General features: G+C 39.5%; 4 protein-coding genes, 1 non-coding gene and 2 pseudogenes across 5 annotated transcripts; 4 read left to right on the top strand and 3 right to left on the bottom strand.

Annotated features, from left to right (window-relative positions):
• The first annotated feature begins 30596 nt into the window (after positions 1-30596).
• Positions 30597-30913, top strand: LOC114223938 (alpha-ketoglutarate dehydrogenase component 4 pseudogene; annotated as a pseudogene).
• A 78820-nt stretch (positions 30914-109733) lies between these two features.
• PRDX6 (peroxiredoxin 6) lies at positions 109734-122474 on the top strand. Its single transcript, XM_028123023.2, has 5 exons — positions 109734-109980; positions 114570-114726; positions 118926-119072; positions 119988-120134; positions 121487-122474. Exons 1-5 carry the CDS (start codon positions 109886-109888, stop codon positions 121613-121615), a joined length of 675 nt encoding a protein of 224 aa, XP_027978824.1. The 5' UTR covers positions 109734-109885; the 3' UTR covers positions 121616-122474.
• Positions 122475-126086: 3612 nt separating this feature from the next.
• Positions 126087-230011, bottom strand: SLC9C2 (solute carrier family 9 member C2 (putative)). The gene is given in 29 exon segments (XM_088017018.1): positions 126087-126122; positions 127950-128005; positions 129900-129984; positions 131076-131261; positions 143365-143496; positions 145021-145188; positions 149337-149435; positions 154944-155069; positions 157426-157574; positions 159407-159458; positions 165348-165497; positions 167740-167928; positions 168874-169072; positions 170208-170327; positions 171255-171352; positions 184190-184237; positions 184239-184310; positions 187302-187406; positions 187978-188144; positions 191487-191568; positions 201341-201509; positions 204226-204369; positions 206297-206396; positions 211355-211516; positions 212817-212933; positions 221086-221251; positions 226079-226207; positions 228170-228270; positions 229876-230011. Coding segments are annotated over 29 exon segments (3543 nt in total).
• LOC114224002 (translationally-controlled tumor protein-like) lies at positions 141172-141725 on the bottom strand (annotated as a pseudogene).
• Positions 198672-198778, top strand: LOC114224038 (U6 spliceosomal RNA). The gene has a single exon (XR_003612298.1). It is a non-coding gene; the product is annotated as a U6 spliceosomal RNA (small nuclear RNA).
• A 7453-nt stretch (positions 230012-237464) lies between the features above and the next one.
• Positions 237465-287244, bottom strand: ANKRD45 (ankyrin repeat domain 45). Its single transcript, XM_028122940.2, has 6 exons — positions 287212-287244; positions 277480-277837; positions 262595-262762; positions 244044-244138; positions 241015-241153; positions 237465-237496 (listed from the first exon to the last, which is right to left on the bottom strand). Exons 1-6 carry the CDS (start codon positions 287242-287244, stop codon positions 237465-237467), a joined length of 825 nt encoding a protein of 274 aa, XP_027978741.2.
• TEX50 (testis expressed 50) lies at positions 256273-257740 on the top strand. The gene is given in 3 exon segments (XM_028123002.1): positions 256273-256288; positions 256291-256595; positions 257510-257740. Coding segments are annotated over 3 exon segments (552 nt in total).
• Positions 287245-288358: the final 1114 nt, after the last annotated feature.

Here is a 288358-nt window from a genome sequence, read left to right as displayed (position 1 = left end):
TCATTTGTACTTAATTGACAAAACAGGTAGAAGACCTTTCAGGTCTTCTATGTCTCATTTTGCTCCTAACTGCTCCCTTCAAAGGAAAAGCACGGAAATAGGAAACACTAACTTTAGACAAGTTAATAGGTCTAGAAAAAATTGGGAGGAGAAAATATATTGAAAAGAAAGGGAATCAATTGACTTTGGGTATTCAATGATCCATGATGAGGCTAGTTGAGTTTTAGCTCTGTATGTGTTTTCATAGCTTAGGTCACAGGCCTTAGAGATGATCTTGCTCAGGGAGAGAAAATAGATTTCATCTCAGTATCACTTCTAGCTACCTAGCAGTGGCTGTTTGAAAGACTAGGAAAAAGCTCACAAGAGAAGAAGTCATCTCTGTTATAGGCGTGAGAGGAAGGGTTGACAATATGCTCCTCACCAGGTATTTCCTTCCCTGGTGTAGTCCAATAACCTCATTTTATAAATTAAAAATTTATAAAAATAATATAGAGATACTATCCTGCATTATCATAAGGGTCCTTAATAAGAGGGAGGTGGGAGGGTAGGAGGGAGACAAGGAGATATGATGATAGAAGCAAAGTTGGAGAGATGTATGGCCACGAGCCAAGGAATGTGAGTAGCTTCTAGAAGCTAGAAAAGCCAAGGAAATGAATTCTCTCCTAGAGCCTCCAGAAGAAACATAGGCCTATTGGCACCTTGATTTTAGTCCAGTGCAATTGATTTCAGATTTCTGCCCTCCAGAACTGTAAGACAATAAAATTGTTTTGAGGCACTGTGTTGTGGTAATTTGTTACAGCAGCAATAGGAAAGTAATACAATTACTTTCTTATATTGATTAAAGCAACAGTTCAATTCAATTCAATAAAGGCTTATTTGCAGCATATCAGACTCCAGACAAATCTGATGTCTATGGTATCACAGAGAACTACCAGGAAGTGCTTATACTTAAAAGCTCATGTCCTTTCTTCTCACACAGTGGTTTCTAGGCACAGCTTTCCTCTTCCTGATATACAGTTTTTAGTTACTATTAGATTGGGCTACATATGACAGAGAGAGATTGCATGCACGTGTGTGCAAAAAACCCTGACTTAAATAAGATAGAAATTCATCCCTCTCTCATAGAAAAAGGAATCCAGAAGTAGGAAGTCTAGGGCTGGTATGGCTGCTTTATGAAATCAGGCATTCAGTTTCCTTTTGCCATCTTCAGCATGTGGCTTCCACCTAATGGTCCAAGATGGCTGCTCAGGCTCCAGCCATCACATCCCCATTTAAGCAACTAGGAAAGAAAAGAGAGAAAGAAGGGTATAACTTCTGCCTAAGGACAGTATCCAGCAGTGGCATACAATATTTACATTGACATTTCATGTGGCCAGAACTTGGTTGCAAGGAGATTGGAAAATATGGTCTTTAACTGGGCAGACTGACACCTCCTCCAGAAATAAAACTGGGGGTTCTATCACTAAGAATAATAGAAAGGATTACTCATGTGGTAGACAACTAGACAACACAGCCACATTACAAAATAGTTCAGTAGATGCCAGAAGCCCTCTGGAGGTACTACGCTAGACATCTCCTCCTTACTTCACTAGACAAAGATGTCTTTGTCTTCTCTTAGGTCTTCGGAAGACTCTTTTTGTCCTTAGCTTTTAAGGGCTTCTAGCCTCAATGTCAGAAGAACTTTTGTGGAACACTCAGTGCATATGGGTGGTACCTACTGGAGCATCACTTTTTTATTGTTATCAGTTGTTTTTACCTATACTTATACACAAGCCACTAATGTCTCAGAGTCTCCCATTTGGGATGCCATTTGTTTATTCCTTTCAGAGCTGCAAGCCTATAAACTGTGCTTGACTCACCAGCTGATGGCAAATTGCCTTGCTATAAAGTCTGTTTCTATTACCAACTTTATTATAAATTTCTACTACAAATGATACTTTGGGGACATATTATTTGTGTATTTGACTTACCTGCAGTTTATGTAACTAAATGAGGTTTGCACCTGAAAACTCCCACTGGCCCCCCCCTTTCCTGAGTACCCTTTCTGATCCTCCCCAGAAAACCCTCTACCGCTCCATTTGCCTGATAACACACAATGCATCTTCCAAAAGTCTGCTAAACTACAATGTGACTGGCCACAGGATGGCTGAAATAAAAAGACAAAGAATATCAAGTGTTGGCAAGGAATTGGAATAACCAAAACCCTCATCTACTTCCTGTGGTGGTATAAATTAGTACAACCACTTTGGAAAACTGTTTGGAAGTGTCTACTAAAGCTGAATATACCGTAAGAACCAGCAGTTGCACTCCTTAGATATATACTCAACAGAAATGCATACATATTTTCACTAAAGCACATGTACTAGAATTTCATAACCACTATTTTTAACAAAGACTGAAAATGTCCATCAAACAGCAGGAAAGATGAATGAATGAATGAATGATGAATGAATGAATGATGAATGAATATTCATACCATGGAACATTACACAACAATGAGACTGAATGATCCTCACCTATATCCAAAACGTAAATGAATCTCACAGCCATAATGTTTGGTAAAGGAAACCAGGCACACAACAGAGCACATGTATGATTTCTGTTACTTACAGCACTGGTTGTAGGCACAAATACTTTATGCTATTTGAAGTTAAATGGATGTTAAATTCAGGAGGAGAATAGGAGGGAAAATTAGATGTTTCTGGGTTACTGGTTTATATGATGTGTTCAATTTGCCAAAATTCATTAAGCTGTACATTTACCATACATGTATACTATGTGTGTATCATATTTAAATGAACCTTTAAAAACAAACCCAGTTAAAGCATCACCTCAGGTTACCTATGTACCCCCAGAAAAAAATTGGCCATTCCCTTCTTTTTTTTTCTTTTAAGCCTCTGTTATGCCATCTATAACAATGTCCATCTCCTCTTCCAAACTGTGAACCCCGTGAAGACCGTGGTATTTCTAATTCATCTGAATGCCCAAAACCCAGCACATAATAGTGACTCCAAAATGTCTGTTGAGCAGAATGAATGAATTTCTTCTTTTACAATTAGTTTGTGCCTGGTCATTCCCCAACAAACGTTTATTCAATAGGCACTGTTGTTTGGTGTTTGGGATAAAAAGATTTCTTAAAAAGACAGAATTTATTCTCAAGAAGTTCATGGTCTAAAGAAACAGATAAACAAATTCCATTCAGTCTCAGAGTTATTTTTAAAAAGGAAAATTCAAGAACTTCCTTTTCTCCTCTTGTAGAACACAAGTCACCATATCTGCTTCCTTCCTTAACTGCACTCTCTCAGTTATCCTTGTAATGTAATGAGCTATCCTTATAACTCATTTTCTGCACATGAGTATCCATAGCACACTGGATGGGAAAGCTTGTCAATCTGAAAACACTGGTCAGACCATTTCACCACAGAGTCACCATCATACTGTCCACTCCACTCCAGCTATGATAAGCATACGGACCAGTGGCCATATTACCAACCACCCACCTTGGCCTCTCCCCAGTCCTATTAGCTTGGCTGATACAGCTCTGATTCTTCCCTCCAAAAGAGATATGTGTCTATCTTCTTTGTTTAGAGCCTTTAAAAAAAAAAAAAAAGTATCTATTGGCAGGTGAAGACCCATATATAGCCATGAAATAAACACCTTTGCTCTAAAGTCTTTCTCAATTTCTCATTTCAAAGCCTGTGCCTTATCGCATGAGGGCCGTCCAGCTCAAAGCCGCACCTCAGATGTTGTTTGCCTGACAAGTCATTGCTGACTCTGGCAGAAAAGTCTTTCAAGTACGTAAAACTTAAACATTTCCTCCCACCACACTGCAATAGCTAAGCAGGGTGATAAAATAAATATGGTAATTTTGAAGATCAAAGACGGCCTTCAAAAAGGGCATGTGGTTAATTCCACTTGCCATGCTTGATCTGTATTTACCAAAGAAAGCTGGAAATGCTGAGCCTGGCAATGAAGTCTCCTAGCTTGTTGCTTTGGTTCTCACTGTTGGATGACAAAAAGATGGATAGCTGGGGATAGTAGATCCAGCTGATGTCCCACCAGGGACAGAAACAGGAAGATATCCAAAGAAATAAGGAAGAATTTAAACAAGGCACTAGACTGAGGTGCCACCGGTGGAAAAGAAACTTCAGAGCAGGACTCACTGGTGGGCCAGGAACTCAGCTGTGAGAAACTGGGGGCTGCAGGGAAAATAACAATCCACGGAAATTATTAAAGTCATCACATGAGCAAGAAGGTGGCTGCAAGGAAAGCTGTGAGGCAACACTTGACCCTGTGGCTCAAGCAAAGGGGGCTCTCTACACAGTTGCTGTGATGGGCAATGGGCAAGGGACAAAGAACTCCCTGCAGGACAGCAGCCCTGGGAATATGAGGACATGAGAAAACTAGGTGTATTAGAACCCATCTCAGAGAGCTTACTGAACATGGTTACAAGGAATCGTTTAATCACTTCTCGCAAAGGAGGAAATGGGAGGTGAAATCCCCTCAAAAGCATGCTTGAATAACATCAGGTGTGCCTCAAACAGCCTAGAAAGGTGGGTCCAGTTAACTGCAGAGTTTTGATCTGTTGATTGGATCTGCTCATTTGCACCAGAGCAGAATTGCTCAGGACAATGGGGAGGAAACAGAGCTCTGCTGCAGGGGCCTGGCATCTCGACCCCTTCCCCCCACATTGTTGAACCTCCCCTCTTCCTCGAGAAGACAACAAAAGTCTTACAGAATGCTGGCCACCACATTCTTAGCCTGTTGGGGACAACCACATATCGCGGTCTGGCCCTATTCAGAACAAGAGTTTGTAACTACTCCGAAAGGATGATTTGGTAATAAATAATGGACATATTCAAGTCCATAGCCTTTAATTCAGAAATTTAATTTCTAGGAATCAGACCCCAGAAACACTCATAAATATGTACAAAGATGATTGTATGAGTTTTAGTGCAGCATTGTGTATAATAAGGAAAGAAGAAGAATAATCTAAATGTCCATCTATAAGGGATTAAATTATACTAGATCTATATTTCACATCTAAGAAGAAAAAGGTAGATATATATCCTACTGATACAGAAGGAGGTGCATATCACATTGCTCAGAGAAATGAAAAGATAGAAAAAAACATAAATTTTATCATTTCATTTTTGTTATAATTTTTTCCATTTTTAAATAGATTTATAAATGTACATATACGCTGCGGTATAGATAGATGTAGATAGATACACACACATTTATATATACACACATATATTTGTACATTCAAATATATGTATACATATTATTTGTATATACATACATGGAAAACCTGTGAAAAGAAACTCACACCAAACAATAAACAGCAGTTAACTCTAGGGAACTGGGATGGGGGAAAAGGGACTTTTATTTATTTATTTTTGTTGTATTACCTCTGTATTATCTGAATTTTTTAAATAGTTTCAGTTGTGTTTTTCTAATTTTAGAAAACAACAAAGATATTTTAAAGAAGTTAAAAACCACGATACTTTTATGTTGGTATCAATCAGGATTGCATTACAACCAAACTAATTATATCACCTTAAAGTACAACAAAAGAGCATAAAGCATTCTTTGTTCTCTGCCACCCTACAACAATTATAGAGAAATGGAAGCATTGATCACTACTCATATCACAACCTTTTCAAAGGGATCCACAATTCATATCAGACAAACAGGGCTGGAGCCAGGTTTGCAGGGCTCAAAGCTTACTCAATGGAGGTCTCTTTGAAGAAAAAAGAAAGCATATGAAAATATGAAGATAAAATCAGGTAAAAGGGTGACTATTTCTTTTGGAAAAGAAAAGAAATCAAGAAAAATAAGTTAAAAAAAGCTGACAAATGCAATCACATAATCCAGAAATAAAACTTTTTGTTTATTAGGACATGTCTATAATACTATTTTCCTATACCTTCTTAATGTATTCTCCTACCTTTCCTAAGTGGTTACTCTTTTTATTTAAGACTTTCTTTTTTCTTAATTTTTTAATTGAAATATAATTGGCATATGACATTATATTTGTTTCAGGTGTACAACATAATAATTTGATACATATTGCAAAATGATCACCACAATAACTCTAGTTAACATCTATCACCACACATTGTTAATTTTTTTTGTGATGAGAATTTTTTTTAAGATTTTATTTAAATTCCAGTTAGTTAACATAATTGTACCATTAGTTTCAAGTGTACAATATAGTGATTCAACAATTCTGTACGTTACTCAGTGCTCATCACAAGTGCACTCCTTAATCCTCATCACCCATTTCACCCCCCCCCCATCTCCCATCTGGTGACCATCAGTCTGTTCTCTATATAAAGAGTCTGTTTCTTGGTTGGCTTCTCTCTCTCCGCCCCCCCTTTCCCTTTGCTTGTTTGTTTTGTTTCTTAAATTCCACATATGAGTGAAATCATATGGTATTTGTCTTTCTCTGGCTAACTCATTTTGTGATGAGAATTTTTAAGATCTATTTCCTCAGCAATTTCCAAATATACAATACAGTATTATTAACTACACTCACCATGTTGTACACTACATCCCAGGACTTATTTATTTTATAACTGGAAGTTTGTACCTTTTGACCACCTTCACCCATTTCACCCAAACCCCAACTGCCATCTCTGGCAACCATCAATCTGTTCTCTGTATTTATGAGTTCAGAGGGGTTTTTGTTTGTTTTTGTTTTTTTATTCTATATATAAGTAAGATCCTACAGTATTTGTCTTTGACTTATTTTACTTGGCATAATGCTGTCAACGTCCATTTTTGTTATTACAAATGGCAGGATTTTGTTCTTTTTTATGGCTGAATAATATTCCTCTGTGTGTGTGTGTGTGTGTGTGTGTGTGTGTGTGTGTGTGTGTGTGTATTACATTTTCTTTATTCATCCATCAGTGGACACTTAGGGTACTTCCATGTCTTAGCTATTGTACATAATGCTGCAAAGAACATGGGAGTACAGATATCTTTTCGAGTAAGTGTTTTTGTTTTCTTTGAAAAAATACCCAGAAGTAGAATAACTGGATCATATGGTGATTCTATTTTTAATTTTTTGAGGAGCCTCCATACTTTTTCCTACAGTGGCTGCACCAATTTACAATCCCACCAACAGTGCACAAGGGTTCCTTTTTCTCCACATCCTCACCAACACTTATTTCTTATCTTTTTTGGTAATAGCAATTCTAACAGAAGTGAGATGATATCTCCTTGTGATTTTGACTTGTATTTTCCTAATGATTTGTGATGTTAAGCACCTTTTAATGTACCTGTTGGCCACCTGCAAATCTTCCTTGGAAAATGGTCTATTCAAATCCTCTACCCAACAACTCTACTGAGTTGTATTATTTCTTTATATATTTTGGATATTAACTCCCTATTAGAAATATGATTTGCAAACATTTTCTCCCATTAGGTAGGTTGCCTTTTCATTTTGTTAATGGTTTCCTTTACTGTGCCTTTTAGTTTGGTGTGGTCCCACTTGTTTATTTTTGCTTCTGTTGCCTTTCCTTTGGTGTCAAATTTTAAAAAAAAAAAAATCAAGCACCAAAACCAACACTTGTTATCTTTTGTCATACCATTCTAACAGATGTGAAGTGATATCTTATTGTAGGTTTTTTTTCTCACTAAGCTTCTGTTTTAATGGGTCTCAAATTCTGTGACAGATTTTTGGTCAAGTTGTTTCCATTAAAAAGTATTAACTAAAAACTAATAACTTAAAACTTACACACACACACACACACACAGGTCCACAAAACATTCTCTTCTCCTTCTGAAGGTTTTACTATGCATTGCTGTCATTAACCAGTCTTTTACTAGTAAACTTAAATGGCCAATTGACGCAAACAATTTTGAGACTGTTGTTCCACCACTGATTAAGACTGGGGTGGCAGGTATTGGGGATAATATTCATTTAGCCTTCTGAACTTTCTGGGCACACCTGGTGACCTTGCTAGCTCCAGCTGCTTTCTTGTCCATTGCTCTGATGACATCCAAAGCAACTGTCTGTCTCATGTCACAAACAGCAAAATGGCTCTGGATACAAATAGGCTTGCCAGAAGCTATCTCAATGAAGGCAGTATCACCAGATTTCAAGAATGTGGGGCCATCTTCCAGCTTTTTTCCAGAATAATGATCAATCTCCTTCAGCTCAGCAAACTTGCAAGCAATGTGAGCTGTGTGACAATCCAGCACAGGTGCATATCAGCACTGATTTGGCCTGGATGGTTCAGGATAATCACCTGAGCCATGAAGCCAGCTGCTTCCATTGGTGGGTCATTTTTGCTGTCACCAGCCACATTGCCACAATGAACATCTTTGACAGATATGTTCTTGACATTGAAGCCCACATTGTCCCCAGGAAGAGCCTCACTCAAAGCTTCATGGTACATTTCAACAGACTTTATTTCAGTTGTAACATTGACTAGAGCAAAGGTGACCACCATGTCAGATCTAAGAACACCAGTCTCCACTCAGCCCACAGGGACAGTACTGATACCACCAATTTTGTAGACATCCTGGAGGGGCAGATGCAAGGGCTTGTCAGTTGAACAAGTTGTTAACAGAATGCAATCCAGAACTTCCAGGAGCAGGGTTACATTGGCATTGCCATCTTTACAGGTGACTTTCCATCCCTTGAACCAAGGCATGTTAAGCACTTGGCTCCAGCATGTTGTCATCATTCCAGTCAGAAATTGGCACAAATGCTACTGTGTCAGGGTTGTAGCCAATTTTCTTAATGTAGGTGCTGACTTCTTTAATGATTTCCTCATATCTCTTCTCGCTATAGCATGGCTCAGTGGAATCCATTTTGTTAAAACCAACAATTAGTCGTTTCTCGTTGTGGTTTTGATTTGCATTTCCTTGATGGTTAGTGAGGTTGAGCATTTTTTCATATATCTGTTGGCAATTTGTAGGTCTTCTTTGAAGAAATGTCTAGTCAGTTATTCTGCCCATTTTTTAATTGGATTGTTCTTTTTTTTTCCTATTGAGTTGTGTGATTTCTTCATAGTTTTGGATAGTAACTCCTTATCAGATATTTGATATGCAAATATTTTCTACTATTCCATAGGTTGCCTTTTCATTTTGCTGATTGTTTCTTTTGCTATGCAGAAGCTTCTTAGTTTGATATAGTCCCACTCATTTATTTTGTGTTTGTTTGTGCTTTGGATGTCAAAGCAAAAAAAAAGAAATATTGTCAAGATCAATGTCAAAGAGATATGTCTTTATGGTTTCTTCTAAGAGTTTATGGTTTCAGGCTATGCTTAAGTTTTTGGTCCATTTTGAATTAATTTCTGTGGGTGGTATAAGGTAAGTGTCCAATTTCATTCTTCTGTGTATGGTTATTGAGTTCTCCCAGCACCATTTGTTAAAGAGATTGTTCTTTCTCCATTGCATATCTTGACTCCTTTGTTGTAAATTAATTGACCATTATATGTGTGGGTTTATTTCTGGGCTCTCTATTTTTTTCCACTGAATAGAATTTATGTGTCTGTTTTATGCTAATATCACACTGTTTTGATTACTATCACCTTATAGTACAGTTTGAAATCAGGAAGTGTAATGCCCCCAGCTTTGTTTCTCTTTCTCAGAATTGCTTTGGTTAACTGGGATCTTGTGATTCCATACACAATGAGAATGGCCATTATTAAAAAGACAAGAGATTACAAGTATTGGTGAGAATGTGGAATATTTGTGCACTAGTAGAAGAAATGTAAATTGGTGCAGCCACTATGGAAAACAGTATGGAGATTCCTCAAAAAAACTAAAAATAAAACCGCCATATGATCCAGAAATCCCACTTCCAGGAATTTATATGAAAGAAATGAAAATACTAACTCAAAAAGGATCTTCACTCCCATGTTCTTTGCTGCAATATTCACAATAGCCAAGACATGAAAACAAACCAAGTGTTCATCAGTGGATGAATGGATAAAGAACATGTGGTATATATTTACAATGGAATACTATTCAGCCACTTAGAAAAGAAGAAAATCCTGCTATTTGTGACAACATGGATAGAACTTGAGGGTGTTATGCTAAGTGAAATAAGTTAAAGAAAAACAAATACTGTATGATTTCATTTATATGTGAAATCTAAAATTATCAAATTCATGGAAACAGCAGAGAATGGTGATTACTAGGGGGGTGGGGGTGAGGAAAACGGAGATGTGGTCAAAGGGAACAACTTTCAGTTATAAGATGATAAGTTCTGGGGATCTAACATACAGCATGGGGATTACAACAATAATACTGTATTATATACTTGAAAGTTGTTAAGAAAGTAAATCTTAAATGTTCTCACTACAAAAAAGAAATGGTCACTAGATGATGCAATGGAAGTATTAGCTAACACTAGGGTGGTAATCATTTTGCAAAATATAAGTGTATCAAATCAACACATTGTATACCTTAAATTCACATAATGTTCTATGTCAATTATATCTCAATAAAGTTAAAAAATAGAGCCAATCATAATGATTGTCAGGTGGCTGTGCCTATGTGACTTTAAGAATATTGCCAGAGAATATGACCAAATAGCTATAAAGGGATTAAAATTGAACCATAAATCTGAGTTGATTAAATAATATGAATTATTTAAAATGCAAATGTATGTAAAAAGCTGTTGTAATTCTCAAAATTTAAGTCATGAAAGAATATTTTTTATGGCAGGTAAAGAGCAGAGGTTCTTAATGACTAAGAGGAAATGGACAAAAATAGCAATATGTACTTATACTGAAATAGAAAAAGATTACATATGAGAAGAATCTTCCTAAAGGTATATTTATCACTGGCCAAGTATTAAAAGCTTGTAATTCACTATTTAAAGATATCTTTATTTTACAATAATTTGCAGTTTACAGAAAAACTGCAAAAGTGTAGAGAGTTCCCTTCACCCAGGGAACTCTCTTGCCCCACAATTAACATATCTATGGTCCATTTGTCAAAATTAAGAACATGGGTATAATAATATTAACTAAACTGCAGGATTTATTCAGATTTCACTCAAAAAATTTGAAAGCAGGGTCTCAAAGAGATATTTGTACATCTATGTTCACAGCAGCATTACTGACAATAGCTAAAATGTGGAAGCCACCAAAGTGTTTATCCATGGATGAACTGATAAGCAAAATAGAGTATGTCCATAATGTAGTATTATTATTCAGCTTTTGAAAGGAAGAAATTCTGGTATATTCTACAACATGGATGAATCTTGAAGACATTTTACTATGTGAAAAAAACTAATACTATATAATTCCACTTATATGAGATACTTAAAGTAGTCAAAATCATAGAGACAAAGTAGAAGGGTGGTTACCAGGGACTGGAGGAAGGATGGAAAGAATAGTAATTTTCCAGTGGGTATAGAGTTTCAGTTTTACAAGATGAAAAGAATAATGGAAATGGATAGTGGTGATAGTTACACAACAGCATGAATGTATTTAATATAACTAAATGGTACACTTAAAAAGGGTTAAGATGGGGGCGCCTGGGTGGGTCAGTCGGTTAAACATCACTTTTGGCTCAGGTCATGATCCCAGGTCCTGGGATTGAGTCCCACACCAGGCTCTCTGCTCAGTGGAGAGTCTGCTTCTCCCTCTACCCCTCCCCCCACCCCCACTTGTGCTCGCTCTCTCTCTGCCAAATAAATAAATAAAATCTTTTTTAAAAAAAGGGTTAAGATGGTAAATTTTATGTTATGTGTATTTTACCACAATTTAAAAAATTGAACAAAGGAAAAAGACAACCATTTTTCTTCCATTTTCTGAGTGCTATGTGCTTTGGAGTTGGACATAGCAAAATTCTAATGGATGCATGATCTTGGACACACGACTGAACTTCTCTAAGTCTCAGTTTCTCCTTAATAAAGTGAAGAAAGGTAAAATTCTTGGCACACTGCCCAGTACATAATAAGCACCCAATAAATACTGTACATCAGGGTACATGGGTGGCTCAGTGAGATAAGCATCAGACTCTTGATTTCAACAAGGTCATGATCTCAGGGTCATGGGATTGAGCCTCCAGTCGGGGTCTGCGCTCAACTTGGGTCAGCTTGAGATTCTCATCCTCTCCCTCTGCTCCTCCCCCTGCTCACACATGTGCTCTAAATAAATCTAAATAAATAAATAAATAAAATCTTCTTAAGAAATACTAAACATAGGAGTAGGAGACCTGGATTTCATCTGGTCTCAGGATTTCAGCTGGATAGGGATCAAACCATTCTGAACACCTACAAACTCAACAGGAGATCAAAGAAAAGAATAGCAACAACTCTCTGAACAGAAAAGCGACCACTTTCTGGAAGGTGGGATGTGTGGGGAAGTGAATCCGAGGTGATATTCAGGAGGATAGACGGCGGGGGAGGGGGCCTCCATTGGCCGCTTCTGGCAAGTGATAGAGCAGGAGAGCACAAAATCGGAACTTTTAGAAGTCAGCTCCACTGCGGGACGTCGCTCCAGTGGAACCCTCGCGGGACAGTGTGGTCTCAGGACCCTCAGGGTCACAGAAAGATGGGGGGTGCCTGAGTGCGGCAGAGCTCCTGGGTATCAGAGCAGGGAAGCTGGTTGCAGAGATGGAGCCGAGGCGCGGGCTCTCAGCTCAGGGTTGCCATAAACTGATCGGCGGCACAGTCGGGCCACTGCTCCTCCAGCAGGGACCCAACAAGTGGCAGATTCGGGGAGACTCCCCTTCCTCCCCTGGGAGGAGTGGTGCAGGAGTGCACCGCAGGAATCTGCTCGGTTTGGAGACCACACGGGGTCATGCACCAGAGATAGAAATGCTGGATCACAGGCCGGGTGAGCATGGAGTGCGGCCAGAGACTGGGGAGACGGGAGTGACTGACTGCTTTTCTCTGGGGACTCACTGAGGAGAGGGGCCCAGAGTTCTTGGCTCCTCCAGGGTGGAAAATGGGAGGCTGCCATTTTCACTCTTATCCTCCAAAAATGTACCAAAAGCTTGCAGGGAACAAAAGCTCCCGAGAGCAAACCCAAGCAGATTACTTAGTCCGGACCAGGAAAGGGCAGGGCAATTCCACCTCCGGCAAAGACATTTGGGAACCACAGCAACAGGCCCCTCCCCCAGAAGATCAGCAAGAACAGCCAGCCAAGACCAAGTTTACTGATCAATGAGAACGGCGGAATTCCAGCGCTAGGGGAATACCGCACATAGAATTCATGGCTTTTTTACCACGATTCTTTGGTCTTTCAATGTTAATTTTTTTTAACTGTCTTTTTTTTTTTAATTTTCTTCTTCCCTTTTTCAACCAACATATTATCAATCCCTTTTTTTAAAAAAAACATTTTTATTTTTCATTTTTAGAGTCACAATCTATCCCTTCATAGTAGTTACCCTTATTTTTGTTATATATATATAAGTTGTTCTCTCTTTAAAATTTTGAGATACAGTTTCTTCTAACAAATCGAAATATACCCTAAATATCTAGTGTATGGCTTTGTTCTAGTCTCCTACCTGATCACATTCTCTCCCCCTTTTTTTCTTTCTTTCTTTTTTTTTAATCCTCTTCTTTCTTTTTTCAAAAAACTTCTTATCAATTCCTTTTATAAAATTTTTTATAATTTTCATCTTTACATTCATATTCCATCCCTTCATCGTATCAACCCTTATTTTGTACATATATAAGTCTTTCTTTAAAATTTTGGGAGGCACTTTCTTCTAACAGACCAAAATACACCCAAAATCTAGTGTGTGGCACTGATCTATGCACCAGCCTGATCATATTTGATCATATTCTGGTTTTCTTGTTTTGTTCTGTTTTTGTTTGTATTTATCTTTTTCTTTGTCTTCTTTTTTTCTCTTTCTTTTCTCCTTCGTTCCCTTTCTTTTCCCCTGGTTTCAGGTCTTTTCTGATTTGTTTAGAGTATATTTTCTGGGGACGTTGTTACCCTGTTAGCATTTTGTTCTCTCATTCATCTATTCTCCTCTGGACAAAATGACAAGACGAAAAAAATCACCTCAACAAAAAGAACAAGAGGTAGTACTTTCTGCCAGGGACGTACTCAATATGGACATTAATACGATGTCAGACCTAGAGTTCGGAATCATGATTTTAAAGACACTAGCTGGGATTGAAAAAAGCATGGAAGTTATTAGAGAAACCCTTTCTGGAGAAATAAAAGAACTAAAATCTAACCAAATCGAAATCAAAAAGGCTATTAATGAGGTGCAATCAAAAATGGGGGCACTAACTGCTAGGATAAATGAGGCAGAAGAGAGAATCAGCAATATAGAAGACCAAATGATGGCAAATAAAAAAGCTGAGAAAAAGAGAGATAAACAACTACTGGATCACGAGGGCAGAATTCGAGAGATAAGCGATACCATAAGACGAAACAACATTAGAATAATCAGGATCCCAGAAGAAGAAGAAAGAGAGAGGGGGGCAGAGGGCATATTGGAGCAAATTATAGCAGAGAACTTCCCTAATGTGGGGAAGGAAACAGGCATCAAAATCCAGGAGGCACAGAGAACCCCTCTCAAAATAAATAAAAATAAGTCAACAACCCGACATCTAACAGTAAAACTTACAAATCTCAGAGACAAAGAGAAAATCCTGAAAGCAGCCCGGGAGAAGAGATATGTAACCTATAATGGTAGAAACATTAGACTGGCAACAGACCTATCCACAGAGACCTGACTGGCCAGAAAGGACTGGCATGATATATTCAGAACACTAAATGAGAAAAATATGCAGCAAAGGATGTTATATCCAGCTAGACTGTCAATGAAAATTGAAGGAAAGATAAAAAGCTTCCAGGACAAACAAAAACTAAAGAAATTTGCAAACACGAAACCAGCCCTACAAGAAATATTGAAAAGGGTCCTCAAAGCAAGGAGAGAGCCTAAAAGCAGCATAGACCAGAAAGGAACACAGACAATATACAGTAACAGTCACCTTACAGGCAATACAATGGCACTAAATTCATATCTTTCAATAGTTACCCTGAATGTAAATGGGCTCAATGCCCCAATCAAAAGACACAGGCTATCAGATTGGATTAAAAAACAAGACCCATCGATATGCTGTCTGCAAGAGACTCATATTAGACCCAAAGACACCCCCACATTGAAAGTGAGGGGGTGGAAAACAATTTACCATGTTGATGGACACCAAAAGAAAGCTAGGGTAGCAATCCTTATATCAGACAAATTAGATTTTAAAACAAAGACTGTAATAAGAGATGAGGAAGGACACTATATCCTACTTAAATGGTCTATCCAACAAGAAGATCTAACAATTGTAAATATCTATGCCCCTAACATGCAAGCAGCCAAATATATAAGCCAGTTAATAACAAAAGCAAAGAAACACATTGACAACAATACAATAATAGTGGGGGACTTTAACACCCCCCTCACTGAAATGGACAGATCATCTAAGCAAAAGATCAACAAGGAAATAACCACTTCAAATGACACACTGGACCAAATGGACTTCACAGACATATTCAGAACATTCCATCCCAAAGCAACAGAATACACATTCTTCTCTAGTGCCCATGGAACATTCTCCAGAATAGATCACATCCTAGGTCACAAATCAGGTCTCCACTGGTACTAAAAGATTGGGATTATTCCCTGCATATTTTCAGACCACAGTGCTTTGAAACTAGAACTCAATCACAAGAGGAAAGTCGGAAAGAATTCAATACATGGAGGCTAAAGAGCATTCTACTAAAGAATGAATGCGTCAACCAGGAAATTAAAAAAATTCATGAAAACTGATGAAAATGAAAACAAAACTGTTCAAAATCTTTGGGATGCAGCAAAGGCAGTCTAAGAGGAAAGTATATACCAATACAAGCCTTTCTCAAGAAACAAGAAAGGTCTCACATACACAACCTAACCCTACACCTAAAGGAGCTAGAGAAAAAACAGCAAATAAAGCCTAAACCCAGCAGGAGAAGAGAAATAATAAAGATCAGAGCAGAAATCAATGAAATAGAAACCAAAAGAACAGTAGAACAGATCAACGAAATTAGGAGCTGGTTCTTTGAAAGAATGAACAAGATTGATAAACCCCTGGCCAGACTTATCCAAAAGAAAAGAGAAATGACCCAAATCAACAAAATCATGAATGAAAGAGGAGAGATCACAACCAACACCAAAGAAATACAAACAATTATAAGAACATATTAAGAGCAACTCTATGCCAGCAAATTAGAGAACCTGGAAGAAATGGATGCATTCCTAGAGATGTATCAACTACCAAAACTGAACCAGGAAGAAATAGAAAACCTGAACAGACCTATAACCACTAAGGAAATTGAAGCAGTCATCAAAAATCTCCCAAAAAAAGAAAGCCCAGGGCCAGATGGCTTCCCGGGGTAATTCTACCAAACATTTAAAGAAAAATTAATACCTATTCTCCTGAAACTGTTCCAAAAAATAGAATGGAAGGAAAACTTCCAAACTCATTTTATGAGGCCACCATTACCTTGATCCCCAAACCAGACAAAGACCCCATCAAAAAGGAGAACTACAGACCAATATCCTTGATGAACATGGATGCAAACATTCTCACCAAAATACTAGCCAATAGGATCCAACAGTACATTAAAAGGATTATTCACCAAGACCAAGTGGGATTTATCCCTGGTCTGCAAGGTTGGTTCAACATCTGCAAATCAATCAACGTGATACAATACATTAACAAAAGAAAGAACAAGAATCACATGATCCTCTCAATAGATGCAGAAAAAGCATTTGACAAAGTACAGCATCCTTTCTTCATCAAAACTCGTCAGAGTATAGGGATAGAGGGTACATACCTCAATATCATAAAAGCCATCTATGAAAACCTACAGCGAATATCATTCTCAATGGGGAAAAGTTGAGAGCTTTCTCCCTAAGGTCAGGAATGTGGTAGGAATATCCACTATCACCACTGTTATGCAACATAGTATTAGAAGTCCTAGCCACAGCAATCAGACAACAAAAAGAAATCAAAAGCATCCAAATCAGCAAAGAAGAAGTCAAACTCTCACTCTTTGCAGATGATATGATACTTTATGTGGAAAACCCAAAAGACTCCACCCCAAAACTGGTAGAACTCATACAGGAATTCAGTAAAGTGGCACGATATTAAATCAATCCACAGAAATCAGTGGCATTCCTATACACCAACAACAAGACAGAAGAGAAAGAAATTAAGGAGTCGATGCCATTTACAGTTTCACCCAAAACCATAAGATACCTAGGAATAAATCCAACCAAAGAGGCAAAGGATCTGTACTCAGAAAACTATAAAATACTCATGAAAGAAATTGAGGAAGACACAAAGAAATGGAAAAATGTTCCATGCTCATGGATTGGAAGAACAAACGTTGTGAAGATGTCAATGTTACCTAGAGCAATCTACACATTCAATGCAATCCCCATCAAAATACCATCCACTTTTTTCAAAGAAATGGAACAAATAATCCTAAAATTTGTATGGAACCAGAAAAGACCCCAAATAGCCAGAGGAATGTTGAAAAAGAAAAGCAAAGCTGGTGGCATCACAATTCCAGACTTCCAGCTCTATTACAAAGCTGTCATCATCAAGACAGTATGGTACTGGCACAAAAACAGACACATAGATCAATAGAGAAATTGACCCTCAACTCTATGGTCAACTAATCTTTGACAAAGCAGGAAAGAATGTCTAATGGAAAAAAGACAGTCCCTTCAACAAATGCTGTTGGGAAAATTGGACAGCTAAATGCAGAAGAATGAAACTGGACCATTTCCTTACACCACACACAAAAATAGACTCCAAATGGTTGAAATACCTAAACGTGAGACAGAAGTCCATCAAAATCCTAAAGGAGGACACAGGCAGCAACCTCTTCGACCTCAGCCGCAGCAACTTCTTCCTAGAAACATCACCAAAGGCAAGGCAAGCAAGGGCAAAAATGAACTATTGGGACTTCATCAAGATAAAAAGCTTTTGCACAGCAAAAGAAACAGTCAACAAAACCAAAAGACAACAGACAGAATGGAGAAGATATTTGCAAATGACATATCAGATAAAGGGCTAGTATCCAAAATCTATAAAGAACTTATCAAACTCAACACCCAAAGAACAAATGATCCAATCAAGAAATGGGCAGAAGACATGAACAGACTTTTTTCCAAAGACATCCAAGTGGCCAATAGACACATGAAAAAGTACTCAACATCACTCGGCATCAGGGAAATCCAAATCAAAACTTCAATGAGATACCACCTCACACCAGTCAGAATGGCTAAAATTAACAAGTCATGAAACGACATATGTTGGCGGGGATGCGGAGAAAGGGGAACCCTCCTACACTGTTGGTGGGAATGCAAGCTGGTGCAACCCCTCTGGAAAACAGTATGGAGGTTCGTCAAAAAGTTGAAAATAGAGCTACCATACGATCCAGTAATTGCACTACTGGGTATTTACCCCAAAGATACAAATGTAGGGATCCAAAGGGGTATGTGCACCCCGATGTTTATAGCAGCAATGTCCACAATAGCCAAACTGTGGAAAGAGCCAAGATGTCCATCGACAGATGAATGGATAAAGAAGAAGTGGTCTATATATACAATGGCATATTATGCAGCCGTCAAAAGGAATGCGGTCTTGCCATTTGCAATGACGTGGATGGAACTGGAGGGTGTTACGCTGAGTGAAATAAGTCAATCAGAGAAAGACATGTATCATATGACCTCACTGATATGAGGAATTCTTAATCTCAGGAAACAAACTGAGGGTTGCTGGAGTGAAGGTGGGGTGGGAGGGATGGGGTGGCTGGGTGATAGACATTGGGGAAGGTATGTGCTATGGTGAGCACTGTGAATTGTGCAAGACTGTTGAATCAGTGTTGAATCAGTCTGTGTTGAATCACAGACCTGCACCTCTGAAACAAATAGTGCAATATATGTTAAGAAATAAAAAAAAGAAGAAGCTAGCAGGAGGGGAAGAATGAAGGGGGAGAAATCGGAGGGGGAGACGAACCACAAGAGACGATGGACTCTCAATAACAAACTGAGGGTTCTAGAGGGGTGGGGGTGGGGGCATGGGTTAGCCTGGTGATGGGTATTAAAGAGGACACGTTCTGCGTGGAGCACTGGGTGTTATACGCAAATAATGAATCATGGAACACTACATCAAAAAAAAAGAGAGATTGAAAAAAAATCCACTGCTTAAATATCTATACACTCTCCCACTCCTAAGTTGGCTAAATCAAGGTGGTCAAGGGAAGGAGAAAGGAGAAAATAAAATTTGTGTACTTTTGCCAAAAAAAAAAGAAATACTAAACATAATAATCAGCTATATATTAGCCTCTCCTTTTTAAAGGTAGAGATAGTAGCATTGATATCAAAACTGTGATGCGCTTGTTTCACAGAAATCCTCAATTACCTTTCTTTTTGCCTTCCAGAAAGATCAGAAAAGAGTCTTTTAAAGGTGTACATTTATATATGCATATGCATGTATGGATGTTTGTATGGATGTAACTTTAGATGTATTTTGACGTGCTGATCCATGCACATGGTATAGAATTCAAACATTTTATACAGAAGCAATTCTGAAAGTGTAGTCTAGGGAACCTCTTAGGGTCCCTGAGATCCTTTTCATAGGTCTATGAGATGAAAACTATATATTTTTTTAATTTTATTTATTTATTTGACAGAGAGAGAGACAGCAAGAGAGGGAACACAAGCAGGGGGAGTGGGAGAGGGAGAAGCAGGCTTCCCGCCGAGCAGGGAGCCCAATGCGGGACTCGATCCCAGGACCCTGGGACCATGACCTGAACCGAAGACAGACGCTTAACGACTGAACCATCCAGTTGCCCCAAAAACTATTTTCATAATAATACTAAGATACTGCTTGCCTTTTTCACTCTGACTCTCTCTCAAGTGTATAGTGGTTTTCTCCAGACACTTCAAGATGTGTGATATCACAAACACTGCATACAGCTGCAAATATAAGAATTCAGATGTCTCTTAAGCCAGACACTAAAAAGATTTGCAAGAAAAAAAAAAAAGTCAAACCATGCCATTTTTCTCTATTTTGTTTTAGAATGTGCAGTTATTTTTCATTTAACAATATTTTATGCTAACACATAATGGGTTTATTGGGGACTTTTTCAAGATTTATTTATTTGTTTGAGAGAGAGTGTGTGTGTGCACACACGCAATGGGGGAGGGGCAGAGAGAGAGGGAGAGAGAGAATTTCAAGCAGACTCTGAGCTGAGCGCAGAGTCCCAAGGGGGCTCGATCTCACAACCCTGAGATCCTGACCTCAGCCAAAATCAAGAGTCAGACACTTAACTGACTGAACCACCCGGGTGCCCCCATTGTTATTTTTAAGTGAATTATTAAATAAGTATTTTTAAGATTCATTTTAATTTCTAGTACAGTAAATATTGATAGATATATTACTCACATAAACAAAAACTCTTTGGGAACTTCATTAATTTTTAGCACCTAAAAGGGAGCTAACACTAAAAAAGTTTGAGAACCACTGATATACAGTGAGAAATAAGTATCTCTCCCATACCCATCTGCCCCCCTGGGCAGAGTTCCCTTCATGAGAGGCAGCCTCAGTTACTAGTTTCCTGCATATTGCATGCATATATATATGTATTACATATTATTTTTATTTTTACAAGTGGTAATATATTGTGCACATTGAGAATTTTGAAATAAGAAGAAAAAGTAAAGTTATCCTTATTTCACCACACTTTCCAACTCTTCCTTCTAGAAGAGCCCTTGGAAGCATGCTGTGTTTTCTCTTCCAAATATTCCTGAGACATTTAAGGACACCCACTTTTCTGCAACTAAAACCCTTCCACTGAGTTTCTAATGTCAATTACTATAATTGTTCTAGAAGTTCTATGGATCCTTTTTTTTTTCAAATACCTAATATCTTCTATTTGTAAGGTTTTGTTTCTCTGTTATGATTTTTGTTCCCTCACTGATTTATTTATTCACCTGAATATATTTAAAGACGATTAATTCTAGTATCTGAAGATCCTGGGGATTAATTCTGTGGTTTGTTTGTAAGGGCCTGGATTAAGGGTATGTTCCCCCAGATGTGTCACTTGCTTCCTTTATGATAAGAGAAGATATTCTCTTTTATGATAAATTGTTGGTTTGAATTTTATGAGACCATGTGGACAATATAAATTTGAACCCCTAGACCATGTGAGAATAGTCCTATAGTTACCATTCATCAGGAAACACTTTTTTCAGTCAGTGACTGGCCAAAAGTAGTTATCTTCTAGTCCACCTTGTTCACTGTTGTTGCTGCCACTGTAGGTCTCTGCTTTATCCACAACAGATAGCAATTTCATTTCCATTGGACCTAAAACCTGTCTCCAGTCCTTGTGAGGCCATCAAAATCCAAGCATATTGGTTACTGAGACCTACAAACCCTTCCAATTTTTCGTTTTACTCTCAAGTTTCGGCCCTGGACTTTCCCCTTCTTTCTTATAAATTCAGCTATGTGCTGAAAAGGATGCCATTGTGATCTGTCTAGCATTCTTAAGTGTTTTGCCTTGGAAGAGGTAACAGACTTTCTAGTCTGCCATATTGCTAAAAACAGAAGTCCTCATTGTTCTCTATTGTTCAGGTTTAGGTAACCTAAAGGAAAACCAAATTTATCCTCCAAATTATTTCTCTTCTCACACCTAAATCTCTGCATGTTTCCAACTTCATAAGAGAATGGGAAGGCAGAATCCCTTGGCGATGTTATTATTACCAACATAATTTCAACATTCTTCTGTTATAAGAAACTATAAATTATAGAACCGGTCATGTCTTCCCCTTACTTTGACTACTAAAGAGTACACAAACAGCAAACATTTTAAAAATCTACACTTAATATTTCTTTTATCAGCCTTCCAGGCAGTTTGCCATCTGAGGATTCTTGCTCTAGCCCTTCCTATGCAGCACCTGGTCTCATGGGCTCCTTTCCTCCCACCTTGTTGATGTATCCCCATCCTCAATTTCAAATTTCTCTCTCTCTCCAGCGTATACCACATTTGCTCTCTCTCTGGTTCCTTTCCCAAATGAACACATACCAACTCATCGAAATGTTTGACATACCTAAGGTTTTCCCACTAGCATAGTTCATCTTCTTTAGAAAGAAATGAAAAGAAGAAAAAATTGTCCTATATCATCTCAGCCTTATATGTGTTAAGTGCTTCCTACCCCCTTAAATCTCTCAGGGGGTCTTAGACCAAGATTAAATCTCCTATGACCAAGATTAAATCTCCTATGACGCTGTTCCTACTTGGACTTGAGCTGGTGGCTCATCACCTTCCCTTCCCACCACCGCAGAAGTCCAGTTATATCTCCCTCTCCCCACATTTCTCATAGCTCCTTCTTCTCAGTCTATGTCAGTCTAACCTAAACCACACTGGTGACTCAACCAAACAGTTTAAACAAACCTCTAAATGGAGTGAGGATGATAAGCAATTACCTTGAAATATTTGTAGTAATCAGTGGCCTGACACTCAGAGATGTCTAACTCTGGTTTGTAGGGCATGGAGCCTCCAAGAACAAAAACTGAGAGGTTTTGAGTGACTTCTATTACAAAACTACAATAAAAGCAGGACTTTGCAAACAAATATTTTACATAAGCCAGAATGTTCTAACCTCAGGACCTTGAAATTTTATAACTTTGTCCAAATGGGCCTGTAGCCATTTACCTTAAAAAATGCCCTCCCGGAAAAATGAAGGGGGGGAAATCGGAGGGGAGATGAACCATGAGAGACGATGGACTCTGAAAAACAAACTGAGGGTTCTAGAGGGGAGGAGGGTGGAGGAATGGGTTAGCCTGGTGATGGGTATTAAAGAAGGCACGTTCTGCATGGAGCACTGGGTGTTATACGCAAACAATGAATCATGGAACACTACATCAAAAACTAATGACGTAATGTATGGTGATTAACATAACAATAAAAAAATTTTTAAAATGCCCTCCCAATCTTTGGGAAATGTTGGCTACAAACCCTGAGTAAATGCTAATTCCCGGGGCCTGTAATACTCTAAAATCGGCCAGTCTGAGCAAGGGTGTATGGGAATCAGGTGATAAATGCAATCCAGTGTTACCTCACAGAAGTCCACGGGAAGTTCACATACCCTTAACTATTTCTCCAATTTAAGAGAACAAAATTAAAATGCTCTCATTGACCCTGACCTGCCGAATAAGAACTATCATTGTAGAAAGAATCCTGAGAAGATCTTGAGGCAGCTCTTCCTCCTAAGCCAAACAGAACAAGGACAGCACCTTGAGAAACAGCAAGTTGCACAAAAAATAATGCCTATTGTCTCCCCACTTAATCCTCCATGTTAGCCAATGTTAAAGACCAGTGCAACCTGGAGAGTAAGAATAGATTTCCATAATTGTAACCCATTACAGCTGATATTACAGCCATGACCTTCTTAATGGACTAGATGCATAAAGCCCCTGGAATTCTACATATACCCCTGTTGATTTGGGTTTATTTTTTTCCTTCGTTCTTGCCCCTATGCTGACAGGTCCTAGAGAACAGGATACAGGATGTAACAAACACCTTAAATGCTTCACTTAAATGTCATGGTGGGAACCATAGGTAATAAATCCTGAGCAACTAAATGCCTATGCACTGTTCAGTGAAGAAATTTTTCATCTAGTGCATACAAAACACAAGACAGTGTGAAAAGAGCCAGTTTTGTAGTCAGAAGCCCTGAGCTCTATTATCAACTCCATGGCTAACTCCTTTACCCTGTGTGTCTCAATTTTCTCCTCTTTCAAATAAAGATTACTATTTATTTCATAGGCTTAAGTATTAGATATTTTACATGAAAACATTTCCAAATTTGAACAAGTATTAATAAACACAGTACTGTTCCTGCATAAACAAACCAAGTTTTACTAAGTCATTTTCCAGAAAAAAACTCAGAAAAGGAAAGGAAACAGAAACAATTTGTAGATCCCATTACTACTCTCCCAGGCAAGTGTCTGTATTACAGTATTATTTTTACGATTAGAAATGATAGGTATAAATTATATTATGCTGCCTGGCACTCATCGACTGGTAATTAATGTTTGTGTTATTATTAGCTTAAGTCCCAAAAACCTATTCTTCATTCATTGTTGCTAACTGAATACACATCTATTGAGAGGTGATGTTAAAATATTTAGATAAGTTCTCGGAGTAGGAAGAAAAAATATCTTTCACAAGAAACTTACTTTATGGCTTTTTAGGAAGCAAAGAAATCAGACTTTCCTCAGATTAGACAAGCAATATAAGAAAAGCCCATCCTTAATTGCTAAATCAATATGGACGGAAAAGAAACTTTGGGCAAAATTAGGAGGAAAAGCCTTATATTTAGTGTAATATTTAAAAATTATAACTATACCACCCATAATTCTTAACTATAAACACACTGATGAGGGAACAGAAGGCTGGCTGAGGACAAAGCACAACTTGATACCGTGCAACATCCCTCCCAACCCCCCCCTCCTGGGTGGGATATATGTGATATTCTTCCAGGAAGCTCCCAACTATTTTAATGTTATTGCTTTGCTAGAGGGAAAAACAACCTTAACTTGACAATGGCAAGGCCTCTGGTATCCTGTGAGTCTTCTCTAACATATGAAAATCCTTTTGAAACCTCCCTTTTCCGTACCTCCCCCAACTCCTAAGTATATAATCAGTCACCCCTCACAACCCCAGGGGGCAGCAGCTCTTTCTGCCCACAGGTCCTGTCCCTGTGCCTCAACAAAACCACATTTTGCACAGAAGATGTCTCAAGAATTCTTTCTTGGTCATTGGCTCTGGACCTCACCCCACCAAACCTCACCTATATCCTAAAACTACATCAACACCTCTCATAAAACTTATGAAATACCATTAAAACTCTTAAAGAAATTTCACTCCAAATATAACAGTTGAAATGCAAGCATAAGCTCATAAATTTTGGAGTTTCTCTCTTACGATCAGGCTGTTTTACTTCCCCAGCCCAGAGCCCAGATGTGGGAGGTTATCTGGATGTGGGAGGTTACCTGGATGTGGGAGGATACCTGGATGTGGGAGGATACCTGGATGTGGGAGGTTACCTGGATGTGGGAGGTTACCTGGATATGGGAGGTTATCTGGATGTGGGGAGGTTACCTGGATATGGGAGGTTACCTGGATGTGGGAGGTTACCTGGATGTGGGAGGTTACCTGGATATGGGAGGTTATCTGGATGTGGGGAGGTTACCTGGATATGGGAGGTTACCTGGATGTGGGAGGTTACCTGGATGTGGGAGGTTACCTGGATATGGGAGGTTACCTGGATATGGGAGGTTACCTGGATGTGGGAGGTTACCTGGATAGGGGGCACGTTGTGACAGTGAAATATAAGAAGGGAGCCAAGGAGCTAACATCCACTGAAAGCTCAGCTTACTTCCTGTGTCTGTTCCCAAAAATCTATTCCAAATGTTCTCGCTTCCTGACTCACTGCCAGAAACCTAGGAGTCATTCCTGACATCTGTCACCCTCACTCAACATTTTGAGTCATGCCCTATGTCCCTAATTCAGGATGTCATCATCTGTCCTTCCAGCACATCTGCCCTGCTTTCCAACTGTCCCTGCCTCCAACTTGGCTCCTTCTGGGCCCTCTGCCACCTCCAGCCTCTGACCATCACAAATCTGATCCATTTTCCCCCGGGATAGAGTCCAAGCCTCAAGCAGAGTACACATGCCAATTTCTTGGCCCTGAGATTCTTCTTGCACTGTGGTTGACAATGTGACAGAAGAAAAAGGTGAGAGTGACATTTCTGAGAACTCACCCAAAGAAGATAGTTTAAAAGTACAGAAAAGCTACGTACTCCAGCATTTTCCCCACAGAACAATGTTTTCAATAAATCGTATACAATTGAGAATATCTGTATTTATTTCCCTTGGTAATACATTCAGAAATGTGGTTCTTCCCTAATTCTACTACTGAAACAAAATCTAGCACTTACTTAGCTGAGACATGTGAGAAACATCTGCACTTTCATCCATTTGTGTCACAAGCATCCCGCAGGGAACAATTTGTCAACAAAATTCTCCATGTGATATTTTTGTAAATTTTCCAGTAGTATTTCCTGACAAAGAATGAAATTTAATTTCATGCCATTTTTCCTTTGAATTATTTCAAACATGTCTACTTCAGCAGGAAGCATACACTTTTCCCCCATGATACATCATGTCTTTTGACATTACAGGCAAGAAACTTCAAAATGACTTCTAAAAACATATGAGCGAGATTGGTGAAATGTTGTAAAATACTGACCTGAGGCAGACAGCACTAAAATGGTTGTTTTCTGTCTGTTTTCAAAGATCTTGCTAATCAAGCTGGCCTCATGCTATTGTTTGTATCCCTGAAGGTATACTATATGTTTAGGCAAGTCCTCCTACCGTGGCAGGAAGAGATTTTTTAAAAATAAATCCATTTTTCAAAAAGTATTGATAATGTCATATTTTATGGTCAACCATTTGTCAGACCTGATTAGATCATCCTTATTTTTGCATTGTAATGTTGCTGATGTAAAGCTTGTGCTTGGTAGAACTCTCTGTAATCTTCTCACTGTGCATTTGTATTTGCCTTGTTAATATTGTCTTGACAATCCATGTCTTCTTTACAAAGATATTTTTAACTATTTGTCTCAAATTCTAAGTTTCATTTCCTGTGCTCAGATATTTTATATATATGGGGAAACAGGGAGGATTTGTCAGAGTCTTTTATCCTAGGTCAAAGATGCATTCCTAGGTTATTCTTCCCATACCTCAGCCAAAGGTACCCCACATCTGCAGTCCTGCAAGGTTGGAATGATTAATACATGTGCTTCGTACAGGCTGATCTGCCGTAGGACTCTGGAGAAGCCACTTACTATTAATTGGCCTTCTGCTTTTTTGCAAGAGAATGTTTCAAGTGGCCTGCCTAAATCAGAGCAGAGCTTCCAGATTCCATACTGTTCCCAAAGCCAAAGCCCAACCAGAGTTAAAATTTTAGGAATTTAAAAGCTTCCTTTATTTCAACACCTAATCCAGGTTATTCTTCATGCCAATGTGTTTCCCACCTTCATCAATCAGAGGGAATATGTTAAACCTCCTGGAAATGTGATACAATCTCAACTTTCCCCAGAGAGATTTTCCTGCCTTTGGGTTATCACCAAGTTTTATAAAAGAAGCTCCTTTCTCACACAACACATAGCTTAGGCACTAGCCAGAGCAGAGTGAGTCCTGGCCAGAGATCCATAAAGACAAAAGAGTGGCCGGGGACTCTCAAACTTTAGCATGCCTCAAAATCACCTGGAGTGTTATTACAGCATAGATTGCTGGGCCCCACACCCAGAGTTTCAAATTCAGTGAGTTCAAGTTGAGGCCCGAGAGTTTGCATTTCTAACAAGCATCAGGTGATGCTGATGCTGCTGGTTCATAAACCACACTTTGAGAACCACCCAGACTAAGACAAAGGATAACAAAGTGTTTGATCTGTATCATCTGCCCAATTTTTTTTTTGCCCTAGAAATGCCATCTCTTATCTAGCAGCCTAGCTAGCCTTATAGAGCTCATCAGGTTCAAGTACTGAGTATTCTTTCAATGGTTTTGGTTTTTTGTTTGTTTGGTGCCTGATTCTGAAGGGGAAAACAAATGAGTAAGACATGGTCCCTGCACAAAGACACCTGAAAATTTACTGGAAGAAATAAGCTATATAAAAAATAGATTTTGTGCAGGACAAAGAGTGCAGGCCAGGAACAGAACACTAGACTTGGAAGCATAAGACCCCATGCCTATCGAAGCTCTGCTGCTGACTAATTGTGTGATGGTGGGGCAAGTCCCTTTGCCAGTGTGTGATGACAAACTCTGGAATCTGTCTTTTATAATTATGCAGACCACAGATATGATACCTCCTGAACCCACGATTCTCCAAGACAGCTCTGTCCCTGAAAGCTAAGCTGCAGGGATGAAAGCTAATCCTGGGACAGATAAAGCTACGATATCAAGATCCCCTGTACTCAGGAGAGTCTTTTTCTGCTATACTGATTGCCTACCGAGAGTCACGCAGTGCAGCAGACCCCTGCAAAGAGGAAAGTAGCATCTACAGCCAGCTGGTACTAAAAAAAGAAATGTTTTTTGAGAATTTACCATTTACCAGGCACTATTTTTAGTTAAATACATTACTCACTTAATCTACACAACAACCCTGTGAGGAGCTGCCATAATCTGCCTAGAATGCTTTTCCCCCCAGACACCCACATTGGCTCACTTCCTCACCCGTTTCAAGTCTTTGCTCAAGTATCACCTTTTTAATGAGGTTCTACCCTGATTGTTCTCTTTGAAATTGTAACATCTTGGGCTCCTGGGTGGCTCAGTCGTTAAGCGTCTGCCTTCGGCTCGGGTCATGGTCCCAGGGTCCTGGGAGGGAGCCCCGCATCGGGCTCCCTGCTCAGCGGGAATCCTGCTTCTCCCTCTCTCACTCCCCCTGCTTGTGTTCCCTCTCTCGCTGTCTCTCTCTCTCTCTCTCTCTCTGTCAAATAAATAAATAAAATCTTTAAAAAAAAATTGTAACATCCTCCTCCCCCCCACAAAATCTTCATTCCTGTTACCTTACTCTATTTTTTTTTCCCCATCACATTGATCACCTTTTAATACATTATATATAATGTTTACTGTCTTTCCCTGCCTAAGTGTAAGTTTTCTGAGGGCAGGGGGTTGGTTTGCAACCTTGGGAGTTCTCTGGGCGAAATTCAAACCTGGCCCCCATACAAGGAGGGCAGGGAGAGACAAAAGAAAGAGACAGACCACTTGGGATTGGTAGGTGGCAGGTTTAACAAGCAAGGGAGTTTACATACAAGGCTTGTCTTGGGCGACAAGATGGGTAGATCTTCATCCCCACCTGCCAGAATCTTAAAAGTTTATATAGAGGCCTTAACAGGGTTCTGTCACATACACAGTCCAAATGGTCTCAACAACACATTACTTTTTTTTTTTTTTTAGACAACACATTACTTTTTTAAAGTTGTGTCCTTGAAACAGCTCCGACGATGGGAATGGTCCTTGGAAAAGTGCATTCCAAGGACAGGGAAGGACTAAGAAGCCTCCCATTGCCTGGCTCTAGCTCACAGGTCAGCTGGAAGTCACACCCTCTTGATGACCTCCTCCAACACAGGGATCTCCATTTTGTTCACTGCTGTGTCTCAAGAACCTCACACCAGGGAAGGCAAACTCTTCTGTTCAGTTTCAGATGGCGAATATTTCTGGCTTTGGGAACCATATAGTGTCTGCTGCAACTAAACTCTGCCCTTCATCATTCAAAGGTAGCCACAGATAATACATAAGCAAATGGGTGTAACTGAGTAGAATAAAACTTTACTTATGGACATTGAAACTTGAATTTTAATATAATCTTCACATATCACAGAATATTCTTCTTTTTAATTTTTTCAACCACTTAAAAACATTTTTAAAAAAATAGTTTACAGGCCATAAAAAAAGGGGGGGGGGAGTATGCTGGATGTGGCCTCCAGGCCACAGTTTGCCAACAGCTGACCTAGAATATAGTAAAGGTTTGAATGGAAGATTTTATGCCAAAGTACTTGAGGGTACTTGAAAGTTATGTGTTATTTTAAGTATATTGAGTATTCCTTATACAATCATGTCTATGTTATTATTGTGTTTGTCAAGTACTTTTCATAGTCAGCACAGAGGAAAATTTAACTTTATCCACTTTCTGAATTATGACTCATTTAATTTAGTTAGATTGGAATAAGAACGTTTTCAATAAAAATGGTAGATGGTAAACAATTCTGGCCCCAAATATCTCATCCATCTCACATTGTACGACACCAATAAAACCAAGTTCACAACATGAGCCTTAGACTTGATTTTATTATTGTTTAAAAAGCAACTGACAGCACTAGGAACTAAGCCAGTTTGGACGATGTGTACATTTTTAAAAGTGACTCATACTGAGAAAAGATGAAGTTGGTTCGTGTCAACATTATAGAAAAGGCTGCATGGAGTAAGGACGTGTATTACTGGAACTGGAGGATTATCTCAGCACATTTCTGACCTGCTCGAGCCCCGTGTACTGGAGGGCTCTCCCAGGGAGGTGGAGTCCGTTCAGTTCCCACACTGGCTGATTAGTTCAGGACTTTGTTCTTATAGATACACCCTGTTCTCCTAAGACTAAAGTAGACATTCCACAATCCCATCTTGACACACAAAGGGAGCAGAGCATGTGCATAATAGGTAGTCAGTAAAGATTTGAATTAATGGATAAATATATAGATAGCTTTGAACTACTCGGGGAAAGCAAACACTCATTCTGGTAAACAGGCCACCAACAAATATGACTTTTTTTTCTGCTCTATTCTTGTCTGCCATGGGAAAAACAAGAAATACAAGCCCCAATGCTTGGCCACTTAATCATTCATTTATTTCACATTTATTGAGTATATACTATGTTCCAGAAACCCTACAAGGAACTGGACCTACAAAACTAATCAAGACAGCAAGCCTGCATTGCAACTTTCATGAGGCCTTGCTACTTCCCTTCCTCCATAAAAATTAATTTGGGTCATGATGGGCAGTGAGATGGCATCTGCCAGCAGGGTCATTCAGGTCATCGAGTCACATACTCCATTAATAAGGTCCCCTGACAGAAGAGACAACCGTAAACCCAATGTATCAGAAGTTTTGAGATCAACGGGACTACCACCTCACTCCTCTTCAACTTCACAGCATTCTGATGGAAGTAAATCACCAGCATGGCTGGTGCATCAGGGTCCACCAGACACTGCAGAAATAATAAAAACAGTACCTCAGGACAGAAATACAGAAGGAAACTTGTGTCCCAAAAAGAAATTGAATTTATCCACCGTGGAGGTCCAGAATAATCACTGACACTGTGGCTGCTGTTGGTCATCAGACAAAAGAAGAGTCTTTACAATAAAGGACTTCCAAAATGGCACATGAGAAATTACACATTAAACAACTTGAATAAATATTCTGTTAAAAAAATGAAGTATAGAAAATTTAGATGGACACTGGCCTCTCCTAATATATGTATCTTGGTCAGCTTCTCTACACGCTTACCTAATTGTTCATATACTTATTAAAGCATACATTTTTCCAACGTTAGCCTATTACTTTACTCTTGATTATCAAGTATTACCAGTGTTGAGCTATTAAAAGCACACAATATCTAGTAAACTATTATATATTTCCCATAATTTCACTTTTCTTTCAGTTTCTGTTTAGACACAGGAAGATTTATCATACAGAACTGCTGCTTTTGGGAATTGGTTTTCCTGAAACTGGATGAGGCCCAGTGAAAGAACGACTCCATTATTTGTTCTTAGCTTTCTTAAAATTTTTTCATTCATGAAGTTACTAGATTATAACTATTTAAAAAGCATATCCTACACTAAATGATAAAAAGAGAGCCAAGGTAAACCAGGTGTGCTTTGTGGTATTAAAAGTGGGAGTTAACACAAAAGATTATTTGTACCTATATTCGGAAGAAAACACCAGAGTATAAAATGGAAAATAAGATATCAAAATGAATATAACACAGGAATAGATGTTTGACTAGAAATTACAAATTACTGTGTTATTAGGGGTGTTAAGTCTTAGTCTTTGATTTTATTTACTGTTTTGATTGTCATCATCTGTGTAAATTCTGATAACCATTAACTTTCTCAAACTTAATGTCTGAAAGCCTCATAATATCAACCTAAATATTTACCTTATTAGGGCAATTTATGAAACTGTAATAGGGTCTTACAGTGCCAAGGGTATGTATTATTGTGAAAGTAACGCCTCACAAAGCTAAACAAAGTCTCTTCCATACCTTTAAAAAAAAATAAACATTTTACTTTGCATTGATATAAAAATAAATTTAATTCAGGTTGCGTTCATTAGTATGTTCATTATTTCTTCTGAATTTAAAAGAAATTAAAGTTGCGACATTGTTGCAGGCCCCTAAAATATCATGGGCCCTGAGAACTCTGTCTACTGTACCTGATGGAGAAGTTGGCCCTGTGACCATCTCTGCTTTCCTGCCTTCCATCCTGCATAATCAAAAGTTATTCAGAGGGGCTGGGCATGGTAGGTGGAATTCCGGGGTATGGAAGCCTTGAAGGGGAACTGGAGAGGAACAGGCTGTGGCAATGGGGAAGGAGGGTGACTGTGTGGAGAGACAGTGACAGCAGCCTGGTGAAGGATATTAGGTTCTGAGCAGGGTGACGAGAGGATCTAGCTGTAGGTTGGGCAGATGGCAAGAGTGGGAAGGCAGGATAGTAAGGCAGGAGCAGATGAGGAGAGTGACCTCACAGCTTAGTGCAGGCTATCGAAGCCTGAGTAGAGTATGTATGTATGTGCTCCTTAGCTCTAGCCACTGAGGTAAGCTGGGAGCAGTGACATTCCAATAACACTAAACATACCTAGCATCCACATTTTGATTTCTAAACACCATTCTCCTTTAAAAGGAAGTAGGGCCCTCAGAAGAAATGGCAGGAGAGTTACAAGACGCTCTTAGAATATCTTGTTCCAGAAAGTAAGGAAGTACTAAAAGAATGATAGGGACACTGCCAAATTGGGAACAATTTGATGACAGGTTTGATAAATAATGATGATAAGAGATTAGACCCCAAGTGAATAACATAGGTATCCATGAGTCCATACTGGTGCAAATGAATGAATTAGTTAATTAATTAATTTTGATAAGGAGAGAAATTTTTTCCTTACAGGAGAATGCCAACTAATAAATATAGAATCAATGATTAGATTAAGTTAGAAAATAACTATCTGGCAACCATCATAATAACATTGGTTCAGACAAGAATAATCACTAGATTGCACAAAGGACAGGAATAGACATTTTTTTTAAAGAAGACATAATAGCCAACAGACACATGAAAAGATGCTCAACATCACTCACCATCAGGGAAATGCAAATCAAAACTATAATGAGATATCACCTCACACTTGTCAGAATGGCTAAAATCAAAAACAGAAGAAATAACAAATGTTGGTGAGAATGTGGAGAAAAAGGAACCTTCGTACACTGTTGGTGGGAATGTAAACTGGTGTAGCTACTATGGAAAACAGTATGGAGTGTCCTCAAAAAAATAAAAATAGAATTACCATATGATCTAGTAATTGCACTACTGGATATTTACCTAAACAAAATGAAAAAACTAATTTGAAAAGATACATGCACCCCTATATTTACTGCAGCATTATTTACAATAGCCAAGATATGGAAGCAACCCAAATGTCCATCCATAGATGAATGGATAAAGAAGATGTGGGGTGTGTGTGTGTGTGTGTGTGTGTGTGTGTGTGTGTGTGTAACAGAATATTACTCAGCCATAAAAAAGAATGAAATCTTGCCCTTTGCAAAAACATGGATGGATCTAGAGGGTATAAAACTAAGCGAAATAAGTCAGTAAGAGAAAAACAAATACCATGTGATTTCATTCATATGTGGAATTTAAGAAACAAAACAAAGAAAAAAAGAAACAAACAAATAAAAAAAAAAAAACCCACCAGACTTTTAACTATAGAGAACAAACTGGTGGTTGCCAGAGGGCAGGTGGATGGGAGGATGGATAAAATAGGTGAAGGGAATTAAGAGTACAGTTATCATGGTGAGCACTGAGCAATGTACAGAATTATTGAATCACTGTATTGTACACCTGAAACTAATATAACACTATGTCCATTATACTTGAATAAAAAATAATAATAATCAATGGATGCTAAAACTAATGGGTGAATGTTTGATATAGAATGGGATATATAAATGGTCTCAAAACACCTCCCACAAAATATTAAGTAAAAAGGGGGAAAGAATACTTTTACAATAAAGGAACCTAGCAGATACTCTTAGTCAAGTGATCAAGGTAAATATTAACCTTTAATAAGACAAATTAAAATTGGGCACCACCTATTGGAGGCAATGAGAAGACCATCACTTCTGTGATCTTCCTGCCTAAAATAAAAAAGCATTACCTAACTCTAATCATGAAGAAATATCCAATAAACTCAAATTGAAGTACACGTAACAAAATAACTGCCCTGTAATTTTGTAAAGTGTGAAGGTTCTGAAAGTCAAGGGAAGAGTGAGCAACTCTCCCACTTTGAAGACCAAGGAGACACGGCAACTAAATGCAGTATGTGATCCCGGACTTGTTGACGAAACTTGAATGGTGTCTTCACATTAAGTGGTAATAATGTATCCATGTTATTTTGCTGATTTTGATAGTTGTATTATCATTATGTAGAAGGACGTCCTGTGTGAAAGAACTATACACTAAAATATTGGGGGGGGGCGGGGACAGAGCATCAGTGCCAGCAAATTCCCCTCAGTTGATTCAAGAGAAAAATTATTACTCTCTTCTTGCAAGTTTTCTCTAAGTTTGAAATTATTGCAATATAAGAAGACAAAATTAAATTGAAAATCCAACTTTTACAAGTAAAGCCAGGGACTACAGAACTTGTAACCCAAGTGTTGTGTATTTCCTGAAGAACATATGCTTCTAGAGTTTTATAATTATGTCTTAAATGAAGTATTTTTTTTCTGACATAAAAATATGGTTCCCACATACAAAGCAAATGTACACTTGGAGAAGCGAGGACTCTGGTCCCCCTGGTGGGAGGAGAAAGAGGAAGTAGTGACTGTAAGAGAGCAGTGAGAAGCTTCTGCAGTTTTACCATTCTGTTTCCTGACTGAGGTGCTGGGTGCATGAGGGTGCATCTTTATGCATTCCCTCAAGCTCTATGCTTAAGCTTTGTACTCTTTTCTGTATGCATGTTATACTTCAATAAAATTTAAATTTAAGTGAAAAAAAAAGACATAGTCCCTAATCTTAAAAAAAAAAAAAAGAAAAATCCACAAACCACCATAAACATTAGACAATGACAACTTCGCGGGAGCTGCACACTCGCGAATCAACAGTGAAAATTCAAGGAAGAAGATCCCTGGAACCCAGAACAGTCAAAAAACAACAACAAAACACACACACACACACACACACACACACACACACACTCATCAGCAACCGTGTCATCTTGACTCGCAGATGTGGGAGAGGCCTATTCGAATCCAATTTTACTACCACATTGTTCCCATCTTCCTCAATCATGTAAGGAAAGGTTCAAGCATTCAAAGACGCCCACTGTAAAGGGACTTGGTCACTATGAAGACTCCGATGATGCTTCCACAGTCATGAGCATGTCTCAGTGAGGCCCCACGGGGCTACTGTCGGAACGACACTGGTGGCGGGATGCGCAGGGATGTGGGTAAGAATAAGAAAGAATGCTTCTACTGTGTGACGTGCTGCCCAGCGAAGTGTCCTCCTCACCAACCGTGTCGCTCTCCCCTGGAAATCCCAACTCCCTCAATCAGGAAAGTACTGCCCGGTGCAAGCGCTTGGACCTCTTTACCCCACCCGGGGGGGTCCTGCCTCCTCTTACTGCTTCTCAGACGTCAACCTCGTGACGTCTTACTGCTTCTTACTCTTACTGCTTACTTAACTGCTCTTACTGCTTCTCTTACTGCTTCTCAGACGTCAACCTCGTGACCTGGTTGAAATGTGGGTTCAAATGAGGGGCAGCGACTCCGCGTTTCTAACGTGGCTTGGTGGCCTCGCCTGGTCAGCCAGGCGTTAAGGATGAACCTTCATTTCATCTGTTCGCTTCCCCTTTGTGGGAAAGAGTTGATCTGTTAAAACTGAGCGGATGATGAATTGAGCTTCTTTGCAATGACGCGCACGCTCAAAACATAGAACCTGAAGCCGAGCGGGTGTGAGTAGACGGTGTCTCCTCCCGCAGCTGTGCAGCATTTCTTTTTTTTTTTTTTAAGATTTTATTTATTTATTTGACAGAGAGAGACACAGCGAGAGAGGGAACACAAGCAGGGGGAGTAGGAGAGGGAGAAGCAGACAGGGAGACTGATGCGGGGCTCGATCTCAGAACCCTGGGACCATAACCTGAGCCGAAGGCAGACGCCCAAGTACTGAGCCACCCAGGTGCCCCTGTGAGGCATTTCTCCCCAATCCATCCTTCTTGGCTGTAGAACCCACAGTCTGGGGTTGAGACCACAGATCTGGCACTTACAAGTTAGGGGATGTGGGGCAAATCATGTAACTTTCTCTGTCCTCTTTTTTCACCGATAAGAACAAAATAATAATGTGTTCTTTGTTCTCTTTGTATTAAATAAAATGTAGTGTGGGCATTTGGTTTTATGTAACTAAGCAATGTGAATATGTGGTTAGGGCATAAAAAGGAACTGTGCGAATGGAGAGAGGAGGGGAGAGAGATGTGTCTGGACTGATAATAATAATGACAGTAGCACATATGATTGTGACTCACTGAGCGACAAGCCCTGGGCTTCAGCTCTAAGGGCTTCACATTACCTCACTCACTCGGGGTAACAACATCATGAGGTACATATTGCTATTATTCCACATTTGGCAGACAAGAAAACTGAGGGCTCAAGAGATTATTTGTGGGCAAGAAAGTACAATTGTTAAGGGGTAAAGCAGAGGCAGAATTGAAACCCTGGTCTGTCAGAGCCCAAGCACTAAGTAGCAAAATGATTTCCAGAATCATCTGTTATCATGCTCACCCGGACCGTCTTAAAAAAGATGCCAGGGTCCCAGGCCCAAGCCAAGACCCACAAGGATAATTCTTACACAGCCTGGCACCAGTCCACACATCTGATTTTAGGAACCACTCTGAAATGTGCTGCCTTCCTCTAATCGTGTGAGGGGACATTCAAAATAGGTCTATTGTCAGTATAGAGATCCCAGTGACACTTTGAGAGTCGTGAGCATGTCTAAGGGAACCCATGTGGTACTGGTTGTTGCAATCAGGTGGTGAGAGTCAGAGGCCAGAAGAGGAGGTCAGAAAAGGCCTTGTGGAGTCATCACCACATCGCCGATCTTCCACTCATTGGTGAACACCAAGGCATCCAAATGTCCATCACCTCCCTCTGGCTGCCAGTAAGAAAACCCTTCTGCTCCCTGGAACTGAGCCTTCCCCTAGGACTTGCTTGAAGCATCCGGATTTCAATCCCAGATTCCTGCAACTGGCCACAGTGGGATGGAGCCCAGTGTCCTAAAAACCAAGGTGTAGCGGCCCCACCCGGGAGACATTATCCAGTCTGGAATAGTCCTTGAGTTGTTTTTCTCTTCACAAAGATCTCTAATGTTTCTTTCTTTGACAGGAAGGACCTCGGGGAAGTCCCTCTGAATTCTGCCTGTTGACACCGATCTACTTTGGCCCTTTGACTTGTGTGGACTTCCTGAAGTCTCTGCCACTGCAGACCAGATGGATCTCACTTTCTATTTGCCCAGGGTCAAAGCAAGAGAGGAAAACCTCCACCTACCTTAGCCTACCGTAGGCCTGAACCGAAAGTGGTGTCATTCATCACCACCCTTCAGGTCTTTCTTTGACAGACTACAGGTAGGGGGTGAGGGTTCAATCCAGGAGACCTGGGTTTTAGTTTGTGTTCTGGTTTACCAGTGGTTTTGCCCCAGTTAGGATGACAAGACTATTATTTACCATATCCTCACCCTGGTTTCCGAATCCAGAATATAAGAGAGTGTTTTCAAGTAATTTCCAAAATCCTGTGGTATATAAACTCCATGACAATGTCTTAAACAGAACAAGTTAAAAAGCAGTAACCATGGAAAATATTAATACATCGAGCTTATGTCCCTCAAAGTACATCATCAAGGAACTGAAAATGCAAACCATGGGATAGGTGAACATGTTGGCAATATATGTTATCAAGCAAATATCTGTATATGGACTCAAAGGATACATGCATTGAGAATACATAAAGAATTGCTGGAAGTCAATTAAAAAAAAAAAAAAGACTAACAACCAGTGTTTTTCAGAAACAGCCACTTGACCAAACAGGATATCCAAATGGCCAATATGCATATGAAAGTGTTCAGCACCATTAGTCATCATGGAAATACAAGTTAAAACTACAATGTGATACTGTGATATCCAATCAAAATGGCCACAACTTCTAAGGCCAACAATAAGTACAGGCAAGCATGTGGAGCAACTGTAAGTCTCATATATTGCTGGCAAATGTGTAAATTGGCACAATCACTTGGGAAACTATTTGGTAATACCTACTAACATTATGTATTTTTTTTTCTATGACCTAGAAATTCCACTCTTGATATATACCCAAAGAAATGAGTGCTTTTATCTGCCAAGATATATACAGTAAAATATGTAGCAACATTATTTAATAACGCCAAACCAGAAACAGCCCAAATGTCCACCAATGGTAAAATGGATAAATTGTGGTAAAATTCATATAATAGAATACCATGTAGGTGTGAAAATGAATAAGCCAAGACTGTATAAAACAACTTGGATGAATCTCACAGACATAATGTTGAGCAAAAATCCAGATACCAAAGATTATATATACAGTATGATTCCATTTAGATGGAAAAAGGTAAAGATTTCTATCTATGGTAATGAAAGTCAGACTAGTGATTATCTTTGGATGGAGTATTGACAAGGGAGCTTTTGGGCTGCTGGAGATGTCCAAAACTCCATCTTGGTGGTGGTTCCACAGGTGTATAAATTTGTAAAATTCATTGAGCCAAACACTTAAAATTCATGCATTTTACATGTAAGTTATAGTTTGATTGTTCTAAAGATTTTATTTATTTATTTGACAGAGAAAGAGAAAGGAAGAGAGAGAGCGCACACATGCAGGGGGAGCTGCAGAGGGAGAGGGAGAAGAGCAGGGAGCTCTTCCCGCTGAGCAGGGAGCCTGACATGCGGCTCGATCCCAGGACCCTGGGATCATGACCTGAGCCAAAGGCAGACACTTAGCTGACTGAGCCACCCAGGCATCCCAGTTATAGTTCAATTTTTTAAAGTGTCAGGCTGTCTTAGGTCACAGGTCCATCCCTGGATCAGTCGCTGTGGCCAGGGATTACAATGATTGCCTTGGACCTGGATCAAGTGGTTCTTTCCTAGAGCTGGTGCTGGAGCCACCCAGAGCATAAATGGACAAAAAAGGGACCCTCAAAAGGGAATAGGGAAGGATTTCTGGAAGAAGAAGAAACAGAAGTCCCAGAGGAGACAGGCAACTAATTTCCCACAGTCAGGAAGGAAGTGGCCTTCACCATGAGCAAGTGGATCAGGAAACCCAGTCCTCAGGAAGACAGAGAGAAAGAAAGACTACAGGGAGACACAGGCAGTGTAACCCAGCTCCTGGCTTTCCAATTTCTGGTTCTTGGTCCTATGAGTGAAGCTACACTCTCTATTTTGGGGGTCTGTAAGATTCCCTATCTGTGGAGAAACTTTTCGTTCCTGTTGGCCAACTGGCATTTTTTAATCTCCCTTTATTGTTTGGGAAAGCTCCCCCAACTTATGAATCTCGATGGGAGCACTGTCAATGCTGAAAATGCCACATGCTCAGTTTTCCAGGCTTCCTTGCAGCTAGAATGTAGCAGATGGGTAATGTAGGCGCTACCAAGGAGATAGCGCTGCTCCTGAACTACGGGGACCACAGGCATGTTCATTCTGCAAGATGGCAGTCCAGGGCTGGAGATGTCAGAGCCGCCGGCAGCATCCAGTGTCCTGTAATGTGGCTCTGTGGTCCTCACACACCCTTCTACACGTGAGCCTAACGAGACCCCACACTGAGGCTCCAGTCTTCCTGACTGGATTCAATATCCTCTTAGGAGTTCCTTTTCAGTCTCAGTCAACCGGACTTGGTTTATGCTACTCGGCCCTGGGCGGCTTACACAAGAGAAATTGATTTTCTCACAGTTCTGGAAGCAAGAAGTCCAAGAGGTGCTGAAACTTCAGTTTCAGATGAGTGTCTCTTCCTGGCTTCCAGCCAACTCCTACCTGCCGTGTCTCCATGTCCGTTCCTCTCTGGAGTTCCTTCCTCTTCTTTGAAGGACCAGTCCTATCAGATTACAGCTCTGCCCTTAGGACTTCATTCAACCTTACTTACCTCCTTAGAGTTCCCGATCTCCAAACAGAGTCACATTGGGGGTTAGGGCTTCAATATATGAATTGGGGCGGGGGGGGGACACAATTCAGTCAATAAAAGGTATCGCTCCTTTGTAAAGAGGTTAAAACCCTTGTGCAAGGTAAATAAAACCTTTGTGCTCTCCAGTCTCAATGAGAGTAGAAAGTATGAAATCCTGGAAATGCAAGTTTGCAAAGCACTGGATGAAACTATGTGGATGCAGTAAGACATAAAAATGGGAGGAAGCCTGTGTGACTGTCCAAAGGTCAGCCCCTCAGTGGCTGTAGGAGCCCTAAGACACCCGCTGGTGCCTGGCTGAGCTCCAGCTGTTCCCATGGCTGTCACACCCTCCCTGACTCTCATCATTCTGAGTCCTATGTCTAGGTCCTGCCTCTTGCAAGGCTTCCGGAATGCTGACAAGAACACCCTCGTTGAACAAACTTTAGTCAAGCTCTGACCCCTCCTCTCCAGCGGGCTCCCTTGGCTGGCTGAGCCCCGTTTTAGCATGCAGAGCCTTGCCCGCCCCCCCAGGGCCGGGGGTTGGGGGGGGGTCTCTGTACCTAGTAGCCACCAATCTTCATTGTCATTCCAGGCAAAATGCTGCTTCATTTCTTCAAAGACATTACAAATGTTCTTTTTAAGACACACACGGCCCTGGTGGGAGGTAAGTATTCTCAGCACCCATTTTGTGAAACATCTTTTAATCATCCAGACACTGAGATTGTGCTATTATCTCTGTCAGGTGGGGCGAAGTGTTTCCCTGGAGCACCATTTCCCACATTGTGACCCATGGAATGGTAATAATAATGCCCAGAGATGAGGGTCATGTAATTAAAAACATTTCTGGGGCCAAATATGCTTGAGAAAGAATGCAGGGGAGGATCGTGTTCACAAGCGTAGACTCAGGAGTCACACAGACCTGGGTTTGAGGCCAGGCTCTGCCAACTCTTAGCCATGCGGTTTGAGCAAGGAATAGCCTTACTTGCCTCATCTGTGAAATGGGAGTGACGAAACACCTGCTTCAGAAGGTTGTTGTGAGCATTAATGTTATGAAGGAATAAAGCTCTCGGCCCAGAATGTCCTCAGTAAATGCGAGCTCTTCCTGGCATTGTGGCAGGTTACAAACTCACATCTCAAACCAGGTCTTATCATTCTTTTCAAGGAGAGATCCTTTTCACATAGAAAAACACCCTGATATACTGTTTGGAGAGTGGGCAGAGATGAGACTGAAGTTACAGGACAGGAAGAGCCAAGACCCAAACCTGGAAAATCAGGTCGGAAAAACGAGAGTCCCATAGCAGATGGGTACGCAGTAAGTGGCTGGCTGATTTCTCACTCGGGCTGGTTGTGGCCACAGGGACAAGGCCTTCCCTAGAGTCTTCACCTCCTTCTTTAGGACACTACTCCACCCCCTTACACACGCACACCTGCGCAACACTCACACACACACACATACACACACACACACACACACACACACACAACTTTTCGGGAAGAAAGCCACAGCACCAACTGAGTAGAAATCCTACGAATCAAGTTTTCTTTCTTCATTCCCTCAACTTTTTCTAAAGGAACATATTTCTATGAAGTTTAAATTATTTTCAATGGAATGCATTACCTTTATAACTAGATTTTCTTATTTTTAAGAAAAAAAGACTTTTTAAAAAAAATGTTGAAGACAGCCCAGTCATGACAAACCCCGGGAAGCCTCCCCCAGTCACCGCTAAGTTAGGCACCCCTCAAATGAGCTCCCAGAATGCCCCCTTTTTAGCCGTGTTCTGGATTGAACTTATCAGAGCGTTTGGGTCTCGTGCCTTAGGCAGGCACCAAGCTCTGGGTGTCCAGGGGCTCCGAATTCCTCCTTCTGGTATTCCCAGCACCTCAGTACTTGGCAAGCAGGCAGGGTCCTGCCACCGATGGACCTGTGACTGAACTGGGCATCTCCCCAGGAGAAGAGCCTGGTGAGGGAGGGGTGAGGTCCGAAATGCTACCCCCCTTCCCTGCAGGACGAGTGCTCAGACAGTGCACCTTCCAAGGCCCAGAGCGACGTTCTTATTACATCCCGGAAATCCCCTGGTCGGGGGCTTTTGGGGTGACATCCAGTATGTAAATACGCGGGGTCGGGTCCTGGTGAGCACCAGCAACAGTGCCCGATGTGAAAGTTCCACCAGCAGCAGAAGGTGCTTTCATTAGTCATTTCAACGGCACACAGCTGTAAGGAATCTGGCGGAGTTTGATTTGGCTGGGGGGAGTACATTTTCCACTCGTGGGCGTCTTGAAAACTTTCACACACACACACCAAAAAAAAAAAGTCAAAAATATGGTCATAGTCCAAAACGGAAAGCCAGAAAAAGATGGCAGAGATGTTAGGGCAGTAAATATGAAGGAGAGAGGCCCAGACTTGGCCTCCCACTGGCCCTGCCTTACAGGTGTGTGATGGCCTCGGGCATGTCAGCCCTTGCCCTGGGGACCCTCCCATGCAAATGGAGATAGAATGCCTTCCGGGGAGACAGAAAGGACCGTGGGTGTGAACACTGGCTGATGGCTATGCCATGTACAAAGGGTAGGCATTATTTGGGGGAACAGAAGCAGAAGACAGGGCGCATAGAAAAGAAAGGAGGATGAAGGCTGGGGAAGAACCAGCCTCCATGCCTGCCTGCAGTGCCTGCAAAAGACCCACGGGGAGAGGAAGAGAGATCAAAAAGAAACAGCTCTTCTAACCATGGTTGGGTCAGGGTCAGTAGGGCCAGGACTAGACTCCACTTGTGTCCTGGCTATCATGGACTTGAGAATTTTTTCAGATTTTTTTTTTTTAATTGATTTACTGGGGCACCCGGGTGGCTCAGTCGTTAAGCGTCTGCCTTGGGCTCAGGTCATGGTCCCAGGGTCCTGGCATCAAGCCCCACATCGGGCTCCCTGCTCAGTGGGGAGTCTGCTTGCCTCTCCCTCTTCCCCTCCCCCTGCTCATTCTCTACCTCTCCCCATCCCTCTCAAATAAATAAATAAAATCTTTTTTAAAAAAAATAGATTTACTATGAATCCGGGAGCACACTCTACTGATAACTTTACCTTGGGCTCCTGCCTCCCCTGATTTTAACCTTGGTTTATTCATGAGTGAGATGAGAAGCCAGAATCCAAATGTAATTCAGTTTTCCTGTTCTTTGGCAGAATCATTGTGCTTCTTTTCCCGCTGATTTTTTCCTCACATTTATGCATTTTTTTCCTTTCACATTTATGCATTTGAAAAATTTTACTGAATGAGCTACACACAACAGGATACAAGTGAAACCCACAATTTTTTTCTTTTTCCTTTGTCCCTTCAATGCCGCCATTTGGATTTGCACTTTGCCTGCCCTTTGGGTGAAAGCTGAGCAACACCAAAAATTGTCTAGCCACTTTTAGCCATGAAATAAAGAGGCCTTCATCGTGGCCTTTAAAAGACTGGTCCAACATAATAATCAGTACTCCACTCAACACAAAGCTTCCTTCTCTGGCTTTTCACTTCAGGCTCAGAAACCCACAGTATCAAGGGGGGAGGGTACGGACTTCAGCATTTTCACTACTCTGCTTCCCTTGGCAAGCTGCTACTTCTCAACCTCAAGCCTTGAGAAAGAGGGGAGTGGGGGAAAGAGTACAGTTGTTCGTGTCTCTTGCTGTCATGACACATCCTTAGTGCCCTCAGGGTTTGGTAAAGTTCAAATGCCAATTTCCTCTAGGGCTGCTCTTGGGAACTTTGCAGTAAGAAGACATGGCCACAAGGTGGCACTAAATGCCTTTATCCTTGTCAGAAGAGCCTACCAGCAGTTTTAACTGGATCTCATAATTTCCATAAGATAAAGCTAAATATACTTTCCTTCTGTTTAAAAACAAAACAAAGAAAATAAATATCTAAAACCACAAACAGATCAACTTAACTAGCATAAACTAAATATAATTTAAAAAATGACAACGAGTCTTTGCTTGACCAAACTTTATTCTAGGCCCAAAACTTCCTTGTAAAACCAAGTTTTAGCAAAAACCCTGCTAAGTTTAACTGGAACTCTCCCTCCCCATTCTCAATATTTGATCATCATGAATATCTGACCATGTTACTCATCCTTCAGCATCCCCAAGGTAATAATGTCTGATCACCCGGGCATGCCTTCAGCAAGAATACCATTAGGTCAATTTAGTGTGAATCCCCCTTATCTGTGATGTTTCCTCTTAGTAATTTTCCACCCACTAAACCCCACTCAGATCCTTCGCTTAAATTCCTCCCTGTTCATGCCATATTTGGAATTGATGCCAATCTCTCTCCCCCTATAAAATCCCATTGCCATAATCCCTATACCTATTGCAATGGTCCTGAATAAAGTCTGTCTTGCCATTTTTACCAAGTGTCATTGAATATTTTTTTCTTTACCAACACCCTACAGAACAAACTCTTATGAAAAGTCTCCCCAGTATTAAATGACATAATTTACTAATTCCCCTCCCTCCCCCAATTATCATTGTGTAATTTTAAGTCCTTGATTATAATTCACCTTCCCCAAAATTACAGTAGGAAACTTTTCACCAAGGGATACCTGTAGGGGTGCTAGAGTGCCTTTCTGGACGGTGTCTCTGCTGAAGGGGCAAATAGTTCTTAAGCACTTTACTTTGAAAGTAGTGTGCTCAGTACAATAGAATGAAACTAAGATGCATGATGCACCAAGACATTGCTGCCACGGTCTGGGGAATTCAGGAAAGGCTTTCATGGAGGAGCTGAATGAGAAAAGCATCTTGAAAGCGTTCTAATCAAAGACGGTGATGCAGGAGTTTCCTGACACACCAAATCTACAACTACACTTGGAGCAATTCCCTCTGAAAGAAACCTAGAAACTAGCTTAGTGACTCCTACACACTGGGTGACCAAGAAAATACCCACATGATTGACACACCTTCAATTCCTGGGACCCACTAAAAACAAAGAAGGTGGCTTAGACAATCACAAAGTTTTAAGAGACACCCAAGAGCTTGGATCAGGCTGAATGATAAAGTTCATTTTCTACACAAGACCACTCCATCAACACTGGGAGGGGTGGCTGTGTTATCTAATGCACAGAAACCAACACAGGGAGTGAAGGAAAATGAAGAAACAGAGGACTATGTTCCAAACAAAAGAGCAAGAAAAAACTAAAGAAACAGACCTTAATGAAACAAAGATAAGTGATTTACTGGGTAGGGAGTTCAAAATAATAGTCATAAAGGTGCTCACCAAGGTCAAGAGAACATGAACAAAGTGAAAATTTCAACAAAGAAATAGAATATATTTTTAAAGCCTTAAACAGAAATCACAGAGCTGAGGAATATAATAACTGAATTAAAATATTCAAAGAGGGAGGAGTTCAACAGCAGACTAGATCAGCTGGAAAGAAGGATCAGTGAACCCAAGAAGAAGGCAGTGGAATTCATCCAAACAAAGGAGCAGAAAGAAAAAATAAGAGAATTAAGACAGCTTAAGGACTTATGGAACACTGTGAAGCAGACCAATATACACATTATAGAGGTCAGAAGGGAAAAGAGTGGGGGGTGGGGAGGATAGAGTAAAGGGGGTGGGGTGGGGTAGAAAACTTATTCAAATAAATAATGGCTGAAAACTTCCCTAACCTCAGGAAAGAGAAATCCAGATCCAGGAAACCCAGAAAGTTCCAAATAAGATGAATCTAAATAGACCCACACACTGAGCCACATTATAATTAAATTGTCAAAAGTTAAAGAAAAGGACAGAATCTCAAAAGTAGCAAGAGAAAACAACTCATTCTGTACCAGGGAAACCCCAAAAGACCACCTGCAGATTCTTCAGCAGAAACCTTACAGGCCAGAAGAGAGTGGCATAATACACTGAAAATTCTGAAAGACAAAAACTAGCAAACAATAATACTCTAGTCAGCAAAGTTGTGCTTCAGAATTGAGGGAGAGACAAAGAATTTTTCAGATAAGCAAAAGCTGAAGGAGTTCATCACCACTAGACTGGACTTATAAGAAATGTTAAGGGGACTTCCTCAGGTTGAAACAAAAGGTTGCCAATTAGTAACAGGAAAACATATGAAAGTATAAATCTCACTGACAAGAGTAAATATATAGTTAAATTCAGACTATTCCAATATTGTAATGGTGATGGGTAAATCACTTATAACTCTAGTATGAAGATTAGCAGACAAAAGTAGTAAAAAAAAAACTATAACTATAATAATTTGTTATTTGATAAACAAGATTAGAAGATGTAAATTGTGAGAACAAAAACATAAAAGATGTGAAAGTAAAAATGCAGTTTAGTATGCATTTGAAGTTAAGTTGTTATCAGCTTAAAATAGATTGTTATAAATATAAGATGTTTCAGGGTGCCTGGGTGGCTCAGTTGTTAAGCATCTGCCTTCTGCTCAGGTCATGATCCCAGGGTCCTGGGATCGAGCCCTGTGTTGGGTTCCCTGCTCTGCGAGAAACCTGCTTCTCCCTCTCCCACTCCCCCTGCTTGTGTTCCTGCTCTCGTTATCTCTCTCTCTCTGTCAAATAAATAAATAAAATCTTTAAAAATATATATATATATAAGATGGTTCATGTAGGCCTCATGGTACCACAAAGCAAATTCCATAGTAGATACGCAAAAGATAAAAAGAAAGGAAACTAAGTATTCCGATTTATTTGATGATAAAGAAAATCATCAAATCACAAAAGAGAGCAAGAAAAGAAGAAAGAAACAAAGGAACTGCAAAGCCAGAAAACAATTAGAAAATATCAATAGCCATACTTATGAATAATCACTTTAAATATAAACGGACTAAAGCTACCTAGAAAGGACTTGCTTAAGCTTTAAGCACACACACAGACTAAAGGTGAAAAGAATGGAAAAAGATATTCTATGCAAGTGGACGCCAAAGGAAAGCAGGGGTAGCTATACTTATATCAGACAAAATAGACTTTAAGACAAAGACTTTACCAGAGAAAATAGAGTCATCATATAATGATAAAGGAATCAATCCCAAGAAGATATAACATCTGTCAACATTTATGTACCCAACCTAGGAGTACCTAAATATTTAAAGTAAATACTGACAGACCTGAAGGGAGAAATAGACAGCAACACAATAATAGTAGGAGCTCCAATATCCCCACTTTCACCAATGGATAGATTATATTCAATACTTTAAAAAGCTGAAAGAGTTTTCTCTAAAATCAGGAGCAAAGAAAGGATACCCACTCACACCACTTTTACTTAACATAGCACTAGAAGTCCTAGCCAGAGCAATCAGGCAAGAAAAAAATAAAAGGCATCCAAATTGGAAAGGAAGAACTAAAACTCTACTATTTGCAGATTACACGATATTATATATGGAAACCTCTAAAGAATCCACCACAAATCTATAAGAATAAATGAATTCAGCAAAGTTGCAGAATACAGAATCAATATATAAAATTAGCTACGTTTCTATACACTATTAACTATCAAAAGGAAAATTAAGAAAACAATGCCATTTACAATTGCATTAAAAAAACTAGTAACACATTTAACCAAGGGTTACAAAAGAAATTAAAGAAGACACAAATAAATGGGAAAAATGTTCTTTGCTCATGGATTGGAAGAATTAATATTATTATAATGTCCATAGTACCCAAAGTGATCTACAGATCCAATTCAATCTCTATCCAAATTCCAATGACATTTTTCACAGAAATTTTAAAAAAATCCTAAAGTGTGTATGAAAACACAAAAGACCCTGAATAGCCAAAGCAATCTTGAGAAAGAACAAAGCTGAAGATATCACACTTTCCAATTGCAAAATATACTACAAAGTTATAGTAATCAAAATAGTGTGGTATTTGCATAAAACAGAAACATAGATCAATGGGTCAGAATAGAGAGCCCAGAAATATACCCATGCATACAGGGTCAATTAATTTACAACAACAGAGCCAATAATATACAATGGGGAAAAAGTAGTCTCTTCAATAAATGCTGTTGGGAAAACTGAGCAGCTACATGCAAAAGAATGAAACTGGACTACTATCTTACACTATACACAAAAACTAACTCAAAATGGATTAAAGAATTGAATGTAAGACCTGAAACTATAAAACTCCTAGAAGAAAGTTTAAGGGTAAGCTCCTTGACTTTAGTCTTGGCAATGATTTTTTGGAGTTGACACCAAAACAAATGAAGCAAAAACAAAATCAAACAAGTGGGACTACCTCAAACGAAAAAGCTTCTGTACAGCAAGGGAAACAATCAACTAAAGGAAAACTTATGAAATGGGAGAAAATTTTTGCAAATCATAATATCTGATAAGGGGTTAATATCCAAAATATATAAAGAAATCCTACAACTCAAAAAAAAGCCAATTTAAAAATGGGCAGACAACCTAAATAGGCATCTTTCCAAAGAGGACATACGAATGACCAAAGGTTCAAAAAAACGTGCTCAACATCACTAATCACCAAGGAAATGCAAATTAAAACCACAGGGAGATGTCACTTCATACCTGTTAGAATGGTTATCATCAAAAAGACAAGAAATAACAAGTGTTGGTGAAGACACAGAGAAAGGAACCCCTTGTGCACTGTTAGCGGGAATGTAAATTGATACAGGTACTATGGAAACAATATGGAGGTTCCTCCAAAAATTAAAACTAGAACTATCATATGATCCAGCAATCCCACTTCTGGGATATATCCAAAGTAAATGAAAACAGGGTATCAAAATGATATTTGCACTTCCATGTTATGGCAGCATTTTTCACAATTGCAAAGTTATGGAAACAACCTAAGTGTCCACCAATGGATGACTACATAATAAGATGTGGTGTGTATATGCCATGAAATGTTATCTAGCCATAAAAAAGAACCATTTGCAACAAAGCGGATGGATCTTGAGGGCACATGCCAAGTGAAATAAGCCAGACACAGAGACAAATACTGCTGGTATCACTTATATGTAGAATCTTAAAAAACAAACAAACGAATGAAAGTCAAATCATAGAAACAGAGAGTAGAAAGTGGTTGCCAGGGGCTGGGGGTGGGGAAAACAGGGAGGGGTTGGTAAACGGGTACAAACTTTCAGTTATAAGATGAATAAGGTCTGAGGAGTTCATGTAAAGCATGGTTACTATAGTCGATAACACCGTATTGTATAACTGAAATTCCCTAAAAAAGTAAAACTCAAATGTTCTCACAAGAAGAAAAAATAAATAACTATGTGAGGTGATGGCTGTGTTAATTAATGAGATGAGGGAATCCTTTCCAATGCATATGTATATCAGTCCACCAGGATGAACATTTTAAATATCTTACAATTTTATTTGTTAATTATACCTCAATCAAGCTGAAATTTAAAAATAAAGACCTTTATTAAAGACCATCATTTGTTCAGATTTTGACTATGTACCAATTACTGTTGTAAGACTTCAATGTGGTATTAATTTATCCTTCTAACACCCTTACAAGAAAATCATTTGCATCACACCCCATTTAGGATTGGCAAGTAAAGTAGAGGATGCCTAGTTGTGATACTGCGATTTATATCATAGTTCTCAAAACCCTTGCAATTTCCTAAGTGTGGAGAGCGAGAAAGGTGTCTTTTGTTGCGTGAATTAGGTGACTTTTGTACTGCTCCTCAGGATGGGGTGGGCTGGTTGCAGTGGAGCCAAACATGTGATTGGAGGGCTAGAGCTCTCAGTCTCACCCCCCTGATGTCTGGCAAGGGAAGAGGGGCTGGAGGTTGAATTCATGGCCAATGGCCAGTGATTTAATCAATTTTGTCTATGTCATAAAACCCCCATAAAACCCCAAAGGACCGGGTTTGGAGAACCTCCGGGTCCATGAACACATGGAGATGCTGGGAGACAGCATGCCTAGGGACGGCATTGGAAGCTCAGTGCCTTTTCCCCATGCCTTGTCCTATGTATCTCTTTCACCTGGATATTCATCTGTGTCTTATTTCATTCCCTTTTAGGATCAACTGGATGGTAATCCAGAAAGTAAAATGTTTCTCTGAGTTCTGTGAGCTGCTTTAGCAAATTAGTCAAACCCAAGGAGGGGATCATGGGAACCTCTGATTTATAGCCATCAGAAGCACTTCCAACTGGTGTCTGAAGTGGAGGGTGCTTGAGACAGTCTTGTGGGACTGAGTCCCCAACTTGTGGAATCTGGTGCTATCTCTGGGTTGATAGTATCAGAATTGAGTCAAATTGTAGTATACCCAACTGGTGTCCAAAGAATTGCTTGAAGGTGTGGAGAGTACACCCAGGACCCCATATACATGTTGGAATTGAGTCCAGGAACCCAAAGACCAGTTAAACTTGAATCCAATAAACAACGAATAATGTTTTAGTATAACTATGCCCCATGCAATACTAAAGACATACTTATTGCATGGGACACAAATATTTCATGGGACTAAAAAAAAAAAAAAAAATGTATATCTGAAATTCACATTTAACTAGACATCCTGTATTTTTATTTGGTAAAATTGGCAACCCAACCCTACTTTTATGAATAAGAAAACTGAGCCTTTCAGGAAGATAAGAAACTTCACTGAAGCTAACACCTGGTAAGCAGTATCACCAAGGAACTCCAGACTCACTGAACCCCATCTCTTCCGTATTATATCGCCCCTTATTTGTCCAGGGAGTTCTCTTCATCGGCCAGCTTCTTCCATCTTCTGGTAAAATAACCCCATCACCGTTTCCAGGTAACTAGAAGAAAAGCTTTCCTTCCCAGCCAAGAAGGATTCACTGAAAGGTGAATTCTCATGACTAATTTTCCCAAATCTATCTTCCTTGCTAGCTTACCTCTTTCGAAAAAGACGATGAAAACCTCCCCTCACGTTTTTCATGCTGATACTCACATTTCCGTAACTCTTTCTCAAGGCTACATCTGTAAACTGAAATTTAAATACAACTGTCCATCCCCCAGCTTGTCCTTCTGGCTTACATTGCCTGAAACATAATATAGTAATTTAAACCCAAACACAAAGAGGAAACAAACTGTAGTGTCATTCACTGTGAGGCCATCCCGTGCTTAGCTTCCTTTTGTTGTTGTTGCTCCTAGTCATATCTTCCAACATTTGAATGATAGTACATCCATCCGGCTTGTCTCACTGTAGTATTTGTTGTGCTGTGACGGGGCTATAGCAAGACAGTGTACCTCCACAAGGTCGTTAAGCTCTGGCAGAAAAATTAGGCAACAAAGAATGTGTAAAAGAGTTTATCCGTGCAAAATGCTTGAAACAGTGCCAGGCAAATAGTATTCTTAATAGATGGGAGTTAATATATCATTCATTTTAAAATGGGGGTGGGGGGAGTGGGGAACAATAGTGATGGTCAGAACAGGAAGTGGTCTTGTAACTAATTAAGCCATAAACAATGCAGAAAGATAGAGAATAAATGGTGGTGCCCAGAGGGAAAAAAAGTTAGGACTGGGAGAGAATGGAGGAAGTCCACTCTTAGTAGCTATGTACTAGGAGTGCTATGTACCAGCCTTGCAGGGCTGAGGGTTCCTGTGAGAGAGGCAGGTCTTTGTAGCACAGTGTGATCATTGTGCAATGAGAGAGTGGTGCCCAGAGACAAGGGGAACCTGAGACATGCAACATGGCCAAAAAGGGCCAAGGTGCCTTCCTAGTGTGATGCCTCCATTGCCCCTTACTGGGACCATGAGAGCTGGCCAGGCTAAGCTTGGAAAGACTGTGCATTCCAGGTAGAAGAGGCAACACTAAGCAAAGGCACAGACCTAAAACAGCAAAATGTGTGCAAGGGAGGTGGAAACAATTCAGTTCTCCTCCCCGTTGGGAAACCAGCCAATTACTGAGTCATTTGTAGTGACTGGGACAGCAGACACTCAACTGTTCTCCCCTGCAGAAGGGAGCCCAAATGGAAGACTTCTACCATCTTCAGCCATCCTAAGCAAGGTAGAGACCACAAGTTGAGAGATTTGGTGACATGGAAAAAAGAGTATTTCCCCAACATAAACTGACAGGTTTTCAGTGCCATATGCTAACCACCAAAAATGTTGTTATATGTTGCACCTTAATTAACTGCACTAATATCACTTGTAACCAAAAGAGTTCTAACCAATACATGAGCCTTCCACATTAATTCTCATAACCACCTGAGCATAGATTTTATTATCCCTGTCTTACATAAGAGGAAATTTATCCCTGATGGGATTAAATAGTTTTTCTCAAGCTTGCCAGTAACAGGAAGAATAGGAATTAAAACTTTCAGTATCACATAAAATTTTATTTCCCCTTTCTTCCCACCTCTTTAATTAAAACACAGCCTTCAAGTCCCTGCTTAGATCCCACCTCCCCTGCAAAGCTTTCCCTGACCTCCCAGGACACAGCACAGCCTTTCATAGACCAACTACTCAGTAACAGTTTGATGATTGACAATGATAATCAATGATTCGATTATTTGGCAATTATAGATCTGTGTGGGTAAAAAGCGATGACAGGGGCGCCTGGGTGGCTCAGTCGTTAAATGTCTGCCTTCGGCTCAGGTCATGATCCCAGGGTCCTGGGATCGAGCCGCACATTGGGCTCCCTGCTCCGTGGGAAGCATTCTTCTCCCTCTCCCACTCCCCCTGCTTGTGTTCCCTCTCTCACTTTGTCTCTCTCTGTCAAATAAATAAATAAAATCTTAAAAAAAAAAAAAAAAGACAATGACAGTGGCCTGGACTCAGTAGAGAAGTCCTGTAGGACGAGTTGGCTTTGAGCCAGGTCTTGAAGACTGTGGTAGCTATGAACTGGCAAAAGCATGTGGTATAGGAAGGAGAGAAGAAACAATTTCTACAAAGGCACAGAATGGAAGCAAAACAAAACTACACCCACCTTCCATGTCTCTGGCTTTAATATTATGTTTTGCCAAATCCTTAATAATTAGAGAGAAATGGACAATTCCAGTTGAAGTATCTCTGCACCTGCTCCTTTAAGCCATACATATTTTTTGAGTGCCTCCAATGGGCAAGGCGCTGTGGGAGGCACAAAAATGAGTTAGACACAGACCTGCCCTCATAGACATGTCCACTAAGAGAATGACCCATATATAAATATCCATAATAAACTGTACAAAGTGGAAACAGCCATAAACAAGGTATGGGCTGCTATGGGGGGGTCATTAGAAGAACCCATCACTTCCAGGTGGGAATCTTTGTGATGGTTTGCTAGAGGCAATGGTGTTGCTGCTAGATGTGCAAGGAGGATAGTCTTGGCAAAGATGAAGATGGACTCTAGGCCATTCTCGGAGGCAGAGGAAACCACATACAAAAAAATGTCATTTTTGAGTTTTCCCAAATGTGGTTTTTGAGTTTGAGGGAAAACTCAAAGTCTACCAAAGAGTACTGAGGGGTTTGGTTTTACTGCAACATTGGAGATAGAAAAGAGTGGGAAATTAAGTTGCAAATGCAAGGGAAGCCAGATCATAGGGTGGAAAGAACATGGAATTTTGGAGTCCTAAGATAAAATTCCACATCTGTCATTTACAGCCTATGTGAACTCAGGGAAATTACTTAAATCTTCTGAAGCTCATTTGCCTCATCTATAAAATGGGACCAGATAGGTGAGGCCCCAAGTATGCAATAATGTAGTGTCCCTTCTATCAGAGATTCTTTAAATATTGTTTCAACTTTTATTTTTTTTTTTTAATTTAAGGAAAGGCCAAGCACTGATTTAGGTAGAGACCCTCTGCCTTTCCTCTACTGTCCCAAGCAACCTCAGTGTTCTATCCAGCCAAACAGTACTTTGTAGTTAATCTGAGTCTTCTCCTTTCTTTCAACTAGGTACTGACCCTCCAACAGGAATTCCTGGTGAATTTGATTTCTAATGATGTCTTGGCACCCCTTACCGGTTGTGACTTTGAACTTCTTCCCCTCTGGTCTGTCCCTTGGCTCAACTCTGCTCATGGAAAGGCTATAAGGATTAAGGAGATTACATATAGAGAGTGCTCCATAAGAATAGCTATTATTATCACTGATGGACAAACTGGGAGAAGAAGAAACTGGAGCCATGGAGACTGGTTAGGGAGTAATTTAGGAAGACAATTTCATAATCCGAGAAAAGAATCTGAGAGTCTGAAATAAGAGAATGGTAGTGAGATCAGGGAAGAAAGGATAAATTTTAAAACTCTCATGGAAATGAAATACCTCGGACTTAGCAACAACTGATGTGTAAGATGAGATAAAGGAAGAGGTTGAATTCTGGGCTCTAGAAGGACATAGCATCATTAATACAACTAGAGGGAAAAGGAGATACTTTGGAAGGGAAATCGGTGACTCTGGGATACATTCAGTTTGAGCGGCCAGTACTACAACCAGACAGAAAAGACAGGTTCTCTCCTTGACAAAACTCTGCTCAGGCTCCCCTGAACTCTCTTCTCAAACAGACCCTTTCTTTTGAGCTTCTGTGTTCATCTCTGCATTGTTCCACTTTAGCGAGAATCCTGCTAAGTCAGTTTAGCCAGAATCCCACACCCCCCTCATCCCTGATGTTTCCTCTTAGTAATTTTCCATCCACCAACCCCCATTCTGTTCCTTAGCTATAAATCTCCACTCGTCCTTGTTGTGGTCAGCCTTTCTCCTACTGAAATCGTTCTTCTAAATAAAATCTTTTTTTACCACTCTATGTCCAGCTCTGGTTTTTCCTCTAGCAGTTAGCAATTCAGTCCTGTTGAAGGGGGTGGTGAAAGGTAAATACACACACCGCCTTTTGCGTGCCCATGGAGATTCTATGAACCAGCAAAAAGGAGGCCAAGCCTGGGGGCTATGACCAAATCATGACTGCTTCTTCTTTCTACACCCTTTTGTTCTCTTCTCTGTTAGGAGCACTCTTTAAATCTATTGATGAATTTTCCACTCCTTTGGATTCTCAGTCATATGGATGTGAAAGGCAGAATAATGGCTCCCAAAAGATGTCCAGTCCTAATCTTCAAAACTGTGACTATATTACCTTATATGACAAAGGGGACTTTGTATTTTTAAATGGAGGGCTTGTTCTGGATTATTCCAGTGGGTTATTATCCCAAGGATTCTTATAAAGGGAACACAAGAGAGTCAGAGACAGAGTGAGAGAGGGCTGATACTGCTACCTTTCTGGCTTTGAAGATGGAGGAAGGGGCCTGAGCCAAGGCATGATGGCAGCTTCTAACAGCTAGAAGACACAAGGGAACAGATTCTATCCTAGAGCCTCCAGAAGGAATCCAGCCTTGCTGACACCTTGATTTTAGCCAAATGAAATCCAATTCAGACTTCTGGCCTTCAGAACTATAAGACAGTAAATTTGCATTGTTTAAACTACCATGTTTGTGGTAATTTGTCATCACAGCAATAGGAAACTCATACAACAGGTGTAGTGAATGGCCAAGGCCTAATGGTCAACCAATTGACACTTGAACATTTAAATGTTGTGGACTGATAACCTCTAAGACCTGATGGTTCTTCACAGCTGTGGTTCTCTACAAGGGTGGCTTTGCCTCACCCTCCCTAGGGGACATTTGGAACATCTAGATATTTTCTAGTGTCACAGCTGGGGGGTGGATACTACTGGAATCTAGTGAGTAGAGGCCGGGATGCTGCTCAACATCCTATGTTGAGCACTAGAGAGCCCCCACAACAAAGAATTATCCAGCCCAAAATTTCAATAGTGCCAAGGTTGAGAAACACTGCCTTATAGACTGCAACCAAGTTCAGAAACCAATGAAATGATAAAGAATGCCATTTTTAAAGAGAGAAATTATTCCACTACTTACAAAGTCATTTTGACAGAAAATGAATCTGACCAACCCTCTAGATCCAACTACTAATTTACAGGAAACAGAGGATGGAGGACCCTATAAAATAGCACCACTTATCAGCAAAATCTATAGGATGAATTTCTCAGTTTTTCAACACATTACAAGTGTAATAAAAGACAGGGATACAGATGGGGGAAATCTATGAAATAAAAGAGATTTAGGAGATTTACCAAGGGGGCACCTGGCTGGCTCAGTCAGTGGAGTGTGCAACTCTTGATCTCAGGGTTGTGAGTTTAAGCCCCACGTTGGGCGTAGAGATTACTTAAAAAATAAAATCTTTTTTAAAGAGAGAGAGAGAGATGTACCAGGTACAATAGGTAGAGATGATTTGGATCCTAATTCAAACAGATAAACTGTAAAATATGCACATATACACTTACGAGACAATTAGAAACTTAAAACTGACTAGATGGTACACCATATTAAAGAATTACTGCTAATGTAGGTGAATTACTTGTGATTACTTTTTCTAAAGGAGGCTTTATCTACTAGAACTACATGTTAAAATGTTTACAGGTGAAATAATAAATCAAATTTGCTTCAAAATAAGGCAGGTGAGGAGCTGTGTGTAAAACCAGATCAGGCCATGAGTCGGTAATTATTGAAGCAGAGCAGAGGGCACATGTTGGTTGTTACACTATTCTCTCTACTTTTCTGCACGTTTAAATTTTTCCATTCTAAAACCTTTTTTCATTCTAAAACATTTTTAAAGAAAATTATGAAAATGTCTGTTTCTATGAAAAATTTCTATTTCTCAGCAACAGAGAGAATGGTCTTCTCCCCTTTCCTGCATTTCCTCATCTCTCCAGATGATGGGCTCACATTTGTCATGCTTAGACTCGTGCTCTCAACCAAAACAGAAAAGAAAAAAATTCCAGAATTCTCTTACCATTTGTTAGGTGCTAAATAAATAGAAAGCATTCTGGTTTAAAGTGTGTAGCATTCACTTGCAAAGAGAGAGAAGCTAACTCTCTGCGGCTCTTGGAAACATGAGCCCAAGGAGGAATTGATCCTCAAAAGGCTGGAGTCAGCCCTGAACACAGGCTAAGCATCACCTCCAGTGTTTGCTGGGAAAAAGCCTGCGGGGCTGGATCACCTGTGAATCTCCAGCACTGGCAGGTGCCTGGCACACAGTGGGTACCCTACAAATGTGTCCTGAGGGAAGGAGGCAGGAAGTCAGTTCAACCGGTTGAGTTCTTAAGTGAGCATGAATGAAATGTCTTTTTTATTGTTATGTTAATCACCATACATTACATCATTAGTTTTTGATGTAGTGTTCCATGATTCATTGTTTGTGCATAAAACCCAGTGCTCCACACAGAACGTGCCCTCTTTAATACCCATCACCAGGCTAACCCATCCCCCCACCCCCCTCCCCTCTAGAACCCTCAGTTTGTTTTTCAGAGTCCATCGTCTCTCGTGGTTCGTCTCCCCCTCCGATTTACTCCCCTTCATTCTTCCCCTCCTGCTATCTTCTTCTTTTTTTTTTCTTAACATATATTGCATTATTTGTTTCAGAGGTACAGATCTGTGATTCAACAGTCTTGCACAATTCACAGCGCTCACCATAGCACATACCCTCCCCAATGTCTATCACCCAGACACCCCATCCCTCCCACACCCCCACCACAGCAGCAACCCTCAGTTTGTTTCCTGAGATTAAGAATTCCTCATATCAGTGAGGTCATATGATACATGTCTTTCTCTGATTGACTTATTTCACTCAGCATAACACCCTCCAGTTCCATCCACGTCATTGCAAATGGCAAGATCTCATTCCTTTTGATGGCTGCATAATATTCCATTGTGTATATATACCACTTCTTCTTTATCCATTCTTCTGTTGTTGGACATCTTGGCTCTTTCCACAGTTTGGCTATTGTGGACATTGTTGCTATAAACATTGGGGTGCACATACCCCTTCAGATCCCTACATGTGTATCTTTGTGGTAAATACCCAGTAGTGCAATTGCTGGATCGTAGGGTAGCTCTATTTTCAACTGTTTGAGGAACCTCCATACTGTTTTCCAGAGTGGTTGCACCAGCTTGCATTCCCATCAACACTTTAGGAGGGTTCCCCTTTCTCCGCATCCCCGCCAACATCTGTCATTTCCTGACTTGTTAATTTTAGCCATTCTGACTGGTGTGACGTGGTATCTCATTGAGGTTTTGATTTGGATTTCCCTGATGCCGAGCGATGTTGAGCACTTTTTCATGTGTCTGTTGGCCATTCGGATGTCTTCTTTGGAAAAAAGTCTGTTCATGTCGCCTGCCCATTTCTTGATTAAATTATTTGTCTTTGGGTTTTGAGTTTGATAAGTTCTTTATAGATTTTGGATACTAGCCCTTTATCTGATATGTCATTGTAAATATTTTCTCCCATTCTGTCAGTTGTCTTTTGGTTTTGTGAACTGTTTCTTTTGCTGTACAAAAGCTTTTTATATGATGAAATCCAATAGTTCATTTTTGCCCTTGCTTCCCTTGCCTTTGGCAATGTTTCTAGGAAGCAGTTGCTGTGGCTGAGGTCGAAGAGGTTGCTGCTTGTGTTCTCCTTTAGGATTTTGATGGACTCCTGCCTCACATTTAGGTCTTTCAACCATTTTGAGTCTATTTTTGTGTGTGGTGTAAGGAAATGGTCCCGTTTCATTCCTCTGCATGTGGCTGTCCAATTTTCCCAACACCATTTGTTGAAGAGACTGTCTTTTTTCCATTGGACATTCTTTCCTGCTTTGTCAAAGATGAGTTGACCATAGAGTTGAGGGTCCATTGCTGGGCTCTCTATTCTGCTCCATTGATCTATGTGTCAGTTTTTGTGCCAGTACCATACTCTCTTGATGATGACAGCTTTGTAATAGAGCTGGAAGTCCGGAATTGTGATGCAGCCAGCTTTGCTTTTCTTTTTCAAGATTCCTCTGGCTATTCGGGGTCTCTTCTTGTTCCATACAAATTTTAGGATTATTTGTTCCATTTCTTTGAAAAAAGTGGATGGTATTTTAATGGGGATTGCATTGAATGTGTAGATTGCTCTAGGTAGCATTGACATCTTCACAATGTTTGTTCTTCCAATCCATGAGCATGGAACGTTTTTCCAGTTCTTTGTGTCTTCCTCAATTTCTTTCATGAGTATTTTATAGTTTTCTGAGTACAGATCCTTTGTCTCTTTGGTTAAATTTATTCCTAGGTATCTTATGGTTTTGGGTGAAATTGTAAATGGGATCAACTCCTCAATTTGTCTCTCTTCTCTCTTGTTGTTGGTCTATAGGAATGCCACTGATTTCTGTGCACTGATTTTATATCCTGCCACTTTACTGAATTCCTGTATGAGTTCTAGCAGTTTTGGGGTGGAGTCTTTTGGGTTTTCCACATAAAGTATCATATCATCTGCAAAGAGTGAGAGTTTGACTTCCTCTTTGCCAATTTGGATACCTTTGATTTCTTTTTGTTGTCTGATTGCTGTGGCTAGGACTTCTAATACTATGTTGAATAGCAGTGGTGATAGTGGACATCCCTGCCGCATTCCTGACCTTAGGGGGAAAGATCTCAGCTTTTCCCCATTGAGAATGATATTTGCTGTAGGTTTTTCATACATGGCTTTTATGATATTGAGGTATGTACCCTCTATCCCTATACTCTGAAGAGTTTTGATCAAGAAAGGATGCTGTACTTTGTCAAATGCTTTTTCTGCATAGATTGAGAGGATCATATAATTCTTGTTATTTCTTTTGTTAATGTATTGTATCACATTGATTGATTTGCGGATGTTGAACCAATCTTGCAGCCCAGGGATAAATCCCACTTGGTCTTGGTGAATAATCCTTTTAATGTACTGTTGGATCCTATTAGCTAGTATTTTGGTGAGAATTTTTGCATTCGTGTTCATCAAGGATATTGGTCTGTAGTTCTCCTTTTCGATGGGGTCTTTGTCTGGTTTGGGGATCAAGGTAATGGTGGCCTCATAAAATGAGTTTGGAAGTTTTCCTTCCATTTCTATTTTTTGGAACAGTTTCAGAAGAATAGGTATTAATTCTTCTTTAAATGTTTGGTAGAATTCCCCTGGGAAGCCATCTGGCCCTGGGCTTTCTTTTGTTGGGAGATTTTTGATGACTGCTTCAATTTCCTTAGTAGTTATAGGTCTGTTCAGGTTTTCTATTTCTTCCTGGTTCAGTTTTGGTAGTTGATACATATCTAGGAATGCATCCATTTCTTCCAGGTTCTCTAATTTGCTGGCATAGAGTTGCTCTTAATATGTTCTTATAATTGTTTGTATTTCTTTGGTGTTGGCTGTGATCTCTCCTCTTTCATTCATGATTTTGTTGATTTGGGTCATTTCTCTTTTCTTTTGGATAAGTCTGGCCAGGGGTTTATCAATCTTGTTAATTCTTTCCAAAAACCAGCTCCTAGTTTCGTTGATCTGTTCTACTGTTCTTTTGCTTTCTATTTCATTGATTTCTGCTCTGATCTTTATTATTTCTCTTCTCCTGCTGGGTTTAGGCTTTATTTGCTGTTTTTTCTCTAGCTCCTTTAGGTGTAGGGTTAGGTTGTGTATTTGAGACCTTTCTTGTTTCTTGAAAAAGGTTTGTATTGCTATATACTTTCCTCTTAGGACTGCCTTTGCTGTATCCCAAAGTTTTTGAACAGTTGTGTTTTCATTTTCATTGGTTTCCATGAATTTTTTTAATTCTTCTTTAATTTCCTCGTTGACCCATTTATTCTTTAGTAGGATGCCCTTTAGCCTCCATGTATTTGAGTTCTTTCCGACTTTCCTGTTGTGATTGAGTTCTAGTTTCAAAGCATTCTGTTCTGAAAACATGCAGGGAATAATCCCAGTCAGTCTGTTGGTACCGGTTGAGACCTGATTTGTGACCTAGGATGTGATCTATTCTGGAGAATGTTCCATGGGTACTAGAGAAGAATGTGTATTCCATTGCTTTGGGATGCAATGTTCTGAATATGTCTGTGAAGTGCATTTGGTGCAGTGTGTCATTTAAAGTCTTTATTTCCTTGTTGATCTTTTGCTTAGATGATCTGTCCATTTCAGTCAGAGGGGTGTTAAAGTCCCCAACTATTATTGTATTGTTGTCAATGTGTTTCTTTGCTTTTGTTATTAACTGGCTTATATAATTGGCTGCTCCCATATTAGGGGCATAGATATTTACAATTGTTAGATCTTCTTGTTGGATAGACCCTTTAAGTAGGATATAGTGTCCTTCCTCATCTCTTATTACAGTCTTTGTTTTAAAATCTAATTTGTCTGATATAAGGATTGCCACCCCAGCTTTCTTTTGGTGTCCATCAGCATGGTAAATGGTTTTCCACCCCCTCACTTTCAATGTGGGGGTGTCTTTGGGTCTAAAATGAGTCTCTTGCAGACAGCATATTGATGGGTCTTGTTTTTTAATCCAATCTGATAGCCTGTGTCTTTTGATTGAGGCATTTAGCCCATTTACATTCAGGGTAACTATTGAAAGATATGAATTTAGTGCTATGGTATTGCCTGTAAGGTAACTGTTACTGTATATTGTCTGTGTTCCTTTCTGGTCTATGCTGCTTTTAGGCTCTCTCTTTGCTTAGAGGACCCCTTTCAATATTTCTTGGAGGGCTGGTTTCGTGTTTGCAAATTCCTTTAGTTTTTGTTTTTCCTGGAAACTTTTTATTTCTCCTTCAATTTTCAATGAGAGCCTAGCTGGATATAGTATTCTTGGCTGCATATTTTTCTCACTTAGTGCTCTGAAGATATCATGCCAGTCCTTTCTGGCCTGCCGGATCTCTGTGGATAGGTCTGTTGCCAATCTAATGTTTCTACCATTGTAGGTTACAGATCTCTTCTCCCGAGCTGCTTTCAAGATTTTCTCTTTGTCTCTGAGACTCGTAAGTTTTTACTATTAGATGTCGGGGTGTTGACCTAGTTTTATTGATTTTGAGAGGGGTTCTCTGTGCCTCCTGGATTTTGATGCCTGTTTCCTTCCCCACATTAGGGAAGTTCTCTGCTATAATTTGCTCCAATATACCTTCTGCCCCTCTCTCTCTTTCTTCTTCTTCTGGGATCCCAATTATTCTAATGTTGTTTCGTCTTATGGTATTGCTTGTCTCTCGAATTCTGCCCTCGTGATTCAGGAGTTGTTTATCTCTCTTTTTCTCAGCTTCTTTATTTTCCATCATTTGGTCTTCTATATCACTGATTCTCTCTTCTGCCTCATTTTCCTAGCAGTTAGTGCCCCCATTTTTGATTGCACCTCATTAATAGCCTTTTTGATTTCGATTTGGTTAGATTTTAGTTCTTTTATTTCTCCAGAAAGGGTTTCTCTAATAACTTCCATGCTTTCTTCAAGCCCAGCTAGTATCTTTAAAATCATGATTCTGAACTCTAGGTCCGACATCGTACTAATGTCCGTATTGAGTAGGTCCCTGGCAGACAGTACTTCCTCTTGTTCTTTTTGCTGAGGTGATTTCTTTCATCTTGTCATTTTGTCCAGAGGAGAATAGATGAATGAGAGAACAAAATGCTAACAGGTTATCAACGTCCCCAGAAAATATCCTCTAAACAAGTCAGAAAAGACCTGAAACCAAGGGAAAAGAAAGGGAAAGAAAGAAAAAAGAAAGAGAAAAAAAAGAAAAAGATAAACATAAAAACGAACAGAAACAGAACAAAACAAAAAAAAACCAGAATATGATCCAATACGATCAGGCTAGTGCATAGATCAGTGCCACACACTAGATTTTGGGTGTATTTTGGTCTGTTAGAAGATAGTGCCTCCTAAAATTGTAAAGAAAGAAAGACTTATATATGTACAAAATAAGGGTTGATACAATGAAGGGATGGAATATGACTGTAAAGATGAAAATTATAAAAGATTTTATAAAAGGAATTGATAAGTTGTTTGAAAAAAGAAAGAAGATTTAAAAAAAAAAGGGGAGAGAATGTGATCAGGCAGGAGACTAGAATGAAGCCATACACTAGAGATTTAGGGTATATTTTGATCTGTTAGAAGAAACTGTATCTCAAAATTTCAAAGATTTTATATATTTCAAAGATTTTCTATATATGCCAAAAATAAGGGTAACTACTCTGAAGAGATAGAATATGACTCTAAAAATGAAAAATAAAAATTTTTTTTAAAAAAGGGATTGATAAGATGTTGGTTGAAAAAGGGAAAAAGAAAAATTCAAAAAAAAACAGTTAAAAAATTAACTTTGAAAAACTAATGAATAATGGTTAAAAAGCCATGAATTCTATGTGCAGTATTCCCCTGGTGCTGGAGTTCTCCCGTTCTCCTTGATTGGTAAACTTGGTCTTGGCTTGCTGGCTGTTCGGGCTGATCATCTGGGGGAGGGGCCTGTTGCCATGGTTCCCAAATGTCTTTGCTGGAGGCGGAATTGCCCCGCCCCTGTGAGTCAGGGCTAAACAATCTGCTCTGGTTTGCTCTCGGGAGCTTTTGTTCCCTGCAAGCTCTGGTACAGCTTTGGAGAATGAGAGTGAAAATGGTGGCCTCCCAATCTCTGCCCCGGAGGAGCCGAGAACTCGGGGCCCCACTTCTCAGTGCGCCCCCAGAGAAAAGCAGTCAATCACTCCCGTCTCCCTGGTCTCCGGCCTCACTCTGTGCTCACCCGGCCTTGTGACCGAGCGTTTCTATCTCTGGCACCTGACCCCGTGTGGAGTCTCCAAACCCAGCAGATGCCTGTGGTGCGCTCCTGCGCCGCTTCTCCCGGGGGAGAAAAGGGAGTCTCCCCGGCTCTGCTGCTTGTTGGATCCCTGCTGGAGGAGCAGTGGCCCAAGTGGGCCACGGATCACAGTTTATGGCCACCCCGAGCTGAGAGCCCGTGCCTCGGCTCGGTCTCTGCAGCCAGCTTCCCTGCTCCAATACCTGGGAGCTCTGCCGCACTCAGGCACCCCCGGTCTTTCTGTGACCCCGAGGGTCCTGAGACCACACTGTCCCACGAGCTTTCCACCTCCCGCTTAGCCACTGGAGTGATGTCCCTCAGCAGAGCCAACTTCTAAAAGTTCCGATTTTGTGCTCCGCGGCTCTATCACTTGCCAGAAGCAGCCGACGGAGGCCCCCTCCCCCGCCGTCCATCCTCCCGAATATTGCCTTGGATTCACTTCTCTGCACATCCCACCTTCCAGAAAGTGGTCGCTTTTCTGTTCAAAGAGTTGTTGCTATTCTTTTCTTCGATCTCGCTATTCTTTTCTTCGATCCCCTGTTGAGTTCGTAGGTGTTCAGAATGGTTTGATCCCCATTCAGCTGAATTCCTGAGACCAGATGAAATCCAGGTCTCCTACTCCTCCGCCATCTTGCTCCGCCTCTCCTGAATGAAATGTCTTAAGGAGCTTTAGCAGCATCTTCAACCCTCCTCCAACCATCACGACCATCATGCAACCTCACGACAGATGTCTGGACTCTCTGTCTTAGCAAAAACTTTCAGGGAAATGCTGGGCTGAAGCTGTCAGCCTCTGCTTTGTCAAATAAATCCTGCACTGAAGTAGCCACTGCTCAGGAAGCCCACTCTAGTGCTGCACGCTACGTTCTCACCTTTATCACAGTCCTCAAGGTAGAGTGTGGTAAGCCCGGCCCCCAGCGGCAGAGTCAACCCCCAGCAGGCTCCACCCCTCATGCTCCGGCCTGGAGTTGACAGCACCGCATCATCAGATACTTAGAAAACCGCTGAGAGTGGAGGTCCTACGCTAAGTGTTCTTATCACAAAAATAATACAGACGGACAGACAGAAAGGAGAGGAGGAAGGGAAGGAAGAAAACAGGAAACTTTAGGAGGAGATGGATATGTTTATGGCATATATGATGGTGATGGCTTCATAGGTGTGTACTTATCCCCAAATTCATTAAGTTGTATTCAATTATGTACAAGTTTTCTTTAAGACTTATTTATTTATTCATGAGAGACAGAGAACGCACTGGTGAGCAGGGGGAAGGGGCAGAGGGAAAGACTCTCAAGCAGACTCCCCAATGAGTGCAGAGTCCCTTGCGGGGCTCCATCCAGCGACTCTGAGGTCATGACCTGAGCCGAAATCAAGAGTTGGACACTTAACTCACTGAGCCACCCAGGAGCCCCAAAATGGTAGTATATTCTGCTGACAAGACTGGGGAGGTGTTCACTGCAGGCACTAATTTCATATTCTGCATGTACAAATAATTGTATTATATGACATATGCAAGCCCAACATTTATGTAATTTGTGTTACTTAGGTCAGATGTGACTCTCAGGCTATGCACCTAATCCCAGACAAATCTCAAGACTAGACCCTCTTCCCCCAGTGCCCAAAGATCCCACAAACCCCTACCTTTCTCAGGCTCTTGGAGCTCAGCTGGGGTTAGGAACACTGGTAGCCAGGCCTAGGCTGATGTCTTTTGTAAAATGGAGAATCAGCATATAATGTGAATAACCAGCCTCCAGAGGGATAGTTTGGATTTTGAATTTTCTTCTTTGATCTTAGTTAGATTTCTTAAAATGTGGTTCAGCCAACAATTGCTAGATCATTATTTTTTCAGTTTTCCCCATTGCCATCCTCCAAAGGGCTAATGAGGATGTTATTTATATTATTAAATTAATATTTATTATTTACAAACATTTTAAAGTGATCAAATAACTGTGGTTGTTTCCAATATCCTTGCAGAATGTTCTTACATTTTTAATATCATTCAACACTGTTTTTTTTAAGAAAATAGGTTGATTTCCTTAAATAATAACCTTCAAATTGTGTTTGAAATTCAGAAATAGAGGCGCCTGGCTGGCTCATTTGGAGGATCACGCAACTCTTGATCTCGGGGTCGTGAGTTTGAGCCCCATGTTGGATGTAGTGATTACTTAAATAAATAAAACCTTTTAAAAAAAAAGAAAAATTCACAAATACTGTGGGGCCTTTCAGGTTGAGGTTCTTAAAGGTTTTTATGCTCTTAAGTAAGATGCTGGGCAGTAGAGGGCGCTCTCAACATGCTAGGGCAGGAATTGTTGGCCCTGCGGCAGAAAAGGAGCCTTGCCCTGACCCCTGGGCTTTGGGCTCTGCCCAGCCCTCTTGTCAGAAACACTGCCTGGGTGGCTCAGTCATTAAGTGTCTGCCTTCGGCTCAGGTCATGATCCCAGGGTCCTGCTCCTCAGGAAGCCTGCTTCTGCCTCTCCCACTCCCCCTGCTTGTGTTCCCTCTCTCGCTATGTCTCTCTCTGTCAAATAAATAAATAAAATCTTTAAAAAAAAAAAAAACTGCCTTCTTGTGCCTCTATTGGCCCTCAGCTACAATGTGCCGATTCATCTGCCTTTAGCGAGCTAACCTCAGCAGAGCTTTCTTCCCAGGGGGGAATGTTGGTTGGCTGCTAAAAAGATCCTTTTTGCCAATACTACCACTTTCTGAATAAAGTATTTCACAGTTGACAGATTGATTTCCCATGCCTTACCAGTCCTGCTGTCCTCCACTGACAATATTCCATGGTCTCAGGATGCATGGGATAAAAAGTGTATTCGGGGGCACATGGCTGGGTCAGTCGGAGGAACGAGCAACTCCTAATCTCAGGGTCATGAGTTTGAGTCTCATGATGGGTATAGAGATTACATAAATAAACAAACAAACATACTTAAAATAAAATAAAAGAGTATTCAGGACCATAACCTAATTTGGATGAAGTTTGGACTTGAGTTTAGATCCCAGCCAAGCACTTACTTGCAGGTGACCTGAGAACATTACCTAACCTGTGAGCACCTCTGACCCTCACAGTAGAATGGGCTATATGGGAAAGAAGTAAGGTGGCATATAACAAACACCCATCATAGGATGGGTGCTCAAAGTATGTTAGCTTCCTTGCTCTCCCCTTGTATACAGGGGCCTCGCGGTGAGGACATTCAACACCAAGAGCTAGAAAAGCAGGGCAACTTTCTGTGGCAGGCAAATCTGGAAAGGAAAGTTAAAGGGAAAGGAATCTCTCTCCACAGCCTCCTGCAGCCTGTGATCCAAGCCACGGAGATACACAAAAGGGAACTGGAAAGAGCCCAGGTTCCCCTCTCTGATGGCTACTCTGATGGCCTTCCTGGAGGAAAGGGAGTGTTAAGGTAGTCCTCAGGGTATGTGCTTATTTTCTCAGCGACTTGTACTCCTCCAGCTTCACTTGTGACCAGACATGTCTCATGAACATAGGGCTGGTGTTAAAGCTCAGCATGGAGCCCTCTGGTCAGAATGTGTATTTAATGCAAGCAGCGAAGAGAAATAAGCCAGGCATGGCAATGCCCTGAGAGGGTCTGCAGGAAGTGGGGGAAGGAAGCCATGAGGATTGATAACTGATACCTAACTACTCATGGCCAACAGGGCAAAGGAAGAAGAGGCTCTCTCCAATGGGCACTTGGTGACTAAGAGCGTGAAGCAAGACACATCACTTTTTAGGAATCTGCCATAAAGAGGTGGTCAGGGTCAGGAGGTCTTCCCCAGTGAAGGACCTGATGCAAAGCCAGAAGCCAGCTCTCTCAGACAGTCAGTTCCCTGAGCCCAAGGCAGCTGGATCTTTATTAGAAAATGCAATCAAAACCAGAGTGTTATAAACTGATTGGATCCCCTGCAAAATTCATATATTGAAACCCTAACCCCCAACGTGACTATATTTGGAAGTAGGAGGTCATAAGGGTAGGGCCCTAATCCAATAGGTGTCCTATAAGAAGAAGAGACACCAGAGAACTCTCTCTGCACACAGAGGAAGGGCCATGTGAGGACCCAGTGGGAAGGGAGCTATCTACAAGCCAGGAAGACAGGCTCACCAGAAACCAACTCTGCTGACACCTTGATCTCCGATTTCCAGGCTCCAGAACTCTGAGACAATAAATTTGTGTTGAGTTTATGGTATTCTGTTATGGCAGCCCTAGAAAAGTAATATGTAAAAAATTTTAATGACTTTACCTTCCCTTATATTTTCTTGCCTTGTGTCTAATTAAGATATATTACCTGTGCATGATAACTATTATGATGATGATCTCGTTGCTTTCTGGTCCCTGGTGAACCTCATATAATTTACAGTGTGGCATTTTCTCTTCTTTTTATACAAAAGATCACTTAGGGCACCTGGCAAAAAAAAAAAATCGGTGAGTAAAGCAACAAGTGATGTGCTGCAACATAATGGAGATTTTGATGCAGCCAATTTGACCAGTCACCTTTCACCAGGTGCTGAACCAGTGGAAGATGCTAGTGAGGCCCAGCGTGGGACTGGGAAGGAAAGACAGATTATAGCAGAGACTGGGTGAGGGGTCATGGCTGTGCTGGAGAGGAGTGACAGGGGTGTTCCCACTACTTTGTTGTTTTCTAAAAGTTATAATTTAACGTCTGGGAAGTTATAGGATCATGAAATTGGGTGGATATTAAAACGTGCAGGCTTTCAGGGCGCCTGGGTGGCTCAGTCGTTAAGCGTCTGCCTTCAGCTCAGGTCATGATCCCAGGGTCCTGGGATCGAGCCCTGCATCGGGCTCCCTGCTCTGTGGAAACCTGCTTCTCCCTCTCCCTCTCCCCCTGCTGTGTTCCCTCTCTCGCTGTGTCTTTCTCTGTCAAATAAATAAATAAAATATTTTTTTAAAATGTGCAGGCATTCAATGTCATAGGGTCTAAATGGGGGAAGCCAGGAAAGACCCTCCTCTGCAGAGGTTGGCACTCACAAGGCTGTCTTGGTAATTGATACACAGCTTCTGAAGGGAATGGTGAATAAAAACATGGCTCCCATAAGTTTTTATTTCAAGAGAGCTAATCTGGCAGATGAAAGAAGGAAATCCAGGGAAATTCTCAGTGTCTGGTGACAAGTGTACTGTTGGCTGGGAGAGCAACCCACTGCTCCCGTGGGAGATTGTGAAACACTAAATAAATAGAACCCTAGGACCCTAATCACATGGCCTAGGGCTCACTCCTGGTAGAAAACTGGAATGTTGGGCATGAATCATACTGAGTTTCCACCTATAGATGGACCACCAAAACAGGACAGCAGGGGGTCAGCAAAGGGAAGGTTGTGAGGATTGCTGAGCCTCTAAGCTTCCCAGGTACTCATGATCATCTCTGGCACTCTGACGCCACATGATAGGAAGCAAGGCTGAATCTTTCGGGTAATAGCATCAAATGCCCCTATATTGATGGATCTGGAAGGTGATAGAAAATGGACCTGAGCCTACCAGAGATATCATTTGTAGATATAACCCAGGGAGCTGGAAATGGCCAAGGCCGAGCAAATAAGAAAGTTCTGGAACTCACTAAATAACAGATATTTATTAATATATGCTACAGACTGAACTGTGTACATCCTCCCAAAATTCACATGTTGAGGCCCTAACCCCCCAGTGTGGCTGCATTTAGAGTAAATAAGTAACTAAGGTTAAATGAGGTCATAAGGGTGGAGCCTTGAGCCTATAGAATTCATGTCCATATTAGAGGAAACACCAGAGAGCTCGCTCTCTTTCTCTCTCTCCCCACCATATGAGGACACAGTAAGAAGGCAGCCCTCTCCAAGCCCGGAGGAGAGCTCTCACCAGGAAACAAACCCACTGGCACTCGATCTTGGGCTTCCCAGCCTCCAGACCTGTGAGAAGATAAACTTCTATTGTCTGAGACACCCAGTTTATGGTATCGTGTTATGGCAACTTGAACAAACTAATACAGTGTACAGGAAACCTAATAATTTCTCATGGACCGCTACAGTCAACAAAAGTTAATCCACCTCTGAAGAAAAAAAATATATTTTTTTAAGGTTTTATTTATTTATTTGAAAGAGAGATACACAGCGAGAGAGGGAAGACAGCAGGGGGAGTGGGAGAGGGAGAAGCAGGCTTCCCGCTGAGCAGGGAGCCCGATGCGGGGCTCGATCCCAGGACCCTGGGATCATGACCTGAGCTGAAGGCAGACGCTTAACGATTGAGCCATCCAGGCACCCCTGAAGAAAAATTTAAGGGCCTATTAGTGGCTGGTAAAAGGAAAATTGCCATCAATTATTTGTTGCATCCAACCTTAAATTCGTGAGACAAAAGTTTTACCCATGAAGGATATTATTTATTGTCTTTTTCCTCATTTTGAAAGTAGTTTATTGTTTAAAAAAGAAAATCTTGTACACCTCCCTAGCTATTTCTCAGGAAACATTCTCAGAAGCAGAACTACTAAATTGAAGATTATGCACATTTTAAGGCTCTTTGATAAGAATTTCCCAAGTACCCACCAACACATTTTAACCAATTTACACTCCACAACAGAGTGGATGAGAATGTCTGTTCCAAATATTCATGCCACCCCTGAATTTTGTTTTGAATTGTGTATTTAGTGTCTCCCAGAAGCAGACCCACCCTGAGACAAAGTTTCAAGGGCAGGAGGTTTGAGTGACTGGAGTATGAGGAGAGAAATGGGTAAGTGCTCCTCAGAAGGAGAGGCAGCTGATAAGGAGTGTGTTACAAAGCCCACTCCCGCGGTGGACAACTGCAGCTCAATCTTGTAGACAAACCCTGGGAACTAGTGTGAAATCCCTCAGAACTGCCCCACCTGGATGGGACAGGGTGATTATCACCTCCAAGAGCAGTTAAGTAGGGCTGCTTGAAGGAAGAGGGCAGAGGACCTTTGGTAGTCAAAAAAAAAAAAAAAAAAGTTCTCAGCCACAGAGATGGGGATGATGGCAGTTAGAGGTCCATGGGGTGTAGTCAAGTGTCAGAGGTTAACCTTTCCCAAAGAGAGTTCTGTCCCTTGTGTTTGGCTATGGGTAGGGGATCTCTAGGCCCTGAAAAGTGCTGCCTGGTAAGAGTGCCTTATTTGCCTAGGGGCTTTAGCCACCAGCCAGGCTGATGATGTGATTTATGATGGGGGTTTTGAGCCATGCTGTACCAGTTCCAACCCCCGGAGGGACGGGACACTAAATAAAGGCATTAGTCTGACCTCCTGGAGGGGATGGAGACGGAACCAGCCAGGTGTACTATATGTGATCGTGCCCCGGTAAAAATTCTGGATGCCAAAGGCTCTGGTGAGCTCCCCTGGTTGGCGGTACTCCATGTGTTTCACCCATCATGGCCAGGAGGCGATGTCACCCATGACTCCAGGGCGAGAGGACAACCAGAAGCCCCACGTTTGGAGCCCTCGCAGACTCAGCTCCATATGCCTCTTCCTGCTGCTGATTTTAATCTGTTTTCTTTCACTGTAATAAAACTGTGATCGCACTTTCCTGAGGACATTGTAGGGACTCATCGGACCTGAGGGCGGTCACAACAAACTCTCTAGGCTTTTTCTTTTTGAAGAATTTTAACATTGTGTTGTCTTTTTGTCATAACTCATTTGCCTAATAATTTAGCTGTGGTAGTTTTAAATTCTTGTGTAACCAGTCTATCAATCTTTCCCTTTATAGTTTTTATTTACTTAAATAGGCCTTTCTCATTACAAATCATATAGGTATTCGTCTTTTTTAGTTTTTTACAGCATCATTTCCCCTCATTTACCTAATTCTGTTGGGGATTTTTTTTATATGCTGCTGGGTAAAAATCTATGGCTACTTTTTTCCAAATAGTTTCTCAATTGACCCACCTTGGAATAATCATATTTTTGTATATTTTTAATCACATACTAAATCCCCACATACTCTAGGGTTTGTAGGTGGTCACTCTATTCTGTTCTATCTACATGGATGTCTTTTCTTGCATCACCTTGTCTTTAGTTTCTGTGGCTTTGGAATACAGATTAAGATCACATTGCATGCATCTTTCCTACATATTGTTCCTATATAAGATCTTCTTGGCTTGTTCTCCTATTTATTCATCCATAATAAAATTTTCCACACCCCGAGAAAATGCGATACCCAGAACATAAAAGAAAAATTTAAATCACTTTGTCAATTCCCAACAGCTTTCCAAAATAACATCCTACTACAGTTTTTCATTGAAATTGCATTAGACTTAAAAATTAATTTGGGGTGCCTGGGTGGCTCAGTCAGTTGAGTGTCTGCCTTTGGCTCAGGTCATGATCCCTGAGTCCTGGGATCGACCCACATCTTGCTCAGGGGGGAGCCTGCTTCTCCCTTTCCCTCTGCCTGCCACTCCCTCTGCTTCTGTGCTCTCTCTCTCTCTGTCAAATAGATAAATAAAATCTTTTAAAAAATTAATTTTAGGAAACTGATACGCTATTTGCAAAACAGAATCTTTCCATGCAGAAAGATGGTATGTGCCACAGTAAAAACAATATTTTTAAAAAATTTTTAATAGATGTTCTTCATACTGGTCCAGCAAATTTCTTGTTAACCTCAAGGAAATAAGAATTTTTATAGCTCTTAATGCACATGGTTATATTACCCCCAGAAAACTTTCACTTCTACCGGCATCATGTAAGACTGAAAATGCCCCCTTGCAAATCTGAGCAGGTGAAAAAGAACCTCATTGTGGATTTAATGTGTACTTCTTTGACTTTTCATGAGATTGAATGATTCCACACATAGGTATTGGTCAGTTGTATTTCCTTTTTGTGAACTGTTATTTTTGCCTATTTTCTATCTTAAGAATTGGGGTGTCTGGCTCACTCAGTTGGTGCAGCATGTGGCTCTTGATCTTGGGGTTGTGAGTTCAAGCCCCACATTGGGCATGCAGCTCACTTGAAGAAGAAGAAGAAGAGGAGGAAGAAAGGAGAGGAGGGGGAAGGGAGGAGAAGTAAAAGGCGGCAATGACTTTGATTTAACAAGTAGAAGTATTTTTCCCAGTACGTCCTTTGCCTCTTAATTTTATTACATTTTCTGATTTACAGATTTTAAAATGTTTCCATCTATGCAAATCTATATTTTAAGATTTTATTTATTTATTTGACAGAGAGAGAGCACAAGCAGGGGGAGAGGCAGAGTCATTTATACGTTCTTCTATGTCTTTTATAGCTCCTGTTTAAATTTTAATTCCCTAATCCACATTGGATTTATATCAGTTTATGGTATACACGAAGTAAAGACGGGATTTTGTTTTGAGTTTTAAGGGTTGGTTGGTTTGAGTCGGTATGTTGAACTATAGGCATCTTCTTGGAAGTTATACTCTGCCCAAGCTATTTGGTTTACTTAGTAATTTTTAAGTACAGAATTTCCTGGCACACACCCATTCAGTGGAGTAATAAAATGTTCTCTCTATGAAAAAAAAGTAACAATTACAGCTGAAGCCTTCTTATTGTGTATGTAACAAGGTACATTTCAGATTAAGGAAGGTTGAGTATCAGTCAGCTGCCCCCTGCTGGGGCTTTCCTGAGTCCTCTGAAAGTCTGCAAAGAGTTAAACAGGTTATTTTACCAACAGCATCTATAAAAATGTGTTGCTACAATTCACTTGGAAGGCTTAATCCCCCAAGGGCACAAGGAATTAATTTATAGTCACAAGTTTGGCATTCTTACAAGAAAGCTACTCTACCAAAAGGAAACATGAACTTCTGAGAAATCAAATGTTTGTCAGACCTGATCCATGGTTTCCAGCAACGTACTATCTGCCCAGTGAAGGTAAGGAGCAGGAAGAACCTCTCCCAACGTCAAATATGGTATAGTCTAAAGCACATCACATTGAACGTCTGAACCACATACGCTTCCTGACTGCAGCACTTCCCAGGGAAGACATGTACATTAGCTTAAACCTAGGGCTGCCAACAAATTAAACACTGCATCTAGATGGGGAAAAGAGGAATAACAATTATTGAGCATCTACCATGTGCTGAAAGATATGCAAGCAAAAGAGAGATGGGTATGGCAGTCCTGTCTTTTCTTGTCTTGACTTTCAGCTGTACCAGGCTCATGAGGTCCATAATGACCCAACATACATCTCTGGCCAAAGGGTATTCACAAGTGTGACCTACATGTCCACCGTTGGGCAGTGTTAGGACTGGGGAAAGGAGAGAATGTTAGAAGCAAGTTGCGTGGAGTTACTGGAATATCTGTAAATGATTAAAAAGTTCAGCTGGCTCAAAGACTTGTTTGTGCAATCTATTAGACGTCAGCTCTCTTTATATGAAACAATTCCCTCTCAGCTCTTTCTAGTCCCCCCAGGGGCTTCCAAGTTCAGAGCACACTCTGCACTATTTCCATTTAGCAAGTACTTTTGTGTACCTACTATAAATGGGAGTACAAGGGAAATATGAAACTCATTCCCCGACCTAACAGAGTTAAAAACTTGTGCCCATAAAACAGTTTGAGACCAGCCCACCATCAACACACCCTTCTCTTGCTGCTGCCCCCTGACTTCCATGAATGACTCAGGGCATGTGAGAGTGACACCCAGAGACAGCATCCCCTCTCTGAGACACCAGGAGCTGGAGGCCACCAGTGCTCCATCAGTACACACGGCAGGTGGTCGGTGACCAAAAGGAAATTGTGATGGGCAATGGCAGAGTCTTATTTTGAGTTGTTGGGGCATTCTGGAGAAAAAAAGTGTTCTGTGTCCCTGAGTCAACAGGAATTGAATGTTGTACGTGGGAAATGGCAGAAGAAACAAGAGGCTACAAGACAGATCGTGGAATAATTGGGGCAAGAAGAGTCTTTGCAGCTTGTAACAGTGTCAGGTATCCACGTGTACAGCACTCTGTTGATTAGAAAAAAGACTCTCTGTTCGGAAATGTCCATCCGTGAAAGTCAAGGAGGGGAGCTGGGAGGGGACACAGTGAACTCAAGTCCACTCCTCTGCATCGACAAGGTCTACAGGACTTGTGTGCAGAACTCAAAGTCGCCTTCTGGAACAGCTTCTCCTGCCCATCAGCCTACACACTCTCCTGTCTCTGAGTTCCTCCTGGCAGCCTGTGTTGATGGTGGGCATGGTCTCAAGCTGTTTTATGGGTACAAGTTTTTAACTCTGTTAGGTCGGGGAATGTGTTTCATATTTCCCTTGTACTCCCATTTATAGTAGGTACACAAAAGTACTTGCTAAATGGAAATAGTGCAGAGCGCTCTGAACTTGGAAGCCCATGGCCTGGTTTTGATATGGTTTTATACTTCACCACAAGATGAACACGTTCATGAGAAAATACTCTCATTGTCAAAAATAAACAGTAAAATGGAAAATAAGAATCAAAGCTACTTCTCAGATTATTGCGAACCCCATAGGGTGCTGGTCAGGGCAACTCTTCTCCTGCTTCTTTGGCCAAGTGGAACCGTAGTCACTTGACTCCATCCCCCTCCCAGTGCGCTCCGCCACTCATCCCACAATGCACCTCTTCTCACACTTGTCCTCTACTCATTTCCTTTCCTTCGCATTCTTTTCCTCTTTTCCATCCTGTCACTTCTCCCCTCTCTTTTCTTTTCCCATTCTCTGCTTCAGCCTCATGTCTCGCCCTCCCTTTCGCCTCCCACCCCTTGCCATTTGAAGACTATAAAATTAAGTCCAAAGATAAATTACTACTTGTTTTGAAAACTCTTAGTTTTAATTTTTAAAGTGGGGGCTTTGAACATTTTTTTGTTTTTCACTCTAAGATAAAAATCTACTTTTCTATGTGTGGGTGTCCTTGGATGTGTGTGTGTTTGTGCCCACATGTGTCCACATGTACTAATCCTGGGGATTAGTGGACCTATAAAGAAAAACGGGTACCTACTTTAGGACTGTATTACTTTGGACAAGCCCCATCAAATCTACTTGAACTTAATCATCTCTTCTCAATGGACAGATACGAGGTCTTCCCCACAAAGCAGATCCAAGAAGACAGATCAAGATGCTGGGGTACCTAATTGCTCCAAAGTAGGGCTGGAAAGCAAATTTTGTGCAGTGGCCTGGCAAACTGAGGAATGACCAATGCCAAGCTACCAAAGCTGCCATCACCGAATACTGAGCTGGGAGTAGATGCAGTAAGCCCACTGTTCATAAGATGGTTGTAAATAAGCTCAAGAGATACTCAGTACTAAAATGTGGTAAAATAATCAGAAGGTGATGAGTTTTGTGAGTTTTTTAGTATTTTTACCTTTGTCTATAGTGTAACTTATTTAACTGTAAGTATATATTATTCAATTTTTAAGAATGCCTCTATTTAATGACCAGCTTGCTGAGTTGTTGAAAATTCAATATTCTGCTCTCACAAACTGGTACAAGCCAGCTCCCACACAACCTACAGGAGAGTCACCACTTCTCACCCATTTATACAGGAAAGCCTAACTGCTCAGACCAAATGGGTTTTTTTAATATTTTTTTTATTTATCTGAGAGAGAGTTGAGAGGAGGGGCCGAGGGAGAGACAGAAGTAGACTCCCCAATGAGATCGGAGGCTGAAGTAGGGCTCCATCCCAGGACCCTAGGATCATGACTGGAGCCGAAGGCAGATGCTCAATCAGCTCAGCCACCCAGGTTGGGAATTTAAAAGTTGTTGTAATAACAGAATGGAAGGAGGCCTTTTTACAAATATGAAGTCAAACTAGCAACAAGTAATTTCGCACTGGCATTGGCATTTGTGAATAAAGAGTTCACTTCTTCAAGCAGAAGAATATCTTCTCAGTGCCTGTGATGAACCAAACACAGTACCTACTCGACCACCAGCTCAGCCTTCCTGAGTCCTCATTTCCATCAAGGCCCTCCACATTGGACCTCTCCAACTCATCTCCAGCAGATTCTTTGTTTTTTTAAGATTTTATTTATTTATTTGAGAGAGAAAGAGAGAGAGACAGTACATGAGTGGGAGAAGGGGCAGAGGGAGAGCATGAAGCAGACTCTCCGCTGAGCAGGGAGCCAGAGGAGGGGCTCAATCCCAGGACCCCGAGATCATGACTTGAGCTGAAGGCAGCCACTTAACTGACTGAGCCACCCAGGTGTCCCATCTCCAGCAAATTCTACAGACTTAGGCATCATTCCCCAAGCACATGTGTTCTTGGCTTGAATTACTCCAACTATTCTTCTCTGCTGAGAAGTCCTTTACCTTTCTCTTTTGCCAAGTCCTGCCCACATTTCAGTAACTAGCTTAGATCCTACCTCTTTCTTGTGATCTCCTCCAACTTGCCAGCCTCAGGATCAAGGCTTTGATGGCTCTGGTTAACTGCATGTTTCTTAATCTGCATCCTGTGGATACATGCCCACTACATATTTTCTTCCCAAGGAGATCTTTAGGTCCTGAAGAACAGGAGCCCCTTCACGTAGTTCTAGCTTCTTCTCTCATGGTCACTTACTAAGAGGTAAACACCTTCTGAGGAGAACAAATGGGCACAAAAAATGTAGTCTCTTCTCTAAAAAGGGCAGTAATACAAGACAAGAAAGTCTTGGAGAGTTGCATTCCCAGATTTACCCCTACCTAATCCTCAGACACTCAGCTGATTCACCTATAAAGTAAAGGAATGCACTCAGGGCTGATATTCAGCCAGTATTTACCATGGCATTCCTACCAGATGGTAAATACCTGGTACTCCAAGTCCCCTACCCAAGGCCTCCACCTTTCCATCCCAACCACTCAACCTTGCCCAAGCATGCCTTAGATTTTTTTATGATCCAACAACTAATGGTGTTTTTAAATGTACCCAGGATTTGTTTTTTTCAACTATGGCAAGGACAGCAGATCAGGGGACACTTGCCACTAATGATAGTTTGTTACTAACAGTGCTGAAGACAAAGGGGCAGGCCAAACCACATAGGTCCACATGGGGAAGAACCAGGGTTGATCAGAAGGCAGAAAGAGAGGAAGGTATGGCCAAAAGACTTTATTACGATTTTCACAGGAAGAAATGGACAAGGCAGGGTAAGCAACTGAGCAGGCTTAGGATGGGAAAGTTGAAATAATTTCACTGGGCTCTTGGCTATAGGTGTGATCCCTAGTTGTCCAGTACCTAGGCCTGGGATGATTTAGGACAGAGAGGGTAGTATCTCAGACTACAGAAGCCTGATGAAAGCAAGTGAATTAGGGATATGGACTTGGGATTGGTTGGTTTATATATCAAAGGCATGTATATAGACAAGTTGCTTGCTATCTCTAGGAATTAGCTAAGCTTGGGAGAGGCAGACATTCTCCAGTCAGCAAGGCCTCAGGATGTCAAAGCATCATAAATACAAGGAATAAAAATATAATCACTACATCAAAAACTAATGATGTATTGTATGGTGACTAACATAACATAATAAAATAAAATTTAAAATATATATATATATATTTAAAACAAAAGGATTAATGTTTGCACAATAAGAAGAATCCCCCACAGGCTTGTCCCAACACTTTGCTGAGCTCCAGGACAGAATACTTAGATTCTCATGGCAAAAGTACAAACATATTTTTTTAAGTTTTTATTTTAATTCTTGTTAGTTAAGATACAGTGTTGTATTAGTTTCAGGTGTGCAATATAGTGATTGAACAATTCTATGCATCACCGTGTGCTCATCAGAACAAGTGCACTCCATAATCCTTATAACCTATTTAACCCATCCCCCCACACCACTCTTCTCTACTAATCATCAGTTTGTTCTTATAATTAAGAGTTTATTTCTTGGTATCTCTCTCTCTCTTTCCCTCTAAAAGTATAAATATTTTAAAGTTATAAATTAAATTCACTGTTAAATAAAATATATTCAATCCCCTTTCCTTGACAATTATATCAATTATATCCTTAACAGTCCCTACCTAGGATCCCAAATGTAATCACGGAAATCTCTGACTCATTTCCCATAGTGTAAAAAGTCCAACTAAAATTGTTATTTCATTTATGATAAGCCTGCAGAAGTTAATAAAATGTCAAGTTTCTTTGCCTTGGGATAGAATTCAAGTTGGTTTGATGATACTAGTTACTGCTTTGTATAGTAGGTTGATTAGCAGTTATGCCGAGGATTGATTAAAGAAAAAGAAAACAGTTAATAAATTAGATAAAAGAATTGATAAATAAAAATAAGAGCTGGTATTTTGAAAAGAAAGGTAAAATAGACAAACCTCTGGAAAATCTGACCCCCACCAAAGAGATAGAGAAACACATATAAAGAGTCCAAGATGGTGGGGGAAAAGGAGACCTTAGTTTTGTCTGGTCCCAGGAATTCAGGTAGATAGCTATCAAATCATTCTGAGCACCTGTGAACTCAACTGGACATCTAAGAAAAGAATAGCTGCAACTCTACAAATAGAAAAGCAACCACTTTCTGCAAGGTAGGAGGTGTGAAGAAGTGAATCCGAGGCAATATATGGGAAGGTAGACCATGGGAAGAGGGAGCCTCCCACAGCTAACATTGGAAAGTGATATAGCAGCCGAGCTCAAAATCAGAACTTTTAAAGGTCTGCTCCAATGAAGGACCTCCCTGCCTGAAAGACGCTCAGGTGGTAAAGCGGGACAGAATCCTAGGTAGGACAGTGTGGTTGCAGGATCTCCGGGGTCACAGGATGAACTCTTGAGTATGGCAGAGCTCCCAGGCATTGGAGCAGGAAAGCCAACTGCAATCAGCCAGCCCAGGAGTGGGCTCTCAGCTGAGGGTTGACTTACAGCACAAACTGTGGCATGGTCAGGCAACTGCTCTCCCAGCAGGGACCCAGCAAGCAGCAGAACTGTGGGAAGACCCCCCTTCCTCCCTGGGAGGAACAGCACGTGAGCAGTTTTGGAGACTCAAAATGGGGTCGCATGCCTAAGATAGAAAGACTTCATCACAGGCCGGGTGAGCACAGAGTGCGGAGGGAGACCAGGAAGAAAGGAGTGATTAACTGCTTTTTCCTGAGGGCCCACTGAAGAGTGGGGCCCTGAGCTTTTGGTGCCTGGGCTGGAGATTGGGAGGCCGCCATTTTCATTCTCATCCTCTAAAGCAGCAAGGAAAGCCTTCAGGGAACAAAAGCCACATAGAGCAATCCAGAGTGGCTTACTTAGCCTGGCCCCCTGGCAAGGGCAGTGCAATTCCGCCTGGGGCAAAGACACCAGAGAATCAGCACAACAGATCCTTCCCCCAGAAGATCAGCAAGAACATCTGGCCAAGACCAAGTTTACAGATCACAAAAAAATGCAAAACTCCACTGCTAGGGGAAAATACTACATAGAATTCATGGTTTTTTACTCACAATTCTTTAGTCTTCCAATTTTAATTTTTTTCTTTTTCCTTTTTCAACCAATTTCTTATTTTATCAACTTTTTTTATCTTTTTTAATTTTCTTTTTTACACTTACATTCTATCCTTTCATTGTATTTAATTTTATTATTGTATATATGTATATATAGTATATATCTAACATATATACTATATATATATAAATTTTTCTTTCTTTACAATTTTTGGATGCAGTTTCTTCTAAAAAATAGACCAAAATACACCCAGATTCTGGGTGCTCTGTTCTCTTCACCTGTTTGGTCATGTTCTCTCTCTTTTTTTTCTTCTCCTTTTTTTTTTTTGTTAAAGTCTTTTTTAATTTCCATCTTTACAATTACATTCTATCCTTTTGATGTAATTAATTTTATTTTTGTCTATATATGTTTTTCTTTCATTACAATTTTGGGATGTAATTTCTTCTAACAAAGAGACCAAAATACACTCAGGATATAGTGTATTGCTCTGTTCTGTTCCCCTGTCTGTTTATACCTTTTTGTCTTTTAATCTTCATTTTTACAGTTACATTCTATTCTTTCAATGTATTTAATTTTATTTTTGTACATATGTAAGTTTTTCTCTCTTTACAATTGTGGGATCTAGTTTTATAACAAACAGACCAAAATACACACAGGATCCAGTGTATTGCTCTGTTCTGTTCACCCGTCTGATTATATTCTCTTTTTTATTTTATTTTATTCATATATTTTAGTTTTGGGTCTCTTCTGATTTGTTTAGTGTGTATTTCCCTGGGGTCACTCTTGCCATTTTAGTATTTTATTCTCTTGTTCATCTATTCTTCTCTGGACAGAATGACAAGATGGAAAAACTCACCTTAAAAAAGAGAACAAAAGGCAGTACTGACTGCCAGGGACCTAATCAGTATGAATTAAGTAAGATGTCAGAACTAGACTTCAGAATAACAACTATAAAGATACAAGCTGGGCTTGAAAAAAGCATAGAAGACACTCGAGAATCCCTACCTGGAGAAATAAAAGAACCAAAATCTAATCAAGTTGGGGAAAAAAGGCTATTAATGAGATATAATCAAAAATGGAGGCTCTAACTGCTAGGATAAGTGAGGCAGAAGAGAGAATTAGTGATATAAAAGACCAAATGATGGAGAATAAAGAAGCTGAGAAAAAGAGAAATAAACAACTACTGGATCACAAGGAGAGAATTTGAAAGATAAGTGATATCATAAAGTGAAACAATATTAGAATAATTGGGATCCCAGAAGAAGAGGGGGTGGGGCAGAAGGTATATTGGAGCAAATTACAGCAGAAAACATCCCTTATCTGGGGAAAGACATAGGCATTCAAGTCCAGGAGGCACAGAGAATCCCCTTCAAATAAGTCAACACCTTGACATATAATAGTGAAACTTGCAAATCTCAGAGACAAAGAGAAAATCCTGAAAGCAGCTCAGGACAAGAGGTCTGTAACATACAAGTGTAGAAATATCAGATTGGCAGCAGACCTATCCACGGAGACCTGGCAGGCCAGAAAGGACTGGCATGATATATTCAGAGTGCTAAATGAGAAAAATATGCAGCCAAGAATACTTTATTCAGCAAGGATGTCATTCAAAATAGAAGGAGAGAGAAAAACCTTCCAGGACAAACAGAAACTAATAAAATTTGTGATCACTAAACCAGCCCTGCAAGAAATTTTAAAGGGGGAACCTATAAGCAAAGAGAGAGCCCAAAAGTAACATAGACCAGAAAGGAACAGAGACAGTCACTTTACAAGTAATACAATGGCACTAAATTCATATCTTTCAATAGTTACTCTGAATGTAAATGGGCTAAATGCCCCAATCAAAAGACACAGCATGTCAGATTGGATAAAAAAGCAAGACCCATCAATATGCTGCTTACAAGAGACTCATTTTAGACCCAAAGAAACCTCCAGATTTAAAGTGAGGGGGTGGAAAACCATTTATCATGCTAATGGACATCAAAAGAAAGCTGGGGTAGCAATCCTTATATCTGACAAATTAGATTTTAAAACAAAGATGGTAATAAAAGATGAGGAAGGACATTATATCATATTTAAAGATCTAAAAATTGTAAATATTTATGCCCCTAAATGGGAGCAGCCAATTATATACACCAATTAATAACAAAACTAAAGAAACACATTAATAATAATACAATAATCATACAGAATAATACAGAATCTGTTTAAGACTCTCTCCCTCTCCCTTTGCCCTTCCCCCCTGCATGTCCCTCACCTCTCTAAAATAAATAAATAAATCTTGAAAAAAGAAAAAGAAAAAGAAAAATCATACCAACAGCTCAAGAGATGCTAAAAATGTATTTGTTAAAATCCAACATCCATTCCTGATAAAAATACTTGGTGAACTAAGTTTAGAAGACAATTTCCTTAATTTAATAAATACAAATTATTATATGACCAAATTAATGATATTCTCATTAAAGTTATGAACAAAGATAAAAGTACCCATTCCCAGAGGCACCTGGGTGGCTCAGCTGGTTGATCATCTGACTCTTGGTTTCAGCTGAGGTCATGATATTATGGGTCTTGAGATGGAGCCCCACACCAGGCCCTGTGCTCTTTGCAGTCTGCCTGAGAGACTCTGTCTCTGTCCCCTCCCCATTTGTGTACTCTCTTGCTCTCTCTCTCTCTCTCAAACAAATAAATAAAATCTTAAAAAAAAAAAAAGCACCCACAATCACCACTATTTTTCAATATTGTTCTGCAGGTTGTTTTACAGAGAAATACAATGAGGAAAATTAACAAGACTGGAAAGTAGAAAACAAATTATTTGCATACATCATTAGTTCATAATGAGAAAATTCAAGAGAGTAAACTGAGAGTCATTAGAACTAAAAGGAGATTTCAAAGTGCTGGCAAGCTATGAGATAACCATATACAAATACAAAGGCTTCTGGCAAAGCAGAAATAACCAGTTAGAAAACATAACAGGAAACAAATCCTTTTCACAAGAGTGACTAAAAAGAGAGAACAACTTGGAGTAAACATAACAAGAAATAAGCAATGTCTAGATAAATAAAATTGTATGCTTTATATATGAAAATATAGAATTAACCTTGAAAAAATGGAAAGACCTTCCAAGTCTCTAAATGAAAACATAAAAGATGTTAATCCTTTCCCCAACTTAATTGATAAGTTTAATGTAATTCTGATATTAATTCTTGCCAGTTTTTTTTTATGTATATGTTTTTAAAAACTGGCAAATTGATAAGAATAGCTTATATGGAAGAATATGTAGGCAAGAAGTCATTTTTAGAAAAGCAATTTCCTGAAGGTAGGTCATCTCTAGTAGCTATCAAAACATACTACTAAATAATGTTAGTAAAAGTCAGTAAAGTTAGTAAAAAGAAGTTAGTAAAACAGTATGATACTGGTAAAGAAAATAAAAGACCAATAAAACAGAAAAGAGAGCCTAAAAATAGACCTAGGTTTTGGAGGAAAATTAATTATAGTAAAAGGAGCATTGAGAATCAGAGCAATTAATTAATGTTGTTAGAAATTTTTGTATCACGGGTGCTCAGTGGCTCAGTCAGTTAAGCCTCTGCTTTCGGCTCAGGTCATGGGGCAGGCTCAGGGTCCTGGGATTGACCCCATGTCGGGCTCCCTGCTCAGTGGGGAGTCTGCTTCTTCCTCTGCCCTTCTTCCCCCTGCTCATGCTCTCTCTCTCTCTCAAATAAATAAAAATCTTTAAAAAAAAGAAAGACATTTTTGTACCAGTCAGATCAGCAAAGATTAAAATTTTGATAATACACTTCGTTGGCAAGAGAGTGTGGAAACAAACAAGTTTTCTTATACACTGATAGGTGGGAATATAAATTAGTCCAACCTTCCTGGAGCATTTAAGCAATATATTTTAAAATGTAAAATACTCATACCCTTTGATAAAACAAATTCTATTTCTAGAAATTCCTTCAGAAAAAAAAAGTCAGCAATGATGCAGCTATGAGACTCTTTATTGCTTAAAATATCAAAAAAATTGAGAATCTAAATATCAATGAAGAAAAAGTAGGTTAAATACATATCCATTTGAATACATAACCATAGGTTAAATACTCCATTTGAATGGATCAAGAAAGGTGCCTGTTATAGGTTTTATGCAGAAAAAAGCAATTTGCAAAATAGTGTAGTATGATTCCACCTCTGTTATGTATTAAGGGGTGGGTGGTGGGGTGCAGATATGTAGGCACAGAATAAAATCTATTCAGATGTGCACAATCTATTTGCATCTGGGGATTGGATTCTGGGGACTCTACTTTGTTCATTCCTATAATCCTTGAATTTTAGTACAAGGTGCATATATTTCTTTTATTATTAGAAAAAAAATCTTTTTAAATATTTCTGTTTTAAGAAGCAGAGATAATTAGTACATAATATGTTTGATTTTTTTAAATCTCAAAATGCTGGTTTCATGGGTGGAAAAATCATGAAAATGTCTTTGATCATGACAAGAATGGATCATTAAACTTAATTGCTGTGACAACCTTTAGAGGAAGACATTGAGAATCCTTTCAAATCCATGACTGCCAGGATTAATTTTTTATCAGAAAAAGTAGGTCACGTTCTGTGGGATTCAAGGGTATTGCAGTGCCCCTGGTCTGGAATTCCTCTCAACCCCTCCCTCTTATCCCTTTCCCAAAACCCAAATACCATATACATAAGACTTGTAATCATTTGGCTCTAAGACTTCTTTGTTGCCTTTAAAATGAAATTGTCCCTAGGAAGTCTAATCTATTCCATTTGATAACATTTATATTTAGAATATGTAAGTCTGTGAGCCCTTTTCCTGACAGCAGGCTTAGAGATGGGCCAGAAGAGAGGGTAGCGATATATGGGTACCATTAGGATCCACTTTGTCTCTCTTTTGGGGGGCAGCACTGGTGGCTGTGGAAAACAAACTGAGAATAGATTTAACATAATATACAGAAAAGATGAGCAGAAATAGGTCAAAACATTTTAAATGGCACCAAACTAGTAAAAGAGACTCAAGCAGGATTCTAAGACTGAAAGCTTGGAAGCTAGAACAGTATTTTGACTTTTTTTAAAACAAGAAAATCTATTATTATTTTACTAATAAAATAAATTACTAATAATAATTGAATTAATAATAATCCTAACAAGCTGAAAACAACTTAAAATGTAGAGAATGGTTAAAGTAATTATGATATATGCAGACAACACATACAATTGAACACAATACAGCCATTAAAATGATAAAAAATATTTCTATAATCAATATATCAAGATGTTCAAGATTATTATTAAGGGAAAAAAGATTATATAATAGGATATCTGGAAGAGTCTCATTTTTGAAGTTGGTTAGATAGATTTAGAGATAAATACACACACAAGCACATTTCTTTACACTCTGGGGCCCAGGACCTTTCCCCAGTAAAATCACCCCCTGTTCTCTTTTAGAGTCTCCACGGGTTGCTTATTTTAACGTACTCCTCATTTATGCTCTCTTGTTCCTCCACTTCAACCCCCTCTTTGCTTCTGCTGCACTCCACCCAGAGTTACTGGTAGAATGCTGGTTCCCAACACAAGAGGTTGCCTCCTAGAGATCCAGGAAGCTATAGACCAATGCAGCACAAAATAAAGCTGACCTCAGTGCTCACTGCTCTGGAGACCTGCTATGCTCTGACTGAAAAGTGAAGAAAACCCCTTCCCACTCCTGCTTCCTTTGTCATCTACGTCGTCTTTTGCCTAAAGTCTCTGTTTCCATAGGCCTAAGATATACAAAGCAAGTGGGTGAGCTTTTCGGGAAAGCAGGAAAAAAAAAAAAACAAGAAGGCACATAACACATATCACTAAATTCTTTCTAGTCCCTAAATTTTTGCTCATCAGGAGTTCCCGTCTCAAGCCTAGTCCAGATAACACAATCAAAAGTCCTTTATGTAAGTCAACCTTTACAAATCAACACCTGCTTCTCCCAACCCCTTCCTCCAGCACAGAAAAGCTGTGATACCAGTTCAGGTTCAACTAATTCCCCACCCCAACCAACTAACCCCACACAAACACGTGTGCGTGTACACACACTGAACTAAAAACAGTACTTACCTCTGGGTAGGATTATGGGGGGTTTTTGTTTCTTTTTGATTATTTACATTTTCTGCTTTTTCTACAAAGAATGTGGGTAATTTGCAAGTTTTTCTAACTTAAATTTTAAAATCACACTCAATGCCTCACATATAACATCAACAGTGTTTCTCTTTGGGTGGTCAGACTATTGGGGAATTCTTTTTGTTTTTAATTTTTGAAAATGTGCAAATTTTCTAGAATAACTATAATCCCTTTTTAAGTGAAAATGAAAATATGTGCCTTTACTTTCCTGAGAAATTTACTTGTGGATTTTTCTGAGAGATTTAATTGTGGATAGAGATGTGAGCTACAAGTGGGATTGGTTCTTAGAAGTGAGTGTTGAAATTCTGGTAAAGGAGAAAGTCCTTTCTGAAAGAATAAACATGGGTAGATTGGTTGGGAAAAGAAAGTGGAATGGGAGGAGAGCAGCAGAAGAAGAATGAATTAGAGATTGAATAGGTGGATTGGGAAGGAGGAGGAAGATTGATAATGAAGATGCAGGAGAGGGGCGCCTGGGTGGCTCAGATGGTTAAGCCTCTGCCTTCAGCTCAGGTCATGATCCCAGGGTCCTGGGATCGAGTCCCACATCTGGCTCCCTGCTCAGTGGAGAGCCTGCTTCTCCCTCTGCCTCTGCACCTCCCCCTGCTCATGCTCTCTCTCTCTCTCTCTCTCTCTCTCTGTATCTCTCTGTCTCAAATGAATACATTTTAAAAAATCTTAAAAAAAAAAAGATGCAGGAGAGACAGACAATCCATAGGTGTGGCTGCATACTTGCACTTTAGTGGTAAACAGGACTTGCGATCAGTCATCTTCAAAGTGAAGTTCTTCAATTTTACAACTCCTAATCAAGCTTCACTTAGTTAGCCAGGATGTGAAAACCACAAGTAAAACACTAAGGTGAAAGGTGTAGTTTTAAAAGAACAGCCATGGTTTCCATTCACTGAATGCAAGGATAGGGTAGGTGTCTGTCATACTGTGACATGGGCAGTTGAGATGGAAGTGGAAAGAGAACACAAAGAAAGTGCAGTCAAGAGGCAGCTCACTAAAACCTGTCTCTTCTGATGACGACAACAACAAAGTCCAGATGAATTACAAAAAGCAACAACCTAAAGAATCTGAAAAGCAAAGAAACTTAAATAAGGAGGGGAGCCAAAAGCTGTAAAAGCAATTTGTGCAGCGTTGGGTTTCTCATTTTATTTCCTCTTTTGTTCACATTCTTGAGCCAAGGGCAGTCATGCAATGGAGTTGCAATGGTGGTACTGCAGACAGCTAACACCTTAAGAAAAGTCCCTCTGTCTGGAAAGACTGGAAAAGGTGGCCACTTGAGCTAGAGAATATGGGACAGAATCTGGGTTTCTGTGTGTGTGTGTGTGTGTGTGTGTGTGTATCCCTTCTCTCAGAGCTTGCCAAGGGAGGCACTCTAGCAGAGTCAGCCAGGATGTCAAACGGCATGGTCAGCTAAAATCCCAATAAAAATGTCTTTCTGGTCAAACAAACTGAAAAAAAAGGGGGGCGGGTTCTTGTGATCCAAAGAGAATTGGAGTAAATTACTGGGTAAGTTTTCTCTCTTTTTTCACTCTCCCCTCAGCACCAAAACTGGTCCTGGTCACAGGAACTATGTAGCAGCACGGCATTCAAGACTCCAAGAGAATCCCACCTATTTGGCCCGGAGGACCAAGAACAGGGGGCTCTGCAGGTGGGGGACTGTGGGGGAATCCTGGATAGGAGGGACTTAGAGAATTAGAGAAAGGGCTCTTTCAATTCTGTGTATGAACTGGCACAAGACACAGTCTTAACCTTGAGCTGCACATGCATGGAACATATTCAAAGCAGCCTAGCAAAGATTCCAAAATTGAGATGACATTGGAACTATCACCCACAGAATATAGCCAGACAGGCTGAAACAGCCCAAGTGGATTACCTGTTAAAATACCCCAACAAGTCACGAGGCACCTGGGTGGCTCAGATGGTTAAGCGTCTGCCTTCAGCTCAGGTCATGATCCCAGGGTCCTGGAATTGAGCCCCATATCGGGCTCCTGGCTCAGCAGGGAGCCTGCTTCTCCCTCTCCTTCTGCCTCTCCCCTTGCTCATGTTCTCTCTCTCTCTGTATCTCTGTGTCTCAAATAAACAAATAAAATCTTTAAAAAAATACCCCAACAAGTCAACATTCTCTGGGGGATTTTAGTGGGAAATATTCATATTCAATATTCAAAATGTCTGAAATACAGTCTAAAATTACTCAACACACAAAGAACCAAGGAAAGATGACCAATTTGTAAGGGAAAGACAATAAATGCCACTCACTGAGATGACCAAGATATTAGAATAATTAGATACAGATTTTAAGCAGCTATTATAACTATGGTACAGGAAGTAAAGATTAACATTGTTGAACAAAGGGGGAAAAACAGAAAATAGGAGCAGAGAAACAGAAACTGTAAAAAAAAAAAAAAGAACCATCTTACCAAACTAAACATATGCTTAACCTATGATCCAGCAAGTGCACTCCTTGGCATTTCCCCAAATGCATTAAAAACTTATGTCCACACAAAAATCTGCACAAGAATGTTTATAGCAGCTTTATTTATAATCATTAAATTAGAAGCAATCAAGATGCCCTTTACTAGGTTAAAGGATAAATAAACTGCAGTACATCCACAAGATGGAATATTATTCAGCACTAAAAAGAAATGAGCTCTAAAACCATGAATATACATGGAAGAAACTTAAATGCATATTTCTAAGTGAAAGAAACCCATCTAAAAAGATGACATACTATATGATCTCAACTATAAGACTTTCTGGAAAAGGCAAATATTTAGACATAGGAAAAAGATCAGTAGTTACCAAGGGCTGAGAGGAGAGGGAAGGATGAATAAGGAGAGCACAGAGGATTTTTAGGGCAGTGAAACTATTCTGTGTGAAGCTATAACGGTGGGTACATGTCATTATACATTTGTCAAAACCTATGAAATGTGCAACACCAAGAGTAAACCCTAATGTAAACTATGGATTTTGGATGATAACGATGTGTCAATGTAGGTTCATCAATTGTAACAAAAGTCCCACTCTGGTGCCAGATGTTGATAGTGAGGAAGTTTGTGCACGTATACAGGCAGAGGGCATATGGGAGCTCTCTGTACTTTCCTTTCAATTTTGCTGTGAGTAAAAAATTGAATCTATTTTTTAAAAAGTTTTAAAGAACCAAATGAAAATTTTAGATGTGAAAAAAATACGTCTGAAATTAATATTTCAATTGAAGACTCAATAGCAAAATGGAGAAAAAAAGAAAGAAAAGAGTTGGTGAACATAGTGAAAGATCAATAGAAAGGGGGAACAAACAATGAAAAACAGAGGGACAACTAGAAAATAAATAATAAAACAAATCTAAACATATCCATAACTACATTAAAGGTAAATGGTCTAAGCATACTAATTAACAGATAGTTTGTCATATTGGATTAAAAATAAATAATACCACAACATATGCTATCTATAAGAAACCTACTTTAAGAATAAAAACATAAATGGGTTAAATGTGAAATGAAGGAAAAAGAGACAGCATGCAAACATTAATCTGAATAAAAATGGAGTGGCTATATTAGTATCAAAGTAGACTTCAAAACAAGCATTATTATCAGGGATAAAAGAAGATATTTCATAATAGAAAAGGGTCAATTCACACACATACCCAAATAATAATAACAACAATCTTAAACATGTAGGTATCTAATAAGAGAACTTCCAAAAACTTAAAACAGACACAAAACTGAAATGAGATGTAGATATAAATACACAATTATATTGAGAGACCTCAACATTCTTCCCACAGTAATTGATAGAAGTAGACAGAAAACCAGTCAGTGCCAATATAGAGAACCTGAACAACATCATAAACCAATTGACAGGGCTTACCTTTAGAGAATGCTGTACCCCAGAATAGAAGAAAACAAATATTTTTTAAGTGTACATGGAATATTCACCATAAAAGATCATATCTGGGCCATAAAACAAACCTTAACAAATTTAGAATAATTGAAATCATACAAAATATCTTCTTGGATCATATGGGATTAAATTAGAAATTAATAAAAGAAATATATCTAGTAAACCTCCAAAATATTTGTAAATCAAACAACATACTTCTAAATTACCCATGGGTCAAAAGCCACATGGAAAACTGGGGGCGAAACTGAATGAAAGTGAAAATACAACATATCAAAGTTTGTGGAAGGCACTTAAAGCAGTGATTCAAAGGAAATTTAGAGCATTAAATGGTTATGTTGAAAAAGAAGAATGTCTCAAATCAATGATCTAATCTCACACTTTAAAAATCTTAAAAAAAAAAGAGCAAAATAAATCCAAAGCAAGTAGAAGGAAGGGAATTTTGAAGGTAAGAGCAGAAATCAATTAAAATTGGAAATAGAAAAGGAATTAGAAAATAGAAAAGGAGAAAATTAATAAAACCCAAAGCTGGTTCTTTGAAAAGCTCAGTATAATTGATAAGTCCTCTAGGTAAACTGACCAAGAATAATGGAGAGGATATGAGCTACCAAAATAAGGAATGAAAGAAGGTAAATTACTACTGATCCCACAGACATTTAAAGGATAATAAGGGAAATTCTATGAAAAACTCTGTGTTTATAAATTTAACATAAATGAAAAGGACCAATTCTTTAGTAAACAAACTATCAAACTCATTCAGGAAGAAATAGATGTATTTCTATTAAAGAAATCTATTTATTTCTTATGTATATATTTATATCTATTAGAGAAGTTTAATTTGTAGTTTTAAGCCTTCTAAAAAAGGATACTCCAGGCCCAGATGGTGAAGTTGACCAAACATTGATGGAAGAAATAACAATTCTATAAAATCTCTTCTTGAAAAAGAAGACAAAGGAACATTTCTCAATTCATTTTATGAGGTTAGTATTACGCAATAAAACCATATAAAGACATTACAATCAAGAAAATTTCAAACCAGGGGTGCCTGGGTGGCTCAGTCGGTTAAGTGACTGCCTTAGGCTCGGGTCATGATCTTGGGGTCCTGAGATCAAGCCCTGCATCAGGCTCCCTGCTCTGCAGGAAGTCTGCTTCTCCCTCTCCCACTCCCCCTGCTTGTGTTCCCTCTCTCACTGTGTCTCTCTCTGTCAAATAAATAAAATCTTTAAAATAAAAAAAAGAAAAGAAAATTTCAAACCAATTATCTCTTATGAACAAAGATTGAAAAATCTTATAAAATATTAATAAATTGAATCCAACAACATTTGAAAAGGATAATATGACACAACCAAGTGGGGTTTATCCCAGGAATGCAAGGCTTATTCAACATTTGAAAAGCAACTGATGCAACTTGCCTTGTCAACAATCAGAAGAAGAATAACCACATGAGTACCTTACTGGATGCAGGAAAAGTATTAGAATAAATTCAATATCCATTCATGATAACAACTGTCAGCAAATTAGGAATGGAAGGGAACTTCCTTAACCTAATAAAAGGCATCTATGAAAAACCTGCAACTAACTTCATACCTAAGGATGAGACAATAGAGAGCAGCCAAATATATAAAGCAATTAATAACAAACTTAAAGAACTTGTTGATAATAATAAAATAATAGTAGGGGACATTAACACCCACTCACTGCAATGGACAGATCATCTAAGCAGAAGATCAACAAGGAAACAAGGGCTTTGAATGATACACTGGACCAGATGGACTTAACAGATGTATTCAGAGCATTTCATCCTAAAGGAGCAAATACACATTCTTTTTGAGTGTACACAGAACATTCTCCAGAATAGATCACACACTGGGTCATAAATCAAGCCTCAAACAGTACAAAAAGATTGAGATCACTTGATGCATATTTTCAGACCACGATGCTATGAAACTTGAAGTCAACCACAGGAAAAAATTTGGAAGGACCACAAAAACATGGAGGTTAAGGAACATCCTACTAAAGAATGAATGGATTAACTAGTAAATTAAAGAATTAACAAAATACATGGAAGCAAATGAAAAAGAAAACATGACAGTCCAAAACCTTTGGGATGCAGCAAAGGTGGTCTTAAGAGGAAAGTATACAGCAATACAAGCCTTCCTTGAGAAGCAAGAAAAGTCTCAAATACAACCTAACCTTATACCTAAAGGGGATGGAAAGAGAACAGCAAATAAAGCCTAAATCCAGCAGGAGAAAGGAAGTAATAAAGACTAGAGCAGAAACAAATGATATAGAAGTCAAAAAAAAAAAAAACAAAATAGTAGAACAGGTCAACAAAACTAGGAGCTGGTTCTTTGAAAGAATTAACAAAATTGAAAAACCTTTAGCCAGATTTATCAAAAAGAAAAGAGAAAGGACCCAAATAAATAAAATCATGAATGAAAGAGGAGAGATCATAACTAATACAGCATAAATACAAACAATTATAAGAGAATATAATGAGCAATTATATACCAACAAATTAGGCAATCTGGAAGAAATGGATAAATTCCTAGAAACTTATAAACTACCAAAACTGAAACAGGAAGAAATAGAAAATCTGAACAGATCCATAACCAGCAAAGAAATTGAATCAGTAATCAAAAATCTTCCAACAAACAAGAGTCCAGGGCCAATGGCTTCCCAAGGGAATTCTACCAAACATTTAGAGAAAATAACTATTCTTCTAAGCTGTTTCAAAAAAAAATAGAAACGGAAGGAAAACTTCCAAACTCTTTCTATGAGGCCAGCATTACCTTGACTCCAAAACCAGACAAAGACCCCCATCAAAAAGGAGAATTACAGACCAATACTCCTGATGAACATGGATGTAAAAATTTTCAACAAGATACTAGCTAATCAAAATCAACAGTACATTAAAAGGATTATTCACCATGACAAAGTGAGATTTATTCCTGGGCTGCAAGGGTAGTTCAGTATCAGCAAATCAATCAACGTGATACACCACATTAATAAAAGAAAGGATAAGAATCATATGATCCTCTCAATAGATGCAGAAAAAGCATTTGACAAAACACAGCATCCTTTCTTGATAAAAACCCTCAAGAAAGTAGGGATAGATGGAACATACCTCAAATCATAAAGGCCATATACAAAAGACCACAGCAAATTCCATTCTCAATGGCGAAAAACTGAGAGCTTTTCCCCTAAGGTCAGGAACATGGCAGGGATGTCTGCTCTCAGCACTGTTGTTCAACATAGTATTGGAAGCCCTAGCCTCAGCAATCGGACAACAAAAAGAAATAAAAAGCATCCAAATTGGCAGGGAAGAAGTCAAACTTTCACTCTTAACAGACAACACGATACTCTATGTAGAAAACCCAAAAGATTCCAGCAAAAAAAATTGCTAGAACTGACACAGGAATTCAGCAAAATCGCAGGATATAAAATCAATGCACAGAAGTCTGTTGCATTTCTATAAAGAAGCAGCAGAAAAAGAAATCAAGAAATTGATCCCATTTACAATTGCCCCAGAAACCATAAGACACTTAGGAATAAACCCAACCAAAGAGGTAAAAGATCTGTACTCTGAAAACTATAGAACACTTATGAAAGTAATTGAAGAGGACACAAAGAAATGGAAAAACATTCCATGCTCATGGATTAGAAGAAAAAATATTGTTAAAATGTCTATACTACCCAAAGCAATCTACACATTCAATGCAATACCTATCAAAATAATACCAGCATTTTTCATAGGGCTGGAACAAACAATCCTAAAATTTATAGGGAACCAGAAAAGACCCTAAATAGCCAAAGGAATGTTGAAAAAGAAAATAAAAGCTGGAGGCATCATAATTCTGGACTTCAGGCTCTATTACAAAGCTGTAATCATCAAGACAGTATGGTAGTGGCACAAAAACGGACACATAGATCAGTGGAACAGAATAGAGAGCCCAGAAATGGACCCTCAGCTCTATGGTCAACAAATCCTTGACAAATCAGGAAAGAATATCCAATGGAAAAAGACAGATTTTCAACAAATGGGTGTTAGGAATATTGGAAAGCGACATGCCAAAGAAAACCAATAAAAATCTACATAAATGCTGAGACATACAATAGTCATGGACTGGAAGATTCAATATTCTTAAGATGTCAATTCTCCCTATACCAATGCATAGAGTCAGTGCAATCCCAATCAAAATTCTGCAGGATTTTTTTTATTGATATAGACAGCTGGTTCAAAATTTTATGTGGAGAGCCAAAGGAACCAGAATAGCCAACAACAACAAACAAACAAAAAAAAAATAGAAAAAGAACAAAGTTGGAGGTCTCATACTACCTAATTTCAAGACTTAACAGTAGTCAAGACACGGTGATAGTACCAAAGGATAGAAATACAGATCAATGAGGTAGAATTGAGGGTCCAGAAATAAACCCTTCTATTTATGGGCAATTGTTCTTTACAATTAGCTAAAGCTGCAAAAGCAATTCAATGGAGAGACTAAGGTATTTTTAACAAATAATTTGGATATTCGGACACAAATAAAGGAATACATATGTAAATACATACATAAGAAAGACAGGCCTTGACCTATTCCTCACGCCTCATACAAAATCAACTTGAAATGGATCATAGATCTAAATGCAAATTAATTTCTAGAAAAAGATATAGTTTGCTCTTCTGTATATGAGGAGTCTTTTCCTACCCCCACAAAACCCCTGCAGTTACCTAACCTGGAGTAGATACTTCACAAAAGAGAGGCTGCCCATGTTCCTTAAAACCTACCCCAATCACCCTTATTGCCACTAAACCCATAACTCGGGTCAACTTTCAGACTTTCAGTGTGTTCCAGTGGCCTGTTAGTAGCAGCAGTCTCTACGTATAACTCTGATGCTGAGTCCAGGTTCCCAAATTTGTTCCTTCTTCCAGGAAGTTACTATTTGCTATGCAGAGTGTGTATGTGCTAAATATCATGCCTAAGTACATGTTATGAAATAGCCTAAGGTATGCATAGCTCCCATCTCTAGCTTTGTTTATTTTCAGTGGTTGTTTCCTTCTTTGACCCACTGTTTCTGGCTCCAATTTAGGACCCAAGATTGAAGTACAAAACAAACCTAAGTTTGGAAAGGAAGGTGGAAAAGTTTGTTCTAACCGAATGTGCCCACCTGACCACTAAAATACCTAACCTAACTTCTTAGTTTTTATTCGTTGCTAACATTAAATATTTTTTAAGCAATCACAACACACCTAACTGGGCAAGAAAAACAGATCATTGCTATGCAGCTACAAGAAAATACAAAGCCAGGGTCCCTAACCTTCAAGAATCCATTCTGGACGAAGAGTAAACACATGCTTTTGTGTTTTCACAGATTGTGCTTACTGGGGCATTCCCAAACTCCCTTTCATGGTGACATTCCTCTAGGCGACAAAATTTTCCAGAACCCACATGGGCAAGGTGGCTGTGCAGAGAAAATACCCTAAAACTCAAAGTGTTTCTGGGGGAGGTAGGGGTTGTACTCGGGCTGGAGGAGGACAAGGGAGATGAAATCTGAAGGCACAGATGGTTAGAGTTTTGAGTCCAGCCTCAGGGAACTGATCTCAGTAGGGCAGCTAGCATTGCTTGTGCCAACCCCATGCCTCCAGTCATCCCACAAGCAGGTGTTGTTAGTGACCATGATAAAATGGAGTGTGGCCCGCCATGGCTAAAGAACTATGCAAATCTCCTGGATTTGAATTTGAATTGAATTAGCTATATCTTTTTTTTTATTTGAGAGAGACAGAGATAGTGACAGAGATAGCAAGAGACAGAGCACGAGTGGGGAGGAGAGGGAGAAGCAGGTTCCCCACTGAGCAGGGAGCCTGATGTGGGGCTGGATCCCAGGACCCTGGGACCATGACCTGAGCCGAAGGCAGACTTAACCAACTGAGCCACTCAGGTGCCCTGAATTAGCTATATCTTAATAGGCAGCAATTTATTTTTATTATATGCTTGAATAATAATGTAAAAGAAAAAAACGGATGGGAGAGAAGAAATGTTTAGAGGAAAAGGGATGAAAAAAACTGAGAAGAGGTAAGGAAAAAGTGTTATCCTATAAGCTCACTGAGGTCTTATCCTGGCACCTTGCACAATGGCTTGCACATAGAGAGGCAAATTCTTGAATGGATGAACAAGAGAATGAGGAAGGAAAAGGGGAGGGAAGCAACATATATGAATAACTTAACTTTGTAACTAGTTTAAAATATTCAGTCTCTTTAAATGGTAAGTAAATCTGCCTTTATATAAAAAGGCAACACCAATAATATTCCAGCTCCTCTAGTCAGAAGTGGGTACTCTCAATTGTTTGTTTATCCTCTATTACAGATGAATGAGCCCTATATCCCACCCCGCTCTCTTTATGATCAGGGTATTGATCCTAGAGACAGGACCATGGAACAGAGCAAAGCTAACGGGTTCCCAATGAGACCTGAACCCATGGTTTGGCTTGCCCTGGAATTGTGCTCTCAACTAACATAAGATGAAGGCTGAATGCTTATCGACAAGAACTGACTACATATGTAAGTGGGTACACAAAATAATAAACCTCTCTGTCCATGAGGAGTCCCGGAAGAGTGTCACTGACTGACTAATACATGTAAATACTTTGTTGATATAGCCTTAATTGCCTAGCTGTCTGTACGATGAAAGAATTTAGTTTAGAGACACTTGAGCTCAGTATTTAAGGACTACGACAAGCCCACATTCCTTCTCCGTGGAATGTAGGGATCTTCTCTTTCAATGACTAAATCCCAGCCACTTGCTAAAGATGAATCAGTGCTCAGAAAGCTCTAGAGAACAAGTATCAGAGGAAGAGAGCACTGCCTCTGCCAAACACCCCATTTCTCCCACCCGAGATGTATATGCCCCCTAAGTATCACACAGTCTGGAAGCTAAGGACAGGGACAATGACGACAGGTCTGGAATTGAACAATAGTTGCCATAGATCATGTTTCTATAAGGAGAAGTCTTCTATTTAAGAGGCTAAAATTACTTCTCAAATTTAGTTTTTGAAACCATGGTGTTGAAAAACGCTGGTTGAGAATCTGGAATCTAGTGTTTATTGGGGTTATCTGGGCCCTTCCATACTCTGACGAGAGTATGTCCCTCTCTGGAAGAAGGGACAAATCTGGGAACCTGGGCTCAGCACCAGTTTAGAGACCCACTGCCACTTCCAGGCCACTAGAACACTATGAAATTTAACCCTAATTATGGGTTTCATGGCAATAAGGGGTATTTGGTATAGATTTTAAGGAGCATGGGCATCCTCTCCTTGGTGATGTGTCAGTTCCAGGTAAGGGAATTACAGGGTTTTGGGGGAGGGCAGACTCCTCAGATACAGAACGTCAAGCAAGGGAGACTCTGAGTGACTCAAGATTCTCAGTTTCATTTGAGTCTAACCAGAACTCCCTATTTCAAGTTTGAGTATCCGATTCTCTTCTGATCCTTTCTGGTTCCTTCCACACTGGAAACTTGGCAAGGCTGTGAATTCAACAAAATGAAGTTTTGCATTTGATTTTCAACATTATCAGCCCTGTGAGTATAAGAAATAAAAAATCCTTTTAGAGCTGCCATGGAAGTTCTCTGAATCTCAGACCAAAAATTGAACCAAGAGTTTAGGGATCTGAAATTTTCACTTTTCTATGACCATTCCACTATACTACCATCCTGCAGTGTGGTCTTTGCAGGGGTTGCTACTGCCATGTGCAGCAGTCGCTGGGGTCCCCAAAGCACATGTTTCAGCTGACATTTCATTACAGTCAAACATGTGTGATCATTTGATTGTTATGCCATTGAGTGTCATGTAGTACCAGCATTGTATTTCCCATTGGCAAGGGGCTCAGACCAAACCAATCTCAAAAGACAATCACGGAGGTTTTCTCCTAGGATATTCCTGGTACCAATTTCCATTTCAGTCAGGGTCCAGTCAAGAGACAGAAACCACCAGTAATTCAAACAGGGAAAGCCTAATATAAAGAACTATTCACTCCGTTAAAAGGTGGCTAGTTAGTGAAAAAGGTAAAAAAGAAATTCATGTTGTCATAGAGGTGGTGACCACAGACCATGGCTATCACACTTAGGGCTGAAGGAATGGTAAACAAGAAGGAAACTTCAAAATATAGAGAACAGATGTACCAGACAAAGATTCAGGCCTCTCCAGGATGGCTTAGCTGCTAAAGAAACATGCCACCCACCACTGGGACATTTACTCGCTGGAGCCATGGGAGCAATCCATCGCCACAAAGAATACTACTGGGGCCAGTATTAAGAGAATCCCTCTAGTACACCCTCCACCCCCAGTCAAGCCTAACATCAACCCCACTGGCAGAGAAAAACTACAGTTTGCACAGTACAGCTCCAGGATTGTAAAGTAGGACAAAGACAAAGGTGGATTTGGATCTAAGGGAAAATAAACTAATAACTGAAACACATGAATACAAGGGCTGGGAGTAAAGATGGAGGGACGTGAACAATTACAAGATATACATGGAGGCAGAATCACTGGACTTGGACTTACTCCTGGGAGGTAAGTAAAAGGAGTCAGGATGACTTTCTTCTAGAGAGAAGGGGAAAACTGGGGATGTCCAGTCTTGTATCAAATGAGTTTTTGTGGGGAAGATAGGGAATTAAGAATTATATTTTGGGCATATGTCATATGATGCACACAGGTCAAGGCGTTAAATGCACAGATAGGTGGCAATACAAATCTTGAGTTTGGCCGAAGATAAAAATGAGCATTATTGGCATATAGATGCTACTTAAGGCCACAGGACTCGATGATATCACCTCCAAAGGAACTAGAGATAGATGAAACAGTCAAGGAATGTGCCCTGAGAAGCTCCAGCATGTAGAAATCAGAGAAGAGATGAGAGTCAGTAAAGGAAACAGAGAAGCCAGGGAGAGGAGGAAAAAATCAGGAGAGTTTGGTGTTATGGAAGCAGAGAAAGAAATGCCTCCCTAAAAAGGGATCAACTTTGTCTAATATGTTGAAAGTGAAGAAAAGCTTCTGTTGGCTTTAACAAGATGAGTTTTAGTGGATAGAGGAAGAGAAAAAGTGAGGAACAGAGAAATGAGTGGAAGCAAGAGGAAATGTTGGGACAACAGAGCTGTCCAATATGGCAGCCTCTAGTCACAGGTATCTACTGAGCACTTGAAATGTGACTGTGCAAAGTGAGATGTGCTGTAAGTATAAATTACATAAAGACTTGGTACAAAAAAATATTAAATAATCTCATTAATAATTTTTATATTAATTGCATATTAAAATGATGAGTTTTGCAGATATTCGGTTAAATAAAATACAATTCATTTTACCTTTCTTTTTACTTTTTTAACATGGCTGCCATAAAATTTTAAATTACATGTGTGGCTCACATTATATTCCTGTTGGAGAGAACTGTACTACAGCATGTTTGTATGCTAACAGAACGAGCAGAAGAGAAGCAGAGGTTGATGATACAGGAAGAGAAAGAGTAAGCAGAAGAGGGAAGACCTGAATAAGTTTAAGTAGATGGGAGGAGGGATACAATTACAGGTAGGCAGACAGAGAGAAAGATTGGTGTACATAGGCAGATATTTGTCTTATCCCTTATTTTTAATTTTTTTTTAAGATTTATTTTTTTTTTTTTATTTGAAAGAGAGGGGGCGGAGGGAGAGAGAGAATCTCCGGCAGACTCTCCGCTGAGCATGGAGCCTGACACGGGGCTCAATCTCACAACCCTTAGATCATGACCTGAGCCAAAAATCAAGAGTTGGACATTCAACCAATAGCCACCCAGGTACCCCTGTCCTATTTTTTTAAAAGGAGACACAATCCATTCATTTTAAATAGTCATTGAAGGCTTAATAAACATTTGTCAAGGTCTAGGTTGCAAATAAAATCTCTATATGCCTCTGAAGGTACAGATCAAATTGCAATAAAATAAGAAATTAATAAGAAAAAAATAGCAAACCCAATCTAATCACATGAACATTATAAAACAGTTTTCTAAATAACTCTTGGGTTAAAGCAGAAATCAATACTAAAATACAGAATGTTTAGAAATTAATAAAACCCACTACATTTCAAATCTTATGGGATACCATGAAAACCTTAACTGAAAAGAAAATTCAGAGCTTTTAGTAATCTTACTGATATATATAAATGACTGAAAATAAATGATCTAAGCATCCAATTTAAGAAACTTAAAAAAGGGGTGCCTGGGTTGCTCAATCGGTTAAGCGACTGCCTTTGGCTCAGTAATGATCCTGGGGTCCTGGAATCGAGCCCCACGTCCAGCTCCCTGCTCAGCGGAGAGCCTGCTTCTCCCTCTCCTTCTGCCTGCCACTCTGCCTACTTGTGCTCTCTCTCTAACTCTCTGTCAAATAAATAAATAAAATCTTTTAAAAAAAAAGAAAGAAACTTAAAAAAAATCAAACCAACAGAAAATAGGAGAAAGCAATAAAAATAAAAGAAATTAATGAACTAGAAGCAAAATAGAACTGCATAAACCTGATAAAAAATCGGGTTGTTTTAGACTCTGCTACAACACAAAAATCATTAGTAAGTCTGATCAAGTAAAAAAAGCACAAGAAAACACAAATATATATAATGAGAAAGGGAGTATAACCAAAAACAGAGTTTTTTGATTCTCAGATTTCTTATATATGCCAGTAAATTACAAAATCTACATGAAATAGATTTTTTTTAAGTAAGCTCTGCACTCAACGTGGGGCTTGACCTCATAACCCAGAGATCAAGAGTCACATCTCCACCCACTGAGCCAGCTAGGTGCCCTGAAATTGATTTTTTTTAATATAAATTACTAATATTGGCTCACAGAGAGAAAAATTAGCCAGATAATCAAAGAACTTGAAAATGTAGCAAAAGATCTAACTTAAAAAAAGCACTAGTTTCAGATGACTTTATCAGAAAGTCTAACATATCTTAAAGAACACTTAATTCCTGAGTTATTTAAATTATTCAGATAATAAAAATTATGACAAGCTTCCCAATTTACTTTAAGAAATTTAATCCTGATACTAAAAGCTAAAAATGCCAGCAAAAATAAAATATATCTTGGTTCATTTTTACTAATGAATATACATTTAAAAATCTAAAATAAAGGGGCACCTGGGTGGCTCAGTTGGTTAAGCATCTGACTCTTGATTTTGGCCCAGGTCATGATCTCAGGGTCATGAAATCAAGTCCTGTGTAGGGCTGGGCGTGGAGCCTGCTTAAGATTCTCTCTCTCTCCCTCTGCCCCCTGCCCCCCACTCATGTGCACGCTCTCTCTCTCTAAAATAAATTTTTTTTAAATCCAAAGTAAAATATTAGCAAGTCTAATGTATCAGACTATGAGATATGTTTGATGGCAACTAACAGAAATCCCGACTCAAATTCTCTTTAAAAATAAGGATATTTCTTGACTCAGAAGTATGTCTAGAGGTAGAGTAAGTTTCAGGGCAGGTTGTAGGTTCAATGACGGTATTAAGAATCCGGATCTTTTTTTTTTTTTTTAAGATTTTATTTATTTATTTGACAGAGAGAGACACAGCAAGAGAGGGAACACAAGCAGGGGGAGTGAGAGAGGGAGAAGCAGGCTTCCTGCCGAGCAGGGAGCCCAATGCGGGGCTAGATCCCAGGACCCGGGGATCACGACCAGAGCTGAAGGCAGACGCTTAACCAACTGAGCCACTCAGGCGCCCCAAGAATCCAGATCTTTTCCATCATTCTGCTCTGCTGCTCTTGGTATTATGTCATTCCTGGTTTTGCAGCAACATAACTGCAATATTTCTAAGCATCCAGGCACAATTTCCAAAGGAAGAGGAAAAACTCACTCCTTTTGATTTTCACTCAGGAACAAAAACAGTTTTCCCAGAAGTTCTCCTAGTGGACGTTATGTCTCATTAGCAAGTACTGGATCGAATTCTTGAACCAATCCCAATAAATGACACCGTACTATTTTAGTCCGGAGCATGAGAATCCGCTGGAAGACTTGTTAAAACACATATTGCCCAGGGTCCCATCCCCAGAGTTCCTGATTCAACAGGTCTGGCATGGAGCTTGGTAATCTGCGTTTCTAATAAAACCTGTGGGAAGGTAAATACGCAGGAGGAAAAAAGGCAGTAAGGTTTGTTTGCGGATTTCTCTAGCGCCATCTCTAAACTGTTAAGAGTCTGTCTCCAACAAAAGGAGAATTTATGTCCTGCCTTTTATGAAAAAGAGGAGCTTTTCCTGGCTTTGCTGAGTTGCCTTCAGCTCAAAGTAAATTTTATGTCAAAGAGGCATATATGGGAATGACATTCTGGCTTCCTTGCATAGTTGTTATTGATATTAAAGCTTATTTTTTAAACCCTTATAATAAATTCATTTACTTTTAGCCAGCTTGACAACACAAGATAAGATTTTCTCTCTCTCCTTCTTTGTCTTCTTCCCAACTTTCTGTATCTATTTAGTTTTTATCCTTTATCCTCCTCTTTTTTTTTTAATTTGGAAACAAACTTTAAATAACTTCTAACCTAGGACAAGATTACTTTCCATTTTCCTTAACAAAGACACATCATACCTCATATCATTTTTTTTTTACCAAAAACATATCCTGCCTTATTTGTATATTTTGCCTACAGAATTTTTTTCCTTATTATTTCTAGCATTTTTAGGTACATATATTGATTAGAATTTTTAACTCTTAGAAATTCTAATTTTAGTGAAAACTAGGAAGCTGCTGGTTGTGAAGTGTTTGTTACATACCACCATTCCCTAGTAGACTGGCAAATGTATAAACATATCATTTCAGAATTTCTAGAAGCATATGCTTTTCTCTACAGATAGTTTTTTCAGTGTGGCAAGAAGATCCACACTACGAGCAGACCCAAATATCTTTTGTCTCCCTGTAAGAAAAAGCCAAAGTAGATAAATTTATATTTAGCATTTAATGTTTCAGCATTTTATCTTATTATCTAAATATTCAATAAATATCTAGTATATTAATTTATTTTAACTTAGTATAATTTTAAGGATTCAAGTTACCAAAAAGATTTTAGAAACTATTTTTAAGCAGCCATATTTTATAAAACATAATCATTGTTGAAAAGTTCATTTATAAACCTATTCCATTTACATGTATTTTTTTTTTAAAGATTTTATTTATTTACCTGAGAGAGCGAGAATGAGAGAGAGAGAGCACATGAGAGGGGAAAGGGTCAGAGGGAGAAGCAGACTCCCTGCTGAGCAGGGAGCCCAATGTGGGACTCGATCCTGGGACTCCAGGATCATGACCCGAGCCAAAGGCAGTCACTTAACCGACTGAGCCACCCAGGTGCCCCTCCATTTACATGTATTTAATTCCCACTTCTAAATAATTATGTTTAGACTAATCATGAAACTGACAAAGTTAGCCATCATCTTTAGTTATTTTTCTTGCTGACAATTTTTGTAACATCGAATATCATAGAAGCAAAGCATCTGTTAAAGCATCTACGTGGTTTCTCTCTCTCCTTCTGTGCTTGACTTACATAAGCAATTTATTTTAATTGTATGTGTATTTTTATTATATGTTTTGTTCTTAGGATGATTTCAAAATTTTATAATCTTAACTATCTAATAGAGACAACATAAACTCATTTGAGTAGTCTTAATTTATGTAAGTGCTTATTTTTTAAGCCAGTTAAATTGAGCCCTTTTACAACTTCTGGCAATAGCATCCAGAGGTCGAAAAATATCACATACATATGTAGACATGCATAAACATATAGACACAAACAGAAATCTTATAGCTCTGATTCGAAAATTTTAGCCATGAGACAGGTATGATAACACAAAATTCACTAGTCTATAAAAGAACAGTTGAACCCAATTGTGTTTCTGATGGATGGAACAAGTTAAGGATACCTACTTGGATGGCTAAAGCTTTTTTACTAGTATTTGTGCAGAAGACTTTTAGGATTTGTATTTGCCCTCCACTGGTAATCTTATGGAGGCTGTGGACTAAATTTGGGGCAAGGAAGTTTTCATAGCAGTTTGTTTTTTCAAAAAGCACCCCCCCTTTTTTTGTATATGGTATAAGTATGGGGCCAACTTCATTCTTTTGCATGTGGATGTCTGGATGTCTTTCTTCATTGAGTGGTCTTGGGACCCTTGTCAAAGATTATTCAACCATGTACCTAAGGGTTTATTTCTGGGCTGTCTTTTCGGTTTCATTGGTCTATATGTCTGTGTTTATGCAAATACCACACTGTTTTGATAACTGTAACTTTGTAATACGTTTTAAAATCAGAAAAGTATAAGACCTCCAACTTTGTTCTTTTTCAAGACAATTTTGAGGCTATTCAGAGTTCCTTGGTATTCCATATGAATCTTAGGATGGATTTTCCTCTTTCTGCAAGAAATAATTTTGGGATTTTGATAGGAATTACATTGAATCTGTAAGTTGCTTTGGGTTAGTGTTAACATCTTAATAACATTAAGTCTTCCAATCCATGAATATGGGATATTTTTCCATTAATTTGTGTCTTCTTTAACTTCTCCAAGTAATGTTTTATAGTTTTCAGTGTACATGTGTTTTAAATTTTATTTTACTTATTTTATTTTATTTATTTATTTGACAGAGAGAGACACACAAGCAGGGGGAGGGATAAAGGGAGGAGCAGACTCTCCACTGAGCAGGGAGCCCGATGTAGGGCTCCATCCATCCCAGGACCCTGGGATCATGACCTGAGCCGAAGCATATGTTTTAAATTTTAAACAAAAATTTCAAGAAGTCACTCACAGGAAAATAACTTCAGTTCTCTTACTTGAACTTTATAACCACTGAGCTATTGTCATTTACTTCAAGTCTACTATTTAAAGGCAGCAATTATTAAATGCAGGAATTATAGACAGAAACTGTGCTGGAAGACAGCTTGACCCACAATCGGTTCACTCTTGAGATGAATGAGGTCCACATATTCAGAAAGCTGACTCTATAATGGAGAATTCTTCAAGTTAACTTGTATGCAGAATACTTTTTTTTCCTAGAGAAGTAATTAAAATGTGCTAAGCTGGAGCTTATGTATACATTATTAAAAACTCCACAAGAACTGTAGCAATCTTGACAAGTTAGACCAACATCAAGATTTTTCTGGGAGGAGTGTTTTATTATTAACATAGCTTAGAAGTGCCAGATTTTGGTGATAACATGCAGACTGATATCATCATTATTGTTGTTGTTGTTGTTGTTTTTGTCTTTGTCTTTAAATTCTCAGGAAATGCAGAACTTGAGTCCCTGTTCCTGGGGAGGGCTTTTCCCACCACTGACCTTTAGCTCCCTCCTGGCAGTAGGCCTCAAAGAGTTTGAGTTCGGAAGCTAGCTGGCCACTAGTCCCCAGGGTAGTTTAGTGACTCGGTGCTTACCTTGCTCCCTTCACCTCCTGCTCCGCTTTGAGTTCCTGCTACTCTCCACTCTTCTCACAGCCGGCTCACGGCTTCTGCTCCCTACCTCGCCCAACCATCTTTCGTCTTCCACCCCTGCTGCGAACTGCTGACCCACTCTGCTGTCTTGCATTCCCGTCACCAAGAGAGGGTCCCATAATAAAACACTTCGTGCCAGGCTCCCTCAGGGGCTGTTAGCCAGTTTGGAGGCCGACTGCCTTTGGGCCAACACCCAGCCCTGAGCAATCACCGAGGGCCAGAGTGGCGGGGCCATGTGGTCAGCTTTCCTTTGGCGGGAGCCCAGGAAAGGCAGGCAGGCATTCAAATGGGTCCCTCTCCAAACTCCCCTTTCTCCCTGTTTTCCTTCTTTCTTCTGCCTGCCCGCTCTTGTGACCTCTCTGCTCTCTGCTTTCTCTCTTTTCTCTCCCTCTTCTCTTTTCCCCTCTTTCTCTCTATGACAGTTTCTGTTATATACAAATATGGAGCTTCACAAATTTATATTCACTGCCCACCCTGTAACCATAATAAATGCTTCCCCCTAGCACATAGGGCCTCTTATGCTTAACTAAAAGCAGTTAAGAGAACTGGTTAACTTACCTCACCACCCTTCAAACAATTCTAAGTTGGCTTGGGGTCTTTAGTTACCCAATTATTATAGGATGTCTCTAAATCTAATCCTTTAACCACTTATGAACAAATTTTACCCCACCCCCAAAAAATTATTATTTGTGAAACTTCGTAAGCAGTCTCTTTCAGGGTAAAAAGTAAACTTTCAGGGTGCTTTATTTGGGAAAATAAGTGTCAGAATTTATGACTCCAGAGCCCTGCTGAGTTATTATTCATCATTCCAGCTTTTTAACAGCTGTTGTCTTTTCATTTTCACTCCCACATTGGTTTCTTTCCAGATTGCAGATGTCCTGTAGTAGATACTACAGGGAGGAGTGACCTGCATTACCCAAGATAGAGAAGGGCAGTGGAGAGATTAGCAACCCTGCTCATACAGCAGGTGGGCAGCACTGTCCTGATCTGCACACAGTTTCCTGTGCACCAGCCTTCTTTCTATTTTTATTTCTGAAAAGACAATCAGACTTAACGAGAAAGCTTATAAGAATTGCTTTTAAAAACCTAATTCCACCTCCCTAACATTAATTTCAAGTTTTATGTATCTCCCCCCAACCCCAGCACATAAGGATTTTTCCCTAGCTACAGTTATCACTAGGGATATGCGGCTCTTTCATTCCCAGCTGGAGGCTGACAAACTTCCTTGTTGTGGTGGTGGGAGGTAGCTAACTGCTTCTCCAGCGAGTCATGTAATCTAGCCCCATGCCCAGCATGTCTAGTGGGTCACAAATATTTATCAGTAAAATACGGTCAAGCCTTTAGGAGTTCACAACCTAGTTGAGACAATGAGAGGGAGACAGTAAGGCACTGTTGCTCTTCCAAATGGCCATTGCCAATCCTTCCACCTTTTCCTTCCGTCTGTCCAAAGTGGTAAAGGAAGAAGGGCCTACCAGTCAGACAGGAGTCATAGCCCTCTGAAAATCCCAGCAATCCCTTCCTTCCTGCCATCCAGGGGTTATTTCTCAGAACTTCAAGACTCTCCCCAACCCTGCCAGTTGCTGGGAAACATCTTCCTCCCCTGATACCACAGCCTCTCCCCTGTCTGCAGAGTTAATCCCTCCCTTAGCCAATCTCCCTTTTTCACATTCTGGTCTCTCCCTGGAACGCCTTCCTTGGCCCTCCTCCCTTCCTCCTTCCCATGGGGCTTCCTGCTAGCCCTTGGGAAAAGAGCTCTAACTGCTGCCCTCCGGGAGGGACTCAGCCCATGGAGCACCTACCTTCAGTGTAGTAGAGGTTAAACTAACTCCCTACACAGGCCATGCAGGACAGACGGTATTCTTTCAATTTTGCACATTAAGTATATGGGACTCTTCTTTCCTTTGACAAAGAAATACACTCTTATCGTTTTCCTCCTTGGAGCATACGGCCCTTGGTCAACGTTTCATTTTCACAATTTTGACAGATAGGGATACATTAGGATAGGAGTCATTTTCCTCCTAATTCTATTCTAAAAACTGTAACAGTGCAAGAGGGCCATTAAAGTGACAATAGACACTAATGTCAGCATGTGGTGAGGGACCTTCTGAGTAACAGGGAACATATGCACTCGTAGAAGGCTACTCTCCAGCCACTGTACACCCACATGCAACGTGGGCCCAGTGTGGCTAGATCTGACTTTCCAGGAGACAGAAATCCAGATATTTTTGTAAAAAATCCTGTTTTTCGAACGTTGTCAGCTAATTCAAAAGAATTTAAAATGCTGCAGAGGCTAAAGCAAAGAAGCATGCAGGGTGCAAGAAGCCTTCCAGTGTGCAGTCTCTGGCACTGCAAATCCTAATAGGTATTTATCTTATTTTATTATATTTGCTTAATTTACAACAGACAGTTCCACAATTATGCTTTTTTTTTTAAGATTTTATTTATTTATTTGACAGAGAGAGACACAGCGAGAGAGGGAACACAAGCGGGGGGTGGAAGAGGGAGAAGCAGGCTTCCCGCGGAGCAGGGAGCCCGATGCAGGGCTCGATCCCAGGACCCCGGGGTCATGACCCGAGCCGAAGGCAGACGCTTAACGACAGCCACCCAGGAGCCCCAATTATGCTTTTTCTAGAGATCAATAGTCTATTTCTGTATTCTCCATAGTTGTGGTAAATCTGGGTTGTCTACCCTATCTCCATGGCATTAATAATAGTGTATTAAAGTTAAATTACCCTCCTTTCCCTCCTCTCTTTCTCCCTTCCGTGCAAAAGGAGTTAAGACATAGCACTTTTAAAACCAAAGTTTGGAGTCAAATTAGTTTAGATATGAAATTACAGTAGCTCTATAGCGTTCTCTAGAGTTGCTAGAAATTTTACCAGTAATCTTACTGTAAATCCCTGTTCAGGGGAAAACTGAGTAAATACGGTTAGCAAGCACTCACACCCCCCCCACCCACAGCAGCACTATGATGAAAACTGAAATCACAGTATGTGAGTCACTTCTCTTAACATTGCTACGTGCCTTCCTTAAGCCTAAGGAGCTCCATGCCGTGAATTTTCCCACTTCTGAACGCCAACCATTTAGCACCCTCCCCCATCAGCATTTACTCTATATTTTTATCATAACTGTATGTACATCTGCCTTCCCTGTAAGAGCAGGGACTGTAGCTCTTCACTGTACCACCAGGCCTGGAACAGTGCCTCCCACACAGTTGGCAAAGCAAGACGGACTGCATAAGCCATTATCATCATCCAAATAATAGCTACCATTTCCAGAGCACTTACTATGTGCTAAGTACTTTACCTACATTATCCTAGAGGCTTTCCCAGATCAGACCATCCAGTCCAAAGCAGCTCCCCAGCCACCCTCTAGCACAGAACCTTATTTAATTTCTCTCAATAGGATTTACTGCTATCTAGTATATTCTTGTTTATTATGTCTCCCCTACTAGAAAGAAAGCTCCAAGAGCCCATTTTGTCTACCTCATGCTTGGCACATAGAGAGCAAATAAATGAATCTAAACTTCCCACTTCCTTGGGTGGCAGAGGTGACTTGCACACAGCAGATCGCAATAAGTATGCTTTAAAATGTATATGCAGATTGCAGGGGTACCTGGGTGGTTCAGCCCGGTGAGCAACTAACTCCTGGTTTCCGCTGAGGTCATGATCTCGTGGGATAGAGCCCCCTCCTGGGATTCATGCTCAGCGGGGAGTCGGCTTCAGATTCCCTCTCCCTCTGCCCCCCCAATAAATAAATATATCTTTAAAAAATGGATATCTAGATTTCAGGATAATTGCGTTGACTATTTTATGGTTCGCAATCTGGGAGAGGGAAGTGAAATAAAAGTTTAGTCACATTCCCCCAGGCGGTGACTGATGACATAGGTGCTGGAATTTTTGCTGCAATATGAAAGCCACTTCCTCTGACATAAGGTCCCCTACATTTCTGGGTCTTGCCACATCCTCTGATACAGAGTTCATGAAGGCTAGGCTGGCTGGGGTGGTCAGGATTCCAGAAGCTCACACTTAAAGAGGGCTAAGTGGAGGGGTCAGGAGACCGAGCGTGAGCGTACAGGAGGACGTCCGCGGATTCGTCATCGCGCACCCCGATTCTCCGCCTCGGGGCTGCCCTTCTACTGCGTTCCGCTTCCTTGCGCCTTCAAAGCCCGGACGCACTACAGGACCAAATCTAGCTCACCTCCAAGCCTCCAGGGAGCGAGGTCACTGAGTCCAACGTCACGTGAGTAGAGACGCGGGCGGGTACCCTCAGGCTCCGGGCAGGTTCAGAGGCATCAGACCAGTGCCTAGAGCTCACCCACCCTTGCCCCGCCCCTCGCTCGGGAGGTCCGGACCCTCCCTCGCACCCGCGCCGACCTCGGCTCGGTACACCCGGTCCTCTACCAGGTCCAGTCCCGCCCCTCGCCCCGCCACGGCCCCGCCCACCTAGACTACGCCTCTGACCCCGCCCACTCCGCCCGCGTCCCGCCCCTCGCGGCCGCACTTACTCTGCGGCGGGCCCCTACACCGCCAGAGCCGGCAAGCTGGTGGCTGTCGTTGCTGCGCGTCGTTGTCTTCCCGCGTCACCGCTGCCGCCATGCCCGGAGGTCTCCTTCTCGGGGACGAGGCTCCCAACTTCGAGGCCAATACTACCGTCGGCCGCATCCGTTTCCACGACTATCTAGGAGACTCGTAAGTGGCCACCTCGTAGCCCTGCCCTGGCCTCGGGTTACGCCCGGCCTCGGAGGTGCCTTCCCTATTTAGTCTCCCTTCCGTTCTCCTTCCCGTTCAGCCTCCTGCTCGCCGCCCGTCTCCTCCCCGCACCGGTTCCTGCACGTGCCTCTGGTCGAGTGGCCCCTGCTCCGCGTCGGCCGAGCGCTGCTGGGGGCCGGCCACTGGACCCCCTCCCGCCTGCAGCCCCCGCGTGGCTGAGCTAGCTCCGCGGCGGGAAAGGGGGAGGGGAGCGAAATTGGGTTCCCGCAGGTCCGGGAACCGGAGGCGGATGCGGAGCGTTGGTTGCCTATCTCGGTTTGCTGAGCGGTGCCAAGTAGCGCGGTCAAGCCGAGGCCCCGAGGGGGCAAGGGCCGGGCGGCGTCAGCGGTCACCTCCCAGGGTGACCTCCCTCCCTCCGTTCTGGAATTTGCTCCCTGGGGAAGGCGGGTGTTTCAGGCCAGAGTCTGAAGACCCTGCTGCTGGCTGAAGGCTCGGGATGGCCCAGCGCGTTATCTGAAGTCCTGCTTGCTGCAGTGGCATTTCAGCCTTCTCGACACAAAACGTAAAATTTAAAACCACCAGCTGCCAAATAACTGGCTGAAAGACTTGTTGTCCAGAGCCTCCTGCAGTGGCTGGGGTATGATTTGATAACAGCTCTGGGAGGAACCAAGAACACTCTTGTATGTAGGTGTGTCCTTCGTTCCAGAACTTGAAACAATGTGAGGGGAGGGCTTTCTGAGGTTACTCTGCGGCAGTGGCCGGTTCTTGGCGCCGCAGTAGGCAGGCTCTTGCGGGCGCCAGGACGCTTGTCCCTCCCCGCTTTGGAGACCCTTTTGTTTCCCAGTGGTGTGCCCCTCGCCCCTTCCTGCCCCTGCTGCCTTGCTTCCCGCACGTGGCCTTGCTGGTGATAGCCAAATCTGGCCTGGCAGTCAGACCGTTAATGACTGGGAGTAGGTCGGTGTTGCCCTGGTTTTACATTCTACAGCTCCTGAATCAGCAAGCTTTCAAGTTGCTTAGTTTCAATCTGAAACATCCCAGAGATGTGTCATTATATTCTGGAGTTCCAGCAGCCCCACCACACTGGTTTTCCTTTTTTTTTTTTTTTTAATTTCTTGAAGGATAATTGGCTTACGGTGTCTATTAGTTTCAGGTGTACAGCAGAGTAATTAGAGAATTCTGTACATTACTCAGTGCTCATCACAGTGAGTGTTGTCACCATGTGTCACCATACATTACAATATTATTGACTGTATTCCCCATGCTGTACTTTTCATATCCATGACTTACATATTCTATAGCTGCAGGTTTGTACCTCTTAATCCCCTTCATCTATTTCACCCATCCTCCCACCCCCTCTGGCAACCACTGGTTCTTTGTATTTGTGACTCTGTTCCTGGCTTTTTGTTTGTGTGTTCGTTTCACACTGCGATGTTGTAAGGCTTAACAGTTCCTCCATGGTTTGTATCCTTTTTATTTACGGCATCCAGGTATAGGTGTGTGTAGACAGAGAGAGGGAATTTTATGACATTAATCAATAACTGGATGGGGCTATGCAGAGAACCTGTGTTTTAGGCCTACACATCCCCTTCTAATCCCTTAAATCCATTGTCCAGCCACTGATTAAGGGAAGAGCTAAGCTTTGTGAAAGAGAGAACTAGGCTAGAAAAAAAGATGAGAAATGGAACATTCAGACATTAAAGGTAGGAAAAGACCTCAGACATACAGACTGTATCCAATCTCATAATCTAGGTATTAGTATTTCTCCAAAAGTCCATGGAATTTTCAGGGTATGTTCCTTTCCATTCCCATCTATAGCCCATACAACAAAATCTTACCAGAACTCTTAGATTGTATAGATTAAAGATAAATATTAACATACTATAGCAATAATTATAAATGCTGTCACTATTTAAGCTAACCCTAACCCTACATTTTTGGGTTTCTTGTTGTTGTTGCGTATTGGCCCCTAGATCTGTCTTGATTTCATTAAAAGTAGTACCTTCTCAGGGAGCCACCAGTAGGAAGATGAGAAAAATACCTGCATTTATAAACAAGTAGTATAACAAGTCGGCCTCAGATAAGGCATGGGGGGGGTAGTGTTCCTTCCCCTACCCCAAAAAGAAGTTTGAGCTCTTTATATAATTATAACATATGGATTATGCTTAATACAGTTTTTCCCACCTCCATTCTGTGTGTGATCTTAATTCATATGCCACTTTTTGATCCAGGTGTTTTTTGGAGGAAAAATAATAATAATTTCAAACAATACAGGTATCTGCCCTACCTCTGACTATTGGAAATAACTAAGGGGTTTGGGTGCTGCATTTGATGAGTTTAATGAGCTTTATCACTATTTTTGTATGTATGTGGTAGAAGCAGCTACTTTACAGTACATTTTCACCAAACAAAATGTGTTTTCCTGGGGTTTTCTGGGGTTAAGTGGGAACCCTTCCCTTAAAGGAGGAAACCTTTTGTCTTTTGAAAATAAGGAAGGAAATGGGATAATGTAATTGAACTACTCTTAAGAGCACAGTAGGGAGACTTAGAGGGGAAGCCGACCGAAGTAAGACATTCTCAGTTATCCTGTTCCTAGCCACATGGCAAACTGGAGTTTGACTTCTGAGGGGTGCAGGATATGAAGTGGCTTAAACTCAGTTCCTTAGCATGATTCAGCAAAACCTTCTCGACACACAAGGGAAAGAGTATGTCTCACACTTGTAATTCATCAACCCTGTAACAACACAGGAAGAAACGTCCTGTATATTTTTTTCTCAACTCCTGGAGACTCTTAAGTCTCATCTGACCCTTAAGCCGATCCTTTTCCATAGAATCTAAGGCCTAGATTTTACCCATGCCTAGATTATTTCTTTCAAAAGATGTATGTCCCTCTTACTGCCCTTCATAAAAAAGTAAACCTACCACAATCCTCCAGAATCTTAAAAATATTACCTCTCTCCCATCCAAGTACCAAACAGGCCCGACCCTGCTTAGCTTAGCTTCTGAGATAAGACTAAAATATTAGCTCTCTCTTCCCAGTCTTGCCAAAGGGCCTTCTATCCATTTTGTGGGAAGGTTTTTCCTTTCCTGAAGCCCTGGGAGTCCAAGTGGCAGATGTAGGTGGGAAGGAGGTACCCTTGTGTCTGCTTTTGTTCTTTGTGCTTCAGGAAACTTGGCAAACTTTGAGAGGTCAGCTTGGCATCTAGGCTAGGTTTAGTAATCTACTGGTTTAGGATCCTGGTTTGTTTGGGTTTTTTTAAGATTTTATTTATTTATTTGACAGAGTGTAAGCACAAGCAGAGGGAGCAGCAGAGGGAGAGGGAGAAGCAGGCTTCCCACTGAGCAAGGAGCCCAGTGCGGGACTCGATCCCAGGACCCCAGGATCATGACCTGAGTTTAACTGACTGAGCCACCCGGGCGCACTTTTTTTACTTAAAGATAGTTTAGGATTCTGGTTTAACGTACATCAACAAGGGTCATGGAAAACGGAGTGTTAAATTTTCCTTTTCAGTCAGAAGAGTAGCTTCTGTTGCCAAAGAGAAGGAAGTGGTAGTCCCAAAGTTGTTGGTGACTTGAAATGTGCTTAAAATCTATACAAAGTTTTACCTTAGGCAATGATGATTTAGATACTAGGATTTACCTAAGAATCTGTAGTTGTAAAAATCTGCTGTACGCTCTCAGTTTTCTGCCCACTTGGTCTAAAGCAGGAAGAAAAAGAAACTGCAAACGAAGAGACAGGTAAAACAGCTATTTTGTCAGGGTGCAAAGACTGGGTGTCCTGTTTGGCAGGCTAGGTCAGGAAAGCCTACTTACAAAAGTTTTTATATCCATTCACTACAAAGAAGCCAAGTGTCAACTTTAATTTTACATATAAATAGGGGATAGAAGCCTGTTTGTTTCAGATTACATAACCTGCTTATTATTGCAATCAGGCATTTGTTTGGATTGGGGCACATTGGGACATCTATTGTTGAAGCTGAATGTCAGGGTCTCTGTGCCTAGAAAAAAAAAATAGAAGTGAGTAAGCAGTGGGGGAAAGTTATTTCAATAAGCGTGTTGGTTTAAATAGCACAGATTTTATGAGCTGAATAGAGTCAGGGTGTCCCTATAGTTATTAAAGGAGGCAACACCCTTAAATTAGAGTCTTTTAAGACATTTATCATGTGGAATTGGGCGTTAAACATGGGCTTTTCTGGAAGTAAGAAGATCAGAAAGCATTCCTCGACAAAAATCTAGAAGTATTTGTCCTCATAAGCATTCATTTAAAAAAGAAAGTGGGGAAGCCCTTAAGCGTCTGCCTTTGGCTCAGGCCATGATCCCAGCCAGGGTCCTGGGATCCAGCCCCGCATCAGGCTCCCTGCTCTGTGGGAAGCCTGCTTCTCCCTCTCCCTCAGCTGCTCCCCTTGCTTGTGCTTGCTCTCTCTCTGTCTGACAAATAAATAAATAAAAATCTTTATAAAAAATAAATAAAAAAAGAAAGTCATTTTTGACCTAGGATTTGTGATTTCTCATTCTACATTGATGGTGATAACCTCTCCAGTAAGTTGTGACTTCCTCTTCCTTTCTTTCAGATGGGGCATTCTCTTCTCCCACCCTCGGGATTTTACCCCCGTGTGCACCACGGAGCTTGGCAGAGCTGCAAAGCTGGCACCAGAATTTGCCAAGAAGAACGTTAAGATGATTGCCCTTTCGGTGGACAGTGTTGAAGACCATCTTGCCTGGAGCAAGGTATAGTACCAGTTGACATATGCTTTGAAATTATAGATCAACTTCTAAATTATATAGAGTAGCTTGGTTTGGGTTTTGTTTTGTTTTGTTTTATTTTTTATTTAAATTCAATTTAGTTAACATACAGTGTATTATTAGTTTTGGGGGTAGAATTTAGTGATTCATCAGTTGCATGTAACACCCAGTGCTCATTACATCAAGTGCCCTCCTTAATGCCCATCACCCAGTTACCCCATCCCCCCACCCACTTCCCCCTCCAGCAACCCTCAGTTTGCTTCCTATAGTTAAGAGTCTCTTATGGTTTGCCTCCCTCTCTGTTTTTATCTTTTATTTTTCCTTCCCTTCCCCTATGTTCATCTGTTTTGTTTCTTAAATTCCACATATGAGTGGAATTATATGGTACTTGTCTTTCTCTGACTGACTTACTTCGCTCAGCATAATACCCTCTAGTTCCATCCATGTCGTTGCAAATGGCAAGATTTCATTCTTTCTGTTGGCTCAGTAATATTCCAGTGTGTGTGTGTGTGTGTGTGTTTGTGTGTGTATACCACATCTTCTTTATCCATTCATCTGTTGATGGACATCTGGGCTCTTTCCGTATTTTGGCTATTGTGGACATTGCTGCTATAAACACTGGGGTGCATGTGCCCCTTCAAATCACTGTTTGCATTCTTTCGGTAAATACCCAGTAATGCAATTGCTGGGTCATAGGGTAGCTGTATTTTTAACTTTTGGAGGAATCTCCACACTGTTTTCCAGAGTTGCTGCACCAGCTTGCATTCCCACCAGCAGTGTAAGAGGGTCCCCCTTTCTCCGCATCCTCGCCAACATCTGTTGTTTCCTGAGTTATTAATTTTTAGAGTAGCTTGGTTTTTTGAGGTAAAGGTACAAGTAACCTCAGATTCAAACTTCACCGATTATGTGAAAATCTGACTTAGACCGCACTGTGACCTCCACCGTGCTAAATGCTCGGTTCTCAGCCCTACTTTCTTGGTGTACAAGCAGCCTTCAACCCACTGATCACTGTAGATTCTGAAACATTTTTCTCTCTTGGCTTCCAGATACCACATCTCTAGCTATTCCTGTTTATGCTCAGACTGAGTTCCATCGTCTCCTAATTTCTGCTGAAGTTGCCCTGGACGCATTTCTTGGATGCCTTCTCTTTTTACCTACACCCTTCCCCTTGGTGAACTCATCCACTCACATCTGAATGCTGTGATTCTCAAATTTCCATCTCTAGGCCAGACTCTGCTGGCTTCCAGACCAGTACAACCAGTGCCAGCTCAGCCTCTCCCCTAGGATGTCCCATCACCTCACACCTAGTATATCAAACATGGGCTTCCTTTTCTTAATCCAAGGTCTTACTCATCTTAGCTAATCGACACTGCATTTTCATAGTTGCTCGGGCAGAAGAGCCAGGCGTCACCCTTAATGCCTCTGGTTTTTCTGTATCCATGTCTGATTCATCAGTAAACTCATCTACTCCACCTTAAAATTTTCCAGAATCCTATTTGGAAGACTCTTTACCCAGGTATCTTTGTGGCTTGCCCTCCCCTCTTTCTGGTCTTGACTCAAATGACACCTCATTAAAGCCTTCCCATGGCCTCCTTATCTAAGATTATAACTCCCCTCCACACTCCCTAGCCCCCTCTGGTTAATTTTCTCCTTAGCACTTGTCACCATCTAAAAGAAAATGCTCTGCAAATTGCTGGTTTCCTTTGTTCATTTGTCCGCACCCAGTGGAGTAGAGACTCGGTGGGGCCGACTCCCATTCTGTGCACTGCTGAGCAATGCTTGGCACCCAGTACGTCAATGCTTGGCACCCAGTATGTCCTAGGCAGTCGGTCTGTACATGGGGAATGCATGAACTGAAGGAATTGCCTACTTGCAACAAAAGGATTTACTTGGACAATGAATGTGGTAGTCTAGGCTTCACTTAAGAACATTTTGATGACTTGGCTACAATGTGCCACTAAATAATACTGATAGGTAAGCTTGGAGGGACGCTTACCGTGTGCCACGCGATATGTCAGGCCCTTCGTGTACAGCTCAATAAAAGATGTGGTCCTGACTTGTGAGTTGGCCACCTGGGGCTGCATCCCCTGGCCATCTCATGCTCGTTGATTCTGAGTGTCTGATGAGAAGAACTGTATCAGGAGAAAAGAAAAGGACATTGCTCTTTCTTGGGGTGGAATTTTTTCTCATTCCTTACTTCTGGCTGTGAATAGCGGCTGCATTCCTACAGCGGTTTCACAGGTCATTTCTCATTTGTGTCCGGGAATAGCCTTGGAGGGAGGTGTGTAGTTCATGCCCTCGTGTTTGCCCCTGGGAATACCTTTTCCTCCCACAGAGGTGGAGGGACTTGCTCAGGATGGTCCTGCTGGAAAATGATGGCAGTGCAGTTGAAACCTCACACCGATGCTATTTGTGATATTAGTTGCTAGAGGGCAGGCATTAGCCTGATTTAGGATAGAATAAAGCCAAAGCATGTGGTTCTTTGGTGTTCGTGGGTGTCACGGAATACCCATTGGGCAAGTGGCAGTTTTGACAATTATTACGGTATAGCAATGGTTAAAACTAGGAGTCACTGAAGGAAGAGCTTATCACCTATTGTATAACACCCCTGAAAGTATAGCAGTGTGAGTGTGCCCAGCTTCATTTCAGCTGGTGAGCTTCTGCCTTAGAATTTTCACGGTGGGGATTGCACTCAATAGAAGACCCTTCCTAATTATCCGAAGCAGCGGCCAGAATTTGACGTTCAGCTGGTTAAATAGGAAACCTCGGGGTGCCTCTCGCATGAAGCCATATGGATCATTTTTTAGGTGTGGTGACTTGAAGGGAGCCAGTGACTAGAGAAGAGAAGTTAAGATAATAAAATGAAGGAACATGTTCAAAACGTGCTGTTACCCATTTCAGAGTTTGTCGATGCTGCTCTTACCCTGTCACATCTCTGTGGAGAAATTAAAGATTCTATAACTGCCGTGACATCCACCCGATTTACTTTCAAGGCTCCATATAATAAATAGACCTCATTCCAACTTTAAATCCTCTTTTCCGCTACTTCCTAAAACTCTGCCCAGCGAATTGACTCACTCTCTTCTCAATTCTTTATGCTCAGACTTGCCTTCCTGTTTCATTAATAGTGCTCCCCTTACCTGTGAAAATCTGATCCATCCTCCAAAGCCCCAGTCGAAGTGTTTCCTGAAGTCTCAGCTAACTCAGCAGACCTATCAATGGGGACTAGTATACCTCAGCATTCACAGGCTGCCATTTACATGTTATCATCTTGCATTTGCTGCTACTTCCTAGGGGAATCATCTGAACCAAAGGAGACGTTTCTCTGAAGGCAGGAACCTTACTCATCCACCCTGCTGACCCCACTTTTAAGTGCTGCACCGATGCTTCATCAAATAATGAAGCTAGATTTTTTTTTTCCCCCAAAGACTTCTAGGGATAGGAAAAATAGAAGCGAATGAGTGCAGTTAACTAGGGGAAGAAAACAGTAGCGGGGAGAGTACATCATTGTCTTTCAGTTCAGACCTGAAATGCTTTGTTTTCTATGTGGATTTCACCCTAGTGTAAATTTACCTCTGTCTTTCACCCATAAAAAATTTACGTTTTACTTATCCTTAAAGTACATAATCAACTCTCTATTCTTGGGTTTGCTTTAAGTTTTGTGATTTTTTTTTTTTTTTCCATTTCCTGATAATCTGCCTTCCAGTAGCATCGTGTCTGGGTCAGGGTACTTAGCGGGCAGGGACCAGATCTATAGAATTATCTCTGCATGTGGCATTATTTCTAGATGTGATGGACTTAATGAACCCATTATTTCTAACGGTGTTTACTTGTTGCATATCCTGAGGTACGTTGGATTGGGATCTACCTCTACAGTATTTGAGTTTGCGGCTTTCTTGCTGCTTCAAGCAGTAAAACCATGCCAATTTTTAAGAGAACTGGGCGTGAAAAGGGTCTATGATTATAACCTAAGTAACCTAAGTACTGTACCACACTGTTCTTTCTGTCAGTGACTGATTGGGATGAGGAGCGTTCATTGATTCATTTTCATACTCAAATTGCCTAGAGAAGATGATGATTGTGGTCCTGTTCCCTGTCTTGCAAGATAATAGCCGTTAACTGTGATTGAATTCCGAAGATGTGCTTGGTTTAGATTTCTTTTTCCTCTCTCACCTGCATTTCAGGATATCAATGCTTACAACGGTCAGGAGCCCACAGAAACATTACCTTTCCCTATCATTGATGATAAGAATCGGGACCTTGCCATCCAGTTAGGCATGCTGGACCCGGCAGAAAAGGATGAAAAGGGCATGCCTGTGACAGCGCGTGTGGTGAGTCCTAGAAATCCATTATCGAGTCCTCATGACCGGCCAGGCTCTATGTCTAATTGAGTGCTTGCACCAACCCCTGGAAATAGGGGAATATCTCCAATTACAAAATAACTGTATTAATGGCAGTCTCACTGACCGTCTGTAGTGTTAATGCAAATAAAGTTTTCAGCTAAATTTTTAAGTCGCTGAATTTGACAGCTTTTGGAAATCTACGTAAAATAAGTAGTTGTCCTAAGGTGTAATCTAGAAATGAGGAATCTTTTCTTCAGCTCTCCTGACAGCCCTCTCTTCAAAGTGGTGGGCCATACCCTTTTCCATAAGGCAGCTCTAGTTTAGAATTCCTATTTGTTCTGTCCTTACCCACTCCAGAACAAACTTAGTCCCTCATCTGCAAAACTATACAACTATTTGAGGACCAGTATCAACTCCCATTAGTATATTTTTTAAGGTAACCATCCCTAGTTAACAAAGTACCTTCCCGAGGCCTTTCCGGAATCAGTTTGCATATCAGTTTTTCATACAGAGCCAACCAGAGCCAAGAGAATTCCCTTCTAAGTTTAGAAAAATAACATGGAGGGGCGCCTGGCTGGCTCAGTCAGTAGAGCATGTGACTCTTGATCTTGAGGTTGTGAGTTCAAGCCCCATATTGGGTGTAGAGAGCACTTAAAAATAAAAAATAAATCTTAAAAAAAAAAGAAAAATAACATGGAGAAGAAAATTATCTAAACTCCAGCCACCCAGGTTAACAGTTTGATGTATCCTTCTAGATGTTGGAGGGTGGGGGGTGTTTTGTGTGTCTTTATTTTTATTTTTAACACCCTTGAATATTTCTGATGACTTAAGAGCTTTCAAAGAGGCTTTAATAGCAAAAACACTTCAAGAATTCTTCTATTTATGCATTTGTGTGCTTTGCAGGTGTTTGTTTTTGGTCCTGATAAGAAACTGAAGCTGTCTATCCTCTATCCAGCGACCACTGGCAGGAACTTTGATGAGATTCTCAGAGTAATTACCTCTCTCCAGCTAACGGCAGAAAAGAGAGTCGCCACCCCGGTTGATTGGAAGGTAAAGATACTCACCTTGCCTGCAAGACCTAAGGGGCTGGTCTCTCAATGGCTGTCTTCAAGGTCTTTGTTACATGGGGCTCTTTTTCTGGTATACAGACACACTGGCTGGACTTCTCATGGCTGAGTTTCAGATTTGCTGTGAGGCCACTGTCAAGGTCTTAACACCTTTTATATAAAATGCAAACTCCCTATATTGCTTCCTAAATTTTAGATCATGTGATCAAATTAATTGGTCAGAATGATGCCTTTCAATAAAAGAATTTTTTTTTAAACCTTTAACCCTTCCCAAAACTAGCAAAATGATGGTAGAATATTTATAGCTAGACTTAGATTGGCCACTTAAGTCATGGCTATAAAACTCTGTGGTGTATTAATGTCATGGAGCATTTCATTTCTCTTAAGCTTCATTCAGTCTTTTAAACTCATGTAGAATTCTTGGAACCCTGTTCATAAACTTTTAATCACTACGATTTCTGCAAAAGGTAGGACAGAGCTATCAGAAGGGTATCTTCACATAGCCACATTTTTTAAAATATGCTAACCTGAATACCAGGTTGTGTTGTTTTGTTCTTCCTGGCAGGCGAGTCATTTAAATTCTCTGTATCATCCACCGAACATGTATCTACTGAGCCTGGGCAGTGGGCACTGGGTTACAGCAGCAAACAGTATAAATATAAATATAAATGTAAATAGAAGTCCCTGCCCTCCTAGAGCTTACACTCCAGTGGGCGGAGACAAACAGTAAGCAAGTTTACTGTGTTAGGTGACAATGAATGTGACAGAATAATCAAGCAGAGGTGGAGAGAATAGGAACGCAGGGGTGGGAGGGTTGGTTTTATAATTGGCTGTCAAGGAAGGCCTTTCTCTGAAGGGAGCTTTGGGAAGGACACAAAGAAAGCAAGGGACCAGGCCATGGGTATTTATGAGAGAAAACACTGCAGGCAGAAGGAATAGCTAATGAAAGCGAGCTTGGTGGGTTCAAGAAACAGGAGACAAGCCAGCGTGCCTGGAAGGGAAGGAGCGGGAAGTGGGGTGAGGAGCCAGGGATGAGAGAAGAGGCGGGAATCATTCACACAGGGCAGCAATAAGGACTTAGAATTAACATTTTAAAGTGTGGTGCCAAGCCATCACTGGGTTTAAAATAAGACTACTTCTTGTTAAGATAGGGAAATAGTTCCCTCACGAAAGTGTCAGAGATCAACCTGTGAAAATAAAATTCCTCAGAGGAGAGAGAGTAACCAATACTGAGTTCTTCTCATGAGCACCTGTAGCTACTTGTCTAAAGTCAACTCTTGGCCTTTAGGCTTCCCTGTAAGATTGGATTTCACCATTCTCAATGTCTTTCAATAGGATGGAGATAGCGTGATGGTTCTTCCAACCATCCCTGAAGATGAAGCCAAAAAACTCTTCCCTAAAGGAGTCTTCACCAAAGAGCTTCCATCGGGCAAGAAGTACCTCCGCTACACACCCCAGCCCTAGTCTCTCTGAGGAGCTGGTGCTGGAGCTGTTGGCCGAGCTCAGTGAGCCGGACAGTACCGGCTGCCAGTCCTGTTCTGCAGCTGTTCCATAGAAACATCCTGGTGTGATCGCAGCCAAGGTCTTTAGGTTGCTCTGCTACTGGCTTATTAAATGAAAATGGCACTAAAAATCTCTTGGGATCCTTTACTCTGTGCCTTCACCAGCATTCAACTCTGTTCATATACCTTAGCACTCTCCACCGCTGACTTTCTCTGAAATACGGTCTATGTGAGAGGCTCAAATCTTGGATCTCTACGAGCTTTGGGATCAGTGAGGTAGCGCGGTTGAAAAAGCCTGCTTTGCTCCATCATAGAATGACTATCCGTTTTTCAGCTGTTCTAATCAAATCCAGAACTTGAGGTTCAGATTCCTCTGTGATAGGTGAGTATATAACCCCAAAACTGAGAGTATCCAGATGTTCTTCACTGTTCGGTGTTTGGATCATAGCAGGGGCAAAAAACCTTTCAATGCTATACTTTTTCGGTAGATAACTGAAGTGGGATGAGCTGGGGGAAGGATCTTTAAATATTTTGCTATAAAGAAAACGTTTCAATAAACTTCTGTCAAAAGAGGGAGGCTGTGGAGAAGGCTCCACTTGCCTGCGGGGAGGTGTACCGGGTGCCGTGTGCCTTTCATACAAAGTATTTCCATCTCTCAGTCTGCTCTCCACTGATGGACGCAAGCAAGGGCACGCCTCGGGAAGAGAGAAGAGGATGGAAAATGATTTATCATAGAACTTTTCTTGCAGTGAGGGGAGTGGGGCTGTTTCTGATTCTTGGTTTTTTGGGGATCCGCAAATAAATCCTTTGCTAAAACTGAATCAGAGAATTCTGTCATCATGTTTTGAAGCACTCGTGTAAACACTGTGCTGCAGGGCAGAGGCTTGCTTGCTAGCATTGGCATTGCTACTTTTCTCCAAAGGCAGATCCATAAGATTTCATATAATGAAAACCCAGGAACAGCTGACGAACAAGTGATTTCACCACAACTCTTGGCCCACTTTGCTCCTTCCTGTTACTTCCCTGGATCCTTCAGTTTGTGGATCCTGCTATAAAGAGCTCTCCTGACATAACTACTTTAATTGGATGACTAGGCTTAAGAATATGAGAATAGTACATCTGTGCTTTTCGCGAAAGAATACGAACTACTCTTGAGCTCATGGTCTCTCGGACTTTAATTAGACTGTGCTAATACGCCGGGGTTTAGGAAGAAGTGTCCCATACCCGGTGGAGTCTCTTGCATGGAGCCCTTTATATTTTTATTGAGTGTAATAATATAAAACACGATGCCTGGTGCCAGGTGTTGGATAAGTCATTATTAAGTCTTTAGTTTCCTTGAATTCTCCACATGTAAAATTTGACACCAGGAAGGTTGAGAATGAGTGAAAATTCCAAGTTACCCAATATCCTGAAGAATGCTGGTCTGAAAGACAAGAGAACTGGTGTCCTGCTCTTGTCTCTTAAGTCACAGCATATTTTGCCCTTAAAGAACTAATACCTGGTCCTAACTAATCCCGGGATCCTTGGTCCCCTGTCACTTCCCCAGCTATTAGATTCCTCGCTGTTCTCGTCCGTTGGCTGTTTGACTCCTCTAATCCTTGTCTCTTGGACAGTATGGCTTCAACTTTCTTTCATGGGGACAGTTGAAAGTCTAAATCTCCAAAAGTAATCATCCGGACCTGAGTGTTGGTCTTTACTGACTGACCAATGGAACATGTCCCATTGAATTTGCAAATTCCCAAAATCAAATTCATCAACTTTTCCCCCAGTAAATCTCTCGCCCCCCGCCTCACTCCCTCAGGCACCCAAACCTTGGTGTTTTCGTTTGGCCATCTCTACTCTCTCCGTATATATGATGTCAATATAAAGACGGTGAAAAAGCTCAAAGAAAAGGGGGCCATGTACCCCCCAAATTGAGTTCTGGCTCTGTCACCAAGCAGCCATGAGACTTTGTGAAAGTATTCTTCTCCAAATACAAAAAATCACATAATAAATATGCATTTCCAGGGTAGAAGTGATCCTAAGTACATCTTTAATACACTAGTGGGCACGGAGAGTAGAGCTCCCCTATCAAGAGTTGCTGCTCTCGATTTTCATGGGAGAACAGAATAAATTGCATCATGTATTCAAAGATTTATTAATTGGAAGTGAATTAATACATGACCATCGTGACTATGAGAGAAGCATAAGGAATCTGAGAGGCAGTCCATGGGACTTTGGCAGGAATACACAGGCGTCTAAGATTCTCAAAGTGGTGCGCCTGTGTGGCCTTGCCGCAAGTCTGATCTCACCTCTAACCTGCACCCTGAGTGCAGGAATCCTCACCGTGGAGATGCTTAGCAGAGTGGGGAGGAGCCAGAACAGCTGTGTCTAAATGGCCAAGTCAAAATGCCGATGGGGTGCAATGAACTGGCTGGTGTAGTGGTTTACTCTCTCCAACTCCACCCCTTGGGGCAGTGCAAATTGAAATACTGACAATTTTAATTTTAGCTTAAAGGGTGTGTTAACTGGATATAAGGTCATTACCACTTTCTTGGCAGTAACTGGCTCAGAAACGGGCAAGTGATTCAGTTCTTGCGAATGAGACACAAAGGATCATTGGCGTTTCTAGAAGAACTCTTATCTCCTGACAGCAATTGGGAGGCAGCATCTGACAACCTGGGAGTGGCGAACCACAGAATGAGGCTGTAAAGGTCAACAGCAAAGTGGAGAGGAAAAAAATCTGATCCTTCATCATCTTCAGAGTCCACCAGCCTTGAACCCGTCCTACCTCTTGACTTATATAGTACATAAAATAATAAATTTCCTTAAGATTTAAGCCTTTTTGAGTTGGGTTTAAGCCAAAAGCATCCTAACATATACATGGAATGTATTGTCCTCTAGTTCTTTCAAATACGTGGTAACATGCCTCCTAAGCAAGACTGTAGGGCAGCCTGTCTCAAGTTTCAAAATGTAATCACGTGAGGAGTATTGAAATGCAGACCCCAGGGGCCTCCTCCCAGAGACTGAGTTCTAGGTGGCCAGATGTTCTTCATTGGTAACAACCCAGGTGATTATGATGTGGAATCCAGCAGATAAACTGCAGCGGTTAGCCCAATATTCATTTACCCCTTATTTTTCACCAAAAACACCCAGATTATAGTAAGGGTGGCAAAGTGAGGTGCCAGTTAAAATTCACCTTAAGGTGATAGGTTTGGGCACCTGACAGTGCTGGCCTGGGATGAGGTCCATTCCTGATGAAAAGGCAAAACCTCCTAAAGAGAAAAACTCCTTGCCCTATTGAAAAGCCAGTAGGCTGCCTAGACGTACAAATGCCATTTTGCCAGCCTGAGGCTCAAAGTCCCAGGCCAAGGACAAGGGCAGGGGCTGCAGCCTAGCTCCATGATAACTTCCTCAAGCTGCTGTACCCGCCCCCCCCCCCCCTGCCTATTTCCAGACATGCTGTTACCATAAGAAAAATGAAGCCCTTAATAGAATAAGTCACGGGGATGAAAGGTACAGCGTAGGGGACATTGTCAATACTATTGTAATAGCATTGTGTGGTGAGGACAGCATAAGGTTTAGAGAAATTGAAACACTGTTGTACACCTGAAACCAACATAGCATTGTATGTCAACATTTTTATATAATGAGAAAAAGGAAAATGAAGCCTATGTGGTTCAGTCCCAGTGGCCAGGTTCCTGTATCTGCAGCCACATCCGGAATTTGCTGACATGCTGGTAATCCATAGTCCACGCTGAAATACTGCCCTATTATGCTAGGTGCCCAGAAGGTTCTAATAGTTAGGACTGACTTTTTTCTCTCAACTTTTCCTCTATTCTTACCTCTACTCTGGTTTTCCCTAAAGCAGAGAACCAAATATCCTTTCAAAATCTTGTTGAAATGAAAAAAGATGATGGATTCCAAATAATAAACAACCAGGCCATAAAACTAAACTTTATTTGACTTTTAAAAAGAAAGTGAAAAGTGATACCAAACAGTATTATGCAATGTCAGATTGTTAATTTCTCCTAAACTTTGCTTTCAGTAGCTAAGATGGCGAACATAGTTCCATTTTTCAACATTTACTAAATTGGGGAGGGAGGGAATAACTTTTCTCTGGAAAATGTTAGGGAGGCACTAACAACATATCAAATTATGGGTCATATGCTTCAGTCAGTAATATATTAATTGTACAATGCTCTTGATAACTTTTACTCTCATTGGTAGGCCATGAATTGTTTTATTATCCTGACAAATTTCTAAACATCTCAAGTAATAACGCAACTGCTTAAAATTAGAACTTTTACAGCAGTCCATCACTTGTGAAATAAATACAGCAGTTCACTGTTCCAGCAACTTCTAAGTAACCTCCTTGCCAGGTAATCGTTTGGCACTTGGGCCAGGAGGTTAGCTCAGTCTTTAACCTGACTCCACATATCACATTAGCACCATTAGTATTCTTTCCTAAAATGGGATCCACTTTCCAACTATACAAGAAAGTCAAAAGCAAAATATTAGACGAGCGTTTCAGGAGAAACATTAACTATTAAATGCAATCAGAAAACTTACTGAGAAGTTTCTATTTTATCGTCCAGAACATTCCCTCTAAAAGATCTTCTATATTACGGGCTTTGAGAGATACATGTGCATTTCTATGCCATCAAACATCCTCTTGTGAAGACATACTGCGTTAATTCAGTAAGAGCAGTCTGACAAAGGGGCGCCTCAGGAAAAGAGATGTCAGGTAAGTTGAATTCCAGTTAACTTTGTGACCGATTCCAGGATAACTGGAAACCTCTTTCCTAAAAAACGAGAATTTTTTTTTTTTTTTTTTTAAATAATGGGGTCTGGAAAAGATGGTGACAATGAGGAGTCAGTTAAATTACTTGACTCCCAATTAGGTTTCCCATTTGTGAAACAGGGTGCTTTTAAGAAAGAGGGGTGGATGACCCTAGGAAGCCTGCCTAAAAAGAACTAAGCTGCTTTCTTTAAAGGAACCCTAAATCATATTTGGTTTGGTCAATGTGACTTCTCCTTCCCTCAACAAACATCTGTACACCCCCTGACTATCACAGATGACCGGGCAGGCCCAGAATTTCTACCAAAATGATGTTAGTGTGACTCCCTGGTTAGGGCTGTGGTAGGCCACGGGACTTCTGAAACTGCACTTAGATGGCACATCATTTTCCCTTGGGAAGCATGTTTATTTGGGGTGACTTAGCAACTGGGAGAGAGAGAGTGCTGAAGGGCCCTGAAGCCCATCCTGGAACCATGTACTGTTCCCTCGGCCACCTGTGTGTTCGCCTAGCTCACTATTGCCCTGTCAGAGTGGTCTTGTCCTCCACTCAGCTGTGGACTCGGGCCCAAATAAGCTCTGTTAGGGACCCCTTGAGTAATACTAGCCTTGTAGGTCCCTCACTCCCCAGACTTACCTCCACTCTGTCCTGGCTCCATGGGACCAGCCCTCCCCTCTCCCACTCTACACATGCTGCCTGGCACTTCTCAAGCTTTTCCAAATTGGCCCTGATTGCTGATGAAAGCAGGAAAGGATGTCAGGGCAAAATTTCTGTGACTCTCCATAATAAAATGGCTTGACGTCTCCTGGTTTATCTTAAAAATTCATGCAAATTTGTCACCCTACTCCATAATATGCTTGTTTTAATATAGAACATTTCAAGTAACCTAATGGTTAAATGAGTTTCCTCCTTTTAAAAGAACATCAAGTAAAAGTGGCTGGGTGATGGACATTGGGGAGGGTATGTGCCATGGTGAGCACTGTGAATTGTGTAAGTCTGATGAATCACAGACCTGTACCCCTGAAACAAATAATACATTATATGTTAATTTAAAAAAAAATTGTGATACTCTAGGAAGATTCCCTGGATCCACCTATGGCTCCACATACCCCAGGCACACCACCCACAAATCCTCAGGGAATGCACACTCCAAATGGAGAGGCACAGGCATTTAGATGCTAATGTCTAATCGTGCGGGTGACCTGATCCTCCGCATCCTTAACGTGCCCTGTAGGTCCCCACTATTGAGCCATCATGGGAAGGAGGTCAAGAGGGGGGAAATTGGGATGGGGGACCTGGGGAAAAATCACATCTTTCAAAAACATTGTATCATTTTAATTGTTAAATAATTCAGGTAAGGTTTATCCCAATTTTTTCAAATCAGTGAGCTGCCACTAAGGGTCTCTTTTCTCACCACCCAACCACCTACATTTTGCTACTCAGCTTCACAGCTCATTCCAGCTATGTAGTTTAATAGTCACAGTAAGAAAAATCGAATCCAAATGTCAGGTTTATTACCTCATTTTTTCTCTTCCAATTATATTCTCTCTGGGTCATACGAAGACCAGGGTTGACTGAGGCAATCAAATACATGCATCAGACAGAAAAACTAAATTAGGAATTTAAGAGTAAAGGTAGCAGAAGAATATTCTGAAATACCAATTTGCTTTCTCCCAGTAGGTCTCCTCTTTCCCTTCTCCCCTTCCATACGGGTTCTTTAGTTTCCCATTATTAGGCTCCCAAGAATCCCATGCAAGGGCTGGCAAAGTCAAATGAGAACAGGCAGGTCACACAGACAAGGAAGTGGGCCATATCTGAGATAAGAGGGTAGGGTGTGGACTGCGGCAAACTGCAAACCATGTGCTTCCCCCAGGCTCAGCTCTACGTGTTGCCACATACAGGAACGAGGACCAAGTGTTGGCACGCTTTCTGAGTTTTTCAAGAAAAGCTCAAAATCTGGATTTTTTTTTAAATGTGAAATATTTAGATGTTCATACTCTGCAACTTAAATTTTTAAAACAAAACATGTATGTGGATCAAATCCAGTGCACCAGGAATCCAGTTCATGAGCCTATGATGTGTGACTTTTGTCCCAAATTCACTGGGGATACAGTACCATCCGTCTAAAATGACTGATTGCAGAGAGCCTGAAGAAAGAGAGAGGCCTACAGGCCCAGGACAAATGGGGACCTGTGCCCTGCTTCCTGGCAGTACTAAGATTCTGACTCAGCAGCCCTCAGGGTGCCCCGAGGGGGTTCACACTAGGCCCTGAGCTCCAAGCCCTGCCATAGATTCCAGTGCCCCAAGAGAACTATGGAAACTGCAGAGAAGCGGACTGAAGACTCTGAGGGCTGGAGTAAGGATTATTTCAGTGTTCACCAGCTTGAACAGAAGACCTGGAGCAGAGGGGGCTCCCCAAAATCAGGTGGTGCCCATGACCCCAGAACAGAGGTAGAAAGTAAGCCGCAACAACGTCTGAGGTTGAATTTACTTCTGAGAGGGAAGTAGAATTACTTATTGAGTGTCTTTTCTCCTCACAAGGGCAGAGACCTTGTCTGGCTTGCTCCCCATCTAGCACTGGGCACGGAGCCCCAGCACACAGTGGGGCTGTATTTTATAAGAATTGTGCAAATGAGAAATGAGATATAAAATATGAATAAAATGTCACTTTCTGCACACAATTTGAAATCATGCAAACCCAACCCCCCCCCTCAAATTAACAATTCATGAAGAATTGCATGACATCTAAGCTGGCTGATCACGTGAATTGGAAACGCCAGGAGGGTGCCAACTGGAGAAGCATACTAAGGCTGACTGTTTTCAAGCTGGGGCAGTTGGGGAGATGACAACACAGCTTGGTAGAGCAGGAGCACTGAGCATGAAATGAAGGAAGGGAATGCATTTTCTCTAGAACAAGGCCTTCCTACCTCATCTTCTTGGTGTACTGCTTAGCACCATGATACATGCAAGGCACTCATACACATTTAGTGACTGTAATTACTTAGTAACTATCAAAGTGCCCCTCAGGCTAGACAGTTGAGTTGTGGCTGCGACTATGATTTGGAATATTCAGAGAGCAAGGGTCAGGTTCCATATTCCCTTTGGTTGTTGGGAGCACATCAGCTCGCCACACCTGGACCCACTGTGAGAGAGTCTCTGTCCTTCCCGTTCTTGCTCTGCCCCCAACAGCACTCTGTGAGTCCAGCCTGCCAGGACTGGAACAGGGTACAACACAGAAGCTACTCTCTACCAGCACGAGTGTGAAGGAAGGGACAAGAGAGAGAAAGGAGCCACCTGGATTTCAGTGTCTGGAAGACTCTGATAGATGACCTCCCTGAAGCAATATGGCAGCCAGGGTGGGCCCAAGGATGGGGACTGATGATAAACCCACATAATACCCTCAAGTAATTTTCTTAGAATTAAATGAGTTTTGCACGGTTTTCCTATCACTAACGGGCTACCCCTTACCCATGACTTTGGCATCATCAGTATTTTTGGCAGGCTCAGATGCTTGCACAACCAGCAGCTTGCTTAAATCTGAAGTTCCCTGAACCTAAAAGGGAAAAAGTCAAAAGTGGTCAGAAGAGCATCCTTTTATCTCTATGCTGCCTCCTCCTTAACGTTTTCAAAGAATATAAGAAATAAGCCAAAACCCAGAACTGGGCTTCCAGTCTAAGCTCTCCATCTTTTTCATTGAAAAACCCTTTAACATTGTTTCAAGAAGTCTTGGACCAGAAAATTATCTTCTGCATTATTTACAGACATCAGAAAGGAACTCTCTACACCTTATTTATAACCAGACCAGACATTCCCAGCTTGGAAAACAGGGAATCCCCAACACCTACGGAGTTACTTGTACCCCGACGATGATGTTCAAAGGCTCAGGGCCCAGCCTTCCCAGGTGGCAGGACTGTCTTCTTTCCTTAGAGTTTTGCCCTGTGTGCCCGCCAAATCTGCCCTCCCGGAAGGCAAGGAGCATACAAGTGATATAATTATAACTCTCATCTCTAGAGACCAGATACTGTCTCTCTGGATCCTCACAAGAACCTTACCAGATGGGCAGCTGCTGTCAGCCTCGTCTCACTAAAGGGAAACGGAGGGTCAAAAGGCAGCTTGCCATTGCTCACACACTAGTGGGCACAGGGCTTGGGCTTGAAACCCAAGTAGGACTGATTCCAAACCTTGGTGTCTTAAACCAAACTGTGAGCATTGTTCCTGCTATTCCCTGTCTCACCCCCACCCCTAGCTGTAAAGCTAAAGAGATTTTCATTTTCTACTCGAAAAGCATCTAGATTACCGTCATCCTCTGAATTGCTGAGAGATACAAAGATAAGAATGCTACAAGAGGGACAGATGCACCCCCGTCCCTCAGGAGGCACAGCCCCACTCCAGGGCAAATGGCTTGGCAAGCAGAGAACAGTCGGATTCCAGCCCCCTGTGCCCCCTGGGTCACACTCCTGTGTTGGGCACAAACTGCTTAATGGTACAGAAGCCCTGGGCATGTTTGGACTGTTTTGTTAAAGGTGGTGAAAACTGCACGGTCCTTCCAGGTTACATTTCTTTTTAAGGTGGGCAGTTGAGTTTTCAAGTCATTTATGGGGCACCATGGAAAGCAAATGACTCCTTAGAAATAACTGTCCTTACCTGCTCACAGGTTTTAGGCAAAATGCAAGGTGCAAGATATGGTACCTCTGTCTTAGTATCAATGACACTACCATACACAATAATAACGAATTTCATGGTCACATTATCAATAGTCATTTCGTTATAGCTTGATAAAGTCTCCACGTATGCCAGATTGAACGCCACACACTTCTGAAAGTCCAAGTCCTACAATAAAATTACATTTTTTCTATAAATCATGCCGAATGACACATGGAATCAGGAAGAAAGCACATTCACTGATTGAGCTGAGTTCTTTGAGGGAGTCAAAAGGCATTTAGACCCTAGGACCAACAGACAGAATTTATTTAGAGTTCAGAATGACCTCAGACAAGATTTTGAACTCAGAGTGTTTATGTTGTTACTATTAGTGGCCCTGTTTATGGATGCCCAGCCTGATTCACAGGTTTGCCTGAGCTCTCAATCAGCCTCAGCAAGGTGGTCAGCTCTGCCTTGTGGATTCGGTTTTACCTGGCATTAAGTGAACACCCCACTGGGCAAGTGAACAAACAATAGCAAAAAGCCAGAACAAAACAAAGCAACACACTGAGTTTGAGTCGTACTTTAAAGCTCAAAATAATAGTCTTTAGAGCTGGAAGGAAGCTGTTATGTATGGGTTGAATTGTGTCCTCCCCCCAAAAAATTCATATGTTGACGTTCTGAGCCCCGGTACATTAGAATGTGACTTTATTTGGAAATAGGGTCATTGCAGATGTAATTGTTTAAGTTAAGATGAAGTCATACTGGAGTAGGGTGGGCAAATAATCCAATATGACTGGTGTCCTTATAAAAAGGGGAAGAGGTGCAGGGGTGACTCAGTCAGTTAAGCATCTGACTCTTGGTTTCAGCTCAGGTCATGATCTCTGGGTCAGGAGATTGAGCCCCATGTGGGGCTCCACGTTCAGTAGGGAGTTGGCTTCCCCTCTCCCTCTCCCTGTGCCCCTCCCCTGCTTGTGCTCTAGCGCACTCTCTCTCTCTCTCTCTCTCTCTCAAATAAATAAATAGGGGAGATTTGGGGGCACCTGGCTGGCTCAGTCGGTAGAGCACATAACTCTTAATCTCAGGATCATGAGTTCAAGTCCCACACTGGGCATAAAGCTTCTTTAAAAAGGGGGAAGTGAGGAATGCCTGGGTGACTCAGTCGGTTAAGCACCTGCCTTCAGCTCAGGACATGATCCCAGAGTCCTGAGATTAAGCCCTGCATCAGGCTCCTTGCTCAGCGGGGAGCCTGCTTCTCCCCCTGCTTGTGCTCTCTTTCTCTCTCTTTCTCTCTCTCTCTCTGACAGATAAATAAATAAAATCTTAAAAAAAAAAAGGTGGGGGAGAGATTTGGACACATACACACATACAGGGAGAACTCCATGTGGGATGAAGACAGTCATCTGCAAGCCAAGGAGGAGGCCTGGACCAGATTCCCTCCCTCGTTGCTCCTAGTAGGAACCAACCCTGCTGACACCTTGATTTCTTGCCTCAAGAACTGTGAGACAATAAATTTCTGTGGTTTAAGTCATTCAGGTTGTGGTACTTTGTTACAGCAGCTCCAGCAAACTAATACAGGCATACAGGCATTTAGAGGTCAGTCCCATGGTAGGAATCTCCCGGACAGTGCCCTCACTCTGAACATCTCCATTCACAACTACACGACCCAGCCCTCGAACCTGGGTCCCTAATGGGAAAACTGAACACTTACCTGCTGAGAGCACCAGCTCAGCTGAGGCATGAAAAACATAAGATAACTAGCAAATACCTAAAATTTTGGAAGAAGAAAAATCTAAAAAAAAATAAGGTATTTTGGTTTTTAAGTGCATATAAATTTTGAGTTATATGGTTTAGGGGAAGGGTTGCAGTATAAGCTTATCAGTGATTCTAATCCCCTTTTCAGGGGTTCTAAAAAGTCTTAATTGGCTACTTCTTTGAAGGGAAAAGACTAGAAGGAAATAAGCCAAAGTGTTAAATAGGGATTCTCTGGGCTCTGGTAAGCAAGCATCTGTCTTCAGCTCAGGTCATGATCTCAGGGTCTTGGTATTGAGTCCCAGGGTCAGGCTCTCTGCTCAGCGGGAAGCCTGCTTCTTCCTCTCCCTCTGCCCCTCACCCAACTAGTGTGCATACGCACTTTCTCTCTCTCTCTCAAATAAATAAATAAAATCTTTAAAAAAAAATGAAAGGGCATTCACCTAATTATTAAGTCAAATCTAACTCCATACAATTTCGACCTGTTGGTCCTAATTCTCTCCTCTGGAGTTACATACTACACCCATACTAGACATACTAAATGTGTACCACTTCTCACGAAGAGGCAAAGCAAAGAGAAGAATCTAAATCTTTTTACCCTTCTGCTAAAATTTTTCTGAAAATTATTGCCACATAGTGAAAGAAACATGACTTCCTTAGTACAACATTTTCAACTTTTTTTTTTTTTAAGATTTTGTTTATTTGAGAGAGACAGACAGTATAAGCAGGGGGGAAGGGAGGGGCAGAGGGAGAAACTGGCTCCCTGCTGAGCAGAGAGCCCGATGCAGGGCTCAATCCCAGGACCCTGAGATCATGACCTGAGCCCAAGACAGACACTTAACTGACTGAGCCACCTAGGCACCCCAAGTTTTCAATTTCTTTGGATAAATATCTAGGATACTGATTACTGGATCATGCGGTAAGAGCATGTTCAGTTTTGTAAGAAACCTCCATACTTTCTAAAGTGGCTCTACCATTTTGCATTCCTACCAGCAATGAATGAGACTTACTGCTGCTCCATATCCTGCAGCATTTGGGGTTGTCAGTGTTCCAAATGTTGGCTATTCTAATAGATGCATAATGGAATCACATTGTTACATTTTTTTGAGGACATATGTTTGTAGAACATGTTTATTTGCCATCTACATATGTTCTTTGGTGAGATGTCAAGATTTTTGGCCCTTTTTTCTTTTTATTATGTTATGTTAATCACCATACATTACATCATTAGTTTTTGATGTAGTGTGCCATGATTCATTGTTTGCGTATAACACCCAGTACTCCATTCAATACATGCCCTCTTTAATACCCATCACCAGGCTAACCCATCCCCCCAACCCCTCCCCTCTAGAACCCTCAGATTGTTTCTCAGAGTCCATATTCTCTCATGGTTCGTCTCCCCCTCCGATTTCTCCCCCTTCATTTTTCCCTTCCTACACTCTTCTTCTTTTTTATAACATATAATATATGATCTGTTTCAGAGATACAGGTCTGTGATTCAACAGTCTTACACAATTCACAGCGCTCACCATAGCACATACCCTCTCCAATGTCTATCACCCAGCCACGCCATGCCTTCCACCCCCCACCACTCCAGCAACCCCCAGTTTGTTTCCTGAGATTAAGAATTCCTCCTATCAGTGAGATCATATGATACATGTCTTTCTCTGATTGACTTATTTCGCTCAGCATAATACCCTCTAGTTCCATCCACATCACTGTAAATGGCAAGATCTCATTCCTTTTGATGGCTGCATAATATTCCATTGTATATATATACCACTTCTTCTTTATCAATTCATCTGTCGATGGACATCTTGGCTCTTTCCACAGTTTGGCTATTGTGGACATTGCTGCTATAAACATCGGGGTGCACGTACCCCTTCAGATCCCCACATTTGTATCTTTGGGGTAAATACCCAGTAGTGCAATTGCTGGAACATATGGTAGCTCTATTTTCAACTTTTTGAGGAACCTCCATACTGTTTTCCAGAGTGGCTGCACCAGCTTGCGTTCCCACCAACAGTGTAGGATGATTCCCCTTTCTCCGCATCCCTGCCAAATATGTCGTTTCCTGACTTGTTAATTTTAGCCATTCGGACTGCTGTGAGGTGGTATCACATTGAGGTTTTGATTTAGATTTCCTTAATGCCGAGTGATGTTGAGCACTTTTTCATGTGTCTCTTGGCCATTTGGATGTCTTCTTTGGAAAAATGTCTGTTCATGTCTTCTGCCCATTTCTTGATTGGATCATTTGTTCTTTGGGTGTTGAGTTTGATAAGTTCTTTATAGATTTTGGATACTAGCCCTTTATCTGATATGTCATCTGCAAATATCTTCTCCCATTCTGTCGGTTGTCTTTTGGTTTTGTGGACTGTTTCTTTTGCTGTGCAAAAGCTTTTTATCTCGATGAAGTCCCAATAGTTCATTTTTGCCCTTGCTTGCCTTGCCTTTGGTGATGTTTCTAGGAAGAAGTTGCTGCGGCTGAGGTCGAAGAGGTTGCTGCCTGTGTTCTCCTTTAGGATTTTGATGGACTCCTGTCTCACATTTAGGTCTTTCAACCATTTGGAGTCTATTTTTGTGTGTGGTGTAAGGAAATGGTCCAGTTTCATTCTTCTGCATGTGGCTGTCCAATTTTCCCAACACCATTTGTTGAAAGACTGTCTTTTTTCCATTGGACATTCTTTCCTGCTTTGTCAAAGATTAGTTGACCATAGACTTGAGGGTCCATTTCTGGGTTCTCTATTCTGTTCTGTTGATCTACATGTCTGTTTTTGTGCCAGTACCATACTGTCTTGATGATGACAGCTTTGTAATAGAGCTGGAATTCCGGAATTGTGATGCCGCCAGCTTTCCTTCTCTTTTTCAACATTACTCTGGCTATTCGGGGTCTTTTCTGGTTCCACACAAATTTTAGGATTATTTGTTCCATTTCTTTGAAAAAAGTGGATGGTATTTTGATAGGGATTGCATTGAACGTGTAGATTCCTCTAGGTAGCATTGACATCTTCACAAAATTTGTTCTTCCAATCCATGAGCATGGAACATTTTTCCATTTCTTTGTGTCTTCCTCAATTTCTTTCATGAGTATTTTATAGTTTTCTGAGTACAGATCCTTTGCCTCTTTGGTTAGATTTATTCCTAGGTATCTTATGGTTTTGGGTGCAATTGTAAATGGGATCAACTCCTTAATTTCTTTTTCTTCTGTCTTGTTGTTGGTGTATAGGAATGCCACTGATTTCTGTGCACTGATTTTATATCCTGCCACTTTACTGAATTCCTGTATGAGTTCTAGCAGTTTTGGGGTGGAGTCTTTTGGGTTTTCCACATAAAGTATCATATCATCTGCAAACAGTGAGAGTTTGACTTCTTCTTTGCCGATTTGGATGCCTTTGATTTCTTTTTGTTGTCTGATTGCTGTGGCTAGGACTTCTAATACTATGTTGCATAGCAGGGGTGATAGTGGACATTCCTGCCACATTCCTGACCTTAGGGGTAAAGCTCTCAGCTTTTCCCCGTTGAGAATGATATTCGCTGTAGGTTTTTCATAGATGGCTTTTATGATATTGAGGTATGTACCCTCTATCCCTATACTCTGAAGAGTTTTGATCAAGAAAGGATGCTGTACTTTGTCAAATGCTTTTTCTGCATCTACTGAGAGGATCATATGATTCTTGTTCTTTCTTTTGTTAATGTATTGTATCACATTGATTGATTTGCAGATGTTGAACCAACCTTCCGGCCCAGGGATAAATCCCACTTGGTCATGGTGAATAATCCTTTTAATGTACTGTTGGATCCTATTGGCTAGTATTTTGGTGAGAATGTTTGCATCCGTGTTCATCAAGGATATTGGTCTGTAATTCTCCTTTTTGATGGGGTCTTTGGTTTGGGGATCAAGGTGATGGTGGCCTCATAAAATGAGTTTGGAAGTTTTCCTTCCATTTCTATTTTTTGGAACAGTTTCAGGAGAATAGGTATTGATTCTTCTTTAAATGTTTGGTAGAATTCCCCTGGGAAGCCATCTGGCCCTGGGCTTTCTTTTTTTGGGAGATTTTTGATGACTGCTTCAATTTCCTTAGTGGTTATAGGTCTGTTCAGGTTTTCTATTTCTTCCTGGTTCAGTTTTGGTAGTTGATACATCTCTAGGAATGCATCCATTTCTTCCAGGTTCTCTAATTTGCTGGCATAGAGTTGCTCGTAATATGTTCTTATAATTGTTTGTATTTCTTTGGTGTTGCTTGTGATCTTTCCTCTTCCATTCATGATTTTGTTGATTTGGGTCATTTCTCTTTTCTTTTGGATAAGTCTGGCCAGGGGTTTATCAATCTTGTTAATTCTTTCCAAGAACCAGCTCCTAGTTTCGTTGATCTGTTCTACTGTTCTTTTGTTTCTATTTCATTGATTTCTGCTCTGATCTTTATTATTTCTCTTCTCCTGCTGGGTTTAGGCTTTATTTGCTGTTCTCTTTCCAGCTCCTTTAGGTGTAGGGTTAGGTTGTGTGTTTGAGACCTTTCCTGTTTCTTGAGAAAGGCTTGTATTGCTGTATACTTTCCTCTTAGGACTGCCTTTGCTGCATCCCAAAGACTTTGAACAGTTGTGTTTTCATTTTCATTGGTTTCCATGAATTTTTTAAATTCTTCTTTAATATTCTGGTTGACCCATTCATTCTTTAGTAGGATGCCCTTTAGCCTCCATGTATTTGAGTTCTTTCCGACTTTGCTCTTGTGATTGAGTTCCAGTTTCAAAGCATTGTGGTCTGAAAATATGCAGAGAATGATCCAATCTTTTGGTACTGGTTGAGACCTGATTTGTGACCTAGGATGTGATCTATTCTGGAGAATGTTCCATGGGCACTAGAGAAGAATGTGTATTCTGTTGCTTTGGGATGGAATGTTCTGAATATGTCTGTGAAGTGCATTTGGTGCAGTGTGTCATTTAAAGTCTTTATTTCCTTGTTGATCTTTTGCTTAGATGATCTGTCCATTTCAGTGAGGGAGGTGTTATAGTCCCCCACTATTATTGTATTGTTGTCGATGTGTTTCTTTGCTTTCGTTATTAACTGGCTTATATAATTGGCTGCTCCCATGTTAGGGGCATAGATATTTACAATTGTTAGATCTTCTTGTTGGATAGACCCTTTAAGTAGGATATAGTGTCCTTCCTCATCTCTTATTATAGTCCTTGGGTTAAAATCTAATTTGTCTGGTGGAAGGATTGCCACCCCAGCTTTCTTTTGGTAACCATTAGCATGGTAAATGGTTTTCCACCCCCTTAATTTCAATCTGGGGGTGTCCTTGGGTCTAAAATGAGTCTCTTGTACGATGGACTCTGAAAAACAAACTGAGGGTTCTAGAGCGGAGGGGGGTGGGAGGATGGGTTAGCCTGGTGATGGGTATTAAAGAGGGCACAGTCTGCATGGAGCAATCGGTGTTACACACAAACAATGAATCATGGAACTCTACACCAAAAACTAATGATGTAATGTATGGTGACTAACATAACAATAAAAAATTAAAAAAAAAACAAAGAAAATAAAATGAGTCTCTTGCAGACAGCATATTGATGGGTCTTGTTTTTAATCCAATCTGATACCCTGTGTTTTTGATTTGGGCATTGAGCCCATTTACATTCAGGGTAACTATTGAAAGATATGAATTTAGTGCCATTGTATTGCCTGTAAGATTACTGTTATTGTATATTGTCTCTGTTCCTTTCTGGTCTATGTTACTTTTAGGCTCAATCTTTGCTTAGAGGACCCCTTTCAATAGTTCTTGTAGGGCTGGTTTCATGTTTGCAAATTCCTTTTGTTTTTGTTTGTCCTGGAAGCTTTTTATCTCTCCTTCTATTTTCAGTGACAGCCTAGCTGGATATAGTATTCTTGGCTGCATATTTTTCTCACTTAGTGCTCTGAAGATATCATGCCAGTCTTTTCTGGCCTGCCAGGTCTCTGTGGATAGGTCTGTTGCCAATCTAATGTTTCTACCACTGTAGGTTACAGATCTCTTCTCCCAAGCTGCTTTCAGGATTTTCTCTTTGTCTCTGAGATTTGTAAGTTTTACTATTAGATATCAGGGTGTTGACCTATTTTTATTGATTTTGAGGGGGGGTTCTCTGTGCCTCCTGGATTTTGATGCCTGTTTCCTTCCCCACATTAGGGAAGTTCTCTGCTATAATTTGCTCCAATATACCTTCTGCCCCTCTCTCTCTTTCTTCTTCTTCTGGGACCCCAGTTCTAATGTTGTTTGTCTTATGGTATCACTTATCTCTCGAATTCTGCACTCGTGATCCAGTAGTTATCTCTCTTTTTCTCAGCTTCTTTATTTTCCATCATTTGGTCTTCTGTATCACTAATTCTCTCTTCTGCCTCATTTATCCTAGCAGTTAGAGCCTCCATTTTTTTTATTGCACCTCATTAATAGCTTTTTGATTTCGACTTGGTTAGATTTTAGTTCTTTTATTTCTCCAGAAAGGGTTTCTCTAATATCTTCCAAGCTTTTTTCAAGCCCAGCTAGTATCTTTAAAATCGTTATTCTGAACTCTAGTTCCGACATCTTCTAATGTCAGTATGGATTAGGTCCCTGGCAGTCAGTACAGCCTTTTGTTCTTTTATTTGGTGATTTTTTCCATCTTGTCACTTTGTCCAGAGGAGAATAGATGAATGAGAGAACAAAATGCTAACAGGGTAACAAGGACCCCAGAAAAATATACACTAAATAAATCAGAAGAGACCTGTAATGGGAAAAAGAAAGGGAAAGAAAAAGAAAAAAAAAGAAAAAGATAAAACAAACAAAGAAACAAACAAAAAAACAGAATATGATCAAATATGATCAGGCTTGTGCATAGATCAGTGCCACACACTAGAATTTCGGCATATTTTGGTCTGTTAGAAGAAAGGGTCTCCCAAAATTTTAAAGAAAGAAAAGCTTATATATGTACAAAAATAAGGGTAAATACAATGAAGGGATGGAATATGACTGTAAAGATGAAAATTATAAAAGATTTTATAAAAGGAATTGATAAGAAGTTGGTTGAAAAAAGAAAGAAGAGGACTTAAAAAAAAAAAAGGAGAGAATGTGATCAGGCAGGAGACTAGAACAAAGCCATACACTAGAGATTTAGGGTATATTCTGGTCTGTTAGAAGAAACTGTATCCCAAAGTTTTAAAGAGAGAACAACTTATATATATACCAAAAATAAGGTTAACTACTATGAAGGGATAGAATATGACTCTAAAAATGAAAAATAAAAAAGATTTTTTTAAAAAGGGATTGATAAGATGTTCGTTGAAAAAGGGAAAAAGAAAAATTAAAGAAAAAGAAAGTTAAAAAAATTAACTTTGAAAGACTAAAGAATCAGTGGGAAAAAAGCCATGAATTCTATGTGCAGTATTTCCCTAGCGCTGGAGTTCTGCTGTTCTCATTGATCGGTAAACTTGGTCTTGGCTGGCTGTTCTTGCTGATCTTCTGGGGGAGGGGTCTGTTGCCATGGTTCCCAAATGTCTTTGCCAGAGGCGGAATTGCCCCGCCCTTGCCTGGTCTGGGATAAGTCATCTGCTTGGGTTTGATCTCGGGAGCTTTTGTTCCCTGCAAGCTTTCCGTACAGCTTTGGAGGATGAGAGTGAAATGGCGGCCTCCCAATATCTGCCCCAGAGGAGCCGAGAACTCGGGGCCCCACTCCTCAGTGCACCTCCAGAGAAAAGCAGTCAATCACTCCCGTCTCCCCGGTCTCCAGCCGCACTCTGTGCTCACCCAGCCTGTGACCGAGCATTTCTATCTCTGGCACCCGGCTCGGTGTGGAGTCTCCAAACCCAGCAGATCCATGCAGTACGCTCCCGCGCCGCTCCTCCCAGGGGAGGAAGGGGAGTCTCCCCGGATCTGCCGCTTGTTGGGTCCCTGCTGGAGGAGAAGTGGCCTCACTGTGCCGCAGATCACAGTTTATGGCAACCCCAAGCTGAAAGCCCACGCCTTGGCTCTGTCTCTGCAGCCGGCTTCCCCGCTCTGATACCCAGGAGCTCTGCCACACTCAGGTACCCCTGGTCTTTCTGTGACCCCGAGGGTCCTGAGACCACACTGTCCCAGCGAGGGTTCCACCCCCTGCTTAGCCACCCTTTTTTTTTTTTGTTTTTTTAGTTTAAATGCATTTTATTTTTAGACAACCTACATGACATGTTTTGTTTTGTTTTTTCTTAAAAACAATGTCTCTGCTCCAAATAAATGAAGGTCAAAATAAATGAGGAGCTCAAGATGACATCAGTCCTATTTGTCTAAGTCCTGGTGCTATGAGGATGAAGAGCAGTAGCCAGTTATGACAACAGGTGATACATCTAAAGTAATAGCCAAATTCATTAACATTTTTCCATTTCTGAACCATTCTTAAAGAAGATCATATATCCATCCTCACAGTGGTCCAGCAAATTCCAGTCCAGAATCCATCTGGTCAATAAAGAACTGGTCATTTTTGAAACTAACAAAGATGTGCTTGATTTGTTCTGTAACCCCTGTCATAAAAGGATTTACTCTTCCTGGCCTCTGTTCTTCAAGTTTGCCTTTGATTAATTTCAGGCAATCTTTGATGTACCTCTTTAGACTTCTTTTGTGAAGTTTCCTGCATGTGATGGTTCAGGACAATATCAACATCAGTAATGACTATGATTTTGGTACCTCCACCCTCCCAGCCTTCAGCGGAGGCATTTCCACCAATGAGCGAGTCATCAGTGTTACCCTCTGTCCTACTGACCATCATCCCCTCCACCCCCAGACACAGCCCATGCCTGATCTCCCGGATTTTGTAGATGTTGGAGAACATCTCATCATGGCTGATGAGGTCCTGGTAGATGATCATGATGATGGTTGGAGAGGGACATTGGGGGCACTAGCTTAGCAAGAGCCAGGAGCTCTGAGAGAGCTCAGTGCAGCTGGAGGGGCACTTGTTGGGGGGGAAGGGAGCAGAAACCTGGCCCAATTTTTAATTGGGTAGTTTGTTTTCCTATTGTTGAGTTTTAAGTGTTCTTTGTATATTTTGAATAACAGTCCTTTATCAGATGTGTCTTTTGCAAATATATTCTCCCACTCTGTGACTTGTCTTCTCATTCTCTTGAGACATGCTAATTTTTTAACCCCACATTCATATCCAGTCTCTCAATGCAATGAATATTGTTGAACTCCAGGTCTGTCACTTCCTCAGTTCTTAACTTATAATAGGGACTCAAATAATTATTAAATAGGATATAAATATGGATTGTAAATTATGCCAACCAAGAAGAGACTTGAGCTACTACTTGTTAGAGAAAAAGTTCATGAAAGTCTCAGTCACCCCAATAAAGATTTTGAAAAGGCAGGAGATTTATATTAACATAGGTAGAGTAGACTATAATAAACACCACCCCAATCAGTACTCACTGTGGTCATGGGAAAAGCCAACAGGAACCCCGCCCCAAGAAGAAACTCAATTGGCATCTACCTGGGCCTAGGCAGATTGCCTGATAATGCTGGGGATTTTGAGCTTGAAAGCAGAAGTCATTATGTATCTACATATTAGTGAAAAGGGATCATTATTTCCTCCAGAAACCTGCTATTCCTCTTGTATTCCCTATTGACAGAATTTAAAGCAGTGGTCCTCATCACTGGATACACATTAGAAACACCCCAGGGGCTTTTTTTATAAAAATGCTAAAGCCCCAAAGGCACCCAGGTGACTCAGTCTTTAAGCATCTGCCTTCAGCTCAGGTCATGATTCCAGGGTTCTGGGATCGAGCCCTACATTGGGCTCCCTGCTCAGCGGGAAGCCTGCTTCTCCCTCTCCCCCTCCCCCTGCTTGTCTTCCCTCTCTCTCTGTGTCTCTCTCTGTCAAATAAATAAATAAAATCTTTAAAAAAAAAATTCCAAAGCTCTGGGGGCACCTGGGTGGCTCAGTTGTTTAAGCAACTGCCTTCTGCTCAGATCATGATCTCGAGGTGCTGGGATCAAGCCCTACACTGAGATCCCTGCTCAGCAGGGAGCCTGCTTCTCCCTCTCCCTCTGCTCCTCCCCACTGCTTGTGCTCTCTCTCAAATAAATAAAATCTCTTTTAAAAAATTCCAAAGCCCAGACAGACACACAAAAAAACAATGAATAAACACCAAACTTCATTAACTCATTCTGATTAATGTTAATTTGGTTCCTGGGAATCTACTTATTTAATATTTGCTGAATCCACTCCTTTTTTTAAAGGTATGACTGCAGGTAGCCTGGGAAAATTAGCTGTGACAAGAGGATTAAAGATCTACAGGAAGTCAGAACAAGAGTGGTTAAAATTCTAGAATCTCATTTTATTTTTTTTTTATTTTATTTATTTAAGTAATCTCTACACCCAACATGGGGCTTGAACGTACAACCCCAAGATCAAGAGTCACACACTTTTCCGACTGAGCAAGCCAGGTGCCCATAGAATCTCATTTTAGAAGGTCAGACACAGCCTTCCTTTCTCTGTCTCAAAAATATGAAATGCATTTTGTAAAAAGTAAATAAAAATTCATTCATACTTGAATCATTTACCTTACCTCATCAGTGAGACTCGATTCAAAATACTGATAGGCAATACTGAGCGCAAGCTTTAGCCATATTTTATATTCCAAGGATGGCCAGAAGACATCAAAACCTTCATATAAATCCTCCAGGGAGATAAAGCAGGCCTAAAACCACAAGGTACCAAGCAGCAAACTTGATTCAGAACTAAATTACACGGCCACCAGAAAACAAGGTGCCTGTAAGATTTAATCTTCCCCTAGTACTATCAAATCTAGTACAATTCTGATACTCTGCCATTTAAAAGCATTGCATTATGGAGAAATTGTTTTAATAAAATTTACAGTTCAATTAAAGTGTACACTTAACAATGCCCAGGAAAATTTATACCAGTCAATAGCTATGATAAAGGATATAGCTCATAAGCCTAAGATTCACAAACTAAGCCACATAAACATATCTATTTTTATTGCCACAGTAGGCAAAGTAGGCTCAGAAGAGGACTTCAGCTGCCTCCATTTTGACCTCAAACTTTCTAGTTGGGTTTTTCTTTCCAGCTTGTCTCTTGGCTCAGGCAGAAGACCCTGAGGGCAAAGCACCCCCGGATGGGAAGGAAACTCTCCCTGCAAGCAGTAATGACTGCCCTGAGCCAGCAAGACCCTGCCAGCGACTCTAAGACAGTGGTCAATTTGGCCTTTACTTCCCCCCTGCATGTACCCACCTCTGTCCCACATTTTCCTTACTTCCTAAACCTGGAAGTATTTTCAGCACGTTCAAGAGTCTTTGAGCTTCTAGTCCACTGTCTTCCCAGTGTTGACCTCACTGAAACAAATTCCTTTCTTGTTTCACCACCACTCATGTCTCTGCCATTGGATTTTGTCAGCGGTGAGTGGCCAAACCTGGTCTGCTGGGGAGCCCCGGAGCCAGGTGCTCTTGCACCCCTGCATGCTGGCCACAGGCTGATTCACAGTATTTGTTTCCAGAAGTCAACTTCCCTGAATAAGGAAGACTGCTCCTTCAGAATTCAAGCTACATGAACTTCAATGACTTCAGTTCAGCCATGTGACTAAATTATGCCTCCTGTCCTCTTCCGGAAATGAAACAGTATGAAACTGACAAAGCAACATTGCCTTGTGTGCCACACACCCCTAAGACTCTGGACCCTGCTCTATTGCATGTAACAGTCCCAAAAGCTGGAGAATTCCATGTAAGCAGCAACTCTGGCTCATTTCTGTTTGAATCCCCCACATGTAGTGGAATATCAGGCCACTTATTTGTTGAATAGATAACTTCTTACTTAAGCCAATGAAAAATGGGAGAAAGGGAGTTTAAAAACAAGTATTCGTTAAAAACACTGCTCTCGTAACAGTGGTCTTTCACTGAGTGCCTATACGTGCCAGGCACTTCCCTTAGTTATTTTCCTAATCTTCATAACGTCAAAAGTTAGATATTCTCTTTTGATAAACAAGGACACTAAGACACAAAGAGGTTAAAATAGCTCACTCCAGGTCCCACAGTCAGGATGTGAGACACTAAATCTTTTCTCAGCTAGTCTACTCTACTTCACAATAGCTGGGTGGGCGACTGCATAAGATATCAGAACACAAAGGAAGAAAAGATGCTGGCATTCCTTATTTACTTCAGGAAGAACTAACTAATAGCCTACAATACAGACAGAACCAGAGCCTTACCTGTAAAATAGTTTCACAGATGGCGGTATATTCAATTTCACGCTTAAGCAGACAGCTCAGCTCTCCAATTATGTCCCCACTGGTACAGTATTCTGTAAACATGGTTTTGGACCCTCTATCAGACCTTAGGCTGTTGTCTGTTCCGAAGGTAGGAGGTGAACTATGCAACTGCAAAGGGAAATACAAAATTAAAAATCCTTGACCAAATCATAGGAGCTCCCACTGTTTCCTGCAATTATTAATAATGGAAGGAAAAGATTCTTTATGAATGCTTTCAGGCGTGAAAAAGGTATTAAGCCTTCCAAAAAAATCAGTTCCTTTCACAATTCAATTCTCCAAGGGAAGGATCATTTCCAATCTTTATCTTTACAGATGCCCCACTTACAACTTCCTACTTACTTATACCTTCCTTCTATAAAAATCTCACCAAAAGTACTGATTGCAGTCTGCAACTAATGCAACCATCCCCTCTGAGTCCATTAGATGGGGTTTTGGAATATAGGTGAGGTTAGGTGGGGGTGAGGTCCAGAGCCCACAACCAAGAAGGAATTCTTGAGACATCTTTGGTGCAAAATGGTGGTTTATTAAAGCACGGGGACAAGACCCGTGGGCGGAACGAGGTGGCTGATTATACACTATGGGGTTGGAGGGAGGTAAGAAAAAGGGAGGTTTCAAAAGGATTTTCATATGTTAAAGAAGACTCACAGGATTACCAGAGACCTTGCCATTGTCAAGTTAACGTTGTTTTTCCCTCTAGCAAGGCATTGTGATTAATCCTAACATTAAGATAGCTAGGGGCGCCTGGGTGGCTCAGTCATTAAGCATCTGCCTTCCGCTCAGGTCATGGTCCCAGGGTCCTGGGATCAAGCCCCGCATGGGGCTCCCTCCTCAGCGGGAGGCCTCTTTCTCCCTCTCCCACTCCCCCTGCTTGTGTTCCCTCTCTCGCTGTGTCTCTCTCTGTCAAATAAATAAATAAAATCTTTAAAAATAAATAAATAAATAAGATAGTTAGCTCCTAAAATAGGAGCTTCCTGGAGAAACATTACACTCTGCCCACTTCAAGTAACTGTCAATGAGCTGCAGGTTATAAGGACTCTTAATTGTATTTACATTTCCTTCTGGAAGCTAGGTTATTGATAGAAATGCTTTGTTCTTATAGATTGCTAAGACATTTGTAAATTGAGGGAGACTCGTCTTGCAGTATTATGATCTCTAGAAGTTAACTATTTGTTTTTCTTTTCCTTAGCTTTAGGGCAGCCAGGAATGCATGAGGAATGTCACATATATCCCATGGGTGGGGGGTTGTGAGGTGTCAGCTTCTGCTTTGTCCTCAACTTGCCTTTTGTTCCCTCATCATTAGAAATTCTTATCATAAGGAGCTAGTACCTTGGGTGGAAGAAGAACTTTGATTACATGGATGCAGAAATCAGATGCCTCCAAACCAAGCCATGATTTCCATCAATCTTGTTGCCCTTTAAAATGCTTAAGAATAATTCCCATGGAGGGGGGCGCACCTGGCTGGCTCAGTACATAGAGCTAGTGACTCTTGATCTCGGGGTCCTGAGTTTGAGCCCCATGTTGGTGGTAGAGATTATTTTAAAAATAATAACAATTCCCATGGGCCATCAACAGAAAAAGTTTTTAGGGTGACTACACGATGACTGAGTCACTTCAGGAAAAGAATAGACAGGCATGGATGGGGAAATAAGAAAGCGATCAGATTTCAGGAGGAAGCTGCAGGAATCAGCCAAAATTCTGAAAATCAGAATTTTTCAGAAAGTGTAGCTGTGAACATCAGAGAGGAAGGCTATTTGTTCAGGACACAAGAAACAGGGAACAAAGGGTCACTGAAGAAGTTGGCTATGAAACTGCCCCCCTGCCAGTGATTACCATTCAGATATTTAGAGGCAGTCATGCTTCCAAAGGGCTTTGACATTTTTCTAATTTAATTTTGAATGCAGTTCAAAGACTTTGGGCAATGAAGAATGTCTCTGCTTTTTACAAATGAAGAAAAGAAGATAACATCTAGAAGCAGAATTTAAAGAAGTCCTTCCAAGATTCCTGTCTCTTTTGTTATTCAGTCAAACATTAATCTAGGTACCACTGGGAAGGGACTTTGCCCATGGAATGAAGGTCACTAATCAGCAGACTTTAAAGAGCCGATTCTGGATTATCCTGGTGGGCCAATGCAATCAATCACAAAAGCCCTCAAAAGTAGAAAAGGAAGTAGAGCCGATCAGAGAGACGTGGCATCAAGAGAGCAATTGACATGTACTTCGGCTCTGAGATGAGTGCCTGCCTGCAAGGATGGAGGAGCAGCTGTGGGAGCTGGAAGTGGGTCCCAGATGACAGACTGCAAAGAAGCAGGGACATCTGTCCTAGAGCCCTAAGGAACTAGATTCTACCAATGACCTCAAAGAATCTGGAAATGGATTCTGCCCTCAGAGTTTCCAGAAGGGAACACTGCCCTGCTGACCCTTTGATATTGGCCTTGTGAGACTCAAGCAGAGAAACCAGGTAAGCCCATAGGACTACTGAACTAAGAACTGTGAGATAATCTAGGCCACGAAATGCATGCTGAGTTGCTATGGCATCAATTGAACGCTAACATAACATCTTCAGCCCAAATATTGTTGGACTTACTCTTTAAGAAGACTTAATTAGGCCAGTCATTGCAGGAAAATTCCCCAAAGGAAAATGTATGTTGCAGCTTTTAAATGTTCGATTTGACATATCTAATAAATATGGTAACAGTGTTTTTTTGTTATGATTAGAATGGGAGCATAGTACAAGGATTCTATTGGAAGCAGCATAGAATAATGGCTAAGGACATGGATACCGAGGCCAACTCCATGGGTTCAAAGCTCTTCCTGACCTCTTACTGTGTGCCCTTGGAAGACAAGTGAATTAATTTCTCTGTGCACCAGTTTTCCCATGCGAAAAATAAGGCTGTTATAAGGATTAAATGTCATAATATATTGCCATTTTGACCACCCTTTAAAAAATTACAACTAACTTCTTCAGCTATGACTTCTAACATACTGTGTATTTAACTTACTTATTTTGCTCATTGTCCCATCTCCTTCCATGCCTCTACTAGAAGGTGAACTGTAAGAAGGCAGGGATTTTTGTCTGTTTTGTCAATTCCCCATGCCTAGAATGAACAGTGCCTGCTGCAAGGTAGTAATGAAGTAAATATTTGTTGAGTGAATGAGTGAATGAATGAAAAGCGCTACACGTGTATTATATTTATCAAAATAGTTTATTTCCATGATCGATTGGATATTTTTAAGGTCTGAAATATCCCTTCCACAACCAGAAAGCCAAAGATATTATGTGCATTATAATAAGAGTTTGTCACTTGTAAGCATCATTTAGGGCCTGGGAATTATTTGGGCCATAAGCTGGGGCTCCCCCATGTATTCAGCTACTAGCATTCAGATTCTAAAGGATGCTTGTTCCCCTCACTCTACTAACATCTTTCTCTCTCTGGTCACCAAAAGCCTCCTATTGGTGAAGTAAAGCTCATATTTTCAATCCTCATTCTATTTGAACTCTGTAAGGATCTGACATTGTGGTCCATCCCCTCATTATTGACTCTCAACAACTCCAAGTACTGGGTTCCTTATCTGAACATCATGGAAAAGACCACTCCCTCCTAGGATTGCTGCAAGAAATAAGTAATGATTATAAAAGCATTCTGTTAAAATGGAAGTGCTTTTCAGATGTTGGGTATTATCTCCCTTTTTTTAAAAAAAAAAATTTATTTATTTATTTGACAGAGAGAGGGAGGGAACACAAGCAGGTGGAGTGGGAGAGGGAGAAGCAGGCACCCCGCGGAGCAGGGAGCCCAATGTGGGACTCGATCCCAGGACCCTGGAATCATGACCTGAGCCGAAGGCAGACACTTAATGACTGAGCCACCCAGGCGCCCCAGATGTTGGGTATTATCTCTCAGCTGTAGTGTTCACTCTGAGCAGAAATGGTTTCATTTAGAAATTATGTTAAAAATTTAAAACTTTCAAGGCACCTCAGTGGCTGTCAGTTAAGCATCTGACTCTTGATTTCAGCTCAGGTCATGATCTCAGGGTCCTGGAACCGAGCCCCTATTTGGGGCTCCACACTCAGCACGGACTCTATTTGAGTTTTTTCCCCTCTTCTCCTCCCCCACAATTCGCACTCGTGCTCTTTCTCTCAAAATAAATAAATAAACCTTTAAAAAAGAATTTTAAACTTTCCTGGTTCCTAATTTTCTCCTTATATTAAAATCATATATTTCAAAATACATTTTCAGTAAAGAATAAATAGTCCCTTACAATTGCCATTCCTGAAATAATTAAGTAGATTCCTTGTGGCATTTCACCTTCTCTACAAATGACATCTCCATAGTCAAAATACGCAAGTTTGGCTCTCTCCTGCAAGAAAAATAGAAAGGGAGTCAACACAAAAGTTTCATAGTCTACTTTTCTAAATAGAAATAAGACTTTAAAGCTAAAATGGCTTTCAAGTAGAAAAAAAAAAACCCTCAAACTATATTCTATGGTTTGTTAATTAATTATAACATGCTGACATACCTCATCAATTTTTTTTTAAATATGAGGCTTTTTTTTTAAAGATTTTATTTATTTATTCAGAAGAGACAGAGAGAGACAGGCAGAGGGAGAAGCAGGCTCCCCGCTGAGCAGGGAGCCTGATGTGGGACTTGATTCCAGGACTCTGGGATCATGACCTGAGCCAAAGGCAGATGCTTAACGACTGAGCCACCCAGGCGCCCCTCATCAATTTTTTTAAAAGAAAGGGACAAGCAGGCAAACTGTAGACTTTGTGATTACAGTGACTGGTGGAAACACCCAATAAATGCTCAGTTGAGTAGATATTTACAATAAAGTGTGATACTTCTGACAAAGGAGACAAAGACAGGATGCTCTGGAAAAATCCAGAAAGGCCCCAGGACCCTGTCTTGGGTGTCCAGGAAAGACTTTATTTTGTGGTTTTAAGATTTTATTTATTTATTTGACAGAGAGAAAGAGTGAGAGCAAGAACACAAGCAGGGGGAGTGGGAGAGGGAGAAGCAGGCTTCCCGCCAAGCAGGGAACCCGATGTGGGGTTCAATCCCTGGACCCCGAGATCATGATCTGAGCTGAAGGCAGGTGCTTAATGACTGAGCCACCCAGGTGCCCTGTCCAGGAAAGACTTTAAAGAGGAAGGAACAGCTAAGCTGAGGCCTGAAGGAAGGGTAACAGAGAGCCAGGATACAATGACTTGAACATCATTCAAAGGCAGAGGATTCAGTATATGCAAAGACCCAAAGGCAAATAGACCATCTGCACTTGGGGTAACAAAACTGCAGAAGATTCAGTATGTCTCAGACAGGGAGGAGTGGAGACCAGGACTGAGTTATCAATTAGGCTTCAATAGGCATAGTGTGTAAGATTCCCAATACTTTAGAGACTCACAACAACATTCTGGTTTCTTTTAAAATCAGAAGGGAATAAAACAACTTCTGGTAGAGGAAAATGTTTTAATACTAAAACATTTAATACTAATATATTCATCTTTATACTAACACAGTTAGAAAGTATAATTTTTTGTACTTTTTGATGGGGGAAGAGACCCACTAAGGCAAAAGTGCCAGGGCTCGTGAAAATTATCATGCAGCCCCAGTGGAGAAAGGACTGGAGAGGTGAGCCAGAGCCAGACCTTGAAGGGTCTCATAGACACATTAAAGAGTTTTGGGCTTTTTCCCAAAACCAAGGTGGAGCCACTGAAGGGTTTGTAACAGGAGAATCAGGGGGACAGATTTGCATTATACAAAGATATGTAGGAAACATATTTCTAAATTATTCATAGTGGTTATCTCTAAGTGTGGGCTAAGAGTGACAAGTTTTCACTTTTCACTTTATGTATTTCTGAATTATTTGACAGTGTTGAAACAAGCATGGATGACTTCCCAATGTTTTCCCAAAGTTTTCTTAAAGACCTTGGTTTTCTACCATTGACTTCCGGCTTATCATTATAGACCATTACGTTTTTAATTAACCACACCAGTTGGAGGATGAAAGAAGGGAGGAGTAGTTAAAATTAACTATTGCAGCTGTGATGGAAACCAAGATTGAAATTATAGTCTACAATAAGGGGTGTTTGTTTTGTCTACTATGTGGATTTTGGTTAGCCACATAATCCCCGGGCTGTCCCTAATGAGAATAATGCCTATGTATTTCCAATTCATCACAATTTTTATCCTGGTAAAATCCATATGAAAAGGCTCTCAAGAACCAACGTATCAAGGAAAGGGGGCACTTAGACTGAGAGAAGCCTGTAAGAGGGTAGAGAAAGTCCCAACAGCCTTGCAGAGGTATGGCAAGTTAGGGATGGGAAGAAGGTTGTGCCTCCATGACAGGTTCACCTCAGGTGTCTGTGAATCACTAAATTATAGAGCTACCTTCTTCTCATTGGTTTCCCATTCCTCCCCATTCGCTGCTGGATGGTCAGTTAGTTACACTTGTGAAAATTACTACCTATAAAGAACCAAATTCTAATTTTATCTTAAATGGATTTTAACAGAACTAAGCAGAAGGCAAATTATAAGAAACACTTTTGAGATACCTTCTTCCCAGTTCAAGCCCACCTCCCACCTCCCACCCCCATTTATTTGAGGTCCGTTCTCCAAACTATCCCCTAGGGCCCCTGGCCATCCCATCAGGTTTCCTCCTCCTCCTTGCAGGCACACTTGTGCTCACCAAAGCAGGACATCAGATCCAAGCTAAACCAGTTAGATTTCTCTCTCAAGAATTTGAACTGAGAGACAAAAAGCCTGGGAATTGAGAACTGAGCATGACATCCAAGTGCTAGAAGAAAGGTCCAAAGATGCCCACCAATGATATTCCTGAGCTGGTCTGAATCCCACCATACCCACTGTTAGTTAGCTAACTATTTCTTAGCGGCTTCTATATACCACCCCATTGTCTTTTCAGTCAACTTCCCCTTTGCTTAAACTAGTTCAAGTAAGCTTTTGTTACTTTCAACCAAAGGAGTCCTTTTTTTTAAAGACTTTATTTATTTGAGAGAGAGAGAGAGAGGGAGGGAGCATGAAGGGGGGAGGGGCAGAGGGAGAAGCAGACTCCCTGCTGAGCAGGGAGCCCTATTCAGGGCTCGATCCCAGGACCCCAGGATCATGACCTGAGCCAAAGGCAGACACTTAACCAACTGAGCCACCCAGGCGCCCCACAACCAAAGGAGTCTTTTTTTTTTTTTAAAGATTTTATTTATTTATTCATGAGAGACAGACAGAGAAAGAGAGAGAGAGGCAGAGGGAGAAGCAGGCTCCACAGGAGCAGGGAGCCCGATGCGGGACTCGATCCCAGGACCCTGGGATCACGACCCGAGCCGAAGGCAGACGCCCAACCATCTGAGCCACCCAGGCGCCCAACCAAAGGAGTCTTAATTCAAGTAAATTTGAAATCAATTTCAAAAAAAAATTCAAAAATTTCTAGCATGAAGAAAACATTAGTATAGTAAAAAAGGAATCAACTCAGTAGAACCTCATTATGATTGTTGTCTTTCTAAAAAACAAGACATTATGGACAAACAGATGCCTTATATATCTACCTGCCTAGATCACAAATTATGGTACAACCAAATTTGTGGTAAAGCAAACACCATTTTTTGTCACAGAGTTTTCCTGATTCTAAAAATCTAGCAGAGGTTTTAACAGGTTGATGAAAAAGTTATAGGGTGCCTGGGTGGCTCAGTTGGTTAAGCGACTGCCTTCGGCTCAGGTCATGATCCTGGAGTCCCGGGATCGAGTCCCGCATCAGGCTCCCTGCTCAGCAGGGAGTCTGCTTCTCCCTCTGACCTTCCTCCTTCTCATGCTCTCTCTCTACCATTCTCTCTCTCTCTCAATAAATAAATAAAAATCTTTAAAAAAAGAAAAAGTTATAAACCTTTTAATTCATACAATAGCCACTGAAAACCAAAGCCACAAACTGTGGTCTTGGGTCACATCTAATCCAAGGATATATTTTGTTTGGCCTGCATGATACTTTTAAAATTTTGAATTCCTGCCAAATTTTTAAAATTTGGAAATTTCACATAAAAATTCAGATCTACAGCTTTTGTTTTTTAAAAAAAATCTGACCTCTACATTATTAAATCTAATAATCAATTTTCAATCTTCATCTGATTTGTTCTCAGCCTCATTTGACATAGTTGCTTACGTTCTCCTTTATGAAATATTTTCTTCACTCAGCTTCTGGAACACCACTCTCCTTTAGTTTTCCTCCCACCTAACGGATTACTCCTCAATTCTTCTTTTTTTCCCAGTTTTATTGAGATGTAATTGACACACAGCCCTGCTCAACTTTAAGGTACACAGCATAATGACTCAACATACATATATTATGAAAGAATTACCACAAATTTACTTAACATCCATTACCTCTTCTAGTTACAAAAAAAAAATTCTTTTTCTTGTGATCTGAACTTTTAGGATTTAATCTCAGCGACTTTCAAATATTACCATGCAGCAGTGTCAAATATATAATCATCATGTTGTACAGCACATTCCTGGTACTCATTTATCTTATAACTTGGAAGTTTGTACCTTTTGACCATCTTCCTTCAATTCCCCCTCCCCCATCCTCTGCCTCTGGTAAACACAAATCTGATCTCTTTTTCTATCCTTTTCACTAATTCCTCCTTATCTCCCCTCTAAATGTTGGATAGCCTGGGACTCAATCCTTGGATGTCCATTATAATTCCTTAAATTATCTCATCAAGTCTCTATGCTGACAACTCCAAAATCTCTATCTCCCATTTGGCCTCACACCTGAATTCCAGTCACATATCCTACTGCCTACTCAACATCTCCATTTGGATGTCTATGGCTTTCTTAAATTTAACTCATTTAGAATCGAATGCTTGTGCCCACCATATAAATCTTCTCTTCTCCATCTAAGTCAACAGGAACTCCATCCTATTTTCAGACTAAAATCCCAGAAGTCATCTTCTCTCTCTAACACTCCTTCTATCAGCGCCTAACAGCTCTACCTTCAAAACACATCAAGAGTCTGACCACCTACCACTTCCTCTAATCCAAGTCCTCATCACCTCTTGCCTCCATTACAATCATCATCTCCCTGGCTTGCCCTTGTCCCCTTAGAGCCTATTCTCAACACAGCAGCAAGGAGGTCATTTTTCATTGTAAGTTAGATCATATCACTTCTCTGTTCAAAACTTTTCCATAAGTTTCCATTTAATTCAGAGTAAAATCCAAAGTCCTGGCCTACAGTGTTGTACAAACTTGGGCTCCACAACTACTCCAACTTCATTGGCTCCTGCCATCACTGCTTCTGCCACAGGGGCTTTGGGGATGTTCCTTGAACAAACTGAGCACACTCCACACCAGGGTGTTGAACTTGCCTGGAATGCTCTTCTCCCAAATTATCTACCTGGTATGCTACTGCTTGCAGATCTCTCTTCAAATGTCACCTTATTAGAGCAGCCTTCCCTGATCACCCCGTATAAAATAGCTTCCCAACTATATGCCCTTTTCTCCCTTTTTCTCCATAGCATTGACAATCATCTAATAGACTATATATTTGTGTGTTGGTGTATTTATTGTCCATCTCTATCCATATAATATGAAGTCCAAAGCAGGGACTTCATTTACTTTGTTTACTGTCATTATCCCCAAATCTACAACAGTCTCCAGCACAAAGAGGATATTCAATAAATATTTCTTGAAAGAGTTCAAACTCCAATAACAACATTCAGCTGACTTTAGACAGACCATGAACTCTGGAATATACCACAATTTTCACTGTTCCCTATAATACTATACACAGCTTGTTTTACTTTTATATCATCTGCCCAGCCTGTATAGTAATTTAAACTTGAGTCAGAATAGAAGACAGAAACTTTACCTTGAAGAACTCAATGAGAACATCTTTTTTTTCCAGCCAAACAATATTATGAAGATATTTATCAGGAGTAGGTGGCGGGATTGCCATTGGAAAGTTATTCAGTGCTTTTATTTTTGCAAGGAGTACCTGAAAACAAACAATCAAAATAATGGTGATCAGATCCTGTGATGGGAAAGGGATAGTAGGTAAAAATTAAGAAAATCTAACAAAACTACTGTTACATAAATTTATTTTGATTTTGACTCACAGTTTCTCTCACTCTACTTAAATTATCCTCTAACCTTTATTGGTCCCTATTCTTCCTTTAACTCACTGAATTTATGAATTGATATATTAACTCAATTTGAGTTTATTATCTTTATAATCCAGTTAACACCGCATGCCACTGTGTCTTAATTTCAAATCATCTAAACTTCACAGTTGATTACTGTACAATTTAATGCCACATTTCCTCAAATATTTTTCATATGTATGATTTGCTTCTCTAAACTCTTCTAATTTTGAAAGATATAGTTCCAGCTTTGTGGGCTCTCAGAAAACTCTGGCTTCCCAGGTAAGAGATAATCACTTGTCTGCCTTATTCCCATGGCGGCTCCTACAGATCTCCCTATGGAACTGATTACATTATAGTATTATTATTTTTACTTATCTGCCTCACCCTCCCATTATGTAACTTTTGTTGATTGTATGAATAAAGGACTAAATGAAAGAATGAGGAAAAGCCAATGGACTTTGGGGGCAATGTTGCACTAAGTATCCCAATCTCCTCAAGAGTCCATGGCACGTAGTAGGTATTCAACATATATTTACTCAATTAAATTGAATTAGCTAGCTAACTCCTTATGACTATTTCCTTATGCCTTGGAAGATAATTATCTCTTTGGCTGACAACTAGGCAATCAGTATGCATTCAATAAGTAACTATTGAATGATTGATTTACCCATTACCTTTCTAGACAAACCTATAGGAAAAAAATCTCTCTCCTCATAAGGGCTATTATTTATTTATTTTAATTAATGGGTATCAAGCATTCAATTGAATCTGATATAGCCTTCAAAGTGATAAGTGAAAAAAATAGAATAGAAAACACAGTGTGTGTAGAGGTATAACTTGAAGAATACTGTAAAGTAGTCCTTTTCTTCTGTCTGTCAGACACTAAGGAGAAATCATATTACCCATTTAGTCCTTTGCCATGATATTAGTCTAAAGAGATAGAGCCTTAAAGGGGAAATCTGTCCTGTCCCACACCTATCTCCCTTTGGGGACCATGGAGAGGGGACTATGTCCTGGGAATGACCAGAAGCACAGTGCATGTGACACTTGGCCAGGAGCTGCCAGTGATAAGGAAAAACATATGACACTCCAGAGCAGCTAATCAGTGGGCAACACAGACAGAATGTGGGACCAGAACTTCTATGGGGATTTTTTGGTTTTTTTGGTTTTGTTTTGTTTAAGACTTTATTTATTTATTTATTCATTTGCCAGAGGGAGACAGCAAGAGATGGAACACAAGTGGGGAGGAGGGCAGGGAGTGGGAGAGGGAGAGGCAGGCTTCCCACTGAGCAGTGAGCCCAATGCGGGCCTCAATCCCAGGACCCTGGGATCATGACCTGAGCCAAAGGCATACACTTAACAACTGAGCCACCCAGGCACCCCAGAACTTCCATGTTTCTTATGGCCTTATGCTAGGAAACAGATTCTTACAAAGAATAGAAAGAACAATCATATTTGCACAAATACACAGTCTAGATGGTAGATGTGAATAAATAGCGTTAAATATTAACCATATTTTCCTCTGTCTTATGTCCCTATTTTTTTTGCAAACACATATATCGTTTTTTAAAAGTCTATTTATCAGCTAACCAATGATGCTGTCTTCCCTGCTCCTCTCCTCTCAGAACTGCCCCCTCCCTGATCCCCACGAAACACACACAAGTGCCGGTGTACACACACAAGCTGATCCTTTCCCTACCGTGTTAACATTATGTGATTCCCACCTCCCTTGCCACAGCTGCTAGGACTGGGCACAGCACATTCTACCAGTAGATAGAGAAGCAGAAAAATGTCGTTGGGTTTGTAGAGGGAGCCAAAAGAAGATGGCACAGAGGGCAACCCTGATATGAAATGGAGAATCTGGAAAGCTTTCTAGGTCTGCAGTCAAGTCCCTTCCTCAGGCCTGGCCACATGGTCTGGCTATTGTGGGTTCTGTAAGACACCATGTGTCTTTATAATAAATCCCCCAACCCCATTCCTCGGCTAAGCCTAACTCAGGTTGGTTTCTGTTACTTGAAACCAAACAGTTTTGACATGGTATACCAGGTAGCATTGGTGCTAGCTGCCACTGGCATTAACAAAGGCTATATAGGCAAAGGACAGAGTTAACACCTGATTTAATCTCCCTCACTCATTACACTCAAGTAACAATGCAGGCTTGGGTGTTGGGCCTGTGGAATCAAGCCACATGGAAAATTACTTTATTACCTTATTCATCTCGATGCCCTCATGTTTATCAATAATGCCTCTTGACCAAAGAAAAGTGAGGTTTTTCAGAGCTTTAGCAATCACACTCCGGATTGCCTGCCTGGTCTTCAAAGCAATGACAACATCGCGACCCTCATGCTCTATGAGCCCTGAAGCAAATAAAACTGTCAGTAAGCAAACAATTCAATAAGCACAATAATACCTAATATTTGTGTAGTGGTTTATAATTTCCAAAGTATTTACACAGTACCTATCATTCTTGTCTCATACAGAATTTGTGAGGCTGGGAGGACTAGAGTTATTTTCAACTCCATTTTATGGATGAGAACATTGAAAACTGGCTTCCCCCACCAACTAGGAGAAAATCACTTTCTCTGCCTTATTTCCATGGTATGTCCTACATATCTCCATTATGGAACTTATTACACTGTGGTATTTTGCTTTTTACTTATTTGTCTCCTGCTAAATATCATATAACTTTTGTTGGATGAATGAATAAATGACGTAACAAAAGAGCCCCTGGACTCAGCTGGTGGAGCTTTCTGAGATCAAATCTCATATCTTGTCCTCTTTAATGAACACCAAAAGTCACGAACTGGACTGTGAGTCACGACCAAAACTGCATCTCTTTCATCTTTGTACTGCTAACATGGACCAAAATGCCTGATATCTGGAAGGTACTCAGACTTTTTTTTAACTGGCTGGTATAATGAAGGATAGTGTGATCAGGAACATAGGTCAGTGGAGCACTTGACTCTTGATCTTGGGGTTGTGAGTTCAAGCCCCACGTTGGGTGTGAAAACTACTTAAAATTTTAAATTTTTTTTTTTAAAAAGGAACTTAGGTTTCAATGTCAAGTACACCTTGGCTGGAAATCTGGCTCACCACTTAACCACCCATATGACTTCAGGCAATTTAACCTTTCTAAACCTTAAATCTTATAGCTTCATCATCTATAAGATGAAGATGATAATAGTATTTGCCTCATAGAGTAATCATAAGGATTAAATGAGATAATGCATATAAACCTGTTAACACAGTTCTTGATATAATTAACATTTGACAATCAGTTTTAGTAACCATTTGGGAACAGGCACTCCCTTTTACAGGACTGAATCAAGAGAACTTTGTAATATTCCATAGTAGTCTAAAAGCATAATATGAGACAGCAGCTCCTAGGCCAGCCCCTAATCTTTAAAGGCACAGAAATAAAAATCTACCTATATGTAAAGGCAACAGTGGGTCCTGGATTTTCTGAGACAGTGCCAAAATTTCTGACATATTTTCTCCAAATTCACAATTTCATTCATTAGGCCATGTTCTTCCAATTTTGATTTGGAAAGTATCATCCTCATAAATCCATATAGCGTCTTATAATGTGGTTATGAATACAAAGTGGTTTTACTTGATTTATTTTATAATAACTTCCATTTGTGCCAGGCTCTCTCCCAGATACTTTTACATACACTGAGAGCCTGGCCTGCAGCCCCTTACAAGGAAAACAGACCCAAGAAGCTTTGTATAAAATCCTAGGGCTCCTGCTGTGTGCTTCAAGTCAAGCAGAGTGATTATAGATGCTCAAGAAATGACAACCCTTGTAGCCCCACATTCCTGAGTATCCTTGCAGGCAAAGTAAAACAAAACAAAAACACCCTTTGTAAATGTAATCATCATGTGTCTTTTTCTCACAGCCTTAAGGAATCTGATCTTGCCACTTTAATACACTTTCTATACTCCTCATTCTTTCCTCTATGTTCCCATAGCAAGTGCAAGACTTCCTCTAACTTTCTGCAGTTATCCATTGATATTCTCATACCCTCCACTAAGCTCGGCATTTTTGGCATACCTGGCCTGTGTTCAATAAATGCTCGTTGTGTGAATAAATGAGTAATTGAAGGAAAGTATGAACTTGTCTTCCCTTGGTAAAATTATGGGATAATAAGATGTGATTTCAGGAAATCAGATACTCCCAACTACCTACCTAGTTCTTTGACAGCATCTCGTTTGTTGGTTTCCAAAATTTCATATAATTTCTGTAAGAAGTTAAGAAAGACATTAATTTGTTATTACACTAACTGCATGTCTGGCTTTAAAATCTGAGAAAAAGAAGAAATCCCACTTAGTTTATGATTTGGGGGAGATGTTTAGCTCAGTTCTTCCCTCTGTGCCAATTCTGCTGCTTTCCCCGTGTTCCCACTCATATTACAATGAATAGTGTGCAGTCAGTAGCTTGCATAAGTACTGGACCCAGCCTTTCTCAGAAAAGATTAGTGTGCATTCTACTGTGCACCAAGGAGAATTCTCACAGACAGAGCTTTGTTAAGAGAGAGCCCACTGAGCCGCTCTTTGGGCAGCCAGTCTATCAGGAACATAAAAACAAGGGAAATAATGAGAAATGATGGTATTGATTAGTTCATGTTTCCTATGGATAACTCCTGACATAACTAAGAAATAGCTCTACTCCAGGGCTAACCATGGTGTAAGCTGTATTCAGTCTACAGTGGGTATTGGTCAAATGCCCACCATGCCCCAGGCACTGCTCTTTGTAGAGCTTATTCTCCAACTTTAAATCTTTCTGGAGCTTGCACTTGGCCACACCAACAGCCCTGGCAGCAAACAACAGGCAGTTCCCCAGGATTGTCAGGTACAGATGATACACACAGCATAGTGCTATTTACAGGGAAGAGTAACGAACACAGTGCTATTTTACTGGCTTGTTTTTTTGTTTGTTTTGTTTTGTTTTAAGATTTATCTATTCATTTTAGGGGCACTTGGGTGGCTCAGTTGGTTAAGCATCTGCCTTTGGCTCAGGTCATGTTCTCGAGGTCCTGGGATGGAGCCCGGGTCAGGCTCCCTGCTCAGTATAGAGCCTGCTTCTCCCTCTCTCTCTGCCAATCTCCCAGCTTGTTCTCTCTCTCTCTTCCTCTGCGCCCCCTCTCGTGCTTTCTCTCTCATTCTCTCTATCTCCAATAAATAAATAAAAATCTTTAAAGAAAGATTTATCTATCCATTTTAGAGAGAGTGTGTGTGCATACGCATGAGCAGAGGGAGAGAGGGAGAGAATCTCCAGCAGACTCCCCGCTGAGCACAGAGCCCAACACGGGGCTCCATCCCAAGACCTTGAGATCATGACCTGAGCCAAAATCAAGAGTGTGATGCTTAACCAACTGAGCCACCCAGGTGCCCCTGCTGGCTTGTTATCTAAACTTTAAGTAGCTAAAGTTAAGTTTTTGCTGTTGTTTTGGTCTAGGAAAATCACATGTAATAAATCCCTTGTTTTGAATATAAGAATGAGGTACACAGTTTTTATTAAATTGTTTCTTTTCACTTGATAACACCAAATCAATATTGGGAAGCTGCCAAATTAATGGCTTGCCCACCGCACCCACACACCGTGGCCCCGCCCTGCTTGCACAGGGGCATAGGTAGCTGTGAAGACCCCTTCAAACCAAACTGGACTGATAGCAACTCCGTAACAATGTTATAGAAAGACCTGCACAAGAGAGCACAGAAACTGACTCCTACCCACACATAGAACATAATCATTAAAGCCTGGGCATACATGTGACTCCTCTAAGTGAGCTGCCACTGGTCAGTTTTCGAACCATGTCACTTTCAGAATAAACACAAGTTTGAGAACTAAACACATCTCACTAAAAAAAACATTTAAATCTTTCCTGAAGTCTCCTTTATAAATGCCAAAGGGGAATTTGTTTCATCTCTTACACTTTGAGGTAAGCACCCCCACATGTCAATGCCTTCCCCCAAACTCCTCAAAACACATTACCTCCCACCACTGACTGCTGCTTTCTTCCCTCCTCTTCCCGTTTCTGAAATCTTTTCTCCCATGAATAGTTCTATCTTTCTAGTATAGATCCATCTAGACTTTCTGTGCTTCTTTTGTCTTCTCTAATATTCAAAGTAAATCAACAAGATAGAATTCTTTTGCACATTTGATCCAATAATTGATACTTCCTTGATAAATCCAGAGAATAGTTCTCTAGCCTATCTATAAGGATGTCATGAAAGATGTTAGATGATTTGCTAAAATTCAGCTATCCTCTTCCTATAGTGGTCCCTGATTAAAAAAGAAAATTTTAAATTCTAAAGATATTTAACAATATATCTTCTTGTGTGTTTTAGATATTAAAATAAAACATTAGGGTAGGTATCTTCGCAGCCTCTTTCCCTCTCCTGGATTTAATAAGGAAAGAGCCTCTCTTTCTTGGCTGAGGGCCTGAGGTAACTCACAGTCATCACAAAAAAAATGGGCAAAATAAGCAGAAGATATAACCCCCAGTCCATTCCTGATTTTGTGTATACACACACAATCATTAGATCTGGGCTCTCTGATGATGTACTATATGTTGGCTAACTGAACATAGTAAATAAATAAACAAACAAACAAATAAAAAATCAAGAGTCTCACTTGGGCTGAGAAAATGCCCTTCAGCTATTGATACTGTTCACTTTGGACCCCTCATCTACACATCTGAAAATATAAGCAAAAGTCACCAAACATGGGACAGGTAAAACAGGATGAAAGACAAGAACCAAACGTGACAAGTAGAAGAATGAACCTCAAGGAAGCAGAACTAACACAAGAAACAAAAAACTTTTAAATAAAAGAGATTCAAGGGAATATCCCATTTGTTTTAAAAAAGGTGGGGGGGGAACCAGTTTCAATGAAAAGAAGCAATCACAGTACTTGAAGATCAGAAAGTGTTCAAACTGGGTATTTACCCCAAAGATACACATGTAGGGATCCAAAGGGGTATGTGCACCCCGATGTTTATAGCAGCAATGTCCACAGTAGCCAAACTGTGGAAAGAGCCAAGATGTCCATCGACAGATGAATGGATAAAGAAGATGTGGTAAATATATACATTGGAATATTATGCAGCCATCAAAAGGAATGAGATCTTGCCATTTGCAACAATGTGGATGGAACTGGAGGGTGTTATGCTGAGCGAAATAAGTCAGTCAGAGAAAGACATGTATCATATGACCTCACTGATATGAGGAATTCTTAATCTCAGGAAACAAACTAAGGGTTGCTGGAGTGGTGGGGGGTGGGAGGGATGGGGTGGCTGGGTGATGGACACTGGGGAGGGTATGTGCTATGTTGAGTGCTGTGAATTGTGCAAGACTGTTGAATCACAGATCTGTACCTCTGAAACAAATAATACAATATATGTTAAAAAAAAAAAAAGAAGAAGAAGATAGCAGGAGGGGAAGAATGAAGGGGAGAAATTGGAGGAGGAGATGAACCATGAGAGGTGATGGACTCTGAAAAACAAACTGAGGGTTCTAGAGGGGAGGTGGGTGAGGGGATGGGTTAGCCTTGGTGATGGGTATTAAAGAGGGCACATTCTGCATGGAGCACTGGATGTTATATGCAAACAATGAATCATGGAACACTACATCAAAAACTAATAATGTAATGAATGGTGATTAACATAATAAAAAAATGATACTGAAAAGAGAAAACGGAAACCAAGAGGATGGAATAATCAAAGAGGTGATGGAAGAAAGATGGCAATCTTCTGATTATGAAAGCTCCAACAAGTGCTGCATAGGATATTTTTTTTTTATTTTTTTATTTTTTAAATTATGTCTCCTACCCAAGACCCCAAGAACAAGAGTCCCATGCTCTACCAACTGAGCCAACCAGACACCCCAATAATTTTTTTAAGATTTATTTATTTATTTTAAACCATGCACGTGCATGTGTAGGGGGAGGGGCAAAATAAGAGAATCCTCAAGCAGACTCCCCCATGAGCACTGAGCTGGAGGTGAGGCTCAACCCCACACTCCTGAGATCATGACTTGAGCCAAAACCAAGACTTGGACCTTTAACTAACTGAGCCACCCAGATGCCCCCATTTTTTTTTAAATCACACCTAGACACATTCTGGTAAAAATTCAGAACTCCAAGGAGGAAAATCCTATAAGCCTCTAAACACAGAGAGAAAAAAGTCACCTACAAAAGCACAAGTAAAATCAGACTTATAACATCAATGCTGAAGACAGATGGCAATATCTTTAAGAAAATAATTTTGGACAGTGAAAGGATCAATTATGAGAGCAAAATACAAAGATTTTTTCATGTGTTAGCCCATACATCACCTATGAAAAAAAATTACTTATGGGCATAATCTAGCATGATAAAAAGGAAAGCAAAAAGGAGGCTCACATGGGACTCCAGAAAGGGTGGCTGAGGAATATAAGCTAAAGGAAGAGAGGAAGATAGTTTAAAAAAATATTTTTTTAACTAATCCATTTGACTGTTTCATTTAGAAGAGTCTCTTTCAAGTAGTAGATGTTTAATGATACTGATCATATTTCTTTTGTTATGGGTTGAATCAAATGATAGGGTCTACACTGAATAATATTTATATAATCACAACAAAGTAAAGATTGTTTTTTAGTTTTCCATGTATGGAGTCATTTATTGAAAAAAATAAAGACATAATTATACTTACATAATAAAATGTAAATGTTATAAACCTTTTCTCTGTAAAAGTAATTGCTCCAAAAATTTAAGATGGGGAGAAAAAGAAAAGGCTAAAGCAATATTCTAAGCTCTCTGTACTTCATGGCAGAGAGTAAATAAAGGCTGTTTAGAGATAATAAATCAAGAATAAAATACATGTGCACATTGTTAAAATTATTATGGCAAACAGTAGAGGAATTAACACAAGAGTAGTTACTATGGGGATGCCTGCCTTCATCTCAGGTCCTGATCCCAGGGTCCTGGGATCGAGTCCTGCATCAGGCTCCTTGCTCAGCAGGGAGCCTGTTTCTCCCTCAGCCTGCCATGCTCACTCTCTCTCTCTTTCTCTCTCTCTGACAAATAAATAAATAAAATCTTAAAAAAAAAAAGAATGGTTACTCTGGGGCTGTGTCTGGGAAGCGATAGTGTGGAGGGCAGGGAGGGATACTTTTACTTCTTGAATTTTATTACTTTCAAGTTGTAAAATTCTGCATGATTATTCTCTTACCATCTTTTCTGCGTTCTCTTCTCTCTACATATATATATTTGGATTCAAAGACCTTACCCTTCAGGCCATGCAGAGCCACTGAATATTCTTTTTTCTTTTTTTTGAAAGTAGGCTCCACATCCAGCATGGAGCCCAGCGCAGGCTTGAACTCACAACCCTGAGATCAAGACCTGAGCTGAGATCAAGAGTTGTACTCAGCTAACCAACTGAGCTGCCTAGGTGCCCCGCCACTGAATATTCTTAAGCAGAAAGTCACATGTGAAACTTGAAACGTTACTAGTTTGCAGAGGGTCCTGGGTGGACAGCCTGGCATGAGGGAACCAAGTCAGGAGCTGATTCACTCCATCTTCGAGTGCCTAGTATGCTCACATCCTCATCTCCCATTTGGTACCTACTTCATGCTGCCTGGAAATAAGGAGGGTCTTGAATGATTAAATAAATAAATAAATACATACATACATACATACATACATACATACATACATACTACTACTCAGCCATTCTTCAGCACCAGCATTTCGAGTTTTCAACGTCAAATCTTTCTTCTCTTTCCCTCTCTCTTCCTCTCCACTACAGACCTACCCTTTCTTTGAAGACTCATGAGTTTTGATTCCTGCACGAAGCCTTTTCCAATTTGCCCTACCCTTTAGAGAGTGTTACAAAGGCAGACGAATCTCTAGTCTGCATCCAGAAAAAATTGAAGGGTAGATTTCCTCTGTGAAGATCATAAACGAGTTTGATAAAGACACCTGACATTTAAAGAGCGAAGACTGTCCTCTGCAGCACCTCTTATAACATAATAAGCAATTGAATCCCCTTCACTTGCCGCAATTTATCTCTTGGATCAAATACATGTAGAAGTAGTCTTAAAAGATATGACTACACCCAAGTGATTGTTTTCCCAATCTTGTCTCTCACCTGATATATTGATTCTCGGCTGGAAATTTGTTTTATTAGAAATTTGGTATCCTCTTGACTTTTGACATAACCTTTTGTAATACTATACATCAAGCGGAGGCGTTTTTTGATCTGCACATCTACAATATTTATCAGTAGTGGGATTATTATCTGGAACAATGAAGAGAAAAAAAGTGTGAAAATTTGATGAGGAAAAGCACCCTCAAAGGCAGGTGTTCTCAAAGTGTCATCTTGGGGAGCAGTGACATTACCCAGAGACTTGTTAGAAATGCAAATTCTCAGATACTTCCTAGCTCTAAATTTCTCCAACCATAAGCTGAGGCAAGAGAGTGTCATGACTAAAGAAAATGGGATTTTAAATATAAACCCTCCGAGGTTCAAGTGAGAGCTCTCCTATTCACCAGTTCTATGACTTGAGCAAGTTACTTGTGACCTTGAGGATTCTGTCTCCTCATCTGTAAAATGAGGGTAGTAATACTTCAGTACCCGAAGTCCGACGGAGCAGCCCCTCACAACCAATACAGTCAATCACAGAGACAGAATCAGGTCAGAATGCAGGGCAGATGGTGAGGAACCAGGTCACAGAGGAGGAAGGTGAGAAGAGCAAAATAACATCATAGCAAAGGAATTACAAGAGCAGAGAAAGAAGAGATTTTTAGCTGTTCTTATGCTGTTTGGCCAGAGGGAGGGATAGCAAAGAGGATTTTTACAAAGTGTCGTTCCATAATGCACTGACACCCCCTGAGCTGTTCCTAAGAGGATCTAAGGTAAAAATCTCCAATATTCTTCCAAGCTCTCCAGTATAGGCTTCTTTTGAAAGCCACATTGTACTGAGACTGGCTATTAGAGCACCTGACTTTATATGTGGTAACACCTACTTCACAGGGCTATTGCAATAATTTAATTAGATAATGTATATAAAGTGCTCTGCACAGTTCCTGGAACATAGTAAGTGCTCAATAGAAAATATTAATCCTGATTATATTAATTCCTTAAGTATACTTCATGGAGATTTGTCAAAGTGTGCTGGACAGAAGTAGCAACTGGTTCACACTCTGAATAGAGTTGACTTCCACAATAACACATCTTTAAATCTTTACTTCCCTCAGAGAGACATTTCACAAAGTATTACTCTACAATAATCATTTTACCTGCATCTGCATCCAATCTCTGTATAAAAACTGATTACCTAAGGAAGCTTCTCCTTTCCATTTTAAGACTTAGACTCATACTACACATCCTGATTTCTAGTGTACTTTGTGTTATGGTGGGGTTATACCTTATGTAGACACGTGGCTCTAAGCTCATAAAGCAAAAATCACAAATAATCAAAATTACCCCTTAGAGTAGGGTTTATGTATACAACTCTGCATAGTAACGCTTTTGAACACCAAAGCTTGGTAACAATGATATAGAATCAAGGAAAGAACAGACAAAAAGTCTGCAAGTACAAGTCTGAGCATTCAAACAATTCTGCCTTTACGAGACTACTAAACTTCTTGGAGAATGGGAATAGTTGGAGGATTCTAATGAATCTCTTTTGTCACCAGAGTTTTCAGCAGTTGTTTTTTTTTTTTTAACATTAATCCTTCATAACTTCAACACATACCAATAAACTTGTTTGACATAATAAGAATTAAAGAACTCAAAAAAAAAATGGAGTGGTAAATGAAATCATCTAAAGCTCCCAAGTTAAAAGCTTATATAAGATAACTTCTTTGGAAAGAAAGGTTTAAGAGCTGAGACTGGAAATCTGAAAATCTACCTTCAGAATCAAAACCAGAGGTGTGGAAAGAAGGAATAGTAGCTGCTATAAAGACTAAAGGACACAGCAAAATTTAAGTTCCATAGGCAGTATGCTATATAAAAATGGCTTGTAGAGAAAATATTTTCATGCTTCTGCACAGTTAGGCCTTTATGAGCAAATTTTACTAAAGCCTAGAAAACTTGTTTCTGGGTCACCATGGTTCAAGTGGCACCAACATTTTCATTCTTTCACTCAACAAATATTTGATTAAGAACTTACTATATGCTAGGCATCATTCTAGAGCCATAGGTTACATCAGTGACCATACAAAGATCCCTAATTCATGGAGAGTACATGCAACATACAGTACAAAGGTAACAAGTGCTATGAGGAAAAACTAAACCTTAAGGAAGTGCAGGGGGCAGGAAGATGGGGTGGGAAACTGGTATGTGTGGGGGGACCACACAGCGTGGTAAGGGAAGGCATTCTCTGTGAGAAGGTGAGAGGGTGAACCAGGTAGACACCTGTAGAGACAGCATTCCAGAAAACAGCTCCTTCTCTTGTTTCCTTCAAAATAATGAGGTTTCTTAACACATTTAACAATGTAGAAAAAAAAACCCAATATTTAGAAGCGTGATGTTTTACCTTGATGAAAGGAATAAACCTGATTATTCTGAAATATCCTAGTATTACTGTAATCTGAATAAGGACAAAGTTGTCTGGTCTCAATTTGACAAAGTATATACAAAAGATATCCATGATTCCAAGAAGCATGATAAGAAAGTCCAAAGTATTCCAATGTTGATGAAAATATTTCCTTTTCAAAATTACTATCTATTTAGAAAACAAACAGAATGTACATTATTTCATAGTATCTATACAGTGATGGGGGAGGGGATGGGTCTTCAAAATTAACAGTTCAGTCCTCAACTACAAATGAGTTGTAATCCAAAAGTTGAGTTTTAAGTTATTCATTTGGAGTTCCAAACAAATATTTTTAATCTCCAACATCAAAATCATAATTTGATTCAAAATATACATAATCTATAATGAAATTGAAATGCCAAAAGCAAATAGTTAAACATAACAGTAAAGAGAATCATTGCAACACTATTAATAACAAAGTATGAAAACAGTAATGCTGACAAATCATCTTTGAAGAATTTATCCTAAAAAGTAGTTCTTGGGGCGCCTGGGTGGCTCAGTAAGTTAAGTGTCTGCCTTCGGCTCAGGTCATGATCCCAGGGTCCTGGGATTGAGTCCCACACCAGGCTCCCTGCTAAGCAGGGAGCCTGCTTCTCCCCCCAGCCTGCCACTCCCCCTGCTTGTGTTCTCCCCCACTCTCTCTCGACAAATAAATAAATAAAATCTAAAATATAAATAAATAAATAAATAAATTTAAAAAAAGTAGTTCTCATGACAAGAACCTAGCAAACCAATTTGGGTTTATTCACTTATTTGCTTTTTGCATCATTATAGAGAGTATTTGAGGGAAACAACCATTTGTATTTTCCATCTGGATTTCCATTTCTCTTGCATGTCATTGGGATTCTCTCCACTATTTATGATACTTATCTTACCTGATATCCAAGACCATGACTATTCTACTGATTAAATTATTAAACTCAGAAAATTCAAAAAAGATTACTAAAATTCCAGGATCCTATCAACTATTACAGCAAATGGCTTCTAGTATCAAATTATTTCAATATGACAAAAATAGATTCAAAGATATCTGAATTGTTCTTTTCATTGGATACATTTTATTTTAAACAGTACCTTCAGTGCTGATCGAAATATGTATAAAAATACAAAATAGTTGTTTACTGATATAAGTGCTGACACATTTAACTCTCTTGCCATTGGCCATAGATGCATTATAATAGGATAAATGTACATTACTGTTATAACATGTCCTGCATATTCAAATTCTTCTGAAAATACCATGTGATACACAAAAAGCAGAAATTTATTATTCCTGGGAAAAAAAGAGACCAATAAAATGTTAGATCACTTTAAAAATATAACAGTTGTGATCTGAAGTTCAACATTTGTTCTAACAAATCATTAATTTGAAAAAGAGTATAAAAATATAAAATAAATAAGCAGAAAACTAAAGCATACTTTCTGTACATAATAATCATCATGAAGAAAGATAAAAATATAGCTCTTATTAATCTATATCAGGATGGGGAGCATTTTTTAAAATCAAGTCTAATAGTACATAGGAAACAAGGCAAAGATTCATTCATCAAAAGCAAGAAATAAGTAAATATAGAAAAAAATCAGCATCACTTAAAAGTAAGAACAGGAAACATTCTATTCAGTAATTACCATGACATATTTTTTTTTAATTTTTCCAATCCATCCTAAGTAGAGCCTAACAAAAAGTGGTTATCTAGATATATGTCAAAACCCTAGGGTTTTAATTCCTTATATTTCTCTTTAAACTTAATACATGGAAAAAAGTTTAAAAATTATCAGGATTTGTTATGAAAGGTATGTCAACACTCAAAATTTAGTAGCATGAATTTCTCTGATATTTCTCATATTTATATATCTTTTGTTAATAGAAAAACCTTGTCTTGTCTTCCAGCTCTAAGTTCACAACTTATCATCAAGCAAAGAGTTTACACAAGTTAGGTAAATCTGTATCTTGTGATATTTTGGGAAATTGGTTACAGGTATTATTAAGGCTGTGTTTTTCCTAGTTATGGACATTAACAGAACCACCCCATGGCACAGATGAATTTGAGAGGAAAATGTAGGCCATGAGTTTGATATTTCTCTCCCCTGCTCAATGTTATACCCAGAAGAATATGAAAGCAGTCCAGTTTGTAATATGACCCCAAGACATGGCAATTGCCACTTAAAGAGTCCAAATATGACCAGTCCTTGTTTCTTCATCCTACCCACTAATATGGGTATCAACAAAGTTGCTTAAACAGAATGAAGAGAAGCAAGTGCTCTGCTCCTTCACCACTCGATCAATAAGAGTTGACCATAATATTAGTTAATTTTTTTAATAAAGAAAATCAATGTAATCAATGTTGACAATGTGGAAAAGGTCATATTATTAGGTATATTGCTATTAAAGGTTTACAATTACTTACCCATACATAATAAGAGATGCCTTATCTTTATGATATTCCAAGAAAGCTAACATGTTTTTAAACTTGATAAGCCAACTTCTAGCTCTTACATAATTTGAAACATCATAAATACTCATGAATCTAACAGAGAAAAATAGACATATATGTTAAAATAAAAATAAAGTGCTATACTTTGGGGTAATATAAAAAGGGAAAGCTTATTAAAAATGCTCTGTCCTGAGCCTCTGTTTCCATCCACCTACCCACCCACGGTCAGGTACAGGAAACCTCTGTTGCCTCTGTCCCTGGAACCATTCTTGACTTGAGGTAGAACATAATTAAAGCTTCTCCAGACCAATTCTTTGGGGTTCAGAATCAAGCTCCCCTTTGTTATGCCTCGCCTAGCTCCAGCCTCTCCAAGGCCCTACCCTTCCCAAACTTTAGGAACTGATGTTAGATCTCCCAGATAGATTACCAGACTGCTGAAATGTTACTATCACCTGGCAGGATTTCCTATCATTGTTGCCCCCACAAGCTTTGTCTTGGATCATCCATTAGCGAATGCTTGCCAGGACTATGACCAGATATAGATGTATCTCCAAGATACTTGAACTTTTCATATCAAATTTAATTGCATCGCCAAGGTCCATCAGTTGGGTCAATTCCTTCAAGGCTTGCTCCACCTGACTAATGGCAGGCTCCAGGCTTCCCTACCTACCTTATCCAGTAACTTAGTAAATATGATATAATGAAAAGATAAATATAATAGTATATGAAATTACATAGATTCTCTTTCATGGCTCCCCTAGTCTCTTACTTAATTACACTGTAGTCAGATATTCCTCCAGAATCTCCTAATGACACCAAAGTTATGAACCTTCAGTGGGAAAAAATGTAAACAAGTAAAATAAGAAGTAGATGGTTATATGGATGGATGGACAGATAGATGAAGATAAGTGAGATAAATAGATTGATCAATCTGGACGTTTAACTCTCAGTTTGATTTTTTTTTTTTACCATATACCCATTTGATTTTGGAAATAACAATTTAAGAAGTATTATACTTACTTTCCTCGGATGGGGCAATAGCTTTTGGTTGCACCAATTAATATCCGGGCTGCCTCTACACTGAGGATTCCATCATTACACTGTTTTTCAAAGCTACTCTAAACATACAATTTTAAATAAACATTACAAAGGACCAAACATAATATAATATAATATATTCTGCTTTACCTTTATATAGCCCTCACTATTAGTACTGAATTCATTATAGGAAAATATACTTTTACCAGAAAAATCCTGTAGCAGCAAAAAAAATTCATTCTAAATTGAATGAATATTTCCTGAATATTCATTTTTTTGTAAAGTACTATCCTGGATGCAATAAAAGATACCAAGTTTCCTAGCTTCAGAAACTCAAAATCTATACAAGTCAAAGAGTTTTCTTTAGTAATATAAACAGCATCATAGCAGCATCTTTCTGCAGCAGGATAGTGCAAAGTATTAATTCAAAGGTTAACTAATCATCTCAACTTCTTAAAGAACTACCAAGAGAGAAAAGTAAATTGTGTTCTTTTTTTTCCCTTTTTGCTAGCTTTATTGTGATATAATTGACATGTAACATTGTGTAAATTTAAGGTGTATAATGTGATGATTTGATACACTCATCTATATTGCAAAATGGTTACCACAGTAAGATTAGTTAACTCATCCATTATCTCACATAATTACAACTTTTTGTGTGTGATTTAAGATCCACTCTCTTAGTAACTTTCAAGTATATAATATAGAATTGTTATAGTCACCATGCTGTATATTAGAGCCCCAGAATTTATTCATCTTAAAACTGGAAGTTTGTACACTTTGGTTAACATTGCCTCCATTTCCCTTACCTCCCAACCCCTGGAAACCACCATTTCACTCTGTTTCTATGCGTTTGACTTTCTTTTTTTTATATTCCACACATAAGTGAAACCATACAGTATTTGTCTTTCTCTGTCTGACTTATTTTACCTAGCATAATGTCCTCAAATCACAAATGACTGTTCTGTGGTTGAATAACATTCCATTAGGTTGATAGATGATAGATGATGATAGATAGATAGATAGATGATAGATAGATAGATAGATAGATAGATAGATAGATAGATAGATAGATAGATAGATGATAGATAGATAGATAGATAAATAACATTTGTTTTATTCATCCATCAGTGGACACTTAGGTTGTTTCCATGTCTTGACTATTGTGAATAATGCTGAAAGAAACATGGGAGTAGAGAGATCTCCTTGAGATCCTATTATCATTTCCTTCTGACATATACCAAGTGGGGTTTCTAGAATATATAATAGTTCTAGCTTTAATTTTTTTGAGGAATCTTTATATCATTTTCTGTAGTGACTGTACCAATTTACATTCCCACCAACAGTGCACAAGAGTTCCCTTTTCTCCACATCTTAGTCAACATATATCTCTTGTGTTTTGGGGATAGTCATTCTAACAGATGTGATGTGATATCTCATTATACTTTTTTTTTTCAAGTTATTTTAGTCACCTGGTGGTCATCACAAGTGCATTCCTTTATCCCCATCACCTATTGTGTTCATCTCCCTACCCACCTCCCCTCAGTTTGTTCTCTATAGTTCTGTTTCTTGGTTTGTCTCTATATTTTCCCTTGGCTTGTTTTGTTTCTTAAATTCCATATATGAGTGAAATTATATGGTATTGTCTTTCTCTGACTCACTTCATTTATCATTATACTCTCCAGCTCCATCCATGTTGTAGCAATATTATACCACTTTTTTATCCACTCATCAATCAATGGACACTTGGGCTGCTTCCATATCTTGGCTATTATAAATAATGCTGCTATAAACATAGGAGTGCATGTATCCCTTTAAATTAGGGGTTTTGTATTTTTTGGGTAAATACCCAGTAGTGTGATTCCTGGATCAGAGGGTAGTTCTATTTTTAACTTTTGAGAAACCTCCATACTGTTTTCCACAATGGCCACACCAGAGTGTATGCCCACCAACAGTGCAAGAGTGTTCCCGTTTCTCCACATCCTCACTAACACCCATTGTTTCTTGTGTTGATTTTAGCCATTCTGACAGGTGTGAGGTGATATTTCTCTGTAGTTTTGATTTGCATTTTCCTGATGATCAGTGATGATGAACATCTTTCCATGTGTCTGTTTGCCATCTGCATGTCTTGTTTGGAGAGGTGTCTGTTCATGTCATCTGCCCATTTTTTAATTGGATTATTTGTTTTTTGGGGTATTGAGTTTTATGAGTGCTTTATACATCTTGGATATTAACCCTTTATTAGATATGTCATTTGCAATATAACTTCTTCCATTCCATAGGTTGTCATTATAGTTTTGATTAGCATTTCCCTGATGATTAGTTATGTTGAGTACCTCTACATGTGGTTGGCCATTTGTATGTCTTCTTTGGAAAAGTGTCTATTCAGGTCCTCTGCCTATTTTTAATCAGATTATTTGGGTTTTTTTTCTATTGACTTTTATGAGTTTCTTATATTTTTTGGATATTAACCTCTTATCTGACATATGGTTTGCAAATCATTTCTCCCATTCTATAGGTTGCCCTATCATTTTATTGATTATTTTACTGTTCAGAAGCTTTTTTAGTTGCAGTTGCTTCTGTTGCTTGTGTCTTGGGTAACATATTAAAAAATTGGTTGTCAAGACCAATATCAAGGAGCTTTTTCTTTATGTTTTCTTCTAAGAGTTTTATGGTTTCAGTCTTATATCTAAATCTTTAATCCATTTTGAGTTAATTTTGTGAGTGGTATAAGATAGAGGCCCAATTTCATTCTTTTGCATGTGAATACCCAGTTTTCCCACAATTTATTGAAAACACTAACTTTTCTTCATTGGTATTTTTCACTCTTTTGTCAAATATTAGTTGACCATACATGCATGGGTTTATTTTGGGTGTCTCAATTCTGTTCTGTTGGTCTATGTGTCCGTTTTTATGCCAGTACTATACTGTTTTGGTTACTATAGCTTTGTAGTATAGTTTGAAATCAGGAAGTGTGATGCCTCCAGCTTTGTTCTTTCTCAAAATTGCTTTGGCTGTTCAGGTTCTTTTGTGGTTTTATACACATTTTTGGATTGTTTATTCTATTTTTGTGAAAAGGGCCATTGGTATTTTGATAGAGATTGCATTGAATCTATAATGGCTTTAGGTAATATAGGTGTTTTGACAATATTAATGTTTCTGATCCATGAACATATCTTTCCACTTACTTGTGTCTTTTTCAATAACTTTCATCAGTGTTGTATAGTTTTCATTGTACAGATCTTTCACCTCCTTGGTTAAATTTATTTCTAAGAATTTTATTGATTTTGATGCTATTGTAAATGGGATTATTTTCTTTAATTCTATATCACAGAATTCCTTGTTAATGTACTTAAATACAAATGATATTTTTATGTTGATTTTGTATTCTGCAAATTTACTGAATTCGTTTATTAGTTTTAACAGTTTTTTGGTGGACTCCTTAGGATTTTCTTTTTTTTTTTTAAGATTTTGTTCATTTATTTGAGAGAGAGAGAGAGAGTGAGAGATCATGAGTGGGGAGGGGCAAAAGGAGAGGGAGAAGCAAACTCCCCACTGAGCAGGGAGCCCAATGCGGGGCTCCAACCCAGGACACTGGGATTCTGGCCTGAGTCAAAGGCAGTTGTTTAACCAACTGAGCCATGCAGGTGCCCCTTATGGTTTTCTATATGTAAGATCATGTCATTTGCAAACAGACAGTTTTATTCCTTCCTTTCTGATTTGGGTGCCTTTTCTTTCTCTTTCTTTCTCTTTCTTTCTTTCTTTCTTTCTTTCTTTCTTTCTTTCTTTCTTTCTTTCTTTCTTTCCTTCCTTCCTTCCTTCCTTCCTTCCTTCCTTCCTTCCTTCCTTCCTTCCTTCCTTCCTTCCTTCTTTCTTTCTTTCTTTTCTTTCTTTCTTTCTTCTTTTTGGCTGATTGCTCTGACTAGGACTTTTAGTACTACGTTGAATAGGCATGGTAAGAGTGGGCATCCCTGTCTTGTTCTTCATCTTGGAAGAAAGCGTTCCACTTTTCACCATTGAGTATGATGTTAGCTGTGGGTTTGTTGCACATGGTCTTCATTATACTGAGGTATGTTTCTTCTGTACACAATTTGCTGAGAGTTTTTATCATGAAAGGGTGTGGAATTTTGTTAAACGCTTTTTCTGCATCTATTGAGAAAATCATATTATTTTTATCCTTCATTCTACCAATGTGGTGTTTGACTGAATTGTGGATATTGAACCATCCTTGCATCCCAGGGATAAATCCCACTTTATCATGGTTCATGATCCTTTTAATGTGATGTTGAATTTCATTTGCTAGTATTGTGTTGAGAATGTTTGCATCTGTATTTTTCAACAGTATTGATTTGTATTTATCTTTTCTTATAAGAAAGATAGTGTCTTATCTGGCTTTTGGGTATCAGGATAATGTTAACCTCATAAAATAAGTTTGGGAGTGTTCCCTTCTTTCAATTTTTTGAGACTTTGAGGACTGGTATAAATTTCTTCTTTAAAACGTTTGATAGGGGGCGCCTGGGTGGCTCAGTTGTTTAAGCATCTAACTCTTGATTTCGGCTCAGGTCATGATCTCAGGGTCGTGAAATTAAGCCCCACATCAGGCTCCATGTTCAGCAGGGAATGTGCTTGAGATTCTCTCCCTCTCCCACTGCCCTGCCCCCTCCCACTCTGTCTCTCTAAAATAAATAAATAAAAATCTTTTTTAAAAATGTTTGTTAGAGTTCACAGTGAAACCATCTGGTCCTGTGCTTTTCTTTGGGGGGGTTTATTTTTTTATTATTATTTAAATTTGAGTCACTTAACATATAGTGTAGTATTAGTTTCAGGAGTAGAATTTAGTGATTCATCAGTTGCATATAACACCTAGTGCTCATCCCAACAAATGTCCTCCTTAATGCTCATCACCCATTTGTTCCATCCCCCCACCCACCTCCCCTCCAGCAACCCTGTTTGTTCTATATAGTTAAGTGTTTTATGATTGCCTCCCTCTCTGTTTTTATCTTATTTTTCCTTCCCTTCCCCTATGTTCATCTGTTTGGTTTCTTAAACTCCATGTATGAGTAAAATCATATATTTGTCATTCTCTGACTGACTTATTTTGCTTAGCATAATACATTCTAGTACCATCCACATCATTGCAAAGGCAAGATTTCATTCTATTTGATGGCTGAGTAATAATCCATTGTACATAAATACTACATCTTCTTTATCCATTCATCAGTTGATGGACATCTGGGCCCTTTCCATAATTTGGCTGTTGTGGACATTGCTGCTATAAACATTGGAGTGCAGGTGCACCTTCAAATCAGCATTTTTGTATCCTCTGGATGAATACTTAGTAGTGCAATTGCTGCATCTAGGGTAGTTCTATTTTTTTTTAAGATTTTATTTATTTATTTGACAAAGAGACACAGCAAGAGAGGGAACACAAGGGGAGTGGGAGAGGGAGAAGCAGGCTTCCCACTGAGGAGGGAGCCCAATGCGGTGCTCTATCCCAGGACCCTGGGATCATGACCTGAGCCGAAGGCAGATGCTTAACGACTGAGCCACCCAGGCACCCCTCGGGTAGTTCTATTTTTAACTTTTTGAGGAACCTCCTTACTGTTTGCCAGAGTGGCTGCACCAGTTTGCATTCCCACCAACAGTGTAAGAGGGTTTCCCTTTCTCTGCATCCTTGCCAACATCTGTCATTTCCTAAGTTGTTAATTCTAACCATTCTGACAGGTGTGAGGTGGTATCTCATTGTGGTTTTAATTTGTATTTCCCTGATGATGAGTGATGTTGAGCATTTTTTCATGTGTCTCTTAGCCATCTGAATGTCTTGTTTGGAAAAATATCTGTTCATATCTTCTGTGTATTTCTTAACTGGATTATTTATTTGGGGGGGTGTTGATTTTGATGAGTTCTTTATATATTTTGGATACTAATCCTTTATCAGATATGTCATTTGCAAATATCTCCTCCCATTCTGTCTGTTGCCTTTAGTTTTGTTGATTATTTCCTTCACTGTGCAGAAACTTTTTATCTTGATGAGGTCCCAATAGTTTGCTTTTGTCCCCTTGCCTCTGGTGATGTGTCTAGTAAGAAGTTGCTATGGCCAAAGTCAAAGAGGTTTCTGCCTGCGTTCTCCTTTAGGATTTTGATAGTTTCCTTTCTCACATTTAGGTCTTTCACCCATTTTGAAGTTATTTTTGTGTAGGGTGTAAGAAAGTGGTCCAGTTTCATCCTTTTTCATGTTGCTGTCCAGTTTTCCCAAAACCATTTGTTGAAAACACTGTCTTTTTTTCCATTGGATATTCTTTCCTGCTTTGTCGAAGATTGGCTGACCATAGAGTTGTGGGTCCATTTCTGGGTTCTCTATTCTCTTCCATTGATCTATGTGTCTGTTTTGTGCCAGTACCATACTGTCTTGATGATTACAGCTTTGTAATACAGCTTGATGTCTGGGGTTGTGATGTCTCCCACTTTGCTTTTGCTTTTTTGTTGAAAAAAACATTATTTTGACTATTCAGGGTCTTTTGTAGTTATGTACAAATTTTAGGATTGTTTGTTCTAGTTCTGTGAAAAATGCTAGTGTTATTTTAATTGGGATTTTGATTGGGATTGCATTGAATGTGTAGATTGCTTTGGGTACTATAGACATTTTAACAATGTTCTTCCCATCTATGAGCATGGAATGCTTTTCCATTTCTTTGTGTCTTCCTCAATTTCTTTCATAAGTTTTCTATAGTTTTCAGAGTATAGATCTTTTCCCTCTTTAGTTGGGTTTATTTCTAGGTATCTTATGGTTTTTGGTGCAATTGTAAATGGGATTGATTTCTTGATTTCTCTTTCTGCTGTTTTATTATTGGTGTATAGAAAGACAACAGATTTCTGTAGGTTGATTTTATATCCTGTGACTTTGTTGAATTCATGTAGGAGTTCTAGCAATTTTTTGGTGGAATCTTTCTAGTTTTCTACATAGAGTATCATGTTGTCTGCAAAGAGTGAAAGTTTGACTTCTTCCTTGCCAATTTGTATGACTTTCATTTGTTTTTGTTGTCTGATTTCTGAAGCAAGGACTTCCAGTACTATGTTGAACAACAATGGTGAGAATGGACATCCCTGTCGTGTTCCTGACCTTAGGGGAAAAGCTCTCAGTTTTTCCCATTGAGGATGACATTAGCTGTGAGTCTTTTGTATATGGCCTTCATGATGTTGAGTTATGTTCCTTCTATCCCTACTTTCTTCAGGGTTTTTATCAAGAAAAGATGCTGTAGGGGCATCTGGGTGGCTCAATCAGTTAAGCATCTACCTTCAGCTCAGGTCATGATCTCAGAGTCCTGGGATTGAGTCCCACATTGGGCTCCATGCTCAGCGGGGAGCCTGCTTCTCCCTCTCCCTCTGGTGCTCCCCTCCTCCTTGTATTCTCTCACTCAAGCTCTCTCTCAAATAAATAAATAAATAAATAAATAAATAAATAAATAAATAAAATCTTTAAAAAGGGGGGGAAAGAAGGGGTGCCTGGGTGGCTCAGTCATTAAGCGTCTGCCCAGGGTCCTGGGATCGAGCCCCGCATCAGGCTCCCTGCTCAGCAGGAGGCCCACTTATCCCTCTCCCATTCCCCCTGCTTGTGTTCCCTCTCTCGCTGTCTCTCTCTGTCAAATAAATAAATAAAATCTTTAAAAAATATAAAAATAAAAAAAGAAAGGATGCTGTATTTTGTCAAATGCTTTTTCTGCATCTATTAAGAGGATCCTGGGAAGTTTGTGTTATTAATTCAATCTCCTTACTCATTATTGGTCAGCTGAGATTTTCTACTTTTTTTATGATTCAGTCTTGGTAGATTCTAAATTTCTAGGAGTTTATCTATTTCTTCTAAGTTATCTAACTCTTTGACTTATAATTGTTCATTGTAACCTCTTACAATCATTTGTATTTCCATGGTGTCAGTTTGTATTGTCTCCACTTTTTTATAATTTTGTTTGAGTTCTCATTCTTTATTGGTTATTCTAGCTTAAGGTTTGGCAATTTTTGCTTATATTTTCAAAAAACCAACTCTTAAGTTTCATTGATTTTTTTCTGTTGTCTTTCTAGTCTCTATTTCATTTATTATTTCCTTCTTTCTGCTAAATTTAGGACCATAAAAATGGGCCCAAAGAACAAATTGTTATTTTTCCTAATTTCCTGATGTGTACTTAGGTTATTTCAGATCTTCCTTTTTTCTTAATGTAGGCATTTATCACTATAAATTTCCCTCTTAAAACTGCTTTTGCAGCATCCCATAGGTTTTGATACATTGTGTTTTCATTTTCATTTGTCAAGTTATTTTCTGATTTCCCTTTTGATTTCTTCCTTGACCCATTGGTTGTTCAGGAGTTGTGTTGTCTAATTTCCATGCATTTATGAATTTTTCTGTTTTCTTTCTGTTGTTGATTTCTAGTTTTATGCCATTTATACCATTTTATACCATTGATTTCTAGTCTTATGCCATCTTTATAATGATATAAAGAAAAGATACTTGATATAATTTCAATCTTCTTAGATTTGGTAAGGCTTGCTTTATGATCCAATATATGATCTATCCTGGAGAATGTTCCATGTGAACTTGAGAAGAATATGTATTTTGGTGTGTTGAAGGAAATGTTCTGTATATGTCTGTCAGTCTATTTGATCTATAAGTATTATTCAGATCCACTGTTTGCTTGTTAATTTTCTTGTTTGTATTATCTAACCAATGTTAAAAGTGGGATGTTGAAGTCCCTGACTATAATTTTATTGCTATCTATTTCTCCCTTCAGTTCTGTTAATATTTGTTTTAAATATTTAGGTGCTCCAGTGCTAGGCATTTATATTTACAGATGTTATATCATCTTGATATATTTGTACCTCTACCACTGTATAGTGACCTTCTTTGTCTCTTCTGACCAATTTTGCCTTAAAGTCTATTTTTTTTAAAGATTTTATTTATTTATTTGACAGAGAGAGAGACAGCAAAAGAGGGAACACAAGCAGGGGGGCAGTGGGAGAGGGAGAAGCAGGCTTCCTGCTGAGCAGGGAGCCTGATGCGGGGCTTGATCCCAGGACCCTGGGATCATGACCTGAGCCAAAGGCAGACACTTAACGACTGAGCCACCCAGGCGCCCCTTGCCTTAAGGTCTATTTTAACTGATAAAAATATAGGCACTCCTACTCTCTTTTGGTTACCATTTGCATGCGATCTTTTTTCTAAACCTTCACTTTCAGCCTATGTGTGTCCTTCAAGTGAATCTCTTGTAGGCAGCATATTGTTGGATTTGGGTTTTTTAAATCCATTCATCCATTCTGTATTTTGATTGGAGAATTTAAGCTTTCACATTTAAAGTAATTATTGATAGATAAGGACTTATTTTTGCCATTCTGTTCAGTGTTTTCTGATTGTTTCTTTAGTTCCTTTGTTCCCTTTTCTTCTCTAACTGGCTTCCTTTGTGACTTATTTTTTGTAGTAGTATGCTTTAATTCCTTTCTCTTTATCTTTCATCTACTATATGTTTTTTCTTTGTGATTACCATGAGGCTTCTATAAAACATCTTATAAAAATAAGTAGACTGTATTCTTGTGTCAACCACCCAACAAAATTCAGGAGAAAAATCACACCTTTTTAGGTGCCACTAATATTAAAGATTAAAGTTACCTCCTAAGACTACTGCCTAAGCTTACTTCCTCAGTGCTGACCAGGTACTCTTGCTTACCCATTGTTTATAAATGTTGTTTCCAACCTCCACTATAGTTAGCACATTTTCTCAAGTTTTACAATTGTAGGGATAATAGTCACTACAGGAAAACAGGGAATTCATGCCACTTATTTTTTGAGGTAATAGTCATCTATTTACCAGCTCCTTTTCCAGGAAATAGGAAAATGATCCACCCATAACTTATGGGTAGATAAAGCATATGAACTCTGAAGCTACATTCTAAAGGGTAGAAGGGCAATGGCCAGGCTATCCTTTTCTGAGGGCCACTGAAGCAGTTGATAGATATCTCCATTTTGTAAGCTTTCCTGATAGCCCTGGGAAGACACCCACTATAAGGGAAGGTATGTCCCAGAGGTCAGTTCTGAAGCATATATATAATTATTACACCTATAGTATTTCCAGGCCTGCCTATCCAGAAATAGGTTTGGCTCAAGAAAATGATGATTTACTAATATGATGGAATTTTTAAATTAAGTTTGTTTATTGAATGTCCACTCAGTTCCAAGCCCCATGCCAATGCACTGCAGATATAATCCAAGACTTAAGGAGTTCATAGCCTAGTGAAGGAAGGGGAAACTAGGCACATAGACCTGTAAAACAGGGTAGGAAATGTGAAAAGATAATAGTAACCACAAGGCAACTAATTAAATTTGATGTGGGGTAGGGTCAGAAAAAACTTCGTGAAAGAGATGACACCTCAATTGAGTTTTAAAGATGAGCATAATTATCCAAATGAAGAATGGAGATGGGGGGAGCAGAGTGGAGAAGGAGGAAAGCAGAGAGGGGCATCATCAGTGCATGCAGAGAGATGAGAAACAGCATGGTGAGTGCAGTAAAGGATGAGTTGTGGGGCAGAGAATGGTGACAGAATCAGAGAAACAGGTAGGGGCCAGATTACAAAAGATCTTGTACTTATATATAGACTTGATCTCGTAGGTAAACTCTTCCTGGAAGGTAATAAGCTAATCCTGTGAAATACTACTTGAATCACCCCCACCCCGCCCCCCACCACCAAATAAATGTGCTTTGTGAGGAAGTGGGAGAGGGGATATTCAATATTCCCTCTTAGAGAGTCTCAATGCATAACAGTATGTTAAAAATTCTGAGATATTCTACAAGAAGGGGTTCCATAAGAAACCAGTTTAACTTTGTTTAAACTAGCATTTCCCAAACTTGAGCATGGAAACTTTTTTTGTTGTTATGCAGTCTCTATTAACATTCTGTGGAACAAAAAAAAAAAACATTCTGTGGAGCAAGTGTGCTTTGGAACTCACTTTGGAAAATGCTGTAGGACCTGAGGGGCCATTTTAAGCAGGAAAGTGGTACAGTCCTCTTTGTCTTTTAGATAAGTCACTGTGATTTGATAATCAAAATATTAGAGGTAGGAAGACCAGTTGAAGGTTATTATTTAGGCAAGAGGTTATAATGTCCTAAATTAATAGACACAAGAATGGAAAGGGGTATATTTGACAAATATTTAGAAGGTAAGATTGATAAAGCTTGGAAAAGGAGGGAGAAAGAGGATTGATCTGAGTGATCCCAGGAGTAATGAGCCCATTCACTGAGACCAGGAATACAAGAACAGGTTTTAGATGAGCTCAGTGGGGATTATGAGTGCAGCTGGGAACAAGGACAGAGAGATCATAAGGTAAGAATGATGGAGAGAGTTAACTCTTCTAAGGAAAACTAACATTAAAGAGATAAAAAGAAAAAGAGGAGTTCGTGGAAGAGACCAAAAAGGAAAGGGGTCACAAGAGTAGGAGGAATGCCAGTAGAGGGCACTTTCAGAAAAGCCATTAAAAGACAGCATGGAGAAGGGGGAGCCTGGGTGGCTCAGACTGTTAAGCATCTGACTCTTGATTTTGGCTCAAGTCATGATCTCAGGGTCCTGGGATTGAACCCCATGTCAGGCTCCATGCTCAGTGTGGAGTCTGCATGAGGATTCTCTCCCTCTCCCTCTGCACCTCACCCTGCTCACATTCTCCCTCCCTCTCTCTCTCACTCTCTCAAATAAATAAATCTTTAAAAAAAAAAAAGACAACATGGAGGGGTGCCTAGATGGCTCAGTTGGTTAAGTGTTGGACTCTTTTTTTTTTTTAAAGATTTATGTATTTATTTATTTGAGAGAGAGAATGAGATAGAGAGAGAGAACATGAGAGGGGGGAGGGTCAGAGGGAGAAGCAGACTCCCTGCTGAGCAGGGAGCCCTATGCGGGACTCGATCCTGGGACTCCAGGATCATGACCTGAGCCGAAGGCAGTCGGCTTAACCAACTGAGCCACCCAGGCGCCCAAGTGTTGGACTCTTGATCTCAGCTCAGGTCTTGATCTCAAGGTCATGAGTTCAAGCCCCTGGTTGGGCTCCACATTAAGCATGGAGCCTACTAAAAAAAAAAAAAAGACAACATGGGAGTGGGTTACTACATGGGATTGTTAGTTTAAAAAAAGCAAATGTGGTAGGTCATGATGACAATGGCCCCAATGTATCCATGCCTTCCTGCGTCCATGCCCCCTTGCAACTGACATTGCTGCTTCTCCCAAGAAAGGGAGTCTACCCCTTCACTCATTGACTCTGGGCTAGCTTTGTGATTTGCTTTAACTCATTGAATGGGATTAAAAATTATGTTATTCAAATTCCAGAACCTAGGATTTAGAGGCCTCGCAGCTTCTCCTCTTACCCTGTTGGAATCCAGAGTCCACCATGCTGAGAAGAAGCCCAGTCCACTCTACTGGAAAATAGAAGGCCATATGGAAGACAACCAAAGTGCTTTGAAAGACAACTAGCATCAACTGCCAAATCTGTGAATGAGGACATTCTGGACCCTCCAGTCCCAATGAACTATGAGATGACCACAGACACATGAATGCTCCCAGCCAAGACCAATGACAGAATCATCTAGATTGCCAACCCACAGAACTATGAGAAATAATAAGCCATTGTTTTAAGCCAGTAAATTTTGGGCTAGTTTGACATACAGCAAAGGTTAACCAAAACAGAAATCAGTATCAGTTGTGCAGAGCCTCCATAACAAAGGGGTAAAACATGTGACATTAGCTTTGGGAGTTGGGGGTGAGCAGAGTCAGAGAGCAGTGCAAAAACTGGTTTAAGGGGCAGAAGGGAGGCAGCTGTACTAATGAAGAGGCCCCACAATGGGCAATACTGTCACCTGAGGCCACTTGGAAGGTGGAAAATGTGCCCAGTGAACTTGGCTACTAAGAATATTTCTAGATTTCTAATATTCTAGAAATATTAAAACTATCAACTGTTTAAGCTACTTATGATAAAGCATGGGAAGAGAGAGAGAAACCAAGGAGAAGCAGTTTACTCTGCAGCAGAAATTAGAGAAAATCTAGAGTCCATGATTTGCCAGGTTGCCAACTAAACTTGTTTCTCATCTGCAGTCTCTCCAGCTCGCAAAAGAGCTAAAAGTAAAGATCAAATCTAGAGTGCTGACAGTAAAATATGGCCTTGGGTTCAAGATCAAATCAAGGGTGTGCCTGAAAACCCTTTGTGAAGTCCACTGAAAGATTAAACCTGGCACTCACACTATCTTCTCAAGCAGACAAAAGGCTTTCTCCGGCTCTTATCTTCAGACATGTGGCCTGTCTGAAAAGGAATTATGGAGTAGACTATAATCAGATTGATTGAAAATACACACGTTTTTAAGGAAATTGTACCAGGTTGGATTAAAAAAGAAATTATTCTAAATGAATAGAAACATCCCAAGTTTCTACTGACAAATCAGGCTGAAAAGGCCAGTCAGCTACAAACATAGATTATTTCCCATGGAAATGTAAAGAATAAGGTGCTCTGGTGCATATTCCTAGCTGGATTTCAGAATTGCCATGGACCAGTGATTAATAAGTATTTCCTGTTATTCCCCTTCTTGAATAGAAGTGTCTGTTGATTGGCACTAAATGTTGGGGAGTGGGGTGAAGGACAGATAACTTGTTTCTTAGTTCATAGCTCTCCAGATCAAGAGGAATCATACTTAAAGAGATGCAATCAAGGAGTCTCAGCATACCTAGACCAAATGCAGATCATGAGATACTGGATTTTGAGTCTGATACCATAATAAGATGAAGCTTGGTATGTGTGTGTGGTGGTGGAGGTCTTAGAAAAGGGTAAGTGTATTTTGTTTATAGGAGGGATATAAATATTTGTGGCCAGCGAGCACACTGTGACATATTAAATATAGTTACATCCTAAATTTGTTTTCCTTTTCTTCTTTTTTTTTTCTTATATCTATATGAGAAGATGGATGTTAGCAAAACCTACCATGGTAATCATTTCACAATATATGTAAATCAAACCATCATTCTGTATGCATTAAACTTATGCAGTAATGTATGTCAATTATTACTCAAAGTAAAACTGGGTGGGGGGAAGCATCCAAGAAAAAACAAACAAACAAAAATATGGTCACAAATTCTTTGCATCTCTTACCATTGAGAGGTTGGGTCTATTGCCCCAACCCTTGAATTAACATGGCTTTTTTTACAAGTCTGGTAGTAGGGTACCAACTCTTGGCTGCATGCCTCAGTTTGTTTTTATGTGGCCTCTCATTCTTCACAGGCAAGCCAGTTTCCTCACATGATAATCACAGGTTGGTATTCAAAGTAGAAGGTGGAAGCTCTAAATCTTCTCAAAGCATAGGCTCTATGCTTTGCTCTAACATTCCCAAAGTCACTTCTGAAACATTTTATTGGTCAAAACAAGACATAGGAACAACCCAAATTCAATGAGATAGGGGTAGCAGGGAGGGATATATGCACCACCTCTTAATAGGAAGATCTACAGAAAATTTGTGACCATACTGTACTGCTCTGGGTAAGAAACTTTCAAACCCTGAAAATATTTTAAATTAAGTTTAGAAATGCTTAAAAAATGAAAACATAGTATTAATATTTTTGTATTAAGGAGAAATATGTTCTCCAACAAAAAAAAAGAAGAAAGAATTTATAGGTTAAAAGAGACTTAAAGGGCATATCCATTAATTACAATGTAATTGTAATTATACAAATACAAATTCAATTTTAAAAATACAAACTGTGAGGGGCGCCTGGGTGGCTCAGTCGGTAAAGGGTCCGACTCTTGATTTTGGCTCAGGATCATTATCTCAGGGTCATGATCTCAGGGTTGTGAGATCCAGCCCCATGTTGGGCTCCATGCTCAGTGGGGAGTCTACAAGAGAATCTCTCTCTCCCTCTCCCTCTGCCCCTCCCCCTTCTTGCACTCACACTCTCCCTCTCTCTCTAAAAAACAAATAAATAAATCTTTAAATATATGTATGTAAACTGTGAAAATACACATTGATCACATTGAGACAATTGGAAATTTGATCACTGACTTGATATTTGATGTTATTAAGGAACTATTATTAATTTCTAGGTACAATATTAACATTTACTATGTTTTTTAAAAGGCTTTAAAATTTTGAGATACATAGTGAAGTATTTACAGATGAAATAATATGATATCTGGAATTTGTTTCAAAATAATATGGAAGGAAGAGTAGTGAATGAGGCTGCAGATGGGGCAAGATTAGTCATGTTGGTTTTTAAGGCTGGGTGATGGGTACATAGGGACTCATTACAGTGTTATATCTACTTTTGTATATGTTAAAAATTCTTCATAATAAGTTTTAAATGGACTCTGGGCATAATGAATATATGGGCATATTTTTGTGTACTTGTAATATTGAATAAAATTTGTCCTATTAGATTATAACCCCAATGTAAAATATGTAATTTGATAAGTTGATTTAAACTTAATTTTACCTAGGATTTTTCCTTATTTTTAATATAAGTTATATAATATATATTTATTTATTTAAAAGTACAATCTTCCTTATATTAAAACATTTAATCTTTTAAATATTTTAAGAGAATTTTTGATTCACTAGTTTTATTTTAATGTATTAGATTTGCAAGAGTTAAAAAAGCATTTTAGAGAATTTTATATAAAAAACTCAAATATATTAAATTTATAAAAGCAGTTTCAAATATTTGAAGATGTTTAGTTAAATAAGTACATAAATGGCACCAAATACTATTCAAAGACCCCTCAAAAGTCAACTGCTAAAAATTACTAGACCTAGAAACAGAATAATAAGATTTGTGACTTGAACTTAAAGCCTAAGACATTTACTGTTATTTTTTAACTTTAATAAAGCAAACAAATTTTAATAACCAATAGGCTATCAAAAGGTGAAAAAATATTTTTTCTAGTCACCTGAAAGCCTTATGTAAGACATAAGAGCATTGCAAGAATTAAAAATAAATAAATAAAAAGCAGATTATGTGAACTGTACCAACCATTTGTATTATAGCTACATGCAATCTGGCTTCTTCTATTAAAACTTCTTCTGTCGGGGACTCCTCCTCCTTTTTGTTATCATGTGAAACATGATAAGGATCAGACTAAGTTTAAAAACATAAGGAGATAAAGTTAAAAATTAGCTAAAGTATATAGGAGCTGCCAAACACATCACTCAACAATGATTCCAATAAATCAGAATTGCTAAAATGAAGGGCTATGTATAACTGGATTTGCTCTCTGTATGAGAAATCTTGCTTTTAATTGTGGTAAAGTAACAATTAATGTGGGGAGATTTGCAAGTCAGATTCTCCCCCAAACCTGTCTATGCTTGACCGCTCTCTGAAACAACCTGTGTTTTCTGCTTTTTATAATAACTCCTCAAATGGTTGGAAACATGAGCTTGGCAGAGGCCATTCATAGTTACTAAATCAGCCAGTGCGTAAAAACACCAATTCTCCTGTATTTGGCAAATAAAGCCAGATAACCAAGAACTTCTCTTTAGAGAGAATTCAAAGTCTTTTCACCAAGATAGCAAAGCTAGTGAGTATATCCCCCTTCCTGAGTTTTCTGACATTTCATTAGCAGGATCAAGTTTTTTAGAATAAACTAAAGCAGGAGAAGTAGACCCAGGAGAAAAGGAGGACTATTTTTTTTTTCCAGGTATCAACTCACAGGAATGTTGTATTCAATCTTTGTTTTTTCTTCTACTAAGGTCCAATTAACATTTGTCAAAATTTTTTCTGTTTTGAATAGTGTTATTGTGTTCTGTATTATCTCCTGAATGTGCTTAATGGCATTTTTCATGGCCATTTGCCTTGGGAGGGAAATAGCACACAAACCTGTGACCAAAAAAAAAAAAGCAAGGGTCTTAATAGAATACAGTGAAAACTGCAAGAAGAGGCAAAATCCTGCAAGGTGTAGTGAAATCTTGCTGTAGTGAATCACCTGCACAGCCAAACCATAGTGCTTGAGCAAGGACAACCTTTGGTCCAAAATTTCCCAGAAAATTACCCAACTATCTGTTTTTTCTGGCTGCAGAGCTCAACTTTATCTGACTCAACTGCTAAGGAATGCTTTATTCATTTCCTTTCATTCCTGTTAGCTAGAGATGTGACTTGCTTCTTCAAGGTCCCCAATCAGTATTTCTCAAGGTATAGGAAACTACTCCTGTCTTCTACAGCTAGGTAGGCTACCTATTAAGCTATGCAAATTCCTTGGCTCCACCTCATACCTAGAGAATCAGCTTGGCCTCGGAATTTGCGTTTGAACAAGTTCTCCAACTGATTCTTATAAAAATTTTAAAAATTTTAAATATAAAGTTCACTGCAATAGAGATCCCTCAAATTTAGTATATCTGTTTCCTGGCCAGCAAATCTACATGTTCCAAAAATTGTAGCCATTTGTATTTTCTTGAGGTATGAATTTGAAGTTATAGCTGTGAGGCTCACTCACCAAAAAGAAGAATTTTTTTTTTAAGATTCTATTTATTCATTCCACAGAGAGAGAGCACAAGCAGGGGAAGCAGAAGGCAGAGGGAGAGGGAGAAGCAGGCTCCCCATTGAGCAGGGAGCCTGATGCGGGGCTTGATCCCAGGATCTGGGATCATGACCTGAGCCAAAGGCAGACACTTAACCGAAAGAGCCACCCAGGTGTCCCCCAAAAGAATTTAATTAGTGAATGAACTTAGTCTGCTCACTTGGAATTCCATCTCAATAAAATTGTTCTCTCTTCATAATTGCACATGAAAGGTCTCATAAAGAGTTAAAATGAGTTCTAAATGTTTAGCTTAACTTTACTGTATTCTCTACAGGACACTGTGTGTAATGATGGTATCAGAAATTTTCAGGATTCCAAAGGTCTGGAAGCATATCCTTCTTGATTCACTGTGGTCCAGAGCAAAGATACATGTGACTGTAGGCTAAAGTTAGAAGTTGTCAGCTTTAGGTTAAAAATTCCCATCGCTGAGACCACACAGAAGAAATTTTTTCTCATTTGCCTAGTTATATCCTGCCCATATGATGGAGCACCCGCCACTTTCCAGTCGCTCTGGGGAAACATGAGTGTATGTGGACCACTTGGTGGCACCAATACATTTGAATGAACTCTCTGTGTTTAAGATGATCCTGGAAGAGTATGAGAAGGGAATCTCTTAAAGCCTTAGACTAGACAGAAGTAGTTGGTTTGAAACTCTTAATGATAAAACTCAACTCTGTCAAGTATTAAATATGTGCCACATAGTATTTCTAGAAAGGATGAGCATGGATTCTGAGGGGAGAAAGACCTTATCATATACTTATGTTTTATAATGAAAATTTTTGAGGTTTAGCTACTACAATAAAAAAAATTTGGGGGGTGCCTGGGTGGCTTAGTTGGTTAAGCATCCAACTCTTGATTTCAGCTCAGGTCATGATCTCGGGGTCTTGGGATCAAGCCCCACATCAGGCTCCATGCTGAGTGTGAAGCCTGCTTGGGATTCCCTCTCCCTCTGCCCCTGCCCCTTGCTCTTTCAACATACCCTCTCTCTCAAAAATAAATAAATAAATAAATAAAATAATTTTTTTTTATTTTGTAAGGGAAGCAATAGAAAAAATATTACCATGAGATTAAAACCCTTGGTTGACCTTGCCTTTGAGGGTCAGAATGAGAGGAATCACAAGAAAAGAAGCATGGGAGAAATCCAGATGTTATATCCTAAGCAAAGAGAATGGAGTGGGTCTGGATCCCTGGGAGTCAAAGGAATTGGTGGGAAGGGGAGTGTGAGAAAGTCTTCAAAGATCTAATTAACTTTACTTATGCTCCAGTGTAGGCTTTTGATGACGAAGCATATCTTTCTACTGAGAAAAAGAACAAATCCATAACTGGGGAAAAGGAGAGCTACCAAAAATCTGCCCCATTTACTAACTCAGTTTACATACTGGAGCCCTTGGGTTTGAGGTGGGCAATAACAGGAAGTTCTGCTACAGTTTTCGTGGGGTCAGTTTTAGAAATGGGCATGACTGTGAAAAGACACAAGCGGGGAGTTGATGTCTCTCATGGGTATAGGATAGGGTAAATTTACCAGGCTATTTCCTTGTTTAGAAGAACTCTCCTTCAACATCATCCTTCCACTGACTTCTCATTAGGTCCATGCTTTCCAAGAAACTTTCTGACTACTAGTTTTGTTTATCAAGGAAGTTGGCATTTAGAGATAAACACCCTGAATAATGATCACAATTATTTCATACATAGAAATAAATATCCTCATTATAAATTAATAAATTGATTTTCTGCTTTATCCACATTTTCCTATGAGTGCAGTAAATCTCCAGCGTTCTAATCAATTCTAGATACACTGAAAGAATCACGCACCAGCAGAGCTAAAGACCAGGCCATGGGATAGTGAATGATACTAAGGCCCTATTCTAAGACTTCATGTAATCCCACCCCGCCTTCTCCATCCCTGGTTGACTGTACTGCCACCAATGATCTTACCCTAGATTTCTCTATTGACCATGTGTCTCTGTGTGATTTTATCATATTTATGCATTTTCTTATCACTGGCCTCAAATGTCTTCTGACACAGGCAACTGTGGCACAGCCTACTGATTGTCACCCAATATCCATTTTCCCCTTCTTCTTTTACCAACTGAATCTCCAGGTTTTGGCTGAGCACATGGTCAACCAGATAGGGATCATAATTCACAGCTTCTTTTACCTATGAATGGTCATGTGACCAAATTCTGGCCAATGGAATGTGAGTGATAATGATACATACAATTTTTAGATTGTGCCCTTAAAAGGAAGCTGCTTACCTTCCATTGCCACCCATCTCCCCATTTCCCCTCTCTAGTTGGTTGGATTGAAGATACAGTGGTAGTGAGCCAGCTTCCACCCTGCAGACAAGAACAACACCCCAGGGACTAGAGGAGCAATACAAGAGAAGCAGAACCATCCCACTCTTTTGGACATTTTGATGGAGGGGAAAAGAAAGTCCTCTATCTTGTTTAAGCTACTGTGAATATGGTTTCTGTTAAACTGGCTGAACCAATATCCCAGTTAATACAGCATCTATAAATAATGAATGAAAATGAATGATTTCATAATCAATTCCTTGAACTCCATAAAAAATCCCCATGACTCCCAACAATAATCTGTTTGCATTATTTTCCCCAGTTAATTAATGAAAGATAGATATAGTTTACCTAGTGTCCTGGCTGAATGAGTCATCATGTATGAATTTATTCCCATAGTCATTAGTGATATTACCTGTACATACAATATAAACTAAAAAATAAAATACACAGTTAGAACCAAAAAAATGAATAAGTTCTCCAAAGGGAATCATTGTTTAACCACCAACAACAAAATTCTATCTTAATCCACGTTTTTTAATCCTGCTTCTGACAAGTAAATTGAGGCAGAAGGGTTGTTTTGGGACACTGCTGGAATAAAATACACTGGAGCAGATATTAGTTTTCAATGTGAATGAGAAAAGAGTTTATAATTTCTGGGAGGGATAAGAACACTGATCAAAGAGCTCCCCACCCTTGCTGCTTTTAGCAGCAGCCTTGCAAAGCTAGCAAGGTGGTAGGCATCCCTGCAGGGCTGGGGAGAAACCCCACAACTTCAGGCAGTGGTGACCACAGTGGGGATGGGAAAGGGTATCTGCCACCAGCATTTACTACAGCTGCTCAGGAGGCTCTGAAGAAACCTGCAGAAACCATGGTGGGGTCTCAAGAGGCACTGTACAGAAGGAAAAACAACCGCTTTTGCAGGTCTTGGCCCTGCCACTTATTAGCCATATGATTTGGGGTCAGTTGACTTAATCATTCTGAGCCTCAGTGTCCTTCACTAGAAACTGGAGTTAATAGCAGTATGTCCTTTGGAGAGTGTTTCCCAAATTTGACTAAAAACACTAGGCACCTGAAGTTCTTCTAAAAGATACCAACTTCTGGGTTTCTTCCCCGCAGATTCTGATTGTGTAGGTCTGGGGTGGCGCTAAAGGGATTGGTGTAACATCACATAGATTTGGGAAATACTATAAGGGATAATCAAATGTTAGTTAACATTTTGTTGACTTGATTTTAGGCTGATTCCTTGCACAAAAGAAAATTGAAGGAGCTCAGATGTTGGTTATGATACTTTTCCTTTGGGCCATGAAAGGACCCAAAATCTCTACAAAACCACAGGTTGGTTTGAACTCCAAATTAATTCCCACATGATGTCTATAGATAAAAAGTACAAATCCTCAGGAAAGATGGTAAGGAATATAATACTCCCATTTTAAAAAGAACTTCTTTTGGGAGTTAGGGCACCTGAGTTCTTTCCCTAACATGCTATTCTCTTTGTTTTGATTTCTCGCAAGATGGAGAGGATGATAACTAATCCCCCAAAGAAATTTTTACATTTTTATATTGTACTGCTGGGGTCTTTTGGAACAGAAGCAAAATGACAAAGAGAAAACCCTGGGCTGGAAATCGGCCAATATCAAGAAACTCTGTAAATCTACCAGCAGATTAAATTTTCTTGGGAGGTGGGCAGGTGTTCTTAATTCACATTATTCAAGTGGCTTTTCTCCCTCCAACAGCAGGTTTGGAATTTATATGCATCTGACTTGGAGATGATGGGGGTATCCTGGGGATTTCTCGCAACTTTTAGCAACTTCTCCAGCTTAGCTCACACAGTATTGTCACAAATGACAAGGGGCCCTAACACTGTCAGCAGATGCACTGGGCTCTTCAGGTCTTCCCTGGAGCTCAGTACCACAGGTATTGCCACCACCAGATTGCCCAGAAATCCACCAGCCAGCCTATGAAGAAAAGGCTTTGAGGGAGAGTAAGTAACATTTATTGAGCATTTGCTAAGTGGCAGGTATTTTACTAAGTATCATCTCAATGTTCAACTGGAAATTGAGGTTCCACAAATCTGGGAAACTTGCCCAAGGTCACCCAGCCTGTGATGGTGGAACCAGGATTCGATCCCAAGTCCATCTGATTCCCATACCATTAACCATTACTTGACTGTTGGTCCCTTTCATACTGTCAACATAAACAAACTTTCCTTTGAAAGTTCCTTTCTACTTAAAAGAACACATTTTTCAAATCTAATTTTTAAAATGGTTAACTTCAGGAGAAGGGAGAGAAGTTGGTGAAGGAGTAGGAGGACCCTAGGCTCATCTTGCCCCCATAAACATAACTAGATAACTATCAAATCATTCTAAATACCCCCAGAAATCAACCTGAAGACTGAAAGAACAAACTCCACAACTAAAGGAAGAGAAGAAGCCACATCAAGGAAGATAGGAAGTACAGAGTGGTGGTTTGGGGGAGAAAGAGATTGTAAGTGCTGTGGAGGAGAGGGAGCCCTGGTCACGGAGAAAGGTGAGAGAGAGAGGCACACGGGGGAATGCACAAGGAGAATACTTCCCTAAAGCCATTGGCTGGAAAATGAGAGGGGCTACAAGTGGGACTTAAACACGAGTTTTAAAGTCCAGCTGGCTTGGCTGGGATAGAGCCCTGGGGGAGCTGCCCTACTCCTGGAGAGAAGACAGACAGACAACCTGGGGGCAGATGGCATGGAAATAGCATCTGAAGAATGCCTGGGGCGCACAGCAGGGAGATAATTCGCTCTTCTTGGAGTCTTACCTGAGAGGCAGGATTCACACCTCTCTCTGGAGACAAAGGAGCCAGCAGGTGCCATTTCCCTCCCCTGCCCCTCAGCATAAACACAGAGCCACCTTCAGGAGGCAGTACAGTGCCCACAGTGGCTGCCTAACCTGCTTATGCCAAGTCCCAGCCCCCTGAGCTCTGGCACACCTGCCCTCCATCAAGCTTGCCTCTGTCCCAACATGGCCAGCCCCTTCCCCAGAAGGCCAGCAGAAATACCTGCCCACACCATGTCTCCTGACCAGAGTTCTGCAGGGGTACAGTTCTAGTGGAAGTAGTATCAGGTCTCATTTAACAAGCAGACCTAGCACACCTAGATAAAACTCACTACACTCTGGCCAAGTGCCCACTGCCAGCAAGGAGAGCCTTTGCAGACAACTGGCCCGAAGGATACAGCAGCCAAAACACCACAGCAGAGTGCACACAACACACACCAGAGACACTCTCTGAAGTGCCAGACCCTGGACACTCTATGACCGCTTCTTCATAAAGCCATTACTCTCAGGAGCAGGAAACATAACTGGCTTTTCTAACACAGAGAAGAAAGCAGAGGCTTAGACAGAATATCAAGATGGAGGAATTCATCCCACACGAAAGAACAAGATAAGGTCACAGCCAGAGATCTAAGTGAAACAGATATAAGTAACATGCCTGATGGAGAATTTAAAGCAACAATCATAAAGATATTCACTGGGCTTGGGAAAAGAATAGGAGATTTCAGGAAGACTATTACCACAGAGATAATAGAATTAAAAAGGAATCTGTCAGAAATGAAAAATTCAATAATTGAGACTGGAAACAGGCTTGAAGCAATGAACACAGGCTGAAAAAGGCAGAGGAAAAAAAGAGTGATATAGAGGGCAAAATAATGGATAATAAGGAAACTGAACAAAAGAGAGAAAGAATTATGGAACATGAGAATAGACTTAGGGAACTGAGTGACTCCATCAAAAGTAATAACATTCATATAGAAGAAGAAGAGAGAAGGGGGGGCAGAAAATTTATTTGAAAAAATAATAGCAGAAAACTTACCTAATCTGGGGAAGGAAACAAACATCCAGATCCAGGAGGCACAGAGAACTCCCATCAAAATCAACCAAAGCAGGCCAACACCAAGACATATTATAATTAAATTTGCAAAATATAGTGATTAAAAAAAATCTTGAAAGCAGCAAGACAAAAGAAGTCCTTAACTTACAAGGGAAGACAGATTAGGCTAACTGCAGATTTCTCAACAAAAACATGGCAAGCCAGAAGGGAGTGGTAGGACCTATTCAAAGTGCTGAAAGGGAAAAATGTGCAACCAAGAATATTCTTCTATCCAGCAAGGCTATCATTCAGAAGAGGAGAGAAAAAGAGTTTCCCAGACAAACAAAAACTAAAGGAGTTTGTGACCACTAAACCAGCCCTGCAAGAAATATTAAAGGGGACCCTTTGAGTGGAAAGACCAAAAGTGACAAAGACAAGAAAGGAACAGAGAACATCTCCAGAAACAATGACAAAACAAGTAATAAAATGGCACTAAGTACATATCTATCAATAATTACTCTGAATGTAAATGGACTAAATTCTCCAATCAAAAGACATAGGGTATTAGAATGGATTAAAAAAAAAAAAAAAAAAACAAGACCCATCTCTACACTCCCTACAAGAGTCTCATTTTAGATCTAAGGTCACCTGCAGATTGGAAGTGAGGGGGTGGAGAAACATTTATCATGCAAATGGATAGCAAAAGAAAGCCAGAGTAGCAATATCACTAGTCAGATCCCTTAACAATGTTCCTTTGGAGATGCCCCACTTTCTTGTTTTTTTTTTATTGTGACCTTGTCAAAAGTCACCAGTCCAAGATGGTAGAACTTTTGGAATTGTCCTACCAAGGCCTGCAAAGGTGAAATCTTCCTAGTGTCCATCTTTTGAGGCTTTCTAGATTTTAGGTTAAGAAAGCCACTTGAGATTTTATACTCTTCTATCTTGCCTTCTGTATCCTCAAAACTAGTACCTAATCAGAAAGACTGCCTGCTTCTGGGCTTGCATTGCCCTCTGAATCTAAAATTAACTTTTTTTCAGATGGATTAGAAAATATTTACACAATAATCTCCATTAAAATCTTTGGAGAGAAACAGAAGGAATCTTTTTCTAAGATGTCAGGGCTTTTCCTCTCAGCCTCTGAACCTGGAGAAAGTACCTGGGATTCCTTCCTACCCTGGGGTGAGGAGAATAGCCTTTTAATAAAGTTGATAGGAAACACTGAGTATGGAGCTGTGAGGATAATCACTTCAAAACTGCCTGCATCTATGGTGAAGAAAGGAAGAGCTGTCATTGCTGATTAGGATTATGAAGCGGGGAGTCATTTTAAACCTTCTGGGGAACAATGGATTTCACAGGGCATTGTTTCTATAACACTTAAATCCTTGTTAATTATCCCACAAAGAAAGCTCTCTGGTGACTCAGAGGCTAGGAGTTGGCCCAGTTGGGGGTGGAGGGTAGAAGGCTGCAGCCAGGAAGCTTGAAGGGCTGTGGGGAAAGGGTGAGATGTTCTGAGACCTGGGGCCAACTTCATTCTGGGCTTGCCTGTTTGTGTGTTCCGTTTGGCTCTGGGCTGGATTCTGGGGAGAGATGGGCTTGCTGTTCAGAAGGCATGAAGTTCTGCCTTAGACTAAATGATGCTTACGGTTGTGACTCTTTTCTCCTCCTGTGCTGCGCTGAAGTGATGGAGACTAGGCTGTGTTACAAATAAATCATTTTTTGTTGTTTTTGTTATATATATATATATATATATATATATATATATATATATATATCAGACAAACTAGACTTTAAAATAAAGACTTAACAAGAGATGAAGAAGGGCACTCTATAATAATAAAGGGGGTAATACAACAAGAAGATCTAATGATTGTAATTATTTATGCACCCAACATGGGAGCACCCAAATATATAAAACAATAATACATAAAGGAACTAATTGATAATAATACAATAATAGTAGGGAACTTTAATACCCCACGTACATCAATTCACACATCATCTAAACAGAAAATCAACAAGGAAACAATAGCTTTGGATGACACACTGGACCAGATGGACTTAACAGATATATTCAGAACATTCCATCCCAAAATAGCAGAATACACATTCTGTTCAAATACACATGGGACGGTCTCCAGAATAGATCCCATACTAAGTCACAAATCAGAACTCAACAAGTTCAAAAAGACTGAGATCCTACCATGCATTTTTTCTGACCACAATGCTATGAAACTTAGTCAACCACAAGAAAAAATTTGGAAATACCACAAACACACAGAGGTTAAACAACATGCTACTAAACAATGAATGGGTCAACCAGGAAATCAAAGAATAAATTTAAAAATACATGTAAATAAATGAAAATGAAAACAACAGTCCCAAACCTCTGGGATGCAGCAAAAGTGGTCACAAGAGGGAAGTATATAGCAATACAGGCCTTCCTCAGGAAGCAAGAAAAATCTCAAATAAACAACCAAACCTTACACCCAAAGGAACTAGAGAAAGAACAACAAAGGAAGCTAAAGCCAGCAGAAGAAGGAAATAATAAAGATTAGAACAGAAATAAATGATAAAGAAACTTAAAAAAACACAATAGAATAGATCAATGAAACCAGGAGCTGGTTCTTTGAAAAAATTAATAAAATTGATAAACCCCTAGCCAGACTTATCAAAAAGAAAAGAGAAAGAACCCAAATAAACAAAATCACAAATGAGAGAGGAGAAATAACAACCAACACCACAGAAATACAAACAATTATGAGAGAAGATTATGAAAAACTATATGCCAACAAATTGGACAACCTGAAAAAAAAAGGATGAATTCCTAGACACATATAAACTACCAAAACTGAAACAAGCAGAAATAGAAAACTTGAACAGACTGATAACCAGCAAAGAAACTGAATCAGTAATAAAAAATCTCCCCAAAAACAGAAGTCCAGGGCCAGGTGGCTTCACAGATGAATTCTACCAAACATTTAAACAAGAGTTAATACCTATTCTTAAACTATTCCAAAAAGTAAAAAAGGAAGGAAAGTTTCCAAATTTATTCTATGAGGCCAGCATTACCCTGATACCAAAACTCAGAAAAAGACTCCCCTAAAAAAGAAAACTACAGGCCAATACCCCTGATGAACATAGATGCAAAGATTCTCAATAAAATACTAGCAAACTGAATCCAACAGTACATTGAAAGAATCATTCACCAGGATCAAGTGGTATTTATGCCTGGGCTGCAAGAGTGGTTCAATACAAATCAATCAATGTGATATACCACATTAACAAAAAAAAAGGATAAGAACCATATGACCCTTTCAATAGATGCAGAAAAAGCATTTGACAAAGTACAGCATCCATTCATGATAAAAACCCTCAAGACAGTAGAGTTAGAGTAGAACATACCTCAATGTAATAAAGGCCATATATGAAGAACCCACAGGTAACATCATACTAATGGGGAAAAAGTGAGAGCTTTTCTCCTAAGGTCAGGAATAAGACAAAGATGTCCACTCTCACCACTGTTATTCAACATAGTACTGGAAGTCCTAGCTACAGCAGTCGGAAAACAAAAAGAAATAAAAAGCATCCAAATTAGCAAGAAAGAAGTCAAACTGTCACTATTTGCAGATGACATGATACTCTATATAGAAAACCCAATGGGTCCACCAAAAAATTGCTACAACTGATACACGAGTTCTCGCTTTGGCAGCACATATACTAAAATTGGAATGATACAGAGAATATTGGCATGGCCCCTGAACAGGGATGACATGCAAATTTGTGAAGCATTCCTTATTTTTAAGATAATTATCATATGGTTTCACTCATATGTAGAATATAACGAATAGTGCAGAGCATCATAGGGACAGGGAGGGAAAACTGAATGGGAAGAAATTAGAGAGGGAGACAAACCATGAGAAACCCTTGACTCCGGGAAACAAACTGAGGGTTGCAGAAAGGGAGGTGGGTGAGGGGATGGGGTAACTGGGTGATGGGCAAAGGAGGGCCCATAATATGATGAGCGCTGGGTGTTATATGAAACTAATGAATCATTGAACATTACATCAAAAATAATGATGTATTATATGGTGGCTAATTGAATTTAAATTAAAAATGAAAAAAAAGAGAACTGCTACATGAATTCTGTAAAGTCATAAGACACAAAAACAACATACAGAAATCTGTTGTACTTCTATACACCAATAATGAAGCAGCAGAAAGACAAATTATAGAATCAATCCCATTTACAATTGCACCAAAAACTCTAAGATACTTAGGAATAAACGTAGCCAAACAGGAGAAAGACCAGTACTCTGAAAACTATAAAACACTAATGAAAGAAATTGAAGAGGACACGAAGAAATGGAAAGATATTCCATGTTCATCTATACCACCCAAAGCCATTTACACATTTAATGCAATCCCTATCAAAATAACACCAGCATTTTTCACAGAGCTAGAACAAACAATCCTAAAATTTGTATGGAACTACAAAAGATCCCAAATAGCCAAAGCAACCTTGAAAAAGAAAAGCAAAGCTGGAGGCATCACAATTCTGGAGTACAGGTTATATTACAAAGCTATAGTGATCAAAACTAGCACAAAAATAGACACATAAATCAATAGAACACAATAGAAAATCCAGAAATGAACCCACAACTATAGGGTCAATTAATCTTTCGCAAAGCAGGAAAGAATATTCCAGGGAAAAAGACAGTCTTTTCAACAAATAGTGTTGGGAAAACTGGACAGCAACATGCAAAAGAATGAAACTGGACCATCTTCTTATACCATACACAAAAATAACTTCAGAATGGGGCACCTGGGTGGCTCAGTTGGTTAAGCGACTGCCTTCAGCTCAGGTCATGATCCTGGAGTCCTGGGATCGAGTCCCACATCGGGTTCCCTGCTCAGCAGGGAGTCTGCTTCTCCCTCTGACCCTCTTCCCTCTTGTGTTCTCTCTCATTCTCTCTCTCTCAAATAAATAAATAAATAAATAAATAAATAAATAAATAAATATAAGTTCAGAATGGATGAAAGATCTAAATATGAGACAGGAAACCACTAAAATCCTAGAGGAGAATATAGGCACTAACCTCTTTGACATCAGCTATAGCAACTTCTTTCTAGGTATGTCTCTGGAGGCAAGGAAAACAAAAGCAAAAATAAACGATTGGGACTTAATCAAAATAAAAAGCTTCTGCACAGGGAAGGAAGCAATCAACAAAACTAAAAGGCAGCCTATGTGGGAGGGATGGGGGAAGATATTTGCAAATGACATCTCTGATAAAGGGTTAGTATCCAAAATATATAAAAAACGTATACAACTCAACACCCCCAAAAACAAATAATCCAACTAAAAAATGGGTAAAAGACACAGATGGACAATTTTTCCAAAGCACACATACAGCTGGCCAATAGACACATGAAACGATGCTCCAGACCACTAATTATCAGGGAAATACAAATCAAAACTACAATGAGGTATCACCTCACACCTGCCAGAATGGATTTAAATCAAAAGCACAAGAAGTAACAGGCGTTGGTGAGGATATGGAAAGAGGGGAACCCTCCTGCACTGTTGGTGGGAACGCAAACTGATGCAGCCACTATGGAAAACAGTATGGAGTTTCCTCAAAAGGCTGAAAATAGACCTACCCTATGATCCAGCAATTGTACTACTAGGCATTTACCCAAAAAACACTAAAATACCAATTCAAAGGGAAACATGGACCCCGATGTTTATAGCAGCATTATCTACAATAGCCAAACTATGGAAATAGCCCAAGTGTCCATCGACTGATAAATGGATAAAGAACGTGTGGTGTATACACACACACACACACAAAAATATAATGGAATATTCCTCAGCTATCAAAAAAGAATGAAATCTTGCCATTTGCAACAACATCGATAGAGCTAGAGAGTATAATGCTAAGTGAAGTAAGTCAATCAGAGAAACATAAATACCATATGATTTCACTCATGTGGAATTTAAAAAACAAAATGAACAAAGAGGCAGAAAAAAAGAGAGAGAGGGAGGCAAACCAAGAAACAAACTCTTAACTATAGAGAACAAACTGATGGTTACCAGAGGGGAGATGGGTGGGGGGATGGGTGAAATAGGTGATGGGGATTAAGGAGGGCATTTGATGTGATGTTAATCAGGTATTGTATGTAATGTAATTAATCAGGTATGTATGTAATTACCTGAAATTAATATTACGCTGTATGTTAACCAACTGGAATTTAAATTAAAACTTTTTAAAAATGGTTAACTTTATTATTGGGTACTATGATAAGTACTACAAAATAAATGAAATGAATAAGTATGAATAATTATGAGATATGACTTTTCCTACCAATTGCGGTGACTCTATTTTTTGTTCAGCCAGATTATGAATATCAGGAGCCAAGAGTAAGCTAAAAACTCCTTTAATTCCAGACCATGCTATAACAATTCCCCATCTCCAATTATATTCATAATTTGCATGCATCAGGATGGGGCTCACTAACACAATAGTAAGCAACCTGTGGCGAGAAAAAATTTTATTAATCACACCTGATGTATCAATGTTATTCATGGTTGAATACTAAATTTCATGTAAAACTTTTTCAGGAAAGAGAAAATAATCAGTTTATTGACAAGTTGTTCACACTTTCTGGAAAAACCAAATCTACTGTCTAAATTTTGCATATAATACTCAAATCTTGAAAAACAGTGCTAGAAGTTTTATACAAATATACGGAATTATCATTAACACTATTGGGCACTATTCAGATCTGGGTAGTAAATTTCTGAAAGAAAGTTCTTCAAATAACATTGACAAGCTCATCTATTCCAGAAATTAGGCCAAGAGGACATGCAGATGATGGTCAAAAAGTAAAATTATTGTAGGCACATTAATAAACTTGGCTTAACCAAATTTTTCTTGAGCTCCTGTGAGAATCACAAACTAAATGTCACATAAGTAATCTCAATTTGTGCGATCATTTTTCTTTTCTTTTCTTTTTAGAGTGGGGAGGAACAGACGGAGAGGGAGAAAGAGAATCTCAAGCAGGCTCCATGCCCAGCACAGAGCCTGACGCAAGGCTCGATCTCACAATCCTAAGATCATGACCTAGGCTCTCAAGAGTCAGAGGCTTAACTGACCAAGTCACCAGGTGCCCCTCCTTTCTTTTTTCTTATTTGAGAATAGTTGACCCACAATGTTAACGATAGTTTCAGGTGTGCAACATAGTGACTCAACAACTCTATTCTTAATACTGTGCTCTCCACAAGTGTCTACAGATCATTTTTCTATAAGACCCTGTACCAAAAATTTAGAATCTATCTTTAGGGGATCTGCACCAAAAGAATATCAGTACTGTCCCTCAAATGAGATTTCAACAGAAATAAAATTGACATGTTCTTAGCCTCAAAAAATATATTGTGTATCAATTGCTCAGCTGGGAATTTCACAAGAAAATTTAGAGAATTCCTAACATTGAGAAATCTGCAATTACGATCTGTAATGTATATAATTAATTTGAGCAAACTCCTCTGCTTTGCATTTAAGTCTTTTGCAAAGTAATTCTTATCAAACTTTCACCCTTACTAAATGATCTTTCTCTGAAATACCATTAAGTCCAGCCAAAATAGAACAACTCATATCATTTCCTGATATCAACAACAGAAAGGCAGTGTAGAAAAGGCTCTGGAGTCAGTATACCTGGGTTCCAATTGAGGCTGCTTTTCCTAACCATGTAAACTTAAGCAAGTTCTTTAACCTCTCTAAGCCTCAATTTCTTCACCCGTAAAGTGGAGATAATAAGTGTACTTGCCTCAAAGGATTATTGTGAAGATTTGATTAAATGAGGCAACATTCACGGGACTTAGAATGATGTTTTGAATGTGGTTAGCACTCAATACATGTTAGAATAATTATTATGACCAGGCCTTAGTTTGGCTTCAGCCTCTAAAATGTTTTTCTCAACAAGTCTCTTATGAAAAGTCCACCCATACTTTGAGGGCCCCTGAGGATGACTCCTTCGTTGAAGGCTCTCCTCTAAGGAGGTGACAACAACAGTTCACATAAGATCTCTGGCACTCCCCAGCCATTTGACTTTGGGCAAGGTACTTTGCCTTTGTTGGCTAGTTTCTTCATCCATAAAATTGTCATCTCCTAGTGTTGTTATGAAGATGAAATGAGACACCAGATGTGTAGCTGAGTCAAACAATGTACAAAAAGCCATTTCTCTTTCTTCATATTCTGTGACCAATCTCAACTTGCACATGAGCTTCCATGGTAGAAAGAAACGTAAATTGCATACACATCCTTGTGTGTGAGAGTGACTATCTGAGTGGCGTGCAGTGCCTTCAGAGTCAGCAAAAGTAATGTCCCCTGAGAACATCTTGTAAAGAAAGCTCCCTTGGCCAGGTCTGTCTTCAGTGGAAGCGACACTGTAATGAATTATTATCAAAGACACAACTTCTACGAGTGGGCAATGGAGTTCGAGAGAAAACATGTTCATGCAGTCAGGTTTAAACCCCAATTCTGGGGACGCCTGAGTGGCTCAGTTGGTTAAGCATCTGCCTTTGGCTCAGGTCATGATCCCAGAGTCCTGGGATCGAGCCCCTCATCGGGCTCCCTGCTCAGTGGGGAGCCTGCTTCTCCCTCTCCCTCTGTCCCTCCCCTTGCTCATGTTCTCCCTCTCTCTCTCAAATAAGTAAATAAAATCTTTTAAAAAATAAACCCCAATTCTCCCCAAGTTGGGTAACTCTAGGCAAGTTTTTAACCTTCCTGGGCTTCATCTGTGAAATGATGCAGTAACACCTACTTCATAGGGTTGTATTAGTATTAATGGCATAATGTACATGGTAGGTGCTTAATAAATGGCTTTATCATAGCTATGATGATAATAAAGGAGGATGAAAGTCAACAAAAACATTAAGAGCCATTAATCTGCTCCAGTGTTGCTCAAACTCTAACAAACATGTTGAAACAGTTTCCTGGATGGGCCCATGAATGTGCATTTCTACCAAGATCATGGGTCATGATGCTGATGCTGCTGTTCTTGCCCCTTCTCCTTTTCTAGATGAAACTTTGAAGAGTAAACAGACTTCCCCCAATCGCACAGTAAGCTATTGTCAGGTTTTTTGACTCCACGTCCAGAGTTCTTCTTGCTATAACCCACTGCCTCCCAATTCTAATTCTGGGCTTAAGAACCTAAGTCCAGTAAGCAAACTTTAAGATATAATTCCTACCTTACAAAATTCACTGTTGCAAATAAGATGAACATGAAAACCACAGTATGAAATCCTAAATACTTGGTTTCTCCACATCCAATTACAATGCCAAAGAAAGTATATATTAATTGTTGGTATACAGTTGAAAACATTATTAGGAACCTAGGATGAATGGAAAATAAATCACATTTTAAGCAATGGGTTTTTTAAATAGTTGCCTTTTCATAGAAAAGCATGTATCCCATACCTATCATTCTTGTCTTAGCAGAGGTCCTTGCCTCCAGCACTGTTACAATCAACATTTAAAAAGAATTTTATTGGAACTAAAATACACCCGGCTCCATATTCTCCAATACTCTCATCACATCATGCCCATGGGCTGCCTCTCACAGGAGAATAGTAAGAGCAAGGCAGGAAAATAAGGCTCTCCACCTCCTCCCCCGATTGGTGATGTGGCAGTTTTGCTGAGCTTAGCTGGCATCGTATCAAACTGTTGGGTCAGCCACAGCTAAACCTAGAAACACCTGGTTAACCTTGACTTTTCAACAGTTGACTGGATCACCTCACTGCCCTCTGCAGGATTTCTCCCTTCGTGATTTGCTTGAAAATCCCTTACCTTGAAAGTCTCTCCTGTCTGCTTTTCCATCTACTGAATTCCTAAAAATCTCATAAGGCTAACTCAAATCCTGTGTTCTTCATGAAACCATCCTAAGCACTCTCACTGGAAGTGATCCTCCTTTAAATCCCTACAGTGCCAATTGTCTATACCACCATGGTTCGTTAAGCAGACAAGTGAATTAGAATCACCCGTATTGCCTTTCCAAACATCTATACATCTGGCCCCGCCCCCAAAGAGTTTTATTGAGTAGACCAGAACACAGTGGTTAGGGCTCAGGGCTGTTCTGGTTCCATGTGGTAACACACCTGCACCCAGGCCAGGTTTGACTTCTACAAGCACGTTGCAAGTGCCGCCTCTGCTTGGGCCCCTCCACTGGGACTTTCCCTTTCAGCTAACTAGGTGAGTGTGCCTATTCCACAAACCAGCCTCCCTATAGGTGGTTTCAAGATCTACATTTAGAAAGCAGCATTAGGAAGCCTCATTTTGGCTTCAGAGGGAAACCATGTCCTCTGAAACAGCATTACCCCAATAAAAGAGATGGTCTAATTCTCTATCTGATTCCCATCTCCTGATTCATTAGATTCAGAACTCAGACAAAGGAAGGGTTTGGGGTCCCCCCCACCAATGCTTAGTTTTCTGAAATTCAGAAATGATGGAATAACAGAATACTTTTTCAAATGTCTCCACAGGACCTAAAAAAAATGCCTTACATATAGTAGGATCCCAATAAATCTATAGTGATTCAGACTTACTAGTTTCTTAAATAAACATGCCCACCACTCAACTATGAGTGCCTTCTGAGAAGGGGACTTATTTACATAGCCCCAAACCTAAGATACAACATCCAGACCACAGCAGACATTAAGAAAGGATTGGTTGAATAGGTTCAAGAATAAACAATTAAATGAATAGAATGAGTAATATATAATGATGTCTGTCAGACAGCTCAGCATGAGTGAGCTCAGGAAACTGTCCAGATTCAGACAAAAAGCATATATTCTATGAACTATTTATTCCCAAGCTTCTGGATTCTAAAAACCAGTTAAATGTCATATTCATATAGACACAAAATTAGAAGAGTTAATTATAGGTGCCAATTTTTTTTATTTTGCCAAGTGAAATTATTTTTTTTTAAAAGTACCATCTTCTATCACTGGGATTTCATAAAAGAAAGAACATTTTAAATGTTAAATTTTAATTTCTCACAATCCAAAGTAAATTTTTATCAAGAGTTATGTATAAAAAGATCACAGCCTCTGAGCCACACATACAATATTCATAACAAGAATATCAATCGATGTCAACAATTGTTGGTACCTTAAGTGCTTTCAAATATAACTGGTAATAAATTTCAGAATTAAAAGGTAGAAAAAAGTTATAAATGGGGAGTCTTATGTGTCCAAGAAGGCAGAACCACTTAAGCACTAACATTCTATGATATCTATACCAAGTACACAATAGGAGACTTACTTAGTAATTATTAACTCAATCCTCGGTTTAAAGCTTAAGGAATCTAAATTCAGTCCAACAGTGACTAATGCAACCATTCCCGACATTCCCAAAAATTCCACTGGGGAGGAAAAAAATGAATAAAATTAGTTGAATTCAAATCTGCACACTGAGGTACTTTATCTTGAGTGAAGAATTGGTGAGAGACTTAAGAGTCACATTTCTTGGAAAGTTGCTTCAAAGGGATTGGCCCAATCCTATAGACCCAGGGTTGGCACACTTTCTCTGTAAAGGATCACAGAGTAAACATTTAGTCTTTGCAGGAAACACAGTCCACGTCACAACTACGCAACTCAGCTGTTGTAGCAAAAAAGCAGCCACAGAAAGCTTGCCAACAAATGCGTGTCTAGTAAATAATAGACAGACACTGACAGTTGAAGCGCTTTGGAGCAGGGCAGAGCTGGTTGCTCCAGGCATGTGACCTCCCTTTTCTCTATTAGCATCCCTGCATCTATAAAATGGATATAAAAGAATAATGCCCCACAGAGTTGTTGTGTGGATTCAATTAAATAACATGAAAAATGCTTGGCACACTTTAAATCAATGAAGATATGATAGTCACTATTACTGTGCCATTGTTTTTATACATTCACTTTACTGCTTAGTAAATTAATACTGTTTATTTGAATTTTATTTTTTTATTTTATTTTTTTATATTTTCACTATTTTCAGTATTTATATTATTCCTTTGGTTTATCTAATCACTTAAGTCCACTTTAGATTTAGTTTTACCTACTTATGTAACTGAATTTAATATAAATAACCAAGGAGAGTAAAACCAGGAGTGCTGGGAACTGTGATGATAGGGAAACTGTCTTTTGAAATCTTATTTCCACTTCCCTATAATTAGTATTACTGGATTTTAAAGCTCATCATAGTCTTTCTCAGTAATAGACAGTACTTACAGACAACATCTGCTATGAGGAAACCAGTAAATAATTTCATTTTAAAACTGATGTCATCTTATTTAGCATAATCCCAATGTTATAGAATTACATGGTATGAAGGCATACATTAACATATGTATGTATGTTTATACACATTTTATTAAAAATGTATCCATGGTCTAATTTATAACACAGGTATATAGGTGATTTTTTTTTGACTTTTCAGAATATTTCCAAAATTCTACAATCAATATGTGTTACTTTTATAATTAGACAACATTTTTACAAAATTACAAAAGCTATTATATTCAATTGTATTTTAAATGTTCCAAAGGAGGATAAAGTCATGGACTATGTAATAAAGGAAGTAATTTTCATCTTTATAAAGCTGGGTTGTTAAAAATAGACTTGTACAGTTTTTCTAACTCAATGGAAAAAACCATCACAGAAAATTGTGCTGTAGACAAGTGGCTCTCTCAATCTTTGTCTCTCTCTTCCTCTCTCTGGTTTAGAAAAAGTGAAGGTCCTCCTAAGAGAATCAAAGGGTTTTTTTTTTTCCTAAAAGCAACAGGATTCAAGACTGGATGTTTTCTAACTAAAATATATTCCGGTAATGATGGAAGTTTGACATTTATTACCTAGACCAACAATGATAGTGAAGAGACAGTGGAGTGATCAGCACTGGCATGGGGAGGAAGGGGAGGCATTGTTTATAGAGAGTTTTAAAACAATAAAACTAATGAAAAGTTGTCTGCTCTTTGTTATCTCCATTCCCCAGAAATTCTGAATTATGTCAATAAAATATTCCTCTTGCTTGTTTAAGCACCTCTCTTGGTATACCTCTGGCCTACACTTTTATAAAACCCACCATGTCTCATGAATTATAAATTGACTCTTCAAGTGCCTTTTGTCCCCTCAATCAAATTTTCTTCCATGGGCCAATATATTAATATTTCCAACTGTACTACCTGTCAACCAACAATGTTCCAGAATCATTGTGTCCTTTGCAAGGCAATATCTATGCCATTTTGTTTTGTTTTGTTTCATGAAAAAAAATGAATGTGCTGGTACAAGTGATTTCTTGAGGTCCAGGTTTCATGAATTGAACACAATTGAGACAAAAATGGGAAATTACTACATGCGCTCAAAGAGGCAATCTAACTTCAATCAGATGCTCCCTGGACTTAAGCCAGTCAACTGCATGTTCCTTAGTGAGGGAAGAAAACAAAATTAGATAACATGACAGAAATGTAACATTAGAGAATGTGTGAATTAGAATTTTATCTATGTTTGGCAACGGAATTTCTGGCAATGGAACTTCTCCTAATAATATGTCTGTTACTCACTTCTGCTGTCAGGAACTTATTAAATATAAGAGTAAAGGACTGGGCGCCTGGGTGGCTCAGTTGGTTAAGCGACTGCCTTCGGCTCAGGTCATGATCCTGGGGTCCCGGGATCGAGTACCGCATCGGGCTCCCTGCTGAGCGGGGAGTCTGCTTCTCCCTCTGACCCTCTTCCCTCTCGTGCTCTCTGTCTCTCACTCTCTCTCTCTCAAATAAATAGATAAAATCTTAAAAAAAAAAAAAGAGTAAAGGACTGCCCAAAGTGGTTTGTTAATCCGTGAAGCAGAGGAAAATGCAACGTAGGAGAGAGAAGTATCCGTTTCTCTGCTGTAACAGAGTACCACAAACTATCTTAAACAGTATGAATTTATTGCCTCAGAATTCTAGAGGCTCGAGGTCCAACATCAAGTCTCCCTCAGCAGTGATTCCTTCTGAAACTAAAAGGAAGGATCTACTCCAGACCTCCCAACCACTGACTGGAAGCATCTTCATCTTTTAGAAAGAAAGTGGAAAGGAACCAACATTTGTTGGCTGCTCTAACTTGAGTCCAGTGGTGAGCTAGTAAATGTTTAAAACCAGCTCTCTGGAGGTTAAAAAAAATCCCTGATGGGTAGTGTCTGCCAATTACCATGGCAGTAAATACTCCCAATAGGGCCAATTTCAAATGATGCCACCCACACAGAGTTGTGAAGAGATGTGTGCAATCAGCTCTTACAAGGTGGTAAGCTCTATCTCCAGCACATCCGCATGAGCAAGTCACATAACACACATTATCTCATTAGTGCCAGCAATACCCCTATAAATTAGGTGTTACTATATCACATTTATAGATGAGGAAACTAACTAAAGCTTAGAGAGGATAAGTAATATTCCAAGGTCAACAAGCTAATAAATTGTGAAGTTGGGGTCTGAATTCAAATCTAACTCCAAGTTCTTTGAGAATTAATATCAGTTTATTCAACCAACATGTCTTAAATTACTTTCAGGTATATGGGAAGCACTGGGTCTGGCTGGGGGAACACAGAAGAGAGAATAAATAAAAACTTGAAGAGACAGCCTCTACCTCAAGGAACTCATGATCTAGTGGAAGAAATGGAAATATTAATTTTTAAAAATTTTTTCTTCACACATTTAAGGCATCCATAAAGGTTTCACAGGGGGGAAAAAAAGAAAAGAAGAAAGAAAGAAAGAGAAAGAAAGAAAGAAAGAAAGAAAGAGAGAGAGAGAGAGAGAGAAAGAAAGAAAGAAAGAAAGAGAGAGAGAGAGAGAGAGAAAGAAAGAAAGAAAGAAAGAAAGAAAGAAAGAAGAAAGAAGAAAGAAAGAAAGAAAGAAAAGAAAGGAAGAAAGGAAGAAAGGAAGAAAGAAAGAAAGAAAGAAAGAAAGAAAGAAAGAAAGAAAGAAAGAAAGAAAGAAAGAAAGAAAAAGAAAGAAAGAAAGTAAGAAAAAGGAAGGAAGGAAGGAAAGAAGGAAGGAAGAAAGAAAAAAGAAAGAAAGAAAGAAAGAAAGAAAGAGGAAGGAAGGAAGGAAGGAAGGAAGGAAGAAGAAGAAGAAGAAAGAAAGAAAAGAAAGAAAGAGGAAGGAAGGAAGGAAGGAAGGAAGAAGAAGGAAGAAGAAGAAAGAAAGAAAGAAAGAAAGAAAGAAAGAAAGAAAGAAAGAAAGAAAGAAAGAAAGAAAGAAAGAAAGAAAGAAAGAAAGAAAGAAAGAAAGAAAGAGGAAGGAAGGAAGGAAGGAAGAAGAAGAAGAAAGAAAGAAAGAAAGAAAGAAAGAAAGAAAGAAAGAAAGAAAGAAAGAGAAAGAAAGAAAAAGGAAGGAAGAAAGGAAAGAAGAAAGAAAGAAAGAAAGAAAGAAAGAAAGAAAGAAAGAAAGAAAGAAAGAAAGAAAGAAAGAAAGAAAGAAAGAAAGAAAGAAAGAAAGAATGAAGGAAGGAAATGACTCTTTAGTGAACGTTTTCTGTAATTTTACTCATTTGGGGCAGTAAGCAACTCCTGAGTGGCATTTTACCCATAGAGGAAGCAGGGCTTTTAGGTGACTGGAGAGGACAAGAGGAGTAATTAAGCTCTTGATATCTGAGGTCTTTCACAGATGGAAGTTGCTCTACTGTGTGGCATGAGAGCAGAAGCAGGATATGACCATTTCTATGCAGTTACTATGGCTCTTGGGGACTGGCCACCTTACTAAGGCCAGTAAAAAACTTTAATTGCCCATCTCACTAGACTAAAAGATTATTGCAGGTCTACCAGTGCTAGGTACTCTGACTCCTACGATTATTCCACTCTTCCAGATCCAGGTATATCTGATTTCTCCCTCTCTTTTCCTGCCTCCTAGCCACTGGTAATGGCTGCCATTCCTACAGTCTCCTCAGTCTGGTACCCACCGAGGGAAAGACAGTTGGGCTGGAAAGACCTGAGGAGCATCTTTCCCAGCAATCTCATTTTAGAGATGGGTCGCTAAGGTCAGAACAGGAATCAGCACTGAGCTGCCAGTGACTTCCAGGGGACTTCCAGTGACTAAATGTAAGGTCAAAAGGTGGGGCTCAAAAAGAATAAGAGAGTAATTACATGGAGAAGAAATGCAAAGGGAAGGGACATTGGACTTGGAATTAAGGGGATGTTAAGAGAGACCAGGAAAGAGCTAGAAGTTGTAGAAGGATAATATGACAAGATGCACAGAGGGGCTACCACAAGGAAGAAGCAGTTGAGAGGAGGCAACTGGATTCAAGATCAATGAAAACCAAAAATACATAAAATTCACTTCGAGGACAGCATTTTTTGTATCTGTTTCTGCCTTACCAATGTAGAAGGTCATGTACACCAATGAAATGCAAAGAATGACACTATTAAGTGTATTGCTAAAGAGGTCAGTCAATATAAACTGAATGATTCTTGCACACGAATATCCACATATTATGCTTCCCAGTATGTCCAAGGAGAGGCCCAAGATTACATGTAACTCTAGAAAAAAGAAAAAAAGAAAAAAAGAAGTTGAACTATAAATTTCATTTCTTTCATTGATGGCATTTGGGTCTATGCACTTTGGTTTGCTTTTGAGATTTTGAATGAGACCTTGTTCTTCAGCAAATGGGGGTTCCCCATGAAAGCTTAGCAAAACAGAGACTCTGGGGATATTATTTCCCTTACAGTCTAGAGTTTGAGATTCACTTATCCAGGGACAGCAGACTCCAACGTCCTCAAAAGCCAGGCAGAGAGCATAAATGTGGAAAGTCCGTGACAAATGGGAGAATGAATGTCTGACCAAAAGACATCCAAATTCATATTTTTTACAAACTATGTTTGGGCCAAGCAAATCATGTCCAGGGTCGCCACCAACCTGCAGTCCGTTTGTGACCCCTGCCCCCAGCCCAGGGGCATTTGGGAAATGGAGAAGAGAAATTTTCCGTAGTCCCAATAACTGGGGACAACACTGGCAGTAGTGAGCAGGTGTCAGGCAATACCAAGGGCAGTCCTAAATAACAGACTGTCCCACCCCAAATGCCTCTAGCTCCCCACTGAGAAGCACTGCAAACCCCTTTTATCACCAACATTCTTTCTCCTTTTAGCACCTCTCTCCTCCTAAAACTATCACATAAACAAATCAGGAGGACACCTTTTCCCTTTTTATGCTGTGATTTCCCCTCCTCCTTTCTTTTCTACTAGAACCACCTCTGGAAACCTAGCAAAGCAACACGCTCCATACCCCAGTGAACTTGAACCACATGAATCTATTATCACTTCCAGGACCTGACTCTCCAGTACTGCTGGAAACATTCTGCCTTCACCCTCAGGCTTAAATTCAGGATCAAGTCAATTCTTAATATCCATTCACTGAGATCCAGGAAGGAAGTTACTCTGAGCCAGATGATGTGTGTGCCTGTGTGTGTATGGGTGTGAAGGAAAGAGATGAAACCATTTCTTTAACATTCTTTGCCCCTTCCTGTCCAAGAAAACACATAGATGGTAATTATTTTCTTGTTATCTGATATTCTATTTTAATTGGTCCAAAAGTATAGAGAAAGCAGTAAAGTTAAGACATCTTGAATGTATTTTTATTTTTACTTTTTTAAAGATTTTTTTATTTATTTAAGTAATCTGTACACCCAACATGGGGCTCAAACTCATGACCCTGAGATCAAGAGTCACATGCCCCTCTGACTGAAACTGCCAGGCGCCCTTTAATATATTTTAATGTCAGTGTGAATTGAAATGCATCATATAAGAATGATTTTAGAAAATAAGACAAAAAAGATGCTCCTACCCGTAAACATGGAACTGTGGAGAAAGTTGCTCCGAAAAATTCCAAAACAAATGGATGTGAAGCCACAAATGATCATTGATTCTCCTCTTATGATATCAGTATACATTTTGGAAATGCCTGGAAAAGGAAATAAAAAATATAATTTAATTTGGTACATGCAAATGATGCTTTTGCACAGGAAACACAAAAATAGAAGAGAAGGAATATGTCAAACAAAAAAGAAAAAGGCCATGACTGGGGTGGGTCTGCGAGGCAACCCCAATCACCATTTTTTAATCTCTCCAATGACAAAGGAACAGGACAAGAGCATTCTTTGAAGTGTTCATGGCCTCAAATCACACTTGAGTTTTGGAATGAGACAGAACACTTCTCAGGACACAATATTTAGCTTGAATAAATATGAATAGACTCCACAAAAATCACATTTTAGAAATAAGTACAGGGGTGCCTAGATGGCTCAGTTGGTTGAGCGTCCAAACTTGATTTCAGCTCGGGTCATGATCTCAGGGTTGTGAGATCAAGCACTGCATCAGACTCCATGCTGCGTGTGGAACTTACTTAAGATTCTCTCTCTCCCTTTCGCTCTGCCCTTTCTCCCCTCCCCTGGCGCATGCACTTGCATGCACACACACTCTTTCTCCCTCAAAAAATAAAAGGAAAAAAGAAAGAAGTACAAAGGATGACCCAGCAATTCTACTTATAGACATATGCCCAAGAGAATTGAAAACCTATGTCCACACAAAAATTTGTCCATGAATGTTCGTAGCAGTATTATTCATAATAATCAATTGAATTATTCAGCCACAGAAAAGAATGAAGTACTGACTGTTACCTGTTACAACATGAATGAACTTTAAAAACATTATACAGAGTGGAAGATGCCAAACACAGAAAACATATTGTATGGTTTGATTTGTATGAAATGTCCAGAATAGGCAAATCCATAGACAGAAAATAGACTCATGGTTGCCAAGGCTTTGGGGGAATGGGGGTGTAAGAAGTGATTGCTAATGGGTAGGAGATTTCTTTGGGGGTAATAAAAATGTTCTAAAATTAGATAGTGATGAGGGTTGTATAACTCTGCAAATATAGACCCCTGAAATCTACAGTTTAATTTTTTTTTAATTTTTTCTTTTTAAGTAGGCTCCACACTCAATAATGGGGCTTGAACTCATGACCCTGAGATCAAGAGTCACATGCTCTACTGACTGAGCTATCCAGGGGCCCCTGTACAGTTTAAAAGGATGAATTTTATGGTATGTGGATTATATTGCAATAAGGCTGTTATTAAAAATTAAATACAAAATCTTATTGGTACTTAACATTCACAAAGAGGTAAGTGTAATGGAAAATATAACAAATTAATTGCTTTGTGATATACAACTTATGAATAGGGTGATAGTGACTCGTACTTGCTCAACCAGTACCCATCCTCTGTTCTTGGTAACAATACTGGTTTTATCCAGGGTGGCAACGTGTCCAGTTAAATGACCACTTTTCCTCATAGCCTGGGCTTCTAAGAGTGTCCATTGAGATAAAAATAAGTGGAAGTTACCAAGTGGGATTTTGGGAAAATTTCTTGGAGGGAGAGGTGACTTGGTTGAAAGGAGCATCTCTTTGTCCCTTGCCCTTCTTCCTCTTCTTACCTGAAATGTGGACGTGATGGCCGGAACTTTAGTAGCCAACTTGTGATCCTGAGAGTGGAAACCATACGCAAAGAATGGAGGAGCAGATAAATAATCCCCACAGGACTTTAAATGTCATCTTTTAAAGTGATTTTAAAATAAGAAAAAAGTCATATTTTCCCATATGTTTACCAATTACAGTGCTTCCCATTGCTTTGTGTAGATCCAAATTTCCATTTGATACCAGTTTCTCTCTGCCTGACCCCCTTAACTTTTTTTTTTATAGTGCAGGTCTGCTGGTGATAAATTCTTTCAACTTCAATATGTTTAAGAACATTTTATTTAACCTTTGCTTTTGAAAGATAGTTTCACTGAGAATTCTAAGCTTTTCTTTTAGTACTTTAACAATGTCGCTCCACCATCTTTTGGCTTACGTTGTTTCTGAAAAGAAGTCATTAGTTTTGTTCCTCTGCATGCAATGTGTCTCTTTTTCCCCCTCTGGCTGCCTTTAAGATATTCTCTTTATCATTGCTTTTTAGAAACTTGATTTTTATGTGCCATGGTGCAGTTTTCTGTTTCTTGGGCTTATGGTATGTTGAGCTTCTTAAAATCTGTGGCTATAAAATCTTCATCAAATTTAGAAATTTTTCATTCGGGCGCCTGGGTGGCTCAGTTGGTTAAGCGACTGCCTTCGGCTCAGGTCATGATCCTGGAGTCCCGGGATCGAGTCCCGCATCGGGCTCCCTGCTCGGCAGGGAGTCTGCTTCTCCCTCTGACCCTCTTCCCTCTCGTGCTCTCTATCTCTCATTCTCTCTCTCTCAAATAAATAAATAAAATCTTTAAAAAAAAAAGAAATTTAAAAAAAAAAAGAAATTTTTCATTCATTATTTCTTCAAATATTTTTTTTTCTTCCTCTCTGTCTCCTCTCTTTTGGGGACTTGTATATTAAGCCACTTGAAGTTGTCCCACAGTGGCTCACTGATGTTCTGTTCACTTATCTTAGTCTTTCTCTCCATGTGCTTCATTTTGGGTAGTTTCTATTGCTGCATCTTTAAGTTCCCTAATACTTTCTTTTGCAGTATCTAAGCTACTTCCATTAGTGGAATTTTTGCCTTAGCTATTGTGTTTTTCATCTCTAGAAATTTGATTTAGGTCTCTTTTATATCTACCATATATGTCCAGTGATATGCTGATAAATCACTTCTCCAAAATTAAAACAAAAACAAAACCACCTGATTTGTAGCATTTGCAAATTCCACACATAAACACTCCCACCATAGCCAATTTGAAGCTACTAATGGTTTAACAACTGGCTTGCAAAATTCCTGATTATTTAACAATGTGCTCTCATAAACTGATAGGAGTAAGTTCTAACCCAGCCTTAATCTTTACTCTCATTTTTTGAACATATAGAGTTACAATAACTGCTTTAATGTTTTTGTCTGATAATTCTACCATCTGCCTCATAACTCAATCTACTTATTATTTTTGTACACTTTATGGGTCATATTTTCCTGCTTCTTTGATATCACCAAGAAGATATGACTGACAGTTGACCCGTGACTTGGACCCGTGTGATTAGAGGCCCTTCAGCCACTCCCCTGTGCTTGGAATGTGAGTTTCACTTGCCTTTCCCACTCTCAGACGCGGCTCCAAGGACATAGCCTTGAGATAGTGATGTGGTGTTCAGAACACCTACACGGTATACATGACTGGACCCAGGTAAGGTCTCTACATAAACTTTTCAGATTTGGTGAGCAGGTGGAGGGATGCTTTCATCTTGCTACTGCCCAAGATAAGCCTTGTATGTAAGTCTTTTGTTTATAAAAGCTGCCACCTACCAACCTGCAGTGACCTGCCTCTTGCTTTAGTCTCTCCCTGCCCTCTGTGTATGGGGATCAGTTTCAAATCCCACCCAGGAAACTCCCAGGAGGGTTGCTAACCAGTCTTCATCTTACTACCTGTTGCTAGCTTTGACGGTGACAAAAGGCACAAAACTACTGGTTAAGCAGGTGTAGAAACTATTAGCACATTTGGTTTAGTTGGTCAAGAAATCCTTTCATCCTTTCCTCAAATTCAGTGAGTCAACCAGGAACAGGTAAAATACAAGGTCTGAAGTATGAAGCTTTTTTTAAAGATTTTATTTATTTTAGAGAGAGAAAGAGCGAGAGAGAGAGCATGAACAGGAAGAGGGAGAGGAAGAGGAAGAAGAAGGCTCCCTGCTCAGCCCTGATGCAGGGCTGGATCCCAGGACCCTGGGATCATGACCTGAGCCGAAGGCAGATGCTTAACAGACAGAGCCACCCAAGTGCCCCAGTATGAAGCTTTGACCTTGACTTATAGTTGTGTTTAATGGCAAAATACCACAAGAATTACTTCTCTATTCTTTATTGGCGTAATGTAGAACTAACATATTCTCTAATTCATTGTAAAATTTGGAAAAGGAAAGAATAAAACAAAAACCACATACAATTTCATGACTCAGGTACAACATTTATGTTGAGGTCTTTTCCTAAGCTTATAAACTTTTTCCTCAATTGAGATCATACTAAAACTTTGTATTTTATTCCTTTATAAGGACCCTGTTCCAGATTTGTTTTAAAGTAAAAATTGTTTGAGCCCAGTGCATTCTTTTCAAACAGGTAATAAATAGACAAGTTCCTTTTCACTTGCATGTGAACACCCACTACTTCTTTCAGTGGGTCAGGCCATTGAGACCACAGGGTTTATAGTTCACAAGGGCACCACGTCAAAAGAAGCACTAGTCACATTATAGGAACTGTAGTTTTGTATATTATGATAATTTTAGGCATGTGGCAAAAAATATCTTTCCTTTAAAAATTAACATATTATGACAGTTAGAAATAAACTGTTTTGAAGAAAGGACCATTTATCTAATTCACACATATCAGCCAAAATGGTGACTCTATGAATACCATAAATAAGAGTGATATCCCCACTAAAAATGAGTCAAATTTATTAGGAAAAAATGTTACTGGATCCAGAATCCACACACCACCTTGAGCATTATTGACATAAAGAAAATATCAACTAAGAGCTAAATAGCTTCTCTCGTTTTCTTTTAAAGAAATAGAAAACTTTCTATTATACTTCCTTTTTGGAAAAAAAAATTGAATATAGAAACTGCAATAAATAATGTTTATAGCCACTTACAGTCAAGAGATTTCAGAAAAAGGAGCAGGAAAAAAATGAGGTGAATAAAACAACTGGCAAATACAAATGGCTAAATGAGAAAGGCAGATGAAGGAAAAAATAGGAAAAAAAATTGTACTTGAAAAAGAGAGAGAGAAAGAAAGAGGAGAGGATCAGACTCTTTGAGAAATATGACAATTTAGGATATCACTACCAAAAGTGTCTTAAAACTTACATTTTCCCAAATGCAAGTATAAATGGGTCTAAAGGGGCGCCTGGGTGGCTCAGTTGTTAAGCATCTGCCTTCGGCTCAGGTCATGGTCCCAGGGTCCTGGGATTGAGCCCCAGCGTCAGGTTCCCTGCTCCTTGGGAAGACTGCTTCTCCCTCTCCCACTCCCCCTGCTTGTGTTCCCTCTCTCGAATGTCTCTCTCTCTGTCAAATAAATAAATAAAATCTTAAATAAATAAATAAATGGGTATAAAATTGGGAATCCCACTTGCAGGCAAGGTTGGAGGTTTCCCATTCCAATCATAAGGCTATATATTTCCACTAAATATAAATATGTTAAAATTGGTTAGAAAAATATTTCTGAGTCAAAAACAGAAACCATAACATCTAATAATTTCATGTTTTTACTGCTGTGTTAATAAAACATGACAACAGGGGGATGTTTCAGACTGAAATCATCTTTTACCAAATAAGAGGGGAAGTACTGCAGGACCTGAAACCCTCTTGGGAATAAGCTATTATTGAACATGTTTACCCAACTATGTTCTGACTCATTTCTTTTAAATAAACTACACCCCCTTCCACTACCTGCTTAAGGTTAGCTAGTCCAAAAGGGAGGCAGTTCTTCTTCTTCCCTCTCCCCCTTCCCCTCCTCTTCCTTCCTCCTTCCTTCTTCTTCTTCTTCTTCTTCTTCTTCTTCTTCTTCTTCTTCTTCTTCTTCTTCTTCTTCTTCTTCTTCTTCTTCTTCCTCCTCCTCCTCTTCTTCTCCTTCTTCTAGTGTATATATTTTTTAAATTTTTGTGTGGTTTTTTTCTTTTTTTAATTTAAATTTTACTTAGTTAACATGCAGTGCAATATTGGTTTCAGGAGTAGAATTCAGTGATTCATCACTTACCTACAACACTCAGTGCTCATCACAAGTACCCTCCTTAATACCCTTCACCCATCTAGCCCATCTCCCCCACCCAACTCCCTCCAGCACCCCTCAGTTTGTTCTATATTGTTAAGTGTCTCTCATGGTTTATTTCCCTCTCTCCTTCCCCCCCATTCCCACGTATTCATGTTTTCTTTCTTAAATTCCACATATGAGTAAGATCATACTATTTTTGTCTTTCTCTGACTTATTTCACTTAGCATAATACACTCTAGCTCCATCATGTTGTTGTAAAGGGCAAAATTTCATTCTTTTTGATGGCTGAGTAATATTCCATTGTGTATATATAATACATTTTCTTTATCCAGTCAGTGGACATTTGGGTTCTCTCCATAGTTTGGCTATTGTTGATAATGCTGCTATAAACATCAGGGTGTATGTACCCTTTCAAACCAGCATTTTTATATCCTTTGGATAAATACCTAGTAGTACAATTGCTGCATCTAGGGTATTTATATTTTCAGCCTTTTGAGGAACCTCCATACCGTTTTCCAGAGTGGCTGCACCAGTTTGCATTCCCACCAACAGTGTAAGAGGGTTCCCCTTTCTCCACATCCTCGTCAACACCTGTTGTTTCTTTTGTTGTTAATTTTAGCCATTCTGACAGGTGTGAAGTGGTATCTCATTGTGGCTTTGATTTGTATTTCCCTGATGATGAGTGATATGGAGCATCTTTTCATGTGCCTTTTAGCCATCTGGATGTCTTCTTTGGAAAAATGTCTGTTCATGTCTTCTATTTCTTGACTGGATTTTTTGTCTTTTGGGTGTTGAGTTCTTTATAGACTTTGGATACTAACCCTTACCAGATAGGTCATTTGCAAATATCTTCCCCCATTCCATAGGTTGCCTTTTAGTTTTGTTGATTGTTTCCTTCACTGTGCAGAAACTTTTTATCTTGATGAAGTCCCAATGTTTATTTTTGCTTTTGTTTCCCTTGCCTCTGGTGATGTGTCTAGTAAGAAGTCGTTTCAGTCAAAGTCAAAGAGGTTTCTGCCTGTGTTCTCCTCTAGGATCTTGATGGTTTGCTGTCTCACATCTAGGTCTTTTCATCCATTTTGAAGTTATTTTTGTGTAGGGTATAAGAGAGTGGTCCAGTTTCATTCATTTGCATATAGCTGTCCAGTTTTCCCAACATCATTTGTTGAAGAGACTGTCTTTTATCCATTGTATATCCTTTCCTACTTTGTTGAGGATTAGTTGACCAGATAGTTTTGGGTCAATTTCTGGGTTCTCTATTCTGTTCCATTGATCTATGTGTCTGTTTTTGTACCAGTACTATACTGTCTTGATGACTACAGCTTTGTAATAGAGCTTGAAATCTGGAATTGTAATGCCTCCAGTTTTGTTTTTCTTTTTCAGGATTCTATTCTGGGTCTCTCGTGGTTCCCTACATATTTTAGACTGTTTGCTCTAACTCTGCAAAAAATGCTGGTGTTATTTTGATCAGATTGCATTAAATGTGTAGATTGCCTTGGGAAGTATAGACATTTTAACAATGTTTGTTCTTCCAGTCCATGAGCATGGAATGCTTTTCCATTTCTGTATGTCCTCTTCAATTACTTTCATAAGTGTTCTATCGTTCTCAGAGTACAGATCTTTTACCTCTTTGGTTAGGTTTATTCCTAGGTATCTTATTGTTTTGGTACAATTGCAAATGGGATCAATGCCTTGATTTCTTTTTCTGCTGCTTCATTATTGGTGTATAAAAATGCAACAGATTTCTGCACATTGATTTTATATCCTGCAACTTTGTTAAATTCATGTATTAGTTCTAGCAATTTTTTGGTGAGTATTTTGGGTTTTCTACATAGAGTATTATGTCATCTGGAAAGAGTGAAGGTTTGATTTCTGCCTTGCCCATTCAGATGCCTTTTACTTCTTTTTGTTGTCTGATTGTTAAGGCTAAGACTTCCAGTGCTATGTTAAATAGTAATAATGGAGTGCACATCAAAAGGGAGGCAGTTCTAACAAGAGGTAGCAAGGCCTTGGAAAAGTTTCACTGGGGTAGGGCAGAGTTTCTACCTTGAGGCTTAGAATTCAGTGGAATGGAAAAAGAATGCTAATTTTTATCACCTACTAGAAAGGTTACTTTTCTTCTTGAAAAAATTCTTTGAGATTATAATTGGTGCTCTTTATCCCACATCTTGGGTTTCCTATTTGCATTGCATTTTTCAAGTCCATCAATGCCCCATCTCCAAGAAAAATAGCACAAGTATCTACTCTGCTGGATGCACAAATCATGCAAAAAAAAAAAAACTCACCAAGATCAAAAGCAAATAATTTATCTCTATATATTCAAGGTAAGAGAGAGAAATAAATCTGACATACCAATAGTTTTCAGTGAATTCACAGAATGAACAGGATCTGTCATGCCAAGGGTCATGCTAAAGAGTAGGGAAGACTGCAAATCCCACAAATCTCTATTGAATTTCAGAACCACATATCCAATTATGATGAATGCCACAACAAAGCTAATTAATGCTGTTAACAAGACCTGTGAAACCAATTCATAACACAGTATTACTTTAACATTTAAGGATGGCATGACTGCATTTACTTATGGAAGAATCAGATCTTAGTTATATACTTTATACGATTACTCTGAAAAATAATTTCAAAAGGTATTCTAGGTTACCTGCCTCAAAGAAACCATCCCTTCCAAACAAAAGAGAGTCTATCTCATTGTTACAAGAACAATTCACTAATATTTCTTATTGCTAGTCCAACTTAATAGGTCCCAACATCAAAATGTTCTTAAAATGGAATGCAAATTGTTCCTGCTTCTGTGTGAAACATTGCCTGGTTTCCTCAGTGTTGATCTGCAGGGCTGCAGGCAGAAAGAGAAGTAAAACAAAGGGCAAAGAGGACATGCTGGCTGATTTGGCCCTCTTATTAAGGGCTTTCTAGAAGCCTTATTCAACAGACATTTGTATACATTTCATTAGCCACACTCTCTTCTGAGGCTACACAGCTACCCCTTGCTGGGAAATAGAATAATTCACACTGGGCCCACTACCATACCAAGCAAAATCTAGTGAGTTTATGTTAATGAGAAAGAAAGAGAGAATGCATATCAGATAGGCAATCAGCAGTGTCTGCCTCAAAAATAGAAGTAGAATATACAACTTTTAAACAAGAAGAAGGAATTAAAGGACAAAGACAACTGAAAAATCGACTTGATTGAGAAGGGAAGAAAGAATAAGAAGCGAAGGAAAAGCATGGTAAGGGCAAAGTACAAAATTATATTGAGAAACAAATCCAAATCTATTTCTTTTGATTTTTTTTTTATTTTTTTAAAGATCTTATTTATTTATTTATTTGACAGAGAGAGAGCACAAGCTGGGGGAGCTGCAGAGAGAGAGGGAGAAGCAGGCTCTCCACCGAGCAGGGAGCCCAATGCAGGACTCAATCCCAGGACCTGGGATCATGACCTGAGCTGAAGGCAGATGCTTAACCAACTTAGGACTGTAGACTGTGCCACCCAGGTGCCCCTATTTCTTTTGATTTTTTAAAACTTATTTTTAATTTACATACAGTGAAATTCATTCTTTTGATAGAGAGTTATATGAGTTTTGGCAGATGCATACAGTCATGTAACCATGACCACAATTAAGAAACAAAACAGACCACCTCAGAAAATGTCCTTGGGGTGCCTGGGTGGCACAGTCCATTAAAGTACCTGATTCTTGGTTTCGGCTTAGGTTGTGACCTCAGGGTTATGAGATGGAGCCCCGCATTGGGCTCCATGCTCAGCGTGAGTCGGCTTAAGACCCTCTCTCCTGGGGTGCCTGGGTGGCTCAGTCGTTTAAACGGCTGCTTTTGGCTCAGGTCATGATCCCAGAGTCCTGGGATTGAGCCCTGCATCAGGCTCCCTGCTCAGCGGGGGACCTGCTTCTCCCTCTCCTGTTTCCTCGCTCGCTCGCTCTCTCTTTCTCTCTCTCTCTCTCTGTCAAATAAATAAATAATAAAAAAATCTTAAAAGAAAAAAAAGACCCTCTCTCCTTCTCCCTCTGCCCCTACCCCCCTTCTTTGTCTCCCTCTGTCTCAAAAAATAAACAAATAAATGTTGACCCTTTGTAGTTAATTCCTTTCCCTCTCCCCAGTCCCTGGCAACAAATGATCTGTTCTCCAAACCTACTGGTTTGCCTTTGCTAGAAGGAAGCTCTATGAATAGAATTATACATAGGTAGCCTTTTGAGTCTGGTTTCCTTCTCTTAGCATAAGGCACCTGAAATTCTTCTATGTTGTGGCCCTTAATGCTCCTTTTTCATTGCTGGGTAATATTCCATTATAAGATGTGTCACAATTTGTTTATTCATTCACGAGCTGAAGAGCATTTGAGTTGTTTCTAGACTTTTCAGATTATGAATAAGGCGGCTATAAAAATGATTCACACAGAGGTTTTAGTGTAAACAAGCTTTCATTTAGCTTCAGTAAATACATAGGAGTGGAATTCCTGGGTCATATGGCAGGTGTATGTTTTACTTTATAAGAAACTCCTAAACTGTTTTCCAAAGTGGCTGTACCATTTTGCATTCTCACTGCATTCTTACCAGCACTCGGTATTATCAGGCTTGTTATTGCTGCTATTGCCATTCCAATAGATATGTAGTGGTACATGTCACCGTGGTTTCAATTTCTATTTCTCCAGTGACTTATGGTGTTGAGCATATTTCTAAACACTATTTTCTTCCACATATCTTCCTTGGTGCCTCAAATCTGTTCAAATCCTTTGTCCTTCTAAGTCCATTTTTAACCACAACAAATATTAAGCTAGTTTTTAAAGCAGCAGAGATTCTCAACCTGGATAAAATAATAAAATCTAACTATATATTATCAAAAAGACATCTAAACACAAAGACCCAAAAATCTTGAAAGTGGAAGGATGGAAAACTTGTAGTAGGCAAATACTAAGCAAAAGAAAGCTGGTATGCCTATAGTAATACCAGATGAAATTGACTGAAGGTAAAATGCCTTATTTGAGATAAAAGGGTAAGATAACTAGATAATGAGAAAAAAATAACTAGGAAAATAACAATACTTGTAGGCACTTAAAAACAGAGTTTCTATCTATGTAAAGTAAAAACTGGCAGAATCACAAAGAAAAATTGATAAATCCATAATTATAATGGAAGTTTTTTTCTATTAAGTTGAAAAACAATACTGGCAAAGATATGGAAGACCAAACTTCACAATAAACAAAATAAGTTACTGAACAAATTTAGACCCCTGAACTCAAAAATTAGAAAATATATACTCTTATAAAGCAAACACAGAACATTTTGGAGAATTGAAGTACAAAGGCCACAAAGCAAATCTCCACAAATCACAAGAGTTGATATACAAAACACATTCTCTGGTCACAATCTGATAAAAGAAATAATAATAAAACATATTTGGAAATTTTAAAATATCTTCTAAGTAATTAATGGGTTAAAAAGCAAATAATCCAATTAAAAATGGGCAAAGGATCTAATTGACATTTTTCCAAAGAGGACATGCAGATGACCAACAGACACATGAAAAGATGTTCAACATAACAAATCATCAGGGAAATGCAAATCAAAACCACAGTGAGATGTCACCTCACACCAGTCAGAATGGCTAGTATCAAAAAGGCAAGAAATGACAAGTGTTGAGACGGATATAAAGAAGAGGGATCCTCATGTGCTCTTGTTAAGAATTTAAATGGTTGCAGCCACTGTGGAGAACAATATGGAGTTTCCTCAAAAAACTAGAAGTATCATAAGATCCAGTAATATCACTTCTAGGTATTTATCCAAAGAAAACAAAACACTAATTCAAAAAGATATATGCATCCCTGTTTACTGCAGCATTATTTACACTAGCCAAGATATGAAAGCAACCTAAGTGTCCATCAATAGATGAATGGATAAAGATGTGGTGCATATTTATATATAGATAGATAGATAGATAAAGGAGTATTACTCAGCCATAAAAAATGAAGTTTTGCCATTTAAAACAACATGGATGAACCTAGAGGGTATTGTGCTAAGTGAAATAAGTCAGTAAGAAAAAGACAAATACCATATGATTTCATTTATGGTGGAATCTAAAAAATAAATAAATAAATAAACAAAAACCAGAAGTAGACTCATAAATACAGAGAACAAACTGATGGTTGCCAGAGGGGAAAGGCGTGGGGGGATGGGCAAAATAGTAGAAGAGGTCTATGAGGTACAAACTTTCAGTTACAAAATAAGTTACAGGGATAAAAGTACAACATAGGGAATATGGTCATTAATACTGTAATAACTTTGTATGATAACAGATGGTGACTACACTCATCATGGTGAGCATTTCATATGTATATAATTATCAGATCACTAGGATATACACCTGAAATTAATATAATATTGTATGTCAACTATACTTCAATAATAAATAAATAAACAAAATTCTTCCACACATGGGGAAAAAATAATCAATGGGTCAAAGGAAAAAGTATAGTAAAAATTTTAGGTAGGTTTGGGAGGTAATGAAAACACTAAAAATCATGGGGTGCCTGGATGGCTCAGTTGGTTAAGCATCTGACTCTTGATTTCGGCTCAGGTCATGATCCCAGGGTTGAGAGATGGAGCCCCTTGCAGCTCTGTACTGGGTGTGGAGCCTGCTTAAGATTCTCTCTCTGCCCCTCCCCTGTACCACGTGTGTAGGCAGGCAGGCACACATGCACTCCCGCTCTCTCTCTAAAAAAATAAAAACAAAAACAAAAAACACTAAAAATCAAAACATGGGTGAAGCTAAAAGAGTAGTTAGAGAAAAATTTAAAACCTTAAATGTACAAAATATAAAAAATAGGAAAGCTAAAAATCAACCAATATCTAAGTCAAGATGTTAGAAAAAATACAGAATAAAACTAAAGAAAATAAAATATCTTTGAAAGGGAAAATAAAATCATCTGACAAGCATGATTAAGAAAAAAAGAGAGAAGCCACAAATAAAACAATCTTAGTAGTGAAAATGGGCCAACCTTCAGAGACAGTTAAGATGAAGTCAGATGTGGGATTAGAATCCAGGTTCTGCCATTTATCAGCCTTGTTTGTGACTGCTGAACTGCAATTTGTTTATATATAAAATGGAGATATTCACTCAGTGCCTACCCACAGTGGTCACAGTAAATATTTATTCCTTCTCTCTCCCCCTCAACTCCCTCTTAATTAGTGGTTCCACAGAATAAGGAGGATAGAACAACTAAACTGTGAGATTTACGAATGATTAATCTTCTTTATAGACATACATATTGTCTGCTAACATAAATAAGCAAGAGTGATCATAATTTTTTTAAAATTGTTCTTACCTGCCAGAACACATTCCTGAGGATACAAAAGTCCACATCCAAAGCAGCCATAAATATAATTATAGGTGAAAAATAACAATAAAGTGAAAAACTTGGTGTTCTCAGAAGAGGATAGACAATTTGGTACACCTAAACTAACAAGGACAAATAAGAAATTAGTTGGCTGCCATTCTGAGGTATTAGAAATTAGTATTAGGTAATTTGAGGTATTAGAATTTGGTGTTATATCAATCAATGTAAGTTTTAGTATATTCCAATCTGCAACTAATGAGCGATTATCTATGACGCCAGTCCTCAGGGTTTTGTAGATTTCTTTTTTTTTAATTTTTTTATTGTTATGTTAATCACCATACATTACATCATTAGTTTTTGATGTATGGGTTTTGTAGATTTCTTGATCTGACTGTCTAGATGAGTTCTATGTACAGTCCTCTATTCACCAGAGAATTTTGTGAGCTTGGGCTACACAAACATTGTTTGTGGTAATATTGCAATTAGTGTTTTCCCAAGTGATACCCCTGCCACTGGTAATCTCGGACAGGACTTTAGGTGTTCACAGTTAAGTATTTTTTTTATTTGACTGTTAGATATTTATTCTAATTTGCATTAAGACAGAAAAGAGAAACTTGCACAGGTACTTGTGATTTCACAAACACTTGCTTAGGATTTTTCATTTCAGTCCTTCAGTGAGTTGGGACACCTGGGTGGCTCAGTGAGTTGAGTGTCTGACTCTTGGTGTTGGCTCAGGTCGGGATCTCATGAGTTGTGGGATTGAGCCCCGGTTTGGGCTCCCTGCTCAGCCGGAAGTCTGCTTGAGATTCTCTCCCTCTGCCCCTCCCACCTCCTGCACTACCCCCGCGCTCGCTCCCTCTCTCTCAGATAAATAAATAAATCTTTAAAGAAAATAATAAAGTCCTTCCGTGAACCAAGTAGAGAAAAATAACACATAGCTAATAGCACATATTGTGTATATAAGACATAAATCATGAAGGTTGTACACTAAAAAGTTTTTGGCTCAACTAATATTTTATTCTTCTTTACTTAACCTCCCTGTGCCTCAGTTTCCTCAACTGTAAAATGGGATAGAATACCTCCTTCCACGGAGTTTCTGTGAAGGTGAGTGAATTAACTCAAGAATTAATAAGTTGAGCATAGCATAACATATAGAGAAGCTGAATCACTATGTTGTACACCCGAAACCAATGTAACATGGTATGTCAACTACACTCAAATAAAATACATTTTTAAAATTAAACAGCTCCATATTTCACTGGAAAAAAGAATTAATAATAAGCTAATAAACTAATAAACACAAAACACTTTAAAGCGAGCCTGGCACATAGTAAACACTCAAACGATGTTAGTAACTCGGGTGTTTCGGAAGAGTAACAAGAGGCTTTTAAAATCCTAGATAGATACAAGCATCGTCTCCATTTTTAAAAAATAAAAAGAATGAGTGGAGACAAATCGTTATTGATCACACTGTTATGCATTTGAAATCAAGAGTTAATAAATTAATAAAATTTTTCTTGTATCTATATTATATATGACACCTTTTGCATTGAATCGAGCAGTTAGGAAAGAGTAACCATGTTTCATTATAACAAATAACAGCTGCCTTTGATAACGTCCCCATGGGTGTTGCAGACAATAGCACAGATGAAGCCTGTATATGGACAGGGGAAAGAAACAAGAGCGAGGCTCCCAACGCAGACGATGAAGAACCCAAGAATGCAATCCAATTTTCCTTACTTCCATACTAGTGTTTTATCTTAAGCGCCTCTAATTTATATCTCTTTTATTGTACGGTTTTTCGTTTTCAAAATTTATAATACCAGATGAATTTTTTTCAGTAGCTGTTCACATTTTTTTTAATTTTTATTTTTTTATTTAAGCTGGGCATGGAGCCCAACACGGGGCCCGAACTCACAACCCCGAGATCAAGAGTCGGACGCTTAACCAACCGAGCCATCCAGGCACCCCAGCTGTTCACATTTTTTTTTAATTCCATACATTCACAGGTAGGGGTGAGAGTGGACCTTGATTTTGGTCTTTGTTCTTTAATTTACTAATTTATTATACGTACATTACCTCCACAGAATTGTGAGCCAGTTGTCCTATCACAAATCCTACCACAGAAAGAATTATCAAGACAGTGACCTCAGAATTCTTTAAACAGGTCCTCAAAAATCCTGAAGAAATGCATGTATGTGTTATTTAGACATAATGTATAGTTTCAAAACATTTACTATCCCCTTTCTCTATTTAATTTGAAATTCCTGAGTGTCACTTCATTATGAATAAACAATTGACAGCTATTACAAATGCTGTCTCTTCAGACACATAATGAAGCCTCTCTCACAGGTGAATCTGGAAAATACTGAAGTTCCAACAATCTCCCATTTGCCCACCGACGGGCACATTAGGATCACTGTACAAGTGTCCTCCCTATGGATCTGAGGATGAGGAATTATGAAAAGCCAAACTTCATATCTACATAGCACACCTTTTATTAGTAATAACTACAGTAACATATATTCTATAGTTTTCCTAAAAGCCAGAAATACTTTCAACTGAGCTCTAACTATAGGGAAAACTGCCCTCACCAGACAAGTCACAGAAGACACGGGTTATTCTCTGCCTACATGCATTTTCTTGCCTTGCCACTCTTCTCTGTCCAACATTATTCAGTTCATTCCCTCCAGAAGCAATATATGGACTATAATCCAATTACTTTATGCCTAGGGCAAGATTCACTGGCATTCCAGATTCTGCATTTCCTGTCTTCCAGCTAAATCAGTAGATATTTGTTGAATACTTCTTTCGTGTAGGGCTAAAGTCATGTTTCTCGAACTATTTCTGCAATGCCCTTTACTGCTGGAGCACTTATCTCTACGTAATCATCAAGGATCTAGAACTGGTGAAATTCATGGTCACCAGCACCTGCTAGTACCACAGGGGACCAGGGCCATTAGTGTGTGTTTTAAAGGCTCACCCCAGAGAAGGTGACTTTACTCTCTGGTAAGTAAAACTGAAGAAGTTTTTATGAGTGTTTGCTTCATTGTTTCTTTATAGTCTTCCCAATTCCAGAAAGAATTTTAAAGCAGCTGACTTTTCCCCAAAGAAAAAAGTTTTAAAGAAGACTAGAAACTTTTCCCTGATCACTAACGTTGAACTGGGGAATAAAGTACCTGTGTTTCTTAATCTGGTGTCTCATCTGCATGAATATCATTCACCATACCTATTGAATTCTTAATGATCATTGAAGAGGCCCTCACTTGTGAAGTCTCTCCTAAGTTCCCACTGGGGTGGAGTGCGTGCCATGTTCCCTGAAGTAAAATCACATCAAATCCATAATAAAATGGGCAAAATTGATGACAGCAACTTGCAAATTGTGAAACAAATGTCTGGGTCCTATTTGCCCCCATCACCCTCCCCTCATCCCAGATACATGTTGGTTAGGCTAAGCCTGGCAGGCCGGCGGCATGAGACTTGACAGTTCAACTAACCCCACTGCATTGTAATTACTGTTTATCCGTTTCCCCAGCAAGAGGACTCCTTGAGGTCAAGGACTGTCTAATTCCCCTGCTGCCTACCCCTCTGCTGTGCTCAGCACATGCCACTGAAGGAAGGAACATAGTGTAGACACTACTGATAATTAAATGAAGCTACATTGCTGGCATTCACTCACATCTTAGAGTCTCACTGGACTTCTTTTGATGATGTTGTGATCGCTTTCTGCACTGAGAAAGGTTCAGAGGGCAGAGGAAAGATGAAATTCAGAAACAACCACCTACCTCCCAAAACAATAGTGGAACACACAAGCATTATGAAATGTCCACTTTTGATGGTGTAGCCAGCTGAACTTCCACAGAATAATTCAGGTCTGTTACCTTCTCTTTGCATCCAGAAGGAAGAGTTCATGTTTGACATGGCTTTCTCAGTCGTAACTTGACGAATTCGTATGTGAGTTATTTTCACCACCACAGACTAACCTGTTCTAATACGCAAAAAGAAGAAAATGAGACTTGCCAGGTCCCAGTGCATCCATGTTCTTTCTACCTAAGATTGTACCACACTTAGATCTGAGCACATCTCTTCTTGCCACAGGGCAAACATGGATGCCTTCTGTTCTACCTCTTGCTCCAAGAGCATTTTACAGGAACACCAACAGCAGGGCTAGTGTTTCTTCCTCACACCTCTACATATATATGGGAGAGTGACTGCACTGATTTCTGCACTTAATCATTGTATGATCTAGTAGTGTGTTTGCCTTTCTCATTGGACAGTGAGTTTCTCAAGGGTCGGGGCTGGATATTATTTTTCCTTAAGGCTGTGCACACGGTATGTGGCCCATAATAGGCTCTCCATAATATTTGATCAACTGAACTTTTTGCGGGGGACCTCTTCCTCTATGGGTACAAATCATTCTGGAATTCCCCTTTACTACTTCAACCCCATGTTCCCTTTTCCCTCTCTTGGGCCCCTCCAAATCCAAAATGGGAAACGAGGTCAAAGTTGAGTCACACCAGATAAGGTCGGGATGGAGAGGGGGGTGAATAACCTAAAAACAAAGGAAAATACTAAAATTGAGGTTTTATCATATGGTGCCTTTAAGTGAATTAGAAAAAGTCCCCCTTCCTGAGGACAGGGCACATGGCTTGGCACATAAATAATGGGTTCGATTTCAGTCCCAGTACCTACCCTCAACTGGTGCCCTTGTGCAGAACATAGTCCGCACAAATCTATGCAGTGGTCCTGAGGACTCATTCTGTTTTATTTTTTCTTGCAGTTAACCTTAACCTAAGAATTCCTAGAGGTTCCTGAAGTATCCCCAGTAATATTTAGAGTTAATCTTTAGTTCTTCATTTTGCATTTGTTTGGTCTACAAGCCATAATGATTCTGGTGTGAAGCAGAAATGGGCCAGAAATTAGATTCAAAATGCTACATCTTCAAATCACTTCACCTGTCCCTCAAATAGCCCTTCAGGCCCTTGGCATCCTCACACCCTGCTATCCCCACCTGTCACTACAGCATCACTCTCAAATCAGGTTCTCCAAACTACCAAGACCAGAGATACCGTCTTCCAAGGCTAAGCTGGTTCAGAGTTGAAATCAAGATGAAGGCTCTTGAAAATCACAAAGAACAATGCCCAGCTTGTGGCTGTTTGCCAGGGACAGTCCTGCCAACTGATATCACACCCAAAGTCATTTCCATGCCTAATTCCCATTGGTTGCTTGCCAACTCACTTTCATTCTGATTGGCTATATACAACATCCCCACCCCCAACCCAGAAGCAGCTAAGTGATCCAGTTCCAGGGAAGCTTGCATTTCTTAATGCTCAAACTGTGTCTATACCAACAACTGTTTTAACTGATTTTCTTTGCCTGACATATTAGCTGAAATGGTCATTCACCATGTAGACAGAAGATGCTCAGAAGATGCTCTTTCCTATAAACAGAAGAACCTCCTACATGTTTTTTTAATATATATTCTGTTTTTCATTCTCCAGCCCTAATCCTCTTCAACACTGCCTGCTCTCCCGTCTGACTTTTTCATTCCTCCTTTCCCGTTTTCTCTTTTCCTACCTATCCTTCCTTTTCGATGGGAATTTCTCACTGTTGGCCCTTAATTTGAAGAAACAACACTACTCACTCTTCATAGGAGGACAAATGTATCCCAAATTCTGTGATGCCAAACTTAATATATTTTTGCCTCAAATCTAATCACTAAAAACACAGTGCAAATTTAAACAAAGGAACATTGTTAATAATTTATAGTTTCTTTCCAAGGAGGTTATTTGTGACAATGAAATTCTACTCTCCCATTCTTATGTTATACTCCTCTAACGCTCTTCCCCAGGGCACCAAGAACAGCACCACAGCAGTGAGATTACTGAGTTTATCATCAATCTTCGCCACCACTATATATCAAAGAAACTTTGACGAATGAAAGTCCCAATTCCTACTTGAAACTAAAGAGTTTTAGTCAACAGCTCTATGTCTGGCCCTGATTGCAGCAACCAGCACTGGTACCCTACACCATTCTCCAAAATATTTGCTTTCAACGTTGTTGTTGTCTGGTATGGGTCTTTTAAACCACTCAGCTCATAAATCCCAAGGACCATGTTAAAAAAAAAAAAAAGCCGTCTTATTCACAGGCTGCCTCTTGAGAGACCCATTCCTTACTCTTTCACATGCCCTTACTTACCTCTCCTTGTTACCAATAAGTTCTCTAAAACATTTCATATCATTTTGAGCAACGTCCTTCTGCCTTCTATCTAGTTCCTATCCTGCTGTCTGCTCAACTCACTTGGGTCACCTCGATCCGATGGCTAACTCTCATGAAGATTTACGTTTCAAAATTCAGATTCTCCATGGCTTTTAGAAAAATCCTCATACCTTGAGAAAACTCGGACAAAATTCATAGTTGGCTCTAGATTACACATAGTTCTGCTAGAGATAGAACATAACTAAAATACAGAGATGATTGAATTTCTTTACATCACAATCTTTCCCATAGAGCTTAAAGAAAAGCAGTAATAAATCTGTATTTCACCACTTTGCGTAGAGCCAGCTGAGTAGACTATGATAGCTTTACGAGCTGAGGGCTGAGAGGCTGCCCAGTGTGTTTCCCCCAAGCCCATATTCTCATAATAGATTATATTATCTGACTGAGACAAGGCTGGTTAGTCATAGTTTCTCATCCCCCTATACAATGATTGGTTCAGGGATAGGCATGGGACTCAGATAGGACCAGTTAGATGGTTCCTAAGCTTGATATATACCATTATTGACAGAAAGCCATTCTCTTTGCATTTTGGTTTAGCTATGACAATGATTGCCTTCAGCAGCTAGAGGTCATCTTCCTAGAAGCACTGAGAAAGCCTATCTCAAGTCTCAGAAGTTCCAGGAGGCATCACATTAGATATCTCTGAGGTCTTATGACCTCACAATCCCACCTGAGATTTTACCCTTTCTCAGAATGCATTTCTTAGTTTGAGACTTTTTTGCCATCTAGAAAGGCTAGGCATGAGAAACAATTTTATTTTCAAACCCAGTGAGTACTGGCTGCATTATACTTCTTTTAAATTTCATTGGAAAAATGAGCTGTTCCTTTTCAGCTCATCTCTCTCCTCTCAGACCAGTAAAAGAAGCCAAGTGGCACTTGACTACTGTCTAGAAAAATCCTTAGCATGATCATTGAGTTCATTACTTAGACAACAGTGTGATCAAACTTACTACCATCACATAACAAGGGCCCCTTTTCTCCAGCTTCTAATAACATTTTCCTCTCTTTCCTATAAACTCCCACTAATCACCTCCTAGGGGCTTTTAAACATTCTGCAGGCTTTCACTGACACTCTCCTCTAGGCCCTTTGGGCTTCTGCCTGTCACCCGGTCCCAAAAAGGCAACACCACATATTTTAGGATTTGTTATGTCCATTTCTCACTTCCAGAGTCCAAAATTTGTATGTTATGTATTGCTGCATAATAAACAGACACAAAGCTTAGTAGGCTAAAACAACAACAATCATTTATTTAGCTGAAATCTACAATTTTGGTAGGACTCAACAGAGAAGGCTTGTCTTTGCTCCATATGGCACTGGATGCAGTGGCTTGATTGGAGGATCCGCTTCCAAGATGGCTCACTCACATGGCAGCAGGTTGGCGGTGCCTGCTAGCTGCAGCTCAGACAGGGCTTCGGGTTGGGGCCTCAGTTTCTGTCTGTATGGGTCTCTCCATACAGACTGGTTTCCAAGACTGAGCATCTCAAAAGAACTAGCTGGAGACTGCATCACTTTTTATGATCTATGGAAATCATGTAGTATCACTTCCACTATAGTTACAGGCCTGCCCAGATTCAAGAGGAGAGAACAGAGATCCACCTCTCTCTGCGAGGAAGGTCATGATCACATTGTAAGAAGAGCATGTGGGACAGGAGATGTGGCCAACTTGGAGAATATAATGTATCACATATGAGGTCAAATATCAGAGTGTACTGTCAGCCCTTTACAACTTGGGGCATCATGTTAACCTAAATAGCATTCTGCCTGCTTCAGCTCAGTCTAGGCAGTTGTTCTCAAAGGCTGGACCATAAACCAGTGGTGATTCATGACAAAAGTTCCATCACACATGGCAAAATGAGAAAAATATAAAAGTCCATAATAAAGCTTAATTTATTCAATTTAAAGGGCAGAGCCCTACAATGAAATCATACGTTCCCTTCTTTTCTGATGTTAAAATGTTTTCTTTAAGTTATAGTGATAGCAGATAGTAGTTGTTCTCTTAGTGATGTCATTTCAATCTCCTCCATTTTTTCACATTTTTCCAGTCAAAATACAGAAGTCTCAGGAACCACTATCTAGAGTTTATCACAGCACTGAATTTAGCCTTTGCTTGACCACTTCTCAAATAATGTGATTTAATTTACTGGTATGCAAACTGAAATAGCTCTGTGGGTGTTCAGATAACATCTGCAGCATATAATTCAATGCAACAACAGATCACAGGAAGTACTGTAACTCTCAAAACTCAGATCCTCACATCAGTGGAATCTTTGAAGTGAGATCCAGGAATCCCTTGGTAACCAGGTTCACATGACTACAAAGCAGTGTGGCATTCAAGGTGAAGGTCAGAAAATAGGTTACAGGAGAAACTAGATATATAGTCATGACGCTGTGTGTGCATGCAGCTGGCCTACTGGAGGAGTGGGAGTTAAAATGGGGCACTGGCACAAACAAGATGTGCACAGAAGGGTTCAGGAGTCATTTTTAGAAAAGGTGAATAAGTTCTATAAATGAATGAAGACTAGTGAGCTCCATGAATAAGGTAGCACCAAAAGAGAATTTATTCAACTGTTATTTATTAACTTACTAACTTACAGGATAAGAGTATGAAGAAAAACATGGCAAAGCCCCTACCCTCAAAAAGCTCACAATTCACATGGGGAGAAAAACATGTGAACAATTAAACATAATACATATGTGGCTATTCGCACTGTAGGTGCCCCAAAGAAGGAGGGATTAGTTCTTCCTAACACTGGGGATAGAGACGGCCATGGGGCGGAGAATTACAGACTGATTTGCCAAGGGTCAGAATTGGCTTTTTTTTTTTTTTCAGCTTTATTGAGGTATACCTGATATATAAAATTGTAAGCTAGGACTGACTTTTGAGAAGTTTCCATTGCTGGAGGCAAGATGAAGAATAGGATCTGGTGTCTTGGTCCGGGCTACTATAACAAAAGACCATCAACTGGGTACTTCATAAACAACAAACATTTATTTCTTACAGTTCTGGAGGCTGGGAAGTCTAAGATCATGGCGCCAGAAGATGCAGTGTCTGGTGAGAGCCCATCTCCTAGACGGCTGTCTTCTTACTGTAACCTCACACGGTGCAAGGGGCAAGTGAACTGTTTGGAGTTCTCTTTCATGAGAAGAGACCTCCCAAAGGCTCCACCTTGTAACACTATCATATTGGGCAGTAGATCTTAACAAATGAATCTGGGGGCCGCGGGAAGGATACAAGCACATTCAGACCACAGAAACCAGTGAAGGAGTTAGAAAAGGAGATTGTTAAAAAAGTAAAGGAACCAGGGGTACCTGGGTGGCTCAGTCAGTTAAGTGTCTGCCTATGGCTCAGGTCATGATCTTGGGGTCCTGGGATTGGGCCCCATGTCGGGCTCCTTGCTTAGTGAGGAGACTGCTTCTCCCTCTCCCTCCGCCCCTCCCCCCACCTGCGCTTGCGCGCTCTCTCTCTCTCTTTCTCTCCTTCTCTCATAAATAATTAAAAAAAAAGAAGGTAAAGGAACCATAATGACATAAATGTGGCAATCAAGGAGTTTCCAGAAGACAACATGACTATATACATTAAAAGCTTCAAGAAGTTTGAAGGTAAGTATTGAAAGACAAATAAAGGAGAGAGAGGTTTATTTTGTACTAGGCATCTCCACAAGTGTCTTATCTAGGAATCTTTGAAGTGAGATTCAGGAATCCTCCCCTAATTACCAGGACCACATGCCTGGGAAGTCATATCATATTCAAGATCAAGGCTCAGAAAACAGAAAGTTAGAGCAGAAACAGTAAAAATGGCAACTAGCCTTGTCCCAAATTGCTGTGGTGCTTAAAGGTAATGGACTTCGCAGCGCACAGCAGGAGGAGAACCGAGCAAATACAGACATACCTCCTTCTTCGTGGGACTCCACTAGGTCTACCAGAGGGGAGTGGCAGTTACTGCCCTGTTCTTTTGCTGAAGGCAACTGAAACTCAATCACTCATGCATAAAAATTACCTCAAAACTTAAAAATTTGTGACACAAATTTTAAAAGTGTTATCTCAAAACCATGGTTGAGAAAGTGTCAACTGACAAGGAATTACTGAATTGCTTATTTCTTTTCCTTCCCCTCTATAATGAAAATCTAGCTTTCGGGGTAGGACAAAAAAGAAAGTCATTAAGAACAACAAATAAATGTGGGTTTTTTTTTAAAACATGTTCTTTCTATAAAAATTTTCCACAAAATCAAAAGAAATGGAAGTCTCGGGGGCTTTCAGATAAACTAGGAAAAAAAGACATTCCAAATCACTAATATGAAACCAGCAGTGATACTTAAAACCTAAAAAGTATAAAACAGAACAGAAAGAAAGATACCATGGAGTCCCGCTAAAATATCTATATTGCCAAACCTACAGAATACGGGAAATCTAAATACGGTGTGTGTGTGTGTGTGTGTGTGTGTATGTGTGTGTGTGTGTAGAGAGAGACCAAGGAGGTGGAGGTTAAAGATAAAGAAACAAAGGTTTCACTAAAAGACTAAATACCACCTCACAGGTAAATTTTAATTTGTACATAAAAAGTAATAGTTGTACAAGAAAAGGACCCTGATCCAAACCATTCTTAATATTTCCTTGCTCTAGAATGGCATTCTATAGCTTTCCTTTTGAGAGAGGGAGAACAAATTTTTCCTAGGTAATACATCTTTTTTTTTTTTTATAGAATTCCTCAGTTGAATGGAAATGTCCTGCCTCAGTTACACAGAAAATTGTTAGATTCCCTATATAAATGTTAGAGCTCCCAGAGAGCCTTGGTGAGTGATTCATACCCGAGTGCTCTCTGGAAAGAGCATGTGGAACTCACACGGACTTGCACTTGGAGCAGAGGCAAGACCAGAGTGTCTGGACATAAGCATGCTGAATAGGGTAAAATTTTAAAAAGGGTGATTTAGTTTCATACTTAAACCTTTTTATAAAACCTCACATAGATTTTCTTTACTTCAACTGGCATACTGAATAAGTTTGCTTTTATAAATACTAGAAGGAAGTGTGGTCTTTTATAAAACATATATTCAGTAGAAGGTATGATCTTGATTGACTTCTTTTCTGACCATGGCTTAGGCTACAGATTTGGCACTTTTCACTTGACCTGAAAGGAAGCAGATTTTAAAATTACACTTAATTAGCTTGTCATGTAAAATAAAAATGAAGCCAGTTTTGAAATAATTGGCATGAAATAAATGAGTATGTTCCAGCCTGAACCAGTCATTAATGAAGCCTTAGTACTGGTATGTCAATTCAAGAATTCTCCCCTACCCTTTTTTTTTTTTATATTTAAAGGTATGAGGTCACATTTCCAATATAATCAGTATTATTCTTCCTAATTCTGCTATTGAATAGAATAATTTGAATAAACTGCTTAACTTCTCTGGTCTTCACTTTCTTCACTGTAAACTGAGGGGATCACTTCAGAGGTTCCATCAAGATCTAACACTTCTATAATATGAAAGTATAAGATACTGAGGTGCTTGGAGGGGGTGTAGGAGACCTGGGGGGAGAGGTGATCTTCCTCAGAGATGGGAAGGGAAGCAGGAAGGGGTGATGGGCCAGGCTAACAGCAGCGGTAGACAGTGAGAGATGGTGGGAACCAAACTGTACCATCAATAATTCAGGCCTTAGTCATCTCACTCCTGGACTATGATGGTCTCACTCCCTCCAGTCTCTTCTTCATCCATTTAATAAGGAAAGCCATAGTATTTTCCCTTACTTAATCCCTCTTCTCTGCTACCCCAAAGCCTTTAATGGTAACCTGCTGCCCTGGAAATAAAGACCAAACTTCTATGCTTATAATTCAGTACTTTTAATGAAGTGAGCACAAGTTAACTTTCCAACCTCCTCTTCTCCTATTCCTCACAGACTCAACTACTACCAAACGGATCTTGGCCACTTCTCCATTCCCATGTTTGAACCTCTCATCATCAGACTGGGCTTTCATTCCAGAATTCCCTTCATATTCTACCCTTGTTCCCCATCTTACTTACTTAATCCCTCTTCTCTGCTACCCCAAAGCCTTTAATGGCAACCTGCTGCCCTGGAAATAAAGACCAAACTTCTATGCTTATAATTCAGTACTTTTAATGAAGTGAGCACAAGTTAACTTTCCAACCTCCTCTTCTCCTATTCTTAATCCCTCTTCTCTGCTACCCCAAAGCCTTTAATGGCAACCTGCTGCCCTGGAAATAAAGACCAAACTTCTATGCTTATAATTCAGTACTTTTAATGAAGTGAGCACAAGTTAACTTTCCAACCTCCTCTTCTCCTATTCCTCACAGACTCAACTACTTACTTAATCCCTCTTCTCTGCTACCCCAAAGCCTTTAATGGCAACCTGCTGCCCTGGAAATAAAGACCAAACTTCTATGCTTATAATTCAGTACTTTTAATGAAGTGAGCACAAGTTAACTTTCCAACCTCCTCTTCTCCTATTCCTCACAGACTCAACTACTACCAAATGGATCTTGGCCACTTCTCCGTTCCCATGTTTGAACCTATCATCATCAGACTGGGCTTTCATTCCAGAATTCCCTTCATATTCTACCCTTGTTCCCCATCCTTTCAGCAATTCCTCTTTCTTCATGATGCTTCCTCTTCATACTCAGGCTTCTTTGAATATACACAGCACTGAGTTTATCTTTTCAGGTATGCACCCTCGCTCACAAACTGGGTGGTGGGCTACTTACAGACAAGGACAGTGTAAAGCCTCTGTCTCCCTTAAGGGGACCTCAGTGTGTGCTCTGAATAAGCTCTAGAGATACCAGAGAAAGATAGCAAGGGATATTCCACCAGAAAAAACCATAGCCCCTTTTGACAAACAAAAAAGTCTTTGGTACTCAATATCCACATTCAAAAGAATGAGTTCACCTCATATATAAAAAATAACTCAAAATGGACCAGAGAGCTAAAAGAAAAGAACTAAAACTACAAAACTCTTATAAAAAAAACATAAGAGTAAGTTTTGGTGACCTTGGATTAGGCAATGTTTCTAGATATGACACTGAAAGCATAAGCAACAAAAGGAAAAACAGATAAATTGGACTTCAAACTTAAAGCCTTTTTTGTCTCAAAGAACACAATTAAGAAAATGAAAAGATAATCCACAGAATGGGAGAAACTATTTGCAAAGCATATTATCTGATAAGGGACTTGACTCCAAAATACATAAAGAACTCTTACAAATCAACAACAAAAAGAGCAGTTTAAAAATGGGCAAAGGATGAAGATAGATACCACTCCAAAGAAAATATACAAATGGCCAGTAAACACATAAAAGATGTTTAACATCATTAGTAATTAAGGAAATGCAAACTAGAACTACATTAAGATATCACTTTACACCTACTAGGACGGCTAAATTTTTTTAAAAAGACAATAACAATGTTGATGATGATGTGGAGAAATTGGAATCTTCATATATATTGCTTATTGGCAACGGTTCAGCAGTTCCTCAAATGATTAAGCACAACCCGGCAATTCTCTCCCAAGAGAAATGAAAACAAGCAGTCACACAAATTTGTACAGGAAAGCTCACAGCATTGTTATTTATAATAGCCAAAAGCATGGAAACTTGAATATCCATCAACTAATGAATGAATCCATACAATGGAATACTATTCAGAAAAAAAGGAAAATTGAAACAAATTCAAACATGGAGGAACTTTGAAAACAATATGCTAAATGAAAGAATCCAGACACAAAATGGCACAGATTGTATGATTCCATTAGTGAAATGTCCAGAACGGGCAAATCTATAGAAATAGAAAAGATTAGTGGTTGCCGGAGGCTTGCAGGAGGTAGGAGGTGATTGCCAATGGTGTTTCTTTTTGGGGTGGTAAAATGTTCTGAAATTAGATGGTGGTAATGATTGTGTAACTCTGTGAATATACTGAAAACCACTGAATTGTACATTTTTAAATGGTGAATTTTATAGTATAAGAATTATATCCCAATAAAGCTGATATTTTAAAAATTCTTAGGTATGCCTGCCACCAAGATTCTGATGTACCTTCCCCAGGAACAGGATAGTATTCCCCCAACAGGCTTTTCAAAATGCAGTTGTAATACTGAAAGTGCTTTTTCAAATTAAGTCACTCTAGCTCCTAGGAGGACATGCCTTCCTAGTTGAAAATCAAAGGCATAGTAAATTATATAAAATTAAATAACAAGTAATGGTAACAATATTAAGATTAGTATTAGATATTCTCTATAGAAATAATTGTTATTATTTTTATTTATTCTTAATACTGAAACTAATAATAAACCTAGGGAGTTATATCATACTTGTATATGTGCTGGTAAAAAGTTAATGGCGGGCACCTGGGTGGCTCAGATGGTTAAGCATCTGCCTTCAGCTCAGGTCATGATCCCAGGGTCCTGGGATCGAGTCCCGCATCGGGCTCCCTGCTCCTTGGGAGCCTGCTTCTCCCTCTGCCTCTCTCTCTCTCTCTCTCTCTCTCTCTGTCTCTCATTAATAAATAAACAAAATCTTTAAAAAAAAAAAGTTAATGGCTACTTAATGAAGATTGTTAAAATCAGAGTATCTCAGAAATAACAACACTGAACTTCATATTCATCTTTTCTGCATTCAAACCATTTTCATCCAAAACTTACATGGTGTTGCCATTTTTGTAAATATAGGAGTCACGGTATCTTCCAATTGTTGTTTCTGTTCAAAAATCTCATTAATGGAAGCTTCCAAATGGGTTTCCAACCACTCATTTTTTACACGGCATGCAGTGAGGATGGTATTCTAGAGACAGAAACAAAGAGTTTATTTTCTACTTGTTTATTGAAAAATAAAACTCTATAGTATCTCTAAACTAGCACTGTGCAACAGAACTTTCTGCGATGATGGAAATGAGCTATCTGCATTGTCCAAACCAGTCACCATTTGACATTTATAGCCATAGAGTACTAGAAAAGGGGCTAGTCTGACTGAGGAACTGGATTTTTTATTTTATTTAATTTTAATTAATTCTAACTTAAAATAGCTACACATGGCTAGTGGTTGCTATGTTGGGCAGTGCAGCTCTAACATTAGTGGAATGTTGTATATAATAAAACTTATAAGCTAGAGTCATGAAGTCTTGGGCCAGTGTACACCCTCTCCCTAATTCTTTAGTCTCATTGGGCCCTGTGATAAAGAGAAACATTTGCAAAGGTTGGAGAACAGGTGGTTGGTATGACCCGGATGCAACTCAACAGACAACGCTATTTTATTCCCTCTCAGATGGTTCAGAGGAGAGGAAGTGGAAGAAATTCCAGAAGAGCTCCACCTCACTGAAAACGTCTCAGTTTGCATTGCAAAGTTATTTCTGCCCATGCACAGCAAACTGAGGCTGTCTGCTTTAAGATGTTTACTTGTTCTATGGTTTGTAATAAGAAAGAGAAATGAATGCATTTATTGCATGGCCTGTCCATATTATTAAATAAGCAGTATTGTATGCAGACATATGTAGAATCAAGTGGATTTGGAAAGATGTCCATAATATATTATTAAAAGGAAAAAAAGCAAATTAAAGAATAATATGTAGTTCAAAAAAAGAATAATATATATAGTGTAATCCCACTTTTAGAAAAACAAAACCTTATAAAACCATATGTGTGCGTACATATATTTATATAAGTGATGGGACAAGTATGGCGAAATTAACACAAGATTGTTGGGGTGCCTGGGTGGCTCAGTCATTGAGCGTCTGCCTTCGGCTCAGGTTATGGTCTCAGGGTCCTGGGATCGAGCCCCGCATCAGGCTCCCTGCTCGGTGGGAAGGCTGCTTCTCCCTCTCCCACTCCTCCTGCTTGTGTTCCCTCTCTCACTGTGTCTTTCTCTGTCAAGTAAATAAAATCTTTAAAAAAAAAAAAACATTGTTATTAGAACCATAGGGTAAGATAGCAAGACTGGAAATGGGAAGAGAGAAAGCTATTAAGTTTGCTTTAGGCATTTCAATTTTGTTCTAATTATTACTATATGTACACAGTATTTTCTAGTTCAAATAACCAAATATTTAAACACTGAAATTTAAAAAGCTTTTACAGTAACTAGTTGGACAAGGCACTGTCTGTGGCAGGAAATTTTTGTTTCCCAGAGATCCAATAGCTGAAATAGCTATTCTTAGAATTTTGCCTATATTTTGTTGGTTTCATAAGAGATTTCATAAAGTGTTTTACAAACCACAAGTGAAATGTGTAATTTATCATGTTCCCAGATGTGGGGATGTATTACACTTTGAGCAATAGCTAATTCTTTTTCATGAGAATTATAAGTCACAGGGAATTCACAGAACATCCTGCACAGAAATGCAAGAGATAATTTGTTTTTTTAAAGATTTATTTATTTGAGAGAGAGAGTGCGTGCCCAAGCAGGGGGAGGGGGAGACCGAGAGAGAGAGAGAGAGAGAGAGAGAATCTTAAGCAGACTCCCCACTGAGTTGGGAGCCCTATGTGGGGCTCCATCCCACCACCCTGAGATCACAACCAGAGCTGAAATCAAGAGTTAGTCACCCAACTGACTGAGCCACCCAGGCACCCTGAGAGAGATAATTTAAAACCAAAACACAGTTCTGGTACCTGGAACATATCTTTTTATTTTAGTGTATATCCACAGCAATAAACTAGTCCACATGCAGAACTTAGTATATGGTAAATGTGGGAAGTCGGCTTTACAATTAGCTATCCTTACATCTGTGTATCTTTTTTTTATCATCATGTAAAGTTTGAATATGTAATATATAGATCTCGTCTGAATATGTAATATATTTCTTTGTATATACAAAGAAACTAAAATATGATATATATATATAAGTTTTAAAGCAAAACTTAATGAAATGAGTATCAGTAGACCCAAATAATCAACAGAATAACTAGAACATTGCCAGAATAACTCTATTTCTGTGCCCTTCCCATAATTCATCCCCTTATCCTCTTCCAAGAGATAATGACAATCTGTGCTTATAACTTTGCTTTCTTTTTTAATAGTTTTACCCTATATGTAGGTATCCCTAAACAATATAGTTTTATTTTGTTTGCTTTTGGAGTTTATGAAAATCTCTCCTGTAGTCTTCGCTGATTTTTTTTTTCACTCAACAATATACTTTAAAAATGTATTCATGTTCAGGTGCCTGGCTGACTCAGTTGGTTAAGCACCTGTCTCTTGATTTTGGCTCAGGTCATGATCTCAGGATGGTGGTCTCAGGGTCATAAGATAAAGCCTTGCATCGGGATCCCTACTCAGGGTGCAGAGTCTGATTAAGACTCTCTCTCCTGTCCCTCTGCCCCTCCCCCTCCCCCCCTTGCTCGTGCATGCTTGTGCTCTCTCTCTCTCTCTCTCTCTTTCAATAAATAAATAAATAAATCTCTTTTTTTTAAAGTATTCATGTTGCTGAGTGTAATACTTAGTACATACATCTCTATGTCACTCCTTTATAGTATTTCATTTAATTTTGATCAGTCTATCTCTTACTAGTCGTTTACTAAGGAAGGAAGGAGGGAGGGAGGAAGGGTAGGAGGGAAGTGGGAAGGGAGGGAGGGAGAAGACAGCAGTAAGGACCACCACCTACCTCTAGAGCATTAGTACAGAAATTAAAGATGTAAGGCAAAAATCTCAAAAGACTTCTGAACAAACAATAATCATAATGCAGTACCTTGTCTTCTTTAAAGAGCTTCCCTGGTCCCTTTTCTGTGTCTGTAACTGCTGCCGAGACCTTTGCAATATATTTTTTCAGGGCCAGCCTTGCATCTGAAGGAATAGGACAATAAAATGCACAATAATAAGACAAAGACTAAGAAATATGCTCAACTATTTACAAGGTACTATTATATATCTGGAGTTTATAAAGACTATGTATAGAAGGGGCGCCTGGGTGGCTCAGTCAGGTGTCTGCCTTCAGCTCGGGTTATGATTCCGGGGTCTTGTGATTGAGCCCCACAGTGGGCTCCCTGCTCAGTGAAGAGTCAACTTCTCCCTCCCGCCACCCTTGCCCCCCACTCATGCTCTCTCTTATTTGCTCGCTCTCTCTCAAGCAAATAAATTTAAAAATCTTAAAAAAAACCACTGTGTGTAGAAGATTTGTTAAGGTTGTTTTCACTGAATTTCAAGATAGATGATACTCAACTAGCATAGCACTTTGGGACATTCACCGTGTTCCTAAAATGGTGCTAAAATTTTGAAGATAAATAAATATTGTATGTGATATCTAATCCCAAAGAGACCATATTCCATTAAAATTTCTACTCTAGGGCGCCTGGGTAGCTCAGTCATTAAGCGTCTGCCTTAGGCTCAGGTATGGTCCCAGAGTTCTGGGATCGAGTCCCTCATCAGGCTCCCTGCTCTGCAGGAAGTCTGCTTCTCCCTCTCCCGCTCTCCCTGCTTGTGTTCCTGCTCTCGCTATGTCTCTCTCTGTCAAAAAAATAAATAAAATCTTTAAAAAATTTTCTACTCTAGAGAAACAAAAATTCATTTCCAATAGATGAGCCATCACTTGCTTTATCCCTTGTGATCCTTCAAAATAAATTCAAAAATAGCTTTTCTCTTTTTTTAATATTTATTTAAGTAATCTCTACACATAACATGGGGCTTGAACCCATGACCCCAAGATCAAGAGCTGCATACTCCTCCAACTGAGCCAGCCAGGTGCCCAGCTTTTCTCTTTTAAAAAAAAGTGTTTAAAATAATTCCATTCACTATAGCACCCATAGTAATGTCATCACAAAATCTGCAAGACCTGTTTGAATAAAATTACACTTTGAGAGAAATGAAAGACTCAAATAAATGGAAAGGCTTACCATATTCCTAGATGGAACAACTGAATATTGTAAGTTGTAAATAAGGCCCAGATTAATCTGAAGGTTGAAGTATTAATTTCCTGTGGCTGCTGTAACAAACTTTGATGACTGAAACAACACAAATGTATTCTCTCACAGTTCTAGAATCCAGAAGTTTGAAACAGGTATCAATGGGCTAAAGTCAAGGTGTTGGCAAGGCTGATTCCATCTGAGGGACCCAAGAGGAAAACCCATTTTCTTGCCCTTTTCAACCACTAGTGGTAGCCTTTATCCTTGACTGGTGGCTCTTTCCTCCATCTTCAAAGTACATCAGGTGTCACCTTGATAATCCAGAATAATCTCCTCATCCTTAACTGAAGGATCTACAAAATTCATTTTGCCATATGAAATAACATTCACAGGTTCCAGGAATAAGGACCTAGATATGTTTGGTAGCCATTTTTCAGCTCATCACAGCCTGCCCTAAAATTCACATCTATCCCACATGCAAAATACATGCACCTCATGCCAACATCCAAAAATCTCAGCACATTACAACATCAACCCATGTCCAAATGCTCATCTAAAATATCATCAACTCAAAAGTCTCAAACCTTATCATCTAAATCATCTAAACAAGCTATGGGTGAGACTTTGGTGTGATCCATCATCCTGGAGTAAAATTCCTCTCCATCTGCAGACCTGTGAAACTAGAAATCAAGTTCTCTACTCCCAAAATACAATGGTGGGACAGGCACAGTGTAAGAGTTGTAGACACTGCCATTCAGAAAGGGAGAAAGTAGAAGGAAAACAGGGAGTCACCAGTCCCAAGCAATTCTGGAGTCCCACAGGGCAAATCCTATTAGGTGTCAAGACCTAGGAATAATCCTCTGTGGCAGAAGGCTCCATCCTCTTGGCCTGTGTTTCAGCCTGAATCATTCTTTTTTAGGAAAGGTAGCATGTATTCACAGCTGAATAGCTTCATCAGTCTGTTTCCTGCCTGTAGGGTTTTGGGAGTCCAGCAGCCTTTTTTCTTTTCTTTTCTTTTCTTTTTTTAACATTTTATTTATCTATTTGAGAGAGAGAGCACAAGCGGGGGAGCAGCAGAGGGAGAGGGAGAAGCAGACTCCCCACTGAGCAGGGAGCCCGACATGGGGCTGGATCCCAGGACCCTGAGATCATGACCTGAGCCGAAGGCAGACACTTAACCGACTGAGCCACCCAGGTGCCCCAAGCAGCCTTTCTTCTTTTTGTTTTCTCTGTGTCCCTTTGTTCAAACTGACAATGTTCCTACTGGTATAACATCCTCAAAACACTTGTGAGTCTCCCTGCAAGCCACAGAGCCTCATTCCATAAAGCAAGAGGCTCCTCCATGGGTCCCTCCTGGATAATCTTATTTCTATTTCTGACTTCTGCTAAGATGACTGAGGGGAGCCATGCGTATCACACCCAATCTCTTCAGCACCCACAAAACACTGTCCAGCCACATCCTTGCCTTTTCTCCAGAGCATACTTTCCTAATAGTGAATCTCCTAATTTTAGCACTTTTGCTACCTGGATAGGCTGAGAATTTCCCAAATCATCGAGTCCTGTTTCCCTTTTACATAACAATTTTTTCCTCACTTTATCTTTCCCGCTCACATTTTACTATAAGCAACAAGAAGAAACCAGGTCATGCCTTCAACACTTTGTTTGGAAATCCCTTTAGCTAAATGTCCAAGTTCCGCACTTACAAGTTCTGCTTTTGGTAAAAGGACAGGACACAATTCAGCCAAGCTTTCTGCCATGATTGTCTTTCCTCCATTTTCCAATAACACGCTCCTCATTTCCTTCTGAGCACTCACCAGAAGCATCTCTAACATCTGTGTTTCTAACAACAGTCTGCTCAAGGCAACCTAGGCTTTTTCTATGTTGCACCTCAAAATTCTTCTATCTACTCATTACCCAATTCCAAAGCTGCTTCCACATTTTTAGATATTTTTTACAGCTGCACCTCAATTCCAGGTACCAAAATCTGTATTAGTTTCCTATGGCTGCTATAACAAATTATCATAGACTTGACGGCTTAAGACACTAATGTATTCTTTTACACTTCTAGGTACCAGAAGTCTGAAATTGGTTTCACTGGACTATAGTCAAGCATAGACAGGGCTGACTCCTTCTAGAGGTCTGAGGGGAAAAACCATTCCTTGCCTTTTTCATCTTCTAGCAATTTTCTGTTTTCCTCAGATTGTAGCCCCTCCCAACACCTTCAAAGTGCATCATGCCACTCTCTGCTTCCAGTCACATCACCTTCTCCTCTTCCTGTCAAACATCGATTTCCTTCTTATAAGGACAATTGTGATTATATTTAGGGTCCACCAGGAGAATCCAGGATAATCTCTCAATCTCAAAATCCTTAATCCTTATCGTATCTGCAAAGTCCATTTTGCCCTATAACATTCATGGGTTCCAGTAATTTGGACCTGGATATCTTTGGGGGCTGTTATCCAGCCTATCATGATCAGCATTCACAATCTCATGAAACTCCACATAGGAGTTTTTGAGAGAGTTAAAAAGATCACTTTACAGAGGAAGATGGAAGCAGGATAGGGGTACCCTAGGCTCATCTTGTCCCACAAACAGAAGTAGATAACAATCATCCTAAATACCCCAGAAATGAACCTGAAGACTGACAGAACAAATTCCACAACTAAAGTGAGAGAAGCCACACAGAAGAAGAAGAAGAAAAAGAAGGATGAGGAGGAGGAGTGGGGGGGGAGGAGGGGGAGGAGGAGGAGGCAGAGACTTAGACAAAGTGCCAAGATGGAAGAATTCATCCCACATGAAAGAACAAGATAAGGTCACAGCCAGAGATCTGAGTGAAACAAATATAAGTAACATGCCTGAGGGAGAATTTAAAGCATCATAAGGATACTCACTGGACTTGAGAAAAGAATGGAAAACTTCAGGGAGACCCATAACACAGAAATAATAGAGTTAAAAAGAATCTGTCAGAAGTGAAAAATGTAATAACTGAGATTAGAGACAGGTTTGAGGCAATGAACAGCAGGCTGAAAGAAAAGGAAGAATGAATTATTGATATAGAAGACAATGGAAAATAAGGAAGCTGAACAAAAGAGAGAAGAATTATGGAACATTAGAATAGACTTCACCTTATGGAACTGAGTGACTTCATCAAAAGTAATAACATTTGTATTATAGGAGTCCCAGAAGAAGAAGAGAGAAAAGGGAGCAGAAAATTTATTTGAAAAAATAATAGCAAAAAACTTCCCTAATCTGGAGAAGGAAACAAACATCCAGATCCAGGAGGCACAGAGAACTCCCATCAAAATCAACGAAAGCAGGCCAACACCAAAAATATTGTAACTAAATTTGCAAAATATAGTGATAAAGAAAAAAACTTAAAAGCAGAAAGACAAAAGAAGCCCTTAACTTACAAGGGAAAACCCATAGGGCTAGCTGCAGATTTCTCAACAAAAACATGGCAAGCCAGAAGGGAGTGGTATGACACAGTCAAAGTGCTGAATGGGGAAAATGTGCAGCCAAGAATATTCTATCCAGCAAGGCTATCATTCAGACGAGAAGGAGAGAAAAAGAGTTTCCCAGACACACAAACACTAAACCAGCCCTGCAAGAAATATTAAAAGGGACTCCTTGAGTAGAAAGGAAAGACCAAAAGTGACAGAGATAAGAAAGGAACAGAGAACATCTCCAGAAACAATGACAAAACAAGTAATAAAATGGCACTAAGTACATATCTTTCAATAATTACTCTGAATGTAAATGGACTAAATGTTCCAATAAAAAAACACAGGGTACCAGACTGGATAAAAAAAAAAAACCAAGACTCATCTATATGCTGCTTACATGAAACTCATTTTACACCTACAGATTGAAAGTGAGGGGATAAAGAACCATTTATCATGCTAATGGATGTCAAAAGAACACCTGAGTAGCAATTCTTATACGGGAAAACTAGACTTTAAAATGAAGACTGTAACAAGAGATAAAGAAGGACGCTATAGCATAAAAAAGGGGATAATCCAACTAATAATTATAAATATTTATGCATCCAGGATGGGAGCACCCAAATATATAAAACAATAAAAAACATAAAGGAACTAATTGATAAAACACAATAATAGTAGGGGACTTTAACACCCTACTTATATCAATGCACATATCATCTAAACAGAAAATCTACAAGGAAATAATGGCTTTTTTTTAATTATGTTATGTTAATCACCATATATTACATCATTAGTTTTTGATGTAGTGTTCCATGGTTCATTTTTTGAGTATAACACCCAGTGCTCCATTCAGTACGTGCCCTCTTTAATACCCATCACCAGGCTAACCCATCCTCCCACCCCGCTCCCCTCTAGAACCCTCAGTTTGTTTCTCAGAGTCCACAGTCTCTCATGGTTCATCTCCCCCTTCAATTTCCCCCTCCTTCATTTTTCCCTTCTTGCTATCTTCTTCTTCTTTTTTTTTTAACATATAATGTATTATTTGTTTCAGAGGTACATGTCTGTGATTCAACAGTCTTACACAATTCACAGCGCTCACCATAGCACATACCCTCCCCAATGTCTATCACCCAGCCACCCCATCCCTCCCACCCCCCCACCACTCCAGCAACCCTCAGTTTGTTTCCTGAGATTCAGAATTCCTCATATCAGTGAGGTCATATGATACATGTCTTTCTCTGATTGATGGAAATAATGGCTTTGAATGACACAATGGACCACATGGACTTAATAGACATATTCAGAACATGCCATCCTAAAACAGCAGAATACATATTCTTTTCAAGTGCACATGGGACAGTCTCAAGAATAGATCACATACTAAGTCACAAATCAGGCCTCAACAAGTACAGAAAGATTGAGATCATACCATGCATATTTTCTGACTACAATGTTGAAGTCAACCACACACAAAAAAAATTTGAAAAGCCCACATATACATGGAGCTTAAACAACATGCTACAAAACAATGAACGGGTCAGCCAGGAAATCAAAGAAGAAATAAAAAAAATAGAAACAAATGAAAATGAAAGCAAAATGGTCCAAAACACTTGGGATGCAGCAAAAGTGGTGACAAGAGGGAAGTATATAGCAATACAGGCCTACCTCAGGAAGCAAGAAAAATCTCAAATAAACAACCTAACCTTACACCTAAAGGAGCTAGAGAAAGAACAAGAAAAAAGCCTAAAACCAAAAGAAGGAAGGAAATAATAAAGATTAGAGCAGAAATAAATGATAAAGAAACTTAAAAAAAACACAATAGATCAATGAAATAAATAAAATCATGAACAAGAGAGGAGAAATAACAACGAACACCACAGAAATGCAAACAATCATAAGAGATTATGAAAAACTATATGCCAACAAATTGGACAATCTAGAAGAAATGCATAAATTCCTAGAAACGTATAAACTACCAAAACTGAAACAGGAAGAAAGAGAAAACTTGAACAGACTGATAACCAGCAAAGAAACTGAATCAGTTAAAAATCTCCCAACAAACCAAAGTCCAGGGCCAGATGGCTTCACAGACAAATTCTACCAAATAATTAAAGAGTTAATACCTATTCTTCTCAAACTATTCCAAAAAATAGTTTTGGAATTCATTCTATGAGGCCAGCATTACCCTGATACCAAAACCAAAAAAAGACTCCCCTAAAAACTACAGGCCAATATCCCTGATGAACATGGATACAAAAATTCTCAGTGGCAAAGAGAACCCAAAGGATTAAAAGAATCATTCACCAATCATGGCCTCATAGAATGAATCTGGAAGTTTTCCTTCCTTTTCTGTTTTTTGGAATAGTTTGAGAAGAATAAGTATTAGCTCTTCTTTAAATGTTTGGTAGAATTCGTCTGTGAACAAATCAAGTGGGATTTATTCCTGGGCTGCAAGGGCGGTTCAATATTCGCAAATCAATCAGTGTGATACACCACATTAATAAAAGAAAGGATAAGAACCACATGACCCTTTCAATAGATGCAGAAAAAGCATTTGACAAAGTACAACATCCATTCATGATAAAAACTCTCAACAAAGTAGGGTTAGAGGGAATGTATCTCAGCATAATAATGTCCATATATGAAAACCCACAACTAATATCATTCTCAATGGGAAAAAAACAGAGCTTTTCCTCTATGGTCAGGAACAAGACACGGATGTCTACTCTCAGCACTGGTATTCAACATAGTACTGGAAGTCCTAGCTACAGCAATCAGACAACAAAAAGAAATAAAAGGCATCCAAATTGGCATAGAAGTCAAGCTTTCCCTATTTGCAGATGACATGATACTCTATATAGAAAACCCAAAAGACTCCACCAAAAACCTGTAGAACTGATACACGAATTCTGTAAAGTCACAAGATACAAAAACAACATACAGAAATATGTTGCATTTCTATACACAAATAATGAAGCAGCAGAAAGACAAATTAGGGCATTAATCCCATTTACAATTGTACTAAAAACCATAAGATACTTAGGAATAAACCTAACCAAAGAGGTGAAAGACCAGTACTCTGAAAACTGTAAAACACTGATGAAAGAGATGAAAATGAAACACAAAGAAATGGGAAAGCATTCATGAATTAAAAGAATAAATATTGTTAAAATGTCTATACTACCCAAAGTGATCTACACATTTAATGCAATCCCTATCAAAATACCAACAGCATTTTTCACAGAGCTAGAACAACCAACCCTAAAATTTGTATGGAACCATGAAAGATCCCAAATAGCCAAAGCAACCTTGAAAAGAAAAGCAAAGCTGAAGGCATCACAATTCTGGAGTTCAGGTTATATTACAAAGCTGTAGTGATCAAAACAGTATGGTACTGGCACAAAAATAGACACATAGACCAATGGAACAGAATAGAGAACCCAGAAATGAACCCACAACTATATGGTCAATTAATCTTCAAAAAAGAGCCAATGGAAAAGAGTCTCTTCAACAAATGGTGTTGGGAAAACTGGAGAGCAACATGCAAAAGAATGAAAACTGGACCACTTTCTTACACCCCACACAAAAATAACTTCAAAACGGATAAAAGACCTAAATGTGAGACAGGAAACTACTAAAAAGTCCTAGTGGAGAACACAGGCAGTAACCTCTTTGACATTAGCAATAGCAGCTTCTTTCTCGATATGTCTCTGGAGGCAAGGAAAACAAAAGCAAAAATAAAGGATTGGGACTTCATTGAAATAAAAAGCTTCTGCACAGAGAAGGAAACAAACAACAAAACTAAAACGCAACTTGTGGAATGGGGGAAGATATTTGCAAATGACATCTCTGATAAAGGGTTAGTATCCAAAATATATAAAGAACCTATACAATTCAACACCCAAAAAACAAATAATCCAACTAAAAAACGGGTAAAAGACATGGATAGACATTTTTCTAAAGAAGACATACAGTTGGCCAACAGACACATGAAAAGATGCTCCATATTACTCATCATCAGAGAAATACAAATCAAAACTACAATGAGATTTCACCTCACATCTGTCAGAAGAGGTAAAATAAAAAATACAAGGAACAACAGGTATTGGTGAGGATGTGGAGAAAGGGGAACCCTCTTGCACTGCTGGTGGGAAGGCAAACTGGTGCAGCCGCTGTGGAAAACAGTATGGCGGTTCCTCAAAAGTAAAAAATAGAACCACTCTACAATTCAGCAATTGCAGTATTTACCCAAAGAATACAATAATACCAATTCAAAGGGATACATGGACCCCGATGTTTATAGCAGCATTATCTACAATAGCCAAACTACAGAAACAGCCCAAGTGTCCATCTATACTGATGTGGTATATATATAAAATGGAATATTACTTAAGGTGTATACATAAATTGGAATATTACTTAACCTTAAAAAGGAATGCAATCTTGCCATTTGCAAGGATGTGGATGGAGCTAGAGAGAGTATTATGCTAAGCAAAATAAGTCAATTAGAAAAAGACAAATACCATATGATTTTGCTCCTATGTGGAATTTAAGAAACAAAACAAAGGAGCAAGGGGGGAAAAGAGACAAAGAGGCACACCAAGAAACAGACTCTTAACTACAGAGAGCAAACTGATGGTTACCAGAGGGGAAATGGGTAGGGGGTTGGGTGAAATAGGTGATGGCGATTGAGGAGGGCACTTGTGATGAGCACTGGGTGTTTTGTGGAGTGTTGAATCACTAAATTGTACATCTGAAAATAATATTACACTGTATGGTAACTAACTGGAATTGAAATAGAAACTTTAAAAAACATCACTGTAACACTCAGCTGTGTCATCTGTAGTAACAACAATCTCCTAAGCCTCATTTGTCTATCTGTAAAGTGGACATAATAAAAGAGGTCAAATTCAGACCCACGTCTGGAATAGTTTTTAGGGTTTTTTTGGTTTGTTTATTTGCTGGACTCAACACAGGGCTCGAATGCACAACCCTGAGATTAAGACCCGAGCCAAGATCAAGAGTTGGACACTCAACCAACTGAGCCACCCAGGTGCTCCAGGAATTGTATTAACATACAGGGACCAGTTAACTAGTATTCTTGCTTCCAGCCCTTCACAGATTCAAACCTATTATTCATGCTGCAAGCAAAATTAATTCCCTAAACTGGAATCCAAGGTTTAGATTTTGGCTACACTATTTGGGTAACCTGGAGTCAGTGGTAGTTCCAGAATTCCAATACAGGATGGAGGAATTAGTCAGAAGACGGAACTAAAGAACTTGTCATGAAACTGCATTTGTAAAATAAGCACACTGATTTTACTGAAAGCACATGTTTATTTGGGGTGGCTTCATAGAGAAAGGAGTTTATTGCAAGCATCCTCTTAATGCCACCATACCTGTGTAATGCATTCAGGCCACTATAGCAAAACATCACCGACTGGGTAGATTATAAACAACAAAAATTCATTTCTCACAGTTCTGGAGACTGAGAAGTCCAAGATCAAGGTACCAACATGGTTGTGGTCTGATGAGAGCCCTCCTTCTTCGTAGTTGGCATATTCTCACTATGCCTTCACATGGTGGAAGGGGCTAGGGAGCTCTGTGAGACCTCTTATAAGGACATTAATCTTATTTGTGAGGGTTCCACCCTCATTTTCTAAGCACCTCCCAAAGGCCCTCCTAAAACTATCACACTGGGCATTAGTATTCAACATATGAATTGGGGGTGAGAAGACACAAACACTTAGATCGCAGTAATACCTTAACCTCTCTAGGTTTCATCTATAAAATGGAAGTATTGTAGTACAGTCCTCATATAATTGTAAGGACTAAACAAAATGTAGTATAATGCATGCAAGTATCTTGGCACAGTGCCTGGGACATAGTAAAGCACTCGGTAAGTTTATCATTATGTCACTCTTCTCCTCAAAACTCTCTAAATGACTCCTACTGACTACTGAATAAAACACAGAGCCCTCCAACATCCATCTAGCCACAAACTACCTTTCTAGCTTTATCCCTTCCAACATTCATCCAGAGAGTCTACCCATTATTTACAGAGCAACATCGCCACCTGTCAACATGGCTCACTCTCAGTTCCTCAGCTGTCTGTCTGCTCAGACATTAGCTTATCAGAGAGGCCTTTCCTGCTTGCCCTCTGTAAAGGAACACACACTCGCTCATTCACTTACTGGCAACTTCATAACCCCCTTGCCGGCAACTTCATAACCCCCTTGCCGTTCTACTTTTCTCGAAAGCTCTCTATAGATTTATAGATTTTGACAGATATATTTTCTGGGTCTTCCTACTGGAAAGCAAACTGAGGAACATAAAGATTCTGTTTTGTGCCAAATTGTGCATATATTCTCAGGTCCTAGGACAGTATTTAGCACATAGAGGTACTCAATAAGTATTTATTATATGAATGTTGACAGAGCATTTCTCTATTATGTTTCCTCAACCTAAGATGCCCTCTCTGCATTGCCATCTTCCAAAATTCTACTCGTTCTTCAAAGCTTACTCAAATACTCTTCTGTGAAACTTCTGACTTCTGATTCCCCCAAAAAGAACTCATTGCTCTCTCAACCATTACATGATTATAATTTGAGTTAGCTCTCATTTTAGTCTATCTCATAATTTTTCCTATCTTGTTTTTTGCTACTATCTCTAGACTGTAAGCTCTTTAAAGGCAGGATCTATGTCTCATCTTTTTATCATACTCCATGCCAAATTCCCCACCCCTCACTCATTATTGGACAGTACCACATTGCCACCAAAGGGACATAAGTTAAAAGGGGGAGGAACTCAATATTTGCTTAACTATTTGAAGGGAAGGACATTCCAGAGTGAAAAAAAACAGAAGCAGATGCTAAATTGTGTGCAACGGTATGGCCATAGCAACATTTTAGGTAGATATAAAACTGCCATACTTCAGAAGGCTTGGAGGAGATATAGGTAAATTATTTCTATGAAAATCTGTTAATATGATTACAAAATTTATTAGCAAGCAAAAATTAGTAAAGTCTTCATTTTTCAGAAAAGGGAAAAAGCTCAAAACATTCTGGCAAAAAGCAAGGAAAAATATCCCTAGGAAACCCAGGAGGGGTGCCTGGCTGGCTCAGTTGGTGGAGCATGCAACTCTTACTCTTGGGGTTGTGAGTTCAAGCCCCACAATGGGTGTAGAGATTACTTAAAAATACAATCAGAGAGAGAGAGAAAGAAAGAAAGGAAAGAAAGAAAGAAAAGAAAGAAAGAAAGAAAGAAAGAAAGAAAGAAAGAAAGAAAGAAAGAAAGAAAGAAAGAAAGAAAGAAAGAAAGAAAGAAAGAAAGAAAGAAAGAAAGAAAGAAAGAAAGAAAGAAAGAAAGAAAGAAAGAAAGAAAGAAAGAAAGAAAGAGAAAGAAAGAAAGAAAGAAACCCAGTAATTGGCTAGGTGACACCTTTTAGTTCTAATGTGGTCCTTTATGACATCACTGAATTTATCCTGAATCACTATGACTAATGATGTTATAATGCTCATCAGTGTATATTGTGCTGACAATGCTTTTGAGTGGAGCACCACATTAACTGATCCCAGAGTGATTCTGCTCTGTGACCAATTTTTTGGCTAGATGTTTTTTTCCCCAGTTGAGAAAGATGTCCATTCAAGGACTATCCTAACTTTTTCTCTGTTGTTTATCTGCTTCTTTAAGGAGAGCTTCTGCATTTGTGATGGAACTATCTGGACAAAGGTTGGATGGGAGATTTTTCCAGAAGAAATGCATTATCTGAAAGTTAAGCCTTCTCCATCTCACTGTCTACCTTACCCTCTGGACAAACTATGCTGCAGTTTTGCCAATATGGATATATTTCAGGGTTCTTTACATCTCATTTATATTTTAGTACAAGCTCTCTTTTTAATCCTGTCTGTTTTATCTGTGCATTACCTGTGGATGAAATGGAAAAAACACCAAAAAAAGGTGAATTAGTGATGCAAACAGTAATAGTTATAAATACCATAGACTTTAAAACATAAGATTATCAGCTTCTTTGAGGGAAAGTACCATGTCTTATTCCTCTTTGTAACATGTCCTTGCCCCCACCACTCACCCCCAAACATGTAGTACAGTGTCTTGCACATACTTGGGGCTCAACAATGTATACTGAATTAGAAAGTCCTTAAAATAATCTAGTTCATCCTCTCTCTTTCAAGTTACAAAATAGATCAGGAAAGTAGTGAGCTACAATGAGTAGAATGGGTAGGAGATGAAGTTATCTGTCTGGGCCCATAGGTAAGTCATTCAATCTTTCTCAGCTGTCTCATCCATAAATGAAGTATCTGGACAAGGGATCTGTAAAGTCCCTTCCAGATCTACCTAAGAAAGCTAAGAAAAATAAGTATTTATTTTTTTCTTTTTTAAACAGACTATAAACTAATTTCTAAGGTTAGGATAATTTTCTGGGAAATGGTGCTCTTAAACTAATTTCCCACTTTGCCAATGGCACCGTATTTTGAGGCAATCTTAAAAGCTCATTGACCTTCACAACAATGAGATATTTATAAAATTACTAGGATTTGACTGCATTATACATGGAGGCTGCTTAGTAAAGGAAAACATTTTACTAATATTCAAGTAATTTCTTTCAGCAGAATGCTCTAACCATAAAAAGCACATATTAAATGCTTGCTGATGGTGATAATGATCACTATAATCTTATAATCATATACAAAAGAGCATTTCTTCTGCACTTACACCTTTTATAGCAACCTTTCTTTTGTATAGATACATAATGGGTAGTGTTTAGAGTTTAAGTGTACATATCCAGAAAACAAATGTAATCTGAACTACAGTAAGAAAAAAATCTATAATATCATCTGCCTCTCTTCTTTTAGCTGAAAAAACCAGCCTCCTCAAATACATTTGGTAATGACCTAGAAAATCAGTCCATCTATGACATTGACCAAATACTCTGCCGGCTGGTGGCCACAACATCAGTGATGACCAAGTATCTGAATGAGATGTCCCATCATGCTCCAGCGAAGAAAGTCAAGCACCGAAAACTAAAGAGGAAGAGGAGTGAAGAAGGAGCCAGAGGAACTAGACCTATCCATATGCAACTGTAGCTCAATCCAATATGGAGATTACACAAGAAATCTGTTGAGACAACTCATGCAAGGATAAAAATGGTTCTTTGAGAGCCCTTGTAATTTTTTTTTGTCACATACTTAACTGAATCTTTCCAAAGAAGTATGGGTTGAAAAATTACTTCTATTCAACTAAAAAGGCATCCATACTTACTAGAGTACCAAGAAAAAGATTGTATACAATCACTTCTTCATGTTTAAGTGTTTTTTTTCTTTTTAGTGTGTTAGATTACTAATCATTAATCAATACGTAGAATAGAATCTTGATTTAGTGTTTCAATAAATCTCTGATTTAAATAATATTTGTGGGGTGCCTGCGTGTCTCAGTTGGTTAAGCATCTGACTCTTAATCTCAGCTCAGGTCTTGATCTCAGGGTCATGAGTTCAAGCCCCATGTTCATTCCACCCTGGGTATTGAGACTACTTTAAATTAATTAATTAATTAATAATAAATAAATAAATAAAATTAATTTGTGGTTTTTCTTACTTTCCTGAGTAGATTTTTTGGCCACACAGAAACTTTTAATTTCCCATCTCAGATGGCTAAAATAGTATGGAAATATTAAGAAATAGAATAATTTTTTAAAGTATATATTTTTCCATTTTCATTATGACAAATGATTAAGCATCAACATTTCTAAAATTTCAGGCTTTGATTGATAAGATACCTCAGTTTTTAGAAAGTATTCCAGACTTTTGTTGATCAGCCACCTCAATTTTTATAAGTATGGTTACCATATTTTCCAAACAAATTGGGAGCCCTATCTGAGACTAGGACAGAAGATTTGATTTAAAACATACAGAAAAACATGCCAGTTCTGTAATACACCTCGCATCAATATAAGGGAGAAAAAAAACTTTTATAAAACAATTCTTAAAAAAAAAAAAAAATTTCTTGAAACAATGAGTAAGACTCTATAGTCTTTACAAGTAATAGAATAGTGCCTGCTCGGGTTATTGTGGATTATTAAAAGTTTATGAGCCCAGTTTCCAGACTCCTCCTTACTTCCATTCTCCCTTAGCACAACCCTACACTTACATCTCCAAAAATGTCTCTTCCATCCTTTCAGAGTTCTGACCTGTCAACCAGTTCCCTCTAAGAGAACACTGATACAAATTTCTTTTAATGAAAAGTCTCCAAACCTCGAAAATCCAAAGCAATTGCTCTCTAAGAGTGGAATTTTCTACTGTATGGAGGAGAATCTTTTTGGGTGGGTTTTAGAGTAGACAGGCTTTAACAGGATGCCTAGAGGCCAGCAAAGGGGGAGTTATGGCCAACTATTGGGAAAGTTAGAGAACCTGTCCTGACAGCACTCCAAAACAAGCCACGAGAAGCTGGATCAAACCAGACAGGCCCAAGGCAAAGAAGGCTGGAAACGGTGATGACATAAGGGAAAAAATGTACAAAACTTTGCTCCCAAGAAATCCCCTCCCCAAGTAATGAATATTCCACCCCCTAGTTAACAACTGTCAATAAAAGATGAGACTCCAAACCAGGGCATTCAGCTCTCTCTCAAGCTCACCTACTCTCTCATCTTGAGGGCATATTCTTACTTTAATAAACTCTCCTACTTGCACCACTCAATCTTTGTGTCTGGTCTGCGCATGAATTCTTTCTAGTGAGGAGACCAAGAGCCTTCAATGACATCCTGGGGATGGGCTGGGCAGAGGCTTCTGGGTCCAGGGGGGTCTCCCCAGTCCAGCTGGCAACATAGGGAGTCCTCAACCCCTTAAACTTCTCCAGGTGACTCCTACTCTAATCACCAGAACAAGAAATAGTAGTGGTTTAAACTCTCATTTAGCCTGAATTAAACAAACATTAAATGTTTTGTTGAATAGTTTGTGTTTCTGACATTCCACAGCTACATTACCATGAAGTTCCAATCCTTAAAATTCCATCGTTGATCTGAAAACAGAATACTAGTTTATATAGTACTGTAGTCTTCTTTTATCTCAATTATTAGGAAATGTTAGGTATAATTCCCCCAAGAATGTTAAGGACCCAAACTAAACAGATGGATATTAGGAGGAAGAAAACGACTGGAACTTCACACCCATAAGTCCCAAACTGTCTTTTCAGAAAAGTTATATTTAAATTTGTCCCTGGTTTGTGTTTTAAGTACCATGGGTCATTCTTCAAAAATGGATTTTAAATTATACAATGTGAATTTCAGCTACAATAACTTCATGGGAGATCGCTTAAATTCTTTGCTATTTGTTTTCTTTTTACTTACAGATCTCACCATGAAATTGAAGCTATTCTTAGAAATATTGCCCCTAGAAAACATTTAGTACAAGTGGATAATTATCTGCAAAATAATCCACAAACTATAACTCATCTTTTTCTTTCCAAATGTGCTACTTTCCCTCAATTTCCTTATTTCTATTCTCCCAGTCCTCCTCTCATGTTGCTGATAAGCAAGCTCCTTATTGCTACCGGATGACTCTTCCTAAATACCACTTCCATCCTCTTCCTTTGCTACATAAAACTTTCAGTGGCTCCCAGTTGCAACAGAAATGAAATGAAAACACCTTAACCTGGCATTTCAGGGTATTATCTGGCTGTAGTAACAGCAGTAGCATTTTTCAAGTGCTCATCACACACCAGGCCTTGTGGGAAGTGCTTTATATCATCTCACTTCATTCCTCACAACAACTGCCAAGAGGCAGGATCTATTATTGGTTCCCTTTTCTGGAAAATAAAACTAAGGTATAAAGAATTTAAGTACCTTGTCCAAGGTCACATAGGTTTCAAACGGAGACACCAGTATATAAACTCCAGCAATTCGATTCAAAAGCCTATGTACTTTCTCTTTTATGATTCCACCTGTGCTGTAGCGCACCTTTGCAAATTACAACTTGCTATTCTAGTAAGGCAATTTCGTCACTGTCCCTCAATACGCCACTTTCAGCCTCAGCCCTCAGGCTGTGCTTACACCCTGTCTCCTTCTAATGTATTAAAATCCCACCCATTCTCCAAGGCCCAGTTCAACTCCAACATGCTCCAACTTCACGTTCCCTGACCACCCCATAGCATGGACCACCGCCTCTGCTGACTTTAACCCTTATTCATAGGCTTTCTGATGTTATTTATGTCTATAGCTTATCATCCCCCACCTAACAAATGTCCAGAGGGCAGGAACAACCAGTTGTACTGGCAACAATGCTATACTCATAGTGGGCATTTAATAAATGCTTGCTGAAAAGCACAAATGCAAGAGTACTATGCAAAATGAATGCCGTGAACTTCACAAGTACTAGTTTTTTAACCAATGTGTGTACACATACATAATTACACAGGTATTATCTCCCTGGAATCTCTAAGCTATGTTCTACAGGGCTGTGGAAATGAATGAAGCAAAATATCACTAAAACTCAAAATAGCACATAGCTTTTTGACCTTTGATTGTAGCATTAACATACATGCAGAAAAGTGCAAAAATTATAAATGTACAGCTCAAAAAATTTTCACAAATGAACACACCATGTAACGAGCAACCAGATCAAGGAAAAAAAAGTTACACCCTAGAAATTCCCCTCATGCCAGAAAGGTAACTGCTATTCTGACTTCTAACACTATAGATTAATTTTGCCTGGAAAATCATTTTAAATTATTATAACTGTATCTACCTGGGAAAGCAAATATATGACTCAAATACATCATTAAAAAAAAAAGAAAAGAAATGGTCCACTCTGCCTAAGTCTCTCAGAAAATGGCCCTGAACACATCTCATACATATGTTCTTATGGGAAATTATTGGTGAAATTGTTAGAAATTAGTCAATCAACTAACTTCCAATACGTGGAGTTTCTATTAAGTACAATGTTTGAGATCAATAGCAAAATAGGGAAAAAAAAAAAGGAGATTTCACACACCACCACCAGCTGTGATTACATGCACAAATAAAACTTGACAAAAGGTGAAAATGCTAATCATCTCTTGCTTTGTTATGGTATAACCTATAACTCATAGGGGAAAAAAATCCATCACTCAGTCCTTTTCTACTGTCATCAGTTAGATCCCAAGACCCGACCTTTACTACCCACCTGCTTGAGCTCACCAACCTCTGTCCCATATTTTTTTTTCCTTAAGCACTTCTTCCCTGCTTATCTCTTAATTCAGGCAAATGGAAACCGAAACCATCCCTTACACAATAGCAACTGCCCTGAGGCCTCCAGCCAGCCCAGACTACCCAGACCAGTTTGAGCACAGATGGGCCATGGGGTGACCTCTAGAATAACCCACAACTATCTTTATCTCACTCTAATAATGAAATCTCCACCCAAGGAGGACACAAGCCTCATTTACATTATATACAATGTATGTATAGGCATGTTTTCTTAAGGCACTTGTGGAGCCTTATGCTCGCCTGTACAATGACAAGGATCACCTTTTTAAATATCCTAACCCTAGGGGCGCCTGAGTGGCTCAGTCATGAAGCATCTGCCTTCGGCTCAGGTCATGATCCCAGGGTCGTGGGATCAAACCCCACATCGGGCTCCCTGCTGGGCGGGAAGCCTGGTTCTCCCTCTCCCACTCCCCCTGCTTGTGTTCCTTCTCTCGCTATGTCTCCCTCTGTCAAATAAATAAATAAAATCTTAAAAAACAAATAAATATACAAATAAATGAATAAAATCTTAACCCTAAATAAAAGGAACCCATGCACCCTTGCTTGGGGAGTCACAGCTTTGGAAGTTACCATCCGTGATCTCCTTATTTGCTGCCAATAAAGTTTCCTTTGTGAGACAATTCACCTGGGGTAGTTTCTGTGACTTACCAAGGAGTGAACTCTCGTTAATTTGGTTACACTACTACCCTGTAGGCCTCCTTACCTGCCCAGTCCAGGAATTCAACACACTCAGTCTGGGAATACCGAGCAGCAACATCTCGAGCTCTTTCTTCCCGGAAGTTCAACGCTTCTATATCAACGTCCAACTCCACCAGTGCTTTCAAAGTTTCCAAACGACCCCAGGCTGCGGCACAGTGTAAGAGTGTGTAACCTAACCAAGAGAATGAAGATGGTCTGGTCAGATAGACTACATTGTTTCAGGCTGTTTTATTGAACAGAAGATCATAATGATCAAGTCTTGAACAATTACTGTGAGGTAGCACTATTCTAAGTACTTTATATATAGTACACTCATTTAGTTCATAAAAACCCTATGAGGTCAGAATTATTATAATCCCCAGATAAGTAAACTGAGGTCCAGAGAAGACAGAAACTGAGGTCCAGAAACTGGCCCAAGGAACATAGCCAGTAAATGATGGATGCAAGATACCAACACAGGTAGCCTGAAGTCTGAGCTCTTCAACATCTGCTAAGGAAGACAGCAACCTCCCTAGAAGTAATCTATTTTGGAACGCAATTAGACCCACGACTCTAGTCTAAGGGATTTTCAGCAAACTCTAATTACACTAGCATTATTGTTAATGCAATCATAGGAATTATGACAACTGTGTATGCCTTTGGTTTGGAAATTAATCATTTGAATTAAAACTGAAATCATGACCCACCAAATTAGAAAGTTGTTTTTTAGATTTGCTGAGGCAACTACTATGAGAGTAAAAAACAAGAGAGGCATCATTAAAATTTTTTTACACTAATCAAGTCAAAAGTTCCTTGTTTTAACTTACCCACAGGATGTATTTGTGACTCATTTAACTGGCCAAAGAGGCTTGTACTGCTATTACAAGAAGAATTGAGCAAAAGAATGAATAGATGTGTTGACTCTACCATGTATCAGGCACTTTATGTACTATAATTCGATTCAACCCCTTCAAGAACCTTATGAGGTCAGTATTGTTAACCCCATTAAAAGATACAAAGGACAGTGAAGGTCAGAGAGGCTAGACCTTGCCCAAGGCTACACTGGGAGCAAGTGGCCAAAGCAAGATTCAAACCCAGGTCTGTTGCCAAATAAAGGATTTCTAAGGAGTAGGAAACAGCACCTAAATGCTTGTCACTGAGTAGAGTAGGGAAAAAGAGAAAAGTGATTCCTCTACTTCCTTCCAGAAACCTCTCCCTGGCTCCCTACTTGCCACATTCCCACAATCCCACGTCTGTTTTACATCAAGTTGTAAACTACCTTTGTCTTGAGGATATCATAACCTGAAGAGTTAGTAAGGGAATCAAAAGGAACATCAAGTGATCTACTCCAGGATCTGCCAAAATTGGAATTACCGCTCCTTCATGGCCCAACTTCTTTTTTTCTTAATATCACAACAAATGAGAAATTTCAAAAATGAAAAGATAGAGACTAGCCCAAGAATTTCATTGTGCCTTTATCCTCTACAAAAAAAAAAGAGAGAAATACCCTGATACCACCCTCGTTGTTCTTGCCTTCTGCCTGAAGATGGAAGTCATCAATCAGCCAAAAGGTCCAGGGCCCCTGATTTGCTGCGGAGGGAGACACTGTCTACAGACAAGATGCTGCTCACATGAGCCAGAGGCCATTCCAAATGAGATGTTCTGGCTCCTTACATTGCTTTTCTCAAGGCTGAAGTTACATGCCACTGGTAACATCTAATTTTTTTTTCCTATTTAATATACATAGCTTAAAAACAAGAAAACAAGATTTCTAAACAGAGGCTTTTAACAAAAAAATTACATGTTTTTAAAACAACTTTACATATTTTTCCCCTTGTTGGGATGGTCTGTTTTCTAGAAAGAAACACACAGATCCTTGTAATACATTAACCCCATTGCCTTCCCAGAAGAAGAAAAACAAATAAGATGATTTCAAAAGCATCCAGAAGAGAAAGAGATTTTCCTAAAGTCCTCCCACAATGTTAGCAATGAGCATTGGAACCCAGGAGAGGGATACAGAGGGCCACACGTTAGAAATCCCAGTAGGAAGAAAGGTACCCTAAATGGAACTGGGAAGGACTGGGGTTAATTCTGAGAGAAAAAATACTCTCTTTGTGGAGGACTTACTGGTTACTAAATACAGAGCGAGTCAACTAAGCAGGTAATTCCTAGGAGGCAAAAGATCAGACAGGAAAAGGAATCTTTTCCTCTATGTAGGCAATGTTCTATGTGCTTCACAGCTATGAACTCACTACCATCCTATGAAGTAGGCACTAGCTTGTTCTCATTTATAGATAAGAACACAAAAGCACAGTGAAGGTAAGTACTTTTCTCAAGGTTGCTATACGTTAATAAAGGTATATGGTGAGGTCAAAGTCCAAAAACAGGGATGATGAGTCAAAAACAAATAATAGGCCATGGAGCAAAATACTCACCTATCTAGAATATTTCTCACAACCCACCTACCATGCCAGTACCAGATTCTTTGAATTCCCTAATCATGTTCCATGCCTCTGCAACTTTGCATATGCTGGGGGTTTTTCTACCTGAAATAATCACAGTAATGGAATAAAATAATTCCAGTATAAATTTAATGTTTACTTAGTATTAATACTAGTATTTTATAAAATGGAGTACAGAATTCACTTTTTTAATTAGTGAAACTATTTAATACATTTTAATGTTAATACATTATGAAAATGTATAAACATAAGATATCAAAAAAGCATTAAGTATGAAATAGAAATGTTAAGTATATATTTTCATTCTACTAGCAATATAAATTGTCAGATAAAACGAACAAAAATTAGGACTCCTCGGTGGCTCAGTTGGTTAAGCATCTGCCTTCAGCTTGGGTCATGATCCCAGGGTCCTGGGATCCAGTCCCGCATCGGGTTCCTTGCTCAGTGGGGAGCCTGCTTCTCCCTCTGTCGGCCACTCCCCCTGCTTGTGCTCTCTCTCTCTGACAAATAAATTAAAATCTTTTTTAAAAAGCTAACAAAAATTAAGGATAAAAAAACAAACACTATAAAAATAAAGAAATGTAATTAGTCATGAAAATTTCAAATGAAACATTTGATTTTTCTAAGTGTGTCAATGGTATCACCAAGATATTTTTGTACAAATTTTTTTAGCTACTGAAGTTTTTCTCACTCAACATTAGTTAGAAGTGGTTATAAACTAACATCAAGTATTTTCTTTCTTTTTTTTAAGATTTTATTTATCTATTTGAGAGAGAGAGCATGAGAGCAGGGTGAGGGACAGAGGAAGAAGCAGACTCCCCACTGAGTGGGGAGTCTGAGGCGGAGCTGGATCCCTGGATTCCAAGATCATGACCTGAGCCGAAGTCAGGCACTTAACAGACTGAGCCACCCAGACATCCCAACACCAAGTATTTTCCTTCAAATTATCTCACTTCTAATTTGAAAAGAGGGAGATCTCTGAACAGTTTTTTGCTTTTTTGCAAACACTGAAATCTTTTTATTAAAAGTAAGCTGTAGGGGCACCTGGGTGGCAGAGTTGGTTAAGCGTCCAACACTTGATTTGGCTCAGATCTTGGAGTTGTGAGATCAAGCCCCACATCATGGAGCTTGCTTAAGATTCTCTCTCTCCCTCTGCCCCCCCCTCGCTCTTTCTCTCTCTCTAAATTAAAAAAAAAAAAAGAGTAAGCTGTAATTTTTTTCCACAGAGAAAACTTTGCTGGTTCATATTTGTCTTTTTTAGTCTTTTCTTATACAGAGATTCCATTTCAGTTTTCTGATCAATTTCAAAACCATGAGATTCACATTTTACTTAGTTGGGAAGTTTTTGGACTCGAATTATTCTTATAACAGAAATTTTGCAAAACCACAATGTAGACCATCTAAATTTGTAGACCAGTTTGACTTTTTGTATACATAGAGCAATTAAATCATTACTATTTTTCTCAATCCATAAGTGACTCAGATTTCATTTTTGAAAAACAAATAAAACTATTAGACCTACAAAAAGACCAGTATTTCAGTTACCTAAAATAGTGAGCAAGTATACCAGAATATGAGCAATATTGTGACACTAAAATCGGACACTGCGATTACTATACTGTCTGCCATGCCCTATCCCTCAACTCTCATCTGTCTGAACTCTTGGTCATTCTTCAGGATTCAATAGAAATATTGCCTCCTCTATAAAACCTTCCCTGACCATGTCCAATACTTCCAGGTAAAGTTGACTTATCTCCCCTCTAAGCTATTTCATACTTTATTCCATGATATAGTGATTATTTACATAGCTGTTTTCTGCTAAACTGTAAACTTGTCCAAGGCCGAATTCATTCAGCTTTCTATTCCCAGTTCCCAGCACAAGGTCTGGCTATTCCACCACCCTTAATAAATGTTTGCTGATTGCATGGGGAGACAAATTTTAAAATGGTAATTAGTTCTGGTCACACTTGTTTGAGTATGGTCAGGTTTAGTGACCAGAGCCCTGCCAGAACCAGAGGAGGTTCCATCATCAATAAACTGCCAACTGCAGAGACCTATCCTTGGCTCAAGAAGAAAACAAGGCACTTCCCAATAGACCAGAAGTCAAGAGAACAGAGAGCTGAGACTATCAGAACTGTTTCATTCTCCTCCTTTTGGATTAAGTGTCCAATTCTCCAGTATTTAATAAGAAAGGAAATCGTGAAAGCAAACATGATTCATCAATCACCTTGAAAACCATTTTCTTTCCTTTCCACTTCTGAGTATCATCCACAAATAAATGGCATACATCTTCTTACTTTATAGAGACATCTATACTGCAGTCCTTCAACTAAAAGTCTTTTAATTTGAGGCCAATGACTTCTTATGCTCCAATACATCATCAATGTTCACATATGCACACACAATGAATATTATTCAGCCTTTTAAAAAAGAAGGAAATCCTAAAAAAAAAAAAAAGAAGGAAATCCTGCCATTGCAACAACTTGGATGAACCTGAAGGACACTATGTTAAGTGAAGTAAGACAGAGAAACCCAAATACTGCACAGTATCACATATATGTGGAATCTAAAAACAAAAAGAAAAAAAGAAAAAAAAAAAGTTGATCTCATAGAAATAGAGTAGAACAGTGCTTGCCAGGGACTGAGAGGTGGAGAAAATAGGAAGAGGCTGGTCAAAGGGTACAAACTTTCAGTTATAAGATGAATAAGGCCTGAATAATAAAGTCCATATATGAAAAACCCACAACTAATATCATTCTCAATGGGAAAAAAACAGAGCTTTTCCTCTATGGTCAGGAACAAGACAGGGATGTTTATTTTCACCACTGTTATTCAACATATTACTGGAAATCCTAGCCACAGCAATCAGACAACAAAAAGAAATGGAAGGCATCCAAATTGGCACAAAAGAAGCCAAACTTTCACTATTTGCAGATGACATGATACTCTATATAGAAAACCCAAAAGACTCCACCAAAAAAATTGCTAGAACTGATACACAAATTCCATAAAGTCACAGGACACAAAAACAACATACAGAAATTTGTAGCATATCTATACACCAATAATGAAACAGCAGAAAAAGAAATGAAGGAATCAATCCCATTTGCAATTGTACCAAAAACTGTAAAATACCTAGGAATAAACCTAACCAAAGAGGTGAAAGACCAGTACTCTGAAAACTATAAAACACTGATGAAAGAGATGAAAATAAAACACAAAGAAATGGGAAAACATTCCATGCTCATGGATTAGAAGAACAAATAGTGTTAAAATGTCTATATTACCCAAAGTGATCTACACATTTAATGCAATCCCTATCAAAATACCAATAGCATTTTTCACAGAGCTAGAACAACCAACCCTAAAATTTGTATGGAACCATGAAAGACCCCAAATAGCCAAAGCAACCTTGAAAAAGAAAAGCAAAGCTGGAGGCATCACAATTCTGGAGTTCAGGTTATATTACAAAGCTGTAGTGATCAAAACAGTATGGTACTGGCACAAAAATAGACACATAGACCAATGGAACCCATACTATATGGTCAATTACTTTTTTGACAGCACAGGAATGAATATTCAAGGAGAAAAGACAGTCTTTTCAACAAATGGTTCTAGGAAAACTGGACAGCAACATGCAAAAGAATGAAAACTGGACCACTTTCTTACACTATACACAGATATTAAAATTATCAATCTAACAAGTGAGTAGTGATAGTGTTAGTGATAGCTCATTGTTTAAATTTGCATTTTTAATAGTGAAGTTGACATTTTATATACTTATTGGCCATGAGCATTTCTTTTCCATGAATTAACTGCTTGTCCCTATCATTTTTCTATTTTTCTATTGGGTTCAATTATTCTTATTGATTAGTAGATGGTCTTAAGCAGATATATCCTTTGTGGGTTGAAAAGATATTACAAGCATCCTCTTGTAGTCTGTGTGTTACCTTGTCACTTTGTTTATAGTATCTTTTGTATATAATTTTAAATTTATATATATACAAAACATATATATCTTTTCTTTTAATGGTTTTGTTATTACTTCTTGTTTTAAGATATTGAGTGACATCTCAAGAATATAACAATCCTCCTCTATCTTTCACAAAGTTTGAAGCTTTTTCTTTTCACATTCATATCTTGCATAAACCTGTAATTGATTTTTGTGCATGGTACATTATAGGTATCTAATTTAACTTTTTTTCCAGATTAATAATCACTGTTCTCCACATATTAAATATTTCATCATTTCCCCACTGAAATTTAGGGTCAGCTTCTCAGTTTATATTTTTAAAAAAACCTAATGTGATATAACGAGATTGATAAATTAATTTGGATTTAAATTGCCATCTTTATGATATTTAATCTCACTGTGTAAAACATGTACACAATTTGGGTCTTCTTTGATGTAACTCAATAAGGTTTTAAACTTTTTGCCATAAATGTCTTGCAATTCTTTTGTCAGATTTAGTCCTAATTTCTGTATGGTTTTGCTGTGAATAAGATTTGTATTTTTATTACCTTCCCTGATTGTTGATGGTATATAGAAAGCTACTTACCTGGGGTAGTGATCTTATGTCCATATTCTTGCTAAATTAAATTCTATTAGTACTAATAGTAGATTCCCTTGGACTTAAATCTATATCCCTATGAACAATGAGAGTTTTATTTCTTCCACTCAAATTCTTAAACCCAGCAGTTTGCTGGTAAATGTTTACCACTAGTTCTCTGGAGAGAAATCCCTGATTTGTACCATTAGCAATTTCCACGATATATACTCCTAACATGGCCAACTTCAACCTACCAGTGTGATGTCAACCAATTTACAAAACCCCTGAAATTTTAACAATCAGCTGACAAGAGCTGGTAAAAGCCAGCTCCAGCACATACTGTGTTATGTCTCTTATTTATTTTTCTTATCTTACTGCACTTGCTAGGACTGCCACTCTAGTCATTAATAAAAGCCATGATAGGGGCGCCTGGGTGGCTCAGTCGTTAAGTGTCTGTCTTCAGCTCAGGTCATGATCCCAGGGTCCTGGGACTGAGCCCCGCATCAGGCTCCCTGCTCAGCAGGGAGACTGCTCTCCCTCTCCCACTCCCCCTGCTTGTATTCCTTCTCTTGCTGTTTCTTTCTCTATAAATAAATAAATAAATAAATAAATAAATAAATAAATAAATAAAAGCCATGATAAGGGTGCCTGGGTGGCTCAGTTGGTTAAGTGTCTGCCTTCAGCTCAGGTCATGATCCCAGGGTCCTGAGATCGAGTCCCATGTGGGGCTCCTTGCTCAGCGGGGAGCCTGCTTCTCCCTCTGCCTGCCACTCCCCCTGCTTGTGCTCGCTCACTCTCTGACAAATAAATAAATAAAATCTTATTTTAAAAAAAGCCATGACAGTGAATATCATAGTCTTGTTTCTGACTTTATTTTTTGAAAGATTTTACTTATTTGAGAGACAGAGATGGTGAAAGAGAACACAACCGGGGAGGAGAGGGAGAAGGACTTCCTAATGAGCAGGGAGCAGGTAACCCTACACAGGGCTCCATCCCAGGACTGCTGTATCATAGACCTGAGCCAAAGGCAGATGCTTAACTGACTGAGCCACCCAGGTGCCCCTTGTTTCTGACTTTAAAGAATGCTTCTACTGATTCAATACTGAGGTGCCTGGGTGGCTGACGGTTAAGCGTCTGACTCTTGATCTCAGCTCAGGTCTTGATCTCAGGGTTGTGAGTTCAAGCCCCACAATGGGCTTCACGCCCTACTTGAAAGAAAAGAAAAAAAGAAAGAAAGAAAGAAAGAAGAAAGAAAGAAAGATTCAATACTAAGTAAGTTTGCTTCAGGTTTTTGATAGAGAGCCTTAAAATTAAGGAAGGTTTCTTCTATTTCTATTTCCCTAAGAGCATTCATCATGGATGAGTGCAACATTTTTTTCAAAAGACTTCCTACATCTTTTGAAATTATCACGTGGTTTTGTTCATTCAGTCCTTTAATGTAGTGAATTATACTAATATTTTTTTCTAATGTTAAAAAGCAGCCTCTCATTAATGGACTAAACCCAACCCAGTACATTACATTTTGTAATACATAATCTAGATTCAATTTGTTAATATTTTATTTTATTTTTTTTTAAAGATTTTATTTATTTGAGAGAGAGAGAATGAGAGACAGCATGAGAGGGAGGAGAGTCAGAGGGAGAAGCAGACTCCCCGCTGAGCAGGGAGCCCAATGCGGGACTCGATCCCGGGACTCCAGGATCATGACCTGAGCCGAAGGCAGTCGCTTAACCAACTGAGCCACCCAGGCACCCTGTTAATATTTTATTTAAGATGTTTGCATCTTTGTTATTAAGTGAGATTGGCCTATAATTTTTCTTTCTACTACGGCCATTAAGCAGTTTTCCAACTCTCTTTTTCAATTCTCTGAACATTGTATAAGACAGAGATTACCTTTTCCCTAAAAGTGCAGTAAATCCTACCTTTTAAAATGTCTAAGCCCAGAGTTAGGTGGGGGTGGGGGAAAGAGGTCTATTTTTATTACTTACTCATTTTTTCAAAATAACCATTGATCTAGTCAAGATTTCTGGTTTTTTCTTGAATTAATTTTGGTAATTTATACTTTATAAGAAAATTGTCCATTTCATTCAAGTTTTCAAATGTCTTGTCATAAAATTATTTATAATATTTTCTAATGATTTTTTTCTTCAAATTTTTATTTAAATTCTAGTTAACATATAGCGTAATGTTGGTTTCAGGAGTGGAATTCAGTGATTCATCACTTACATATAATACCCAGTGCTCATTACCACAAGTGCACTCCTTAATACCCATCACCCATCTAGCCCATCCCCCACTCACCTCCCTCCAGCAACCCTCAGTTTGTTCTCTGTGGTTAAGAGTCTCTTATGGTTTGTTTCCCTCTCTCTCTCTCTCTTTCTCCCCCCTTCCCATTTGTTCATCTGTTTTGTTTCTTAAATTCCACATGAGTGAAATCATATGGTATTTGTCTTTCTCTGACTTTTACTAGCATAATACATCTAGCTCCATTCACATCATTGCAAATGGCAAGATTTCATCCTTTTTGGTGGCTGAGTAATATTCCATTTTATACACACACACACACACACACACACACACACACACACACACACACACACCCCACATCATCTTTATCCATTCATCAGTCGATGGATGTAATGATTTTTTTTTAAGAGTTTTATTTATTTATTTGAGAGAGAAAGGGTGAAAGAGAGCATGAGAGGGGAGAGGGTCAGAGAGAGAGCAGACTCCCTGCTGAGCAGGGAGCCCAATGCGAGACTCGATCCTGGGACTTCAGGATCATGACGTGAGCTGAAGGCAGGTGCTCAACCAACTGAGCCACCCAGGTGCCCGATGTAATGATTTTTTAAGTCTTAGTTTTTCCTGTGCGTATGCTCCATCTTTCACAATGTAATTATTATTTATGCTCTCTACCTCTCTGATATTATCAAATATCAAAAATTAACAAATATTATCAGAGGTTTATCAATTCTGTCTTTTTCACTAAATTAGATTTTGGTTTGTTGATCCTCTCTTTTGTTTCTTTATTTTCAATGTCATTACTTCACTTCTACTTTTTTCCTATTTTTCTTCTACTTTCTTTCAATTACTTAGATTTGGGGAGTTTTCAACCATTATTTTTTTAATCAGTTCTGTTGCCCCTTCCTCTCCCTTTGCCTCTGAGACTCCCATAAAGCAAATACTGTTTTGCTTGCTATACCCTGTTCTTTTTTTCTAACTCCTTGAGTTAAATGCCTTGCTCATAATTTTCAATGTTTCTTATATTCTAATATATGTGTTAAACTAGAATTTTTTTAAAGATTTTTTATTTATTTATTTGCCAGAGAGAGAGGGAGGGAGAGTACAAGCAGGGGGAGTGGCAGGCAGAGGGAGAAGCAGGCTCCTCGCTGAGCAAGGAGCCACATGTGGGACTCGATCCCAGGATCCTGAGATCATGACCTGAGCCGAAGGCAGATGCTTAACCATCTGAGCCACCCAGGCACCTTAAATTTTAGTTTTATTCCACAGGTCTGACATAGAGTGATCCTGTTGTCACTTAAATATTTCATAAGTTCTAGTGTATCTTTTCTGACCCAGAGATGATTGAAAGTGTGCTTTTGTTTCCAAAATTATACAGGATTTTCAGTTATCTTTTTGTTACTATTTTCTAATCTTATTATATTGTGGTCAGAGAACAAAGACTACAGGCTGTAGATCCTTTGATATTTGTTGAGACTTTATGGACTTACTTGTGATCAATTTTTTTAAATATTCCATGTGAACATGAAGAAAATGTATATTCCCTATTTGCTGGAGGTCATTTTTTTCTTTTATTTTCTAAAATGACGATGCAATATATTTGCAATCTGAAAAAAAAAGTGACCGAATAAAAAGAGCTAATTAGATCATGATTGCAAAACTAAAAAAATCTTCAAAGGAAAGAGATAACAATATTATTATTAAGCAATTACTGTATATCAGCTTACTATGTGCCAACTACTGTGATAAGATATTTATATTTACTATCTTATTTAATCCTTACATCCTTTAAGGAAAAACAACTATTACTCCCATTTTTCAGATGAAGAAACAGAAGCACAAAAAGATTAGGTAACTTGCCCAAGTCATACAGCTAATTAAGAGTGAAGTCTGTGAGGGTGCCTGAGTGGCTCAGCTGGTTAAGCAGCTGACTCTTAATTTCGGCTCAGGTCATGATCTCAGGGTTGTGAGATCGAGCCCAGCAGTGGGCTCTGTGCTGAGTGTGGAGCCTGCTTAAGGTTCTCTCTCTCCAAGTGACAGAAGGTTTATTTGAACAAATTATAGCTGAGAACTTCCCTAATCTGGGGAAGGAAACAGGCATTCAAGTCCAGGAGGTACAGAGAACCCCCCCTCAAAATCAATAAAAATATGTCAAAACCTTGATGTATAATAGTAAAGCTTGCATTCATGCATCTCAAAGAGAATATCCTGAAAGCAGCTTGGAACAAGAGGTCCTTAACCTACAAGGGTAGAAACATAAGGCTGGCAGGAGACCCTTGCACAAGGACCTGGCAGGCTAGAAAGGAATGACATGACATATTCAATGTGCTAAACTGGAAAAATGTGCAGCCCAGAATTCTTTATCCAACAAGGTTGTCATTCAGAATAGAAAGAGAGATAAAGAGGTTCCAGGACAAACAAAAACTAAAGGAATTTGTGAACATTAAACCAGCCCTGCAAGAAATAATAAAGGGGGTCCTTTCAGTGGAGGGAGAGCCCAAAATTAACAAAGACCAGAAAGGAACACAGACAATCTACAGGAACAGTGACTTTACAGGTAACACAATGGCACTAACTTCATATCTTTCAATAATTATTCTGAATGTAAATGGAGTAAATGTTCCAATCAAAAGATATATGGTATCAGAACGGATTAATAAAAAAAGACCCATCTTATATGCTGCTTACAAGAGACTCATGTTAGACCCAAAGACAGCTCCAAGTTGAAAGTGAGGGGGTAGAGAACCATTTATCATGTCAATGGACATCAAAAGAAAGCTGGAATAGCCATCCTTATATCAGACAAACTAGATTTTAAGCCAAAGACTGTCATAAGAAGGACACTATATCATAATAAAAGTGTCTATCTAACAAGAAGATCTAACAATTGTAAATATTTATGCCCCTAACTTGGGAGCAGCCAAATATATAAACCAATTAATAACAAAATTAAAGAAATTCATTGATAATACAATAATAGTAGGGGACTTCAACACCCCACTCTGAGCAATGGACAGATCATCTAAGCAGAAGATCAACCAGGAAACAAGGGCTTTGAATGACACACTGGACCAGATGGACTTAAAAGATATATTCTGTTATATATATTCAGAGCATTTCATCCTAAAGCAGTAGAATACACATTCTTCTCAAGGGCACATGGAACATTGTCCAGAATAGATCACATACTGAGTCACAAATCAGGTCTCAACCAGTATAAAAAGATTGAGATTATAACATGCAAATTTTCAGACCACAATACTTTAAAACTTGAAGTCAACCATAAGAAAAAATTTGGAAGGACCACAAATACATAGAGATTAAAGAGCATCCTACTAAAGAATAAATGAGTTAACCAGGATCCATGGGGGCAAATGAAAATGAAAACATGACAGTTCAGAATCTTTGGGATGTAACAAAGATGGTCCTCAGAGAGAAGTATATTGCAATATAGGTCTTTCTCAAAAAATAAGAAAAGTCTCAAATACACAACCTAACATTACACCCAGATCTGGAAAAAGAACAGCAAATAAAGCCTAAATCCAGCAAGAGAAGAGAAATAATAAAGATTAGGGCAGAAATCAATGATATAGAAATAAAAACAATAGAACAGATCAACGAAACTAGGATCTGGTTCTTCGAAAGAATTAATAAGATCAATAAATTCCAGGGCGCCTGGGTGGCTCAGTCAGTTAGGCATCTTGCTTCAGCTCAGATCATGATCCCACGGTCCTGGGATTGAGCCTTGCATTGGAGTCCCTGCTCAGAAGGGAGCCTGCTTCTCCCTCTCCCTCTGCCTCCTCCCCGCTTGTTCATGCTCTGTCTCTGTCTCTGTCTCTCTTTCTCTCAAATAAATAAAATCTTAAAAAAAAAGAGCAATAAACTCTTAGCCAGACTTATCAAAAAGAAGAGAGAAAGGACCCAAATAAATAAAATCATGAATGAAAGAGGAGAGATCACAACCAACACCAAAGAAATACAAACAATTATAAGAGAATATTATAAGCAATCATATGCCAACAAATTAGGTAATCTGGAAAAATGGATGCATTCCTAGAAACATATCAACTACCAAAACTGAAACAGGAAGAAATAGAAAACCTGAACAGACCCATAACCAACAAAGAAATTGAATCAGTAATCAAAAATCTCCCAAAAAACAGGAGTCCAAGGCTGGATGGCTTCCCAGGCGAATTCTACTAAACACTGAAAGAATTAATTCCTATTCTGAAACTGTTTCAAAAAATAGAAATGGAAGGAAAACTTCCAAACTCATTCTATGAGGCTAGCATTACTTTGATCCCAAAACCAGATAACGACCACACCAAAAAGGAGAATTACAGAACAATATTCCTGATGAACATGAATGCAAAAATTCTCACCAAGATATTAGCTAAAAAAACATTAAAAGGATTATTCACCACGACCAAGTGGGATTTATTCCTGGGCTGCAAGGGTGGTTCAACATCTGTGAATCAATCAATGTGATACACCACATTAATAAAAGAAAGGACAAGAACCATATGATCCTCTCAAAAGATGCAGGAAAAACCATTTGACAAAATACAGCATCCTTTTTTCAGAAAAACTCTCCACAGCGTAGGGATAGAGGGAACATACCTCAATATCATAAAAGCCATATATGAAAAACCCACAGTGAATATCATCCTCAATAGGGAAAAACTGAGAGTTTTTTCCCCCAAGGTCAGGAACATGACAGGGATGTCCACTCTCACCACTACCGTTCATCATGGTACTAGAAGTCCTAGCCTCAGCAATTCAACAACAAAAAGAAATAAAAGGCATCCAAACTGGCAAAGAAGTCAAACTTTCACTCTTAGCAGACAACATGATACCCTATGTAGAAAACCCAAAAGATTCCAGCAAATAATTGCTAGAACTGACACAGGAATTCAGCAAAGTATAATGCTGAATGTGTGTATATATAGATTTATACACAGTGGAATATAACTCAGCCACCAAAAAGAACGAAATCTTGCCATTTGCAACAACGTGGATGGAACTAGAAGGTATTATGCTAAGTGAAATAAATCAGAGAAAGACAAATACCATATGATTTCACTCTTAGGTGGATTTTAGGAAACAAAACAGAGGAACATAGGGGAAGGGAAGGAAAAATAAAATTAGATGAAAACAGAGAGGGAGGCAAAGCATAAGAGACTCTTAACTCTAGGAAACAAACAGGGTTGCTGGAGGGCAGGTGGGTGGGGGAATGGGGTAACTGGGTGATGGACGTTAAGGAGGGCATGTGATATAATGAGCACTGGGTGTTACATGCAACTGATGAATCACTAAATTCTACTTCTGAAACTAATAATATAGTGTGTTAATTAAATTGAATTTAAATTAAAAAAAGATTCTCTCTCTCCCTCTGCCCCTCTCCCCACCCCCATTCACACATGCATATGCAGGCTCTCTCTCAAAAAAAAAAAAAACAGAGTTAAGTCTGTGTACTTAATACTATGCTATACTATATCAACATGTATACACATGCTCACACATTCATATATATGTGTACATATATAATATATGCAAAATATAAAGCAGGCACATCAAATCTATCCAACTTTAGTGATGGTACATAGCATCTTTAGGTAGTCATAAATAATATCAATGAGAGAAAAAAGACAAAATACCTCTGGTGGTTTTTTCATTCAGATTCACACCATATTTTGCCAAAGCTCTAATCACATGACTTTGCCCAGCCATGCAAGCTGCATACAACAAATTTCTCCCAACAATGTCTTCTTCCAAGAGGAGCTGCATGGCCTGTTCATGATGAGGGTTCTCAGGATCCTCAAATATCTTCTGCAAACCTTCTACATCCCCTGTGAGAGCAGGTTGTAAGAGAGGATTAAGAGTGGCTGTTTCCTCTGGTTCTTTTGCTTCTTCTTCATCTTCTTCTTTATCATCTTCTTGCTGTGAGAAAAATACTGATTTTTCTGAACTCTCTGATTCTGGAGGTCCTTCTGGCTCCATTAACTCCCAAAATACCTGAAGCCAAGAAAAAGTAATAGTAATCTACTCAAACAAATCAGTATTTGTTTATCTGCTTATTTCATCAGTCAACTGACAATATAGATGGCATAAAAATACTTAACTCGTTGAAAATATTTATAAGACACTTACTTCATCCATGCAATCAATAAAGTTTATTGTGCAACTACTATAAATCAGCACACTGCCTGAATATATACTAAAATGCTGAATGTGTGATATAAACAATAAATTCAACAGGAACAGAAGAAGAAACAGATCAGTGTGGCTAGATTCATTAGGAAAAGATTGAAAGAGAATGCTAAAGAGATTCACCTGCCTAAACAAGGGTTCGTGTTGGGGAAAAGTCAGAAATACGGAGGGATTACTGGAGCCAGATTAAAACTTTAAAACTCAGGCACTGACATTTAGACAGAATTATTCATTCAGTGATGCTTACTGAAAGCTTACTAATGTACTAAGTGCTATGTAGGCACTATGTAAATTACAGAAAAGAATCAAATTTATTTCCTGCCCTCAATGACTTATTATTTTAAGGGAGAAAATATGACATGCACAAAATAAGTGTGATAAAAGGTAACAAGTGCTAAATATCATAAGACATGAAGTATGCTATGGGAGTTCAGAAGGGATGAGATTAATTCCAGGCACAATTAATCAAGGAATTCGTTGTGCTCAGTCTAGCAGAACACATATTAAATTGGTAATGATTCAGAGCAGAGTAGCATAGTCCCCTCCATATGTATAAGAATGTTTGTAGCATCACTGTTCATAACAGCAAAAATCCTGGGCAGGAAAACAAAACCCAAGAACAGGAGCATAAACTGTAGTGTAGTAACACAAAATAGTACATAGTAGTTAAAATGAATAAATTATAGTGATACCATGTGGAAGGCAACTTCTAACAGGGCTCCCAGTGACTCTCACCCTGTCTCCTGGTATTCATACCCTTGTGTAATTCCCGCCCCTGAATGCAGCCTGGACATAATGACTTTCTTCTAATGAAAATACAGCAACAGTGATGGGATGTCATTTCCACAATTTAGTTATAGCAGACTGTGACTTTGCTTTGTTGGTATTCTCGCCCTGGCTCTTCTTATGTAATATGATGGAGAGGGCCACCTTTCAAGGAAAAGAGGGCAACCCCTGGCCAACAGCCAATAAGGAATGGAAGCCCTCAATCCATTAGCTCATGAGGAACTTAACTCTGCCAACAACCACTGAATGAGTTTGGAAGTGAATCAGCCCCAGTTGAACCTTGAGATGACTGCAGTCGAAGGCAACACCTTGACTGTGGCTTCGGGAGAGATGCCAAAGAGAAAGATCTAGCAAAGCTGTGCCCGAGAAACTGGGAGATAAGGAATGTGTGCCATTTTTAAGCTACGACATTTGGGGGTAATTTGTCACACAGCAATATATAACTGAAGCACACAATATGAATGAATCTTAGAAATATAATATTAATGGGAAAAAGTAGATCCAAAAGATTATATCAAGATATGTTTTTGTAAAGTTCAAAGCAATTAAAATTGACGTTTTAGGAATGCAAATAGACTCATTATTTTTTAAAAAAGAAGAAAAGCAAGATTCAACATAAGATTCAGGATCATGTTTGTGGCAGGAGGGTGGAGGAAGACACAGGAAATGGGATAAATGGATTCATATATTTAGTAAAAAAAAAAAAAATACAGCATTTAAGCTGGGCCATAAAGAATGGGCAAGATTTGGTCATTCAGAAGTCAGAAGGAAGGGCAATCTAGTTAGACAGAATAACATCTCTATCTACCATAGCCCTATATTAATCTCTACCTTCACTAAATGTGTATACTTGTAAGCTGTTGAAGAAACAAATAGTAAGAAAAATAGTAAGATTGACTTAAAAGTAAAAGATTATTTTTTCACATAACAAGAAATTTAAAGGTGGAGATGGTTCAGCAGCTCAAAAATATAGATGCAAGCTCTTTCTACCTTTCTATTCCATCATAGTGTGTAAGACTTTCATCATCATGGCTATTGCCTCATAGTGACAAAAGGGCTGTCATAACTCCTGGCATCACATCTGCATTTGTGGCAGGAAAAAGAGGGAATCCTCCAGAGGATAGCTATGCCTTTTTTTATTGTTATGTTAATCACCATACATTACATCATTAGTTTTTGATGTAGTGTTCCATGATTCATTGTTTGTGCATAACACCCAGTGCTCCACGCAGAATGTGCCCTCTTTAATACCCGTCACCAGGCTAACCCATCCCCCCACCCTCCTCCCCTCTAGAACCCTCAGTTTGTTTTTCAGAGTCCATCGTCTCTCATGGTTCGTCTCCCCCTCCAACTTACTCCCCTTCATTCTTCCCCTCCTGCTATCTTCTTCTTTTTCTTTTTTCTTAACATACGTTGCATTATTTGTTTCAGAAGTACAGATCTGTGATTCAACAGTCTTGCACAATTCACAGCGCTCACCATAGCACATACCCTACCCAATGTCTATCACCCAGCCACCCCATCCCTCCCACCCCCCACCACTCCAGCAACACTCAGTTTGTTTCCTGAGATTAAGAATTCCTCATATCAGTGAGGTCATATGATACATGTCTTTCTCTGATTGACTTATTTCACTCTAGCTATGCCTTTTTAAAAGGAAAGCAAAACAAAATCTTTCCTAACAAGTCCTAACAAAGGCCAGATTGTATCCCTATATGTAAAAGAAGAAAAAAAAAGGGCAAGTTTCTCAATTTTCCTGCCTTTATAATAGAAGCAAGCAAGGTAGATAGGGTTGGGAATGGGAGTTGTTAGCCAATCAGCCATGACTCCACCATAAGATGTGGCCCAAACCTTATCTTTGAAATTGTTTCATTTAATTCCCTTCATTTCACAGAATAAATATGGAAAAAACGTCCTTTTGAGTGCTAGCATCTAACTCTCCACCCTCCCAACACACACACACACACACACACACACACACACACACACACACACACACACACACACTTTCTTAAAGAATCCCCATCTCCATTTTAGAGATTTCTAGTGGAAGATAAAGCTAATTTCCCACTATATAAGCCAAAGGCAAAACCCTCCTCCTCTCCATCTCTGCAAAAGGTTGGGGGCAAGAATATAAATTAGGCTCTGCCAATCAGGTGCTCAGTCGTAAGATCTTGACACTTTTTCTGCTGTTGTTTTTAATCCTTTCATTTTCTCATTCACATATAACATTGTATTAGTTTAAGGTATGCAACATAATAATTTGATCTATGTATATATTATAAAGTGATTATCACAGTAAGTTAACTCCATCACCCCACATAATTACAAAACTTTTTTTCTTGTGATGCAAACTTTTAAGATCTAATCTCAGGCGCCTGGGTGGCTCAGATGGTTAAGCATCTGCCTTCGGCTCAGGTCATGATCCCAGGGTGCTGGGAGCGAGTCCCGCATCGGGCTCCCTGCTCCTTGGGAGGCTGCTTCTCCCTCTGCCTCTCTCTCTCTCTGTCTCTCATGAATAAATAAAAATGAAAAAAAAATCTAAAAAAAAAAAGATCTAATCTCTTAGCAACTTTCAAATACAATACAGTATTATATTTAATTCAATGCAGTATCGTTAACTATAGTCATTATGCTGTACAGTGCATTCCCAAAACATATTTATTCTATAACTGGAAGTTTTTACATTTTGACCCTCTTTACCCATTTCACCTACCCCTAACTCCACCGCTGGCAACCACCAATCTGTTCTCTGTATCTGTGAGTTAAGTTTTTTTAGCTTTCACAATAAATGACCAGGATCTTGACACTTGAACAAGGGACACAGGAACATGAGGCTAGTTGAAGGTCGTTCATCAAGGTGACAGCAAGGGTGTCCTGCTATGAGAACATGCTGTGGTTCTTGCGGTCTGACCCTCCAGAGCTCCCTTGGTTCCTGCTCGTTTCCAGGCTCCTCATGATCATGTGAGCCCCTGATACAGTACTCAGACACAGCTGTCTTCCCTAAAATCTGATCTCCCCTTCTTTAGGAACAGAACCCCATTCTCTTTTTTTAACCACACATTTTTTAAAAAACAATATTTATATTGTGATAAAACTACTTTCCAGTCTCTCTTGCAGCATGATGTGGCCATATGTCCAAATGGTAGACCTAAGATGTAAGTAGTCATGTAGTATACAACTTCTAGGAAAGTGTAATTCCTTCTCACTGGATTGCAAGCATGATGACTAGAGCTTGCACAGCTAATTTAGACCATGAGGTGGATGTCCTGTCCAAATACATATATATTGTTTAATATATTGTATTATACATAGTACAAATTATTTCTATTGTATTATATAGTATATATTAGTGTATATCTTATTTCAATTTTATATGTTAATATATATATATACATATATATATATCTTCTATTAATAAGGTAACCAACCAAATAACTTATTGTCAGTGGTAATGGACACTTGGACACTTTTGTCCTGGGTACATTGCATATATGGGGTAAATATCATTAACTAAAATACTATTTATCCTTACTACATGTAATATACTGATGTTTTTATTCCCATTATATATTTTTTAATTTTTCATTTTTTAAGTAATCTCTACACCCAGCGTGGGGCTCAAACTCAGGATCCTGAGATCAAGAGTCACATGCTCTATTGACTGAGCCAGCCAGGCGTGCCTATTCCCATTACATTTTTTTAAGGCTGGTGCAACCCACCAAATTGATTTCGTGATCCACTATTGGGGTACAAGCCACACTGTGAAAAAACATTAGTTTTGAATAACCTCTCTGGAACTATACCAGGAAATTGACAAGAGAGAATTTAACAGAAGTTAGACAGCAGGTGTTTATGGTTAATAGCTTGGGTGACATATGTTTCAATGGACCCAGGGCAGTTCCAGTTACATCTGTTCCCCTGTTGTAATTTTTAACAGCATCCTCTTTTACTCTCAAAGGTGTCTATCATTACCACACAATGAATGGTTTTGTCACCCTATTAATAACATTGTGATCTTCTGGAACATATCTAGGGTTAGAGAACAGAGGCAGAATATGCTTAAAATGCCTTTCCTCACCGGCCTTGTGGGGGCCCAGATATGAGACTTTGAAGATACTGAGAAAATCCTATTTACATCTCATACATATTCCTATTACTAGGCCCAGAATAATGTTTTTTTCCTCCTCTGTTCCTACTATCCAAATCCTATTTAGGCCAAGCTATAAACCTATTTTCTTCCTAAAGCTTCCCTTGACTCCTCTCTAGAATGCACATGGGCCTCTCCCTCCTATGATTTTCAAAGGCCATTATATATAGTCTATAACATACCTTACCAAGGATGGTATTACATTATTTTCTATTTGTTTCAAGTATAGAAGACATCTACTTAATTAGATTATAAACTGGATGGGAGCAAGGATCAAGCCTTACATTTCTCTTGTGCCACTTTCAGGCTTACCACAATTCTTGACATGTATGTATTTAATAAATCTTAACATCAACCTTGCAATTCCCACTGCTTTTCTGCACAGTCAAGAACAATGGGAGTTTTGAAGTCAGAAAGACTTGAGTTTACAATCCAATCCTGCAATTTATTAGATGCATAATACTGGGTGATTTACCTAATCTCTTGTAGGAATAACACTAGACCTAGTTTATAGGATTGTTATAAGAATTAATAAATTAGATGATGCATATGCCAAGCATATGTGAACACTCAGGAAGCAAAACCTATCATCATCATATCATCATTCCTCCAGCAAAAGCATTCATGAAATAAAAGATGGTAATACTATTACTTATTGTTTTTCTTTAATACACAGTTGTCCTACACAAGGTGTGAGTAAATTATTTTCTACTCTACCACCACCAAACATTTGATTACAGAGAGATTATTCCACATCTAGAGACCAGTGTGGTCCCAGCTTAATTCAGAGATTTGTAAATAAACTAGATCAAATCTGGAAATATAATTCAGGCCAGAATACTCAAAGCTACAGTTGATATACCCTTGAATGGAGCTCAATTTCCATATCAGCCCAGAATTAACATGACTAGCATTTCTCAAATTCCTTGGTCTCAGGGCTCTTTACACTCTTAAAAATGGAGAGCTCCCAAAATTTTTACTTGGGTTATATCTATCAATATTTACCATATTAGAAAAAAACATTTACCATATTAGAAATTAAAACTTAGAAATCTTTAAAATATTTATTAGTTCATCTTAAAACAGTTACATGTTAACATACAAAATATAGCTTATAGGGGACGCCTGGGTGGCTCAGTTGGTTAAGTGTCTGCCTTCCGCTCAGGTCTTGGTCCCAGGGTCCTGGGATGGAGCCCCGCATCGGGCTCCCTGCTGCTCCCTCTCCCTCTGCTGTTCCCCCTGCTTGTGTGCTCTCTCTCTCTTTCATATAAATAAATAAAATCTTTAAAAATATATATATATAGCTTATGAAAAATATATTTTACAAGGAAAATTTGATGAAAAGAGTGGCATTATTTTACATTTTGGCAAATCCCTTTAATGTCTGGCTTAACAGAAAAGAGATGGGTTCAAAAACCTGCTTCTGCTTTCATGGCCATGACATGTGCTATTGTGGTATCACCTGTCATTTAGCCTCCAGAAAACCACCATAACATGCGAGAGAATGAGAATACAAAGACAAATGATGTGTAAGAGTTAATATGAAGATAGCTTTACTGGTGAACTCCCTGAAAAATGTCTTAAGGATCCCTAGGGAATCCTCAGGCCATACTTTGAGAACCACTGGACTAAGACAAAGTCCTGGGACTTAAGCCACCCTGGTCTAGGGTCAAACCTTCAAGATTATGCTAGTCCAGATCTGGACTAACTGAGATCAGCCCTTCTGAAATAAAAGGACAAAGTGAAGTCTTCCAGGGCATTTATCCTTAGGCCTGCCTTTTAAAAGACATCTAATCAGGAGAAAAAAAAGTAAACTCTCCTGCCATGTTTGGTGGTCTATTGCTGATTGTTCGGAGATAGAGCAAAGAATTCTATTCTTTGTGGTTTTTCCTTCTGTCGTTCGGAGATAGAGCAAAGAATTCTATTCTTTGTGGTTTTTCCTTCTTATAGAAGTTTTAAAATATTTTGAAATATTTTTACTGTGACTATAAGTACTAATAGGATGATCATAGTAACATAGCTTTTCCTTTCTCCCTGTTATCAATATTCTATATATTGAAATTTTTTTAAAGATTTATTTATTTGAGAGAGAGAAAGAGAGAGCAAGCATAGGGAGTGGGAGAATCTCAAGCAACTTTCCACTGCACACAGAGCCCAACACGGGGCTGGATCTCATGACCCTGAGATCATGACCTGAGCAGAAATCAAGAGTCGGACACTAAATTGACTGAACCACCCAGGCGCCCCTATATTGAAAATGTTTAACTCCACTTCCTCACTAATATTTTTGTTTTAGAAAATACTTACCTTCCATGAGAAATATGTAATTTATATTTAACACAAAATGGGTTTATTTTTGTTATTGTTAAAAGAATTAATAAACATGTCTTTAATTCTCAGTTTTAATTTCTAATTCTTACTATATTTTTAATGCTTACTGTATGGCTAGATAAAACCCACATAAAGGAAAGCTCTTTGGGATCAGTAATTTTTTGAGAGTGTAATGAGTCCTGGGACCAAAACATTTGAGGACCACTGTTCTAGGACATGGATGAGATCCAGAAGTGGCAGAGTCTTGCAGGGGCCCTTGCTCGGACATGGTTGCTATAGCAGGGGAAGAAGTTCTGTAGGGAGGGAGGCCTGTGGGTCATACCACCCCACCAGGGTGGAAGGGAAGTCACAAGAAGGTTCAGGGCACTGATCAAACCAGGAGAGATCTGTTCACAAGATACATGACCCCAAACATGACAACGGGACCTTGAACACTTTCCCAAAAATCTTGTGAATCCACATATATCCACATACCAGGACGCCATCTGAAGGAGAGAATCGGGGGAGAAGGTATCTGAGAACCTAAGTATTTTTGTATAAGAGAAATTAGACATTAGACAAAGAAGCCAATTACAGATCGGTCTAAACTTTAAAACCAATTGAACATTTCAATTATTTTTTTTCCTAATAATCAATGAGTTTGTGCTCACAAAAGAAACTAGGTCATAGACAAAAATAAATTACATTTTCTTTGCCCATAAAAGTTATAAATCAAAATTGCAACCTAGGGTTGGAACTATGAAGGCAGAACGGCATAGCAGTCTGTGGGTCAGAAGGCCCATGCTTTAGTCCCAATTCTGGTATTTAACAGACTTTTCTGAACTCACACTCCTTATTCACGAAATGAGAACAGCACCTGCTCTACTTTTCTTAATTCATGTTGGAAAAAAAGCAGGTCTAGGGCGCCTGGGTGGCTCAGTTGGTTAAGCGACTGCCTTTGGCTCAGGTCATGATCCTGGAGTCGCGGGATCGAGTCCCGCATTGGGCTCCCTGAGTCTGCTTCTCCCTCTGACCCTCTTCCCTCTCGTGCTCTCTATCTCTCATTCTCTCTCAAATAAATAAATAAAATCTTAAAAAAAAAAAAAAGAAAGCAGGTCTACAAACTCTTTCTTTTAACTATGAAGTGCGAACTCTTTCGAGGTTGCTAAGGAACTAATAATAGAACATCCCAGAGGCCACAGTCCTACCCCATAGGCCATTTATTCCCCACAGTAGGGGAGCCACCAGTAAATCAGCAATGACGACGAGATAAGGGATATAATGGAGAGAAGCAAAGAGCACTTTGAGAGTAAGGACACTGGACAGCTAAATTAGACTCGCAGCGGGGAGGTTCGGAAAAGGCTTCCCAAAAGTGGGGACACCCCATCATGGAGTAATAGGAGTCTCAAAAAGAAAAGAAAACGGCAATCCAGGTCATGAGAAACATAAACAAAGGGCAAGGAGGCAGACAAGCTCGAAGTTATGACGAATAGATCTGAAGGGACTTTTAAGCTAACTGAATTCTTTCTTCAAAAAAACGTGGTCCCTTGAGGATTTTAAGTCCCCAGATCAAGGAGAGGGCCCTAAAGGGCAGCCCTCGGCCCCGGGGATTAAACAAAGGAAGGCATGAAGAAGAGCAAACAGAGAGAGGCGGCCACACCGCGCGTCCCAGGAGGCCCGGCCGGGCGGACACCCGTCACTTCTGGACCCCGGTGTTCGCCTTCCGGCCTGAATCCCTCAGGGACCCTCGGGGATCTCCGAGGCTGCCCGCGGGGCGGGAGCCGCTCTGCAAAGCTCTGGGCAGAGGCAAAGCCGGAGGACGCCGGGGTGAACGCCCACTCCCCTCCGGCTCCAGCCCCCGCGGCCACGCACTGGAGCCCCGACCCCAGCCCAAGCACCCACCGCGGCCCTCGGCGCGGGACCCCGACTCACCGCTCCCCAGGCCCCTGGCTTCCGCGGTTACCATGGCGACGGCGCACCCGTGCGCGGTAGCGCCGCCCCGAGCGCTGCGGTTCCGGCTGCGCGCCTGGGTCAAGGTTGCTAGGTGTGAGCCGAGAGAGCGGGAGAAAAACCAGGAGGAATTCCTCCACATGAGTTAAATCTCTGCGTTCGGATGGAGGCATGGGGGGTGGGGGGGGTTGTCTTTATTTTGTAAATTTTCTACCATATGGTCTATATTTACTTTACAGTTTAAAAAAATAAAATTTAAAAATAAGGCGTGCACATTGGTTGCAGGTCCCTCTTAAGTCTTATCTTTGGCCTTTGAACTAACGAATTTTTCCAGAAATACGAGGATGCTTTCTGAAAACTACGAAAGACTGTAATATAACGGACAGCTTGCTTAATTTTCTAGGCGTTAGAGGTCTTTTTCTTATGGTTTATGGTCATTGTCACCAAGTCCGTTTCCTGAGACCTCACAAGTCCCAAGTATGTCAGGAGCGGAAGGGCCTTGGAAATTAACATCTAGCTTGGTTGAGGAATTTAAGATCCAAAACAGAAGACGTTTCAGAAGGGAGGATGGGAAGGGGTGGGACAGGGGCATCAAAAGAAGCAGCAGAGAAGAGCCACGCTTACCCAGAAACTATATAAATGTCCACATTAATCAGAGGGAAGACCCGAAAGTTTTGGTCCTGAAGACAACTAGTGGAGGAAAACATTCGTTTCTTTACTATTTCCACAAGGAAATAGTTAAGGAGGAGGTAATATTTTAGAGGAGCTCAGAACTTTTGAGCTGAAGGCTGAATAGCCTGGTTTTAAAATAAATATTTGGCCTAAGACCCAAGCAAAATATCGCTATCACAGATCTGAACTTCTGGAATAAAGAATAAGTTTGAAACTGTAATTATTAGATTTCTCTTATTCAAAGTAGTTGTAATAGTCAAAATATTAGAGTTTGATGTATAGACAGGAACAATAAATAGTCATCTGCTAGCTCACTCACAACATATAGCACATTTGCTCTACTAAGCACTCATTTCCTATTGAAGTTGTTGGAGGAGCAAGACATTTTAGGTATTTCACTTTTAATATGTTTTACGTATGTACTATGTTTTTCATAGTCTGGTTGGGGTTTCTTTTTT

Source organism: Eumetopias jubatus, unplaced genomic scaffold (assembly GCF_037043125.1).
Source record: "Eumetopias jubatus isolate StellerSeaLion01/CBP00866 unplaced genomic scaffold, mEumJub1_p1.0 scaffold_12, whole genome shotgun sequence".
Taxonomy (NCBI): Eukaryota; Metazoa; Chordata; class Mammalia; order Carnivora; family Otariidae; genus Eumetopias; species Eumetopias jubatus.
Note: the sequence above shows the minus strand (reverse complement) of the source record. Positions and strands in the feature narration are given on the sequence as shown.

Coding starts and splice junctions, on each gene's coding strand:
- PRDX6 (XM_028123023.2), top strand. CDS start 109,886: ATGCCCGGAGGTCTCCTTCTCGGGGACGAGGCTCCCAACTTCGAGGCC. Junction 109,981..114,569: donor CACGACTATCTAGGAGACTC/GTAAGTGGCCAC, acceptor CCTTTCTTTCAG/ATGGGGCATTCTCTTCTCCC. Junction 114,727..118,925: donor ACCATCTTGCCTGGAGCAAG/GTATAGTACCAG, acceptor CCTGCATTTCAG/GATATCAATGCTTACAACGG.
- ANKRD45 (XM_028122940.2), bottom strand. CDS start 287,244: ATGGTAACCGCGGAAGCCAGGGGCCTGGGGAGC. Junction 277,838..287,211: donor AAGCCAGGGGCCTGGGGAGC/GGTGAGTCGGGG, acceptor TCTTGGCTTCAG/GTATTTTGGGAGTTAATGGA. Junction 237,497..241,014: donor TACAAAAATGGCAACACCAT/GTAAGTTTTGGA, acceptor GCTTCCTTTCAG/GTCAAGTGAAAAGTGCCAAA.